At 40.7% G+C, this 288,358-nt stretch overlaps 1 protein-coding gene and 1 long non-coding RNA gene across 2 annotated transcripts; both read left to right on the top strand.

Moving 5' to 3' along the window:
* Nucleotides 1–53,729: 53,729 nt before the first annotated feature.
* LOC134342786 (uncharacterized) lies at nt 53,730–110,489 on the top strand. The gene is made up of 3 exons (XR_010017094.1): nt 53,730–53,768; nt 104,619–104,712; nt 109,735–110,489. It is a non-coding gene; the product is annotated as an uncharacterized LOC134342786 (long non-coding RNA).
* Nucleotides 110,490–125,748: 15,259 nt separating this feature from the next.
* LOC134342784 (zinc finger protein 704-like) lies at nt 125,749–278,167 on the top strand. Its single transcript, XM_063041357.1, has 9 exons — nt 125,749–126,531; nt 127,135–127,328; nt 244,883–244,992; nt 253,133–253,371; nt 257,775–257,875; nt 261,290–261,551; nt 262,915–263,019; nt 273,408–273,523; nt 275,510–278,167. Exons 1-9 carry the CDS (start codon nt 126,292–126,294, stop codon nt 275,619–275,621), a joined length of 1,479 nt encoding a protein of 492 aa, XP_062897427.1. The 5' UTR covers nt 125,749–126,291; the 3' UTR covers nt 275,622–278,167.
* The last annotated feature ends 10,191 nt before the right edge of the window (nt 278,168–288,358 follow it).

Below are 288,358 nucleotides of genomic sequence, written 5' to 3'. Positions count from 1 at the left end.
ACTGACCCTCTCCACCTCTGATCGCCCAATGAAAAGTGCTTAATGGAATTCGACTGTCTCTTGCCCCTTCCGAAGAATCACATGCTGCACTTTTTTTTAACCCAAACTCTCTCGCTCTCTCTTTCCAAAGAAAAAAAAAGTGCAGTGCTTCAACAGCAGTCATCTGGAGTTTGATCTGAGATGTCCCCAACACCGCTTCTGTGTTTCGTAACTCAGAAACTAATTGAAAGAAAAACACAGGAGCCCGGAATACTGGTCTACTAGTTTTCTCTTTAGTGAGGCGCTCACATATGATGTAGTGGCAAAATGATGTATGTTATTTACATATGTAACACACTGTAAGGTTTCACTGCTAATGTAATGGTTTCCCTGCAGCAGCAATATTTGGGTTATGACTAGAGATAACAGGGACTTTGGAATGTATGTTATCCAATGAGAGGGATGTTGTTCTTTCTTGTGAGTCTGGAAGAGAGATTTTCGCGGTCTTTTGGTCGGCGAGAGAAGAAGCTGGAAGACGCATGTGGAGAGAGCTGGGAGATGACTGGACGGAGTGGACCGGGAGCGAGGGTCCAAAGGTCGGCGATGCTCGGAGGAGGTCGATGGTTGATGAATAGCCATATCAGTGAGCTCCAATGTGCACTTTTGACTTTTTTCCTTAAAATGGGTCTTTTTTCTTTTTATTTTCCTTACTAACCCTATATGCAGATTAAGATTTATAAAGTTCAATCATTTAATTGAATATGGTGTATGTTGAATATTTTGCGGTTCGGATTTGTAACCGGGCAACACATCACATAGCATCACCACAAACAAGATTTCTCAGTTTAGCGGGGCCAGAAGTTGTCTTCCCCTAGACGAATGCGTGCTGGCCAAGCCTGAGGGTTACACATACTTCTTACATATAACCCATGATGAATTATGTGAACAAACAAAGAATACTTAATCAAATGATATATTTACAAAATTACTCTTATATTACTGAAAAATTAAATACTGTACACTAAAATTGCAACAGAAACCTGCCTGGCCATTTTTGAACCTGCATTCAAAAATGGCTCCTAACTGAAGCACAACTCACATGTAAAGAAACAGTTGAAGTTGCTGTATCAATAGAAACAGCAGCCAGAGGTGCAACCAAGTTGCAGTGATGGATGAACGTGAGCAAAATTGCAATATCTAAACAGAAACTTGCTTGGCTAAATGAATTGTGTTTCCAGTGTGGGAGGGGCTCACATACATCAGACCAATGCAGGTTTAAAGGTGAAACTTGCAGAAAATGCAACAAAGTAGGACACATACGAAGAGCTTGTTGGGCAGACAAAAAATGATGGACTCCACATGGAAAGAAAAAGATAAAAAGTCAAGTTGCAGTTTCAAAAAGAGCACCAATCTACAGGTTGTTGATGAAAAATCTGATAATGACGGGAGTGACACAGGAATGGATAGCCTTGAGATTTATCATGTGAAAATTAACAAGAGACTACCAATACGACTTACACCAGAAATGAATGGCAAATTAATTAAAATGAGATTAGACACTACTGTAGCTCGGCTGGTTCAGTCATTACACAAAATGAGTTTGAATGGCATTTCAAAGAAACTGAACTGAAGCCTGCAATTATCCATCTAAGATCTTATACTGGAAAAAAGAGAACCACTACAGGAATTACGTTTGTAACAGTGAAATACAACAACCAACAATCACACTGGACTTCTATGTGGTATACACAGGAGGGCCACCATGGTGGGGCTAGGATTGGCTTGAGATTACTACAATCTGTTTGGAGATCAATCAAGGAACAAGTAACACCTCCAAAGTCTCAACACAATGTTAAAAAGATTAGAAGATTCTAGGCTCAAAGCACAGCACAACAAGTGTAGATTCTTTAAACCAAGCATCGCTTACTGTGGTCACACCACTGACGCACAAACACGTGTGCTGAGACTATTCATGCAGTGGTCGATGCCCCAAGGGCAAAGGACATATCACAGTTCAGGTTAAATTGTCATTTAACCATACACGAATACAGCCAAATAAAACAGCATTACTCCTGGGACAAACTGCAAACCACAGTATCAACACTCATACACAGCACAAGGCACATATAGAACATATAAGACAGCAAGCACATATAAGATATCAGAAAAAGGGAGACACACAAAAATATATAGTCCAAGATCCTGAGTCCATGAATGTTGCAGACATCTGTAGTGGAACACAATGTGGCTTATCTTCTGCTGAGCGAACTCCGAGGGGCAGCACTGACTCCAGCTTGGACACTGCACCACACCACCCTCAGCACTTCCACTCCAACACCTCTCTTCTGGGCAGTTGTAACCAGGCAACATCACAGCTCGAGGCCTAATCCTCACTACAACCAAGGCCATGCAGCTCCCCCACCATCTGCCCCTGCCATCCATCTATAAATCAGTGAATCAGACTTGCAGCATTCTATGCTAACAATGTCCAACAGGGTCTTACAATTGCAAGGAAAGTGGCTAAGCTGATCACTCACTGTGAGACTGCACACCACCTTCGTGCACCGACAGCTCCGACGTCTCTCTGATGCAGACAGCAGCACGATCCACACCAGGTCCAGCTCCTTCAGTGTTTCCTGCAATGAGCAACTCGCTGATGGGGTAGACATGCAGTACTTTAAGTTCTTAATAATCAGCAAGGTCTTGTAACCATAAAAAATATATTTAAAAAAGACAATAACACCTTTGGCTGGCTCCATAGAAGGCACTATGACCAAGCATGCCGTCATTGTACCAGAAAACACTTTATTATTTGTCAATTACTATAACAAGTTCTTGCCAAACCTGGCTACTGTTCTCCACCCCTTGAACTTATTACTACAGATCAGGAAGAAATGGCAATGGACAAAGTACGTGAGGTGGCTTTCCAAAAGAAAAAAGAAATAGTGACCTCAGACACTGTACTCACACATTATGTTCCACCCCACCCAGTGAAGTTTGCCTGTGATGCCTTGCCTTGTGATATAGGTGCAGTGATGTCACATGTTATGAAGGAGGGAAGTGAATACCCCACAACCATTGCATCACATTCCATTCAGCAGCAGAGAAAAATTATGCATATATTGACAGAGAAGCCTTGAGTCTGGTTTGGGGTATAAAACGTTTCAAGCAGTACTTATATGGAATGACTTTACCTTCATTACTGATTATCAACCACTAGTGTCTATTTTCAATCCACAGAAGGGTGTTCCACTAACAGCAGCAGCACAAGTACAGAGACGAGCTCTGTTTCTTGTAGGACACAATTGAATTTAAGAGGATAACAAATCATGGATATGCTGACGTATTGTCCCCTTTACCCTTGTAAAAGGAAATACCTGAAAAATTTACAAAAGAAGACACTTTTCTTGACATATTCTCTCTAATCTAAATCGAAAGTCTTCCTGTCACGGTAGAGATGATCTAAAGGGAAACCAGACAACATCCCACACTGTCTCAAGTCAACATAGCCACCCAAGATGGTCTCAATGTGCAGCAGAAGTACCAGTTCTCCAATTTTTACTGTGCCCGGGTGAGCTTGCCCTCAATGGAGATCGCTATGAGCTACATGTCAGTCATTTACGTGTGGTCTAAATGAAAGCATTGGCTCGAAGTTTAGTCTGATGGCCTAGGATAGAAAAGCAGATTGAGCAGCTTTCCATACACTCCTCATGATGCCAACACATCCAGAAGATGCCAGGATCAGTGCCTCTCCATCCCTGGAAGTAGTGTGCATTGCCCTGGTAGCGTGACTCTCCCTAGTCAAGATCCTCCACAGCGATTAAAACTTTAGGCCTGAATGGGACAATTAAAAATTTACTATGCTGTATATGTCTACATAATAACTGTATACTTGAGAGTTGAGATACATTCTATATTGAGTTGGAATTTATACTAAGCAGGGAGGAGTGTAGTGTATTTAATATTTTAGTAGTATTTGAATAACATTGTAAATATATTGTTTGATTAACCATTCTTTGATTGCTCACATACTTCATTATGTGTTACAGTGCCTATATAAAGTATTCAACCCTTTGGAAGCTTTCAGGTTTTCTTGTTTTACAACATTGAATAACAGTGGATTGAATTTGCCTTTTTTTGACACTGAACCACAAAAAAGACTCTTTCGTGTCAAAGTGAGAACAGAACTCTACAAAGTGTTGTAAGTTAATTACAAATAATTGATTGCATAATTATTCACCCCCTTTAATATGACACACCAAGTTATTACTGGTGCAGCCAATCGGTTTTAGAAGTCACATAATTAGTTAAATGTCGATCTGTTTTTAGAGACCTGTGCGCAGTCAAGGTGTTTCAGTTAATTGCAGTAAAAATTCACCTGTATCTGGAAGGCCCAACTGCTGGTGAATCAGTATCCTGGCAAAAACTACACCATGAAGACAAGAGAACACTCCAAGCAACTCTGAAAAAAGGATATTAAAAAGCACAAGTCAAGAGATTGATACAAGAAAATTTCCAGGTTACTGAATTCCTTTGGAGTACAGGTAAGTCAATCATCAAGAAATAGAAAGACTATGGAACATTTGTAAATCTGCCTAGAGCAAGCTGTCCTCAAAAACTGCGTGACTGTGCAAGAAGGGGACTGGTAAGGAAGACCACCAACAGACCTATGACAACTTTGGAGGAGTTACAAGCCTTAGTGGCTGGGATGGGAGAGAGTGCGCATACCACAACTGTTGTCCAGGTGCCTCACCTGTCGCAGCTTTATGTAAGGGCCTACAGGGACGAAGTCCAGCACCTGGCCACGTGGTGTGCCGACAACAACCTGGTCCTTAATACCCAGAAGACCAAGGAGATCATTGTGGACTTCAGGCATGCTAGGAGCCACACTCACATCCCCATCTACACAATGGAGCTGTAGTGGAGCGTGTATCAAGCTTCAAATTCCTTGGTATCCACATTTCCGTGGATCTCACCTGGTCCCTGAACTCCTCCATCCTGATCAAAAAGGCGCAACAGTGCCTTTATTTCCTTTGGAGCAACAAGAAAGCTCACCTCTGTCCCAGGATACTGACAGACTTTTACTGCTGTACCATTGAGAGCATCAACTGCATCTCAGTTTGGTATGGCAATTGTCCTGTATCGGATCGCAAAGCACTCCAGTGTCCAGCGGATTATTGGCACCCAATTGCCCACCATTGACAACATCTACCATAAATGCTGCCTGGGCAGGGCGAAAAGCATCATCAAGGATGCATCTCACCCTAACCATGGACTTTTTACTCTGCTCCCATCCAGTAGGCGCTACATGAGCCTCCGCTAATGCACCAGCAGGCATAGGGAGAGCTTCTTCCCTGAGGCTGTGACCCTGCTGAACCTCACATCACAGCGTTAAGCAGTATTGTACCCATATTGTACTGTCTCCGTACTTTCATATTTGTGTTCTGTAGCACTTACTACTTATTCGCAGTTATTTTGTAAATAACACTATTCCTTGCATTTCTGGTTAGATGCTAACTGCATTTCATTGGCTTTGTATCTGTACTCAACACAATGACAATAAAGTTGAATCTAATCTATGGGAGCGTGGCAAAGAGTAAGCCACTGTTGAAAAAAACTCGCCTGAAATCTTGACTGGAGTTTGCCAGAAGGCACGTGGGAGACTTTGAAGTCAGCTGGAAAAAAGTTCTATGGTCTGATGAAATCAAAATTGAGCCTTTGGCCATCAGACTAAACATTATGTTTGGCGTAAACAAAACACCACATATCATCAGAAATACACCACCCCTACCATGACACACACACAAAATGTTGGAGGAACTCAGCATTTTGTGTGTGTTGCTTGGATTTACAGCATCTGTAGATTTTCTCTTGTTTGTGATTGGATCCCCACAATATAGCATAGCAATGGCTGCATCATGCTATGGGAATGCTTCACAGCAGCAGGCCCTGGAAGTCTTGTGAAGAAAGAGGGTAAAATTAATGCAGCAAAATACAGCAAAATCCTGGAGGACAACCTGATGCATGCAAGTGAACTGCGACTTGGGAGAAGATTTGTTTTCCAGCAAAACAATGACCCCAAGCAGAAAGCCAAAGCTACAGAGGAATGGCTTAAAAACAACAAAGTTAATGTCTTGAAGTGGCCAAGTCAGACCTCAATCCAATTGAGAATCTACAGCTGGACTTGAAAAGGACTGTTCACTCATGCAATCTGAAAGAGCTTGGGCAGTTTCATAAAGAAGATTGGGGAAAAGTTTCAGTGTCCAGACGTGCAAAGCTGATATAGTCCTATCCACACAGATTCATGGCTGTAATTGCTGCCAAAGGTGCATCTACTAAATACGGACTTGAAGAGGATGAGTAATTATGCTATAAAATATTTTGTGATTAATAATTGTAATAAATTTAGACCAATTTGTAGAAATTTGTTTTCACTTTGAAATGAAAGCGTGTTTTCTGTTGATCAGTGTCAAAAAGCCAAATTAAACCCACTATGATTCAATGTTATAAAACAATAAAACATGAAAACCTCTTTGGGTGGGGGTGCATACTTTTTATTGGCCCTGTATTAGAATTATGTGGATGGCATTTGTCATTATGCTACCATATCATAGGTGAGCATCTCTCTACAGAGATAGTAGGTAGCCTAGTATTCCTTACACCTGTGGTTATTTTTGATTAGTTTCTGGAGTTGCAAAACAGAACCCCGACAGATAACAAAGAAATAAAAGTTATATTTGACAGTAAACTCGACAAAGAAATGGTTCCTGTTGTATTGACCTTGTAACTTTAATGCTTTCACTTGATAAGTTCTATACAGTCACTAACATGCACAGAGGAAAGCAGCTGTTGTAGATGCACAGACTAATTTAGGTTCTGGGCTTGATGCCATAATCTGACTTGAGCAGAATGCTTCTTATGTGATCAACACTCTTGCCTAGCAGTGAGCATTCTCATTGAAAGATACAGTTTCAAATGTTGATCAGACACATCCTTGTGGCTATCTAACTAACACAGCTCAGAATCTGAATCCGAGTTAGGTGTATTACCACTGACTTAATATATATGACGCAAAATTTGTCATTTTGCAGCAGCGATAAAGTGCAAAGATACAAATTTACTCTTAAAGACAAAATAAGTAAATGCTGCAATGAAGGGGAATAACAAAGTAGTGTTCATGGACTATTCAGAAATTTTATGGCAGAGGGGAAGAAACAGACCCTGAATCATTGAATTTGGGTCTTCAGGCTCCTATACCTTCCCCTCTGATGATAATAATGAGAAGAGGACATGTACTGGATGGTTAGGGTCCTTGGGACATGTACTGGATAGTTAGGGTCCTTGGGACGTATACTGGATGGTTGTGGGTCCTTGGGACGTGTACTGGATGGTTGTGGGTCCTTGGGACGTGTATTGGATGGTGGTGGCTCCTTGGGACATGTACTGGATGGTGAGGGCCTTGGGACATGCACTGGATGATGGTGGGTCCTTGGGATGTGTACTGGATGGTTAGGGTCCTTGGGACGTGTACTGGATGGTGGTGGCTCCTTGGGACATGTACTGGATGGTGGTGGGTCCTTGGGATGTATACTGGATGGTTAGGGCTTTGGGACATGTACTGGATGGTGAGGGCGTTGGGACATATACTGGATGGTTAGGGTCCTTGGGATGTGTACTGGATGGTTAGGGTCCTTGGGACGTGTATTGGATGGTGGTGGCTCCTTGGGACATGTACTGGATGGTGGTGGGTCCTTGGGATGTGTACTGGATGGTTAGGGTCCTTGGGACGTGTACTGGATGGTGGTGGCTCCTTGGGACATGTACTGGATGGTTAGGGCCCTTGGGACGTGTACTGGATGGTGAGGGCCTTGAGACATGTACTGGATGGTGAGGGCGTTGGGACATGTACTGGATAGTTAGGGTCCTTGGGATGTGTACTGGATGGTGAGAGCCTTGGGACATGCACTGGATGGTGAGGGCCTTGGGACATGCACTGGATGGTGAGGGCGTTGGGACATGTACTGGATAGTTAGGGTCCTTGGGACATGTACTGGATGGTGAGGGCCTTGGGACATGCACTGGATGGTGAGGGCCTTGGGACATGCACTGGATGGTGAGGGCGTTGGGACATGCACTGGATGGTGGTGGGTGCTGCATTCTTGAGGCTCCGTCACTGCAAGATGTCATTGATGGTGGAGAAGGTTAGGCCCATGATGGAACTGGCTGAATCTATAATCCTCTGGAGCCTCTTTCAATCCTGGACATTGGAGTCTCCACACCAGGTGGTGATACAAGCAGTCTGCTTAATACCTTAATGGGGGAACTGTTATTCTGTGGGACAATTTCTACTCTCCGTCCCTGTTGATGTCAAATATTGCTGGTGTACAGTTGCTTGAGCAACCGCTAGAAACAACAAAGTTTTCAAAGTGCCTGTAGAAGTTCCTGAGGGTGATATCAGGGGAGAGGGTTGCCAAGGAAGAGGTGATTTTTTTTTCCATGAGGTTGTGTTGTTCTAGACTGATCCAGCAAACTTTCCACCAAGGTTGCTGAAGAGCCTGGATGACTCCTCCTTTCTCCAGTCTAAGGCTGACACCAGCTGGAGTGGTTTCAGTGAGATCTGACAGGCCATCCTATAGCAAGAATTAACTGTGGGATCTTCCTTCGCTCATCATTGCTTTAGCAAAGCGATTACTGAAAATTTCTCTCAAATAGTCAATTTAAAAAGTAGAAACAAAACTGGGTATAAGTACCAATTGTTAAACTGCATCTAGACCCAACTTTTCTAAATTAAAAAAAAAACTGCTCCAAAAACTTCTGGATATACATCTTGTTTACTGTTATCACTGCAATCCGCAGCCTGTAATTTCCCTTTAAGGAATGCACTTTTCCAACGCACTAACAATTTTATGACCTCTTGAAGGACTCAGTGAACTTGATTCTCAGGAATGCAGGAACGGCAACTTGAAGCAGACGAGTGGCTGGAAGTGAGGAGTCAGAGCGGATTTCAAGCCAGAATATAGTGACGGGGTACATAACCACCTCTCCCTAGCATACTCTTGGCCAGTGTACAGTCACTGGAAAGCAAGATAAAGGACTTAAAAGCAAAACTGCTGGATCAGAGGGACTGCTGCACTCTCTGTTTCACTTTGTATTCTGGTGGGTTCCGGGCTGATATTGTAGTCTGCCAGTAAGAACAGAGCACTGGAGAGGTGCCATTAATAATGTCTTTGGAAAAACTCCAGACCTATACACAGGATAGGCTGAATCAGTGCCAACATCCTCTTCAAGGCCGATCTTCCAGCACCGAGAGCCTGATCAAACCAGTTCAGTGGATCGTCAAATTGTCAGTGTGCCTGATATCAGCTCACAAGACACACATTATTCTTCCTTTTACAGGTTTATTATCACTGACTTATTTGATGTGAAAGTTATTGTTTTGTGGCAGCAGTACAGCGCAAAGACATAAAATTGCTGTAAATTGCAAAACAAATAAATAGTGCGAAAGAAAGGACTAGGAAGGTAGAGTTCATGGGTTCATGCACCACTCAGAAAGCTGATGGTGGAGAGGAAGACACTTCCTGAAACATTGAGTGTGGGCCTTTAGGCTCCTGTATCTCCCTCCTAATGGTGTAACAGGTCTCAGTTGGTGAGCATCTGTAGTGGTGCATACCACCTTCCTCAGAAACAGTCTCTTGAAGATGCCTTTGATGGAGAGGAGGGTTGTGCCTGTGATGGACTCCGTCACAAGAAATTGAGAAAACACTTCACAGTCATTTTCAAGGTCTTTTTTTGGGAAACTGAACCAACATCAACAGCAAGGTCTCTTTTGGGAAACTCAAGTCAAGTCACTTTTTATTGTCATTTCTACCATAACTGCTGGTACAATACACAGTAAAAACAAGACGTTTTTCAGGACCATGGTGCTACATGAACAATACAAAAACTACACTGAACTACGTAAAAAAACAACACAAAACTACACTAGACTACAGACCTACCCAGGACTGCATAAAGTGCACAAAACAGTGCAGGCAATACAGTAAATAATAAACAAGACAATAGACACAGCAGAGGGCAGTAGGTTGATGTCAGTCCAGGCTCTGGGTATTGAGGAGTCTGATGACTTGGGGGAAGAAACTGTTACATAGTCTGGTCGTGAGAGCCAGAATATTTTGGTGCCTTTTGCCAGATGGCAGGAGGGAGAAGAGTTCGTATGAGGAGTGAACCAACATCAACAGGCTGGTGACCAGTCAAAATAGAGGAGGGGCACCTGGAGTGACATTGATCTCTTCAAACCTCCATGAGTGTATATACATTGGGTCAAGTTCAAAGACACCACAAAACCCCAAGTAACTCAGTCTGCCAAGCACCTCCTGCCCCAGTATCTCTGGATCCTGCAAAATACATATCATCCTTTTCAGAACCCACAGAGTAGGAGTCATTCTCAGGCTAAGCCAACTCTCTAGGATTTATTTAACAGCATCTCCGAAGTACATGACCTCTACACCCTGGAATAACATTAGAGGCCACACAAGAGTTCTTCTACATGGTTTATAAACGGTATATTGCCATGACTTCTCACGGTTGTTCGATGGAGAGGTATTGTAGGCTCAGGTTCTCCTGTTTGAAGTTGAAAAGAATGAAACATTACCTCGTTGAAATGTACAAACTTCTCAGAGTGATCTGCAGGGTGGATACCCTATGCTGAGAGTGCAGAATTTGGAAGCCACCATCTCAAAATAGGAGGTAGATGATTTACGAATGAATTAAGGAGAGATTTCTTTACTCAGAGGGTGGTTCTGTACATGTCTGGAATTCTCTCTCCTAGAGGTTTGTGGAAGTTTGTACTGCAATTTCATTCAAAATTACAATGTATGGAGTTATGGATATGGGAGCAACCATGGTATATGGGGATATGGCAGAAAAATTGTTCTGCAGTAGATCGGTCCTGATCTCATTAAATATAGCAGCAGACCTGAAGGGCCAAATAGCCTACTTCTGCTCCTGTTCTGTCTGTAACCTGACCTGCAGGCATATCTTTACCACATGGAATGCACCAGTTCAGAAAAGCGATCACCACAACCTTCCTTTGTCAGCATCACCCATGTTCTCTAGAACTGAACTAAGAAGACTTTATGATTGTGCCTACTTTACCAGTAAGTTTGAGAGTTTCTTCAAATGTATTCATTCACATATTGTTAAGTCATCATAGGCTGTATCCTCTGTAGTCTCCTTGGTCTGTAAACCTGACAATGAATAATGAAACATTTTGAATTTTGATGTTTCAATCCAAGGTTCTTTCAGAAGTCTGGAAAGAGGCACAACACCTTTTGCTCCATGATCATTTTAGCAATAAATAAGGAAAATTCCATTCAAATTTGTAGAGAAGAGTCAACCAATGAGATAGCTCTTATTCAACTAACGCAGCACCAAGAGAAGCTTCCAGAGTCATACTTTGTGTAACTACTTGGGGAACGTACTGAACTTGCATTATATATATCTTGACCACTAGAAATCATAATAACTGCAATATGATACAAGAACTATTTAAAATACAGGCAGATAATTAATTGTTAACCTGCAAAGAAAATAACAATTAACCAGTCTAATCTAAGAATTAAACAGTTAAATCCAACAAATGTCGCTGATTCATATGTAGATTTATTTATCACATGTACATGGAAGCATACAATGAAATGTGTTGTTTGTGTTAACAACCAATACATCTAAGGATGGGCTGGGGGCAGCCCACAAGTGTTGCCACATATTCTGGCTCCAATACAGCATGCCCACAATGTTCAGAACAACACAGAACAAAAAAAAGAGGTATCCCAACAAGCAACAAAACAACAACAGCAAAACAAGCCCTTTGGGCTACAATCTTCGGTATCGATTCCTGGAATAACTGATGACAGGATCCCAAATTCCAGGCTTGAACTCCGGACGCTTTGGCTAGCTGGATCCTGTGCCTTCCTGTTCGCACAGAGATCTGATCCCGGGACCCACTGATCTGGGACAGCCCAACGTTCACAGATGTCCTTCCAACAACAACCTAGCATTCAATGTCAGTAAGACCAAGAAATTGATTGCTCCTGGGTGTCAACGTCTCTGAAGACCTATCCTGGGCCCAACTTGGGGATGCAATTACAAAGAAGGCAAGGCAGTATCTATAATGCATTAGATAGTGAGGAGATTTGGTAAGCAACCAAAGACTCTAGCAAATTTCTACTGGTGTACTGTGGAGAGCATTTAAACCAGTGGCATCATTGTATGGTATGGACGGGCCATTGCACAGGATCAGAAAAAGCTGCAGAGGGTTGTAAACTCAGCCAGCTTGATCATGGGTTCTAGATTCCCCACCATCAAAGACATCTTCAAAAGGTAATGCCACAAAAAGGCAGCATCCATTATTAAGGACCCCACCACACAAGACATGCCCTCTTCTCATTGCTACCATCAGGAAGGAGGTACAGGAGCCTGAAGACACTTAACATTTTAAAAACAACTTCTTCCCCTCCCCTATCAGATATCGGAAAGGTCTGTGGATTCTACCTCGCTATTTTTTGTTCTCTTTTTGCACTACTTATCTCTTATTGTAATGTATAGTGTATTTTATGTCTTGCACTGTACTGCTGCCACAAAACAACAAATTTCACTATGTGTGTCAGTGATAATAAACCTTATTCTGATCCTGATTCTATTTTGCAATCCATTTTCTTGTAGACCACAATTTCAGACTGTGACTGTGGACTTCTCACACGGGGTGTTCTAGCTCCCTCCCAGAATTCTTGGCTGCCTGTGCTCTCAGCTTGTGATAAGTCTGCATTTAACTTGCTCCTGTCTTTTCTAAAACTGCGCTTTTACTTCATCGGTGTGATTTGTGTTTCTTGCCTTGTTCCTCCATCAGCCTGTCCCGGAGGCCTTCTGCCCGTTTTCAAAAATTACTGTCACTATTTCAATTCCTTCATAATATACACAAATGGAAATTACATTTAATTTATTTTAAATTGGTTTATTATTGCCCCTATGTATTGAAGTACAGTGAGAACCTTTGTTTTCCACACCATCCATACAGATCTTTTCAATAGAATAGTATAGAGACAATGAAAGAATGCTGCAGGAGCTATGTATCTATTTTCTGTCCATTGGAGCCATGTATCTATCTTTCGTCACATGGGTTGGACCGTAGCAGATGCAAATGAGGATAGTTACGTATTCTCGTTTCCTTAGTTGTTAGGTTTAGTCTTGTTAAGAGGGAGTAAGCCATGGAGAATGATATTATTTTGTTGTCCGCTATTAGTATGCTTAAATATGTATAGAACACTAAGTTAGTTCAAACACATAGTTACACTAATTGGGACATTATTGGTATGCTAACTAGATCATTAACTTCACTTATATATGTTAATTCAACCTCAAGCTTTGTTATTTCACTAATTTGAATTTTATATTGTTAACTTAGTTCTGTTAGTTTTTTATCACTACAAGATCATTCATCTTTGCTGGTTTCATAATAAAGGGTCAAAAGTATCTTTTTCGACTTTGGAATTTGATATTTTAAAGCACATCATACAGTATCAATCTTCTGGCTTACGAGGGGTGATTGATAAGTTCGTGGCCTAAGGTAGAAGAAGTCAATTTCAGAAAACCCAGCACATTTATTTTTCAACATAGTCCCCTCCTACATATACACACTTAGTCCAGCAGTCGTGGAGCATACGGATCTTGGACCTCCAGAAAGTGTCCACAGATGGGTCCAAGATTTTCCTGTTTATCATTTTGTTGAGAAGTTAAATTATTGCATGTCTACAGTTGTTCACTGCAAGCTTCCTTACTTGTTATTAGTTTACTGATTAATTATAGTTTACTTTCACAAAACATCCTGACCAGTTTTAAGTTTTTCATTTATTAGCACTATTATGTTGTATAATTAAATACTGTTTTATTAATCCAGAGATCTGAACTAACAATTCACTGTTCAAATCCTGTTTATGGCAACTGTTGAATTTAAATTTAGTTAAGTGCAGTAATGTATTGGTTTATGAATGCATGTGTGTCAGATTCTTGTCATCGATTCTTCGGAGTATGTGTCTGAGTTTTGAAGGCATTTTTTGCAGTAACAAACAGTATGCTCCTCTTTGAGCACATGAATACATTATAGTAAAACACCTATTGAGCACTTTCTCAGCTTCCTACTAAACAAAATGATTTCCAGGAATACATCCCATTCATTGATCAAAAAATACAGATTTTAAAAGTTAGTCTCCTTTTTGGTGACCCTGAATTATTAGGTTGTTAAAACATCTAGATTACTAATGTTCTTCAGGGATGGAAATCTACCATCTTTATCTGTCTGACCATTCAGTGGTTCCAACCCCACAGCTGTCCCATTGGCAGGGTAAGTTTACCACTTACTGACTCCTTCTACCTTAGGCCACGAACTTATCAATCACCCCTCGTAGTCTCTCATTCAGTCTGGTTCGTTTTAAAGTCACCACTACATATACAAGATTAGGTGTTACAGCTACAGGTATATCACCAAGGACTGTAGCAAATTTCTAAAGATGGACAGTGGTGAGCATTCTGACTGGTTATATCATAACCTGGTATGGCAGCTCCAATGCACAGGATCAAAAAAAGCTGCAGAGAGGTCCAGACTCAACCAACTCCATCAAGGACACCAGCCTCCCCACCATCAGGGACATCTTTAAAGCGTGATGCCTCAGAACGCGGATTCCATCAGTACCATCCATTCCAGACACAGCCTCTTGTCATTACTACCGTCACTGAGGATGTACTGGAGCCTGAGGGGACACACTCAATTTTTTTGGAACAACTTCTTCCTTTCCACCATCACCAGATTTCTGAACAGTCCTTGAGCCACGAACAAGACCTCACTGTTCTGCTCTCTTTTTGCACTACATATTTGTTTTATTATTTTTCTTCTTGTAACTTATTCTGTTTTTTTTGCATTGCACTGTACTGTGCTGCAAAATAACAAATTTCACGACATACAGTACGTCAGTGATAATAAACCTGATTCTGAGAAAGTGTAGTGCAGGTAGATTATAAGGTGCAAGATCATAAGTAGATTGCGAGGTCAAGCATCTATCTTATCATACTAGAGACTGGGATGGAAGCTGTCCTCGAGCCTGGTGGTACATGCTTTCAGGCTTTGTATCTTCTTCCCAATGGGAGGGGGTGAAGAGAGAATGTCCAGGATGGGTAGGATCTTTGATAATGCTGGTTGCTTTACCATGACAGTGGGAAGTAGAGAAAAATTCCATGGAGCGGAGGATGTTTTCCACATCTCTCTACAGTCTCTTGTGGTCACGGGCGGAGCAGATGCCATACCAAGCTGTGATGTATCCAGATAGGGTCTTTCAATGATGGATTGAATAAAAGCTGGAGAGGAATGTGGACGCTTGACGGATCAAATAAAGCAAGGAGGCTGCCATTCATACAATAAGTAAGACTTCATGGAGCTGTTAATTAGGTGCACTAAGTCATTCAATCTTTGCCCCTTATGGTCCTCCAAGTCACTGAGAAAGCACTCACTTTTTCCCCAGGGTCATGGAATCAAACACTTAGAGGACATGGGTTTAAGGTGAGAGGTGAAAGATTTCATAGAAACTTGAAGGGCAACTATTTTAGAATAAATGGTACTGTCTATGGGGAATGAGCTGCCAGGGAAAGTGGCTGAGGCAGGTCAATAATACCTTTTGGACAGGTACATGAATTGGAAAGGGTTGGAAGGATATGAGCAAAACAGTGGCAAAAGTGACCAGCTTCGTTCGGGCATCTTGGTCAGCATGGACCAGTTGGGCTATAGGGCCTCTGCTGTCTATTGTTACCCTGTCAGGTAATGTAACCTGCTGACAGATGACACATATTATTCATAATAGAAACTGTTCTACATAATTCACAAACACCATCATTGAGTTGTGTACACTTTAGGAGACGATGTCGGCCATAATGATGTCAGTGTAAGGTGACTGCTTTTGGTTATTTTGTAATGGAAGAAAAGGGCTGTGGTACATGTTTTATTCACAAAATCCTACAACCCTATGACTTCTTGAAGTGCTGTTAAATTAGCACTCAATGCCCAAATTAAAGCATCACAGTACCAGTCAGTTAATTACAATGCTGACAAATTAGCACCAATTAGTGCCAAAAACAGGACACACTATTGTCCACTTAAAAAATAAAACATCCGTCTACTCATTTCACTTAAATCTGTTTACATATTTAACATTGTCTAGCAGAGCCACCCATGACAGACAAATTTTCAATCCTCTATGCAATTGATTCTCTGTGAATAGATGCTTCTTGAACAAAATTGGGAGTTTTGTATTTGCATTCTCTGTTTGAGTCAATGTTGCAATTACAGTTACTGCACCATCCAAAGAATACAGCAACAACCCTCATAGAAGAATTGGATTGCTCTCCACACAACCATGATATAACATACCTTTCTAGATGATGTAAGTCTCAGATACTACCTTGTGATTCATTTTCTTTCTGGCACTTAAGGAAAGTAGAAACACAGCAGAATTTAACAAAAAAATATACATGTGCAAAGACTGGCAAGAAACCAATGTGTAAAACAAGACAAACTGGGCAAATAAAAATAATAATGGTAACATGAATTGTGAATTTTCCTTGGAAGTGAGTCTGTAGGTCATAGAACCAGTACATTGGAGTGGAGAAGTAGATATCAATGTTGATCCCGGGGGAAATTGGTTTTCATTACAGTTGCACCATAAATAATTAAATATTAATAGAACCATAAATAGTTAAATAGTAATATGTAAATTATGCCAGGAAATAAGTCCAGGACCAGCCTATTGGCTCAGGATGAGGCAACTGTGGCTAAGAAGGGAAATCAAAGGCAGCATAAAACCAAAAGAAAGGGCACCTAATATGGCAAAACTTAGTCGGTAGCTAGAGGATTGGGAAGCTTCTAAAAACCAACAGAAGGCAACTAAAAATGCAATGAGGAGAGACAATGAGGAGTTGAAATATGAAGGTAACTAGCCAGCAAAGTCAAAGAGGATACCAGAAGTTTTTTCAGATATATTGTATAAAGAGTAAAAGAGATGAGTCAGTATCAGACCACTAGAAAATGATGCTGGTCAGGTAAATGGCGGACAAACTCAGTAAGTATTTTGCGTCAGTCTTCACTTTGGAAGACACCAGCAGTATGCCGGAAATTCGAGGTGTCAGAGGGCCTAAGTGAGTGTAGTTGAGAAGTTGCTTAGGAAGCTGAAAGGTCTGAAGGTAGATACTGTATGGTACTGTGCAAAAGTCTTGGGTACATATATAGCTAGGGTGCATAAGACTATTGCATAGTACTGTATTTGTCAATGTAGAGTGGATAGCGAATCTGGTGGGAGCAATGGATACTGGAAATGGCAAGGCTGGAGTGCCTTGGGAGCAGTGTGGGACAGGTGGCAGAAATAGTGCCAGAGTGAGACTGGTACAGGCACACCCAGACTTGAGACACTAGGCAAGGTCATTTGATTCCAAACAATTTCTATATTGATAATTACAGAGTGTTTCTCTGGTGATTCCTGCTCCCTCCCCTACCCCTTTCCCTTTTCCTCTCTCTGTCCCTTCCCACTCTCAGTCCACAATAAAGACCCATATCAGAATCAGACCAATATCATCACTTACATATGTCATGAAGTTTGTGTTTTTTTGCAGCAGCAGTACAGTGCAATACATAAAATTACTACAATACTGTTTAAAACTCTTAGGCACCCTAGCTATATAGATGTGTCTACGAATTTTACACAGTACTATAAGTGACCTAGGCCTGTTGGACTGCATCTTAGTGTTATGAAAGAAGCGGTTGAGGAGATTGTGGAGGCATTAGTAGTGATCTTTCAAGAGATACTAGATTCTGGAATGGTTCCAGAGGCCTTGAAAATTACAAATATCATTCCACTCTTTAAAAAGATTCTTAGAAGTAACTCTTTAGGAAGAGAGAGAGAGAGAGAAAAAAGAGAGGAAATTATAGACCAGTTAGCCTGACTTCAGTGGTTGGCAAAATGTTGGAGTCCATTATTAAGGATGAGGTTTCATGGTATTTGGAGGTACATAACCAAATCTCTGAAGTCAGCATGGTTTCATTATGGGGAAATCTTGCCTGACTATTATGTTCGAATTCTTTGAGAAAATAATAGACAGACTACACAAAGGGGAATCAGTGGATGTTGATTCTTTGTTTTTAAGAATACATTTATTGAGATGTTACACTGGAGAGTGCTAAACAAGATAAGAACCGATGGGGTTACAGGAATAATAGTAGCATGGATTGAAGATTGGCTGCATGGTAGGAGACAGAGAGTGAGAATAAAGGGGGCCCTTTCTGATTAGCTGCCAGTGACTAGTGGTGTTCCAAAGAGATCAGTGTTGGGGCTGCTTCATTTGGTGATTTGGATAATGGAATTGCTGGCTTTCTGTCCAAGTTTGTTGATAATAAGAAGCTCGGAGGAGGGGCACGTAGTGTTGAAGAAATGGTGCAAATTTAGAAATCAGAGGCGCAGAAGGAATCTGGGAATCCTCATGCAGAATTCCCTAAGGTTAACTTGCGTCTGAGTCGGAGATAAGGAAGGCAAATGCAGTGTTAGCATTCATTCTGAGAGGACGAGAACATTACAGCATGGATGTGATGCTGAGGCTTTATAAGGCATTAGTCAGACCACACTTGAAGTATTGTCAGCAGTTTTGGGCTCCTTGAAGTGCTGTCAAATTAGCACTTAATGCACAAATTAAGGCATCACAGTGCCAATTAGTTAATTACAAGGCTGACAAATTAGCACCAATTAGTGCCAAAAACAGGTCATGCTATTGTCCACTTAAAATAAAACATCTGTCTACTCACTTCACTGAAATCTGTTTACATATTTAACATTTTCTGGCAGAGCCAACCATGACAGACAACTTTTCAATCCTCTATGCAATTGATTCTCTGTGAATAGATGCTTCTTGAACAAAATTGGGAGTTTTGCATTTGCATTCTCTGTTTGAGTCAATGGTGCAATTACAGCTACTGCACCATCCGAAGAATACAGCAGCAACCCTCATAGAAGAATTGGATTGCTCTCCACACAGCCACAATATAACACACCTTTCTAGATGATGTGAGCCTCAGATACTACCCTGTGATTCATTTTCTTTCAGGCATTGAAGAAAAGTAGAAACAAAACAGAATTTAACAAAAAATATACATATGCAAAGACTGGCAAGAAACCAATGTGTAAAACGAGACAAACTGGACAAATAAAAATAATAATGATAACATGAGTTGTGAATTTTCCTTGGAAGTGAGTCTGTAGGTCATAGAATCAGTACATTGGAGTGGAGAATGTAGATATCAATGTTGATTCAGGAGCCTGATGGTTGTTGGGTCATAGCTATTCCTGAACCTGGTGGTGTGGGATCTACGGCTTCGGTACATTTTGCCCAATTATTTGCAATGAGAAGAGAGCTTGTCATGATGATGATGAAGGCTGCCTTCTTGTGGCATCGCTCCTTGCAAATGTGCTCAATGGTGGGGATGGCTTAGCCTGCAATGGACTGGGCTGTATTCACCACTCTCTGTAGCCTATTCCATACCATGCCATGGTGCAACCAGTAAGGACACTGTGAATCTATGAAAGTTTGCCAAAGTTTTTTGTGACATGCCCAATCTATGCAAACTTCTGAGAAAGTATGGTGCTGTTATGCCTTCTTTGTGATGACACTTATGTGTTGGTCCCAGGACAGATCCTCTGACATCCTAATGATAAGAAATTTAACGGGAGGATGAGGCAACTGTGTCTGACAAGGAAAATCAAAGGCAGCATAAAAGCAAAAGAAAGAGCTTATAATATGGCTAAACTTAGAAGCTGGAGGATTGGGAAGCTTTTAAAAACCAACAGAAGGCAACTAAAAAAGCAACAAGTAGAGTCAAGATGAAATATGAAGGTAAACTAGCCAATAAAATTAAAGAGTTTTTTTTCAGATATACTCTATGAAGTGTAAAAGAGAGACGAGTGAATATCAGATCACTGGAAAATAATGCTGGTCAGTTATTAATTGGGACAAAAAATGGTGGACAAGTTCATAAGTATTTTGCGAAAGTCTTCACTTTGGAAGACACTAGCAGTATGCCAAAAAATCAAGAGTGTCAGTGGGCAGAAATGAGTGTACTTGCTATTACTAAAGAGAGGGTGCTTGAGAAAGTGAAAGGTGTGAAGGTACATATTATATGGTACTGTGCAAAAGTTTTAGGTACATATATAGCTAGGGTACACAGCATGGTATTTGTCAACACAGAGTGGAAAGCGAGTTTGTAAATCTGGCAGAAGCAAAGGATGTTGGAAATGGTAAGGCTGGAGCACCGTGGATGGGCTGTGGGACAGGTGGCAAAGAAAGAGTGCCAGGGGTGGAAGGTGGCACAGTGCAGCCACACCCAGTCCTGAGACACCAAGCAAGATCATTTGAGCAACACACACAAAATGCCAGAGGTCACTTGATTTCTCTGGTGTACCGCTCCCTCCCCATTCCCTTTCCTCTTTTCCTAACCATGATTTCCCTCTCCCTACCCCCATCCCACTCTCAGTGCACGATAAAGACCCATATCAGAATCAGATTTATCATCACTCACATAAATCATGGAACTTGCATTTTTTTTGCAGCAGCAGCAGCAGCAGTACGGTGCAATACATAAAAATGCAACAGTACTCTGCAAACGTCTTAGTCACCCTAGCTATGTAGATGTGCCTAAGAGTTTTGCACTGTACTGTAAGTCAACTGGACCTGATCTACAGTTCTCCCTACCATTATGAAAGAAGTAGCTAAAGTGTGGAGGCATTAGTAGTGAGCTTTCAAAAATGACTAGATTCTGGAATAGTTCTGGAGGCCTTAAAAATTGCAAATGTCACTCCACTCTTTAAAAGGACTCTTAGAGACAACCCTTTAAGAAGAGAGAGAGAGAGAGGAAAAAGACAGGAACTTATAGGCCAGTTAGCTTGACTTCAGTGATTAGCAAAATGTTGGAGGTCATTGGAAGATGAGGTTTCAGCTTACTTGGAGATACGTAATCAAATCTGCCAGTCAATATGGTTTCCTTAAGGGAAAATCTTCCCTGACGAATATGTTAAAATTCTTCGAGGAAATAACAAGCAGGGTGGACAAAGGAGAGGCAGTGGATGTCATTTACTTGGATTTTTAGAAGGCATTTGATAAGGTGCCACACATGAGGCTGCTTAACAAGATAAAATACTATGGTGTTACAAGAAAGATACTGGCGTGGATAGAGGGATGACTGACAGCCAAAAGGCAGCGCGTGGGAATAAAAGTGGTCTTTTCTGGTTGGCTGCCAGTGACTAGTGGTGTTCCTCAGAGGTCAGTATTGGGACCATTATTTTTCACATTGTTTGGAATTGATGGTTTTGTGGCAAAGTTTGTGGATGATACAAAGGTAGGTGGGGGAGTAGGTAGCGTTGAGGAAGCAAAGTGATTGCAGCAGGACTTAGACAAATTGAAAGAACGGTCAAAAAAGTCGCAGATGAAATACAGTTGGGAAATGTACGATAATACATTTTGGTTAAAGGAACAATTTATCAAATGGGAAGAAAGTTCAAACAACAGAGTTGCAGAAACACTTAGGAGTCCTCATGCAAGATTCCCAGAAGGTTAATTTACAGGTTGAGTCTGTGGTAAAGAAGGCAAATGCAATGTTGGCATTCATCTCAAGGAGAATAGAATATAAAAGCAAAGAGGTAATGCTGAAACACTAGTAAGGCCATACTTGGAGTATTGTCAACAGTTTTGGGCCCCATATCTCGGAAAGGATGTGTTGTCATTGGAGAGAGTCCAGAGGAGGTTCACAAGGATGATTCCGGGAATGAAGGAGTTACCATATGAGTGTTTGGCAGCTTTGGGCCTGTACTCACTGGAATTTAGAAAAATGCGGGGGATCTCACTGAGACCTACCGAATGTTGAAAGAATTAGATAGGATGGATGTGGAGAAGATGTTTCCTACAGTGGGGTAACCAGAACCAGACAGCACAGCTTCAAAGTTGAGGGGTAACCTTTTAGAACAGAGGTAAGGAGGATTTTGTTTTAGTCAGAGAGTAGTGAATCTGTAGAATGCTCTGCCGCAGAATGCGGTGAAGGTCAAATCCATGAGTATATTTAAGGTTGAAATTGATAGTTTCCTGAATCAAAGGATATGGCAAAAAAGCAGGTGTATGGGGCTGAGTGAGATCTGGAATCAGCCATGGTGGAATGGCAGAGCAGACTTAATGGGCTGAATTGCCTGATCCTGTTCCTATGCCTTATGGTCTTATGGTCTAAGATTGGCTGCGTGGCGAGGCAAAGACTGGGAATGAAGGGGCCTTTTCTGATTGGCTGCCAGTGACTAGCGGGGTTCTAAAGGTGTAGGTGTTGGAGCCGCTTCATTTGGTGATATGGATGATGGAATTGCTGGCTTTGTGGCTAAATTGGTAGACAGTAAGAAGGTAGGTGGAGGGACAGATAGAGTTGAGGAAATAGGGTGCAAATTCATAAATCAGAGGTGCAAATGGAATTTGGGAATTTTTGTACAGGATTCCCTAAATGTTGTGTAGATTGAGTTGGTGGTAAGGAAGGCAAATGCAAGGTTAACATTCATTCCAAGAGAGCCAGAATATAAAAGCATAAATCTAATGCTGAGGATTGATAAGGCATTGGTCAGACCACACTTGAAACATTATGAGCAGTTTTGGGCTCCTTATCATTGGAGAGATTCCAAAGGAAATTCAGGAGAATGATCCAGGGAGTGAAAGAGTTGAGGAGTATTTGGTGAGTCTGGGCTTGTACTCACTGGAGTTTAGAAGAATGACAGGTTCTCATTGTAACCTATTGAATATTGAAAGGCCTAGATAGAGTGCACGTGGAGAGGATGTTTCCTGTAGTGGGGGCGCTACAGTCAGAGCGCAGGGACTCAGAATAGAAGGACATCCCTTTAGAAAAGAGATGAGGAGGGGAGTGAATCTGTGGAATTCATTGCCACAGATTGCTCTTCAGACCAAGACATTGGGTATGTTCAAACCGGAGGTTGATATGTTTTTGATTAGTAAAGGCATCAAACGTTACTGGGAAAAGGCAGGAGAATGGTTCTGAGAGAGATAATAAATCAGCAATGTCAGACTGGTGGAGCAGACTCGATGGGCTGAATGGCCTAATTCTACTCCTACGTCTAATGCGGTACAGGTAAGCACCCTGTGGAGAACCCATAAATAAAACATACATCCATCTCTGAGTCTCTCATACCTTATATACATTCTATACTGAACACACATTTGGGGTGCACAAACTTTACAAAATCAAATCTGATTAGTTATTATATTCAGTTGGTATACTCAACTGTGTACAAGAGTCTCTGTCTATACTTACTTCCAGTGAGCCAGAAAAAGATGCAGAGGGTTGTAAACTCATCCAGCTCCATCATGGACACTAGCCTCCCCACCATCGAGAAAATCTTCAAAAATCAACACATAAGAATGTAGCGTCCATCATTAAGGACCCTGACCATCCAGAACATACCCTCTGTTGTTAGAGAAGTGGTGCAGGAGCCTGAAGATACACACACAATATTTTAGGAACAGCTTCTTCCCCTCTTCCAGCAGGTTTTTGAACAGCCCATGAACACTAACTCACTAGTTTTCTCTCTTTTTGCACTACTTAGTTTAACTTACAGAAATTTTTAAATGTCTCCCGCTGTACTGCTGCTACAAAACAACAATTTTCATGATGTGTCGGTGATCACTGGTGGCTCTGTCGTGACAAACTATCCAGTGCTATCTAGTAGCTTACACAAACATACACACACACACATACACCACTACACTTTCACATCTAATTCCCCAGATCTCAGAATTGAACTTGAATTGAATTGACTTTATTTCTTACGTCGTTCACATACATGAGGAGCAAAAATATTTATGTTGCATCTCCGTCTAAATGTGCAATGTGCAATCAAAGTAATTTATAATAATCTATAATAAATAGAACAGTCAATGTAACATAGAAATACACACAAATCAGTGTGAGTTAATCAACCTGATGGCCTGGTGGAAGAGTCACAAACATATCCCAGACGAGCCCACAAATATTGTGACTGTGATGATGTCACTGGAGAAACTGGAGAAGTTGGTGATATGAAAGTCTTTATTCATCACAACAGACAGGCATTCATCTGGAAAGCCTTTTGATAGAATCTCACAAGCTCAAAAGTACTTCATATTTTTATACCCTTGAAGTCAAAGTAGGTGATTCAATGCAATTTTAATAGTTACAACGACATTGTTTACTTCAACACTTTGCGTTGACAACAATTCTATTGAATTGCGTATCTACATTGGGAGGCATCTCTGAATGTTCAAATACCTTTTCTGGGTCAATTTAATTCACAAAGATATTACACAAACTTCTGAGGAGACCGAGTCTGAAACCCAAGGTTAGCATTGTGTCAGCTCACTCTCTGAGTATACAAATCTCCCAACTATTGATAGATAAGCGATTTGATGTGCTATGTGAGTTTATCTGTCTGATCTATAAGCTTCCCTGAACTTGTTCACAATGGTGCAAATTACTTAAATCCATAGTTACCTGGTTTGATGCTGGCTAACTATCATAACCCCATTGTTTGTTTCTTTATGTATTTATATATTCATGTATAGATTTTCATGAATTCCATTATATTTTATTTTCCTGTAAATGCCTGCAAGGAAATGAATCTCAGGGTTGTTTATGGTGACTTATATGTACTTTGATAATAAATTTGCTTTAACTTTGACTTTATAGAGGGAGGAGTAGCCAACATCATTTGTAATTGAAAGTGTTATTCAAAAACCACGTTAAACAAAGCTGCTAAAACTTACTGGGATAAATAACTGAAGAATTATATAGTTTTCAGTTTACTATAAACCATAAGCCTTTCCAGATGTAAAATGGGTGACTTCGCAAAAGTCCCTGTTTGCTGGAGTTTTCTATATCTGGGCAATGGAGTTCTCTTGTTAAATACAAGATTGCTTCAGTTCTGGTTAAACCAAAACTCACAGGGAGCTCAACATGGTCTTGAATATTGCGGAGTAGTTTTACATGTTCTGTTTGATGTTAAAAGTGCAGTCGGTTAGTCATAATTACCTCCAAGTTAATTCATATCACCTAATACTTGAATAATAAAATGCAAGAGACTCTGGCACTTTCTTCATTTATCTTTATAATATTCCATTTAATTAAAGCACCTTAAGTTAAATGTTGAGTAAAGAAATAGAAGAAACCATAATGTCAAAGGAGGAAAGCTGAACAAAATTGAGGTTACTTAGCCCATGGTCAACTCCATTTCTCACCAATCTCGCCAATTAAAGCGTAGAGAAAGACTGAAATTGTCAAGATGAGTGTGGAAGGCTGCACTGTCTATCAGCCTCTTTCCTGCTGCTGCTGGAGAAAGATGTCTGCGTGGGATGGTCTCTCCCTCTCACTTGCTGCTCCCAGAGGAAGGGCTCTACTTTCAAATGATCTCTTTCTGCTCGATACTGTCAGAGGATCAAGCTAGGACAAAGTTTATTGACGCAGTTTGTGGATTGGACTCTGTAGTTCACATTATGATGTGTTTCTGGTTTCTAATCACTCCTATTTTGTTGCTATTGTATGTGATTTTGATCAGGGTGGACTGCAGGTAACAACACAGTGCTAGGTTGAACTAGAACTGAGATGAAACTGAATGTGCCTAGACTTTTTCGATGACTTTTGTGGTTTGCTGTTTATATTCTGTGTTTTATGCTCTTTTTCTGCCATTCGTATGATTTTTTTTTGTGCACTGCAGGAAGGGCAGCTGCTGCAGGTGTGTCTGATGCTTATCTTTGAAAAGTTCCATTGTTTTTCTTTGTTTCATGGTTGTCTGTGGGAAAGACGAATATCAGGGTTGTATACTGCAGGCATATTTTGATAATAAGTGTATTTTAAATTTAAAACTTTGAATTTTACATCTTTACATTATTGTAGTTCCTATCATTTTATGTTTTATATTTACAACAATACAGGAAAAGGCCTTCCTATGTAGTTAGACTTACATAGGAAAATTATTCTGGAGAAAATTAACCCACCAGCGCAACTTTAGGAAGTGAGAGAAAATAAGAGCACCCGGGGAAACTCATGCAGTGACAGGGTGAACTAGCAAGCTGCAGACAGACATTCCCCCAGTTCCGGATGAACCCAGGTCCCCTAAGCTTTCAATTAGCCGTTATAAATTGCCCCTTGTGTAGAAGGTAGAATCTGGGGGGAGGTTGATGACAGTGTGGTGAAAATAGGTTACATGGAAAATTAGTGGGGGAATGTATTGTTCTGTGCCCCAGCTTAGACTCAGTCAACTAAAATGTCTCCTTCTCTATTAACAAATACACAAAAGACAAATGTGAGACAGGAAATGTTTTCAACCACAATGGTATGTGTGTATGCAGTGTTAATTAGTTTAAAAAATTAAATTCAAAGACATTTATGTGACTGATAATTTGATGTCTCAAATAGCACGTTCCAAATCATGCCCTTACAGATGTGCCAATATGATTTCAGTTTCATCCATCAGTAAGGACGAGTGATTGCCAGGCAAGTCAGTGTAAGCCACAGTCATATGTTGATATCTGCAATTTGGGAAATAGAAATCTAGCCAATATATTTAAGGAAGGAAGATGCACTCAGGAGGACTAGATCAAATTACATTAATAGAGAAAGCAGCTTGTTAAACATTTGTAAACTTGAGCAAGTCTGCAGATGTAGGAAATCCAAAGCAACACACACAAAATGCTGGAGGAACTCAGCAAGTCACTCAGCATCTATGGAAATGAATAGATAGTTGATATTTCAGGCCAAGACGTTTCTTCAAGACTGAAAAGGAAGGGGGAAGATGCCAGAATAAAAAGGCAGGTGGAGGAGAATGAAGCTAGCTGGAAGATGATAGGTGAAGCTAGGTGGGTGGGAAAGATCAAATGCTGGGGAAGAAGGAATCTGATACCAGAGAAGAGTGATATACAATATCATCATTAAGGGATTGCAGTCCATATAGATAAAAACTGTACTTAATTCACCTGTCTCCTACTTTGTCTGAATCTGTACAGATTTTCTGCAGACTAATGATATCATCTAATGGCAAATCTTTTGTGTATCAGCTTAAGAAACAAAAGTGGAGATACAAATCTTTTTTGAATTTAGAATAGCTTTATGCATTTGTACATATCAATATTTTCCTTCATCCCAACAGTAATTGCACTTAGTTTCTGACTGTCTGCGATATGCTTCCGTTACTGAGGTTTCAGGGCTAAGAGATGTTTACAATCCCTTGCATTATCTGCTATGTTGGGTAATTGCTTAAGCTTCCTGTTTGCTTACTGGATCTTTGCTCTCGATTAGTTGGACAAATGTCAAGTTATATCAACAAACATATCATCCACTTCTTTTCCTGCATAATTTTTGTCATCCAGGAGTATTGGCCTGGAATTTTTAGCATTTAAATTCTATATTTTTGCAAAGCCTCTCAGTAGATGTAAGTGCAAAACCAACATGGAGGAAAGGAGAGTGTAAGGGGATGAAATTAAGTAGCACTTACAACAGCCCCAAGTAAATTATAAGTGTATATTTTAATTAATATGCCCCAGAGTAAAATTCTCTCTCCCAGCCTCGATGTGAGAAGCTAGTCCAGTAAGGTATGCCAGACTTGCATGCTGCATGCATGGCGGTATTAGTAATATTTGCCAAGAAAATTTTCACCTTAGAAAATTGGCACATCATCAAATACTGCGAAAAATAACACGAGATCACACATCAACCCGCCAATTAAAGTTGGTGTCAATGGATGTGGCTGTAAGCACACAGTCACATTTAGCAACAGGTCTTTGATGACTTTGCAGCAGGAAGGTGGGGGCTGGGGTAGGAGGGCTGAGGGTGGTGTGGAGCTCACCAGGATGCAGTTCTGTTGCATCTATAAGAAGTATTGCAGCACTTCAGCAAGACTTCTTTAACATCATCTGCCAATCTATCGTTCTACCAGAAAAATAAACAAGAACAGTAGGTTTATGGTTAGACCATCTCCTTCAGGTTCCCTTCAAAGTCCCATATCATCCCGACTTGGAAAAATATTGGTATTTGATTATTATCATCATCTCTTTACTAAAATGCAGCAAAAAGCTTGTATTGCATTCTATTTATACAGATCAACAAATTGCGTTCAAATCCAGGGACTCCTGACTAAACAACGAAGGCGGAATTGCTTTAAGAATGGCTTACCATTACCTTCTTAAAATCAACTCAAGTTGGCGAGCAATTGCGCAAAGCCAGAAAAAAATGAATAATTTAAAAAGACTTTGTGGATCTGTCCCTGTGATGCATTGCCACCTTGTGGCACAGATAAACACAGTCACCAACACAATTGAAATTAAAAATGCCAAAAACTGCAGCCGCTGGCAAACTATAATTAGAACAGGGAACAATGGAAATATTCATCAAAGGTAGTAAAAGAAGTAGTCTTTAATCAAAATGAAAAAGTAGGACTTTAAATCAAGATGATGTTTCTGAACTTTAATAATGATCTTGTTTTCTTCCAAGAACATCTCCCACAAGCACAGTGACTGAGCCTCTGTAACCAAAGTCAGTGGGATCTGGAATGGCAGCACTTGTCCAATAGGTGTTTGATAACAGCATTCGTTAAATGCTAAAAACCAGGGTGAATAAATGTTACTTATTTTAAAATTCATTGTCCCCTAACAAATTCCAGGTTAAGCTATTCACTGTTGTGCTCTGCAAAGGCCATCCATTTCATTCGAAGATGTTAGCAGCAATCAGTGGAACTTACCACATCATTCAGAACTGTACTAAAGTAGAACTACTTGAAATGTGAGAACAGATTCATGTCAAATGACTTTCTAAATAGTAAAGGCACACACAGCATGTTGATTTCTCTTTTGGTAGTGTTGGTTGAATGATAAATGTAGGCTAAGATACTGTATGTGGAATAATCTTGTCTGTCGTCAGTCTGTGTGTTGCCATCCAAAACATTCAGCTGGGCTTAATATTCCATATGGAGTTCAGCACTCAACTCCGTGCGCCCTCAGACTGCAGCCCAGAACTAATATTGAATGAAAACAGTACAAACATAACAAAAAGCATCATTTTCAGTGATGATTTCATAAGACAAAATTACAACAAAAAACATAGGTATTCTTTAAAACAGACCGAAAGGGTGTAGGCTGAAGCTACAGCTTATTACATCTACCCCTCTTACTTATACAACAACATATTTGGTGTCAATCATCACATCAAAACAAAAATTTTATGATCTTTTAACACAAAATCCAATTTCAAGTATCATTTATTTACATTACTCCGTTACATTATTCAGTTGCCCATCGGGATTTCAGCTGATTACTTTCTGATGTGAAGGTGCAAGTGGTACAAGCTGGTTCAGGCTAATGGCCTGAGGCATTACATTCTGCCATCATGAGACCATCCATCTAATATCCCAGACTACTTCTGATTAACTTTTCTTTATTGTCTGGACAATGGGTCACTGATCATTGGACCTTAAATAGTGACTGCATTTGGAGGCTTTGCTGCTGGTCCCTTTGCTAAAAACATCACTGGATAGTGTTCACGATCTTCTGCAGCTTCTTCCGGTCTTGGACAAGACAACTTCCATACCAGATTGTGATGCACCCTAGAAGAATGCTTTCTACGGTGCATCTATAAAAATTAGTGAGGGTTTTAGTGGACAGGCCAAATTTATTTAGCTTTCTCAGGAAGTAAAGGCGCTGGTGAGCCTTCTTAGCAATGGACTCTGCTTGGTTGGACCAAGTCAGGTCATTTGTGATATTGACCCCAAGGAACTTAAAGCTTCTGACCTGCTCCATCTGCGCACCACCGATGTAGATGGGGTCGTGCGGTCCGCTACTCCTTCTGAAGTCAACAACCAATTATAGCAGGCTTCAATTATACCAGTGCCCAAGAAGAGTGTGGTAACCTGACTCAAAGATGATCATCCGGTAGCACTTAAATCCACAGTGATGAAGTATTTTGAAAGTTTAGTGATGAAACCTAAGTAACCTGTCTGATAAGAGATTTAGATCCACCAATTAGTCTACTGTCACAAAAGGTCCACAGTAGACGCTATTTTATTGGCTCTTCACTCAACCCTGTAACATCTGGGCAGCAAAGATGCATATATCAGGTTACACTTTATCGACTACAGCCCAGCATTCAATACCATTATCCCCTCAAAACTAGTCAATAAGCTCCAAGACGTTGTCCTCAATACCTCTTTGTGCAATTGGATCCTCAATCTCCTCACATGTAGACCCCAGTCAATTTGATTGTCAACAACACCTCTTCCATGATTTCCATCAGCACAGGTGCACCACAGGGCTGTGTGCTTAGCCCCCTGTTCTACTCTCTTTACACTTATGACTGTATGGCTAAGCACAGCTCCAATGCCATGTTCAAGTCTGCTGACGATACTACTGAGATAAACTGAATCAAAGTGGTGATGAGTCATCATATAGGAGGGAGATTGAAAATCTGGCTGAGTGATGTCATAACAACAACCTTTCACTCATTGTTGGCAAGACCAAGGAGCTAACTATAGACTTCAGGAGAAGGAAACTGGAGGTCCAAGAGGCTGTGCTCACTGGAGGATCAGAGGTGGAGAGAGTAAACAACTTTAATTTGCTAGGTGTTATTCTTTCAGAGGACCTGTGCTGGGCTCATCATGTAAGTGCAATAACGAAGGAAGCATCACAGCTTCTCTACTTCCTCAGAACATTCATCATTTGAGATCCTCACCACCCAGGCCTTGCTCTTTTCTCGCTGCTGCCATCAGGTAGAAGGTACAAGAGTCTTGGGACTCGCATTTCCAGGTTCAAGAACAGTTACTACCCTACAACCATCAGGCTCTTGAAGAAAGGGGATAACTACACTCACTTGCCCATCCATTGAGATGGTCCCACAACTAATGATCTCACTTTAAGGACTCTTTATCTTGTTATCTCATGTTCTTGATTTATTTATATTTGCATTTGCATAATTTGTAGTCTTCTACACTCTAGTTGATCTTTCATTAATCCTGTTTTAGTTACTTTTCTATAAATTTGCTGAGTATGTCCACAAGAAAATAAATTTCATGGTTGTATATGATGACATATGTGAACTTTGATAACATTTATGTTGATCTTTAAACTTTTAACCTTTGGAGATCTGGCATGACATCTAAAACTTTGACAACTTCTATAGGCGTGTAGTGGAGAGTATATTGACTGGCTACATCACAGCCTGGTATGAAAACTCCAATGCCAGTGAATGGAAAGTTCTACAAAAAGTAATGGATATGGCCCAGTCCATCAAAGGCAAAGCCCTCCCGACCACTGAGCACACCTATTTGAAATGCTGTCACAGGAAATCAGCATCCATCATCAGGGTCACCCAGCACCCAGGGCATGCACTCTTCTCACTGCTGCCATCAGGTAAAAGGTAAAAGATCCTTAGGACTCGCAGCACCAGATTTAGGAACAGTTACTACTCCTCAACCATCAGGCTCCTAAACAAAGGGAATAGATAACTTCACTCAACTGGGAATGAAAAGGTTATCACGTGAGGAGTGTTTGGCAGCTATAGGCCTGTACTCACTGGAATTTAGAAGAATATGGAGGGATCTCATTGAAACCTACAGAATGTTGAAAGAACTAGATGAGGTGGATGTTTCCTATGGTGGGGATGTCCAGAACTAGAGGACACAGCCTCAAAATTGAGGGGTGACCCTTTAGAACAGAAGTAAAGAGGAATTATTTTAGCCAGGGAGTAGTGAATCTGTGGAAAGCTCTGCCACAGAAAGCTGTAGAGGCCAAGTCCATGGGTATATTTAAAGAGAAAACTGATAGTTTCCTTTCCTGATTGGTCAGGACATCAAAGGATATGGCAAGAAGGTAGGTTTATGGGGTTGAGTGGGTTCTGGAATCAACCATGATGGAATGGTGGAGCAGACTCGATGAGATAAATGGCCTAATTCTCTTCCTATATCTTATGGTTTTATGGTCTTATGGTCTAACTTCACTTGCCCCATCATTGAAATATTCCCACAACCAATTTTCTCACATTCAAGGACTCTTCATCACATGTTCTCGATATGTATTGCTTATTTATTATTATTATTATTACTACTACTACTTTCTTTCTTTCTTTTGTCTTTGCACAGTTTGTTGCCTTCAGCACTTTGATTGAACACGGTCGTCCATTGATTCTGTTATAGTTACTTTTCTATAGATTTGTCGAGCATGCCCACAAGAAAATGAGTCTCATAGTTGTATATAGTGACATATATGTACTTTGATTATAAAATTTGCTTTGAACATTGAGCGTTAGTCCTGTTAAACTGTTTGTTAAGATTGCATTTATTTTATACAGAATAACGATGTTATACAATTTACTGTCATGATACTGTGTTTAGTTTGCAGGTTGCACCCCCTGACTTCGACCTGTTAGCACACCTAAGACAGGAGCACATGATCCCAACAGAATGCACTGCAATGGTGAGAGTAAGTAATCGACCACGTAATGATATTTTATACTTTATAAACTGCATTTTACCAGAAAGCTACAGAGAGGAAGAGATGCCACAGATGCATTCAAAATGAAGGTTAAATAAAATGTAGTTCTTCTGTCTTGAAAGCAAATGAATCAGATTATTACATTATTACATCGTTTAATCTGGAAGACCATATCAAGTTAAAACAAGACAGGGAGGACACGACTCATGGTAAGTAACAAGTTCAGTATATGTTAGAAAGCTGTGCTTCAAAACTGTTTAATATCTGGCATGACTTTCAGTGTTGGTGAAGAGTTTAATCATTGTTGCACAAGTCCTGTAGGTTTCACTGAAGGAACAAGTGATGTGGACCAACAATCTCTGTCACCTGTAGTTCACTCTGTTTGGAAAGTGTGCTGATAACAAAGCTGAGTGTGGATGCAGTGAATACACTTGTCTATTTCACTGGTGCATTACTGCTCTTTTATTTGGCCTCACTTATGCTCCTTTCAGCTGAATAGAGCCACTGCCAAAGAATTTGTTAGGAAAAAACTTGCTGGTTATTGGGCACATAGCCAATGCCATACAGAGAGTTTTTCCTGGCCTTTTCATCAATCATCTTTGATCTCTTCTTCCATTCTTCCCTGCACCCATAGCCACTCCCCTATCTTTACCACCCTACATCCAAAGCCTTATGATAATGGACTTGTGCTCTGTACTTTTTTGCCTTGCTTTATTTCTTCCTACATGCAAGAATCTCAAGAACTTGGCACTTCCACAAACCCTGAATCTATTCAATGCCCAGTTATTGGAAATGTGATATAGTGGTAAATCTGGCTTATTTCCCCCAACAAACCTGCCACCCAAAAGGATTGTATGACAAAATGTACTTCAGTTTTCTATTTCAGAATGTGATGGTTGAACGCTTCACTTTTCCTGTAGGAGGTTTGAGAAGCTGGCAAGTTGACTATCTCCAACTATTAGGAACAGAACTGTCAGAGTCGGGAGAGGAGGGGGACTCAGGAAACTCATGGCTTCACCATAACAGTTAACTCTCTCAAGTTCCTGAAACTAATTGCGCTGGAGGAAAGTTGGTACAAGACATGGACCATGTTTATTCCCAGGTTAAAGACTTCCCTTGTCAGCAGAACACTATTGAAGATTCATTGTACAAGATTGTTGGAACAAATTATGACCCAATCCTAGTGATCGGCAGTCTGAATCTAGATGTGGGGCTAATGGAATAGAAGTGACTATATCAACTCAAAGCCAACAAGGTTTAAAGGAATCAGCTGTTTACATGGACGTACCAGAGTATGCCTCAATTTGAAGGGCAAAGAAAAAAGAAAAGAATCCAAATCTGGAAGAAACGCAATCAAGGAGAAATGTAAACAATGGTTGTGTGTTTTTACCTGGAACCAGAAACTATGGAGAAGAACTAAGAATTAATGAAAATTATGAAGCTTTTACAGAAACAGAGGTATATTCTTTTTTCTTAATTCCAAATTAATAATGTGCATTTTTCACAAATGTAAAATATTGAATCTCTCTTGCCAAATGAAAGCTTCTATCCTTTGCATGAGTGTACCAACTATAGCATGGTATCTAACTGTTACGTGTTGTCAGCTGTACAGCGCAGTCAGGATGTATTAATATCTGTGATCGACATTTGGTGTACATAATGTAACTGACACTTGTGAATGATTCAGCATTTTCTGTCACATCCTCACTCCCATCTTTTGGTCATTTGGTACAGACCAAAATGGGAAACATTCATCTCTCAGAACTATGACATTTAATAACCAAGAGCAACATAATTCTGAGTTATCAACCAACCCTATTTCTCTGCTTTCAACATGGTTTTAATGCATTATCCTCATCATAGGCACGTCAGGTCTTGTCATGCATACTAATAGGTTTTGGAACATAAGCAACCCCTCCCCCTTCCACCATTTTGCAGCAGACTTATCCAGGGGCTGTGTTTTTTATTTCCACCACAACCATTTAATTGAGAAAATGACAGCACCTGACAGAGCAATTCATAGAGAAGCAGCCTCCCTTTACAATAGATGCTTCCTCCCTGGAGCAAATAATTCCATTCCTGTCATACTTAGTTTCTTTAAGTAGGCATCATCCAGAGTAGGATGATTATTGTTCAGTTATGTCTTGTTACTATTTCTTACACGTTTGGGGAAAACAATGTTCTTCATCCTCCTGTTTCTGTGAAAAAGTTGCATTGCATTTCTGCAGATGTTCTAAAAAGAAGTAAGACTTTTTTTGCAGATTTATAACTTTACATCCACAAAAGCATGCCAACTTTCAGCAAGGAGAAATAATTTAGATACTTAAAATTTTGCATAAAGTTTTACTTTTGACTAAACTATAAGGAGTGTTCCAAACTATAATAAATAGTTCTGTTCCTTCAGATTCGTTACACTTGTTCTCCCATTACTGCACACCAGATATGGCTTATATGGATAAGAGCATATTCTTAGAATGGACAGTTTTAGAATCTATCTCATGAAAACAAGATGGTTACGATCTTGTGAAAAACAAATTCAAGTTACATAATTTTGAATTAAAGTTTAAAAATACCCATTTTTATAGTTAAAATGGTGGTCAGATGTGGCCATTGACTTCATTTTCAAAAATTTCAGCTCTTGGATACAAGGTAGGCAGAATCCTATACTGATGCAGAAGATCCACTGGAAGAACTTAGGAGAGAACTGCACATGATAGCCTAACTGAGGAACATCTTTATACCAATAATGTCTTTGTCCAGGTAAGTACACAAATCATGATGGAAAAACATTACAATCATATTATACTTGATTTAATTGACAACATGATCAAACAAAACCTTGCTTTTTTTTTCAATTATTTTTAAGATTATCTACACACATTTTCCCTTATCTAGTTCATAATTTTTTTATCATAACTTCTCATTTTGAAAATTTGCTGTTATTAACATTTGAAAGCAAGAATGGGATAATTCAAACATGAAAATATCTGCAGCTGCTGGAAATGCAAGGTAAAACACACAAAATGCTGGAGGAACTCAGCAGGCCAGGCAGCATCTATGGATATGAATAAACAGTCAACGTTTCAGGCCGAGACCCTTCAACAGGACAATTCAATTCTGTCACATTCTGAATGATTTAAAATAGTGACAATCTAACCAAGAATTTATAAAATAAAGTTTTATCAGAAACTCAAACATAAAAGTTGGTGCTTGTATTATTAGTGAAAGAACTAAATTGTGAGATATTTATTAATTGGCACTGTAATATATATTATTATAATGTCTCTGGAAAGTAATGAATGTAAACATATCACAGGAATGTGCCAGTGTTTATTTGATAATAGCGCCAACCATGGTGTGGATTTACAAATTTTGAAGGAACCTAAGGAGACTGCTTATCAGTTTTTATTCCAAATCATATAGATGAAGAAATTACAGGACCAACCTCCACAATGTTACATACATTAACAGCAAAATTCCCAGATGAGACAGGCTGCTGAAAAGCAAATGACGATCTGTGGGAAGAGAGATGCACAGGAGTCCAGAATCTACAAAATACCAGTTGTGAGCTGAAATTTCGAATTATTACCAAAGCCTAGATGGGGAAAAACCATGGAGAGATTTACAGATAAGGGCTTGGCTTTCATATTTCATGCTACACAATGCATAATATCAAAATAAATTACTTAATAATGACAATAAACCAAATTATTAATACTGAAGAATGCCAGTAGTCTAGAGTATGTAGACCGAGAATATATCACATATTTGAGTCAAGAAGCCAAAGCTGAGGAAGTGGAAGGGGGTCACTCCAAGTTCACTGTGTTTTATCAACCTATTTCATTTATTAATCCAACTCTTATCCCATCTTGTCTCCACACCACCTCCTGCTTCCGCTGACTAAAGAATACTTTGTCTGAAAAAGGCAAGTAAAAAAGGAAAATGAAGTAGAAATTGCAAATGGAATCCTTCAATAATCTTGAATATTTAAATATGTTTAAGTGATTACTGGGTAGTTTGAACAGCCTAGATACCCTCAGAGTAGAATAAGTGAACATTCATTGAGAAGATACAGATGAGGAAGTGCAAAGTTACAAAGTTGATTGTACTGTAAAGTTGAACTCAGAAAGGTATTGGGACAAACAAAGCCCAAAATGAAGGGATCATGAGTAAAATATATTATAAGAATTCTTCCACATTATTGATTTTGAAGAAACTTAAAATAAAGAGAATTTGCCCAGGTGACAGATGTGTGTGTAGGGGAACTTTTTTTAAGTATATAAAAGGTGAAAGAGAGTCGAGGGTAGATATAGGACCAATAAAAAATGACGCTGGAGATATTGTAATGAGAGATGCAGAGATGGCAGAGAAACTGAATGCGTATTTTGCATCAGTCTTCACAATGGAAGACATCTGCAGTACACCAGACATTCAAGTGTGTCAGGGATATGAAGTCTATGCAGTGAAAATTACAACTGAGAAGATGCTCAGGAAGCTTTATGGTCTGAGAGTGGATAAATCTCCTGGACCTGTTGGAATGCACCCCTGGGTTCTGAAGGAAGTAGCTGGAGAGATTGTGGAGGCATTAATGATGATCTTTCAAGAATTGATAGGTTCTGGTATTGTACCAGATGACTGGAAAATTGCAAATGTTACTCCGCTATTGAAGAAGGGTGGGAGGCAGCAGAAAGGAAACTATTGACCTGTTAACTTGATACCAGTGGTTGGGAAGTTGTTGGAATTGACTATTAGGGATGAGGTTACAGAGTACAGGTGAACCCGGTTTTCCGAACGTTCGCTTTACGAAACCTTGCTGTTATGAAAGACCTACATTAGTTACCTGTTTTCGCTAACAAAAGGTGTTTTCACTGTTACGAAAAAAGGCAGCACACGATAATAGACAGCGCACGATATAAGGCAGCGTGCGCCCCGAGCAGCCAAGCTCCTCCCACGGAACTGTATTCCAGCCGGCATTGTTTAAACACGTGAGCATTTGTGCTTTATCTCGATTTATTTTGAGCAGCCATTAGCAAGATGAGTTCTAAAGTATTGGAAAAACCTAAAAGAGCTCGTAAAGGTGTTACACTTAGCGTAAAGCTAGACATAATTAAGCATTTTGATCGTGGTGAACGAACTAAGGACAAAGTGAGTTTGGCTTGTGGAAGTTGACGAAGATGATGTTGAAGAGGTTTTGGCACCCCATGACCAAGAGCTGATGCAATTGGAAGAGGAAAAGATAGCAATCAAAACTGAATGCAGTAGCAAACGGACCGAAAGTGAAGTCATCCAGGAACTGAACGTGAAGCAACTGCGTGAGATTTTCACTTCAATGACTGCAGAAAAGTACGGACTTTAATTTTGAAAGGGTACGTAGGTTTAGGGCATAGTTGCAGGATGTTTGAGTGCTTACAAAGAACTGTATTATAGAAAAATGCGCGAGGCAAAGCAGTCAAGCATACTGTCGTTTTTCAAGCCTTCCACATCAGCCACAGCAGACGACGAACCTCGACCTTCAACATCGAGGCAGGCAGACATAGAAGAAGATGACCTGCCTGCCCTGATGGAAACAGGCGACGATGAGATGACACCCCAATGTCCCACCACTCCAACCTCCAGGCCGCAGACCGATACTGGGCTGCGAAGCATACAGTGGTAGCCGGGACGCACCCAGCACATCTTTAAGAAAAAAGCCGAAATAAACAAGCTAATTAATTAGGTGCCGCCTGGCATGTAAATGTCGGCCCAGATCAGAGGCGATTGCCAATTGCATCGCCTCTGATCTGGGCCGACATTTACGTGCGGGGCGACACGTAATTAATTAGCTTGTTTATTTCGGCTTTTTTCTTAAAGATTTGCTGGGTGCGTCCCGGCTACCGCTGTACTCCTGCCTGCGGATTGTTATCAGTCGGCGGCCTGGAGGGTGGGGGTCACTGCACCACCCCAACCTCCGACGACTCAGCCTAACACACCATTATCAGTGTGCTCAGTGCTGTCTTCCCAATTCCAGTAAGTGATACTACACTGTACATACATTATTTCTACTTTATATAGGCTGTGTATTTTTATGTGTTATTTGGTATGATTTGGCAGCTGCATAGCTTAAAGGTTACGGGAGAGAGTCTTTCTGCCGAGATCACTTGCATGAGATTTTCACTATGGAAAACAGTGCGGCAATGAATGTAGAAAAGTATTTCTACTTCATATAGGCTGTGTATTTATCATATCATTCCTGCTTTTACTATATGTTACTGTTATTTTAGGTTTTTTGTGTTATTTGGCAGGATTTGGTAGGTTATTTTTGGGTCTATGAACGCTCACAAATTTTTCCCATATAAATAAATGGTAATTGCTTGTTCACTTTACGACATTCCGGCTTACGAACCGTTTCGTAGGAACGCTCTACCTTCGGATGGCAGGGGAAACCTGTACCTGGAGGCACATGACAAGATAGGCCAAAGCCAATACGGTTTCCTGAAAGGAAAATCCTGCCTTACAAACCTATTGCAATTCTTTGAGGAAATTACAAGCAGGGTAGGCAAAGGAGATGCAGTAGACATGGTGTACTTGGATTTTCAGAAGGCCTTTGACAAGGTGCTGCACATGAAGCTGCTTAACAAGATAAGAGCCCATGGAATTACAGAGAAGTTACTAGCATGGGTGGAGCATTGGCTGGTCGGCAGTAAACAGAGAGTGGGTATAAAGGGATCCTATTCTGGCTGGCTGCCAGATACCAGTGAAGTTCCATAGGCTGCTTTTTACGATGTATGTCAATGATTTGGACTACGGTATTAATGGATTTGTGGCTAAATTTGCCAATGATACAAAGATAGGTGGAGGAGCAGGTAGTGTTGAGGAAACAGAGAACCTGCAGAGAGACTTAGATCGTTTAGGGGAATGGGCAAAGAAGTGGCAAATGAAATACAATGTTGGAAAGTGTATGGTCATGCACTTTGGTGGAAGAAATAAACGGACAGACTATTATTTAGATGGGAAGAGAATTCAAACTACAGAGATGCAAAGGGACTTGGCAGTCCTTGTGCAAGATACCCTAAAGGTTAACCTCCAGGTTGAGTCAGTTGTGAAGAAGGCAAATGCAATGTTGGCATTCATTTCTCGAGGTATAGAATATAAGAATAGGGATGTGATGTTGGGGCTCTACTGTATAAGGCACTCATGAGACCAGACTTGGAGTACTGTGTGCAGTTTTGGGCTCCTTATTTTAGAAAGGATATACTGACGTTGGGGAGGATTCAGAGAAGATTCATGAGACTGATTCCAGGAATGAAAGGGTTACTGTATGAGGAACGTCTGGCAGTCCTTGGGCTGTATTCCCTGGAGTTCAGGAGAATGAGGGGGAATCTCATAGAAACATTCTGAATGTTAAAAGGCCTGAACAGATTATGGCAAAGTTATTTCTCATGGTAGGGGATTCTAGCACAAGAGGGCACAACTTCAGGATTGAAGGACTCCCCTTTAGAACTGAGATCCGGAGAAATTACTTTAGTCAGAGGGTGGTAAATCTGTGGAATTTGTTGCCATGAGCAGCTGTGGAGGCCAAGTCATTGGATGTATTTAAGGCAGAGATAGATAGATAGATTAGCCAGGGCATCAAAGGGTATGAGGTGAAAGCAGGGAAGTGGGGATGACTGGAAGAATTGGATCAGCCCATGATGGAATGGCAGAGCAGACTCAATGGGTTGAATGGCTCACTTCTGCTCCTATATCTTATGATCTTATGGAATAGCTGATCATCATAACTCCATTAGTTTCAACACAGTTATGGGGAGGATAGATCTCAGGTTGGAATCCAAAATTGGAGAAAGGCCAGTGTTGATAGCTTCAGAGAGGTGTGGATTGGAACAGGCTGTTTTCTGGCAAGAGGATGCTTGGTAAGTGGAAGGCCTTCAAAAGTGAAATATTGAGATTACAGAGTCCGTATGTTCCTGTTAGAATAAAAGGCACTGATAACAGGTTTAGAGAACTTTGGTTAAGAAGTAGGAGGTGCATAGCAAGTACAGACAGCAAATGATGTGCCTGAGGGGTAAAAGAAATGCAAGAAAACACTTAAGAGCAAAATCAGGTGGGCTAAAAGAAGGCATGGAGCTACTCTGGTAGACAAGGTAAAGGAGAATCCCAAAGGTAGCAGGGTCAAAATTTGAAGATCTATGCATGGAGCCAAAAGATATGGGGGAGATCTTTAATGGACTTTTTTGCATCTGTTGTGAATCTCATCTGGATTACAGAAAAGCTGGTGTTTGCTCTCCTGAGGCAAATTAGTGTCCTTAGGGCCTGACAAGGTATCTCCTTAGCCCCTGTGGGAGAACAGTGCAGAAATTGCAGGGGTGCTGTCAGAGGTATTTTAAGCATCCTTAGCCACAGATGAAGTGCCAGAAGTCTGGAAGATAGCTAATGTTCTATTGTTTATGAATGGCTCAAGAACCGGCCAGGAAATTATAGGGCAGTGAACCTGATGTCTGCCATGAGTAAATTATCGGAAGATATTCTAGGGACAGGATATATAAGTATTTGGATAGGTAGGGTCTGATTACAGATACTCAACTTGGCTTTGTGTGTGGTACATGGTGTCTAACCAATCTTACAGAGTTTTTTGAAGAGCTTTCCAGGAAGGTGATGAAGGAAAGGTTGTGCACATTGTCTACATGGACTTTAGCAAAGCCCTTGACAAAGTCTCGCGTGGGAGGTTAGTCAAGAAGAATCAGTCGCAAGATAAAATAGTAAAATTGGATTCAATATTGGTTTAGCAGGAGAAGCCAGAGAGTGGTAGTAATTGGTTGCTTCTCCGACTGGAGGTATGTGACTAGTAGAGTGCCACAGTGATTGGTGCTGGGTCTTTTGTCATTTCTCATCTATATGAATTACTTGGGTGGTAATGTGGTAAACTGGATAAGCAAATTTGCGAATGACACCAAGATTAGGAATGTAGTAGGTAATGAGGAAGGCTTGTAGCAGGGTCTGGGCCAGCTGGAAAAATAACCTAAAAATGTCAGATGGTATTTATTGCAGACAAGTCTGATGTATTGAACCATGGGAGTACAAACCAAGGTAGGACATACACAGTGAATCTTAGTGCAGTGGAACAAAGAGATTTGGGAATACAGGTACATCATTCTTAAAAAGTGTCATCACAGGTAAATAGGGTCATAAAGAGAGATTTTGGCACATTAGTCTTCATGAGTCACAATATTAAGTACAGGAGTTTTGATGTTATGTTGAAATTCTACAAGATGTTGGTGAAGCCAATTTTAGAGTACTGTGTGCAGTTCTGATCAACTATCTACTGGAAATAAATCAACAAGATTGAAAGAATACAGAGAAAATGTACAAGGATGTTGCTGAGACTTGAGGATCTGACTGAAGAGGAATGGTTGAATAGGTTAGGACTTTATTCTCTAGAGCATAGGAAAAGGAGGGGAAGATTTGAAGGAGATTCACAAAATTATGAGGGGTATAGCTAAAGTATCCACTCAGGTTGGATGAGACTGGAATTGGAGTTCATACGTTCAGAATGTAAGGTGAAAGATTTAAGGGGAACATGAAGCGTAAACTTCTTCATTCAGAGTGAGGAATGAGCTGCCAGCAGAAGTGCTGGATGCAGGTTCAGTTTCAACATATAAGAGAAGTTTGGATGAGTACATGGATGGGAGGGGTATGGAGAGCTATGATCCGGGGTGGACCTGATCAGAATAACAGTTTGGCTTGGACGAGATAATCATAAGGACCTATTTCTGTGCTCTGGTGGTCTATGAAATATATTCAACCCCCAATCCTTTGTTCACATGCACAACATTACATTTAGACGACACACACCACTAATAAAAGTATGTCCTTGCCTGTAAAGACCTGGCAACGCATCACTTAGAAGATACTGTAATGATGTGGAAGAAGGACTTGTGGTCAGATGAGACTAAAGTAAAACGTTTTGTAAATCTAAAAGTAAATCTAATACCACACATCAGCCAAGTAACACCATCCCTTCTGTAAAGTATGGTGGAGGTAGCATCACACTGTGGGGAGGCTTTTCAGCAGCAGGGACTGGAAATCTGGTCAGGATTGATGGGAAGATGAACGCTGCTAAATATAGAGAGATCACAGACAAAAACATGCTAACCTTTGCCAAAAAGCTTACAATGTGGAAGAAGTTTGTTTTTCAGCAGGACAATGACCCAAAGCACAATGTCCTTGAATGGCCTAGTCAGAGTGCAGATCTTAACCCAATTGAACATCTCTGGCAAGACCTAAAGATTGTTATCCACTGCCACTCTCCAACTAAGCTGGCACAGCTTGAGCAATTTTGCAAGGAGAAATTGGCCAATTTTGCAAGGAGAAATTGGCAAATCTTGCTCCATCATATTGTGCAAAGCGAATAGAGACTTATCCAAAAGGACTACTAGCTTTGGGAGGTGGTTCAACTAAGTACTGAGTAAAGGGCTGGATGAATACTTTTGAACTACTGACATTTCAGTTTTTGAATTTTAGTTTTCCATACTTTACAATTTTCCCTGTTTTTTGGGCTCAGGTGATTCACAAATAAACATTCTCGGTTAAATTGATCAAAATCCCTGGATGTAATACTTACTTATGTGAATAAAAGGGTTGAGGGCTGAATACTTTTACAAGGTACTGTATCAGGAGTTTCTATTTATGGAAAAAAAATTATGTCAACTATTATTAAAAAGTTAATCTAACCTTCTGCACTCTAAATATATCTACAATGCACGGTCAATTCTCACAAGAGTTAACAGTAAAAAATGTTCAAAACAGTGATTAGTTCACAGTCGAGCTAGATGATACAGATGTTAAGATGGGAGTTGGGAATTATTGAGAATCTGCACAAGGAAAATGAAAAACATCCTTCCAAAGACTTGATGTTGATACTAAATGCAAATGAGTTCCACAAGTAATTCGTAAAGCACTGAATGTTACTATATTTTTTAATTATTTATATGTTGAAATAAGATGATAAGACAGAGGAGCAGAATTAGGCCATTTGGCCCATCGAGTCTGCTCTGTCATTCCATCATGGCTGATTCTTTTTTCCTCTTCCTTAACCCCATTTTCCAGCCTTCTCCCCATAACCTTTGATGCCATGTTCAATCAAGAACCTATTCATCTCTGCCTTAAATACACCCAACGACCTGGCCTCCACAGCTGCACGTGGCAACAAATTCCACAAATTCACCACCCTCTTGCGACAGAAATTTCTCCGCACCTCTGTTTTGAATGGACGCGCCTCTATCCTGAGGCTGTGCACTCTTGTCCTAGGCTATTCCGCTGTGGGAAACATCCTTTCCACATCTACTTTGCCTCAGCCTTTCAACATTTGAAAGATTTCAATGAGATTCCCCCCTCATTCTTCTAAATTTCAGCGAGTACAGACCCAGAGCCATCAAACGTTCCTTGCATGATAACACTTTCATTTCTGGAATCATCCTTGTGAACCTCCTCCAAACCCTCTCTTTTGCCAGCACATCTCTTCTAAGATGTACACAATACTCAAGGTGAGGCCTCACCAGTGCCTTATAAAGCCTCAGCATCACATCCCTACTCTGCACTCACACATCTTGAAATGAATGCTAACATTGCATTTGCCTTCCTCACCACTGACTCAACCTGCAGTTAACATTTAGGGTGTTCTGCACAAGGACTCCCAAGTCCCTTTGCATCTCAGGTTTTTGGATTTTCTCCCCATTTAGAAAATAGCCCGCATATTTATTTCTACTATCAAAGTGCATGACCATGCATTTTCCAACATTATATTTCATTTGCCACTTGCTTGCCCATTCTCCTAATCTGTCTAATTCTTTCTGCATCCTACCTGTTTCCCCAACACTACCTGCCCCTCCACCAATCTTCGTCTCATCCGCAAACGTAGCAACAAAGCCATCTATTTCATCATCTAAATCATTTATATACAGCATAAAAAGAAGTGGTCCTGACACCGACCCCTGTGGAAAACCACTAGTCACTGGCAGCCAAGCAGACAAGGATCCTTTTCTTCTCATTTGCTGCCTTCTTCCAATCGGCCAATGCTCTAACCATGTTAGTAACTTTCCTGTAATACCATGGGCTCTTAACCTGGTAAGCAGCCTTATGTGTGGCACCTTGTCAAAGGCCTTCTAAAAGTCTAAATATATGACATCCACTACACCCCCCTTATCTATCCTACTTGTAATCTCCTCAAAGAATTCCAACAGGTTTGTCAGGCAGTATTTTCCCTGAAGGAAACTATGCTGACTTTGTACTATGTTGTCCTGTATCACCAAGTACTCCACCACCTCATCCTTAACAATTGACTCTAACATCTTCCCAACCCACTGAGGTCAGGGTAACTGGTCTGTAATTTCCTTTCTGCTGCCTTCCTCCTTTCTTAAAGAGTGGAGTGGCATTTGCAATTTTCTAGTCCTCTGGTACCATGCCAATGATTTTTGAAAGATCATTTCTAATGCCACCACAATCTCTAACGCTACCTCTTTCAGAACCCTAGGGTGCAGTTCATCTGGTCCGAGCAACTTATGTACTTTTAGGTCTTTCAGTTTTTTGAGCACCATCTCCTAGTAACTGCACTCACTTCTCTTCCTTCACACACTATAACATCTGGCACACTGCTAGTGTCTTCCACAGTGAAGACTGATGTAAAATACCCACTTAGTTTATCTGCCATCTCCTTGTCCCCCGTTATTATTTCTCCTGCCTCATTTTCTAGCGGTCCTATATCCACTCTCATCTTTCTTTTATTTTTTTACATACTTGAAAAAGCTTTTGCTATCCACTTTGATATTATTTGCTAGCTTGCTTTCATATTTCTTCTCTTCCCTTCTAATGATTCTTTTAGTTGCTCTCTGTAGGTTTTTAAAAATTTCCCAATCCTCTATCTCCCTACTGATTTTTGCTTTGATGTATGCCCTCTCTTTTGTTTTCATACTAGCTTTGACTTCCCTTGTCAGCCACGGTTGTACTATTTAATTATATGATTTATGAGATTAAAAACTGAGCGTGTGTGAAGGTGTCTTGATTCTACAGTACGTGTTGAGTCATTCCATTTTAACCAACCTGTGAGTGACAGGTGGGTACCAAGCCTGTCTTCTCTTGAGATTTTATCTATTGGTTTATTATGCCAAGGTGTTGTTTTATTGCTAGACGATAACATATACATGATAAGTCTAATTATAGTAGCTGGCAGGGCAAGTTTGCTCTTTCAGAATAGTAACTTGATATTGTATAGCCATACAACATCTGGTAACGTGGCAGTAGTTTTGTACATAACTGCATTAAAGAGTTCAAACTGAAGAAATTATAAACTAAAAAAGTCATTTTAATCAAATATTTAAAACCAAATTCAACTTCTCTGCTTGTATCTAATGTATTTCTCATATAATAAGAGTTTAATAAAGAACTTTCACTTAACCTTTGGTATTTTATCATTTTCCTTTTCCTTATTCTTTTAATCATTGTTAGAATTTAATGCCCATTCCTTAATGCCATTCGTGAGTTACTTTGTTTGGCTGTGTTCATGTATGGTTGAATGATAAGTAAGCTGGAATTTGAACCTGAGCTATTTATATAACTGCTGTAACTTTGTGTAGATAAGATACCCCTGCATTGTTGGTGCCTTCTACAATGCTTGGGCTGATTGCTTCTCATTAGAAGGGACATGTTGGGATGGTCCTCCCATCTCTGACATTAACTCAGGCTTGTGGCTCGACACTCGTTTAACATGCAATTTAACAGGATTCCTGTTGCATGTATGGAGTTTGGCAACAAAGTGGGATGGTTCGTTCATCTCCAGCAAAGAAAGCAACAGGGATAGCGAGTTGGAATAACCTTGAAGATGAAGAAATCAGTTAGCTTTGTGGACTTTAGTTAAGGTAAGTATATGGAGCTAAATTAGACCTGTACTGTGGGCTTCAATCATATAGAAATATTCAGAGAGTACTTAGGACAACCACAAGCACTGTATTCCTGCTGATACCAAAAGTAGTAATTAAGCAGAGAAATCACCACTGTCAATCCATGCCCCGTTCCTAGTATTTATATATGATGCTTGAAAGAAAAGAAACCAGCTGAAATTCATTAAGATGCTGAATTAAGTCAACGAGAGAGACAACACTATTCCTTCTGTTATACTCTTCCCATTGCAATTCCCATTGCAAAGTCGCAAAGAGTAGTGGGAGACTGGATGATTGGGAAAACTTTAAAAAGCAACAAAGAACAACTAAACAAGAAATAAGGAAAGAGAAGATAGAGTATGAAAGTAAATTAGCACAAAATATAAAAAAGGATAGCAAAAGTTTTTATAAATATATAAAGCAGAAGAGGGTTGCTGAAGTCAATGTAGGTCCCTTGGAAGACGCGAAGGGGAAATTGATATTGGGTGATAAGGAAATGGCTGAGGCATTGGATGAATATTTTGTGTCAGTCTTCATGGTGGAGGAGACGGTTAATATGCCAAAGAATTATGTTATGGACGAAATGGGAGGTGAGGACCTCAATAAAATCACTGCCACTATAGAGATAGTGATGAGAAAACTAGAGGGCCTGAAGGTAGATAAATCCCCTGGTCCTGATGGGATGCATCCCAGGGTGTTGAGGGAATTGGTGGAGGTTATAGTAGACACATTGGTAATCATTTACCAAAATTCTCTAGACTCTGGGCAGGTCCCAGCAGATTGGAAGACAGCAAATATCACGCCACATTTTAAAAAATGATGTAGGCAAAAGACTGGCAACTATAGGCCAGTAAGCTTAACATCTGTAGCCGGGAAAATGCTTGAAGCTGTCATTAAGGAAGAAATAGCGAAACTTTTAGAAAGGAGTGATTTCATTAGGCAGATGCAGCATAGATTCAGAAAGGGCAGGTCCTGTTTGACAAACTTACTGGAGTTCTTTGAGGACATAATGAGTGCAGTGGAGAGAGGGGAACAGGTGGATGTTGTATACTTGGATTTCCAGAAGGCATTTGATAAGGTGCCACACAAGAGACTTATAAATAAGATACGGATGGATGGAGTTGGAGGAAGTGTATTGGCATGGATAGTGGATTGGTTAACCAATAGAAGGCAGAGAGTTGGTATAAATGGGAATTCAGAAGAAAGAGAGGGTATCTTACAGAAACATACAAAATTTTGAAAGGGGCAGATAAGACAGAAGTAGGAAAGTTGTTTCCATTGGTTGGTGAGACTAGAACTAGAGGACATTGCCTCAAAATTCAGGGGAGAAGATTTAGGACGGAGATGAGGAGAAACTGTTTTTCCCAGAGAGTGGTGAATCTGTGGAATTCTCTGCAGAGAATATTCATACAGTGGTAGATACCGCAAGGCTAAAGGAAGCGTCACAGTTACGGTCCTTTTAATGATTTGTCAATTTCTTTAACAGGATCCTGCCAAATCTAGTTACTGTGCTCTACCCCTTGAACTCATTACTACAGATCACGAAGAAATGGCAATGGACAAAGCAGTGTGAGGTGGCTTTCAAAAAGGTAAAGGAAATGGTGATGTTGGACGCTGTATTCGCACATTATGATCCACAGTGTCCAGTGAAGTTTGCCAGTCATGCCTCGCCTTATGGTATAGGTGTAGTGATGTCTCATGTTATGAGTGATGGAAGTGAAAACCCCACTTTGCATCCTATTCCCTTACCGCTGTAGAGAAAAGTTACACACAGATTGACAAAGAGACTTTGAGTTTGGTTTGGTCCAATCAAAATCAAAATAGATCCCATAGTGTCTCAAGTCTACATGGCTACCAAAAATGGCTGAAATGTGCAGCAGAAATCCCAGATCCTCCATTTTTACCAGGATGAACTTGCCTTATATGGGGATTGACAGTAGTTATACCATTCAAGCTGAGAATTAAAGTGTGGGAGGAGCTTCATGCTGGTCATCCAGGCATGGTCAAAATTAAAGCATTGGCTCAAAGCTTTATCTGGTGGCCTGAGATAGATCAGCAGATTGTGCAGCATACCATACACTGTTCAGGATGCCAACACATTCAGAAGATGCCAAGAGCAATGCCTCTCCATCCCTGAGAAACAAAATCTTTTTATCTTCTGTTCTTGCTCAAACACCATCAAAGGCCATGTTTTGCAGTACAGCACTGTTATTGTAAGTAATTGGAAACAATCCTTGAATAAATTTCAAACACACTACCACGAATTTACAAAGTTAGAGGTTAGATGTTAGGAAATAAACAACTGACTGCATTAAAACGAGATAAATAAAGCAATAACCTGAATTACAATGAAAAATAGAAATAGACTCTGTAAGCACAGAATATAACACAACGTTATATATTATTGTCATTACAAAGGAAAACCTGCTACATCAGTAAATCCCATAAAAAACTCCATTTAATATCAGATGGAGAGTTTAGAAACATTCATTTCCTCCCTATCTACCTGTAATCATTGTACAAATATATTTTGACTTATTACCGGGTTATGTAATTGGATTTTGATAGATATGCCCTAGTAATTTTTATCTACTAATGCTTTTATAAATGTTTGCAACTGTTCTCTGTTTATTCATCTATGAGTGTCAACCTCAGTGACATAAGCCCTCATTCTAGTCACTATATCATGGATTTCAGGCTTTGCATTAGTGAATGAGCAGATTCTGGGACGGTCGGTTCATTGTCAAGCTGCAAAGAGTGTTGTCTTTTTAATGAAATGCTAAACTGATGACTCTTACCTTGACATAAAGATCCCTCGACACTGTTCAAAGAGTTAAGGAATTCTCCCAGTACCTCTGCCAAAACTATCCCTAAACAATGATGATTCAAACAGTTTTTTTGTTTGTTTCTGCATTCACTGAAATGTCAGTGATCTGTGATCTCCTCCTATATTCTTTCCTATTCCCCTATTTTGTATTCTGCATTTGGTACTCATTAAACATCTCTATTCACCACCACAACTGAAATTTGATAAGTAAATGTTATAAATACTCAGCAAGTCAACTAGTATCTATAGAGCTAATGGCATTTCATCAGCTGGCTTGGATCCAAATTGGAAAGGTAGAATTCAATTCTGTATTTTGGAAAACAAAACACAATTTGTGACTAACCTTGTAGAATAAGACCATAAGACCTTAAGATATAGGAGCAGAATTAGACCATTTAGCCCATGAGTCTCCTCTGCCATTTCGTCATGGCTGAACCAATTTTCTTCTCCGTCCCAATCTCCTGCCTTCTCCCCATATCTTTTCATTCCCTGACCAATCAATAACCTATCAACCTCTGCCTTAAATATACATTTAAAAAATTGGCATCCACAGCTGCCTGTGGCAAAGTATTCCACATGACTCACTGGCTAAAGAAATTCCTCCTTATCTCGTTCAAAAAGGATACCCTTCTATTCTGAGGCTGTGTCCTCTGGTCTTAGATTCTCCCACCATAGGAAACCTTCTCTCCACATCCACTCTATCAAGGCCTTTCACCATTCGATAGGTTACAATGAGGTCACCCCTCATTCTTCTGCATTTCAGCGAATACAGAACCAGAGCCATCAAACACTCTTCATATGACAAGCCATTCAGTCCTGGAATTTATTTTGTGAACCACCTTTGAATCCTTTCCAGTTTCAGCGCATCCTTTCTAAGGGGACTAAAACTGCTCAACAATGTTTTAAGTGAGGCCTCACCAGTGCTTTATAAAGTCTCAACATTACATCCTTGCTTTTATATTCTAGTCCTCTTGAAATAAATGCTAAAGTTGCATTTACCTTCCTCACCACAGACTCAGCCTGCATATTAACTTTTAGGGAATCCTGCACAGGTACTTCCAAGTCTCTTTGCACCTCAGTTTTTTGAATTTTTTCTCCATTTAGAAAATAGTCAACACTTTCATTTCTTCTACCAAAGTGCATGACCATACATTTCCCAACACTGTATTCCATCTGCTATTTCTGGGCCCATTCTCCTAATCTGTCTAAATCCTTCTGTAGCCTCTCTACTTCCCCAAAACTACCTGCCCCTCCACCTATCTTCATATCGTCTGCAAACTTTTCAACAAAGCCATCAATTCCATCATCCTAATCATTGACATATGTATTGTAAAAAGAGTCGGTCCCAAAACAGAATCCTGTGGAACACCACTAGTCACCTGCAGCCATCCAGAAAAGGCTCCCTTTAGTCCCACTCTTTGACTCCTGCCAATCAGCTTCTGTTTTATCTATGCTAGAATCTTCCCTGTAATATTTTCATTTAATCTACAGGAGTGACACTGGGCTTCTAGTTGCCTGTTCATTTAATACTCCTTTCATCTTCACTTTGCCATCTCTGTTCCAATAAGGCCCAATAAGAGTTAAAATTAAAACAGAAAATTCTGGAAATAATCAGTAGGTCAGACTACATCTGTGGGAAGATAAGCATAGCTAACATTTTAGGTCGAAAACCCACTGTCAGCCAATATAAGCTCATGGGACAGCATCTTAATTTCAAACTTGGCAAGTTTCAGCTCTGAAGGTATAACACTGGTTGCCTGGAATTGAACACTAAAGCAACACAGAAAATGCTGGAGGAACTCAGCAGGTCAGGCAGCATCTATGAAAATGAATAGATAGTCAATGTCTCAGACCAAGACCCTTCTTAAGAGTGGGTCTCTGCCCGAAATATCAACAGTCCTGCAGAATGGGTCTCAGCCCAAAACATTGAATACCTGTTCATTTCCATAGATGCTACCTGACCTGCTGAGTTTTTCCAGCATTTTTTGTGTATTGCTTTGGACCTCCAGCACTTGCAGAATTTCTTGTGTTTGGAATTGAATTCTGTTTTTTTTATATTTACAACAGGGGCGGCACTGAGGTGGTGCTTGCTGGTGCTATAGCACCAGAAGAAATTACAATAGCACCACCAAGAAACTAACTGAAATTTGACATACAAATTGCAGCTGCTTTGCTTTCTCTGTATAGTTTTGAATACAGCTTGTTTCTCCAGTTGATCTAGTGAAACAGCGCCCCCAATTACCATAGCTCCCACGCAGCAATGAAGTTATAAACTCTGTGCTGGTCTAAGGTCAGATCCACTCTACATTTCTGCTTATTCGTTCATTGTCGATGTCTTGCCATTGCTGTCCTCAGATCAGTTAAGCTGATCTAAGATCACTTAAAGTGGTGATGTCACTCACTCACTCACGCGAGAGATTGATAGTATACATCCAGGCGCAGATCCATGGTCTCGCGAGACTAACGGATGCCACACACACATTGTGCTTTTACAAGCTAGCATGGGCCTGGCACATGCAATATTTTGGCCGGCATAAAAAACGGATCGATTTTTAGTGAGAAAACGACCTCATCCACAGGAATCAGTGGTGTCTCAGCCTGAGACTGTCTGAATTGAAAGTGACATGCTTGATAAAGGACATGCAAAGATTGTCCAAGAAAATCGTGAGTATATGAGAGCAGTGGTTGAGTCTCTACGCTATACAAGGCATTGCCCACCAAGGACACCGCGAGGATGATGGATCTGGCAATAGGGGAAACTTTGTTGAGTTGCTCAGTGTAATTGGGCAGTTTGATAAGACTGTAGCTAAAAAAATAGAGGACAATCCTGGAAATGCAAAAAACACCCATCACGATATCCAAAATGAAATTATGGGTATTATGGCAGATATGGTCAGATGTCAAATAAGCGCAGAAATCAAGGAGGCTGAACATTTTGCCATCATGGTGGATGAAAGTAAAGACTTGAGTAAAAAGGAGCAAATATCAGTGGTGGTGCGGTATTTGAATTAAAAAAAGCGCTTGAAGAATTCTTGCACTTCACTCCAGCAGAAGGGTTGGACGCAGAGTCGCTTCTTAAAAGCATTGAACAGACATTCGCCCAGTGTGTTCTTGATAAGCACGCATGTATAGGTCAGTGTTATGACGGGGCAGCAGTGATGCCCAGGTGCAATAACGGGGTACAAGCGAGGTTCAGGAAAGAGGTCCCGCAGGCATTATATATACACTGCCATGCTCACAGACTTAACCTTGTTTTAGTGGATGTTGTGAGCAATGTACAACAAGTGGGCGGGTGAGTTTTTTCAAACTGTGCAGCTGCTTTACAACTTCTTTTCAAACTCTGTTGCCCACGATCTTTTCATGAAGAAACAGAGAGAACTGGAATCAACTGCACAGCCTGTGGAGTTGAAGAAATTGTCAGATACACGCTGGGCATGGCAGTATACAGCTTTGTGGGCTATAAGGAAATCACTCCCTGCCATTCTAGCTACACGACAGGATATTATGGGTCAACCAAATGCACGGAGGAAAACGAAGGCCAGATTTGTAACAGGACTGATTGACGAGCAGTTTACTTTACTTCTCACTCTGTTTGAGGATTTATTCCGAGTCACCAAGTTCATGTCCAGACCACCTACAATCCCCCATTTGGAGCTTTCATCTGCTGTGGACTTGGCTCAGTCTGTTATCGATGCACTCTCAGCAAAACGGGGAGAGGAACCATGGAGTGAAATTCAGACAAGAGCTAGGGACCTGTGCGTCAAGGCCAGTATATAGAGCAGAACACATGAAAGGAGACAGGACCAGCCACCCCGTCGCCTACATGATTTTGTTGTTGAGGCCCAAACTGAATGCACACCTGTCACATCCTCTGATGACCTTCGCAAGCACTGTTTCTATCCGGTTATAGACAGACATCTGACTGAAATGAAAAGACGGTTCTCAATTGAGACTGGGGGTGTTCTGACTAGAGTCTCAGCATTGAGTCCCAAACACGAGTTCTTCCTAGACAAGAATTGTCTTTGGCCAATGGCCCAATACTATGGAGTGACTGAAGTGAACCTGACTGCAGAGCTACATCAGGTTCGGCGTCTCCTGGAAATAAAACAAAAGCAAGGACAGACAGTGAATGACACAGTAGAATTTCTAGCTCTAATGAGACCCTACTGTGATGCATTTATAGATTTATACAAACTAATCTGCATATCACTGACTCTACCTGTGACATCTGCTTCATGCAAACGGAGTTTCCCTTGCCTCAGGCACCTCAAAAACTACCTAAGGAATAGCAGCAGCGATGCTCGGAACAGCAACTTGACCCTGTTGGCCATAAACAGCCGGAGGACCAAAGCACTTGACATCCAGAAAATCATTGATGCTTTCGCCACCAATCACAACAACAGACAGATTGTGCTTCTCTGAAAACATCAATGGTGAGTGCAGTTGATTTTTTTAAAATTTGGGCCAAGACTAATGTTGATTATTATTATTATTATTTTGTGGTGGATACCCATAGTCCTTATGTTTCCTGCAAATCCTAAAATATTACATTTACTGCTATTAAGCCTCCTGGTTTTGCTTAGACTTCCAAGCAGTGATTCTGCTGATTTTTGTTTTAAATTCTGTAGCCGAATTAATTGAGGTATTGCATGGTCAGATTACAATTTGTCCAACTCCTGGTGAAGCCTTGCATCTGTTGTTTGCCTTATTTGACTTTAATAACGGTGTATCTTTTGGCCTTGTCTGTCTATGTAATGCGAATAGCAGTGGACATTGTGGGTTAGTGCTGTGTTTTTCAGTTGAAGAGCACGCATTTGATGCTGATTGCGGGATTGGTGCGTGATTCACGCTGAGCGCTGTGGGTCGGATGCCCTGTTGGTTTGTTTGTTTATGCTCTGTGTAGCCCGGGTTGTCTCCGATGCTGTTGACACTGTCACAGTTCACTTCTATATTACATTTGTAGATCTATCGATTGCTGTTGCTTGTGAATCAACAGAGGCATTTATAGTAAGCACATAACGCTTGAAGCTGACTTTTGAACGCTACGCGTCTGGCCTTGCGAATACATATTACCATACAGTACATCCCTCAGCACCATCAGTGAATAATTCAGCCCCACTGTAGCACCAGCAAGAAAAAAATCTCTGGCGCCGCCACTAATTTGCATCACAATTAGCAATACTAATGGAAAGTCATTAACTAAGCCTCCACAGATACTGCTTGACTTGCTGAGTATTTACAGCATCTCCTGTTTTAATTTCAATTATTTAAGTGAATACAGGATACTTAGTCCACGTTAAGTTCTAGCAAATTCAATTCCCCTATTCTCTATCCCCTGCTGTTCAGCCAGTTTCCTAATAGGGCCAATGTTTCCCTAAAATTGAATATTATTTGTAGTCATGTATTTGCTTGCTGACAATAACTCCTACAGTATGTAAATTGGCTATATTCCTACATTACATTAATGACTATACTTCAAGAAGGTTACATGTTGGCAAGTTAACTATTTTGTATCTATCTCCCTCCTTTTCTATCCCTTCTTAACCTCACTGCACAATAATACTCCACAAACCTAAAATGGGATTTAATTCAACAAAACATTTGCTATAAGAAGAACCTTATTGTATAAGTGTATTACATTTTATTGTGCTGCACTTTCTCTGGAACCATAACACTTCATTCTGCATTTTGTTATTGTTTTCCTTGTACTACCTCAATGTACTGATGTGACGAAATGGTTGGTATGCAGAACAAATGTTCTCTGCTCCTCGGTGCATGTAACAACAAGAAACCAATTTGCCAATTTAATTTGCATGATTCTAGTTTGGTTGATGGATAGTTTGATTGACTGAGCTGAGTTCAAAAGTTGACTGAGTTCAATAAATCAAACCTCATAAATTTGAAAGGGTGCATTAGCGCCATAAAATCTAACTGATTATCAATGGTTGTGAGTTCTAATGCTTTAGTTCCATTTCATAATTACCTTCTCACTAACTGGACACAAAGCACTCCCTAACTGCTATCCAGGATATCTATTCTCACATCCACAGACAGAGTAGAGTTTCCCTGTTTTTTCATCCTTTACTCCTGTCTCCTTTATCCAGCCCATCATCCAATGCCACTTCCATCAGCTCCAACGGGATCCCACTCACCACCAGTTACACAAGGGGCCATACTCTCTGTGAATCCACAGTCGTTGAACCATTCCCACCCTTGCCTCCACATCCCTAGTCACTTACCCCTGCAAGTGCAAGGGTCACTTATCACCACCCAGGAACCTAAACAGCCCTTCCACGTGAGGCAGAAATTTATCTGCATTCCTCCAACTGTCTGATGCATTTGGTGCTCCCACTGTGATTTCTACGTCAGTGAGCCCAAGTGTAGACCAGGTGACCATTTCACAGATCACCTGTGATCGATCTGTGGTGCTTATCTTTAGCTTCCAGTTGCATGTCATTTCAACTCCCCTTCCCAGTCTCGCACTAACCTGTCTGTCCTCTGCCTTCTCCATTGACACAGTGAGGCCAAGAGCAAGACTGAAGAGCATCACCTCATATTCCGTTTAGGTAGTCTTCAGTCCAATGATATGAACATTGAAATTTCCACTTTCAGGAACTCACACCTCATGTGTTCTTCTTCCACTTCCACCGCTTCACCGAGTTTCTCTTTCCCACTATTCTCTGTTTCCATCTGCTGCTATCCCCCTTCCATTACCTAGATTCATCGCCTTTCCTGACCTGGTACTATCTGCCTACCACCCACATTCCCTATCCAAATGGGTTTCTTCTCCTTGGCTCATTTTTTGTACCCTCTTCCTCCACCTCATTCCATCAGCCCTTCAGCTGTTACCTAGCTGGCTCCTACCTATCAGCTACCATCCCCTGTCTCTATCCAACCACTCCCTTTCCCCACTCAGTGCCATCTACCTATTTTGTTCGATGTTCCCATTTAGAACCTACCAGCCTCTGTCCCACCTCACCCTCTCTCTCTTGTGTACACCTCTGAGTTGCTGCAGGGTCTCGATCTGAAATATGAACCATATGAGATTCATCCTGGTCTGAAAGCACAGTCGGTTTCTTTTCAATGTATTCCTTTCTAAAGCACCAAGCAATTCTTTACTGTAAAAGTACTTATAACAGAACCCAATGGGTTCTTCCAACCATTTGTTTTGCCCCAAAGCCTCCTTTATCTTCATCCTAAAGATGTAGATACACCAGAATTTCATATTGATATGCAAGTGACAAGCTATATCTGGAATTAAAAACCCATTTTGAATGGACCTATAAGCGCCAGGTAATCTGAGAGCTTTTCTGGGAATTTGATTTTAACACCATAAGTGACTAAGCTCAGTCTGAGCTAGGTTTAATAAAAATAATACTCAAGTGGAATTCATGAACTTGGTTCACAGTCATTTATCAGTCTCCTCTTTCTCCTAACAAAAGATCATAGGAAAATATGCTTATACAGTTATAATTCTCAGAATAGTACTAGAACATTGTTAAAATCTTTAAGGAATTGCTTAATTGATGCTTTGAAGATGAATATATTGAAAAAAATGTTTGCGCTCTCATCATAATTATCATATGACTGAAGCCTAGTTTCATTTCTTTTTCTCTGAGCCAAGGTATCATTGAAGTCGAAAAGTAACGTGGAATGCTAAATTGTCACATGCATATTGGAGAAGTTATTGAATTATTGCATTTTGAACAGAATGGGTTTTCACTCAAGTAACACAAGTAGAGAGAAATTATGGATAATAATGTTACTGTTCAAACTTGACAGGCCCAATTCCAAGTTCTTCTGCTGTTATGTTAGAATATCTTAACTTTTTAATTAAGCCATGTCCTATTATTATTGTGTGAGGAATTTAGTTTGGGTGTTCAATTGTAGGTAAGTAGAATTTTGTACTTAAAGTATCTGATTATCTCTATCAACTGAAGTGTGCAGTATATTTTAATTCTGATGAAAATATCTTATTTCCTTTTTTTTGGCGTGTGCCTGCGTGCGAGTCTGTGCGTCTGCGTCTGCATGTGCGTGCATGAATCCATGACGATGTCCTTTTTTTCATGGCTTTTTTTTACAAGGCGCGGAGTGAGCGAGAGAGAGAGTGAGAGGGAGAGACTGTGTGGTGCCTCACTCCTCACACAGACATTTTCGCAGTATTTTTCCCTTTATTTTACGAGGTCAAGTTGCGATCTCGACACTCAACCTGACACGGATGAAAAGCATACTTGGGAACCTCCGCTCCCGGGTCCGGCGCTGATGTCATTGCGTCACCAGATGGCCCAGAAAATATCTTACTTTCCATGTTTCAATAGGATTTAGTTATATTGCCAAAGGATTTTGACAGTTTTTCACAGATCTCTAGAAGACTGTGAATGCTCAGTCACTGAGTATATCCAAAGCTGAGATTGATAGTTTTTTTTTGGATTGTGGAAAAATAGGAAAAGTATGAGACTCAAGGGGTAGGATAATATTCCTGAGCTTGGATCTACAGATACTCCATTCAAAGTATCCCAATCCTTCCTTTAAAAGCAAAGATGTAATGCTGAGGCTTTATAAGCCATTGGTCAGACCACACTTGTATTGTGAGCATGTCTGGGCCCCTTATCTAAGAAAGGATGTGCTGGAATTGGAGAGTGTCTAGAGAAGCTTCAGGAGAATGATCCAGAAATAAAAAAGTTTGATGGCTCTGGGCCTGTTCTCACGGGAGTTTAAAAGAATGAATCTCATTGAAACCTATCAAAGCTTTATGATGGATGTGATTTCATTGGCTCTTCACGCTGTCTTAGATCAAGTGGACAATATTAATACTTATGTCTAGATGCTGTTTACTGACTACATCTCAGAGTTTAACACAATCATTCCTACAGTTCTGATCAAAAAGCTCCAAAACCTGGGCCTCTGTACCTCCCTCTGCAACTGGATCCTCGACTTCCTAACTGGAAGACCACAATCTGTGTGAATTGGAAATAATATCTCCACCTTGCTGATAATCAACACTGGCACACCTCAGGGATGTGTACTTAGCTTACTGCCCTGCTCTCTCTACACCCGCGACTGTGTGGTTAGGCATAGCTCAAATGCCATCTATAAATTTGCTGATGACACAACTATTGTAGGCAGAATTTCAGATAGTGGTAAGAAACCGTACAGGAGCGAGATGTATCAGCTAGTTGAGTGGTGTCACAGCAACAACACCTTGCACTCAACGTTAGTAAGACAAAAGAACTGATTGTGGACTTCAGAAAGGGTAAGATGAGGGAATGCACACCAGTCCTCATAGAGGGATCAGAAGTGGTGAGAGTGAGCAATTTCAAGTTCTTGGGTGTCAACATCTCTGAGGATTTATCCTGGACCCAACATATTGATACAGCTACAAAGAAGGCATGACAGTGACTATACTGCATTGAGAGTCTGAGGAGATTTAGTATGTCACCGATAACACTCACAAATTTCTATACATGTACCGTGGATCAAAATAAGCTGCAGTGAGTTGTAAACTTAGTCAGCTCCATCATGGGCACTAGCCTCGAAAGTATCCAGGACATTTTCAAGGAGCGATGCCTCAAAAAGACGGCATCAATTATTAAGGACCCCCGTCACCCAGGACATGTAACAATGGTGGAGGAGGTACAGGAGCCTGAACGCACACACTCAGTGATTCAGGAACAGCTTTGCCCTCTGCCATCCAGTTTCTGAATAGACATTCAACCCATGAACTCTATGTCACTACTTTCTATTTTTTTAATTTTTTGCATTACATTTAATTTAACTATCTAGTATATAAACATACTTAATGTAATTCAGATTTTTTCCCTATTATTATGGATTGCATTGTACTGCTGCTGCGAAGACAACAAATTTCACAGCATATACTGGTGATATTAAACCTGATTCCAATTCCGATTCTGATTCTGATTGTTGAAAGACCTCAGTAGAGTGGACATGTAGAGGATGTTACCTCTAGTGGGAGAGATTAGGGCCAGGGAGCATTGTCTCAGAGTAGAAGGGCATCCCTTTAGCACAGAGATGAGGAATTTATTTAGCCAGAGTGGTGAAACGTGTAATTCATTGCCATATATGGCCATGGAGGCTAAGTTATAGGGTATATTTAAAGCAAAGGTTGATAGTTTCTTGATTAGTCAGGGTGTCAAAGGTTACCATAGGATTGAGAGAGATAATAAATAAGCCATGCTGGAATGGTAAAGCAGGCTCGATGGGTTGAATATCCTAATTCTGCTCCAAGTCTTATGCTCTATGATCTTCCAGAATGTGCTATTCAGAAAATGTTTTATTCTTGGGAGTTTTACATCCTCAAGTACTTAATACTCAAAATATCAAGCTGGAAGATAACAGAGATAGGACAAATAGTTGAAGAACATGAGAAATAGAAGAAAAAATGGACCACAGCACTTCTCAGGCCTGCTCTACCATTCAACAGGATCACAGTTACCACATTCCTGCCTAATCTCATAACCCTTGATTCCTTTATATTCCAAAAACCAATCTTTCCCTTCAATATATAAGAACATAAAAATCAGAAATAAGTCAACTGATCCTCAGTCCAGCTGCATCATTTATAGTTTGTCCGGTCTCGACCACAGCACCACTTCAATGGTGCTATGGTTCCACTTACTATCAGAGAATGTATACAATATACAACCTGAAATTCTTACTCACCACAGACATCCACAAAACAGAAGTAAAATCCCAAAGAATGAATGACAGGAACACATTAGAATCCCAAAGCCCCTCCCACGCACAAGCAGCATCAAAGCATCAACCCACTCCCCTCCCCTTTCCCCACCTGCCTCAGCAAAAGCATCAGCCCCCAACACCCAGCATGCAAGCAATAATAAAGACCTCAAAGAGACCAGGATCTGGAGTCCATCAGAAACCAACGTTCACCCAACAGTTTGACATAAGACCATAAGACATAGAAGCAGAATTAGGCAATTCAGCCCATTGAGCCTGCTCCACCATTCCATCATGGCTGATCCTGGATCCCACTCAGCCCCACACACCCGCCTTCTCGCCATATCGTTTAATGCCCCGACTGACAGGAAATGATCAACTTATGCCTTAAATATACCAATAAACTTAGCCTCCACCGCAATCTGTGGCAGAGCATGCTACAGATTTACTACTCTCTGGCTAAAAATTCCTCCTTACCCCTTACCTAAGGGGTCTCCCCTTAATTTTGAGGCTGTGCCCTCTAGTTCTGGATACCCCCACGATAGGAAATATCTGCTCCACATCCACCCTACCTGGTCCTTTCACCATTCACAATCTCTCTCACTAAAGAAGGAGAGAAACTATCACATGCCAGAGAAAGAGGGGACACCATCAGCTCATTGTTTCGATGTTACAGTCTGCAGCATCATTTTTACTTGGAGTTCACTCAATTAAGAATTGGCAGCAAACTCACTCTCACAATAGAGAAAGAGAGAGAGAGAACGAAAGCTTGAGTGCAGAGGCCTCTGACAGCTGCACCTGATGTCTCGAAGCTCCAATCTCCGTAACGTTGGCAACACCAGCGAGGCATAGATCATCCGCAAGTCCGCAGAAGGCCGCACTCCAAAGACACGTGTCTTGCGGGCCACTTCTGGAGACACAGGTTTCCCCCACCATCCAAAGGTACAGCGTTCCTATGAAACGATTCGTAAGCCGGAGTGTTGTAAAGCAAAGAAGCAATTACCATTAATTTATATGGGAAAAATTTGTGAGCGTTCGCAGACCCAAAAATAACCTACCAAATCATGCCAAATAACACATAAAACCTAAAATAACAGTAACATATAGTAAAAGCAGGAATGAAATGATGAATACACAGCCTATATAAAGTAGGAATACTTCTCCACAATCATTGCTGCACTGTTCTCCGAAGCGAAAATCTCACGCAAGCGCTCTCGGCAGAAACATGGCGCAAGCGCTCTCGGCAGAAACACGGTGTAAGCACTCTCCAGTAACCTTTAAGAATGAAGCTGCCAAATCATACCAAATAACATGTAAAAATACACAGCCGATATAAAGTAGAAATAACGTATGTACAGTGTAGTATCACTTACGGGAATCGGGAAGACATCGAGCACACTGATGATGGTGTGTTAGGCTGAGTCGTCGGAGGCTGGGGTGGTGCAGTGACCCCACCATCCGGGCAGCGAACCGATACCGATCCGTGAAGAATGCAGTGGTGCAGCGGTAGCCGGGACGCACCCAGCACATCTTTAAGAAAAAAGCCAAAATAAACAAGCTAATTAATTAGGTGCCGCCTGGCACGTAAATGTCGGCCCAGATCAGAGGCGACGCAATCAGCAATCACCTCTGATCTGGGCCGACATTTACGTGCTGGTCAGCACCTAATTATTTAGCTTGTTTATTTCAGATTTTTTTCTTAAAGGTGTGCTGGGTGCATTCTGGCTACAGCTGCATTCTTCACGGATCAGTATCTGTCTGCAGCCCGGGGATTGGGGTGGTGGGACACTGGGGGGTTGTCTGTTTCCATCAGGGCAGGCAGGTCATCTTCTTCCATGTCTGCCTGCCTCGATGTCAAAGGTCGAGGTTCAGCGTCTGCTGTGGCTGATGTGGAAGGCTTGAAAAATGACAGTATGCTTGACCACTTAGCCTCGCGTATTTTTAGATCATACAGTTCTTTGTAGGCACTCAAACCATCCTGCAAATATGCCCTAAACCGACGTACCCTTTCAAAATTAAAGTCGTACTTTTTCATTGCAGCGAAAATCTCATGCAGTTGCTTCACATTCAGTTCCTGGACGACTTCACTTTCAGTCTATTCGCTACTGCATTCAGTTTCGATTGTTATCCTTTCCTCTTCCAGTTGCATCAGCTCTTCTATCAGTTCTGGGTCATGGGATACCAAAACCTCTTCAACATCATCTTCATCAATTTCCACAAACCAAACTCACTTTGTCCTTATTTCGTTCACCATGATCGAAATGCTTAATTATGTCTAGTTTTACGCTAAGTGTAACACCCTTATGAGCTCTTACAGGCTTTTCCAATACCTTAGAACTCATCTTGTGTCATGGTCCGGTCCATGAAGTCAGCATTCCGGTTCACGGTCCAGTCCATGGACTCAGGACTCTGGGTTTTCCAGCTGTCCCTTGTTTGTCTAAATCAAAGGCACCTGATTCCCATCTTTGGGCTTGCAATATAAGTAGCCTTGGGATTGAGTGTGGGCTGCTGGGTTGTCTTGTCAGTCCCCCTTGGAGCAATCTGCTGATGGAAGGCTAGTGAAATGATTAGTGATCTCTAGGCCTGGTTGGAGGACCACTGCTTCATTGAGCCTTGTTGCCACTTGTTGGAGTGGTCTTTGCGGTATGGATTAGGCTGTTTCCTGGGCCAGCTGAGTGGTTGCCAGCCACTCCAAGCTAGGTAGGGATCTGGCTGTTTCTGTAGCCAACTGAGGTTGCTGGCTGAACTGAGACTCAGAGCTTCCCCGGAGCAGAGATGGAACTGTCTGTCATTCTTTGGTGTTTGTCTCTTCTTGTTCTTGCCTCTGTGGGGTAATCCAAGCCGTTTTGCCATTGCTCTACAAGGGGATTTGTCTTGTCCTCGCCTCCGTGGGGTAAGCCAGGCTGTTTTGCCGTTGCCCTGTGGGTGGCTGGGACCTGTCTTGTCCTTGCCTTTGTTGGGTAAGTCTGGCCGTTCTGCCGTTACCTGACGGAGAGACCTGTCCCACCTTGGTGTGGAGATGAAGTTGAGTCCTGGCTTGTCAAAGGATAAGTCCCGGCTCTACGTTGATGTTCAGTTCCCAGTCTGTCTCTCAGCTCCAGTATCCGAGTTATCAGCCTCTGCATTTCAAGATGAAGAACCCAAGCCTCAAGGATCCCAAGCCAAGCTCAAGCTCCAAGAACCCAAGCCTCGAGGATCCCAAGCCAAGCTCCAAGACCCCAAGCTTCGAGGATCCCAAGCCAAGCTCCAAGACCCCAAGCCTCGAGGATCCCAAACCAAGCTCCGAGACCCCAAGCCTCGAGGATCCCGAGCCAAGCTCGTCCCAAGACCCCAGCCTGCAGCCAAGCTCAACACCCAAGACCCCAAGCCTCGAGGATCCCAAGCCAAGCTCAAGACCCAAGACCCCAGCCTGCAGCCAAGCTCAAGCTCCAAGACTCCAAGCCTTGAGGATCCCAAGCCAAGCTCAAGACCCAGGATCCCAAGCCAAGCTCAAGACCCAAGACCCCAGCCTCAAGCTATGTCATGTCCTTGCCTGGTTCTGGGGTCCGAGCCCGAGGCAATACCCAGGTTCTGGGTCCTTGTCCAGTCTCAGGCTCGGAGTCCTAGCCTTGTCTCCTAGTCCATGGTTCCTAGTTCTGGTCCCGCTTTCCCTACCCCAAGTCTGCGTTCTTGTCCCCGCTCCTTGCCTGTATCCTGTCATGTCCCTTCTCCAGTCAAGTCCTGTTCCTTGTACTTCTGTGTCTGTGTCTTGCATTTGGGTCTGTTCCCAGCACCCTCATGTGACACCTTGCTAACGGCTGCTCACAGGCATGTGTTTAAGCAATGCCGATGAGAATGCAGTTCCAAATCTGGGGGACAGCGGCTGCTCGGGGCGCGCGCTGCCTTTTTTCGTAACAGTGGAAGCACCTTCTGTTAGCGAAAACAGGTAACTAATGTAGGTCTTTCGTAACAGTGAGGTTTCGTAAAGTGAACAATCAAAAAGCAGGGGACACCTGTATCGAAAACGCTTAGCGAGCTCTAAGAACAGAAAACTACCGCCGTGAAGAACAGCAGTTTGAGCATTGCTGTAAATCACAGACTCCAATAGGACCCCAGCCACCTTGAAAAGGAAGTAGGAGACATTAGAGAAAGGAATTTAAGCAGTTTCACAGATAAACTGGGAGAAGTCACCCTTTGGTGCCATCTATAGCTCCTCCCCTTTTCTTTGATTCCTTTATAGTTCAAATGTGCCAGTGTTTATCCTGCAAATACTCAGGGGCAATCCTCCGCAACTCTCAAGGATAGAAAATTCCAATGATTCACAATGATGTGAGTGAAGACATTTGTCATCTCTTTGTTAAATTAGGGTCCTCTTCATGTAACACAATGCCCCCCCCCATTTAGATCAGATAACCCTTATGAGAGAAACACAGGGGCGGCGCTGAGGTGGTGCTAGCTGGTGCTATAGCACCAGCAGAAATTACAATAGCACAACCATAGCACCACCAAGAAATTAACTGAAATTTGACATACAAATTGAAGCTGCTTTGCTTTCTCTGTATAGTTTTGAATACAGCTTGTTTCTCCAGTTGATCTAGTGAAACATCTCCCCCAATTACCATAGCACCCACACAGCAATAAAGTTATAAACACCATGCTGGTCTAAGGTCAGATCCACTCTACACTTCTGCTTATTTGTTCATTGTCAATGTCTTGCCGTTGCTGTCCTCAGATCAGTTAAGTTGATCTAAGATCACTTAAGGTGGTGATGTCACTCACTCACACTCACGCGAGAGATTGATAGTATACATACATTGTGCAGGATCCAGGCGCAGATCCATGGTCTCGCGAGACTAACAAATGTCACACACACATTGTGCTTTTACAAGCTAGTGGGGGCCTGGCACGTGCATTATTTTGGCCGACGTGAAAAATGGATCAAATTTTAGTGAGAAAACGACCTCATCCAGAGGAACCAGTGGTGTCTCAGCCTGAGCCTGTCTTAATTGAAAGTGACATGCAGAAAGAAGTAAGTGGGGATGAGGACAACAGCATTTCATCGAAGGAGTGTGAGGGCGAAGTAGAGGAACAAGAAATGGAGTAAGATTTGGAAGAGAACGTGGATGAAGCTTCTCTTAGTGCTAGTGGGAATACTGTTAGCGATGTTAGCCAGCAGCCTGAGGAAGGACCCCGTCGGCCAGCATTGAAAAAGTACCCTTCGCTGTTTGCAACCGTTTGGCGATCAGCAAAGGAGTTATCCGTGGCTGGTTTGACCTGTACTCCTGGCTGGAATATTCAATCACAAAAGATACTACGTTCTGCTTCGCATGCAGGCATTTCCTGTGTGGAGGACATGGGTTCCATTCTGAGTCTACCTTCACTGTCACCGGTTACCGCAACTGGCGGAAAGCTACAACAGCTTTCAAAACCCACCACATAAGTGCAGCTCATAAGTTTGCTATGGAGGCATGGGCTGAATTCAGATTGAGAAAACAAGATTGGGAAATATGCTTGATAAAGGACATGCAAAGATTGTCCAAGAAAATCATGAGTATATGAGAGCAGTGGTTGAGCCTCTATGCTATACTGTGTGCCAAGGCATTGCCCACTAAGGACACCAGGAAGATGATGGATCTGGCAACAGGGGAAACTTTGTTCAGTTGCTCAGTGTAATTGGGCAGTTTCATAAGGCTGTAGCTAAAAAAATAGAGGACAATCCTGGAAATGCAAAAAAAACACCCATGATGGTATCCAAAATGAAATTATGGGTATTATGGCAGATATGGTCAGACGTCAAATAAGTACAGAATTCAAGGAGGCTGGACGTTTTGCCATCATGGTGGATGAACGTAAAGACTTGAGTAAAAAGGAGCAAATACCAGTGGTGGTGCGGTATTTGAATTAAAAAACAGCGCTTGAAGAATTCTTGCACTTCACTCCAGCAGAAGGGTTGGACGCGGAGTCGCTTCTTAAAAGCATTGAACAGACATTCGCCCAGTGTGTTATTGATAAGAACGTGTGTATAGGTCAGTGTATTGACAGGGCGGCAGGGATGTCCGGGTGCAATAACGGGGTACAAGAGAGGTTCGGGAAAGAGGTCCCGCAGGCATTATATATACACTGCCATGCTCACAAACTTAATCTTGTTTTAGTGGATGTTGTGAGCAATGTACAACAAGCGGGCGGGTGAGATTTTTGAAACTGTGCAGCTGTTTTACAACTTCTTTTCAAACTCTGTTGCCCATGATCTTTTCATGAAGAAACAGGGAACAGGAATCAACTGCACAGCCCATGGAGTTGAAGAAATTGTCAGACACACGTTGGGCATGGCAGTATTCAGCTTGTGGGCCATAAGGAAATCACTCCCTGCCATTCTAGCTACACGACAGGATATTATGAGTCAACCAAATACACAGAGGAAAATGGAGGTCAGAGCTGAGCTGTAAATGGACTGATTGACGAGCAGTTTGCTTTACTTCTCACTCTGTTTGAGGATTTATTCCGAGTCACCAAGTTCATGTCAGACCAGCTACAATCTCCCAGTTTGGAGCTTAATGCACTCTCAGCAAAACGGGGAGAGGAATCATGAAGTGAAATTCAGACAAGAGCTAGGTACCTGTGCGTTAAGACCGGTATACAGAGCAGAACACATGAAAGGAGACAGGCCCAGCCACCCCGCCGCCTACATGATTTTGTTGTTGAGGCCCAATCTGAACGCACACCTGTCACATCCTCTGATGACCTTCGCAAGCACTGTTTCTATCCGGTTATAGACAGACTTCTGACTGAAATGAAAAGACGGTTCTCAATTGAGACTGGGGGTGTTCTGACTGGAGTCTCAGCATTGAGTCTCAAACACAAGCTCTTCCTAGACAAGAATTGTCTTTGGCCAATGGCCCAATACTATGGAGTGACTGAAGTGAACCTGACTGCAGAGCTACATCAGGTTCGGCGTCTGTTGGAAACAAAACAAAAGCAAGGACAGACAGTGAATGACGCAGTAGAATTTCTAGCTCTAATGAGACCCTACTGTGATGCATTTATAGATTTATACAAACTAATCTGCATATCACTGACTCTACCTGTGACATCTGCCTCATGCAAACGGAGTTTCTCTTGCCTCAGGCACCTCAAAAACTACCTAAGGAATAGCAGTGGTGATGCTCGGAACAGCAACTTGGCTCTGTTGGCCATAAACAGCCGGAGGACCAAAGCACTTGACATTCAGAAAATCATTCATGCTTTCGCCACCAATCGCAACAACAGGCGGTTTGTGCTTCTCTGATAACATCAATAGTCAGTGCAGTTGATTTTTTTTAAATTTGGGCCAAGACTAATGCTGATTATTATTATTATTTCGTGGTGGATACCCCATAGTCCTTAAGTTTCCTGCAAATCCTAAAATACTATATTTACTGCAATTAAGCCTCCTGGTTTTGCTTAGACTTCCAAGCAGTGATTCTGTTGATTTTTTTCAAATTCAGTAGCCCAATTAATTTATACTTTTTATACCTTATTTTTATTGTCGCCAAACAATTGGTACTAGAATGTACAATCATCACAGCAATATTTGATTCTGCGCTTCACACTCCCTGAATTACAAATATTAAATATTAAAAATATTTAAAATAGTTAAAATTAGTAAATATTAAAAATTTAAATTATAAATCATAAATAGAAAATAGAAAAATGGGAAGTAAGGTAATGCAAAAAAAAAACGAGAGGCAGTCCAGATATTTGGAGGGAATGGCCCAGATCCGGGTCAGGATCCGTTCAGTAGTCTTATCACAGCTGGAAAGAAGCTGTTACCAAATCTGGCCGTACGAGTCTTCAAGCTCCTGAGCCTTCTCCCAGAGGGAAGAGGGACGAAAAGTGTGTTGGCTGGGTGGGTTGTGCCCTTGATTATCCTGGCAGCACTGCTCTGACAGCGTGCGGTGAGAAGTGAGTCCACGGACGGAAGATTGGTTTGTGTGATGTGCTGCGCCGTGTTCATAATCTTCTGCAGCTTCTTTCGGTCTTGGACAGGACAACTTCCATACCAGGTTGTGATGCACCCTTGAAGAATGCTTTCTACGGTGCATCTATAAAAATTAGTGGGGGTTTTAGGGGACAGGCCAAATTTCTTTAGCTTTCTCAGGAAGTAAAGGCGCTGGTAGGCTTTCTTGGCAGTGAACTCTGCTTGGTTGGACCAAGTCAGGTCATTTGTGATATTGACCCCGAGGAACTTAAAGCATTTGATCTGTTCCACTTGCACACCACCGATGTAAATTGGGTCGTGCGGTCCGCTACTCCTTCTGAAATGAACAACCCATTCCTTCGTCTTGTTGACGTTGAGGGATAGGTTATTGTCTTCGCACCATGCCACCAGGTTCTTAGTTTCCTCTCTGTACTCAAACTCATCATTACTCGAGATACAGTCTACAATTGTTGTGTCATCAGCAAATTTATATATTGAGTTTGATGGAAACTTGGCTACACAATCATGGGTGTACAGTGAGTACAGCAGGGGGCTGAGTACACAGCCTTGTGGGGCAGCGGTGCTCAGAGGGGTTGTAGAGGAGAGCTTGTCTCCTATTTTTACAGCCTGGGTCCTGTCTGTGAGGAAGTTGAAGATCCAGCTGCAGATCTGAGTGCTAAGGCCCAGGTTCCGGAGCTTAGGAATCAGTTTATTTGGAATGATCGTGTTAAAGGCAGAGCTGTAGTCAATGAAAAGGAGCCTTACATATGCATCTTCATTCTCTGGGTGTTCTAAGGAGGAATGTAGGGCCAGAGGGATGGCATCTGCCGTTGACCTGCTGCTCCGGTAGGCGAATTGCAAAGCGTCGAGGTTGACCGGTAGGCTGTGGTTGATGTGTGCCATAACCAATCTCTCGAAGCACTTCATAGCAATTGATATCAGAGCTACAGGTCGATAGTCATTCAGGCATGCCACCTTGCTCTTCTTCAGCATTGGGATTATTGTTGCCTTCTTAAAACACGAGGGGATCTTAGACTGAAGCAAGGAGCAGTTGAAGATGTCAGCAAACACTCCAGCTAGCTCGCTTGCACAGGCGCAGAGAACCCATCCTGGGACACCATCTGGGCCCGTCGCCTTCCTTGGATTTATCTTCAGGAAGGCCCTTCTAACGTCCTCCTCGGCGACAATGAATCTCGATGCCGCCAGGTTCGGTTCATCTGGAGGGAGCGGGACGCTCCTCTTCTGTTCGAATCTTGCGTAGAATACGTTAAATTCGTCAGGAAGAGAAGCGCCACAGTTATTGATATTCCCAGCCTTTTCTTTGAGGTATTGCATGGTCAGAGTACGACTTGTCCAACTCCTGCTAGAGCCTTGCATTTGTTGTTTGCCTTATTTGACTTTAATAACGGTGTATCTTTTGGTCTTGTCTGTCTATGTAATGCAAATAGCAGTGGACATTGTGGGTTAGTGTTGTGTTTTTCAGTTGAAAAGCACGCATTTGACGCTGATTGCGGGATTGGTGCGTGATTCACATTGTGCGCTGTGGGTCGGAAGCTTTGTTGGTTTGTTTGTTTATGCTCTGTGTAGCCCAGGTTGTCTCCGATGCTGTTGACACTGTCACAGTTCACTTCTATATTAGATCTATCAACCGCTGTTGCTTGTGAATCAACAGAGGCATTTATATTAAGCACATAATGCTTGAAACTGACTTTTGAACACCCAGCATCTGGACTTGTGAATACATATGACAATACAATACATCCCTCAGCACCATCACTGAATAATTCAGCCCCACTGTACCACCAGCAAGAAAAAAATCTCTGGTGCCGCCACTGGAGAAACATCCCCTCAAAATATTGTATTTTTCAGTAAGTCAGCCACAGTAAGTACAGGCTCAACCTGCACCATCTTTCCTACCACAACTCCTCCACCTCAGGAAACAGCTTAGTGAACCTTCACTGCAGTGCCTCCAATGGGAGTACATTATTCCTTAAATATGGCGACCAAAGCTGACAAGGATGTGCAGTGATGGCCCAAGTGAGGAGCGAGCAACACTGAAGAGGATGAACAGTTCACTGAATTTTAATAAGAACTGTGCAGATTTAAAGGAAAACAATAAACGCTAGGCCAACAGGCCATCAACTAAAACTCTCAAAATGAAAGCTAACACTGACACCGTGGCTAGGACGCAGTAACGTAATATTAAATAAACATTGCTCCTTTACAGAGTCTATCTAAATGGTCATCTTCTTGCCCAGAACAAGGACAAACGTAAGAAGAGAACATTGACATTGCTGTGATTTTGGTCAAGACTCAACAAGACTGAAATGTGATGAAAGGAGCTAAATACCATCACAATGAAACACTAATTGTCTGGAACATGCATACTCACGAGTGTGATTTCAGACCCCATTCTGCAGCTTGTCTGCAAGGGCGCTCAAATTGCACAGCAGAGTCTGGGGTTGCGACAGAAACTGTAAGCACTTTACCCCATGAGTGATCTCACCAGTACTCTGTAAAGTTGCATCTAATCTTCCCTACCCCATTGTAATAAAGAGCAACATTCCATTCGCCTTTCAAATTATTTGCCCTACCTGCATGCTAACTCTGTATTTAATGTATTCCCAAGTTATGTAAAGGTTTCATTCCTAAAAACTGTCCATAAGCCAAGTCCTCCATAAGTCAGAAATGTGTGTTTTCTATATTTAATTACCCTACATCAATCTGTTATTATTCTTTCATTTCATTGAATAATCACCCTAACGATATTTGTAATTAAACTAATATGATGTAACATACTAATATAATGTAATCAGTGATCAATGAAGAAAAGGTAACATTTCATTATTAAGATTAGTTTAGTAAATGCTTTAGCAATGTGTCGGATGTGGGTTTGATTGCAGCATTTAAAAAGAGAGGTCCATGGATGGGATGGGTATGGAGGGCTATGGTCCAGATGGAACGCGGCAGAATAATAGTTCGGCATGAATTTGATGAGCTAAAGGACAGCAGCACTCAATGAATATGGATAAGGTCCAGATTTCAGTAAGTCAGGTTTAGGAAGCTCCTGTACCAAGACCCAATTAGCATACAAGTGCAGTGGTATTATAATAAAAATACTACACTAATAATAATAATTACTTACACAGGCAAAATCAAGTGGCAAACATCATTCATTAAAATCTTGCTTTAAAATACAAACTCATTCATGAAATCATACCTTAATATAAATTCAAGTCTGATCCAGTTTTAGAGTCAGAATACCACAGATTATATTATGACTGATCAGTTACTGCAGATCAGACAATCCATAATAACCATATGGATATAATAATGCAGGATAAACAAGCAAGAACAACTTATTTAATAGCCATAGCTATTCCAAACACACACAACTTACAGAAATCAATGTGAAAAACACCAGAAATATGCTGAATTAAAAAAGGAAACTGAAAGATTTTCGAGCATGAGCAGGGTATACGTTGTCCCAATATCTAAAGCTGGTGTCATCCCAATGGCATTACACAATAGCATTGAACAATTAGGGCTACACAGTAATATCTACGTAAATCTTCAGAAAGCCACAATACTAAACACAACTAGAATAGTCCGAAAGTTCCTAGCAATTGAGAAAAAAGTGTGCTTGGCTATGTCTGTGACTCAGGTTTTACCAGCTGGAGCTGAGAAAAAATAATAAATAATAATTAGATTTTTTTAATCTTTCTTTCTAAAGTGGATGCCTTCATGTTTCCCCAAGTCATGTTCCACCTGGCAGCTTCTCACACACGTAACCACTCAATTTCTTTTTGACAACTTTATAAAGAACTTTATGAAGAACAACTTATAAAGACAGCATTATAAATTAGCTCCTTGCACCCAGGAGGTGGAAACAAGCATTTGAAATGAGTTTATTAAACTTGAATATTTCTAGTCCTCTGTAATCAGGTGCTTGTAGTACAGTAGTCATACAGTAGTCATGCACTGCTGTAATCATAAACTAATTTTTAAAAGCATTTTTTGTAATGATGCAATGTTTCCTATTCAGTAGTTGACTCTCTGTTGTCTGATGATTAGCAATTGTGTAAGAGGATTGGGTGGGTAAGGGAAGGGCAGGCTGTTCGCCTGGGAGGGAGCCAGGACATTTTGCCATAAAAAGAAACTTGGAAAATTAGTGTCCCTGTCTACAACTTTGTCTTTACAAATTCTAATAAGATTAATTTAATATAACCAAATAACCAATTATTAGAAAGGCAAAGACTTAACTGTGATATAATTATCTAAATATTGTAGAATGTTACAGCACAAAAGCACCTTAATAGGTTTGCATCTTTTTTGCTTGTATTCCTTTTTTTTTCCAAACAACTTTCTTATTCTTTTTAAAAGAATTTATGAAACCTATATCAATGGTAATGGTAGAGAATTCTACATTATAACAACAATTTGTATTGATAATTATTTCTTCAACGGTTATTTCTTCAGTGGTTTGATCGAGGCAGGACTGTGCAAGCACGTGGACGTCAGCCACTTAGAACAGCGAGAAGAGTTTAAAAAGAGACGGTTATTTTTTTCAGTGGTTTGATCGAGGCACGACTGCGCAAGTGCATGGATGTCAGCCAGTTAGAGCAGTAAGAAGAGTTTAAAAGGAGACAGCTTTACAGAGCGAGTGACAGAGGAGTGGGCGACAGAGTAGAGGGAGACAGAGAGGAGGGCTTTGGTTCAACGGGACTTCGGCGATAATGGGTTGAGGTGAGGTAAGTGGCCTGTGTAGAATACAGACAGGAAGTATGATTTTCTCAGGGAAATGTACAGAAGAAATGTGGCAAATGTTCAGGGGATATTTGTGTGGAGTTCTGCATAGGTACGATCCAATGAGACAGGGAAAGGATGGTAGGGTACAGGAACCATGGTGTGCAAAGGCTGCTGTAAATCTAGTCAAGAAAAAAAGAAGAGCTTACAAAAGGTTCAAAAAACTAGGTAATGATAGAGATCTGGAAGATTATAAGGCTGACAGGAAGGAGACTAAGAAAAAAATTAGGAGAGCCAAAGAGGGTCATGAGAAGGCCTTGGCGGACAGGATTAAGGAAAATCCCAAGGCATTCTACAAATATGTGAAGAGGATAAGATGTGAGAGAATAGGACCAATCAAGTGTGACAGTGGAAAAGTGTGTATGGAACCAGAGGAGATAGCAGAGGTACTTAATGAATGCTTTGCTTCTGTATTCACTATGGAAAAGGATCTTGGCGATTGTAGGGATGATGTACAGTGGACTAAAAAGCTTGAGCATTTGGATATTAAGAAAGACAATGTGCTGGAGCTTTTGAAAAACATCAAGCTGGATAAGTCACCGGGACCAGACCAGATGTTACCCAGGATACTGTGGGAGGTGAGGGAGGAGACTGCTGAGCCTCTGGCAATGATCCTTGCATCATCAATGGGGACGGAAGAGGTTCCTGAGGATTGGAGGGTTGCAGATGTTGTTCTCTTATTCAAGGAAGGGAGTAGAGATAGCCCAGGAAATTATAGACCAGTGAGTCTTACTTCAGTGGTTGGTAAGTTGATGGAGGAGATCCTAAGAAGCAGGATTTATGAACATTTGGAGAGGCATAATGTGATTAGGAATAGTCAGCATGGCTTTGTCAAAGGCAGGTCGAAGCCTGAATGAATTTATTGAGGATGTTACTAAACATGTTGATGAAGGTAGAACAGTTGATGTAGTATATATGGATTTCAGCAAGCCATTTGATAAGATATCCCATGCAAGACTTATTGAGAAAGTAAGGAGGCATGGGATCCAAGGGGACATTGCTTAGTGGATCCAGAACTGACTTGCTCATGGAAGGCAAAGAGTGGTTGTAGATGGGTCATATTCTGCATGGAGGACGGTGACCAGTGGTGTGCCTCAGGGATCTGCTCTGGGATTCCTACTATTCGTGATTTTTATAAATGACCTGGATGAGGAAGTGGATGGATGGGTTAGTAAATTTGCTGATGACACAAAGGTTGGTGGTGTTGTGGATAGTGTGCAGGGCTGTCAGAGGTTACAGCAGGACATTGATAGGATGCAAAACTGGGCTGAGAAATGGCAGATGGAGTTCAACCCAGATAACTGTGAGGTGGTTCATTTTGGTAGGTCAAATATTATGGCAGAATATAGCATTAATGGTAAGACTCTTGGCAGTGTGGAATATCAGAGGGATCTTGGGGTCTGAGTCTATAGGACACTCAAAACTGCTGCGCAGGTTGACCCTGTAGTTAAGAAGGCATACGGTGCATTGGCCTTCATCAATCGTGGGATTGAGTTTAGGAGCCGAGAGGTAATGTTGCAGCTATGTAGGACCCTGGTCAGACCCCACTTGGAGTACTGTGCTCAATTCTGGTCACCTCACTACAGGAAGGATGTAGAAACCATAGAAAGGGTGCAGAGGAGATTTACAAGGGTGCTGCCTGGATTAGGGAGCATGCCTTATGAGAATAGGTTGAGTGAACTCAGCCTTTTCTCCTTGGAGCGACAAAGGATGAGGGGTGACCTGATAGAAATGTATAAGATGATGACAGGTTTTGATCGTGTGGATCATCAGAGGCTTTTTCCCAGGGCTGAAATGGCAAGCATGAGATGGCACAGTTTTAAGGTTGCAAGCACGAGAAAATCTGCAGATGCTGGAAATTCAAGCAACACACACACAAAATGCTGGTGAAATGCAGCAGCAGGCAGCATCTATAGGAAGAGGTACAGTCGATGTTTCGGGCCGAGACCCTTTGTCAGGACTAACTGACAGAAGAGATAGTAAGAGATTTGAAAGAGGGAGGGGGAGGGGGAGATCCGAAACTCTTCCTATAGATACTGCCTGACCTGCTGCGTTCCACCAGTATTTTGTGTGTTTTTGCTACAGTTTTAGGGTGCTTAGAAGTAGGTACGGAGGAGATGTACTCACGCTGACTTGCATGTACTCTATATTACATTGACTGTTCTATTTATTATAAATTATTATAAATTACTATGATTGCACATTGCACATTTAGATGGAGACATAACGTAAAGATATTTACTCCTCATGTATGTGGAGGATATAAGAAATAAAGTCAATTCAACTCATTTTCAGCCCTGGGAAAAAGCCTTTGACTATCCACATGATCAATGCCTCTCATCATCCTATACACCTCTATCAGGCCACCTCTCATCCTCAGTCACTCCAACGAGAAAAGGCCAAGTTCACTCAACCTATTCTCATAAGGCATGCTCCCCAATCCAGGCAAAATCCTTGTAAATCTCCTATGCACCCTTTCTATGGTTTCCACATCCTTCCTGTAGTGAGGTGACCAGAACTGAGCACAGTACTCCAAGTGGGGCAAGATAGTGTGCAGAAGTTCTTGTGTATAGCGAAACATGAATGAATGGATGAATAAATGAATGAATGAATGAATGAATGAAATTTATTTCGGTCAGTACAAACGTAACAAAAAACATCATTTTCAATGATGATTTCATAAGACAAAATTACAACAAAAAAACATAGATATTCTTTTAACCAGACTGAAAGGGTGTAGGTTGAAACTACAGTTTATTATGCCTACCCCTCTTACTTATACAACAACATATGTGGTGTCAATCATCACATCAAAACAACAATTTCATAACCTTTTAACACAAAATCCAATTTCAAGTATCATTTATTTACATTACTCCCATTTATTTTAAATCATGTATTTTATATTTGTTCATTAAATTATTTTTAAATAATTTTTTAACTTGTTGAGTGTGATGCATGGTTTTAAATTCTCACTACAACTGTTCCATAGATTCACCCCCTGACTGAAATACAATGATTTTTTACATTTGTTCTTATCCCTTGTTTTTGAAATATACATGTTCCTCTCAAATCATGTTGACTTTCTCTCATTTTAAACAACCTTTGGATACTTTGTGGTAGCTGTCCATTTTTACTTCACACATAATTTGTATTATTTTAAAATCTACAAAATCTCTGAATTTTAAAGTGTTTAGTTGAATAAATAGTGGATTGGTTGGCTCATAATAACTTGTCTTATTTACAATTCGCATGGCTTTCTTTGGAGTAGAAAATTGAGTTTGTATTTGTTTTGTATGTATTTCCCCATACCTCTACACAGTAAGTCATGTATAGGACTATAAGTGAACAGTATAATGATTCACAAGTTAACATTGTAGGTACAACAGGCAATTAAGATGACACATAAATAATATATTGGTTTTTAATAACAGAGTATAGCACATTAGAGATGTTGATAGGTTCCTTCCCCTGACTGAGGATCTATTTGTTTTCCCCTCTGAGGGCTGTGACTCTTTGGTATTCTCTATCCCATGTGTCTCTGGATGCTCAGTCAATTAATATATTCATTATTGAGACAGTAAAGGTTTTGTACACAAAAGGAACCAAGGTATTTGGTGATCAGGCAGGAAATTTAAATACATAGATGTTCAGTAATGATCTGATTGAATTGTTGAGTGTTCTTAATGTGCAGAATGGTCTTCCACTGTTCTGCTTTCCTATGTCCCTTCAGGGCAAAGTGATTTACTCTCTTTGTAGGCATTTGCAATGACAGTCTCTGTCATTGAAGATTCTCAAAAAGAATTAGAACTATACTTGTTACATTGTTAACAAGTAGCTAGTTTGCTACCAGTGTGTGGCTAGGCAGAGCTCAAATGACACAACTTTTGTTGGCAGAATTTCAGGTGGTGATGAGGGGGCATACAGAAGCAAGATAAATCAGCCGGTTGAATGGTGTCACAGCAATACCCTTGCACTCAACATCAGTAAGAGAAAAGAATTGATTGTGGACTTCAGGAAGCGGTAGTCAAGGGAACACATACTCGTCCTCATCAAGGGATCAGAAGTGGAAAAGGTGAGCAGTTTCAAGTTCCTGGGGATCAGACATCAAAGGATTTATCCTGGGCCCAACATATTGATGCAATTACAAGGAAGGCATGACAGCAGCTATAATTCTTTAGGAATTTGAGGATTATTGGTATGTCACCAAAGGCACAAACAAACTTCTACTGATGTGCTATAGAGAGCATTCTAACTAGTTCATCACCGTCTGGTGCAGAGGGACCATTGCACAGGATCGGGAAAAGATGCAGAAAGTTGGGAATTCTACCAGCTCCATCATGGGCACTAGTAGTCCCAGCATTCAGGACACATTCAAAAGACAATGCCTCAAAAAGATAGTATCCATCTTTAAGGACCCCATCACCTCCATCACCTCTTCTCATTGCTACCATCAAGATGGAGGTACAGGAGTCTGAAGACACACACCTACCATTTCAGGAACCACTTCTTTCCCTCTGCTATTATATTTCTGAATGGACAATGAATCCATGTAAGTACATCAGCAATTTTTCCTCACTTTTTGCACTACTTGTTTAATTTAGTTTCCTTTTATATTGTGACAAGAATACACATAGATGCTAGCTGTCCTGTGTGATCAGCAGTTGGTCTGCCACCTGTCTTCGGGAGAGAGAGAGATAAGGAAGACAATGGAGCAGCATCTGGAGATGTGTAATGAAGGGACGGGAGAGAGAGCTGTCTAGAGCGGCTCCCCCTTTGAACCCTGAACTGTTTGAAGTGATGGACAGCCGATACCCCAGCAGGGGGATAAAAAGGGACAGGTTCGCTAAGGCAGGACACACACGACACCACGAGGTAACGAGACCCTGGAAGCGGTGCCCCCCTGCAAGTTGGCGGGAGTCGTCTTGGAAGGCTGGTTGTGGAACCAAGCCATAGACGCACAGGGTGGAAAGGTACGATCAGCGGGAACCCGGTGTGTGTCCGCCCTTGCTTGGGTGCCAGGTTCACTGCAGAGGATCGACCGCATCTGGAGGAGGGGTCACAGTCGGTGACCTCAGGTGACATCACAAAGGACTCGCCCGAAAGCTGCTTGTGAGCAATATCGCAGGTCTGTGTGTGGAAGCCGTTTTGAATGATCATTCGTTCTTGTTCTCTCTCTCCTTCCCCCAACATTGTCCATCGCCATGGCAACGATTACTGCAAACTGAACTAAATTGAACTGGACTTTGTGTCACTTTGAAATTGGTCATTTACCCCTAGACAACAATAGAGCTTGATTGATCCTGTTATCTTAGTTCTGTGCACATGTGCGTTTATCATTGCTGAACTGTTGCATTTATTATCCTTTCGATTACTGTGTTGCTTGTTTCTTTAATAAAACTTTCTTAGATCTAGTAATCCAGACTCCAACTGAGTGATCCATTTCTGCTGGTTTGGCAACCCAGTTACAGGGTACGTAACAATATACATATATATACTTATGTAATTTATAGTATTTATTATTTATTGCTATGTACTGCTGCCACAAAACAACAACTTTCATGACTTATGCTAGCCATATTAATCCTGATTCTGATTCTACAAACACTAATAATGTTAATTAATAATATAGATCTTCTTTTGCTCAATTCACATCCTACATTACTGCATTGAAGACTACTTTCTAAAAAGGGATCAAGTTCAGAAATCAGAGGTGCAAAGGGACTTGGGATTCCTCGTGCAGGATTCGCTGAAGGTTAACTAGCAGGTTGGCAAATACAAAGTTAGCATTCATTTCAAGAGCCCTAGAATATAAAAGCAATGTTGTACTGCTGATGCTTTATAAGGCATTGGTCAGACCACATTTGAAGTATTGTGAGCAGTTCTGGGCCCCTTATCTAAGAGTGGATATGTTGACGTTGGAAAGGATCCACAGGAAGTTTTTGAGAATGATCCCGGGAACAGAGATGAGGATGAACTTCTCTATTTAGAGGATGGTAAGTCTGTAGAATTCATTGCCACAGAAGACTGTGGAGGCCAAGTCATTGGATAAATTTAAAGCACAGGTTGATAGGTTCTTGATTAGTAAGGTCGTCAAAGGTTACAGAGAGAAAGCAGGAGAATGGGGTTAAGAGGGATAATAAATCAGCCATGATGGAATGTCAGAACAGACTTGATGAGTCGAATGACCAAATTCTGCTCCTATCTATTATGGGTTAATGGTCCATGGCAAATCAGATCAATGTAAAGCTTACACATAAGCCTCCAATCTGAAAAGTGAAGGAGCAATAAGTGGAAAGGGGAAGCACATATTTTACTAGGCTTTTCTGAGCCAATAGAAAAATAAGGGGTTAATTTAGAAAATATATGGTTACTTTGCAATCCCATTCTGTTGGCTTGACATTTTTCTTGACAGATGTTGATTAGTTTCTTGCTTATTTCTGGCATTTTCTGGAATTGCTTCATATAGCCAACTTTCTTTTTTGTTTTTCTTACAGCAAAATAAATTATTTCACAATTAATCAGATATTGATCCAATCATTTTATTTGAAACTTACCAGTATTTTGTGCTTATAGCAATAAATATTATTAATAATTTTGAATTCAACCAAGGTTTAAGTGTTTTGGATGTGCTGTAATGACAGAAATTGGAGATACGAACTCTAAAAACGGAAATTACTTGATTTGCTTTGGAAGCTTATCTTTGTTATAAAATAGATTTTTGAAAAGCTTGAGCCAAAATCACTTTCCCACAGGAAAGCTAAAGATGTTTTACTAGCAGTGTTATACTGGGGAAATAAGATACTGTGTGTTAACACATACTCTGATATTGTTCCTATTGGTAGGCCAAGGAATCTTAATAGCCTCCAAGCAATTAATAAAAGGGCAGAAATTGTACAAACAAGGCTGTTTTTCATAGTTCTGTAACTGCTGCCTTTGGAACGCTGTACATAAAAGGAGAGGCAGTTGGAAAGTCCAGCTATGTACTGTAATTAAAGACAGAATAATAAGAGGGAATAGTATATAATAGTGTCCAAGATATCCTGAAGTGAGAGGGTGAGGAGCCAGAGGTCGTGGTACATATAGGTACCAATGACATAGGTAGGAAAAGGGATGAGGTCCTGAAAGGAGAATATAGGGAGCTAGGAAGGGAGTTGAGAAAAAGGACCGCAAAGGTAGTAATCTCGGGATTACTGCCTGTGCCACGCGACAGTGAGAGTAGGAATGCGATGAGGTGGAGGATAAATGCGTGGCTGAGGGATTCGAGCAGGGGGCAGGGATTCAAGTTTTTGGATCATTGGGACTTCTTTTGGCGCAGGCGTGACTTGTACAAAAAGGACGGGTTACACTTGAATCCTAGGGGGACCAATATCCTGGCAGGGAGATTAGCGGGGGCTACTGAGGTGACTTTAAACTAGAATGGTTAGGGGGTGGGAATCAAATTAAAGAGGCTAGGTGTGAGGAGGTTAGTTCACAACAGAGGGATGGGAACCAGTGCAGAGAGACAGAGGGGTGTAAAGTGAGGGTAGAAGCAAAAAGTACAAAGGAGAAAAGTAAAAGTGGCAGGCCGACAAATCCAGGGCAAGCATTAAAAAGGGCCACTTTTCAACATAATTGTATAAGGGCTAAGAGAGTTGTAAAAGAGCGCCTGAAGGCTTTATGTGTCAATGCAAGGAGCATTCGTAATAAGGTGGATGAATTGAAAGTGCAGATTGTTATTAATGATTATGATATAGTTGGGATCACAGAGACATGGCTCCAGGGTGACCAGGGATGGGAGCTCAGCGTTCAGAGATATTCAATATTCAGGAGGGATAGACATGAAGGAAGGGGAGGTGGGGTGGCGTTGCTGGTTAAAGAAGAGATTAACGCAATAGAAAGGAAGGACATAAGCCGGGAAGATGTGGAATCGATATGGGTAGAGCTGCGTAACACTAAGGGGCAGAAGACGCTGGTGGGAGTTGTGTACAGGCCACCTAACAGTAGTAGTGAGGTCGGAGATGGTATTAAACAGGAAATTAGAAATGTGTGCAATAAAGGAACAGCAGTTATAATGGGTGACTTCAATCTACATGTAGATTGGGTGAACCAAATTGGTAAAGGTGCTGAGGAAGAGGATTTCTTGGAATTTATGCGGGATGGTTTTTTGAACCAACATGTCGAGGAACCAACTAGAGAGCAGGCTATTCTGGACTGGGTTTTGAGCAATGAGGAAGGGTTAATTAGCGATCTTGTCGTAAGATGCCCCTTGGGTAAGAGTGACCATAATATGGTGGAATTCTTCATTAAGATGGAGAGTGACATAGTTAATTCAGAAACAAAGGTTCTGAACTTAAAGAGGGGTAACTTTGAAGGTATGAGACGTGAATTAGCTAAGATAGACTGGCAAATGACACTTAAAGGATTGACGGTGGATATGCAATGGCAAGCATTTAAAGGTTGCATAGATGAACTACAACAATTGTTCATCCCAGTTTGGCAAAAAAATAAATCAAGGAAGGTAGTGCACCCGTGGCTGACAAGAGAAATTAGGGGTAGTATCAATTCCAAAGAAGAAGCAAACGAATTAGCCAGAGAAAGTGGCTCACCTGAGGACTGGGAGAAATTCAGAGTTGAGCAGAGGAGGACAAAGGGCTTAATTAGGAAGGGGAAAAAGGATTATGAGAGAAAACTGGCAGGGAACATAAAAACGGACTGTAAAAGCTTTTATAGATATGTAAAAAGGAAAAGACTGGTAAAGACAAATGTAGGTCCGCTGCAGACAGAAACAGGTGAATTGATTATGGGGAGCAAGGACATGGCAGACCAATTGAATAATTACTTTGGTTCTGTCTTCACTAAGGAGGACATAAATAATCTTCCAGAAATAGTAGGGGACAGAGGGTCCAGTGAGATGGAGGAACTGAGCGAAATACATGTTAGTAGGGAAGTGGTGTTAGGTAAATTGAAGGGATTGAAGGCAGATAAATCCCCAGGGCCAGATGGTCTGCATCCTAGAGTGCTTAAGGAAGTAGCCCAAGAAATAGTGGATGCATTAGTGATAATTTTTCAAAACTCGTTAGATTCTGGACTAGTTCCTGAGGATTGGAGGGTGGCTAATGTAACTCCACTTTTTAAAAAAGGAGGGAGAGAGAAACCAGGGAATTATAGACCGGTTAGCCTAACATCGGTGGTGGGGAAACTGCTGGAGTCAGTTATCAAGGATGTGATAACAGCACATTTGGAAAGCGGTGAAATGATCGGACAAAGTCAGCATGGATTTGTGAAAGGAAAATCATGTCTGACGAATCTCATAGAATTTTTTGAGGATGTAACTAGTAGAGTGGATAGGGGAGAACCAGTGGATGTGGTATATTTGGATTTTCAAAAGGCTTTTGACAAGGTCCCACACAGGAGATTAGTGTGCAAACTTAAAGCACACGGTATTGGGGGTAAAGTATTGGTGTGGGTGGAGAATTGGTTAGCAGACAGGAAGCAAAGAGTGGGAATAAACTGGACCTTTTCAGAATGGCAGGCGGTAACTAGTGGGGTACCGCAAGGCTCAGTGCTGGGACCCCAGTTGTTTACAATATATATTAATGACTTGGATGAGGGAATTAAATGCAGCATCTCCAAGTTTGCGGGTGACACGAAGCTGGGTGGCAGTGTTAGCTGTGAGGAGGATGCTAAGGGGATGTAGGGTGACTTGGATAGTTTGGGTGAGTGGGCAAATTTATGGCAGATGCAATTTAATGTGGATAAATGTGAAGTTATCCACTTTGGTGGCAAAAATAGGAAAACAGATTATTATCTGAATGGTAGCCAATTAGGAAAAGGGGAGGTGCAACGAGACCTGGGTGTCATTATACACCAGTCATTGAAAGTGGGCATGCAGGTACAGCAGGCGGTGAAAAAGGCGAATGGTATGCCTCCATTTATAGCGAGAGGATTCGAGTACAGGAGCAGGGAGGTACTACTGCAGTTGTACAAGGCCTTGGTGAGACCACACCTGGAGTATTGTGTGCAGTTTTGGTCCCCTAATCTGAGGAAAGACATCCTTGCCATAGAGGGAGTACAAAGAAGCTTCACCAGATTGATTCCTGGGATGGCAGGACTTTCATATGAAGAAAGACTGGATGAACTGGGCTTGTACTCGTTGGAATTTAGAAGATTGAGGGGGGGATCTGATTGAAACGTATAAGATCCTAAATGGATTGGACAGGCTAGATGCAGGAAGATTGTTCCCGATGTTGGGGAAGTCCAGAACGAGGGGCCACAGTTTGAGGATAGAGGGGAAGCCTTTTAGGACCAAGATTAGGAAAAACTTCTTCACACAGAGAGTGGTGAATCTGTGGAATTCTCTGCCACAGGAAACAGTTGAGGCCAGTTCATTGGCTATATTTAAGAGAGAGTTAGATATGGCCCTTGTGGCTACAGGGGTCAGGGGGTATGGAGGGAAGGCTGGGGCGGGGTTCTGAGTTGGAGGATCAGCCATGATCATAATAAATGGCGGTGCAGGCTCGAAGGGCCGAATGGCCTACTCCTGCACCTATTTTCTATGTTTCTATGTTTCTATAACTTTCCACTTTAGAAAACAACTTTTCAAGAGAGTGCACGTCATTAATAATTGTTGGGTCAAATCTTGCAGGCTAGAACTGGTGGTTCCAGTTGTGTGAGTTTTGGAGTCACAGGTTCCCGCAATAGAGCCCAACCTTATTAGGATTCCCATGTTTAGTGTTGGGGAGTTACGTCCTCAATTCTGTGCCATGTTTGGCCGGTGATCAGGGATCTTTTCTATTTGACAGGTAATTTCCAAGTGAACTAGAACACGTAGTTAGTTGCATAAGTACATTGGAGATCCAGTTTTTGAAATATCTAAGATTAGAATGTGCTAATTAGATGATGATAAATGATATCAATGATCTGCTTTCTGATAAATGACTTGTATGAGGCTATTGGACTATTAATTAGGAAGAATTTATATGTCATTGGCAATCCACCAAACCCAAACGAGTCAAAAATTATAGATTCAGTTTATTAACATCACCTGAGACCAAATATCATTTTTTAAGTATATGTGAGATAATGCTACAAAAAGGCTACAGACTAATCAATCACCATTTACACAATCATCATCCATATTAATATTGGAATAAAAGTACATTTTGACTTTTTGGGAATCAAAATTAAATATAGTCATTATTCCAGGCAATTCTTTTTACGGGTATTACCTCCATTCAGCATTCAGTTCATGCTATTTATTTCTAAATATTTTCATGTAGAATAATACCACAACTCCAGGTAGTCATTGCATATGTTATATAAAAGGAAGAATAATTGCTCTGAAATTGAGGTATATAAACAAAATACACAAAAATTGTTTTTTCTGCTATTGTAAACTGCATTGATTTAACATTGTTCATTGCCTACATGAAAATTAGAGGCAGTGGAATTCTGGGCCAGCATCTTTCTTGTTAGTAGTCTTCAAAGGAGTAATTGATCTTCATCATAAACTAGAAACCATCAGTAATTTACTCAACATGTTGTCTCAGTTTCTGAATTGTTTCTACATAGAAATTGTGCTGAAATTTATGCTAGTTTTTGACTTATGACAACATTTCTTGTCAAACTCGAATACTTACACCAGAATTTGAAAACTGCCATAAAATAACTGTAGATGCAACTCCATTTTCAGAGGATTTAGTATCTGTTTCCTTTTATGGATTTCAGTCTGTCTCCCTAAAATTTTATTCAGATCAGATAGAAAAACACCAATATTGTACAACATTTTTAAAATTAAATTTAAGACAATTTTTGGCTATGCTATATTTAAATATTTCAACATGAACTTAGGCCGTACATTTGATCCAAGATACCACAGGAGAAGGCCTTAGTACTTTGTTAGATATTTCTTGGAAATCATGTGAAATATCATGAAATTTATTTCATCTTTTAGCATAAATTCTGTGTTAATTTATTATAGGATTTCCACAAGAATTAAAAGATATAGGTATATTAGTTAGGGTAAAACATTTCATACAATTGCTGGCCATTTGTTTGTTCAATACCATTATTGTACATCAGGACAGCTGCATTTTGGCTAATTTGTAAAAATATCTTTTTCTCTCTGAAAAGAATTAATTTAAACTTAAATTGAAAGCAAGGTAAAATTAGTAAGTATGGTAATTTCCTTATAGATGTTTCTCCATATTGTGCTCCCAGTGAGAAGGCATTCACACAGGTTGTGTGTTCAAAGGTAGGGGGATAACATTGTGTATTAGATACTGTACATTGTATTGGTTCCTTAAGGCAATTATAGTTGGGGGTAATATTGGGGTTAAGTTCCCACTACTTATTAATGCTCCCAGTCTCGTGCCTCTCAAATGGTCTCTGACAACCAAAAGCAGCTTCAGGCTTTCATGTGTGGCTTAACGACTAAGACTGGCAGAACTGTTTCTACTGACAGAAGGGGCAAAGGTTGGCTGATGGTGCATTCAAACAAGTCTCTTTGGACAGATGGGGTTCATCAGCTCATGTAGGAGAAGGAAAACTCTGATCTGAAACCTTCACCGCCTTGCAGCTCTATCCACTCATGGGAAGGCTTTGGGAGTAAACCCCGAGGAATAATCCAGAGCTGAAGTCCCTAAGGCAGTCCTACATTGAGCTCAATGATATCTGGCAACTCTCATGATGTCATTGGTGCCAAACTGGATTGATCTACCCCATTCCTTTGGAGAGAAGGAGCCTGCTATGTGAGCAACAGCTTGCTCTCCATATCATAGCGCTCTAGCTTACAGCTGTATTGCAACATCAGAGGCTAAACAGCTTTATGAATAAGTTGTGGCAACAATGCCAAGGGGATATTAGGAGTTGTACATCTGCAAAAGGTAAGAGTGACCATGGGTCAAGTGTTAAGGGCAAACATGAGGCCTGGGCCAAGTTCAGTGTAAGGTGTTACATACCCCGTAACGGATTAAAGAACCAGCAGAAATGGAACACACCTGGAGTCTGGTTTTGCTGTTAACTAATGCTATTTTATTAGTAACTACATAATAAAGTAACATAAAACCAGATAAATCAAACAGGTTAGCAGAGATATGCGTATATATAGGCATGGAATTATAAACCCAAACTTATTCAAGCTTATGTGGTAATTGGTACAGTCTTACGATGGTAGGTAAACGAAGTCAGTTCAGTTCGTGTTATTGAGTTGAGTAGAATTGACGAGAGAGAGGTTTGTTGTCCGCATAAGCCGCTGCCATCTATTCTTCCCATTGTTCTCCGGAACTTCCAAGTTAGCCAAACTTGACCAACTTAAGAGCACCATCCTCAAGTGATAATCTACCAACCCAGGCAAGGGTTAGGCACACTGGTAGACTCCACAGGGTCGCTCTTTCACGCACTAATAATCACAGATCGATTCTTCTTAATCGATCCTCAGTCCCACACTCCTGGACACCTGAATGGTAATTTCACCACACCTTAGTGCGTCTGCGTGTCCCTTCTTCTGTGCTTCCTGTGAAACAAGCAACTATGCTGGTTTAAATACTGTTGTGCTGAACACCAGCTGTCCATCATGTAGCTCCTCCTCTCTCTCTCTCTGTAGGATCTCAGAAGCTGGCAGTGTCCTTGCAGAAATCCCAAACAAACTGTGGCAGTTGTCACCCCTCTCTCTCTCTGTAACAAGCTGTTTGTGCTGTACAGCTTCCTCTTTTTTTTTAAAAGCACAGTCCATAATGAATAACTCAGGATATTGTCACAAAGGTGTCTCACAAAGTTTTGCTTTCAGCTCAACTTGATTTGAAAATTACTTGCTCTGTTTAAAAGTGTTTTGAAAACGATTTGTTTGGCATTGCCTTTCTAAAATAGCAATGAATTTCCTCATGATTATCAATGAAAGGACATCTTCTGCAGTTTCTACTTCACTGATTTCTCCTTGAGCACCGTGGTCATGTAGTGGCTAGTGAAATGCTATTACAGAGTTCAGAGTTCAGAGTTCAGTTCTGATGCCACCTGTAAGGAGTTTGTACATTCCTCATTGTGACACATGGGTTTCCTCCAGGTACTCCAGTTTTCTCTGACAGTCCGAATACGTGCCGCTTCGTAGGTAGATTGGTCATTGTAAATTATCCTGTGATTAGACTAGTGTTAAGTAGATGGATTGCTGGGTGGTGTGGCTCATTGAGCCGAAAGGGCCTGTTCTGTGCTGTACCTCTAAATAAATAAATACATAAATAAATATGGCCTTAATTTTTGTTCAAATGTTGTTTTGTACAGAGTGGTAGAGAAAAATAAATGCACCGATGAACAAAATATATACCACAGGACAAACATTTAAGCTTTTTAGTTGAAAATAGTTTTGTAAACCCACAAAATATTCACATTTGCTGAAAATTACACTGGCACATTATCAAAGCTAATTTAAATCGTCCAACAAAGTAAATTCTTCACATCTGATATTATAAAAGCGATTTTTGAATTGATTTATTATATTAAAATAATAAATTTAACATGTCACATCACAGTTTTTTATAGCTCGAAAGTCAAGTATATAGTCAAAATATGGTAATCCAGCAACATCTGGCCACACCTGGCCTTTGCTGGTGCCAGCTGACAGATTTTCCGGACTATTAAATACTAGTCTTCTTAATACACAATTACACTTTAAATTCTCTTTTTTTTAAATGCTACATAGTATTGCAATACATTTTTTCTATAAGCCAGATGCACTTAAAGGGAGCGTAGGAAACAAAATGTGGTAAGTTAAATGGAGAGAATTTAAAAAGAATGTATGGAACAGGGTGCTGGCAGGATTAAAAGAAGCTTCGGAAATAGAAGGAGATGAGCAGGTGTTGAAAGATAAGAAGGTAGAATACCGGAGTTTTGCTGTACTTAAAATTGTAGCAGAAGAGATGAAAGAATCTAAATATTAATTGAATTATTTTAGAATGCTTACTTTTTCCCAGCTGTTTTTTTATATAAGAAGACCAAAGTAATAACTGGATCCAACAAAATGAGTTAAGGCATCGTTGTGGGGAATCTCCAATTTCATAAGAAAATTTTGTATAATATTCCTTCAGTGCTATTTTAAGTTATTTAATATTTTAAGTTAGCTCAGTTAAATCTCAGACCAAGGCTTTTGTTTTCACCTCAGCTTGGTTTGTAAGTGACTTGCTCTGTTTGAAAGGGCACCAGCAAATTTGTTTTAAAACCCTTCCTTTAATTTAGAGATGGTTTTCTAAATTTGCTCATATTTAATCAAACAAAAATAACTCTTCATGGAGAATTCATATAAATGTGAGAAGTAATGGTTCAATTTCCAGGCTGTAATTTTTAAAACATAGCCCACAAAAATGCATAATAAAGTGTCTTGCATAATCATATTTACTGTTATTGCAACATTAAATTGTTATTTTTATGACTAGGTTAGAGGTCTATTCAGATTATTCTTCACAAAATTATATTCAATTGGCTCCATGCTGTAATTCAGTTATAGTGATATGTATCTAAGTAGAATTTTCAATATCTTCAGAATTGCATATAACTAATCAAAATTTAAAAAGAGAAAACAAAATAAATTATAACTGAATTATATTAAAGAAAGCTGACCAAATTAAGGAATTTGAGCAGAAAACCGTGGTAGGCATTTGTATAGATAGTTTGCATATTTCATGTAGAAGAAATGATGCATTGATACGCTGGAGTGAAGAACTTAAACGGAAAAGTGGTAGATGCTTGTTGCTTACAAAACAGAAACATTCTTAATAAAGTTCTGATCTTTATGTTCTCAGTTATCTTTGCTTCTTAAGTATAGCAATGCATATTTTTATATTTGTAGAAAACAATTGTAGTTGGAAACTTTTTGATTTGTATTCAATAATATGGTTTAAGAATTCAAGTGAAATGACAGTCTACCACATTTTGGCAATATTTGCAACAAATAACAGCCTTTGCATTCATACAGGGAATGTGTTTTGAGCATATTGGTATGTATTAACATACAAAGGAAGCTAGAGGAACTCAGCAGATCAGGCAGAGTCTATGAAGGGAAGTGTTTCGGGTCAAGACCCTTTCACCTGGACTAACTGGGAAATGGTCCATTACCCTCCATATATGCTTCCTGACCTGCTGATCTCCACCTGAGTTCTTTGGGTGTTGCTCCAGAGTCCTACGTCTGCAGTCATTTGACACTCCATATTGGTATGTAGTGTCCAGTTACATACAGTATATCCAGCCAAAGCAAAGCTCCATTAATGCAAAGCTACCAACCTTTGTCTTAGCTCAGTAGAAGCACACTTTTGTCATAATTTAAAGGTATTAGACATAAAACAGGCTGCAGCCACTTGAGCACTTAATCTGGGATGATACCAAAATGAAGGACAGCTGTACAGTTGGTGGCATCTTCTTTTGGAAGGGGCTCCAAATCCAGGTTCATTCAGCTTTCAGGTTGATCTAAAAGATCTACAGCACCTGGAGACCAGAGGGAGCTTCTTGGTGTCTGGCCCTTTGTCGCATCTCAGCCAACATCACCAGCAAAATCGTTTATCTAATTTCTTTTGGGATGTTATTGTAGGTACAATAACTGTCTTAACTCTTTATTTTGCAACAGTGATTACATTTACACTACATACATTATTGGGAGCAAAATGATAAGACGTATGAAAAGCACCGTTCAAAAGCAGTTCTCGACCGGTGTATTAGAATAATGCATTAATTGCCAGTGCACAGAACTTCAGCTGCTGGATATCCTTTTTGTAACACTTTAAAGTAATTCATCAGGAATATTTACATGCAACTTCTTTAATCTTGCTTGAAAAAAATCAATGAAACACCTTTTTACTGGGCATTTCTGGAAATGCGGCTCACTAACCCCTTGCTAACAGCCACTGGACTACTTGGCGAGAAAAGCACCTTTCTCAGGCTTTGTACATCTAGAGTGTATACAACTTTTGTCCTGCCAAATTTGTGAGGTTGGGATGTTTTGCCCACCTAAACCCCGGTTTGTGTGAATGTTGTGTGATTTACTGCAAGAAATAACAGATTGTACACTGCTTACAATTATAACGTATATTTAAGAATGTTAACTTAAGCAACCAGCTATTAAAGGAAAGAAAGAAAAAGGACCCATTATACTTACACAGCCATATGTACATGATGGAGCTCAAATCTTCCGGAAGCCGTTGTTTTTGATATACACTCACTGCACCTTCCAAATGTCACTTGTAATCCATCTTGAACAAATGGCTCTCTTACAGGAGTATTGGTCCTTCCTCCTTGAAGCCATTCATCTGCACAAACCACCTTGTGCAACAGGGACGGCATCCTCAGCCACCCTCCCTCCTGTCTTCTCCCAGCTCCTGCCAACAAAGACTTTGACCCACACTAGTGTCTCTCACAAAAAAACCTCTGCGCCCAGCATTCTCTAGAACCTTCTCCCAGTTCCGCAATCCTGACTGGCTGACACCACATTGCGAAGTCAAACAACAAAGTCTCTAATCTCAGCTCAAACCCAAACAGGCTGAAAGCAGAACAAACTGCTTTTACAGAACTGCTAAAAAGAAATACCTACAGCATAGCAGTAAAAATCTTAACCAGGGCGTTACATAAATAATGCCAAAAACACAGAATGAAATTGAGAAATACAAATTTTAATTGACAGCAATTATTTTTAAAGCTGTGGCTATAACAAAAAAATACCGCTGAGACATCATGCTGAACTTCCATAAAAGTAATGAAAGGTTAGATTTATTTGTCACATGTACATCGAAACATGCAGTGAAATACATCATTCGTGTCTCTGAGGACAGGAGATTATACAAACTGCTTATAGTCAGTGGCGGGAATTGAACCATGATTACTGGCACTGTGTTAGCTTTGTACTAACCACTACGAAACTATATAAATATTTCATTTTTAAGTTAAAGGAATTACAGATCTATCCAGTTGTTTGTTCGTTTGTTATGTGCCATGTCGTATGACAGTGGTAATCATGGTCTTTTGATGATCATGATTGTTCTTGGCAAATTATTCTACAGAATTGGTTTGCCATTGCCTTCTCCTAAGGAGTGTCTTTACAAGATGGCCGACCCCAGCCATTATCAATACTCTTCAGAGATTGTCTATCTGGCGTCAGTGGTCGCATAACCAGGATTTGTGATAAGCACCACTGATCATGCAGTGTACGACTCTCCACCACCTGCTCCCATGGCTTCATGTGACCATGACTGAGCGACTAAGAAGGTGCTACGCCTTGCCAACGGTGACATGCAGGCTAGCGGAGAGAAGGTGTGCCTTACCCCTCCTTTGGTAGAAATGCATCTCCACCCTGCTATCCATCTACCCAATGAACCAGTAATTGAACATTTCAATTGTAAATTTTAGGGGCTTGAATATATTACTGAATTCTTGCTAAGAATTCTAATTGTAGAATTGTTGTTTTCAAGCAACTTGAGTGTATTTCAAAGCCTGCTAAAACAAACAAAAGTAAATAAAAGCAAGCAACACACACAAAATGTGGGAGGAACTCAGCAAGCCAGGCAGCATCAATGGAAAAGAGTACAATCGACGTTTCGGGCTGAGACCCTTCATCAGGGCTGGAGAAAAAAAGATGAGGAGTCAGAGTGACACTTTCCCTCTTTCTTCTCTTTTTTTCTCCAGCCCTGATAAAGAGTCTTGGCCTGAAACACTGACCGTACTCTTTTCCATCGATGCTGCCTGGCCTGCTGAGTTCCTTCAGCATTTTGTGTGTGTTGCTTAGATTTTGAGCATCTGCAGATTTTCTCTTGTTTGTAAATAAAAACAATCAAGCTTTTACCTATTCAACCCTACATTCTCACACATTTTTGCTTTCACACTCTGGTGTTATATATTAAACATAGTCCATTGAGTAAATCACGTCAATAACAATTGATATATTGACATTTTTAAAGTTTGGCTTAATAAGAAATGTTGTGGGTTTCACTAATTTATTGACACTAAATCATAATCAGAGCCTACAAACAAAGCAAAATTGCTGACTCAGTCCAATTATATGCAGGTAAAATTTGACAATCTTCAAAAACTTGCGTGGATATGCAATGCTCAGTTAAAGTGCACCCACTATATAGAACTTGGGAATGCTGCCAAGTTCTCCCTGGTTGCTGCATCGCATCAGAGCTACAGTAACTGTACTGTTCATGTCACATCCAGAGAGGCACAAGAACATAAGTAGCCAGCTCCAGGTGAACTTAGTCTAGCTAGCCTGAATACTTTAAAGAAGCGGGGTCCACTAGTTAGACTAGGCACTGTCAGGTAGCTTGTAAGTGAAGAATAGAGCAAGTGGAAGACTGCACGCTGCTACATTTCTACATGTTGCATTTATGGCCATAGTGGAGGAAATGAGTCCATGCCCACCCAGCTAGCCCCACTTTCCTGCATTTGGTCTCTATCCCTCCACGCCCCACTCCTCCATGTACCTTTGGGAAGACATTTTGTACAAAGTTTACTACATTTGGGGAAGCCAAGATGCTTGCATGTCCCAAACGACCTGAGGAACAGGATGTGATTTCAACTGGATTGTGGAAGATGTGAATTCAGAGCCTGAGCAGCTTCTGGCACTGCCACAATGTATCTCTGAAGGTGATTGTTTCAGGATGCTTCATTTCAGGAGACAGTCGCCTTGAATCTTAAGCATAACCACGACAAGATGACTGCGTAAGTGACAGAGGAATCCCCTGAGGGCATCATGCTCCTAACTGGAATATACCTCTGGACACTGGAGAAGGGAGGGCTTCCACAGAGTCAAGTCCATGCCAACATGAGTAACTACGTTGACTGGGAGTAAGGACAGGTGGATTGCTGCATTCATTTGCTAGGGGTAATATGGGCATTACTATGGTCACAAATTTAATTTCAGGATGGTAGTATGTATGTATTTATTTATTGAGATACAGTATTTAATAGGCCATTCCAGCCCTTCAAGCCACACCTCCCAGCAATCCCCAGATTTAACCCTAGCCTATTCATGGGACAATTTACAATGACCAAGTAACTAATGAACCAACCGGTATGTCTTTGGACTCGGGGAGCAAATCGTAGGAAACCCATATGGTCATGAGGAGAATGTACAAACTCTCTACAGGCAGCAGTGGGAATTGAACCCTGGTCGCCCGTCCTGTTAAGCACTGTGCTCACCACTATGCATTGCTATCTTGATACCAAATCCAGGATGAAAATGGATGGCTGAACGAAATCGTACAGGGGGAGGGGGTGAATAGCCAGACGATCAGATGTATGGCCAATTGGCATAGGCAAAATTAAGGAAGAGATCCTGCAAATAGATTATGGTGAGCTAGAGATGAGATAAAAATCAGAACCTCCAATGTTATCTATGGATTACAAAGGTTCCCGGAAATGGTGAGTACAGAAAAAGTACAGGTGATGCAGGAGAAAGAGCTTTAGATTATTGGGACACTTTTAGAAGAATTGATAGGCCAGATTAGTTGTTTCTTATTAGAAACAATGGGAAGGTTTGCTGGTGCTTTTGGGGTTAAAATACATTAACTAGGGGTGGGGGGACATGCTTGTTTCAGAAGAGAAGCACAAATGACTGTAGAGGATATAGCAATCAATAAAAAAAATGAACGTCATTTTTATTTGAGTTCTTTCAGTAAACTAAATATATTTAATCTTTTGAGTTTTGAATGTTTTTGGTGTTTTACTTTTTACAATTATATATTTTCATTAACTTACTTTTCCTATTAGTTTTTAAAGGTAATGCCTGAATGAGCCTGAATATTTTTGAATATCAAACACATTTACACACGTTCAATTTAAGCAAAGGCTTTTTGCTGATGTAGGGTCCATTGGCTGTCAGTGCATATCTAGATCAGACCACACAGGTTCAGAAAGGTAGCACTTGGTCTCTCCGATCAATTGAGGGAAAGTCACTAAGTAATAGGTTGCACTTATGACCATGCTGCAAGAAAGCAGAAGTCATCACAGACAAGAGAACTTGCTTTTAAAATAATTCTCCACCAATGCTGCCTAGAAAACCTATTGAAATGTACTCTGTAGAACCAGAGACACATGATGGACATATTAAATTGGTTTACATTGTTCACATGTACTGAGGTACAGATCATTTCACCATAATCAGTGCATTGAGGTAGTAGAAGGGAAACCAGTAACAGAATGTGAACGTAGTATAGGGTGTTACAGTTACAGAGAAAATGCAGTGCAGGCAGACAATAAGGTGCAAGGCCATAATAAGATAGTTTGTGAGGTCAAGAGACCTTCTTATTTTACTAGGGGCCCATTAATAATGTGGATGGTACCTGCAATAATAGGGAACATTGTAGACAAGCAGAAGAAAATAAAGGTTCATCGACAACTCAAAGAGTTTTTGAGAGATTCCACACATTTCATTTCATTCTAAACTTAGATGGTTCCTAGAGTGAACAGTAGATTAATCTGGGTTGATATATTAAGTTAGATTTTGACTTTGTTCAATTCTGTAAAACAGTAGATTATAATATATTCCAATTTAAATTTACAAAATTAATCTATCATCTATTTACCTGCATTGAAGTTAAAATAATCTGGAGAAGCTGGATCAAATGGGAAAAATTAGACCAAGGCCTGCAGAAATGTATTATTTAATTTTTTTCCCTTCTAAAACTCTAATGTGAACATTTATGTTCAAATCTGTCCAATGTGGTGTCACAATGCTTTTATATCCCCTGCCAAAATTGTTATGACAGTTATACAAATACTGTACCTATATCATAGAAGCTCTGAGAAAATGCGGGCATTGACACAAAAAATTTAATATCATAGATTGATCATTTTTGGTGCAATATAGGTAAAAGAAAATTGGTATTGGTACCAATATTGGTTTTGGATTTTCAGATCTCTGTTTCTGGTTTCTTCCCCTCTTTCTCCACCCCCCACCCCAGGTTTCTACTCTTTCCTTAGAGCTGGACAGTGTTAGTTGGGATAACAGGGAAAGAAGCTGCTGATAACAGATGTATTTGAGGCAGAGATCATCTCTGCACCCATTCACTTGTGCCTCCATAACCCTAACTCACGTTGCATCTGCTGATTCTCTCACCTGTTTGCTCTTCCTTTAAACTCCCTCAATCCTGAAAGTTTCATCCCACACTTGCTCCATTGTCATTCGCCTCCCTTTAGTTCTACATCCATTCCAGCTCATATACATTCTCTTACACCAAGAGCAATAACAAAAGCTGGAATACAACTCACCTTGTAACTAACAGGGTTGATAAATGGAAAGCTGCCAATGCGATTTACACTTGATTCTGGTTAATTGGGACGTATCGAAACCAATACATTTTGTCCCATTTAAGTGGCTACCGCAATTAGTTGAAGTTTCATAGAAATAGTTTAAAAAGGCCAAATTACTTTTAAATGAATAATAAATTATGTATTTAAATAAAACACAGAACAAATGAGAATATCAATATTGTACTATAAAACTGTATCCTGGGGTATGTTGGCTGTTAATGCAAATGGCACATTTCACTGTATGTTTCAATGTACACAGAATAAATAAACTTGAGTTCTGAATTTTGAACGGTTAAGTTCACTTCCATTTTCCTTCCTCAATTAGACCATAAGTCAATGGAGCAGAATTAGGCCATTGAGTCTCTTCTGCCATTTGATCATGGCTGATCCATTTCCCTCTCCCCCTAACCTTTCACACCCTGACACATCAAGAATCTCTCAACATCTGCCTTAAGTACAGTCAATAACACGGCCTCTGCAGCCGCATGTGGCAATAAATTCCACAGACTCACCACCCTCCTCATCTCCATTCTAAATGGGCATCCCTCTATTCTGAAGTTGTCCTAGACTCCAGCACTACAAAAATCATCCCCTCCACATCCACTCTAGCTAGGACTTTTGACATTCAATAGGTTTCAAAGAGATCCCCTGCTCATTCTTCTAAATTCCAGTGAGTACAGGCCCAAAGCCATCAAATGATAAGCTTTTCAATCCCAGATTCATTTTTGTGAATGTCCTTTGAACCTTCTCCAAAGTCAGCACATCCTTTCTTAGATAAGGGGATCTAACTGTTCACAATACTGCAAGTGAGGCCTCAGTAGTGCCTTATAAAGCCTCAGCATTACACTCTTGTCTCTATGTTCTAGTCCTCTTGAAATGAATGCTAACATTTGCCTTCCTCATCAGCGACTCAACCTGTAAGTTAACCTTTAGGGAATCCTGTACGAGGACTCCCAAGTCGCTTTTCACCTCTGAGTTTTGAATTTTCTTCCCATTTAGAAAATAGTCTATGTTTTTATTCCTTCTCCAAAAGGGCATGACTATACACTTCTAGAAACTGTATCTGTTTGCCACTTCTTTTCCCATTCTCCCAACCCAATCTGTTCTTCTGCAGTATCTCTGCTTTCTCAACAGAAGCTGTCCCTCCACGTATGTTCGTATCATCTGCAAACTTGGCCAGAATGCCGTCAATTCCATTAATCAAATCATTGACGTATAATGTAAAAAGATGTGGTCCCAACACTGACACCTGTGGAACACCACTGGTCACTGGCAGCCGATCAGAAAAGGCTTCATTTCTTCCCACTCTTTGCCTCCTGCCAATCAGCCAATCTCTATCCATGGCAATATCTTTCCTGTAATACCATATATAATGTATGGATCTAATTCTTTTAGGGTAATGACCCCCCCCCCTTAGCACTACATATTGATCTGTAGTCTGCGCATGCACTGTTGTTTACCCATGTGCCATGTTCTCTCTCTCTCTCTGTAATGTGAATACACCAGTTAATGCCATCTCAAGAGGTGTGTCCTTTTACTTAATTGATATTAATCGTGCACAGACACAACAAATTGGTGACAAGTGCGAACCTGAATGTCAGAGAATATCACCAATTGCACCGACAGTTACGGGACAAAACAAAGAGAATTAAGCAGCGCAAGAAGGCCTTCACAGATGATAACAACAGAACATGTGAGTAACAGTGAAAGATGAAATTAAAGTGAAAATAATGTGGCGATGGCTTCATTTGGGAAAGCTGACAAATTTGGTGGCATTAATGAAGGCTGGGAGTCGTATATTGAGAGGGTTAAACTGTATTGTAACGTGAAAAACATGGAGGAGCAAAAGAAAGTCCCTAAACTTCTTAGCTTAATGGACCCAAGCACGTAGAGTCTCTTACGCAACTTAGTAACCTGTGCAAAGCCAGCAAGCAAGACATTCAATGAAATTATTACAATTTTACAAAATCTCTTCAGCCCTAGACTGCTGGCAATAGCTGGGAGATTCAAATTTTACAAACAGAACCAGTCAAAAGATGACAGCATTTCTGAACACATGGCAGAACTGCGCAAACTTTCCCGGTACTGTGACTTTAGAGATGGACTTCCTGATGCATTAAGAGACAGGCTTGCATGTGGCATGCATAGTCAAAGCACTCAAAGGAGGTTACTGCCCAAAAGAGACCTAACCTTTTGAACAGGCATTGACCTTTGCAATATCATTAGAGATTGCAGCAAAGGATGCAGCAGAATTACAGAAAAGAACGTTAGAATGTGAAATGCCCGAAATTTCCCTGAATGGTACAAAAAGCCGAAGAAATTATTGATGTGGAAAATTCTCCCATGTTGCAAATGTGCACTGGTTCAAAGAAAAAGTCTGCAGAAAGTGTCACAGACAAGGTCACAGAGAGAATGAGCAAGACAGACAGAAAGCACAACTGAGTGAAAAGTCTCAAACACAAAACTAAGCAAATACTTAAAGCTACCGAATATAAAACAGAATCAGACAACACAGTCTGACAAAGGTGGACTGTCATGTCTGGAAAAGCATGGCATAACTGAAGCAGATCGCAAAATCACCTGGATCACAATAGATGTGTCTGATGTAAAACTGAAAATGGAGCTGGATACAGGGCCAGCTTTGTCCATAATTCCAGAGGCTGACTACAACAGACTGTTTTCTAAAATACCATTAGAGAAGACCTCCGTAACACTAAAGACCTACACAGGTGAAAAAAGTGTCTCCCAAAGGCAAACTGAAGGTGAATGTGATGTATGAAGGCCAAACACAGCAGTTAGAAGTTTATGTATTGAAAAGTGAAGGGCCAGCACGTTTCGGATGTGAAGTGTTGAGAAAAATCCAACTAGACTGGCACTCAATCAAAGCTCTCAGTGTGACATCAACAGGCAATGGCAGCCCAAATGGTAGCACTAACCAGAGACTGTTACCACTGCCACAAATAAAGACAGTTTTGTACCTTGGGCAGGTGGGGAGAGGGCTTTAAAGAGTGACTTGTCACAAGCATATCTGCAAATGGAGATTGAGGAGTCTGGCAGGAAGTTCCTCACAATCTAAAAACAAAAGAGTCAAGAAAAATATTCATAAACTGTGACTAGAGCTGTGTCAATGGAATCATCATTAGAACTGCAATAATACAGTATATTAATAGCTTAATGGAAGGAACTGATTGAAGTGTGGCCAAAAGTTCAGCCAATCTAAAGATGATGGGAATGGCACAAGGAGTCTACAAAGTACATAAATTGCTAATGTATGGCTTTCTAAGGTGAATCACATTGGTAGGAGGAACATTAAACATAATCTTGTCTGAATGGAGAGAGTAGTTACAGAATGGCACTGTACCAAATCAAACACAATCAGAAATTTATTGTAAGGGATATAAAATACAAAATTATAGTAAATGTTTTCACCTCTGAGGGTATTCTGAAATAAGTCCTATAATTGCCTGAACTCTATAACATTGTCAGTTTTTTTTTCCATTCCAAATTCGACTCAGCAAATTCCCTAAACCCCTGGTCTTATTCCTTTTCAATCTTATATTGGACAGCATATTTCAGAACATGGCCTTGGGCTTTTTGAACCACTGAAACACATATATTAAAGGTGCTTGTCGAACACCCCAGGGAGGGGTGAGGCGATCCAAGATTTTCATGTGTGAAGATGAAGGAACAATGATAAATTCAAGATTAATATCAAGAAATTCTGGCAGTTCCTGTACAAGACTGTATTCTACTCCATTTACGTTTGTGTTATTCAATACTCTCAAGGAGATCCTATACACCCGCAGATACAGGAAAATTATCACTTGATTGTGCACATTGGTAACTTATGGAATTAGAGTTTTTGGCAGAATTTTGCAAGCCTGTATCTGCAATGTCTAGAAATACAGTGCAAATAGCTGCTTGGAAATACCTTCACTATAAAACTGCCCGCCATCTTGATATTTACCACAATATTAATGAGAAGCCACAAGGTATGCAAAGCAAGTACATAAGAGACAAATTATAGCTCCATGATACATTATCTAACACCTACTATACTAAAAGCCTTTCTTTCTTCTCCATCAGTAACCCAACAGATATTATATGGATTGATATTTAAATAATTCAGAATTATATCCACTTTGAGTGTTTGACATCCTATGCAGGCTCAAAATGAAGTCATTAAAAAAACTTTAAGAAGGTAAATTACAAACAGTTGTAAAGTTCTCTGATTATGACTTTATCAGTTACAATTGCATTTAAAACAGATAATTCTGTACACAGATTAGCCAGAGTCTAAGAAGAAGAAAACAAAATTAAAATCTCCACAAGTGTGACCTTAAGCTTCTAATCATGTCAGTACCACTTTAAATTGCCATCCCACTTTATGGGTTACCATTACCTTGAAAACTTCAACCAAGCATTAGAGCAAATCACGCATGCTTGAGTACAGAAGGCGAAAGGCTTAATTTTCAAGCCCATCAGTCACATCTTAAAAATGGTGGGAAAACATTTGCTACACTATTCTTGCCATCAATATATTAGCACTCTCTAGACTACACAGATCAGACCACAGGTTCATTTATATGGCAAATCAGGAACCACCAAGGGTCAAAGAGTAGCCCAAAGATAAATACTTTGTTGCTCTCCATGTTGATGAAGAGATCAAGAAATGTCTAGTGGCTTCCCATCTTCTGATGTAGGTGGTAGTCAGGCTATGCATTATTGGCTCTTCTTCTGTCCTGCTGTCCAAAGTTTGCTCAGGTGGGGAATCTGAGATGGTCAAGGTAGACATTCACATTTAATCTATAAACAGCAGCTTCAACTCAAGAATATTTGGTGCATGCCTTACTGCTTCTGGGTTCAATTTGGACATTTGAAAGCAGAAAATATAAAGTATCCATTTCCAATGTCACATTGGAATCCATTTCTCTCTTTAGATTTCTTTCCCCCATTTCTTTGCCAAGTCATTAAGCACCCTGGCTCATTCTTTGGATCAGCCACTCCAGCCTTCCACATTCAGTTAGATCATGGCTGTTTCATTTCTTAACTCCATTTATTCAGATCTATATCCTTGCCTAATAACAGTCCAACAGACTCAATTTTGCGATTTACAATTGACTGAGCCTCCATTGCTTCTTTGTGGAAACATTTTTGTGAAGTAGTGCTTCCTGGCATCAACTGTGAACATTTTGGACAAACACATCAGGACACTTGGATTTTGCTTTCAATATATTCAGTTTCAGTCAGTATTTTCTCTGATTGAACAACACAGAAAATGAACATGCCAAATAATTACAGCACACATGGAATCAGTTTTACATTAAAAAAAAATCTTCCTGCACCATTTCCAGTTGAAGTCCTGCCATCATGAAATGGTTCTGGCCAGTTGCTGTTGTGATTTACCAAGTGAGGCTGTCATTTCTCTGGCATCATTCGCTCAATTGATGATGTCATCGATGCACATGACACTCTTTTATCCCATTCCAACAGAAAGTGGATCTAGAAATTACAACCTATGACCTTGGCTTTTAATTCAGAGGAATAAAACGTGCAGCAATTCACAATTCTTGTGTGAATTAAAGCCTCCCCAATTAAGCACTGGCGCTTTTGTCACAACCACGGATTCAGCAGCAGAATAGATACGGCAATTGCGCTTGTGAATTTGCATGTGTCAGCTAATTATTATTTAATTGTGATAGTATTTAACCCCATACTTGTCATTGTAGTGCTTGTCGAGACTTGGAGAGAGCATAGCAACACTTCACTGCCTGTTTGCATTCAGCCTTCCCTGAGAAATTGGACTTTCAAGTCAACTGACTCTGAAGACTAGCGGTATTCGTTTAATGTTTAGATGTTCTTTTCAGCTGTAGTGTAGGCTTCATTGTCCCTTTGACAGTTTTAGTTAATGGCCCTGTTTGGCCTAGCGTTTATTGTTTTATTTTCCCTTTAACTCTGTATTAAAGTCTGTGAACTATTGACCTGCTTCAGTGTCTCTCACTCCGCACTTGGGCCATATCTGAACCGGGTGACAGCTTTAGTCGCAGACCGTACCACGATCATTTCCATCTTCCCCACATATATCATTGATTGTGCTTGCAGTATCCGCATTAGGGATTTGTGTTCAAGAGGCGCTAATTGCTGCCATTTTAAACATCGTGTACATCACAGTGGTGTTGCATCATTTTGAGTAGCTAAAACTGAGGTTTCCACTTTCTGCTCTGCCCCAAGGGCAGTTTTTATGCTGCTATACTGCCGCTGCCACTGAACGTGTACTTCGGAGCAGCAAGACCCTGTTACACTCGGTCAGCTACAGCCGGGCACATTGTTCACATACCTAATACTGGACACCTCAGCAGTCACTCTATTCTCAAATTTGCTCTTGGGAAGCTATTACCAAAAGAACCAAAAACATTTAAGGATGTGGTCAGAGCCTCCTTGAAGAAATGCAAGAACCCCATCAGAATTTGGAAGTCTCTAGTCGAAACACATTGATTGTGAAGAAGAGCAACACACAAAATATTGGAGGAACTCATCAGGGCAGGCAGCATCTATGGAAAGGAATAAAAAGTCGACTTTTCGGACCAATATCCTTCATCAGCATGAATGGGAGCACATGGGGGTCCTGTTTAAACAGCAGAAAGAATGCATCATCTCACCAACTATCCACCCACCTCTGTCAGCCATCCGTGCCCCATCTGTGGAAGAGTCAACTGTTCCAAAAGATTTTAAATGTAATGAGAATTCTGAGAATGAAGTATATTTATGTTCCACTATGGTTGTCAGAAGATTTGTGGTGAAAATTAATGCTGGTATAGAAAGTATTTTACATTATTTGTATCAATTTTTACAACTTTGGTGGTAGCATTTCAGCATCTGGCAACATTACAGATTACCTAGGAATACAAACATGCTCACCCTTGAACATGAAACAGTACAACGCAGGGACAGATCTGTGCCAGCTATGGTGCTAATGTAAATTAAGTGGACCTGTCTAAATATTGCCCACGATTATCTGTATTGCCATTTTCCTATCTAAATGCCTCTTAAACATTGCCTTCGCATCTGCTTCAACCACTTCTTCTGGAAATGCATTCCAGATACCTACCACTTTCCATATAAAAAGTAACTTGACTCAGAAATTTTTTTTGAACTTTCTCCCTCTCACGTTAAAGCTGTGCCCTCTTGTATTTGACTTTGCACCCTAGGAAAAGGACACGGCCTATTCTATGCCTCTCTTAATGTAAAATACTTCTATCAAGTTGTCACTCCACCCTCCCCTTAGTCTCCATTGCTCCAAAGAAAACAACCTTACCTTGTCCAACTTCTCTTACAGTTAATACTCCTTAATTCAGGCAGCATCATAGCAATTCTCTTCTGCGCCTTTTCCATACTTTTCCTCTAATGCAGCAACCACATCAGCACATAATACTCCAAATGTGACCTAACCCAATGTTTTATATAGCCACAACCTCACTCAATAGCCTGACAGATGAAGGCAAGTATGCTATATGCCTTATTTGCCACTCTACCTACTTGTGTTACTATTTTTAGGGATCTATGGATTTGCACCCGAAGATCCCTTTGTATATTAATGTTCCAAAAAGCTTTGTCATTTACTGTAAACTTTCCTCTTACAATTAACTTCCCAAATTGCAATGCTTCATACTTGTCCGGTTTCAACTCCAACCGCCAGTTCTCTGTCCATATTCCCAATTCATCTATTTCCTGCAGTGCACTCTGATAGCCTTCCTCACTGTACACAACTCCACTGATTTTTGTGTTATTTGCTAAATTACTAATCAGCCCAACTACATTTTTGTCCAGATCATATTACAGAAACATGGGCCCTTGCAGAACACCACTAACCACAGACCTCCAATCAGAATAACACTCACATTTCTCTGTCTTCTATGGCCAAGCCAATTTCAAATCCCAGTCTACCAAGTCACTGTGGATCCATTGTGCCTTAATATTCTGGATCAATATACCATTTGAAACTTTGCAGAAGGCTTTATTTAAGTCCATGCATACAGTACCCATGGCCCTAACCTCATCAATCATTTTCATCATCTCTCCCGCACTACTGTAGGTCATGCCTTTGCAGTTGTGAGTAGACCTTATACCTGAGATGCTGATGCAAAGCTCACCAGCCTTCAATCCGCAGTATTATCTCTTTTGCCCTCCGTAAACAAAGGGACAGCATTGGGTACTCTCCAACCCTCTGAGACCTTGGTCATGATGCATCAAATTTATAGTGAATTATTATTTCACAACTTAAATCATAAACCATGAAAAACTCTGCAAGTAAATTTCTTCCTCACGTTTCCACGTGAGAAATAGGGATCCATCTTCAACTAAACAGTATCATTAAAACTGCCCTTCCAGTTCGACAACTTCCAGCCACCTCCCCTTTCAGCTTTAAGGCCAATTTTTCATTCTTATGATCACACTATACTTGATAATCCATCAACTTACCTTGTGTATCATGTGCTGAACATTAGTCAGTCAAATACAGTATAATCAGCTAACTTGCACTACCACACCAGATACTGTTTAAATGCTTTCTTTCATAATTTCTGTCTGGTTAAACAAGGACTACAGCTGTGTAAACAAGCTCATTTCTATGTGCAATGATTTGTGCATTCTCAGTCATGAAAAATAGCTGCATTTTTCGATTCAATCCTGTGACCTCAGCAGAAACATATAGAGATAATTTCTAATAGTATGTATTATTAATTATCAATTCTTCCTCCACACATTCTTACGTCTTTAATGCATTCAAAATCACTTGACAAAATGTTTAGTTTCATTGCAGTTGAACAAAAAAAAACTTTAATTAATGCACAATTACCTGCAAAAATCAAAGTGATATGTTTAGAACATTAATAACAAGTACCAAAAAGATTAACAATTATGGAGAGAATACTCTCAGATTCTACATCTTAAGCAGACAGAAGTTGTTAAGTAATATTGTTAACGAAAGTACAAAATGAAAACTTCATTCGAAAAGATAAGTTATACAATGCTAATGTCTTCATGATGTTACTTCTTGCTGAGAAAACAAACTTGCATTCAAAACGTTTTTTGAAACATTTTGAGGTGTTTCTCATATGCTTGTATTGAAATATCATTATCCCAAATGCTTTTCTTACATTTCTTCATAAATTTGTAGTTTTCTCCTATTGAATGCTTTCATTTGATTGAAAAAAAAAGCTAATATCATCAAAGCATAATCAACTTGGTGTGTTTTTTTTTCAAATAAACCTGGACAAATGTGATTGAGTATTATAGAGCAAGCCGGAACATGTGGCAACAATTCTGGTTCAGCAAGTTTATTTTTTTTTGTAGAGGCTGCAATACAATCTGAGAAAGAGCTTAGGAGGTAATAGAAATATTGTACATGGTATTCCTTATGATCTGTCTGTACTGATACAAAATGTTGAAACATACTTGCTGTTCCTCAATGGCTCCATATAAATTTAGCAGTTCCGGGATTAAAACTCACAATACAAAGCTACATAACTCACAATTGTGCCAAAGTGTTATGACTGAGCGGTAATTTTATATTCCTATACAGGATGAAATGTATCAAACATGCAATGTGCAATCTCAAGGGAGTCTACAGAACCAACTACTTACCAACCACGCAGAGATCTTCCTGTGCTTGAAAGGTACATATAAGTCAAAGAAACTAGTTGTTTTGAAAAACATAGATGAATAAGACTATTATCCAATGGCGCCAAGCAACTGGTTGTCTACATATTTCACACCTTTCTAGATTCAGAAGTTCATGGCTGAAAATGAAAAAAAAACCTATGAGATACGTAAGCAAGTAATTTCAAAGCCAATGCTTCTCAAGACATTATTGACAAATGTCTTTGATTGCTGAAGAGAAACAAAACTAAAAAAATGGGGCCATATCAATAGTCTCAAAATAAAATGGGTGGCTAATGTGAAATATGATGAAGAAAAACCGGGAGATGGATTGACAATCAGGATGATGGCAATAACATAAATAGTTACTTGGCCATTGAAAGTTATTGAGAAATTGCTCATATTACATTTTGATATTAATCCATTTTCCACAAAATAGATTTGGAAAGGAGAAAGCTTGAGAATACCATACCTATGAGTAAATTTATTTAAAATGGCAAACAATACAATTTAACTGATGGAGGCTTTGTGGAACACAGCAAAAAGATGCAGCTGAACTGTTAAATTATTGAATCATAAGACCCAGAGTGAGGCCACTTACTCTGAATGCGTGCAAGAAAATGAATCTCAGGATAGTATCTGGTAACATATACATATGTATTTTGATGATAAGTTTACTTTGAACTTTCCTCACCAAATTTGTTATAAAGCCCTACTTACTGGCTCTATTAATTGGCTCTTTCCAACATACTTTTCACCTGTTTCACCATTAAGCATTGTATATACCAAATTTACTTTTAAAAGTTACTGTTAAGTTTTTTTCCACCATTCTTTCTGATGATGCATTCCAGAACATAGCTGAGATGCTTTTTTTTTTATCTCCATTCCTTTTGCTACTCTGCCAAGAATTTAAAAGCTGTATCTTCCAGTTGCTAGGAAAATGCCTAAATCTCAAGCGTACAGATGAGTTGGATTGTTAAGTTAGAACCAAAAAAAAGAGAACAGGGAGAAAATAGGGAGATATGTTGCAAAACTGATATAGTAGACTCAAGAAACACTTTGAGTAAGCATTGCTCTAAATTAAAAAGTGGACAGATTTTGGTATAGCAAATCCAGAAGCAGTCTGCTAAGATTTCACCATCGTGAATTTAAACAAGAAAATTGAAGAAAAACACGGAAGATCTTTAATTCCATTTTCTGTGATATCGTTGGTGGCCTAAGATTCATTCGTTACTTATGGATTAGTGAATCACACATCTAAGTAAAGATCATTCATAAGTAGCTCATAGATTTCTTAATCATGTATCAAATTGCATGCAGGGAATTAAAGGAAAGCTTTTGTACCAACATTAAATCTAATGTGATTCATGCAACTAACTGCTTGTCATTAATCGGGATTGCACCTCTTTCTAAATATTAGTCAGCAGAGTTCATAGAACATGCTAATGTAAATTCATGTCCACAATTCTCAGCACCTTGTTAATAGATTCTAAATGTTTTTTAATATTTATATATATATATAGATAGTTAAATAAATTCACTAGGAATAACTGAAAAACACCCTGTATTGTTTAATTTCAGTTGAAAAGAAAATCTTAAGAAAATCTTTAGAATATTTTCAGAACCATAGAACGATTACTAATTTTATGTATATTTACTGTTGTGAATTAGATGCACTTATTGCTAAAAATAATCTATGATATTGTGGAAGTAATTTATAATGTGATGAATATACACTCAGTGGCCATTTTATTAGGTACATAAAGTAGCCACTGAGTGTAGCTTTGTGGCCTTCTGCTGCTGTAACCCATCCACTTCAAGATTCAATGTGCTGCGCATTCAGAGATGCCTTTCTGCACACCATTGTTGTAACGCGAGATTATTTGAGTTACTGTCGTCCTCCTACCAGGTTGAACCAGTTTGGCCATTCTCCTCTGATCCACCTAATTAACAAGGTATTTTCACCCACAGAACTGCCATTCACTACCTATTTTCTTTTTTGATTTTTGCACCATTCTCTGTAAACTCTAGAGACTGTTGTGCATGAAAATCGCAGATCAGCAATTCTGAGATATCACACTACCATGCCTGGCACCAACAATCATTTCATGGTCAAAGTCACTCATTTCATCCCTATTCTGATGCTTGGTCTGAACAACTGAACCTCTTGACCATGTCTGCAGGCTCTTATGCATTAAATTTCTGTCACATGATTGGCTGATTAGACTTTTACACTAATGAGCAAGTGTACAGGTGTACCCTATAAAGTGGTCACTGAGGGTATAATTCTGAGAGGGGTAAAACTGTCTTTCAACCTATGCTGTACAAAGTTTTCCTTTTCGTGAAATGTGATAAATGGCTAGTAGCTACATCAACCATTATATTCTTCATGGAGCCCAATGGAAGATGGAAGATCTCAACAGAAGAATGAGGGGGAAATTATGTTGAAACATACCAACTGAGAGGCCTAAATAGATTGGATGTGGAGAGGATATTTCCAATAGTGGGACAGTCTCAGACCAGAGATACAGCCTCAGAATAGAAGAACGTTCCTTTAGAACAGAGATTTGGAAGAATTTCTCTAGCCAAAGGGTGGTAAATCTGTGGAACTCATAGGAAAAGACAGTTGTGGATACTAAGTCATTGGATATATTTAAAGTGAAGGTTGATAGCTCGTGAATAGTAAAGGAATCAAAGTTACAGGGAGAAGACAGGATAATGGGGGCGGGGTGAAAAGAAAAATATATCAGCCATAATTGAATGGCAGAGAAAACTTGAATGGGCTGAATGGCCTAATTCTGCTCCGATTTCTCATGGCCTTGTGGTCTAGATGTAAAATAGCAGCAATCCCCAGGGACTCTGCTTGAATAACCTGTAATGGATGAGAAGGCTGTGAGTGACTATGAGTTATATAGCATGGAAATAGGTTCTTTGGCTTATTGGATGTACAGATTCAGACAGATCATGTGCACTTTGCACAATTTAGACTGGTTAATTAACTAACAATGCACACCTCTTTTTGACATGAGAAGAAACCAGAGCAACCTAAGGAAACCTATGCAGTCACAGAAAAAACGTGCAAGTTCCATACAGGCAATACTGGGGGTCAGCATTAACTACCAATGTTAGAGTATCATCTCTACCAGCCCCACCACTCGTGAATTAATACTGTTGGATTCTATTTTAATTGTTTGACCATGTGTGCATAATGTGTTTTAGTTTTCTGCATTCCTTTTAATCATTTTCAATTTCTTCGGTGGCCTGATTAAAGCAGTTTGGGAATGCATTCTAAATCTAGCAACGTTCTTAAATACTGGCCTGGATATCCAGCCTCATTTCTTTCAGCAGAACTATACTGAATCCAGACTGTTAAATTACAAGATGGATACCATGATGCCTTTTGATGAAACCTGGCATTGCATGAGATGAGGGATACAGTGATCGATGTGACCTTGACCATGGAATGATTGTGGTGCCAGATAAGGTGGCTTGAGTATCTCAGAAACTGCTGATCTCTCAGGACTTTCATGTAAGCAGGGTTTAGAGAGAACGGTGTAAAAAAAAAATCCAGTGGTCGGCCATTTGGTGAGTGAAAATGCCTTATTAATGAGAGAGATTGGAGGAGAATGCCCAGGATAGTTCAAGCTAACAGGAAGACAACAGTAACTTAAATAACCATGCATTACAACAGTGGCATGAAGAAGAGCATCTTTGAATGCACAACATTTGAAACTTGAAGTGAATGGGCTACAGAAGCAGAAGTCCATAATCATACAGTCAGTGGCCACTGAGTATATTTTCTGCCACTCAAAATTCTGAGATTACTTGTTCAGATGGTTGTGGAAAAACAAAGTAAGGAAACATTGGATTGATCAAAACTGTGAAGAGGGCTGGGTTGGGTTAAGTGATATGCTTTCATTCATTCAATAGGCCCTCATTCATCACAACACCATCTATTCAATCTCACATTATCCAAGAAAGGGAGATGGAATCCAGGGTAATTCAGCCTAATTTAGAAACTTAGGGCTGACAGAAAAACCAGGAAACTTAACAATATGGAGGAATCCGTCGCTTGCGCCTGTCTTCCCTTTATTTCCACAGTTTGTGGAAGGATTGCCAGGATCCTGATGAAATACCAGATTCATTTAATTCACAAGCCTGTAAGGAAGTTCAAGTCACAGCTTAGGCGGGTCAAAGATGACCGGGGACACAGGTCGGCTGACATTTACAGGATTCCCCGTGAATGTGGAGCAGCGCACATCAGCCAAACGGGATCCACACTGGAAACCTGCATCAAGGAGCACAGGAGGTGCATCCGCTTTGGTTATCCAGAGAAATTGATGGTAGCAGAACACCATATTTGCAATGGCCGTAGGATTGTCTTCAAGGGCACAAAACTATTGTGCCACACTGACAGCTTTTGGGACCACCTGGTAAAGGTAGCCATTAAACTAAAACTGGAGTAAAAGTATCTTAACAAAGTTCCCATCCTAAGAACTGGAAATTGATTGTAAACAAGGTGGGAGAGCAGAAACCTGATTGGATGAGAACAAAGCAATTAGGAGGGATAGACTATGGGGGATATGGAAATACCACCGGACTACACATGCTCAGGCATCATCCCTGAAGAAGGTGGTAGAGTTTGTTATCAAAATGTTGGTTATAATTGATATCTGTACTCTGCTGGAAGCCTGAGTAGAGTTTATTTGTAAAACTTAACCTAATTACCCTATATTAGAGACATAGCAATCAAAACATAAATATTGTCTGTGAGTGACTTATTGTAGTGGATTTCAATTTAACCAAATGTATTATCAGTGGAAAACCAGCAGATGTAATGAATTTGAATTTTCAAACAAAAAAATAATCATTCGAATAGTTGTCAAACAAGTACCATATTTTCAGCTCATCAGGTTGAGAATTAACATGTATGGAGAGAGAAAGTACATTTTTGGGTTGACAGGTTGAAACATGAAGGATACCTCAATGATCAAAGCTTAAGCCTCAGCTATTTATAATTATTTTAATCACTTGGCAAGGAAACAGAATGGATAACAACGCTATGGGAAAGTGAACTTCGAAGAGGATACAAAGAGACTTTTAAAAGTTTAGTGGACAAACCAATGAAAGATGGAATAAAATGTAGAAAAATGTGAAGCTGTGCATGGTGGTAAGAAATACTGAAAAACAAGCTTTTCTTTGTAAAGGTGAGTCAATGAAAATTTTACAGCGTGGGCCAAGCCCCTTTCGTAGATTTCCTAACATGGAACTGCTTTGTTGAACCAACCCATATTCTTCATATGTAAATATCTATGAGTTCTATGTTGAATATATTCATTGACTAAGCTACCACAATCCTCCTGGGTACAGAATCCGATTTACTTCCTATTTGCCTGGTGAATACTAAGGCGCTTAGTGACATGGTCTTACCTTCAATGGAACTGGCCATTGACTTCAGGAAGGGTGTGATGCACATGCCCCTGTCTGCATCAGAGGTGCTAACATTGAGAGGGTTGAACGTTTGAACTTCCTGGGAGTGAACATCAGCAACAGCCTGCCTTAGTCCAACCAGATGTCACAGTCAAAAAAAAAACTCTGCACCAGCACCTCTACTTTGTCAAGAGGCTGAGAAATTTGGCGTGTCCTCTTTGACTCTCATCAATTTTTAATCAATGCACGATGGAAAGTATCCTATCCTGATGCACTGCAGTTTAGTACGGCAATGGTTCTGCCTGTGAACACGAGAAGCTGCCGCAAGTTGTAGACACAGATTAGTACGTCACAGGAGCATGCACAGAATGCTGGAGGAACTCAGCAGGCCAGCACCATCTGTGAAAAAGAGTAAATAGTCGACGTTTCAGGACTGATGAAGGGTCTCGGCCTGAAACGTCGATTGTTTACTCTTTTCCATAGATGCTGCCTGCCCTGCTGAGTTCCACTAGTATTTTGTGTGTCTGTCGCTTGGATTTCCAGCATCTGCAGATTTCCTTGACTTAGTACATCACAGGAACCAGCTTCACCTCTATGGACTCTGTCCAGGATTCTTGCTACCTTGGTAAAGCAGCCAGCACAACGAATGGGCCCACCCACCACAGACATTCCCTCCCATTAGGCAGAAGATGCGAAAGCCTGAAAGCACATCCACCACGTTCAAGCACAGTTTCTATCTGGGCCTTATAAAAGCAGGAAACTGTTTCCTATATGATCTGAACTTTTGACCTCAATCAACCTCATCATGATCTCGTATCTTATTATCTATCTGCACTTTCTCTGTACTGTAACACTATTTGCATTCTGTTATTGTTCTATCTTGTACTACTTCAAAGCACTGTTGTACTGAATTGATCTGTGTGAAAGGTATACAAGTTTTTCCATTGGACTTCAGTGGGTGACCATAATAAACATATTTACCAATTCTTACCTCAGCCCTGATTGGCTGACCCTCTAAAACCAGTCATCCATGTTTCTGGACACCACAGCCAGGAAAAATATTCCCTACATCCACTCCAAAAAGCTTTGAAAAAAAGTTACTATCATTCTAGGTTAGAAGCAAATTACTGTAGATGCTATGAATCTAAAGCACTGTTGTACTGAATTGATCTGTATCTGTGCAAAGCACTCCAACATGTGGTGAAAACTACCCAGTGGATTATCGGCACCCAATTGCCCACCATTGAGAACATCTACCATAAACGCTGCCTGGGCAGGGTGAAAAGCATCATCAAGGATGCATCTCACCCTAACCGTGGACTTTTTACTCTCTTCCCATCGGGTAGGCGTTACAGGAGCCTCCGCTCCTGCACCAGCAGGCACAGGAAGAGCTTCTTCCCTGAGGCTGTGACCCTGCTGAACCTCACACCACAGCACTAAGCAGTAATGCACCCATATTGGACTGTCTCAGTACTTTTATATTTGTATGTTGTAGCACTTACTTTTTATTTGCAGTTATTTTCTAAATAATACCATTCTTTTGCACTTCTGGTCAGATGCTAATAGCATTTCATTGGCTTTGTATCTGTACTCGGCACAATGACAATAAAGTTGAATCTAATCTAATCTAATCTAAAATAACATAAGCAGAACAATGTGACAGTTATGGCAGCAACTGTGCATAAAAGGCCAATAACCTTTCATCAGAGTAGAAAGCTAAAATACAGGCCAAGCGAGCAACTGAAATACCCAATCATATGTAGGTCATAATTAGAAAAGTGTATGACGATAGGTTGAATGAGCTAGGGCTTTTCTTTATGGAGTGAAGGAGGCTGAGGCGTGATTTGACAGATATACAAGATGATAAGAGGCGTAGGTATAGAAGACAGCCTGTGACTTTTTCCTCAGGAAGAACTAGCTGAATCAAGGGGGTATAATTTTAAGGTGCTAGGTAGTGGAAATGACAGATACATTAAAGAAACACACATTAAATGCTGGAGGAACTCTGCAAGTCAGGTAGCATCTATGGAAATAAATAAACAGTTGACATTTCAGGCCAAAAGCCTTGGTCAGGACTGGAAAGGAAGTGGGGAGACTCCAGGATAAAAAGGCGGGGGGAGGGAAAGGAGGCTAGGTAAAAGGTGATAGGTGAAGACAGGTGGGTGGGAAAGGTAAAGGGCTAGAGAAGAAGGAATCTGATAGGAGAGGAGAGTGGACCATAGGAGAAAGCGGACCTTGGGGAAGTGATAGGCGGGTGAGAAAAGGTAAAAGGCCAGAGTGGGGAATAGAAGATGACAGAGGGGGAGAGAATTTTTTTTTAACCGGAAGGGGAGACATTAAAGACACTTAAGAGACTCTTAGAGAGGCTCATGGATGAAAGTACTGTAAAGTGGAGGGCTATGTGAGAGAGAAAGGTTTGATTGATCTTGAAAAACCATAGGCTGAGTCAGTGGTGGAGGCAGATACGCTAGTGAAGTTTAAGAGTCTACTAGACAGGTATACGGAGGAATTCAAGGTGAAGGGTCATATCGGAAGCAGGGTTTGAGGGTCGGCACAACATTGTGGGCCGAAGGGCCTGTAATGTGCTGTACTATTCTATGTTCTATGACTATGTTCAATGAAGGATCTGTGCTGTTCTGTACTCTATTAGTTTTATGTTCTATTAGAGGACAAGTGTAAGTAAGTCTAATCTTACAGGATATAGAAGTAGAAAATGTTGGAAAACTCAGCCGGTTAGACATCTTCTGAGGAAAGAAAAATCAGTGCTAACATTTCAAGCTGATGTGTTTTCATCAGAATTAGGAAAAACTAGAAAGAAGGGTATTCTACACTGCAGAGGAAGGGAATATCTGAGAGTGGTGTTAATCCTAGTTGAGAGAGGGTGATGAAAACTGATGTCTAGCAGAGAAACAATACAAGATAAATGAAGATGAGAGAGAGTAAATAAAATTTGCTGGAATGGTATGGTATAAAACACCACAGTTGCTTGAAACCTGAAATAAAAGAGAATGCTGAAAATACCCAGCAGATCAGACAACTTAAATCGATAGAATAGGAGGCAAGTTATCTTCAATTGTTGGATTCAATATTGAACACCCAGATCAGTAACCTCCCTATTCAGAAGATGCTGGTCATTAAACTTCTATTAGGCATTGTTAGAAGAATGCAAGATGCCAAAGCAGAAGTGTTGTAGAGGGAGTGGTATGAAAGAATGTAATTAACTGGCCTTGGCGAAATCACACCCAGACAGTGTGTACACTTCTTGTTTCTTTGTCTGAGGAGGAATATTCTTAGGTTGAAAAGAGTGTAATAACTGTTCAGTACTCAGATTTCTGGGTTAAAAAGTATCCTTTAAAAAAGATTGGAGAAAAACAATCTACATTTCTTAACATTTAGAAGAATGTGAATGTGTCTCACTGAAACACAAGATTTTTTAGAGTCTTGTCAGCTTACACATGGGATGATTATTTCTGCAGCTGCAATGAAGATATAAAAATAGAAGCTAGGTATTTAGGACTAACATGAGAAAAACAGGTTAGAAACCTTTGGCATTCTCAACACAAGTGTATGGCAGACACTCGATTTTTGACCATATTCAAGAAGGGACAACAGAAGGACATTGATTTTAGAAAGAAATATAAAAACCTGCAGATGCTGAAATCTGGATGAAAAAAAAATCAACAAAATGCTGAAAGATTTCAGTTGGTCAGGCAGCATCAGTGGAGGGAAATCTATAGTTGATATTTCAGTTGAGACCCTATACCTGAACTCTAAACTGACCATTAGAGAATATGAGCCATACTGAAGGAATTTGAACTACATCATTGGTATAAAAAGTGCTCCATAAGTTTCTATTATTATTATATTGCTATAATATAGAAGGATACAGTTAGAGTAGCATAATGAGCCATGATTGTATTGAGGATCAATACAGTCAAAATGCCTACCCCAGCTTTATTAGGGTAAATTTTTCAGAATTATCTTTATTAGACAAACTAAGGAATCACAATCCAATGATACAAGCATAACTTCATGAGTCAGGTCAATTTAATTCTGCTGGATATCCCCATAGTACCAAATCCTTCTAACAAAATTCTCAGTTAGAACCTTAGCTATATAACTTTACTAATACTAGTAAGAGATGACTGGCAAAAGGAAATCCAAGAGTTCAATTTCTTTTATTAGTTTTTATGATCCAGAGTTCACTGCTTCAAAGGTTAGAGAAAAGAGACTGAAATCTTTTCAAAAGGTGCGTGGATACTCAGTTGAAGCTTTAAAAAAAAAACACAAGTGCACCCCTCTGACTAGATAAGTGTACAAGCTTGACTCATTAGCTAACTGTTAACAGCCGCGTTACTCAGCGGTGTGAAGGCCTCCTTTCATAAGCAATATACGTCAAAGGTCAGTAAGATGTGGGGTTCAACCAGAGAGGAAAGTTAGGATATTCTGATTAAGGAACATTGATTGTAGTGAATACTGTGTAAAAGCTGCTCACATACAATTATCAGTCATCAAGAAATGGTAGGTCATACACCAGCATAAAATTATAATTATATTTACCAATTTTTCTACTTTATCAAACAGTTAAGAGGAAAAGGAAGAAAAGATTTTTAAAAAATAGAAGGTCCTGTTACAGTTAACCACTCTAAATATGCACCTAAATGTTGGAGCTCATTTCTGTAGTAGCTGGGTGTATCGTTTTACTCACAGCACTGAATTTCCATCACCAACCACAGGTAGAACTTCCCTTCTTGGAATCCTTCATCTTGCAAAGCACGTCTTGCATTAAGATCTCCCTTTTAGATGGGATCCTCCAGGTGTCTTCCCTGGTGCTCTTCTCTCTGCATCTTCCACAAAAAGACCCCAAACCAGACCACTGTCCTTTGGAAATCTCATCCCACCCAGCTCACTGGAATCTTCTCTCGCATCTGACTGGGCAGAAAGTTACAACATGTACCAAAACAACTCCGGTTGGCTGTCACAACATTCCTAAGTTGATCAACATGGTTCCTTATCTTTAGCTGAAGCCTAAACATTCTTACTAGCAGGACACACTGCTTTTGCAGAAAACTGCTAAAATAAAAATACCTCACAGCATAGCAGTAGAAATCTTAACCGGGGCATTACACAAGTTTTAGTCAATTCATGAAATTGAGGAAATAAAATCTTCCACTGCCACCCCATTCAAAGCATAAAACAATCCTTCGAACAGGCATACAATACATCAATTTACGTATCCTGCACAGGATCATGTCACATACTGATATATATCATGAGGCAAGTGAAAGGTCAAATTGGTACTCAGTGCAATTATGAGTAACACGAGGAAAGGTTGCACCTCATTAAGTTTTATGTGTTTTTCCAGAACTGAAAGGAAGTTTCACAGTTCAGCACCTTGTCTGAAATACTTGTGTTTACTGGTAGTGAATTACTATTGCTTTCTATTCAACCTTCTATCATTTCTATATTGTTAATCCCTATGGTGTTAGCAGTGATAATATTCACCTGCTACTAATTGCTAAGATGCTTTAGTTCCTGTCCCCTACATTTTAGATCCTAAGGGTCCTAACAAAGACAACCCCAGCTGCGCAATGGAGGGGCAGATTTGTCTTTTGGGAGCACTTTGGTTACTACCTCAGGGAGCACTTTTTAAAGTGAAGATTGACCCCTTTCCCAGGATAATACCAGTTTACTCCAGTTACTCTATTAGGGTTCAGCTTGGTACACATTAGTTATGCACTAAGAAAATGAATAATGACTCTGCATCCTGCTTACAGCAGGAGGTGTTCTCATGACCTACATAGACTTCTGCTAAACTCCATGGAGAATCCACTTTTTCAATGGTAAAACATAATGGTAAAACAATCATAATGACAATTCACTGAATAATGGTCTCCTCTTCCATCCTTTCTGCTAGTTTGAAAAGCTTCCAGCAATTTTTAGAACCTCGGAGATTCACTGCTGCTTTTCAACAATATCTAGAATTCAACACGTCCACCTAATTGAGCACAGTCTGGAAAAGGACATATGCTTGAAAATGAATACTCCTGTTGGCTCCCACTACCCATTTCTATTTGTGTTCACTTGTAAGTGACTGAGAGAAGCCCAACTATCAAACCAAGAGTTGTCAAAGACGGTTTTCAATATGCTGGTATATGGATACTTTTCTTGCGTCAGTGCACCTTCATAATGAACGAGCTTTGTTGAGAGACTGCTGTCAGTCATATTCACAGATTGCTGTTATTTGCAGGAAGGCACTGGGTAATAGAAGAAATAGATAGGAATTAGTCCGCCAAAGTTATCAGCCTTGCCAGTGGGTTTTCAGTTCAGTCATTTATGAAATAAAACCAACACATGCCCATGATCTGCTTAATTCTGTCATCAGTGAAACAAACTGGCCACCTTGGATTTATCAGGTATACAGACTCCTCTTCTGCAGCTCAGTGCACAACTTGTGGAATGGCACCTCCTGCCCTTTTCGCCACTCAAGCATTTTTCACTCTCCACAAGGGAAATAGACCTGTGAGTGAAGATGGAGGAATTCAACAAAAGATGCTCTGAACACTGAGCATACTAAGCTGCCTATAGACGTGGGAAGTCGATAAAGGGAAGGGAGTATCTGGTGTTTTTGAAGCCTGTTAGTTTGAGGATCAATGAAATAAAAACAGTAAAACAGAGGCTGACTCACCAACGACATTCACTTTGCCAAATCTGGTCAGTCACTTCTTGCAAAAATTGAAATACAATGATCCTGTAGCTCTCATATCCCTAACCACAATTGCCCACACACACTTTGTGGTTGAGAGCATCAGATATCTTCCTCTTCTAGCAGGGGAATATCATGTGCCCAATGCTCCTTCAATTACTAAACTGAGGCAATGTTAGATCTTGAAACTGATCTTTGCTTGTTCCAAATCCATCTTGAACAACCTGTATTGTTGCTTACTAAACCTAGATCCTCCAAGCTCAAGCAATATCAAATCCATTCTTAGGTGCCCTGAGAAATAAACGTCAATGAGAAAGCAATGTTCAATATCTTAAAGAAGAAAACTGTATGTATTTAATCCTGATGAAGGATCCCAGCCCGAAACATCAACTGTTTATTCTTTTCCACAGATGCTGCCTGGCCTGCTGAGTTCCTCCAGCTTTTTGTGTGTGTTACTTATCTAGCAATCCATCTTTTCCCACTTTGGAAAAATAAAATTAGCTATTTCTAACTTTCTCACATAACACATTCATCTTCCTGAATTTACTCATCTTGCAAACTGCAGGTTTCCGCACAGCATTTTCCCCCATAACTCCCACGTTATTAAAACAGAAACATTTTCTCTTTGGAAAAGCAGTGGTATCTTTACTACCAGTAGTATCATTGCTAATGTTTACCTCAAGTGCACTTATTTTTATCCATTCAATTAATGCACGATGTACACTTGACAAACAAATAAAGACATTTATGAACCTGCTGAGAACTAAATATTCCTTGATTGCTCATCCATGTTGTAATGAACAAAATCGCTCATCTGCAGCCGAGTTTTTGCCCACTCACTGCACTAAACTGGCAGATTCAAACTATTTTCAGACTGTTCACAATGAACAAAGAGGAGACAATCAAAATTTAAAGCTAAGGTTTCAAAATTACATACAATGTTTCAACCCATTGAACTACAGTTGTGGAGATGTAATTCAGTGATATATATTTCATTATAAAGTTATTTCACGTTACACCCTTGTCTGGTGAATAGTGCTGATCCCAGTTGTGGAAACAGGTTGCAGTAAAGCAACTCCCCAAGTAGCTGTATTTGAATGAGCATGGATAGAATGTGTCAGCAGGCAACACAAATGTCTCCCCTGACGAGGATCATATTCAAAAGCAAGAATACTTGACAAACTGTATATATCGCAATGGTTCTGTGGCGGTGCAGAACACAACTTTGGATTTCAATGATCCCACTTATGTTGCTCTTTGTGGTTTGTTATCGAAAATCGAGAGCCAATAACCTATTACCCTTGCACGCACAGACATTGGCTGCTGGTATGTTAATGTCTGTTATAAATTCAGCAAGGCCCACCTCCCCGTTTGGTCTCTTCAATCTTTTCTATTTCTATCAACTAACAATTGGGACGATTTTAATTGTTATACCACAGGGTCCCTCAGATAAGTTCTATACTCCTAGTTTCTCTCAACTTCTAACTCTCCATCTCCTTTAAAACTTTTACAAAAAGAACCACCCTAGATTTTGGTAAGTCTGTTCAAGGCTCTCTATAGTTCGGTGTCAAATATTGTTCGGAGCCTCAAAGTCGGCCAGGTGCCACTGGCCTGGCCACTGTTGCTGTGCCTTGACCAGTAGTATCCAAAGAGATGTACTTGTTGCTGAGGGGAATGGCCAAAGGTGAACCTTGCACTGACTACTGATTCCTCACTCCCCCTTCTTCTCCTGGTGGTCACCAATTCACTATCTGAAGCCCGCACTCTGGGTGTGACCACCTCAGTAAAGGATTTTAGCCTCCAAGATGGTCCTGAATGCATCCAGCTCCAGCTATTGACCTTCCCATTTGGGAGCTGAAGTTGGGAGCATTTCCTGCAGATGTAGTCATCAAGGAGACCATTGGGTACCCTGAAATCCCATATCACACACGCAAGAAAATTTCTATTGCCTTAACTGCCATCCTGCCTACACTTGTTATACTTCTAACTTCTCAACTTAAGTTCTAGCCTGTGCCTGTTCTTGCCAAAGCCACATTTAAACCTCATCTCTTTTTATTGCTCCTTGCTAAGTTCCTATTAACCCAACCAATCTCCCACTCCACAGAGAAGTCCCAACAGGCCCTGCTTACTTTCATCAACTTTGCCTCCAAATTCCACCCTGCCCTTAAATTCACTTGGTCCATTTCTGACATCTCCCTCCCCTTTCTCTATCTCTGTCTCCATCCACGGAGATAAACTATCGACCAACATCTTTTATAAACCTATCAATTCTCTTGGTTATCTTGACAATATCTCTTCCGATCCCCAGTTCCTTCATCCCCACTGCACCTGTTCCCAGGATGCAGCTTTCCTTTCTAGGACATCAGGGATGTCCTCCTTCTTCAAAGGTCAGGGTTTCCCTTCCTCCACCATTTATGCTACCCTCAACTGCATCTCCTCCATTTCCTGAATATCCAGTCTTCACCCCATCTTCCTGCAGCCATAGCAGTGATAGAGTTCCTCTAGCCTTTATGTAGCACCCCATGAGCCTACACATCCCACACATTTTTCTCAGCAACTTCCACCATCTCCAAGGGGATCCTACCACCAAACATATCTTTACATCCCATTCCCCCCTCTCCACTTTCTGCAGGGATCACTCCCTCCATGATTCCTTTGTGCATTCCAGGTGAGGCAACACTTCACTGGGGTCACCTATTGTATCCTGTGCTCTCGATGCAGTCTCTTTTACATTGGTGAGATCAGATATAAATTGGAGGACTGCTTCATAGAGCACCTCTGCTGTACAAGCCAAAAGTGGAACTTCCCTGCGGCCAAACATGTTAATTCCAATTCCCATTTCTGTTCTGACATGTTGGTCTATAGCAGACTTTCTCAACCTTTTTTGCCCTGGAGGAACCCTTGAAAAAATTTTCAAATCTCAGTGAACCCTGAGTAAAAATTATTTTATCTACGGCTCATGGTACGTTAGCATGATCAGCAAGTTGTAGCTATAATAATCCAAAAATAATTGTCAATGCTCTTTTGTGTAAAGAATGAATTTTTCGCCAACCTTTCTTGAAAAAATGTAGTTATGTTTAGCTTAAGATTAATCTCTCACTTTCCTTTTCATAAATTTTAACAACACATAAGGTAAACATAATAAATTTCTGTTAAATAATTGGCTTAAGCCAAAATGGGATTTAATTTTTCTAAAGTTAGGTTCAGTAAATTTAAGTAAAGGTTGTAAATTGATTTCAACTAATACTATTTACATGAAAATTTATTGACAGTATTGAATAGTAGTCACTAAAAACCACAAGCCAAAGCAATATGAATAAAAATATAGCTTAAGATACAATTTCATACAAGACTTTGAGAAAACATTTTCTTTCTAAGTGACATTATCAGGCTCAAATATAAGCCTTGCATGTGAAACCTGTACTTTTTTTTTGCTGCACAAGTAGTCAATTTTGGGTCAAACTTGAGATAAGCACAAAGATTTTACTTTCAACTGAAATGAGATGATTTCTATCCTTGCTATTAATGCTTGTTAAACAAAAAGAAGCTTGCTCACACATACAAGAAGTTGAAAACTGCAGTAAAATGTTCATTGCTTTCTTATGAATGGCAGGATACTCTTCTTTCACAGAAGTCCAGAACTTGTCCAGGGGTGGGTCAGTAAATCTCGTCTTGAGTGCATGATCAGAGTACAGCTCACAAAGTTCTCCCTGTTCTCTCAAAGTCAATCATACACTTGTGTTGAAAGGGAGGGAAAAGTACTGTTCAATTTTGTTTTGCATTTCTTCCAGGTGGTTTTCAATAAGACTCAAGACTTTCTGATATCCTTCCTCACTCTCAAGCCCAAGCAGCAGTGGAAATATTTCAAGATTTCCTTTTGCAGTATGATTTTTCCAAAGACTCAATTTTCTTTTAAATCCAAGAATCTTGTCACTTAAAGTCAAAATATTTTCTCCAGGGCCTTGCAGGGACTTGTTCAACTAGTTCATATGATGAAAAATGTCTGTTAAGTAAGCTAGTTTCTGCAGCCATCCTTCATCTTCAAAGTACTTAGCAAAATCTTACTACTATTTTCTTGAAAGTACTCTTGCAATTCACCTTTCAGCTCAAACACCCAACTGAGAACTCTTCCTCTAAGCCACTAGATTTCTGAATGTAGCAAGAGATTGGTGTGCTCTTTATCCAGGTTTCCACGCAGTTTTTTGAAAAAATATTCTCGAGTAAACTGGTCTTTGTTTTTTGTAGCATCCAGAACTTTTCATTTTATATCCAAGATTTCTTGACATCAGCACCTCTCTGTGGAAAAAAAAAGCAGAGTTTGTGACTACGTCAGGTTTTTTTTAAACAAGAGAAATGAAATCTCTCATGGAGCCAACTATACCAACCATTGATGGGGTACTACCAGCACAAATGCAAACATAGTTCCCCAAAGAAACACACACACAAAAAGGGGAAGGGACTCAGCAGGCCAGACAGCATCTATGGAAAAGACATTTCAGTCGACATTTCAGGCCCAGACCTTCAACAGGACTCAGAAAACTCTTTCTGTTGCAAAGAGCTGCCCCAAACAAGCAAAGGCCAAGTTACACACATCAAAGTTGCTGGTGAACGCAGCAGGCCAAGCAGCATCTATAGGAAGAGGTGCAGTCGACGTTTCAGGCCGAGACCCTTCGTCAGGACTAACTGAAGGAAGAGTGAGTAAGGGATTTGAAAGCTGGAGGGGGAGGGGGAGATGCAAAATGATAGGAGAAGACAGGAGGGGGAGGGATGGAGCCAAGAGCTGGACAGGTGATAGGCAAAAGGGGATACGAGAGGATCATGGGACAGGAGGTCCGGGAAGAAAGACGGGGGGGGGGGTGACCCAGAGGATGGGCAAGAGGTATATTCAGAGGGACAGAGGGAGAAAAAGGAGAGTGAGAGAAAGAATGTGTGCATAAAAATGAGTAACAGATGGGGTACGAGGGGGAGGTGGGGCCTAGCGGAAGTTAGAGAAGTCAATGTTCATGCCATCAGGTTGGAGGCTACCCAGACGGAATATAAGGTGTTGTTCCTCCAACCTGAGTGTGGCTTCATCTTTACAGTAGAGGAGGCCGTGGATAGACATGTCAGAATGGGAATGGGATGTGGAATTAAAATGTGTGGCCACTGGGAGATATATTCAATGTTTTGTCATCATATCTAGGGACAAAAGGTCCTCCAAGAAAGACATCTTGTCTCCGGATATGAAGACAAAACATTAAATATATCTTGGTCTTTGCTTGCTTTTAGCAGCTCTTTGCAACAGAAAAAGTTTTCTTGAATTTCACCATCATTTACAAATCCTACAACATGAAATTTATTGGTGAAATTGTTGACTCATCAACCTGGATAGAGAAGCTGCTGTTTTTCAGTTTATCACATAAAACCTCTTCAGCATCATATGACATATCATCAATATGTCGACTTATCGTACTGTTTGAGAATGAAACCTTTTCAATTTCTCGTTTTGCATCTTGTACTAGCATTTTACCCACTATTATTTACATGCTGCATTATTAGGTTCTCACCAAATGTGTGACTTTTCCTTTTATTTAGTAGCAGAACTTATTAGAAAGAACTTGTTCCTGATCATTTGACTGACTGTGACTTTATTTAAAAAAGATTTACTCTGTTTGTTCTGAGATTCCCATAATTCTTCATCATTAACCTATCAGGATTGTCTGTAGGCCTCGGCCTAGGATCCTCCTCTTCCATCTCATACCTCCTCTTCAAAAATCGCCATACTGGACCATCAGACATGTCTGTAAACCACAGGGTTTTTAAAAAGGGAAAGTTGGGGGGAGGTAATTCAGGAGAGGCTGATGCCACAGGCCAAGTTGGGTGAGTCCATTCAACACTTGGAAAACGCACTTCACACTCATCAGCCTGCCATCCTCCCCTTGCACAGAGAGAAGGGTGGGAAGCTGATGAGTGTGAAGTGTGTTTTCCAAGCATTGAATGGATTCAGCAATACAGTGCTCAGCAATTATCAATGGCCTCCCCTATCTTGCGTTAAAAACTAAGAATGGACTCAGCTAAATAAACACAGTCCTACTGCACACTGCCATACTAGGCTGAGAAACCTCTAAACAAGATTGCTAATGGGGCTGCTTAGTCACTGCCCAGCACAGCAAGCTCTAGCATCACACATCCCGCCAAGTTCAAAAATAGATGTTTTTTTAACCATCTCGTGGAACTCTGGGTGAGAAACCTGGTCTATAGCCTCCTCCTGTGCCAAGATAAGGTCACCCTCAGGATGGAGGATCAACACCTTATACCCTGTCTAGGTAGCCTGCAACCTGATGGCATGAATGTCAATTTCTCCTTCTGGTAAACAAATCCCCCCACCCCATTCCCCACTCTTATATCTTCTCACCCTTCTATCCTCCTCCTTCCCTTTCTCAAATGGTGCACTCTTCCTCTCCAGCCCTTTACCTTTCCTATCCATCTGGCTTCACCTATCACCTTCTAGCCAGTCTCCTTCCCTTCCTCCTAAGACACCTTTTTATACTGACAATCTTTCCACTTCCCTTCCAGTCCTGAAGGGCCTTAGACCAAAATGTTGACTGTTTATTCATTTCCATGGTTGCTGCCTGATCTGCTGAGTTCTTTCAGCATTTTGTGTGCGTTGCTCTGGATTTCCAGCATCTGCAGATTTTCTCATGTAATTTATGATTAAGGTTGTCCAAGAGATGAGATAGACAAAAATTCTGTGGTGGCAGGTGAAAGTTAAATATTTTAAGGGCAGGCCAGTAAAAGCTTTAATTTCTCGAAACCAGGCTCATCTTCCCCAACATACATCAAAGTTGCTGGTGAACGCAGCAGGCCAAGCAGCATCTATAGGAAGAGGCGCAGTCGATGTTTCAGGCCGAGACCCTTCGGCAGGACTACGTTTCAGCATTCCAAAGGAATCATTCTCTCCACACTTCCATCCCTAGTAACACCGAAGAACCACAGGGCCGTATGTGGTGACATGCATGTACTCTGACAATAAATTTTACTTGGAACTTTGAACTCTCTTTCTGGTGGCATCTTTCAGCAGAGGATGCAACACAAGTGCTTTCACTTCTTCCACTAGATAGGGATGCAGAAACTCCTTTCAGGTGAATTGGTCATTAAACTATACTATTTTCTTTCTAAACTTGGCTTACACTTTGGTCTTCTCTGCATGGGAGAGGCTAAATGCTGATTGGGTGAATACTGTGCAAAAGACTACCAATCAATCCACTGTCCGTAACTTTAATTAACCATCCCATTCCCACTCTGACTTTTCACACTCTCTCTCTGATCCAATGAAACCAAACAAGCTTGGAGAGACAGGATTTCATCTTTCAAATAGACATGTTACTGTCCTCAGAACTCAATAGTGAATTTGACCAAGGAAATAAGAGATTGCAGATGGTTGAATCTGAAGCTAAATAACAAAATACTTGAGGAACTCAGAAGGCCAGGTAGCATCTATGGAAGGAGATGCATAGTTGATGTTTGAGGTCATTGCCCTTCATATGGAAACATATAACTGCTGTAAATAAACAGCATTTCCAGTTTGTATCATAAGTGACCAGTTCTTATGAAAGGCCATCAAATGCATGTTTTCTTTCCCCATAAATGCTACCTGATCTGCTTGGAGTGCTTGCAGCATTCACTTTAACTTCCATTTCCAGCAACTGACATCTCCCGTTTATTTTTTCTCTCATTTATCTCTTTCTATTCGTGTCTCCTCCAGACATATTATCTGCAATTAAGCCATCACCACCCTCTCTCAGCTGGCAGCAACACTGCTTGCATCAGTCACCGCAGGCATTCCCTTTGTTTTTTTCAATCCCACTAGCCCTGCTATTTTAAATATGCTTTTTTTAAAAAAAACTTTCCCTAATTCTAATGGGTCTTCAGTTTGAAACGTCAACTCATTCCATCTTACCAGATGCTACTTGATGTTCTGAGCATTTCCAATATTTAATGGGTTTTCACCCCAAGGGATAATTCTGTGTCCTTGTGCCACGAGACCTTGCTACAATAAATAATTTTCACAAAGTAATCCAGCAACTTGATAAATGGGAACCATTCGGTCTGTTGGATGCATACTGGCTGCCAGGGAAGCAACTATCTATCTATATGTAAAAGAAAGCGCTGGAAATGTTCAGGCCATCTGCAGGAAGAGAAACAGGAATAATGTTACAGGTCAAAGACCCTTCGGCAGAATGACCTGCTGAGTATTTCCGGCATTTTTTTCCTCTCTCTGTTATATCTACAACGGATACAGATTTTCTTTGGTTTTCACCCGTGTCTATTCCCCATCCTGGCGCATCCCTACAATTTATGCTCTTACTTACCCATTAACTATCCTTTTAGTATGATGACGGACTGTGTTTGCAAGGTGTAAATTATGTGCCTGTCGTATTAAACTGTATCGGATTTCATGTCAACAAAAAGCGAAGTTGTTGCTCCCTCTTTCAAATTCACTTCCCAAGATAAACGATTTGAATTAAGGGAAACGCCAGTTTACCTCTGAGAGCTTGTGCCGCAAATGCTGAAAACTAGATTCTGAAAGTGGACAAGACTCAACACGGCTGCCATTTTCCCTCGGGCCGCTTACAAATCTACAGATCTCCATTCACACAGCGACGTGCACTACGTGCTGTAAACACCAATGTCAGGACCCTGCCAGTACTCTTGTATGATTGATGGGCGGAGAAACCGGTCGATGCGGCTTGAACCCAGTTCACTTACTGCTGCCTACAAACCGAGCGCCGACTAATGTACGGACACTTGTCAGCCCAAAACAAATCCTGCCAAATTCCAGCGGCTTCCGAGGTGGCTAGGACAACTAAGTGAGTATTGGATCAGACTGAAAACCACTCATCACTAGCACAACCTTCTATAGAAGAGGCGTAACTTCCTAAACCAAGTGTATTGGGACTGGATTAAAAATAATTTCGGTAGGTGGGGCTGGCTTGGAAATTGCTGGTATCCACATGTAACGAAAACGAAGAAAACTTTGCAAATATTTTGACCAAAGTTTTCTGTTGGTCTAAAACGAGCGGCGATGGCGAATCTGGCTCCGCTCCCGTAGAACTGAAGCAACTTTTCCTCGCTGTCAGTGAGTGACATGTGGCTACACCAGCCACGCAGCCCAATTGCCACTGTCAGCGTTCTTTAATGGAATGTTTATAGTGCCTGGGCACCAATCGGTGTGAATGGGAGGCGGGGCCGCGCACCACTCAAATTCGGCAGAGCGAAGCAGAGCGTGAGAGGGGCGGGGTCCGTGTGTCCCGGAGAAGCAAAACAATTGAATGCTGGAGGGGCGCCGGTTGCAGAGCGGAGTTTTAGTTCTCGCTCTTTGCAAACAGAATTATAATACAGCACGAATATAAACTTGCATTTGCCGGGTTTTTTTTTGACAATAGCTTCTTTCGATCAATTGACCCCGCCCCCTCCAGAAATGAGCTCCAAACGCTTTAACAAAAAATATAAAGTTGTAGGCACAAAGGTTTGCGCGCCAAGTTCAGCGGACGATGTCAGAGTTTCTGGAGTAATTCAGGCTTGTAAAAACGATCCTTCGGGTAACAATGTATACACAATCATGTTAGATGATGGCTCACTAAGAGAGTATGCAGAAGAAGAAATAATCTGCATCGATGTCAAAGTGTCTGGAAAAGGAAAATACAGATGTAATCAGAAGGTATTTAAGTATTATCTATTTTTGTTTATTTATAAGAAGTTACTTAATTTCTGCCGATTGCAAACTCGGGGCATGCTTTCATTTTTTTTTGCAATCAGACATATTACTTTTTATATTTGATACACATTGCAACTAAGATGGCGTCTGAAGTGTACGTCCAAAGTTTAAAGAGTATATCAAGGAAACCGGTGCAGTTAAATGTCCAGTGCCTAATAAAACCAAAGCCTGACACGAAGTAAATAAGATTTGGTGGTTATTTCACTCTATGTAAAGAGGACGCGATGAAGAATTGTGTTCTCAATAGTATTCAATTCTGTTTGACTTTGCCACTTATGAAGCATAGGTGAATATTTGGAATTGCAGTTAGCTGGGTTCAGTGGGTATTGCTTTGCAAAATCCAAAAAATTGTCCCTATTTTCAATTCTGAGACAGCTCTGGTGCTTTTTAATTAATTCCTCCGCTGATTAACCCGCGCGTTTTAAAGTTTACAACTTGGAATTTGTTTGGCTCTGGTGGGGGAAACTGAATTAACTCTGGGGGATTTTGGATTTTCTTTTGATGTCTTTTAATTGTGAAACCAACGAATCGCTTGCCATACTTCAGGATCGGGTGAAAAACGATGTCCCTTTAAGATCGCCGGAGCCACGCGGCCTGACAGCCAAAAAAACAGAAGACCGGTATCTGGAAAACAAATGTAACAGAACTGGCGAGGTGGAGGAGCCTGCGGCCCGCCCCCTTGGCTGTGTGTCAGAACAGAAACGCCTCCTCACTTCAGCAAACATCGACGTTCCTCAGAGGTAGGAGTTGTTTTTTCGCAAGCTTGTCTTAAGCAGTCTAGTAACGGATGAGATCAAGCTGCATCCTCAACGTGAAGTAACCATTTCCCCGATGACCCGTTCGCTACATTAATGCAAATGTCAAAATTTTCTCTAATTTCGGATGTGTCCCCCCAAATATCTATTTAAATACATTACTCTTATCCACAGAAATGGACTGTGTTCTGGTTCATAAGATTTCAGTTGTTGACTGAAACTTGTATAATTTTGTACTATCTTTTGATTTGTAATCTTTCTTGTACCATATGTATTATCCTGTGGTCAATCTTTAAAATTTTGGTAAATTGGAACAGTTTTGATATCATTATTTGGATTGTGGAGTGTAAAGGCACATTGCTGGATTATGAAATTGTCAACAGGATTCTGACCTTGTGCTGTTGCTCCCAATCCTATCATTCATTCAGACCATATTTCCACTAAGTAAAACTGATTTGTAGTATGCTGGTCAAATTGCAGGAATGAAAGTGATCTATCCTGATGAGGATGGATAGTCACACCCAGTCAGAAATAAATACACGTTGTCTACCCCTTATCTGAAATGCTTGGGACCCAGTAGCGTTTTAGATTTTGGAATGTATAATAAGGTAGTTTGGGATTGCCATCATTTCTGACTCTGAACTTAAGTGCTACTGGTAAGCAGTCTTTGTTTTACACTTGTTCATCACACATCTACATAACAGCAGAAAAAAAATGTATACCACTAATATAATGAAAATGTAATGGATGCAAGGTAACAAAAGCAACACAGCAGCATGGGGAAAATACTGTACCTGAATCAGCTGTTCAACAAGGGCAGGATTTCGGTCTCACCTATAATGCTGTCTTTCGTATACTTTTTGTATACTTTTAAGTTTTATGTAAGGTATAAAATCAGTATCGTAGACTTGTTTTGGTGCTAGATTTTTGTGATCAGCAAACGCTTTAAAAATTTAATGCCATGCCCTTTCTTAAATTTCTGCAACAGGCCTTCTGAATATTCACAATTACCTTCAATTTTCAGTTTGTCGTGAAGGATCTTTTGTTTCATGATCAGCATACCATTAAGTGGCATATGGTCACTCCAACACTGATGAATTCACTCTTTCAATACACCATCGAATCTTCATTTTTCACTTTATGTAGTGTTTTTCTGTTTTTCATTAATTTCTGTTCTGTTCATTACATATGAGCAGGGAGGTACTACTGCAGTTGTACAAGGCCTTGGTGAGACCACACCTGGAGTATTGTGTGCAGTTTTGGTCCCCTAATCTGAGGAAAGATATCCTTGCCATAGAGGGAGTACAAAGAAGGTTCACCAGATTGATTCCTGGGATGGCAGGACTTTCATATGAAGAAAGACTGGATGAACTGGGCTTGTACTCGTTGGAATTTAGAAGATTGAGGGGGGATCTGATTGAAACGTATAAAATCCTAAAGGGATTAGACAGGCTAGATGCAGGAAGATTGTTCCCGATGTTGGGGAAGTCCAGAACAAGGGGTCACAGTTTGAGGATAAAGGGGAAGCGTTTTAGGACCAAGATTAGGAAAAACTTCTTCACGCAGAGAGTGGTGAATCTGTGGAATTCTCTGCCACAGGAAACAGTTGAGGCCAGTTCATTGGCTATATTTAAGAGGGAGTTAGAGATGGCCCTTGCGGCTACGGGGATCAGGGGGTATGGAGGGAAGGCTGGGGCGGGGTTCTGAGTTGGATGATCAGCCATGATCATAATAAATGGCGGTGCAGGCTCGAAGGGCCGAATGGCCTACTCCTGCACCTATTTTCTATGTTTCTATATGTGAGGTCACTTTTCAGAACCATCTGTGACCTGTGCATCATCTGGGAAGCTTCCCAGTGTTTTGTGTAATTTTCCATTTGTGATATCGTATCAGCGCTCAAAAAAAAAAACAAAATTTGAATTGTAGAGGTTTTCAGATTCCGGAATTTCAGATAAGGGTACTCATCCTGTATTACATGAAAGAGGAACATGGTGTAACAGATTTGTTTTAGTAAAGGAAATGCTATAAACAAATTAATTTCCTGATGCCAACTAATAACACCTAAAATTTGAATTGCATAGATCATCAGTCTAAATGTATGTGAGATGTAGAAATTTCGGAAAATTCATAAATTAAAATATTCAAAGCAGTAGTCAAAATTAGTATCACCATGGAGCAATGTTGTTAAATGACTAGAAAAACAGCTGATAAAGGATTTTTGGATATGTGAACAAGTTCTGCTATGTGAATATACCAGTTGTGGTAGGTTATTTGCTTACCACGCACATTAAAACTTGTGACATTTGTTGTTAATTCTCAATGCTTTCAGTAGTCTTGGTAAGCACAATTAGCACTGTTCTATGAACCTGATCAATTGTAGCTTTTGAATTTTTTTTTGATGCTGGAAAATATAATCCTTTATAGAAGTTCAGGTTTTAAAGCTATTCTTTTGCCTCTTGCACCCCAGATTTTTTTTTTTAATAACTTATGACTTCCTTTACTGCTGCAGAAGAAATTTGAATCTAGATTTACAGCTTCTCTGATTGCTTTGGCTTTAAAGTGATTTATCCAAGCTGGACAGTGAATTTGTGCTTGTGGTAAAATCCTTCAATAGCTCAGCTTGAGGATGGTCAGGGGGAATCATCAGAAGTTGGAAAACTGCATAAGACTACTGCTCCATGGTCCTGATCTTCTACTACCTTCATACCACAGTACTCACTAGGCTTGTTGCTTTGAAATGTCAGCAATCAGGACTAGAATCCTTGGGACTAATTTTATTGCCTGTAGAGAATGTGCATTAGTTTTGAATTATGGGTAAGTGGTTTCTTGTACTGAATTTCTTATTCTAGTTCCTGTTTTTAATTTACTTGTTTAGTAGATTGATGTGCTTTACTTTTTATGACTGCCATTTGAAAAATTTTCTTGAAAGAGGTGTTTCAACTGAGAATTTAGACTACTTCACTAATGCAATATAATACAGACAGTATAATTGCACATGGTTAAATAGCATTTGGGAAGAGAAGAAGAGGTGCATGTTTTTCAGTGATGAAGGTTAATTTGAACCCTGAAGATTTTTTGTTTACAGGTCTATGGTTTTGTCATTTAAAGTGCAACCTAGATTAAGACCAAGATACCACCAAAATGAAGTGGATAAGTCTTGTTCTCCAATGCTGGTAAATTACTAGCCCACGATTTTGCATTTGACTTGTAGACACAAAACAAATGCAGCATTTGGAGTGTTCTAATGGTGTAATATCTGTCAAAATTAATCTTTCTACATTAAGTAGGATTTTCAACATTGTGGTAATTGTCTCCTGTAAATAATAGCACCTGAAGGAGGTCTATTCTGGACATATTAGCACCTGGAATTTGATCTAAATTGGCCCAGACTGCTTCATATCTTTATTATAATTGGGTTGAATTCAAGGTTAATTCAAAGAGTGTGATGTTCATGAGCAATAATTGTAAAATTTCTGATGTTCTATTCGTGCATCTGAAACTTGTGTGAGTCATGGCTAATACAACAAAGAATATTTCACAATTTTCTGTAAAGCAGGTCATCTTTCCACTAATGCACCTAGAGCTGTAAATCCTTCTGTGTAGCACTGTGCCTAATTGTCAACTTGCTAACCTTTGCTTTTGTTTTTAATTGGTCTCCAGATTTGACATTGTTGGCAAGGCAGACATTCTCCTCTCCTGGAGATGATGAAGATGACCTCTTTGACACTCAGATTGTGACTTTTCATAGGCGCTCACACAATGCAGATAGGAAGATTTGGATTTAGACCCAGCAATCACAGAGTAGTAGTATATGGCTAAGTTGGGATAGTGCTCAACTTGAGGGGAACTTGGAGATGTTCCCATGCATCAGCTGCACTTGTCCTTTTTTGGTGGTGGAGATTGCAGGTTTGAGTGATGCTGCTATAAAAATACTTGAATGGGTTACTCCAGTGCATCCTGTAGATCAGCCTTTCCAACTTTTTTTGCCCTGGAGGAACCCTTGAAATAATTTTCAGGTCTCAGGGAATGCTTGCATAAAAAAGATTATATCTACAGCTCATGATACTTTAGCATGATAAGTAAGATATAGATATAATAATCCAAAAATAAATGTCAGTGCTCTTGAGTAGAAGGCAAATTTTTAGCCAACCTTTGGCGGGGGGGGGGTTTGATATAGTTAAGCTTAGCTTACCTTTCTTGAAATTGCTCTTTCTTTCTTTCTTCATAAAATTTAAAAACTCATAACACAAACAAAATAAATTTCTCAATTCTGGGTCAAACTTGACTTAAGCGTGCACTGATTTCACTTTCAACTGAAATGAGCCGATTTCTATTCTTGCTGTTGACGCTTGTTAAACAAGAAAAAGCTTGCTCACACATGCAAGAAGTTGAAAACTGCAGCAAAATACTCGTTGCTTTCCTGTGAATGGCAGGAAACTCTTCTTTCACAGAAATCCAGAACTTGTCCAGGGCAGGTCTGTAAATCTCATCCTGAGTGCATGATCAGAGTACAGCTCACAACGTTCTTCCTCTTCTCTCAAAGTCAAATTCTCAGGCTGAGCAGAAGATTCAGAGAAAGGGTCTCTCACTCAATCATATGCTTGTGTTGAAAGGGAGGGAAAAGTACTGTTCAATTTTGTTCTGCAGTTCTTCCAGGTGGCTTTCAATAAGACTCAAGACTCTAATATCCTTCCTCACTCTCAAACCCAAGCAGCAGTGGAAACATTTCAAGATTTCCTTTTGCAGCATGACTTTTCCAAAGACTCTGTTTTCTTTTAAATCCAAGAATCTTGTTACTTAAAGTCAAAATATTTTCTCCAGACCTTTGCAGAGACTTGTTCAACTAGTTCATATGATGAAAAATATCTGTTAAGAAGCTAGTTTCATGTAGCCATCCTTCATCTTCAAAGCACTTAGCAAAATCTTGCCTACTATTTTCTTGAAAGTACTCTTGCAGTTCATCTTTCAGCTTAAACACCCTGTTGAGAACTCTTCCACTAAGCCACTAGATTTTTGAATGTAGCAGGAGATTGGTATGCTCTTTGTCCAGGTTTTTACATGTTTTTTATAAACATTCTCGAGTGAACTGGTCTTAAGTCTACTAAATAACTTGTTTCCTGAGTCTTTTTACTGACTGTGACTTTATTTTCTAAAACTTTAATCTGTTTGTTTTAAGATTCCAATAGTCGTTTAAAATAATCATCACTTTTATGTGCCATATGACTGTGATTTGTAGTTAAGTGTCATTTCAATTTTGTTGGAGCCGTTGCTACATTTGTAAGTTTTTGCCACAGACTCGGCCCAGTGGAATAGGATAACTTGAATCACTTGTTCATGTAAAACCCATTGATAAGTAGCTTTCATTGTGAAGGTATGGTACTGGCTAATTACTTTAGTCCTGCCCACTGCTTTTGTTTCCAGGACCCAAAAAAGGCTGGTGGACTTATTCTGGGGGAACAGGAGGCATTGGGTGTGGTCCCGAGTCTTCCTGTTTTGAAGGGTGGTCAGTCATTGGTGTGTACAGTGACCACCCTGAGTTGGCATGCGCTGGCGACGCAATATCTCTGCCAGGGTCACTGTCTGCAGGAGAGTACGTGGCTTCCAGCGGACAGCATCAGCTACGCTACTTTGAGGGGACTGCCTCACTTTTACCGAGAGCTGCTAAGGGTATGGGGTCCAGTCTCATCCAGACAGGGTGCTCCTGTACCACTAGGGGACGGTGCTCTAGCTGCAAGGGGGACAGGTCCCCATCGTATCGCAGTGGGGAAGTGGAGGCGTTCCAGCTGCACCACCGCCTGATGGGCCAGAAGTGTTTGTCAGCCCCAGGCCTTGGGAGACCACCCTGGAGAGGGTCTCACACAGCCTCAGCCGTCTCACAGGGATGCCCACCGTGTGGTTCCGTGACGCTACAAACCACTTCTTGTACGGGCTGCTCCTGCACACCTTTCCCTTCCTTGCCTTCATCTGCCAACTGGACTTGCCCTAATAATCTGTTTTACCATCTGGCAGTGGAGGAGATCCCCAGTGGAAATCTTTTTGTGCAGGTGTCCTTCCCCTGTACAGTGGGGTCCTGGGGTGGAAGGTGTTGCATAGGGTGGTACCGTGCAACAGGTCTTTAAGCAGGTTCACTAATACCCCGTCCACCTGTCTGTTCTGTGGCCGGGAGGAGTCAGTGTACCACGCTTGTATAGAGTGTGGGAAGTTGCAGCCCCTGTTTGAGTATCTGAAGGGGCTGCTGCTCAGATTCTTGTTGTACTTCAGCTCTGTGCTCTGTGTGTACGAGCACCCAGTATGGAAGGGAGTGGGTTGCGAGGAGTAGGCTTACTCCTGGGCCTAGCCAAGATGGCCATTCACGGGCCTAGGCAGTCAAAAGTTGAGGACTCTGCCAGGACCGACTGCCTGCCCTTCTTCTGAGGAGACATATGTGCCCGCTGCCCTTAAAGATGGAACAGAGGGAACATGGATATAGTGGGGGATTTCCGGGAGTAGTGAACTGCGCTGCCGACCCCCCCCCCCGCCCCCCAGGGAATTGACTGTTTTATAGATAGTAGTAATCATATTTTAACTTGAATTTATTCACTGTCTTGCAAATACTTAATGTTTGTACTTTGTGTATTGTGCAAATAAACACTTATCGTTTTGTAAAAGAAGACAGACTTTTTTTGTGTCCCTTGTTGCTCTGGTTCTGTGAAATGACTCAGATGATTGTAATTCTTCATTAACCTTATCAGAATTGTCCGTGGGCCTAGAATCCTCCTCTTCCATCTCACACCGCCTCTTCAAAAATTGCCACATTGCACCGTCTTTAGAATGAAAATTTCCCTCCTATTTTCTACCACAGGAGCAGAGTTTGTTTGCTTCCGTAAGTCATTCGGCGGCATGTAAGGGGAAATTGGGGGAGGTAATTCAGGAGGGAGAGGCTGAAGTCACAGGCGGAGTTCATTCAATCCTCGGAAAACACACTTCACGCTCCTCAGCAGCCTACTGTCCTCCCCTTCGTGCAATACAGTTCTCTTCAATTATCGGCCTACCATCCTCCCCTCTGTGCAATACAGCACTCACCAATTATCAGCCTACCGTTCTCCTCTCCATGCCACACAGTGTTCATCAGCCCACTGCCCTCCCCTCTGTACAATACAGTGCCTCCCCATCTCGCGTTTTAAAAACTGAGAATGGACTCTAGCAAATAAACGCGGTCCTACTGCGCACTGCCATACTGGGCTGAGAGACCGCTAACGAGATTGCTTACGGGGCTGCTTAGTCACTGCCCACCTCTGCGAGCGCTAGTGTCATGATTTGCGCGAAGTTCAAAAAAACGATGTTTGTTTATTTTTTAATCACGATCTCTCGCAATACCCTGATTGAGAAACCCTGCTGTAGATGGTATGCTCCCTGTTTTAATATGCTATTAGTTCATAGAGTGGAATGCTTTGATATGTGTGTCCCAAGTTTATTTGCTGTGTCTAGCCTGATTAGGGAGGAGGATTTCATTTCTGTACGTATTGTTCATGAAAGCCAATAGAGAGAGTCTGTGGTATTGGGAAATGAACAGCACACGATAGAGTACAATTGACTGACTTATTCTGGGTGCCATGGAGCTCATATGGCTGGGAAAACTCAAGCTCTTGAGATTTTTCACAATGGTATCAGCCACATTGATGATCAGGTTGAGGTGGTTAAACCGCATTACTGCATATGTTTGTTATCAGGCATGTGTTCAGTATAATTTTTTTTTTCTTGTTGCTCTAACAACAAATTATAAGCTATGTTTTAACATTGTAAGAACACCCCATGATAATTAAGAGCTGTTATCAAATAAAAGGATTGCAAGTTAGACGTATGATAAAGTTCACCCTGCAGTTTGAGTGAGAGAGAGCAAAAGTAAAGTCAGATGTGTCAGTTTTACAGCGGAGTAAAGGTAATTTTAGAGGCATGAGAGAGGGGCTGGCCAAAGTTGATTGGAGGGGGACACTAGCAGGGATGATGGAAAAATGGTGGAGTTTCTATGAGCAATTTAGAAAGCACAGATCACAAAAATTGGAGTATTGTAAAGGGAGGATGAAGCAGCTGGCTGACAAGGGAAGTCAAAGGTAGCATAAAAGCAAAGGAGAGGGCATGTAATAATAGCAGAAGTTAGTGAGAAATTAGAGGATTGGGAAGCTTTTTAAGAGTAAACAAGGCAACTTAAGAAAAAAGCCGTTAGGCAAGAAGAGATGAAATGGGTAGGTAATTTATATAAAAGAGGATTCCAAAGGGGTTTTCAGATGTATAAAGTAAAAGGAGAGGCGGGGGTAGATATTGGACTGCTGGAAAATGCTGGAGAGGTAGTAATAGGGGACAAGGAAATGGTGGACAAACTGAATAAATATTTTGCGTCATTCATCACTGTGGAAGACACTAGCAGTATGCCAGAAATCCTAGAGTGTCAGGAGGAAGAAGTGCATTTGCTATTACTGAGGAGAAGGCCTTTGACAAGCGGAAAGGTCTGAAGATAGATAAGTAGCCTGGACCAGATGGCCTATACCCCATTGTTTTGGAACAGTTAGCTAAAGAGGTTTGTGAAAGTATTAATAGTGATCTTTCAAGAATGATTGGATTCTGGAATGGTTCAAAGTTCAAGGTACATTTATTTTCAAAGTATGTATGAATTATATAACCTTGAGGTTCTGGAGGGCTAAAAAAATTACAAATGTCATTCTACTCTTTAAGAAGGGAGGCAGGCAGAAGAAAGGAAATCATAGGCCAGTTAGTGTGACTAGAGTGGTTTGAAAGGTTTTTGGAGTCTATTATTAAGGATAAGGTTTCAGGGTACTTGAAGGAGCATGGTAAAATAGGCCAAAGTAAGCATGGTTTCCTTGAAGGGAAATCTTGCCTCACAAATTTATTGAAATTCTTTGAGGAAATAACGGGCAGGATAGACAGCATCACTGGATGGTGTTTACTTGGATTTTCAGAAGGTCTTTGACAAAGTCACACAAAGTACTTAAGATAAGAGCCCATGGTATTACAGGAAAGATACCAGTATGGATAGAGGATTGCCTGATTGGCCAGAGGCAATGAAGGGAACCTTTTATGGTTGGCTTCTGTTGACCAGTGGTGTTCCGCAAGGATTGGTGTTGGAACCGCTTACCTCTCCGCATAATATGTCAGTGATTTGGATGGCAGAATTAATGGCTTTGTGACCAAGTTTGCAGATGATGAAGCAGCGAGTCTGCAGAAGGATTTGGACGGATTGGAAGAATGGACAAAGAAGCGACAGATGGAATATAGTGTAAGGAAGAATATAGTCATGCACTTTGATAAAAGGAGTAGACTTTTCTAAATGGGAAGAAAATTCAAAACTCTGAGGTGGAAATGGACTTGGGAATCCTCGTACAGGATTCCCTAAAGGTTAACTTAGAGGTTGAGTTGGTGGTAAGGAAGGCAAATCCAATGTTAACGTTCATTTCCAAAGGACTAGAATACAAGAGCAAAGATGTGACACAGAGGCTTTATGAGGCATTTATAAGACCACACTTAGAGTATTGTGAGCAGTTTTAGGCCCCTTATCTAAGAAGTACTGGCATTGGAGAGGGGACAGAGGAGATTCACAAGAATAATTCTTGGAATGAGGAGCATTTGACAGCTCTGGGCCTGTACTTTAGATTAGAAGAATGAGGGGAGAATTTCAATGAAACCTATTGAATATTGAAAAGCCTAGGTAGTGGATGTAGAGTGGATGTTTCCTATAGTGGGGAAGTCTAGGACCAGGGGGCACAGCTTTGGAATAGAGGGGCATCTATTTATAACAGATTAGGAGGGGTTTTTTTTTAGCTAGAGAGTGGTGAAAATGTGGAATTCATTGCCCCAGACTGCTATGGTGGCCAAGTCATTGGATATATTTAAAGCAGAAGTTCATAAGTTCTTGATTTGTCAGGGAATCAAGCGTTGTGGGGAGAAGGCAGAAGAATGATGTTGAGGGATAATAAATCAGCCATGATGCAATGTGGACCAGACTTGATTGGCTGAATGTCCTTATTCTGCTCTGGTGTCCTGTAAATTAGGGGATCCTGACCTTTTTGCATGCCGTGGACCAATACCATTTAAGCAAGAGGTCATGTTAAGAGTTTGTCATGTTGTCATTTTCTACTGTTGATTGATAATGGAAATGTGGGAAAAGCATTGATACCTCAGATGAATTTTTGTTTTGGAACCTTCACCGGTCTTGGCATCCAATAACGTTAAACTTTCTTCTCCCTTTCTTCTCCCTTCTCAGGGGACTCTAGTTTGGGAACCCCTGTGGTAAGTGGTCATTACAAGAAGCTGCATTCTTCATCATCAAACATTGTCTTTCTATTGTGATGGAATAAGGTGATATTATGAGAAACCCCAGCATGGATGTCCTGGAACAGAAATGATGGTTTAATTGTAGTAAAAAGATCTTAAAGTTGTACAGGGAAGTGGCATTTTATAGTAAAGTTATTGTCTATTTTTCTTCCATAGCCTCAGCTGTTAACTAATTTAATGTGTGTGAATTGTAACTTTCTAAAACCTCTAGAACTAGTAACAAGAGTTGGGCATTTGGCCCTTCAAACACAGTATGCTTCTAAATATAGCTTAGTAATGGAAATTTTATGTGTATTTGTCATATAGTACCTTGTTGATACTAATGCACTCATCATGTCTGGTAGGTATAATCCCATAAAGGCGAAGTCAATCCCCAGAGATCTAGCCTTCATCTTCATGGAGATGGAGAGATGTCAGATGGAGCTCCTTCCCTTTTTTCTTTGTGAAATAACTACTCGCCTTCTCTGACTTTTATTTCTAGTTTTTTTTCATGGCATAGTGGTGTAACACATGCATTGACAACTTAAGTTTGTCATGTTGTCATTTTCTACTGTTGATTGATAATGGAAATGTGGGAAAAGCATTGATACCTCAGATGAATTTTTGTTTTGGAACCTTCACCGGTCTTGGCATCCAATAACGTTAAACTTTCTTCTCCCTTCTCAGGGGAATATAAAATTTTTCATGGCTATATTTGAAGAAGGTCATGGGAGTTTTCAGTAGTCCTAGTTGATATTTATTTCTTAATCAATTTCATTTAAAATAGGTTTGTGGTTCTACCATTTTATTTTCTTAAAAATAAAGGTTGCTGTCGAGTTTCCAGATATTACAACATTTTGAGGTTTCTGCTGTTTTAGGAAAAAATCTAGCATTGTGGATTGTGGGTATCTACCTATGTATCTGCACAAGTCCAGGAATCCTCCCCAAGCATTCATTGGCATGAATTCGCGAATTTCCACAGATTACTGTAACTTGTGCTGGGAAATCTGCCTGTAGTTGGACTTGGCACAGAAACAACAAGCTCCTTCATTTGAATGGAAAAGAGTGGTGATGAAGGTTCAGGTGTATGCATAATATTTGATTTGGTAGAATAAACTGAAATGTTCTTAATTATTTTAGGTTTTTAAATAGACATTGTTAAAACTAAAACTTTAAATGTTGAAATGTTTCCCTATCAGAGACATTCATAAACACTCCCTCATTAATAGCTGGTAAAGCAGGTGCATTGATTTACTGAGCTGTGACAGTAATTCTGTGCAGGTAGTTTATGACTTGCATTCATAAGGCCCTGCCTTGCAAAAGGTCAATGCCGGCTTCTTTGAGGAACTTAATGTCAGTTAACTTGTTGCAGGTAAGGGCTAGTGTAGGTTGGCAAACTGGTTTTTGGAAGATTTGAACCAGTATTACTTTATTGGGTGTAATGTGGATTGAGATTTTCTGGAATGATGAAAAGCCTTGTATAAAGCAAGCTGTTTCTTTACTGACAAAAATTGTAATTAATGCAGAATATTTATTAAGTTATAATTGCTATTTTGTTGCCCAATGTGACAAAGTATTATAAATAATTTCTGATTACTAATCAGATTGTATATAAGGCAACATCCATTTTATTTAACTGCATCTCTATTGGTTTTGGAAGCCTATGCCAGTCTTAGATTGATGAGTTGCATATATGGTAGAAGAATGTATGGGATTTAGGTATGCATGTGATTGGAAATGCAATAAACATTTCAAAGAAACCTGGGGAAGTTACAGATATTACTATATTTGTATTAAAATGTTATAAAACCTGAAATAATGGTGGATTCGGCTATCTAGGGAGCATCCCTTAGAAGGGGAATAAACAGTAATTAATATTTCAGGTCTTTGACCCTTCCTCATAAGTAAGAAAGGGAACTGAGCCTGTTTCTATGCTGTATGAATTTGACTGCATGATTCCGACTGGCTGAAACCTGCCAAGATGAAGAAAAGGTGTTGTGTTGTTCCTCAAGCTTGCCTTGAACTCGTAGAAGAAACGCACGAGGTCACAGAAGTTAGACTGAAAATGAGATGGAGATTTAAAATGGCCAGCAACTAGTAACTCAGTTCTGAGCTCAGGCGGTCACCCAGTCTCCACTAGTGTTCTCCAGTTTGAAGGAGGCCATCTTGTTAACACTGAATGCAGTTGACTAGATCAAACAATGCTAATTGCTGCTGCACCTGGAATGATTGGATGGCAGGAAGGGAAAAGTTAAATGGACAGGCGTTATCTCTTCCAATAACATGATGTATGGTTTTAATTATAGCTGTGATCCTGGGTGTGTTCAAATTATGAAGGATGAATTTGGAGTTCAGATCCATGCAGGATAAGCTGGATATGGAGACTGAGGGTAGAATTGATGCAATTTTGGTCAGAACCGTTGCATCCAGTAAGCTAGACTGTAGAACAGCACCCAGATTTCAAAACGGTAGCCACATCTTGCATAGACAAAGGACATTAACTGTCCATTCAGTGGCTACATCTTGTCTCCCTGTTACAGACATTCCTTGTATTCTAGCCATAGCCTCCCCCACCATCTCCTCCACTTACACTAATTGTGCTTTCTCAGTTCTGATGAAGGGCTGTGACGTGAAATGATTAACTGGTTTCTTTTTCCACTGATGCTGCTTCACTGGTTAAGTTCTTCTATTTTTTTTTAAAATTCTGATTCCAGTTTTTACAGCTTTGTTTGTTTTCTGCATTTTGTTGTAAACTAAGCTCCACAAACCTGCGAAGCAAACGCCAACTCTTTTTGCATTTGGCCCACAGCACATAAAGAAAAACCAAATATTTTGAAATTTAGCTTGTGTTTGTTTCTATCCTGATTTAATTTTTCAATTTTAGCATTGTATACAGATATCTGGAGATGTTATTTGCATAGTATTGTTGAATAGGGTTCTGAGATTTAGAGTGAGCAGTAATGAAGGGATGGGGGCCATGACTTGGAGGGTCCATGCACATGTTTCCATGGGCCTGTTGCTCTTTTCCTTGGTAGAAGTCACTGATTTGCAAGGTGCTGTAGGGCTGGAGTTGGTGAACTCTATGGATGTTTGCTTTTTAATGTAGTTTGCAGAATGTACACTGCCATTACTGTGTGCTGAGTGAATGTTTATAGTGATGTGGTTGGTATGTTAATCGAGAGTACTGTTGGAGCTATAGGTAAGTGGGAAGCATTTCATAACACTCGTGAAAACTGGAAATGTTTTATAGTGTTTGGAAGTGAGTCACTTGCTACAAGTTAGCCAGCTTCATTTGTGTGGCTCATCCACTTGAGTCTCCAGGGTGGTGAAGATGGAGCTCAAAGCCATGTAGTGTTGTTGAAAGTTAAGGATTGCTGATTAGAGTTTTATTGCAGATGGTCAGGCATTTGTCTGGTGAGCTGTTACTTGCAATTTATCAGTTCTCGTTAAGTAGTGGGCACGGACTAGTTCATTATCAAGGTAGTTTTTCTTCTGGAAATAGCAATTTAATCTTTTTAATTCATTTCCATCTTTGTATTCACCTTAATATCATGGACTTTTATATATAAATAAATAAATATGGACAGCATCAAATGTCGCTTTCATTTGATACTGCCTTTCACTTCTGGAACTTGCTGCTTGAGAGCACCCAGAATCCAAACTGGCAAAACCTTGGCACCGTGCAATAGAGAATCTAAGCTGTATATGTGTCAGCAGGTCCTCCTCTTGTGTCCATGAATTATAGTTACCTATATGCATTCCTTTCGCTTCGATTAATTCTGAACATGCCCAGTATCTTGAGTATGGCAATGACAAAGTAGTGGTTGCTCAATGGTGAATCCGTATATTGTATGTGATCAAAGTTATGGGCTGAAATAACTAACTTCATAAGCCGTATATGCAAAATCCAGGCTTATGTGACAGAAAATATTTTATTTTAAAATTGAAGATGTGGGTGGCTGTTGTAAGCCGTGCACACAATATCTGAATTTGGGAGAACTGGGCCATTCAGTAACCAGCATTGGCTATACTCAAGGGGAGTTAGAGAACCATTGAATTTTTTAGTGTGCTTCCTTTGTCTAAAGTTGGATTTGAATTCTTCAACTATGGTCTTTAATTTGAATTTCCATTTTCTGGATTATTAACTCAGTTATTGGTTTCCAGCTCCAATAAAGTAATCACTGCACTGCTGTGTATAGGACATAATTTGGTGCATGATTGACCATGTGTTGCTTGCATAGCGGTGAGCCTGACTCTATTGTAGCTCAGGGCATTCTGGAGTTTGATTCCAGTGCTGTCCTGTATGGAGTCTGTATATCCTCCCTGTGGAATGCGTTGGTTTTCTCAAGGTCTTACAATATCCTCCCACACTCCAAAGACGTAGTAGGTAGTTTAATTGATCTTTGGAAATTGCCCCATAATTAAGTTGGGGTTAATCGGGTTTGTCGGGAGTTGCTGTGGCAGTGTGGTTCAAAGGGCCTGCACTGCACCGTATCACTAAATAAATAAATAAAATTACGCCCTGCTATTCAATAAGATCATGGCTTTTCTGATTCTATGTCCTCAACTCCAAAAATAAGTTGTAGCCATCTGAGTAAAGAAACTTCTCTCATCTATTTATAATTGGGTGTCCTGTTCTGCAATTTTGGCCCCTAGTTCCAGAGTTCTCCACTAGGGAAATATCCTCACAGTATCTCCTTTGTCAGACTCACTCGGAATCTTACATGCTTGCTTTTCCTTGTATGATAACACCTTCAGCCATTCTATCAATGTTGTGAACACAGATAAGAATACTTGTAGCCAGTCCTGCATACAAATTTGTTTGTGAATAGATAATTATTGGTTAATACATAACTGTATTGGAACAGATTTAATGACTCTGCTGCATTTTTGTTCCACTGACGTGTGCTGGTGAGAATCACAAGATTAGCTTGTATTGTGATTTTTTTTTAAAAAGGAAATGGATGCCATCATATTGCATGTTAAATAGTGAATAAAATAACCAAAAGGAGTATGAGATCTCAATTCTAAGTTGTCATTATAAGTTGTCAAATCCTCTTCTGGGGGGAAAAAATACAGAATGAATATAGACACACATTTTTAATTTGAAGAAAACTGCAACTTGGATTTTATGTTCTTTGCTACGTAACAACATAAGAAATAGGAGCACGAGTAGGCTATCTGGCCTGTCGAGTCTGCTCCACCATTCAATAAGATCATGGCTAATCTGGCCACGGACTCATCTCCACCCACCTGCCTTTTCCCCATAATCCTTAATTCCCCTACTACGCAAAAAATCTATCCAACCTTGTCTTAAGTATATTTATTGAGGTAGCGCCCACTGCTTCATTGGGCAGAGAATTCCACAGATTTACCACTCTCTGGGAAAAGCAGTTCCCCCTCATCTCTGACCGAAATCTACTCCCCTGAAGCTTAAGGCTATGTTCCCTAGTTCTAGTTTCACCTACCAATGGAAACAACTTCCCTGCCTCTATCTTGTCCGCCTCTATCCCTTTCATAATTTTATGTTTCTATAAGATCTCTCGTCCTTCTGAATTCCAGTGAGTACAGTCCCAGGCGACTCAATCTCTCCTCGTAGTCTAACCCCCTCATCTCTGGAATCAACCTGCTGAACCTCCTCTGCACTGCACTGCACTGCCTCCAAAGCCAGTATATCCTTCCTCTAGTAAGGAGACTGGAACTGCACGCAGTACTCCAGATACGACCTCACCAGTACCCTGTAGAGTTGTAGCAGAACTTCCCTGCTCTTAAACTCAATCCCTCCAGCCAACATTCCATTTGCCTTCTTGATAGTCTGCGGCACCTGCGAACCAACCTTTTGTGATTCATGCACAAGCACTCCCAAGTCCCTCTGCACAGCAGCATGCTACAATTTTCTGTCATTTAAATAATCTGATTTTCCATTGTTTTCCTTCCAAAGTGGATGATCTCGCATTTCCTAACATTGTACTCCATCTGCCAGACCCTTGCCCATTTAATAGTATTGACATTTAATAGTATAGGCATTTAATAATGCTGAAGTGTATTTAAGTAGTCTTTAAAGTGGTGTGCATAGATTAGGAAATGCTTTTTCAGCGGCACCCTGCTTTTCCTAATGGAGCTGTTAGAGTTATTGCGTCACTTCGGGCTGGCAGCTGTTCTATATCGGTAGCCATGACCAGCACAGTTTTCTTTACTGATGTTGACAGAAAAAGATAAGAATTGTTTGCTTATTGTGAAACATGTTTAAATCTGCTGTACAGAGACTTGAAACTTGTCTGCTTTGAAGAAGGGGCTTTGTGTTTTAATTCCGTGGTAGTTGTGGGGGGTGGGGTGCAGTTCCCTTGTTAGGTGGGAGGGCGGTGGAAGGGATAGGTGCAGGCAGGCTCTTGGATACTGAGTGATTCTTTTATTCCCAGCCAGGTATTTAGAGTTGAAGTTGTTTCGCAATAGCCTGGAGCAGATCACTGATCTGTCATCTTGCCAATGAAATGCTGCAACAATGGTGGGAAATGGATGGGCAACTTTAACTGTTGTATGAATGAGAGTTCAAATGAGTATACTTATGGTGTGAGATGGATGGGCAAATGCACTTCCAGCTAGTGTCCTTCCCCTCTTCTTCTCTCCCCCCCCCCGCCTTTTTATTCTAGTGCTTTCCCCCTTCTTTAGTCCTGAAGAAGGGTCTCCACCCGAAATGTCGACTGTTTATTAATTTCCATAGATGCTGCCTGCCCTGCTGAGTTCCTCCAGCATTTTTGTGAGTGTTGCTTTGGATTTCCAGCATCTGCAGACTTTCTCATGTTTAAAATTTAATTGTTGTACAAATGAGCATTCAAATGAATATAGTTAAGGTGGGAGCCTATTGGAGATTCTTGGCTCACATGGTTATTAGTGGAACTGGTAATCACTGGTGCTGATGTACGAGAAACAATTGCAGGTTCTTCCCAGGTTACAAGCACCCTACCTATGGGCATCCTGTAAGTGTTTGGGAGACTGGGATGGATGAGGATGGCTGCAGTATCTTCTGGATGTGAATGTTGTATTTCTGCATGCTTTCTCTCTGTTCCACTGAGCCAAAATGAGCATAGTCTGGGTCAAGCCAAGCAGATGGGCTAGATTTGATTTGCCATCCTTGTTAGCGCGAATATATGGGCCAAGGGGCCTCGTCCTGTTCTGCGCTCTTCGGTGCATCTATATATCTAACTATTGAAACTGCTTGCTCATAATGCAGATAGTAGGTAGCTTGGAATTTTAAGTCTTCTACACTTTCTTGCTTTGTTTTAGATTGATATAATATTTGTTAAAATGGCTACTGAGTATACAGAATTATCAGGTATACCTGCACACCTGCTCATTATTGCATATATCTAATCTGCCAGTCATGTGGCAGCAACTCAGTGCATAAAAATATGCGGTTGTTGTTCAGACCAAACATCAGAATGGGGAAGAAATGTAATCGAAGTGACTTTGACCTTGGAATGATTGTTGGTGCCAGAGGGGGTGGTTTGAGTATCTCAGAAACTGCTGATCTCCTGAGGTTTTCACACGTGATGATCTCTAGAGTTTACAGAGAATGGAGCCAAAAGCAAAAAGAAATATTAAAATAATGTGAGCGGCAGTTCTGTGGCAGAAACATCTTGTTAATGAGAGAAGTCAAAGGAGAATGGCCAGATTGATGCAAACCAACAGGAAGGCGACAGTAACTCAAAATAACTTTGTGTTACAACAGTGCTGTGCAGAAGAGCATCAGTGAAGGCACGACATGCCAAACCTGACGTGAATGGGCTACAGCAGCATAAGACCAGGAGCACACTCAGTAGCCACTTTATTAGGTACAGGAGCTACCTGATAGAGTGGCTACTGAGTGTGTAGTGTTTCATTCTGTTGACCCCATACGCATAGTTGGGATTTGGAAAGTCTCAACACTTTTTTTGGTGCAATGTTGTACTAAAGTATAATTGCAGCAATCACCACTTGCCTGAAAACTGATATTTGTGCTAGCTGTAGCACTGCTTTCTCAGTCTGCTCTGTCCACTGTGCCTGACCAATGCAGGACCGTAAATAGAAAATGATGCTGTACATCAGGCAAAGGCCACAACGCTGAATGTATTCTTTGTGATGGAGGAAGATGACATAATTAATAAACTTGGAGTTGTAAATCTACAGCACATAAGCAAAATGAAAGTGAGAAATAGGACCATTATAAACAGACAAGTCCATGATTTTTAAGAGCAGGTACGATTTTAGAACCATAATATTGGAGTTCAAAACTGGGAACCATTCCTATTAGACGGGGAAATTGCAGGTGGCTTTTATTCCATTATACAAAGTGTGCCGTGCAAAATGTAGTATTGACCAGTTGGTTTAACATTCTATTAGATAGTGGAATAGTGTCCAAAACTGTGAATTGTCAGCTAGTCAGAGAGGGATAATAAGGATTTGTAGAAGGGAGCATGCTGATACTGTTCCAGAGGAAATGTTTGTTGTGCTGTATGAGAGGGTTGCTGTAAAAGCTGGCATTTATTGCCAAACCATAATTGCCCTTGAGAAAGTGGTGATGGGCTGTCATATTGGACAGCTGTAGTCCTTCTAGCCACAGTACTCCCATGTTATTGCTGAATTAGTACTTGCAGGATTTTAACCCAGTGATAAAAGAGTAAGACAATAGTTTCAATCTGGTAATGTGAGTGATAATTCTGTCCATACATTGTTTATGGGTGAGTCAAATTATTTCAAAGAAACTTTAAGTTTACGGTGTGCAGTTTGAATAATGTGCACAGCAGAAACAGTACCCCGGTAGTGGAGAAGGTGAATGACGAAGATATAGACTGCTGTTTAAGCAGTTTGACTTTTACAAGAATAACACCTGACATCTTGAGTATTGTGGTAATGTTCATCCAAGCAAGTGGATTATTTGAGTGTGTCCTATCATGTTCCTGAACTGTCTGTGGTCAATGGTAGAAAGGTTTGGGAAATGAGTCACATGCCAAAAAAATTCCAGACTCTGAACTGCTCTTGTAGTAATGTTATTTATGGCTTGTCCAATTGTATTTCTGGTCAGTGGTGATCCTGAAGATGTTGATGCTGTGTGAATGTGTGATGGGTCTGTCTTAAGAGAGAAAACAATAACCTCAGTATGTCTTGTGGGCTAGTTCCAGGCCAGTTAAATTTCAGTCAAATTAGAACCAATTCCAATAACAGACATTATACATTTTTATATAAACAAATTTCCCCCTCCCTGCCTATTCCCCACTCTGACCTCTTACAACTTCTGACCTGCCTTTTATTTCCCCCCTGGGTCCCCTCCTTCCCTTTCGCCTGTGGTCCACACTCCTCTCCTCTCAGATTCTTTCTTCTCCAGCCCTTGACCTTTCCCACCCACCCAACCAACTTCACCTATAGCCTTCCAGCCAGCTTCTTTCCCTCCCCCACCATTTTTATTCTGGTATCTTCCCCCTTCCTTCCTAGTTCTGAAGAAGGGTCTCAGCCTGAAACACAACTGTTTATTCATTTCCATAGATGCTGCCTGACCTGCTGATTTCCTCCAGCATTTTGTGTGTGTTGCTTTGGATTTCCAGTGCGAGCAGACTTCTCACGTTTATGACTATGCACTTCAAGCGAGGTGCAGATTCATCAGGGAACACTCAATGTGGGTTTCTTTGGTAACTCTTTGATTAGCTGTCATGATAGACCAAGTGAAAATCTCCTCTTGTAAAGTTTTAATGATTTTATTGTTAATGTTATTGACTGTCAAGAAGAAATTTGTTGCCTGGTACTTGTGTGGTGTAATTTTACCCTGGCTCCTTGTCTCCTCATGCTTTAATGTTGTTCCAGTTTTGTTGCGTTTGCATGTTATTTTTTAGTGATCTGAAATGAACTGAGCAATTGTGCATCACTTCTAGCTTTGTCAAGGAGAGGCGATCTTGAAGAAGCACAGCAATGTTGGAGTAGAATAGCGTCCCAAGGAACACCTGGAACTGGAAAGATTCCCCTCTATCAATTAAATTTGTGGGCTTCAATTTGGTCATATGAGAGGTAACTTATTTTGGATCTAAAACTGAGATAGTACCTTTTCAAAGGGTGAAAGTCTTGATGCAGTTGCTTGGCTGTACACAGGACATTAAAATACCAAAATTGGTTCAGAAAATAAATCCATGGAATTCTGAACCTTGTCAAGGTAACTGTAGTGTTAAGATTTGAAGTTAAGTTACTATAACCGGAATGCCATCATGGCCCCATGGGTTAAATTAAAGACATGACAAAATAGATCCATATTCTGTGGAATTTCAAAGAGAGCTGGGGTTGCTGGAAGTGTTTTTTTTTAATCAAAGTTTTTAGGACAATAAGGGGAGTTGAGTATGGGCAGAATGAAGTCATTTTGATCATTGAAATCATTAGCTCAAAACAAAGGTCTTGGACACTTGAGTGAAAATGTGGAGGAAAACGTCAGATTCAGTTATTCATCACATGTACATTGAAACAGAGTGAAATGGGTCATTTGCATTAACAATCAACACCAATGTGCTGAGTGCACCCAGCAAGTAATGCCACACTTTCTGGCAGCAACGTGCATAACATGCCCACAGTGTTCAGCAGAACAATGCAAGAACATAAGGAATAGGAGCAGGAGTAGGCCATCTGGCCTGTCGAGCCTGCTCCGCCATTCAATAAGATCATGGCTCATCTCTACTTACCTGCCTTTTTCCCCCCATAACCCTTAATTCCCTTACTGTGCAAAAACCTATCCAACCTTGTTTTAAGTATATTTACTGAGGTAGCTTCCACTGCTTCGTTGGGCAGAGAATTTCACAGATTCACCACCCTATGGGAAAAGCAGTTCCTCCTCATCTCCATCTTAAATCTACTCCCCTGAAATTTGAGGCAATGTCCCCTAGTTCTAGTCTCACCTACCAGTGGAAACAACTTTCCTGCCTCTATCTTATCTACCCCTTTCATAATTTTATTTGTTTCTCTAAGATCTCCTGTCATTCTTCTGAACTCTAGCAAGTACAGTCCCAGGCAACTCGATCTCTCCTCATTGTCTAACCCTCATCTCTGGAATCAACCCGGTGAACCTCCTCTGCACTGCCTCCAAAGCCAGTATGTCCTTCCTCAAGTAAGGAGACCAGAACTGTATGCAGTACTCCTAGAAACAGCAAAACATGCCCATGTTGGTTTTAGAAGTTTTTGGTTTCTTCTGTAAATAGAAAATGAATTGTTTTTGAATCTGAGATTGGCTGTGTTTCGACCAAATACTTTAATGGAAATAGAGTGAAGAAGTTCACTATCAGTTACGTGAAACAAGCCTGAGACTTTTCTCAGAGTTAAGGTGTAATTATTGGCAAAGACAACAAGCACTCCTGCACCGCCCCCTCTTTCCCCACACCCATCATTGTTTAGATAATGCCATGACTTTTTAAAACTACTGTTTTAAATATGATTCTGGCAGCAGGCAGAAAATAGCAAAAAGAGCACAAGACATAATTTGCTTGATCAAGATTATCCTATCATTTGCTGTTATAATTGGGGCTGTTATCCATCTATTCTTGTCTTTTGCTATCCAGTAACACCATCAAATTCCTAGCCAATTCCTTTTAAGATTTGTGCCTCATGTAACAATTGCCACTTGTGCTAAAATATACCAATTTTTTCCACTTCACTGACCCTCCCTCTTTCCTGAAGTTTGTAATAATCCTTGCTCTATCACTCCTTGCTACCACTTTACCAGCCAATGCGAATAATCCTTTTGTCTTCATTTTGATTAATTAAACTGATCCATTTAAATTCTCCCTAATAGAGTGAAAGAGTTTGTTCCTTAACCCTTCATTATGGCAGGTCACCTTTTGCGGTTTGAGTGTCTGAAGGCACACCAGTATTGAAATACTCAGTGGAATACTTTAAACTAATTGTATTCATTCCATATGTAAAATACAAAACTCATTCTGGGCTATGCATCCATAAGAAATGCAAGAAAATAGGAGTAGGTGTAGGCCTTCAGAGCCCTCGAGCATTCTCTGCCATTTAATGTGATTCATGGCCGATCTTTGTCGGCATCAACTCCTTTTCTGTGGTTTTCCTTTCTATGCCTCTCTTCCCCGATTAGTCAAATATTTTTTCACCTCCATTTCAAATACTTGTATTGATCCAGCTTCCAAGCTGAGAATTCCATCTTGACACACAACACACACACACAAAATGCTGTAGGAACTCAGCAGCCCAGGCAGCATCTATGGAAAAGGGTACAGCCTGTATTTCAGGCCAAACCCTTTGTCAGGACTGGAGAGAAAAAAATGATGTGGAGTCAGAGTTAGAAGCTGGGGGGAGGGGAGGGAGAAAACACAAGGTGATAGGTGAAACTGGGTGGGGAGAAGAGGTGAAGTAAAGAGTTGGGAGGTTGATTGGTGAAAGAGATACAGGGCTGGAGAAAGGGGAGGAGCAGTAGAGAGGTGATGGACAGATAAGGGGAGAGGGGGGAAAGGGAATGGTAAAGGAGAGAGGGCAGGGCATTACTGGGAGTTTGAGAAATCAATATTCATACCTTCAAGTTGGAGGCTACCCAGGTAGCCTGGGTACAAGGTATTGCTCCTCCACCCTGAGTGTGGCCTCATCGTGGCAGTAGAGGAGGCCATGGACTGACATGTCAGAATGCAAAATAGAATTAAAATGGGTGGCCACTGGTAGACCCCGCTTTTTCTGGCAGATGGAGTGTAGGTGCTCGGTGAAGTGGTTTTCCAATCTATATCGGGTCTCACTGATTATACAGGAGGCCATGCTGGGATCACTGGATACAGTAGATGACACCAAAAGACTTGTAAGTGAAGCGTTGTCTCACCTGGGTAACTGTTTGTGGCCCTGAAATGTAGTGAAGGAGGAGGTGTAGTGCCAGGTGTAGCACTTGTTCTGCTTGCAAGGATAGGTGCCAGGAGGGAGATCAGTGGGGTGGGAAGAGTGGACAAGGGAGTCATGTAGGGAACGATCTCTGCAGAAAGCAGGAAGTGGGGGAGAAGGGAAAGATGTGTTTGGTGGTGGTATCCCATTGGAAATGGTGGAAGTTACGGTGAATTATGTGCTGGACATGGAGGCTGGTGGAGTGGTAGGGGAAGACAGGAGGAACCCTATCTCTGGTGGGGTGGTGGGAGGATGGGGTGATGGCAGGATGCCTGAAATGTAAGAGATGTGGTTGAAGGCAGCGTTGATGATGGAGGAAGGGAAACGCCTTTCTTTGAAGAAGGACAACATCTCCTTTGTTCTGGAATAACAACCCTTATCTTGAGAGCAGATGAAGTGGAAACAGAGAAATTGAGAGAAGGCAACACACATAAAAGTTGCTGGTGAATGCAGCAGGTCAGGCAGCACCTCTTCCTAGAGATGCTGCCTGGCCTGCTGTGTTCACCAGCAACTTTTATGTGTGTTGCTTGAATTTCCAGCATCTGCAGAATTCCTGTTGTTTGCGTTTTTAAATTGAGAGAAGGGTTGGCCTTTTTGCAAGTAATGGGGTGTGAAGAGGTATAGTCTAGGTAGCTCTGAGAGTCAGTGGGTTTATAATAGAGATCAGTAGATAAGCTGCCTCCAGAGATGCAGAGAGATCGATGAAGGGGAGGGAAGTGTTGGAAATGGACCAGGTAAATTTGAGGTATGCAGTTATGAGTTCATTGGGGCAGAAACAAGCAGAAATAATGGGTCTGCTTGGACAGGCAGGGTTGTGGATAGTAGGTAGAAATGGGAGGTGTGGGGTGTGGGAACTATGAGGTTGGTGGCAGTGGGTGGGAGATCCCCAGAGTTAATAAGGTCAGTGATGGTGTGGGAGACAATGGCCTAGTGCTCCTTAGTGTGATCTTGTTCAAGGGGTAGTTAAGAGGAGGTGTCTGACAATTGTTGCTGGGCCTCAGCAAGGTAGAGGTCAATCCACTAGATTCGTACAGCAACCTCCCCACCGCCCCCCAAAAAAAATCTGTGTGTTTGATGGTGAGGTTAGGATTATTACAGAGAGTGGAGAGCAGAGTGTTCGGAAGCAGTGAGGTTGGAGTTGGAGAGAGGAGTGATGAAGTCAAGACGGTTGACGTCCTGTCGGCGATTGGCAATGAGATGATCCAGAGCAGGCAGAAGACCAGATTGGGGTGTCCAGGACGAGGAGGAGGGTTGAAGACCCTCTGCTCACCACCCTCTACAAGAATTTGTTCTATGTCCAGTAGAGTCTAGTTAATTGGAACGCATCAGGACCAGTGAATTTCAGCCGGCCCAATTAAGCTGTTGCCCCAATTAGCCAAAGTTTCATGGAAATGGTTAAACAAGTATGTTTTAAAAAGTCGATCTACTGTTTAATTGAGTAACAACGTATGTATTTAAGTGAAATACAGAACGAATCAAAACATTACCACTACTACAGTACCATAAAACTGTATTAGTGCTTAATAGTTATTCTTACAATAAATGCTGTTGTGTTCTTCTGGCTGTAATTGAACAAAATCAGCACTAACACAGTGCAGACAATGGATGCTTTCATACAATGCTTTTGACGATTGCATCCTGCAAGTCTTCATTTTCACCATAACATTCAAGATGATTGTCGTTACCTTCAACTTCTCCTTCTCCGTAGTTCCTAATTTGTTGAACTAGTGAAATCATTTCATCACTCCTGGCTGTTTCTGGCCTCTCCTTGAATTCACAGCAAGCCAGATAGTTCTGAATTGCCTGCCTTAATTTTGCCAACAACCAGTGACAAAAATCTCTGCTTTTTGAACAGCAGCACACACAACTGATGCAATTTAAAAACTGTTCTCTCGAAGCACGGTGTGGTGCCTAATGACCACAAAAGTGCATGCAGCTGATACTAGTTAGGAACTGTTCACAAAATTCTCCTGTCCCAATTAAGTCCCGAATAGACAGTTGGCCCAGTTAACCGGAATCCACTGTACATAATAACTACAAGAAAAGCTGAACTCTTGGGACTTCCCCACTCAAGAAAATGCCTTAATATCTAACCTGTCAAGCCCCCTTAGGATCTTCTGTGTTTACGGTCACCCCTTATTCTTCTGAACTCCATTGAATGTAGACTTAAAATATTTATCTCCCCTAAATGTTGAGAGTATGGTTGGCATTTGAGATTCCAGAATTCATAAATTGAGACAGTAAATTATTATAAATTGGGACAGTAAATTATTAATAAAGCAAGGATGTTGTATCGTAAATGCATGCAGCATTGATTAGGCAGAAGTATATTATTGCATCCAAATCTGGTCAGATTTCAGGATGGGAATAGAAGCCCTCGTGGTGTGTAGAAGAGATTTGTAAGAAAAGTTTCCAAGGATAAGGGATTTGAAATAGAGCCTAAACCCTTGTGCTGATTAAAATAGGGAGGCTGAGATTCTCCTCACACATTTTGATGGTGAACATTTGAAAATCTAGGATGGAGGTCAAGGAGGAAAACTACAAATAGGATGTTCTGAAGAACTTTTATACAGGCTATAGTAATGATTTGGAACCAAATTTAATTGCTATGTCGAAAGGCCAACTAGATAGTTATTGACAAGACCAAGGAGGAGAGGGCCAGGTGAGTGGGGAGATGGAGTTTGGTGGGGGGGGGGGGGGCGTGGTTGGAGAAATGTAACTGGTGTAGATTCAGTTTCACAGTTGTACATCACAGAAAAAGGTATTTCAGCCCAAAACGTCTGTACTGATGAATGTGTCTAAATGAGCTGCTCCCATTTGCCTGTATTTAAAGTTCCTAATTTGTTTTCTGCCATGGACCAATACCATTAAGCAAGGATTCGGTGGACCCCCAGGTTGGGAATCCTTGCTCTAAACTGTTTCTATCCATCTGCCTATCCAAATGTCTTTTGAGTATTGCGATCATTCCCACCTATGCCATTCCTCTTGCAGCTCATTGAATATACCTACTATCCTCTGTGTAGGAAATCGTGCAGATGAGGTCTCCTTTAACACTTGCCCTCTTGTTAAAGCTATGCTCTCTAATTTTAGACTCCACTACCCTGATGGCCCATGTTATCCAAGACCCCGATAATGTTATATTTCAGGTCGTCCTTTACTTCAGGGAAAATAATGCAAGCTTAACCAGCCCCTCCATTAGTCAAGCCCTCCAATCCTGACAACGTCCTTGTAAATGTTTTCTAGCTTAATCACCATAAGACAAAGGAGCAGAAGTCGGCCATTCGGCCCATCGAGTCTGCTCCGCCATTTTATCATGAGCTGATCCATTCTTCCATTTAGTCCCACTCCCCTGCCTTTTCACCATAACCTTTGATGCCCTGGTTACTCAGATACCTATCAGTCTCTGCCTTACATACACCCAATGACTTGGCCTGCACTGCTGCCTGTGGCAACAAATTCAATAGATTCACCACCCTCTGGCTAAAAAAATTTCTTTGCATTTCTGTTCTGAATGGGCGCCCTTCAATCCTTAAGTCATGCCCTCTCGTACTAGACTCCCCCATCATGGGAAACAACTTTGCCATATCCACTCTGTCCATGCCTTTCAACATTCGAAATGTTTCTATGAGGTCTCCCCCCATTCTTCGAAACTCCAAGGAATACAATCCAAGAGCGGACAAGTGTTCCTCATATGTTAACCCTCTCATTCCTGGAATCATTCTAGTGAATCTTCTCTGTACCCTCTCCAGGTCAGCACATCCTTTCTTAAATAAGGAGACCAAAACTGCCCACAGTACTCCAAGTGAGGTCTCACCAGCGCCTTATAGAGCCTCAACATCACATCCCTGCTGCTATACGCTATCCCTCTAGAAATGAATGCCAACATTGCATTCGCCGCCTTCACTACCGACTCAACCTGGAGGTTAACCTTAAGGGTATCCTGTACGAGGACTCCCAAGTCCCGTTGCATCTCAGAATTTTTTAATTCTTTCCCCATTTAAATAATAGTCTGCCGTTTATTACTTCTGCCAAAGTGCATAAGCATACACTTTCCAACATTGTACTTCATTTGCCACTTCTCTGCCCATTCTTCCAATCTATCCAAGTCTCTCTGCAGACTCTCCGTTTCCTCAGCGCTACCGGCCCCTCCACCTATCTTCGTATCGTCAGCAAACTTAGCCACAAAGCCATCTATTCCATAATCCAAATTGTTGATGTACAATGTAAAAAGAAGCGGCCCCAACACGGACCCCTGTGGAACACCACTGGTAACCGGCAGCCAACCAGAATAGGATCTTTTTATTCCCACTCTCTGTTTCCTGCCAATCAGCCAACGCTCTATCCACGTATGTAACTTTCCCGTATTCCATGGGCTCTTGTTTAGCAGCCTCATGTGTGGCACCTTGTCAAAGGCCTTCTGAAAATCCAAATATACAACATCCACTGCATCTCCCTTGTCTAGCCTACTGGTAATTTCCTCAAAAAATTGTAATAGGTTTGTCAGGCAGGATTTTCCTTTAAGGAATCCATGCTGAGTTCTGCCTATCTTGTCATATGCCTCCAGGTACTCTGTAAGCTCACCCTTGACAATCGACTCCAACAACTTCCCAACCATCGATGTCAAGCTAACAGGTCTATAGTTTCCCTTTTGCTTCCTTGCCCCCTTCTTAAATAGCGGAGTGACATTTGCAATCTTCCAGTCCTCTGGAACCATGCCAGAATCTATCGACTTTTGAAAGATCGTCGCTAATGCCTCCGCAATCTCCACAGCTACTTCCTTCAGAACACGAGGGTGCATTCCATCTGGTCCAGGAGATTTATCTACCTTTAGACTATTCAGCTTCCTGAGTACTTTCTCTGTCGTAATCGTGACTGCGCACACTTCTCTTCCCTGCCACCCTTGAGTGTCCGGTATACTGCAGATGTCTTTCTCAGTGAAGACTGATGCAAAATACTCATTCAGTTCCTCTGCCATCTCCTTATCTCCCAGTACAATTTCTCCAGCATCATTTTCCATCGGTCCTATATCTACTCTCACCTGTCTTTTACTCTTTATATACTTGAAAAAGCTTTTAGTATCCTCTTTGATATTATTTGCCAGCTTCCTTTCATAGTTAATCTTTCCCCTCTTAATGAATTCTTAGTTTCCTTTTGTAAGGTTTTAAAAACTTCCCAATCCTGTCTTCCCACTAATGTATGCTCTCTCCTTTGCTTTAACTTTGGCTTTGACTTCTCTTGTCAACCACGATTGCATCCTTTTTCCATTCGAAAATGTTTTCTTTTCTGGAATATACCTGTGTTGCACCTTCCTCACTTCTCGCATAAACTCCAGCCACTGCTGCTCTGCCGTCTTTCCCGCCAGTGTTCCCTTCCAGTCAACTTTGGCCAGTTCCTCTCTCATGCCACTGTAATTTCCTTTACTCCACTGAAATACCGACACATCAGATTTCGGCTTCTCTTTTTCAAATGTCACAGTGAACTCAATCATGTTATGATCACTGTCCCCTAAGGGTTCCTTCACCTCAATCTCTGTAATTACCTCCGGTTCATTTCACATCCCTCCTATGGTGTAGGGACCAGAACCATGCACACTGCTTGCTTGGAGTCAGCAGAGTTTCAATGGGTTGAATGCTACATTACACACCATAACAATTTTGTAATTCTACCCCCTCATTGGTACTTGAAGGAAATTCCCTTTTGCCTCAAATCTGTCTTCACTCAACACAGTTATTTAACTCAGCTTCTTAACCCATGCTATATTTCTGTATCAATGAGTCAGTGAAATATTTTAACATAAAAGCTTAGATTAAGAGCAGAAATGAGCCATTGGCCCTTATAAGCATGTTCTATCAGTCAGCAGAGTCACGGTTGACCCCCTTGTCTCGATTCCATTTTCCTGCTCTCTTTCCCCGTACCTCTAAATACCTTTTGGTGTTTAGAAATCTATCAATCTTCTGAAATATATTCAGCAACTTGGCCTGTGTGCCAGAGAGTTCCACAAGTTTCCTATTCTGTAGGGAGAAGTTTTTCCTCTTTTCTCAATTGTAAATGCCTTTCCCTATGTCCTGAGATTGTGACTCCTGGTTTTAGACTCCCAACCAGGTGAAAAAGAAAAACTTAAATCCAGTTTGTGAAGCCCTGATAGAATTTTGTGTTTCAGTGGTATCGCCTGTCATTCTGAACTTTAGCAAATGCAGATCGAGCCAAACCAATTTCTCCTTATACAGTGGTCTGCTGTCTTGGGAATCTGGTGAGCTGTTGTCCCTCTATGATAGATATCTCCTTTCTTGGGTAAAGAAACTAAAATGGCATAGAGCAGTTCAGGTGTGTTCTCACCAAGACTCTGTACAATGGTAATCTTTGCATCTGTACTCAAAACCTCTTGCAGTGAAGACCAACATATAGTACCTTCTTTACCGTTTGCTGGATCTGCATGCCCGCTTTGTGACTGCTAGCTCCTCGCTTGTTGTTGCTTCTCACCTTTCATTCTTCTTAGTTATTGCCCCATATAGAATGTTGAGTTCTTTAATCCATCATAGTCTATTGACTCTTGCCCTGCAATCCTTCTCCATCTCTGACCTTCTGTGGAACTGCCACATTTGGTTTCTTTTCTGTCCTGAGTGAGGTTCTTCAGCATTGAGAGATTCCTCTCTCAAATGTTGACAAATATATGGATAACAGGCACCCTTTCCAGGAAACATTCAAAGTCCAAAGTAAATTTATTATCGACATACATGTATGTCACCAGATACAACTCTGAGATTCATTTTCTTGCAGGCATTTATGGTAAATACAAGAAATATGATAGAAAGACCACCCCCAACATGACGACAACAAACTGCAGATACAAAATGAGAAAAGAAAGTGAAATAATAACAAATTAGCAATAAATATCAAGATGTTTGAGGGGTAATAATGGTTCCTGAGCCTGGTGGTGTGAGTCCTGTGGCTCCTATATCACCTTCCTGATGGCAGCAGCAAGAAGAGAACATGGCCTGGATGGTGGGGGTCTTTGATGGATGCTGCTTTTCTGCAACAACACTCCTTGCAGATGTGCTAAAAGGTGGGGAGGTTTCACCTGTGATGGACTGGGCTGTGTCCACTACTTGTAAGATTTTCTGTTCAAGGAATTTGGTGTTAGCATACTAGGCCAGGATGCAGCCAGTCAATATACCCTCCACTGAACACCTGTATAAATTTGTCAGAGTTTTAGATGTCATGCCAAATCTTCGCAAACTGCTTGGAGTAGGAGTGTTTTCTTCATGCTGGGATTTGCATGCTAGACCCAGGACAGATCCTCTGAAATGATAACACAGAGGAATTTAAAGTTGCTGACCCTCTCCACCTCTGATCCCCCAATGAAGACTGGCTCAAGGATCTCTGGTTTCCTTCTCCTGATGTCACTAATGGTCTTGCTGACACTGAGTGACAGGTTGCTGTTGTTATGACACCACCCAGCCAGATTTTCATCTCCTCCTATATGCTGATTTGTCACCATGTTTGTTTCAGCCAACAGCAGTTGTGTCAGCAAGTTTAAATATGGCATTGAAACCGTGTTTAGCCTCACAGTCATAAGTAGAGCAGGGGGCTAAGCTCACAGCCTTGTGGTGCCCCTGTGGTGATGGAGATGTCAGCATTCATGCACGAATTTGCCAGACTGATCATGTGCAAACATTCTACACTTGGAAACTTAATTATATCTCTTCTGAGTGCCTGTGCTTTTGCATTAGTGACCACACAGCTGCATCTCAGTCAGGGGATCACCAAATCTTTTGACTGTTGGGGAGTCATGGAACTTGGGGAACACCAGAGTAACTGTGGCAGCTCACACATGTATATAAAATATTTCCTCAATACAGATTTGGAGAACTTTAGTAGACCTTTGCAAGAAGTACAATAGTTTTGGGGATCAAGAAGGCTGCTGAGAGTGGAAGTGAATACTGGTGAAATAAAGCATTCAGAGTGATGTCCGAAGAAGTTACAATGATGTAAAAAGTTTATTTTTTAGTGCACTCACGGGTAAAAAATCATGGATACTTTTGCAATGTTCTTAACATTTTTCTCTCTTTCAGGCCAAGGCCAAAGTGTGCATAAGCATTTTGAAGGGGAGCCAAGTTGTGTCTCTGGCCATAAATGTTCAGAGAAGAGTTTGGTAATCATTGAGGAATGCTGTGTGTTCATTTAATTTCCCAGATCCCGTAGTGCCCCTGTCCATGGTCTCTTCTGCTTTAGAACATCAGGATAGCCCTCCCCATCAACTCTTCCTTCACTGTAAGTCTGAAATAAGACTAGTACACGTTGGCAGTGCAGGAGAAGGGGAAAACAAGTGTTGTATGTCAACAATTTTCAGTTTGTCTACTAGGTTTATCCTGGTATTTTGTCTTGTACAGGGTAGTTTAGCAATGGGATCTTCTTTTGGCATTTACTATGTAGCAGGGAGTGCAACTTGACCACATGGAGAGAGTAGTTCTTTTAACTCCTTAGAGGGTGGGATAACAAACATTTCACTCAAGGACTTGATTAAACATTCTGATGGAGTAACTTCTGTACAGAGGACGAGGAATGTCCATATAAATATACTTGAGACAACAGGAAATCTGGAGTCTATCTTTTCAACCTGAGTGGTTCCCTGTTTAATCCCAATACTCATGAGTGGTTTGCATTACATAAAAATGCTTTGCATTACTTAAAACCAACTTGAACCTCAAATGTAATGTTACAGGAATAGGTGGTGCAGGTTGTCATGGAATTTGAATTGAACTGAAAAGTGTAACAACTTGGAAGAGAGCTAACTCTATGTTATGTGTACTCCTGACTGGAAGCTTGGTCTGAGGTGATGCATATTCAGTGGAACACCTACAGGGAACAAAAGATTTCAGAGAAATAATTGCAAAATGTAGTTCAATATAACTGGACATCAAGTCCCAAATACTTAAGAGAACTGACTTTGCAGGCATACACAAAGCGAATGAATGAATCTTCACATGCTATAATTGCACAGACTGCACTACCAGTGTTGGTTACTGCTGTGTCCCATGCATCATATATCCACCTTGCAAATTTACTTGGCAATCCTTATCAAATGAGACTTGAACTTAGCAGTTACATATCCTAGTACAGCCTTGCGCACTATGCACTGCTGCAAGCTTGAGCAGCGTCTTGCAGAGAGCATGATGTACACCTCGCGTAAAGCTGTTTTGCAAATGGCTTTACTGCTTACTAATATTTTCCTCCTCTCTTGCAGGACAAGGTGGTGGATAATTGCAGGCAGCTTATGCAGCTGCTTCATGCTCACATGGAGGAGGTAGTATTTGCAACGGTCTCACAGCAGGGACAGTAAGATAAACATGGTTCACTTTCCCTTGTTTCACAAACATCCCTGTAAATGGTCCTTTGTGCAATGAGGGAAGATGCAATACAATCTCTTGTGATTCACTGATGTCCCACTGCCACTCCCACACATTATAATTCTATTCATCTGCTTTTTTTTTTCTCCTTTTATTGGCTGATTGCAGCCAAAAATAGATACACAAGAAAAACTGATTAAAAATTAGCCGATTAGTAATGAATTCCCTTTTGAATAGAATTGCTGGAGATGATGAATGCATCTAGAGGCATTGTAGGTTTGTGGAGATTTAGTGGAAGTATTGTGTTCCAAGATGACAGCATCTGATTTGTGCACCTATCTGGTGAGTTGTGTGCTCTGCCTCTTTCTTGCAGGTGTTGTTGCACATGGATGAATGCGCTCTTCAGTATGGCATCCAGTGCAACTAGAAGCAGAAATATGCACAGTTGGGTGCCACATCAGGACCAGTTTGATTGTTGTTAGCAATTATTTGAATGTGCCATGGAGCCAAATTTCACATCTGTTATGTCTAGGTTAGTAAGTATTTGTTGGAACTTTTTTCATTCAGTATAGTTAGTGTCTTGGATTTTAACTAAAGAAATAGAGGGCTGTGGGTAACCCTGGGTAATTTCTAAAGTAAGTACATGTTCAGTGCAGCATTGTGAGCCGAAGGGCCTGTATTGATGCTGTAGTTTTTTATGTTCTAAATGCAGAGGAAAGGAGTACTGTTAAATTCATTTTGTTTTCCAGAGGGTCAATTTGAGTTTGTGTAATTACAAACTGTAAAATGTATTATCATATAGCTTTAAATTGTTATACCTGAATGCTGAACTCCCAACTTTGTCAGTTTCGTGACTTGATGAGAGCAGTTTTTTTTTTAAATGTTAAGTTTATAAAACTGAATTTTTTGGCAAGCACTAAAGAAGTATTTTCTGAGTAGCAGAACTCGATCTGCACCTTCCAGCTTTCTAAGTTGCTGTGCGTGTATGGACTTCGGAAACATTTTTCTCAAGTTGTTCTGTTAGTTAGTTATGCTAACCTTGCATTTACTCCCCTTGCAGGGTGGGGGGGGGGGCGGTTTGAAGAAGGTCCTTCATATTGCTGAGACTATGACCACTTCATTCCTTCTGTGGCCAGTGATTCACCTAATAATAATACTGTGCATACAAGCCCATAAACTGGACCATCAAAGACATATTTCTCTCCCAACACCTCTACAATCTGTTTTCTGCACTCCCTGGTAGCCACGAATATTGTATTTTCCTGTCTTGGTAATAGAGTTGTGAATTATGCTCTTGGAATCTCCCCCATTATTTTCTCTTTGGCTTTTTGAGAGAATTTGTAAAACTACTTTGAACTATTTCTTCTATTTCATCCTAACCAGTTTTACTGAGTTGTGCTGGGAGTTCCAGGGTCTTTTTTTTCCTTTTTTTTTATACCCCCTCCATCACCACCTTGTCCTTTTATTTTACTTCGAAAGTGGTGGCATTATTGGTTGCTTTTCAGGAGTCTCCTTCTCTAAACCAATCTCCACCTCTCCCCAACACCTAATACAGGTGCACATTCTGAAATCCAAAAAGCTCCAAAAACCGAAGTTTTTTTCGCCAACAGCTGACGTCACTCAGGTGTGACGTGGCAGCACTAGCAGAGGCCGCCAGACGTCATTTGTGGCTCAGCGCTCATACTGGTTACACGTGCATTTGCTGTTCGCTGATATTTTGTGTTCATTGTTGACTTTGTGTTTAATTTTACTGTGAAAATGTCAAAAAGAGCTGCAGATACCCCTATGGGTAACAATGAGAAAAAGAGAAGGAATCTTCTCTATCAATAATGAAGAAACTGGAGTTATTGCAGAAGCTTGTGTCTGTGCAGCGTCTTACTAAAGAAAATAGTGTTGGAACTACCACTGTATAGGATATAAATAAACAGAAAGACAAGTTACTGAAGTTTTACAGTGACATTCTACATTTATTCCAATAAGTCATTTACCATGTGTCTGATTCGGCTCGTTTGAAGTTGTATATTTTTGTTTTATTGAATGTTTTTGTTGGAAATAAAATTTGTTCTTGTCATTATTCCCTAAACAATACAGTATAACAATTATTTACATAGCATTTACATTGTATTAGGTATTATAAGTAATCTAGAGATGATTTAAAGTATACGGGAGGATGTGCGTAGGTTTGGTGCGCCGCTGGGTCCTAAAATCCACCACACTGAGACAGGTTAAATAAGGGACTTGAGCATACATGTTTTTTGGTATGGTGGCGGGGGGGGGGTGGTGTCTGAAACCCAAAAAAATGCTGAATTCTGAAATGCAACTGGCCCCAAGGATTTCGGATAAGGGATTGTGGACCTGTATTTACTTCCGGGTGTTTCTATTGGTTGCCCATCTTCACTAATCTACCATCCTGCATTCTTCCTCAGCAATTTACTGTACCAAACTGATAATCAATAGACATATCATTCCTCATGTTTTAGTACCCAAATTATTTTTAAATGGGGAAATAGGAAATCAGAGGTTCTAAACTCAACTTTAGACTGTTGGATGTTACTTTTCTTAATACCCCAACACACTTTTAATTCAACTTCTGTTAAACTATAGATGTTAGATAGTCTTATTTTTCTAATGAGCCATGCTCGTTAATGAGGCAAGAGAAAATCTGTAAGATGCTGGAAATGCAAACAACACACACAAATGCTAGAGGAACTCAGCAGTCGACATTTCAGTCCGAGACCCTTCAGCGGCATTAAGGTCCTTCTGAAGGGCCTCAGCCCAAATCGTCAACTGAACTCTTTCCACAGATGCTGCCTGGCCTGCTGAGTTCCTCCAGCATTTTGTGTATGTTGCTTGTTAATGAGGCCCTGGTTCCTACACTCCTTCATATAGAAAGAGAGTATAGCATCACTTGGTGGGCCACATGTAAAACAATCAGGATTAATTGGATAAATTACTTTTTAAAAACCGTATTGTGATATTCTCTGGAATTAAAACAGTTATCAGAACAATTAAGTTGCTCTGCACTCAGATTGGGAAGTCAGCTCGTGCTGCTTCCATTGTTGGCAGTGTTACAGTTCTGAGCCCAATATTGGCTGCTGGCACACATCAGTATTATGCAAAAATAATATTCCCTCTTCAATAAAAGGTCATTGATATCACATAGTTATGTTATGCATCTTTAAAGAGCAGAAAACCCACATGAAAACATGAATGCTTTTGCATCAGTAATGAGGATCATCTGTTTCATTTGTATGTAACTGTCCACCCCCAGCCCCCACCAGCAGCATTTCAGCTTTGGCTGCAGATGGTCTTAATGCTAATGTTAATACTTTCCTGTTTATGAAACTGGGATGTATTTGCATTCTAATCTATTATGATTATCCTATTAAGGGTACATAAACATGTGAACATTTTGGTGAGGAAGAGTACCTGAACACTGGTGAAGTCCAACAAATCAGCATGTTGAGTTTTCAGATTCTAATAAGCTTTCACTTGTTTCTTCCCACTCCAAAAAAAAATTAGGATTCTCGAGGCAAATAACCAAAAGACGACAATTGCCCCTTGAGGCATGATTTCAAGCTACAGTCCTGCTCTTCATGTTAATTCAGGCTGGCACTTTCATGGTGAGGAAGTGCTGCTTTGTTGAAAGTTTTTACTTTTGGGTCTGAAGTCTAGATTTCAAAAACTATAAGGGGCATTGGAATTGGAACACCTTGAGATCATGAAAGGTAGTACAGGTATCCCCTGCTTTTCGAAAGTTCGCTTTACGCCACTTCACTTATACGAAAGACCTACATTAGTACCTGTTTTCGCTAACCAAAAGAAATCCGAAGAGGATTTTCGCTTTTTTGAAAAAAGGTGAAAAGCGAAAATAGCGTTCAGCATTTGTTTTGCAGCGAGCCGTTATAGAGGCAATGCACACCCCGAGCAGCGAGAGTGGCGCCGCCAAGCTCCTTCCCCGGGAACTACACTCAGCATCAAGGTGCCACAGCTTTGAACTGTGTCTGTGAGCATCTGTGCTTTATCTCAATTTATTTTGTGCATCCGTTCACAAGGTGTGTCCTAAGGTATCAGAAAAGCCTAAGGGAGCTCGTAAGGGTGTTATACTTAGCGTAAAACTGGACGTAATTAAGTGGTTCAATCGTGGTGAACACTTCCTGGTGTGTTTCATTCACTTTCTGTTGTGTTTTGTTCACATCCAAGCGGTTGGAATACCCAAGTGATTTTTTTTTTCCTGAGTACATGAGTGGATACGTTAGTACTTTTGTTGAAATTGATGCTATTACTGATTGCATCAATTTCATCAATACTGATGCAATTGCAAGAGGAAAGGATACGAATGGAAACCGAACAGCCCAAAAGTGAAGTCATCCAGGAACTGAATGTGAAGCACTTGCATGAGATTTTCACTACGATTGCCAGTGCTGCAATGATTGCAGAAAAGTATGACTTTAATTTTGAAAGGGCACGTAAGTTTAGGGCAGGTTCTCGACCTTAAATCTCTCAACCTTCCAGTGTGTTTGCTGTCTTCCCAATTCTGGTAAGTGAAACTACACTGCATACATTATTTCTACTTTATATAGGCTGTGTATTTATCATATCATTCCGGCTTTTACTATATGTTAGTGTTATTTTAGGTGTTATGTGTTATTCGGTATGATTTGGTAGATTTGTTTTTGGGACTGGGAACGCGCAAAAATTTTTCCCATATAAATGGTAATTGCTTCTTCACTTTAAGCCATTTCGGCACGAAAGGTTTCATAGGAAGGCTCTACTTTCGGATAGTGGGGGAAACCTGTAACTTGTTTCCTGTGTTGGTTTATAACCACCCCAACACTGAACTGATTCCACAATCTATGGACTTACTCTTAAGGATTCTACAACTTGTGTTCTTGATAGTTATTGTTTATTTATTATTATTTCTTTTGTTTGAATATTTTGTTGTCTTTGGCACATTGGTTGCTTGTCTTTGTCATGTGTGGTTTGTCATTGATTCTGTTTTTCTTTATACCTACTATAAATGCCAGCGAGAAAATGAATCGCAGGATAGTATATGATGACGTGTACTTTGGTAATAAATCTACTTTGAACTTTAATTGTGGTTTCATACATGGCCTGAGTCAATGCCTGGCTCTGCAATATATTTAGAGCTATTAATAGCACCAAGTGATCCAGACATATCCTTGCTGAAAGTATGTTTAGTAAGGGTATTGAATTTGTCTCTATTAATAATTTGTATTGCTTGACAGCACTCCTGCCCACCCATTACTGACAACTGGAGATAAAATGACACTGACTCGCCACAGGCCTGCCGTATGGCAACACACTTTCCACCACCACGTTAAAATTTCAAACCTGTACTTCTTCACACTTGCATTGTAATGTGGATTGCATGTTCTCACCCTTTTTCTTTACAACCTTTCTCAGTTTTTGATTCAGATTTCAGATTAATCTTTTTATCACATGTACATCAATACACACTATCTGTTCATTTCCATAGATGCAGCCTGGCCTGCTGAGTTCCTTCAGCATTTTGTGTGTCTTGCTTTGGATTTCCAGCATTGTGTTGATGATATATACAGCGAAATGTGTCATTTACATTAGTAACCAACATAACATAAGGATGTGCTGGGGGCAACCCACAACTGTCATCACACATTACATCACCAATATGGCATGCCACCTGTGCTCTGGAGAACAACACAGCCGCAGCAACAACAAAAACAGCAGCAAAATTAGCTGCTTTCCGCCCTCTTGCCCTTAATCTAGGGCAGGCTACCTCCGGGCCTCCAGCCTCCAGAGGACTCGCAAAAATCACAGACATTGGGACTTCAACTTCCAAAGTGGAATTGCAGACCTAGGGCTTCAACTTCTGGTTTCTCTGTCTAAGGTTTTTGACCATCTGGCTTTGATCTTCACTGTCGACCCAGGTCTTGCCGATGGTGGAACTCTAAACTTCAGACCTTGAACTCTGGACTTGCCAACTTTCTGACCCCATGACTCCTGTCCATAGAGACCTCTAGTCCCAGACCTGCTGGTGTTGGGGGTACTCTGGCCCTCATCCTCGCTGGTCTCTGTCCATGATGTTTGCCAACTCAGCATCTGTGCACAGAGTATTCTGATGTAGCTCCCCTGTGTCCCTGTTCCTGAACCCTAACTCCCCTAATTTTGACCTGGAGCGTTTTCTGACTAGCTTTTGCGAATATTACTTCACCTTCTGTAAGTTGAAATCTAGCAAACTGCCAATTAAGTGCTTCCTTTTTTTTTGAGGTTTTTTTTTATTCCATCTGTGTCCCAGCTAAACCATTTTATATTCTGTCAAAGGAATTAATTTAAAAGGTATAAAAAGATTGACCAGATAACAGCATATGCATTCAGTGGCAACTTTATAATGTACCTCCTCCACCCACTAAAGTGGGCACTGAGTGTATGTTCATGGTCTTCTGCTGTAGCCCGTCCACTTCAAGGTTTGACATGTTGTGCACTGAGAGCTGCTTTGTGAACACCAGTGTTGTAACACGTGGTTATCTGAGTTACTGTCGCCTTCCTGTCAGCTTGAAGCAGTCTGGTCATTATCTTCTGACCTCTCATTAACAAGATGTTGGTGTCCACAGAACTGCCACTCCTTTTTTTTCACACCGATCTCTGTATACTGTAGATCATGGACCCCTTGCTTAATGGTATTTGTCCATGGCAAAAAGAAAGCTTGGGAACCCCTGCTGTGTGTGAAGAGCCCATGAGATTAGCAGTTTCTGAAATGCTCAAATTACCCTGTCCACCACCAACAATCATTCCACAGTCAAAGTCACTTGGATCATATTTCTTCCCAAGCCTGATGTTTGGTCTGAGCAACAGCTGAACCTCTTAATCATGTCTGCATGCTTTTGTGCATTGATTTGCTACCACTTGATTGGCTGGTTAGCTATTTGCCTTAATTGGCAGGTATACCTAATAAAATGGTCACTGAAACTAATGAATCAGTAGTCATGTTGGGTTTATTGTCATATGCACAAGTAATTGACCATAAATCATTCTTGGTGCCAGATGGGGTGGTTTGAGTATCTCAGAAACTGCTGATCTGGGATTTTCATTCTTAATAGGCTCTAGATTTTATCAAGAGAATAGTGTGATAAACAAAAAGACATCCAGTGAGCAGTGGCTCTGTGGGCGCAAATTCCTTGTTAATGAGAGAAGTCAGAGGAGGATTGCCAGACTGGTTCAAACTGAAAGGAGGGCGGCACTAACTCAAGCAACTATGCGTTACAACGGTGTGCAGAAGAGCATCTCTGAATGCACAACACGTTGAACTTTGAAGTGGATGGGCTTGCAGCAGAACACCAGATTTAGGTTCCACTTCTGTGGCCATTGTATTAGGTACAGTCTTGTACCTAATAAAGTGAACACTGAGTGTTTGGTAAGGTACAGTGGAAAGAATTGCAGCAAGATCATGGGCACATAGGTTCAGATAACATCCACGATTTAAGTTGTACAAATTTAATAAGATAGTGAAGAGAAAGGACTTGTGCACTAATCAGAGACGGGTCTGATGGTGTAAGAGTTGGCCTATGGTGCTCTATTGCAGAGGTAGGGTTAAGGTTGTGCAGGTTGGTTCAAGATCCTCAGTAGATGGAAAGCAACTGTTCCTGAAGCTGGTGGAAAAGGACTTGAAACTTCTGTACGTCCTACCTGACAGTAGCAGCGAGAAGAGACCAAGGCCCTGATGTCAGCGGTCCTTGACGATAAATGCTGCATTTTTTAAAGCAGCATGTTCTGTAGATGCTGTCAGTGGTGGTGAGGGCTGTGCTCAGGATGAACTGAGCTGTGTCTACTACTCTCTGCAGCCCCTGGCAATCCATGCATTGGAATTACCATACCAGGCAATCGTTACAATCAGTCAGCAATTAGACCATTTGACTTTAAACAAACACAGGAACAGGCCCTTTGGCTCACAAAATCTGTGCCGAGCATGATGCCAAATAATCCCTTCTGCCTGCATGTGATTGCTATCTTTCCATTCCCTGCACATTCACGTGCCTATCTAACATTCTCTTGAACATTACTATCATATCTGCTTCCACTACTGTCCCTTTGTTCTAGGCACCTATAGAAGGTTTCTTAAAAATAACTTGCCTCGTACATGTCCTTCAAACTTCTACTTCTTGCCTTAACACGGAGCCTTCTAGTTTTTGACCCTGGGGGAAAAAAATGTTCTGACTGTCTACCCTTTCTGTGCTTCTCATAATTTTATAAATGTCTGGCAGGTCTCCCCTCGGTTGTCAGTGCTCCAGAGAAACCAGCCCAAATTTGTCTGACCTCTTCTTGTAGTTCACTCCCTCCAATCCAGTCAGCATCCTGCTGAACCTCTTCTAAACCCCTCCCAAAGCTTTCACCTCCTTTCTGTAATGGGGTAACCAGAGTTGCCTGCAGAATTCCAAGTGGGGCCTAACCAAAATTTTATACAACAGTAGAAAATTATTACACACTTTGGACTACAGTGTTCCTATACTTAATGACTTGCATTCTTTATAATTGAGATCCTCTGGCAATGTATTGATATTATTCATTAAAACTGTCAAATTATGTTTGTAATCATGTTTATTATTGCTGACTTATGTGTTGTGGAATTGTTTTGTGGTAGCAATATGTGGCAAAGATAAAAGTTAATATAAACGACAAATTAAAGAGTGCAAAATAGTTTTTTTAATAAGTTCATTTTAGATTAACTTGAGAGTATAGCAAATATATTACCTCTACTACAATGTCATTGAAAATTTTGTTTTAATTTTCACAGCAATAAATCTACTTGCTACTGGAAGTGGGTTATCTCATTTGTTTGATAAAGCAGTCCCAAGTGATGGTGCTACTTTGTAATAAGCCAAATAACAGTAAATGAAAATTGGATATGGAAGTTTTAGAATTTTTTATTGTAATGTAGGCTATTTGTTTCAAATGAACAAATGATATGCATTTTGAATTGAGCCTAATTCCTGGTCATATTTCCCAGTGTTAGAATCTGGAAAATTTGTCTCCAGGGATGGGTCCCTGTGATCCAAGTTTGAATATCCTGTGAAAGCTGCTGAGATTCCACTCAGGATGGTGACTGAGGTTAATAATTTGAAGAATTGTTGCACAAAAATGGACCCTTCAGTCCACTAAGTCTGTGCTGAGCTTCAAGCACCTATAAACCGATTGTATTTTATTCTAGCAACACACATAAAAGTTGCTGGTGAACGCAGCAGGCCAGGCAGCATCTCAAGGAAGAGGTACGGTTGACGTTTCGGCCTGAGACCCTTTGTCAGGACTCGGTGTTTGTATTTTATTCTTCCCACATCTCCTTCAACTCCCCTCCAGTTCTACCACTCCCCTGCACGGCAAGGACAATTTACAATAGCCAAATAACTCACAAACCAAGATGTGGGAGGAAACCACAGTGCCCAGGCAACACGTACATTATCACATTGGAATTGAACAAACTCCTTAGACTGCACTGGAGGTCAGAATTGAGCACTGGATCATTCAAGCAGTGAGACAGCAGCTCTGCTTGCTGCATTGTATTTTAAACTAATGTCTGTTTTTGATAGATCATAACCATGGTAATATTCTTTATCCCTTTGATTTATTTTACATTTCACCTGATAGCAAAGGAATCTACAGATGTTAGATAATGTATTATCTCCTTTATTTTCTGAGTTCAGGTTTGCATTGTTGTTTTCTTCCTTTTAATCATTACTACTCCTACTTCGGCATGATTTTGTTTTAAAAAAAATTAAAAATTCTGACAAAGTTGAATGTGGCTTTACTGCCTTGCATTTAAACAAAAATTCCAGTTCTAGTAAAGGGTCTTTGACCTGATACACTTTCTTTCTACAGACACTGCCTGATATGCTTAGTGTTTCCAGCACTGTCTATTCTAATTTAAAGCAGCAGTGTTTTGTATTTAGTGAAAATGTGGCAATGCAGTTGAGAGCTTGACCTGCTGATATTTTTATATTAATTTAGTTTTGCTTTGAATATGAGCTTAGCATGAATCCTATCATGCTGATGAACAATTATTTTAGCTTTCTCATTAGAAATTAGTCCAATCAATAAAGGCTATTTTGCATTAAAAATTTTCTTCTTTAATATTGTGTACAACATCGACTAAATGCATAGTTTTTTTTCTTTATTGGGAAAGGCAGCCTTGACGCAGAGGAAAGTAGGAATTAGGTTTTGGACAGATCAATTTGTACAGCTGACCCTTGCTGAAGATCCTGGCCTAATTCTGTTCCTATTTGTTATGGTCTTAAGATTCAAAGTTGTGCCTGCGGCATCATAACTTTTAGCTGGCAGTACAACTGTGATTTGCTGCTGCCTTTCGGCTGACTGGCTGTATAAACTCTCTCAAAGCTATCTTATTTTATGAGTAAAGAATAAGATCTTTATTAAATATTAACTACCTGAATGTTGCAAATGCATTCCACTTCTCTTACCCCATGAATCAACATGGCTGTGCTTGTTCTGTAATTGCATACTGTTGTGCACTAAGGACAAGTTAACCACAGTGATTCTATGTGTGCCCTAGGCTCTGTGGAATTTGGTTTGGGTGGGGAGGGGGGAAGATCACTGTAATAATTGCTACCTTTTGCTTTTCTGGGTCTGGGTAGATGAAAGAGAAAAAAGAATTACCCAGTGATTCTTCTAGATGTCTATGTTTTTTGACCAATCAACTAGGCCATTTGAGATTAAGATAGGTCATCAACAAGCTCTTGTGTAATAAATGAGCATTTTGAAAGTTAATAACATGTGCAAGTCTTACATGGAAATGTACCCAAATATCTATCAATGATTTTTAGCAACTGAGTGTAAAGAGAGAAACAGTGACGCTGTGGATGAGGGTGTGTGGTGAATAGTGTGCATTATAGAACGGGTTGTTGAATTGCATAAACTCTTCTTGGGCTTCCAGGCAAGTCCATATGTCAATTTTAACCTATGTTTTGATGACAGACTTTTCCATCTTCATTGGGGATGACACCCAGGCACTTTTAGCCCAGTGGTGTGTATATATACTCAACTCCTGTTGTCCGTCCCTCCTGATTGGTTAGTCCTCAACCAATCAGGTTTCCATTGTCCCGCTATGTTTAATCATACTCCAGTTCTTACATGGAGCGAGTACTTTGTCTTTGTTGAAATTTTTATCCTCTGGTCTTATTTCAATGGTTTCCTTAACCAGGTGGTCCCAAAATTCATTGTCACGGCACAGATGTTGAATTATAGTGATAGTATCTTTACTTTCAATCTACTGAATCTGTTTTTGGGAGGAATACTTCACCCCATCAAGATGTTGATAAGATAACTATTAGCTCCATATATCCAATATAATCTGCTCCCCAGTAGAACGATGAGAACATCAGTTAAGAACTGACCAGACTTGTTTTAAGTTGGAATTTAATCATCAGCATATTTGATACTTCTATTATTGTGATGTTATTGTGGTGGGGGAGAGGGGAAATTTGCACAAAATAGGGAATCTTGTATTTATCCTTGTGTAACATGGATATAACTTAAGTTATTCCATTCACTTGCATTCCACCTTGTTGCTCCAGTCATGATGATATCATCCAAGGGTATAGTCCTCTAGACGCTGGCATTCTTTCCTGTTGCTTTTTGTTTAATTTTATTGTAGCTCATCCACTTCAAGATTCAACAAGGTATGTATTCAGAGATGCTCTTCTCTATGTCATTGTTGTAACACACAGTTATTTGAGTTTCTGTCGCCTTCCTAACAGCTTGAACCAGTATGGCTATTCTTTGATCTCTCCCGTCAACGAGGTGCTTGTGCCCACGGAACTCATGCTCTTTTATTTTTGATTTTTGTGCACCATCCTCTGTAAAGTGTGTGTGTGCGCGCATCTGTGTGGCCGACCACCCTGACTGGTACCAACAATCATCCCACGATCAAAGTCACTTCAATCATATTTCTTCCCCATTCAGATAATTGGTCTGAACAGCAACTGAACCACTTGATCATGCCTGCATGCTTTTATGTACTGAGTTGCTGCCACATTGATTGGCTGATTGGTTATTTGCATTATTGAGGTATACCTGATAATCTGGTACTGAGTGTATACTGAGGCATGAGTTAAAGTTTTTAAAATACTTTTGTTACTAAGGCCATTTAATCAGCCCGACCTCAAGCCGAATTTTTTTTAAACTGAAGCTCTGCCTAATCTTCCATACAGCCTTTATTTTATTAGCTGTGTGGAAGCTTCCTCCATTAATGTTTGTTTTTGCAAGTAAGAGCCTTCAAATAGTTGGGGATTTGTATGGGATATTTCATAAATGTCTACTGTTCTTTCTTTAAAGTGTCAATTTGTCTTGTGGCTATTGGCTTTGTAAACAAGAGTCCCACATTATTTGTCTAAAACTGACTTTGCATTGTGCAAACTCTGGAATTTAATTCCTGTATCAAAAGTAGAAATTTTTTTTGCAATCTGAAGTTCATTTAACCTAAATTCAATGGCTCCTGTAAATAGGTGTGGTTATTACCTTGTCCAAATAACCTGCAGCCATTTGCTTTCATCAGATTGAGATAGGAAATTACTTTATCTGAAGTTCGTCTCAATGATCCAAATTATTTTTTTAAATTAAATCTGGTACTTTCATGATTACCAGCTGCCTCACATCTTGATCTCATGCCTTAAAATCATTTGCATGTTAGTTCAGGCTCTTAACCCCCTGTGCTGCTGCCCTCTCACGAATGTGCGGGATCAACAAGCTCAGCTCCACCTGCTGCCACGGCCCTCTGCCCTCCAGGATACTGCGCTAGCTGAGTGAAGTGGCAATGGACCTGTAGAGTTGGTGCCGACTGTTTTCTTTCTGAAGAAAGCCCCACTAATGATTTTGTCATTATCACCCTTCGTGTGTCCCTTATTTCCTTTCAGTCAGCTTGTCATCTGTGATAAGATGGTGCAGCCTGATGGACTTATAGAAAAACTTAACAGTACCTTGTGGATGTCTGCATTTTTCCACCAATAATCAGCAATCTTTCACCTGCCACTAGGGTAATGATGTCCAGAAACGTAATCAAGAAGCCCTCAGCAGTGAGTGCCAAAGGAATGCAGAAGATGATGTGCATTTCCATCTAAAATGGCATAATTAATTTCTGAGCTTACCTTTGGAATATCTTTGTATTGGTGTATAATATTGGATTGTGGTTAAGCTTATAGCATTGTGGTTAGTGTCAGGGGAGTCAAGGAAGGGGGAATGAGGGATGTGGGTTGTTCATTGATGCCACAGTGCTTGCTACCAGTCTCTGGATGGCATTTTCCTGTTTCTCAGCTGCTGTCAGTTACTGTGTCAAGGATGTGCCCTTGTGATTGTGAGGTTATGTGAGGTCCTTGCATCGTGACCCCAGTTCAGCCAAGTTCTTCAGGGCACCTTCAAGGCAGTGCAATCATAGCTTGTGCAGATTGATGGTAGGCTCTTCATGCCTTGTCTTTGCTATATGTGTGTGAGAGATTAGCTTTATTTGTCACATGTAAATTGAAACGCGCAATGGAACTATTTTGTCTAGATGCCTCAAATTGCAGAGCATGCAGCATGTATTGGACTGGAGCGGAATCTAATTAACATGATACTAGGCATTGACCTACTTTATGTGATGGTGTTGGTCACATGTCAGCAGGCTGTGAAGAGAGTGCAATGTGTTTCATACTCAGATCTGATACTATGCTTGGAGAGCAACAAGGTGCAAGTTAATGATTTTGGAGCAGCACATGGGCAAGATTAGTGGAGCTGCTGCCTCAGTTCCAGTGATCCAGTTCAATCCTGACCTCCAGTGACACCTAAGTGGAATTTGCATGTTCTCCCTGTGACTGCACAAGTTCCTCCATTTTGTCCCACGTTCTCCATTTCTTCCCCCCCCCACCCCCCATATCCCAAAGATTTGCAGATTGGTAGGTTAATTGGTCACTGTAACTTGCCCCGAGTGTATATACTCAGTTGCTATTTAATTAGACCATAAAGACCATAGACCTTAAGATATTTAGGCCATTTGGTCCATCGAGTGTGCTCCACCATTTCATCATGACTAATCCATTTTTTTTCCCCTCAGTCACAATCTCCTGCCTTCTCCCCATATCCCTACATGCCCTGACCAATCAAGAATCGGTCAACCTCTGACTTAAATATTCACAAGGACTTGGCCTCCACAGCTGCCTGTAGCAATGATTTCCACAGATTCACCACTCTGGTTAAAGGTTAGGTACAGGAGGTACCAAATAAAGTGGCCACTGCGTGTATTTCTGAATGTTCATGCTCTTCTGCACATCACTATTGTAACCTGTGGTTATTTAAGTTACTGTCAGCTTAAACTAGTCTGGCCATTTTGACCTTTCTCACCAACAAGGCATTTTCACAGATAGAACTGGCACTCACCGGATTTTTTTTTTATTTTTGTTCCATCCTATGTAAACTTTAGAGACTGTTGTATATTTTTAAAGTACAGTAAGTAAATAAATCCATCCCAGGAGATCAGCAGTCCAGTTTCTGAGATACTCAAGCTGTCCCGTCTGGCACTAATAATCATTTGTGATCAAAGTCACTTGGATCACATTTCTTCCCCATTCTAATGTTTAGCCTGGACAACTACTGAAGCTCTTGACCATGTCTGCATGCTTTTTGTGCAGTGAGTTGCTGCACGTGATAAGCTGATTAGATATTTGCATTAACAAGCAGTTATACCTAATAAAGTGGCTACTGAATACAAGTGAGTACCATTGCTGGAGAGAGTTGATGGGAATGTGGGAAGAATAAAATTAGATTAGTGTAAATATGCTTGTGGTGGTGCAGTGACATCAGCACTGGACTCCGGAGGGAAGGTTCCCGAGTTCGAATCCAGTTGGGCTGTTCCTGGGCACGCTTTCCATCCGTGCCGGGTTGAGTGTCGAGCTCACAACTCGGCCTCGTAAAAAAAAACACAACAACAAACAAACAAACTGTGAGAAGGACCACTCACAGAATCTTTCCTCCAAGCCAAGTGGTCGCCGAGGCTCTGGCAGAGTATGGCACACAAAAAAATATGCTTGAAGGTTGGTGCGGATTCATTAGGCTGAATGGTTTCTGTACTGTACGACTGGCTGTTTGCACAAATAAGCCTACAATCCTTAAACCATTGCTGTCTCCACCTGCTTTTGTCTAGCAAGCAAGAATGAATTGTAATTGGTTCTTGTTATGCTTGTCTTTTTAGAGTCAGTCATAGAAAAGTATAGCACAGAAAAAGGGCATTTGACCCACCTAGTCTGTGCTGAACCATTTAAACTGCCTACTCCCATCAACCTGCACGCAGAGTAGGGCCCTCCATACCCCTACCATCCATGTACCTATCCAAACTCCTCTTAAACATTGAAATTGAGCTTGCATGCACCATTTGCACTGGTAGCTCACACTCACAACCCTCTAAGTAAGGAAGTTTCTCCTCATGTTCGTTTTAAACTTTTCACCTTTTATCCTTAATAACTCAAGAGCCTCAGTTGTGGCAGTGTGTTTGTGTCCTTGAGCGAGGCAGTTAACCACACATTGCTCTAGTGTCTGTGTGAGGAGTGGCGCCCCTCACAGACTTCCAGTCTGCGCCTTGGAAGGCATGAAAATGCCCGACGCAGGCCTCTCATGGTCTGAGTCGACGTTCCCTCCCTCCTTCCCCTGGAGTTGTGGTCCCACCCAATCTCAGTAGAAAAAGCCGGCTTGTAATTTACCCTATCTAGATCCCTCATAATTGTGTATACCTCTATCAAATCTCCCTCAATCTTCTACATTCCAAGGAATAAAGTCCTTGCGTATTCAATCTTATAGCTTGAGTTCTCCAGTCCTGGGAACATCCTTGTAAATTTTCTTCGTACTCTTTCAGCCTTATTTACCCGAAGATACTCTCCTGTAGGTAGGTGACCAAAGTTACACACAATACCCCGATTGTGCCTCACCAATGTGTTATACAATTTTGTGAAATGTTAGTCATCTTTTCAAACAGTGGATGAAATGCTGTGAGATGCTGGAAATATTTCCAGCTCTGACATGAAGGAATCTGATGCAATAAGGTGAAGCCCTCTGAAAGGACAAGGAACATGTTGACACTAACTGAGATTACAGTTTTGTAGACACAGCAGCCCCACTAAATTACTGACGCCTTTCTCTTTTGGGCACCTCTGCACTGAAGTTCAGGATTAAGATGGGGGAATTGCTTCTTGAGCACCCTGGCAGGTTAGATCTCATGGTTAAAAGATCCGTCACTAGCACAAGCCTCCCCACTATTAAGGAACATCTAGCACAAGACCAAGGAACTGATTGTGGACTTCAGGAGAGGGAAACCAGAGATCAATGAGCCAGCCCTCATCGGAGGATCAGAGGTGGAGAGAGTTAACAACTTTAAATTCCTGGGTGTTGCTATTTTAGAGGGCCTGTCCTGGACCCAGAATTTACGTGAATGCTATTATGAAGAAAGCACAGCAGCGCCTCTACTTCCTTGGGCCTCTGCGGAGATTCGGCATGACATCTAAAACTTGGATAAATGTTTATAGATGTGTAGTGGAGAGTATATTGACAGACTGCATCACAGCCTGGTACGGAAACAATGACTTTGAATGGAAAATTCCACAAAAGGTGGTGGGTTCAGCCCAGTACATCATGGGTAAAGCCCTCCCAACCATTGAGCACATCTACGTGAAATGCTATCATAGGAAAGCAGCAGCATCATCAGAGATCCCCACCACCCCACCACCCAGGCCATGTTCTCTTCTCATTGCTGCCATCAGGTAGAAGTCACACCACTAGGTTCAGGAACAGTTGCTACCCCTCAACAATCAGGCTCTTGAATAAAAAGGGATAATGACGCTCTCTTGCCACATTGTTGAGATGTTTCCCACAACCAAGGATCTCACTTTAAGGACTTTTTATCTCATGTTCTCGTTAATTATTGCTATTTATTTATATTTGCATTTGCACAGTTTGTTGTCATCTGCACTCTGGTTCTTCTTGTTATGGTTACTATTCTATTGATTTGCTGAGTATGCCCATGGGGAAGTGAATCTCAGGATTGTATATGGAGACATATATGTACTTTGATGATAAAATTCACTTTGAACTTCTGAATTTTAAACGAGGTGATATCTGGTGCAATGCTGCTGCAAATGTATGCATGCACGACACTTGGCAAAACAGTTTTTAATTGCAAGTCATGGTAAGAACAGAAATAATTTCTTTATCACAGGAGGCTATTCTGGCCATAGAACTGTTGCTGACTTATAGAGCAATCCTATTTCCTCATTAAATTTCCCTGAGCCTTGCTCTCCCTACTATTCCTTGTTGCGATAATTGAATCAGAATTGGGTTTAATATCACTGGCATATGTCATGAAATTTGTTAACTTTACAACAGCAGTACAGTAACCATATAACAATTACAGCAGGGAAACAGGCCATCTTGGCCCTATTAGTCTGTGCCGAACGCTTACTCTCACCTAGTCCCATCTACTTGCACTCAGCCCATAACCCTCCATTCTTTTCCTGTCCATATACCTATCCAATTTTTTTTTAAATGACAAAATTGAACCTGCCTCTACCACTTCTGCTGGAAGCTCGTTCCACACAGCTACCACTCTGAGTAAAGAAGTTCCCCCTCCTGTTACCCCTAAACTTTTGCCCCTTATCTCTCAACTCATGTCCTCTTGTTTGAATCTCCCCTACTCTCAATGGAAAAAGCCTATCCATGTGATAAATACATGGTAAATATATAAGAAAAACTGAATTACAGTAAGTATACATATGTATATTAAATAGTTAAGTAAGTTGTGCAAAAACAGAAGTTAAAAAGAAGTAGTGTTCATGGGTTCAATGTCCTTTTAGAAATTGGATGGCAGATGGGAAGAAGCTTTTCCTGAATCATTGAGTGTGTTCCTGCTGGTTTCTGTACCTCCTCCCTGATAGTAACAACGAGAAGAGGCCCTGGGTGACGGGGGTGCTTAATGATGGATGCAGTCTTTCTGGGGCTCTGCTCCTTTAAGATATCTTGGATGTTACGGAGGCTGGTACCCCTGATGGAGCTGACTAATTTTACTACTCTCTGCAACTTATTTTGATCCTGTACAGTAGCCCCCCTCCCATACTAGATGGTGATGCAGCCGGTTCAAAGGTTCACCTTAATGTCAAAGTATGCATGTCCGATACAAGTTTGATATTTGTCTACTCCAGATAGCTATTCAATATTGCAAGACTGTGGGCATTGTTGAAAGAAAGATGTCAACTACCCCCACCCCCAGCACAAAAAAGAAAAGAAAACTTACTGCAAGATTCCTCTCCCCCCCCGCCCCACAGCAAAACACAGCCAGAATAACAGTCGCCGATCCCCTACACATAACAATCCCTGATCCTCAACACTCTCACTCACAGAAAAGAACAGCAGCAGTAGCACCAAACCACCCCTTTCCACCCCCCCCAAACACAATGAGAATTGGTAGATCATCCACCCTCCAACACTGGAAAAACTGAAAACGCTGAAAAATGAAAGGAAAACAATATAGCATACAGTCCAGTAATCACAAATTGCAGAAATGTCTTTTTGTCTGCATACGAGGAGAGTATCCGCACAAACTGTCCTTCCATAAAGAGTGACCACCAACTGGGGTCTGAACGCTGTTGATCCAGGTCAGATGTGCCCGTAGCGTTCCGAACACCACCGATCCGGGAGCGAGCGCTCCGATCCCGCTACTGACCTTCTCGGTCGGAAGTCATCTCTGACCCCTTCCACAGTCACCTCAGTCTCTCCCGTCGCTTCGAAATGCAGTTGTTCCTGACCCTGCCCCTCATCTCTGGACTTTGTCATAAGTCAACTTGTGTTCTCGGACCTTTTTGGGCTCCTGTCCCTGATCTCCTTGAGGCAGCTCTCTGGACACAGCATAGCGCTGGATCCTTTGAGTTCTAAACTGTATGTCACAGACTCCAACAGTTTCCCTAACACAAACAAGACAGAGAATAAGCAAAGGATGTAAAAACAAAAAAGTGAAATAATTGTATAGATTTTCTATCTGGAAGATGCTGCCCAAGGAATCTTTGTTCATTGGCACCATCTTGACTGGAAGCCAGAAGCCAGTCTTGTTCCCTTTTAATGTGCAAGAGAAATATTTAAGCTGCAGTGCAGTTTTGGGGGGAAAATATCTAATGCAGAATCCCAGCGAAGGGTTAAACTCTTACCAAAAGAAGGAAGAAATTCACTGTTTATAGAATACCATGGAGAAGTGATCTTGTGAGTTGTAACAAAATAAAATAGTAAAGAAAAGGAAAGTTTAAAAAAAATATATGGCATGATAATGTCTGGTGGTGGTTTCTCAAGGCTGAGAGCAAAGTTTGAAGGAAAAACAATATCTTGGCTGATTTTTGGGGCATGTCCTTAAATGGGTCCACGTAGTATATTTTGGTAAATGAATAAAACCCATGCTACGCAAGGAAGCCAATTCACTGTCCGCTCTCATTTTGCTTTGGCATCGCCATTTGAATTGACTGATATTTGTTGGTTACCTGAAAATTGTCTGCACTTTAGCTGACTTATTTATTTGCAGTTCAAAATTGATCTTAAACACTTAATAATATTTTCCATCCCCAGAATGGTTCTATTTAAAACAAGTTGGCTTGACTACAGGTATGCATTTTTTTTACCCCATGAATGAGTGTCAACTGCAGTTGATGTTATTTCAGGAATTTAGCCTTGCCCATAGAAATGTGTTATTAAAATAAAAGGGAAGGTATACTTCTCCACTTTCCCATGATTCTGTTTTGTGTCAAGCTCCAAATGCGAGTGTATCTTATGGGTTTATTTGGAGTGGTGTAGAGACACTGGAAGAACAAGTGAAGAATGTGATGATCCTGGAGGTTAAGATTGTCTTGTAACCTACAGTGCATCTCTATGGAAGTGGCAATGCCTTAGAATGAAAAAGCCTACAAAAAGTGGTGGATATGGCCCAGCCCATTGCTGGAAAACCCCTTCAACGCCTTATGCACATCTTCAAGGAGCACTGCCACAAGACAGCAGCATCCAACATCAAGGACCCCCACCATCCAAGCCAATCTGCTGCCATTGGAAAGGAGATGCAGAGGAACCTTGGGTTCCACACCATCAGTTATTATCTATCAACCATTGGGCTCCTGAACCAGCATTGGTAACTTCACTCACCTCAAATCTCAACTGTTTCTACAACCTATGGGGACTCACTTTCAAGGACTCTACAACTCCTGGTCCAAGAATTAATTAATCAAATATATAATAAATTGTCCAGTCTCATTCACTTAGACTGTCTATATATGTACATGTGTGTATATAAATATATGTAATATTTTGATAAGAAATTTACTTTGAACTGATGGTTTTGTACCTCAAATATTACAAAAATTTAGGAAGCTTGCCAAATACATGAAGTGTAATATTTCATTAACAAAACAATTGTTTGGATTTTTGTTAAATGCTGTAAAAATCTGGTGACCGTGATGTATTGGATTCTGAATTTATAAGAAACTGCATCACATTTTCTGCTTCAGTACAGCAAGTGCTCCACCAGCAGGGAGATTTAAAGAGAAGTGCATCTATAGATAGATGCCTACAAATTCGCCAAGTATGCAAGTGAATGAATGGAAGGAACTAATTTGAGACATTAATCTAGATTTAGGAGGAGAGAGTAGTAGAAATGTTTATAATGTGCCAGGAAGCTTACACAAGAATTTTCAAAATTGTAAAGATCTACATCTATTTTGTATGAAACCCTGACAATCACTGTTCAATTACAACTGGAAAAGCAGCTGGGGCACATCAACCACATAAATAGAATATACTTTGTTAATATTTAATTTTATTTAAATGTCTAAAAAAAATTGTCTTTGGTTATGAGTTTATAATTTGCTTCATATTTTTCCCCTACATTATCACATTTGTGCAAACAATTTTGAAAAGCATAAATAATGGTAATCTACTTGAAATAGTTATGTATTAGCATTTACAAAACGATTTTAGATGCTGAAAGCCTTTCTGTTGATAAGATCTAATCTTTCTGGTCTAACGACCTTGCTATTTCCTCAAAGAGTATATAATCCTGGCCTTGATTACCATTATTGACAATATTTTTGTAGCAGTCTGTGTAAAGAGAGATGCTTCCTATTAAGTATTATTCATACATTAGATGTGGCCCAACCAGAACACTCAACAACTGCTGTGTGATTCTGGGAAATCTGTACTCAGTTAATTTTGCAAATGTACATCACTGAGGGGGAAAAAGATCTATTTTAGTTACCTCATCCCGATGATCTTTGTATATCTGCTCTCTAATTATAGACTGAATAGAAGATTTTCATTCCTTTCTTTCCCATTAGTAATTCCAGTTGATCTTTGCAATCCCTATGATTACAATGGTGTTTTTCTTTCCCTTCCGGTAAGATGGCGGTGTGTTCGGACACAGTGGCTATTTCAGGTCCAACCAAAGGTGAATTTGTTTGTTCTGTATGTCTGTCTTTACGATTGCAAGGCACTGCTGGAAACTAAGAACATCAAGTCATGCAGGACTATCCCATCAGCGAGTTGCTCTACAGCAATGGAGCTGGACTTATTATGCAATGTTATTGTATTGTCACCTGGGCTTATTACATACCGTTGTGACAAGATGTTGCGTCTGACACTCAGTGCAAGTGATTCATAGATGTTTTTATTTGATCACAAGACCCTGTTGAACATTGGTAATGGACAATTCTGCAAGTCCAGTTCATTGGTGAGACTGCCAATGGCGGACTGGCGTTGCCTTAGTTTTGGCATGGCCTAGGCTTGGGCTGTGGGGTCACCTTTTGCAAACACCCAGGAGAGGGGAAAATGCTGAAGCAGTATGGGAGAACCTCTGTGGGCGGGCTGGAATGAATCGCTATCGGTTTGAGGGCCGGACTCTCCTGCCAGGGCTGCCCTCCGGTGTTCACTTGGCGGAAGAACAAGCTGCATACAGACATGTCACTCGGGACTTGGGCTATATTTTTTTTACTTTGTGTCTGACTGTTTTCTGAAATTGGTAACCATATGTGCTACTTGTGCTGTGTGCTATGTGCTGTTGGTAATGTGTTTTGCACCTTGGCTCGGAAGAACACTGTTTCATTTGGCTATATTCATGTATGGTCTAACTTGTGTCTTGTAACCAAAATTTAATTAAAACTGAAATCTGTGCATCATGTTTGCTAGATCTTTTCTGATCTGGTCTGGGCTTATCCAGCAGTGTGTTAGTTGACTTGGCTGTTAAAGGTCACCAGTTTAGAATACAGTGCATTGTGGTTAATTGGGGCACAGCAAGACCTGTACTTTTTGGCCCAATTAGCCGAAGTTTCATGCGAATAGTTAAAAAGGTATTTTTTTTTATATAAAAAAAGACAAACTACAATTTAATTGAGTAACATATTATGTATTTAAATAAAATACAGAACAAATTGAGCACTATTAATGCTACTGGAGCAGTGGTCCCCAACCTCTGGGCCACAGACCGATACTGGGCCGCGAAACATGCAGGGGTGTAGCGGTAGCCGGAGCGCACCCAGCACATCTTTAAGAAAAAAGCCGAAATAAACAAGCTAATTAATTAGGTGCCGCCCGGCATGTAAATGTCGGCCCAGATCAGAGGCGATTGCCGATTTCACTCGCTCTACACGATGTTCACTCTCTTTCCAGAGTGCTGGAGCCTTTAGCAATTCCATTGTTTGGTCAATTTAAACGCCAGCCCAGACAGGCTGAAAACACAGGGCTGTCAGGATCGAGGTAACGTGTTGAATCTACACAAACTTCTAATAAAGTATAGGCGCTGCCGTGCTTTCTTTGTAATGACAGTTTCGTGCTGATCCCAGGACAGATCCTCTGACACTTTTCAGAGAGAGAAATGTCGATCCTTAATGCCGAGGAATTTAAAGTTATTGATCCTCTCCACCACAGTTCCTCTAATGAAGACTGGCTTCTGGGCGGCACCTAATTAATTAGCTTATTTATTTTGGCTTTTCTCTTAAAGATGTGCTGGGTGCGTCCCGGCTACCGCTGCACCCCTGCATGCTTCGCGGCCCGGAGGTTGGGGACCACTGTACTAGAGTATTATAAAACTGTGCATTAGTTCCAAATAGTTATCAATGGAGGAATTATCCGTTGTGTGCTGTCGCAATATTTTGATTGACTGTAAATGAATAAAATCAGTGCAGTCACCTAGTGTAGATAATGGATTGCTTTCATACAAAGCTATCAATGATTGCATCCTCCAAATCTTCATTTGTATTGTAACATTCAAGATGATAGTCAGTGTCTTAATTATTGGTTCCTAACTTGTTGAAGTATTGAAATTATTTCATTTTTACTTCCAGCTATTTCTGGCATCTCCAAGCTTAAAGCTGGAGTGAGCAGAACAGTCCTGAATTGTCTTGTAGCTTGTTTTTCACCAACAACCAGTGACAAAAATCACTGCCTTTTCAGCACAAGCACACGCAACTGATGCCATTTTACAACTGTTTGCTCTGCGCATGGTGGAGTGGCCAATGTCCACCCAAGTGCACACGTCTGAAGCCAGTTAGAAACTGTTTGGTACAAGTCTCCTGCCCCAGTAAAGTGGCAGAGCATCGGAATAACTGAAGGGAATCCCGGCTGTTTTCTCGATTAGCTTTTGTTCTTTAAGAGTTGTCCCAAATAAGTGGCTGTCCCAATTAAATGGAATCTACATTACTTTATTGCAGCTTGTTGAGCTCTTTAGGAGGGAAAAGCCAGTTTCATGCTTTAATAAAAAATTACTTGTTCAGTGTAGGTGTTGCTTAATATGATCAAGCACAGACTTGATCATTTGTTAAGGCATGCCCTTTTGACCTTCCCATCAAGCATAACAACTGGCACAGAGTTGCCTGCTGCTATGTGTGTTGTATTTGAGGATGTTACATTTTCCTGATTATGTTCCCTCCCTTGGTTATATTGCCATTCAGGGGCAATAACAAGATGGCTTCTGTTAAGGCCTATTCATCTTTTATAGTACAATATTAAGGAAATTTTATCTCTGCTGTTCAAATTAAGCCATTTCTGCTTTTGGTGCCATGGAAGGTTCTCAAACCTTTTGTGAGGCTCTTTAAAATTTTAAGTGAAATCGTCATGAGCTAGTTTACGTGGCTATTAAAGCATCAATGTGGTAATAGTCCCATGAATGTTGACCTTCTCTTAGAATATAATGGAGATGGCTAATGTTCACAGCATATTCTGATGCAGATATATTTTGGCCTGGCAAGAACTGTTAGAGGTTTGAGATTTCTCATATCTTTATATTACAACCTTAAAGGAAGCCATCTAAAGAATTTGATCTCCTGCACTTACTTTCCTGTAACTGATTCTCCCACATGCCTATCAGCTCTATCCTAATTGCCCTTCTGCCAACCTGACCAGCCTTGATGGAATGGCGGGGCAGACTCAGTGAGCTAAATGGCTTAATTCTGCTCCTGTGTCTTATGGTCTTATGATCTAACAATATCAGGGATCACTTGCAGTTCCCAGTTAAGCATCTCTCATTTGTGAGAGGAAAGTGGAGAGCCCTCCTTACCTTCACTCCTCTTTTGACGTTTACCTCCCCTTCCCCTCCTCTCTTTCTTCCCCCCCTGCCCCCCAAACAACTGTACATATTTGTCAAGCAATGGAAATCATGGTGAGAATTTCACTTTTTTGTTGTTGTTGGAACTTGAGAAGGAAGCACTGACAAAGATTACTGTTTAAGGAATGCCATTTGGCTTTGTTTGTCAAGCTTTCTATGCATGTTTTAATTGCATTTTGGCTCAGGCATGTTCTTACACAGCTGCTTTGGCCCCATGAGTTGGAGCTCCTCAGGCAGATTAGCACTCCTGCAATTTCTGACATGGCCCTTACATTGTGTGGATGGATTTCATTGATGGAAGTATCCTATTTTATGGTAGGATCTCAATCAGTTTACAATGCTAAGCATCCTTCGCATACAATAATCTCTCAACTTTCTTGAATTGGCTTTATTTCTTGCATCCTTCACATACATGAGGAGTAAAAATGTTTTATGTTGCATCTTCGTCTGAATGTGCAAATTATAGTAATTTGTAATATATGTAACAGTATGATATACAACAGAACAATCAGTATAGCTTAGAAATACAATTGTGTCCGTGTAAATTAATCAGTCTGATGGCCTAGTGGAAGAAGCTGTCCTGGAGCCTGTTGGTCCTGGCTTTTACGCTGCGGTACCGTTTCCCGGATGATAGTAGCTGGAACAGTTTGTGGTTTGGGGTGACTCAAGTCCCCAATAATCCTTTGGGCCCTTTTTATGCACCTGTTGCTATAAATGTCCTGAATAGTGGGAAGTTCACATCCACAGATGCGCTGGGCTCTTTGCACCACTCTCTGCAGAGTCCTTCGATTAATGGAGGTACAGTTCCCATACCAGGCAGTGATGCAGCCAGTCAGGATGCTCTCAATTGTGCCCCTATAGAAAGTTTTTAGGATCTGTGGACTCATACCAAACTCCTTCAATCGTCTGAGGTGAAACTGGCGCTATTGTGCTTTTTTCACCACACAGCCAGTATGTACAGACCAAGTGAAATCCTCGGTGATGTGTGTACCAAGGAACTTGAAACTGTTCACCCTCTCAACCTCAGATCCATTGATGTCAATAGGGGTTAGCCCATCTCCATTCCTCCTGTAGTCCACAACCAGCTCCTTTGTTTTTGCAACATTGAGGGAGAGGTTGTTTTCTTGACACCATTGTGTCGGGGTGATGACTTCTTCTTTGCAGGCTGCTTCGTTATTATTTGAGATAAGGCCAATCAATGTAGTATCATCTGCAAATTTAATTAGCAGACTCGAGCTGTGAGTGATGATGCAGTTGTAGGTATACAGAGAGTAAAGGAGGGGCTTTAGTACACAGCCCTGAGGGGCGCCTGTGTTGAGGGGCAGAGGTGAGGGAACCCACTTTTGACTCCTGCTAGCGATCTGACAGGAAGTCCAGGATCCAGCTGCACAAGGCAGGGTGAAGGCCGAGGTCTCTGAGCTTCTTGTCAAGCCTGGAGGGAGTTATGGTGTTGAACGCTGAGCTGTAGTCCAAGATCAGCATTCTCACATAAGCATCCCTCCTCTCCAGATGTGTAACAACGTTGCGCAGAGCTGTGGCTATTGTGTCATCTGTCGATCGATTGTATCGGTAGGCGAATTGTAGAGGGTCCAGTGTGGATGGTAGCAAGCTGCAGATGTAGTCCTTGACTGGTCTCTCAAAGCATTTGCTTGTTATTGAGGTGAGTGTGACAGGTCACCAGTCGTTCAGACATGTTACCATGGTCATTTTAGGTACAGGAACAATGGTGGATATTTTAAAGCAGGAAGGCACTCTACATTGGGAGAGGGAGAGATTAAAAATGTCTGCAAACAGACCAACCAGTTGTGCCATGCACCATCTTAGTACCCACCCTGGGATGCCGTCCGGTTCCTCAGCCTTGTGGCTGTTCACTCGTTGGAAACACCTGCGTACTTCAGCCTCAGAGATGACCAAGGTGTGAGTTGCTTCAGAGGCTCTCCTCAGGGGCTCCGTGTTGGCGACATCGAACCAAGCGTAATAATAATAATAAAAATTTAGCTCATCTGGGAGAGGGGCAGCATCACTGTGTTTAGCTTTGAATCTGCAATGGTGTGTAGACCTTGCCATAAGCTACCTGTGTTGTTGGTTTATCTATTTGTAAAATTATCAAAGTGCATATGTCACCCTGAGATTCAGTCTGCCTGCAAGAAAATGAACGTTAGGGTTGTATATGGCGTCATATGTATTTTGATAATAAATTTACTTTGAGCTTTGATGTTAAAGTACAGTCCACAGAAATTAAGCTTCATTCAAAACAGAATGGAGATTGACATTGACATTGTGGAAATTAGAGTTGTGCCTGCCTTGTACTTTGGATTTTGCCTGAATTTTTGAAAGCAAATTTTACTGTCTTCTTAATAGTCTATGTCACTAATGTAAGCATTTTCATTAAGGGTTAATCTTTTAAACCAGTTCATTCAAAATGCACCTTGGCATGTGGTGACTTGATTTGAAATGTTTTGCAGCATAGAGCTTGGCTATTTGGATTTGTGTTTTTTTGTTACATCTATTTGAGAAAGCACATTTGCATTGAGTATTATGTATAAAGCTGTACTTAAATTTAATGAAAAGTACAGGAAAGTTCTGTGTACCTTTTCATACTTGCTTTTGTCTTAAGTTGTTCCTCTAACCTGCCTTCAAGTTGGCAGATAGCACTGTAAATTCAATATGCTGACTACTTCTGGCTTCTGTCCATTGCTCATGCACATGAAACATCCATCTGATGCTTTTCTAAATAGTCTCAGCTCACTGCACTGTACTTTTTTGAGTTTCAGAATGTTATTTCTCCCATCATACAATGGGTCAGTAATTGACCTTCTGAGCCACTAGAATTGTTTTTAATCCAATATCAGCAGTTTAAGGAAATGAAATAGTACTGGTGAAGGTGTTCTTTTGAAATCTAAGTTTATAAGTTGGGTTTTAAACACAACAGTCCAATTCTTGTTCTTCCACTTTCTCCATTTTTTTGTTCTAAAAAAAGCTTTCTGCCTCTGTTTCTCTCACTCGCCTTACACTAGTTGTTTGCTTTTTTTAATGTGCTTGATTATCCATTTTGTAAATGATGAAATATTCAGAGCAAAAATACACTCCGTGACCACTTGATTAGGTATCTCCTGTACCTATAAAGTGGCCACTAAGTGTATGTTCGTGGCCTTCTGCTGTAGCCCATCCACATCAAGGTTAGGTGTGTTTTGCATTCAGAGATGCTCTTCTGCACGCCACTATTTTAACCAGTATGGCCATTCTCCTCTGACCTCTCTCATCAATAACGTGTTATTGCCCACAGAACTGCTGCTCACTGGATGTTTCTTGCATCATTCTGTAAACTCTAGCGCATAAAAATCCCAGGGCATCAGCAGTTTGAACTACTCAAAGCACCCCATCTGGTGCCAAACATTCCACGGTCAAAATCACTTGGATCATATTTGTTCCCTATTTTAGTTTTGGTCTGAACAACAACTCAACCTCTTGACTATGTCTGCATGCTTTTTATGGATTCATTTGCAGCCACATGATTGGCTGATTAGATATTTACATTAACGAGCAGGTGTACCTAAAAGTGGCCACTGAGAGTACATTTGCATGAAAACAAAATTGAAGTTTGATATTCTTTTCTCTCCTCATTCTGTTCAGTCACTGATGTTGAGCACTTTTTTTCGGAGGTTGATTCTTTTACGTGGATGCCAGTACTGCTTTTAACTAAGGCATATTTGGTATTCTTGAGAAGATACATTTTGCAGTATCACACTGTTTGAAATGGCAAAAATCTTTGGTATAAAGTTGACTGATTCTCAAAGTAAGTTTATTATCAAAGTGTGTATGTGACCATATATGATCCAGAGATTTGTTTTCTTGTGGGCATACACAGTAAATCCAAGAAACACAATGGAATCAATGGAAGACCACACCAACAAGATAGACAATGTGCAGAAACAACAAATTGGGAAAATACAAAATAAAGATAGTAAATGTACTAAATAAGTAAGTAATAAATGACAAGAACATGAGATGAAGAGTGAATCCATAGTTTATGGGATCAGTTCAGTGATTGGGCAAGTGAAATTAACCCCTCTGGTTTAGAGCCTGATGGTTGAGGGGTAATAACTGTTCCCAGACCTGGTGGTGTGAGTCCTGAGGCTCCTTTTACCACCTTCCTGATGGCAGCAGCAAGACGGGACCATGGCTTGGGTGGCAAGGGATCCGTGATGATGGATACTGTTTTTCTGTGGCAGCACTCCATGTAGATGTGCTCATTTGTGGAGAAGGCTTTACCTGTTAAGTACTTGGCTGTGTCCACTACTTTTTGTAGGGTTTTCTGTTCAAGGCCATTGGTGTTTCTATACCAGGCTGTGACGCAACCAAATCAAGATACTCTCCACCACACATCTGTAGAAGTTTGTCAGAATTTTAGATATCATGCAAAATCTTCGCAAATTTCTAAGGAAGTGGAAGTCCCTCTGTTCTTTCTTTATAATTGCACTTGCGTGCTGGGTGCAGGACTGGTCCTCTGAATTGATAACACCAGAGAATTTAAAGTTGCTGACCCTCTCTGCCCCTGATCCTCCCATGAGGACTGCCTCAAGGACCTCCGGATTCCTCCTGAAGTCAATGATCAGCTCCTTGGTCTTGCTGACGTTGAGTGAGAGGTTGCTGTTGTGGCACCACTCAACCAAATTTGCAATCTACCACACGCTGATTTCTCACCACCTTCGATTCAGCCAATGGCAGGCGTGCCGTCAAGAAGCTTAAATGTGGCAGTGTAGATGTGCTTGGCCTCACAGTCATAAGTTTAAAGTGAAGGGAACTGAGTAGGGAACTAAGCTCACAGCCTTGTGGTACACCTGTGCTGGTGGAGATTGTGGAGGAGATGTTGCCAATCTGAACTGACTGAAGTCTGTAAGTGAGGAAATTGAGGATCCAGTTGCACAAGGGGGTATTGAGGCCAAGGTCGTGAAACTTCTTCGTAGTTTTGAGGGGGTGATAGGATTGAATACCGAGTTGTAGTCGATAAAGAGCATCCTGATGCATGTACCTTTGCTGTCCAGATGTTCCAGGGTTGAGTGAAGAGCCGGTGAAATAACACTTGCTGTGGACCTGTTGTGACAGTAGGCAAATTGGAGCAGATTCAAGTCACTTCACAACAAGAGTTGATGTGTTTCATCACCAACCATTCAAAACACTTCATCACAGTGGATATAAGTTCTTCTGGATGATGGTCATTGAGCCAGATTACCATGTTCTTCACAAGCACCAGTATAATTGAGGCCTGCTTAAAGCGGGCAGGTACCTCAGACAGCTGAAGCAAGAGATTAAAGATATCAGTAAATGCACCAGCCAGTTGATCAGCACAGCTCTTCAATACTTAGCCGGGTTCCCCATCTGGGTTGGATGTCTTCTGTTGCTTGGTTTCACTTTGTAGGAGGTGATAATATTCAGGCCGTGACACAGCTGTCGAACATCCTTCAGTGATTCAAGTTTAGTCCAGAATTGCCACTTCGTAAGTGAGATGGCTTTCCGGAGATCATACCCAGACCTCTTGAATCTTACTTGATCACCAGACCTTAATGCTAGTGATCTGGCCCTCAGCAGACTGCAGATTTTGCGGTTCATCCAGGCCTTTCTGGTTGGGGAAGACTCTGAATGATATTGTGGGGAGTTACGACTTTTTTTTTTATTAAGTTGGTAATAACTGTGGTGTATTAATTCAGATTTGCAGAGTCCCTGAGGTTGGCCCAGTCCACTGAATCGAAGCAATCCATAGCTGATCCTCTGCCTCCTGCGACCACCTCTTTGTTGTCCTTGTCTCAAGAGCTTTGCTCTTTAATCTTGGCCTGTTTGCTGGTAGGAGGAAGACAGCCAAGTGATCAGATTTCCTGAAATGCAGTCTAGGCATGAGCAATAAGCATTCCTAATTGTACTATGGCAGTGATCGAATGTGTTGGGATACCTGGTGCTGCAAGTTGTATACTGATGATAATTGGGCCCAGATTTCTTCAACAAGCCTGATTAAAGTCCCGGAATACATTTTGAAATGTGTTGGGGTGGGCAGTTTCTTGTTTGGTGAGGGCAACATTCTAAGTTGCGAGTGCCTGATTAATGTCTGCTTTTGGCAGTATGTAAACCGCAGTCAGGACCATGGAGGAGAACTCTTTTGGTAAGTAGAATAGTCAGCACTTAATCATTAGATGATTTAAATGTACACCACAATAGCCTCTTGGAATTATGGATTGAAAATCTTTAAAATGGCATTTTACTGGTGCTAGTGCACTGTGAACCTATAAATTATGTTGATAATTACAATTATCTGTTGTTGCTGGTTTTCGACTTGCAATGGAATGGTGCAGTAAGTCGCCCATTCTGTCATTCTGTATCCTTTAACATTGGTCATGTAACAGGATTGTGTAAGCATTCAGAAAATTGGGGAGCTAATTTATTATTGACAAGTGCTGAACAGTGGAAAATTTATCTTGCATGTTTTAATTCATCACAGTGGTGCATTGGATAGTACAAGGTAAACATTGAGTGCAGAATAAAGTGTTACTGTTAGGAAGTGAGTGCTGTGCAGATAGAGAATAAGGTGAGATTGTGAGTTCAGGAGTCTATCATACTGGGGAACAGTTGAATAGCCTTTAAACAGTAGGATAGAAACTGTCCTTGAGCCTGTGGTAGCTGCTTTCAGGTGTTAGATCATCTGCCTGGTGGGACTTCTGATTTATGATGCTCAGTGAAGGTAAACAGGGCTGCAAATTCAAAGCAGTAACAAATAATTGCAAAAAAATTATTCAAATCTATTTAAAGCTACAAATAAAATTCTTTGATTACAGTTTTAAAAAAAAGTCTTCAACAATTCAACATTACTAGTCCAGCTATTCACTACTTCATTGCTGTTTCACCTTTCAATGAGATGAATGGACTTGGTGCCGTGATGTCAGTTTCTCAACATCAGGCTGAATGTCACTCAGGAGTCTAAATCCCCATGTTCTTCCTCCATCCTTTCTGTTAATTCTTCATTGCAACTGTTCAGGAACTCATTTATTACCCAATCTGGAATCTGGATTGAGAGAAGATCTTGATCTCTCAGAAGTAAGACCATAAGACATAGGAGCAGAATTAGGCCATTTGGCCCATCAACTGCTGCACCATTCAATCGTGGCTGATTGTTTTTACCCTCCTCAGCTCCAGCATTCTCCCCATAACCTTTGATGCCATGTCCGATCAAGAACCTATCAGTCTCTGCCTTAAATACACCCAACGACCTGACCTCCACAGCTGCCTGTGGTAACAAATTCCAAAGATACACCACCTTCTGGCTAAAGAAAGTTCTCCGTTTCTCTGTTTTAAATGGGCGCCCCTCGATCCTGAGGCTGTACTGTCTTGCTCTAGACTTCCCTACTATGGAAAGCATTCTTTCCACATCAACTCTGTCTAGGCCTTTCAACATTCGAAAGGTTTCAATGAGATTCCCCCCCACCCCCCAAACATCCTTCTAAGTTCCAGTGAGTACAGACAAAGAACCATCAAACGTTCCTCATATGATAATTCCTTCATTCCAGGAACCATCCCTGTGAACCTCCTCTGAACCCTCTCCAATGCCGGCACATCTTTCTTAGATGAGGAGCCCAAAAGTGTTTGCAATACTCGAGGTGAAGCCTCACCAGTGCCTTTTAAAGCCTCAGCATCACAACCCTGCTCTGTACTCTAGACTTGAAATGAATGCTAACATTGCATTTTCCTCCTTTGCCACTGACCTAACCTGCAAGTTAATCTGTAGGATGTTCTGCTCAAGGACTCCCAAGTCTCATTGCATCTCAGATTTTTGTATTTTCTCCCCATTTAGAAAATAGTGTGCATATTTATTTCTACTACCAATGTACATGACCATGCATTTTTCAACATTGTATTTCATTTGCCGCTCTCTTGCCCATTCTCTTAATCTGTCTGTTCTTCTGCAGCCTAACTGTTTCCTCAGTGCTACCTGCCCCTCCACCAATCTTCATGTCATCTGCAAACTTGGCAACAAAGCCATCTATTCCATCATCTAAATCATTGATATACAGCATAAATAGAAGCCATCCCAACGCCAACCTCTGCAGAGCACCATTAGTCACTGGAAGCCAACCAAAAAAGGATCCTTTTATTCCCACTCACTGCCTCCTACCAATCAGCTAATGCTCTAATCATACCAGTAACTTTCCTGCAATACCATGGGCTCGTAACTTGATAAGCAGCCTTGTGTGGCACCTTGTCAAAGGCCTTCTGGAAGTCCAAATATACATCTACTGCATCCCCGTTACCTATCCTACTTATAATCTCCTCAAATAATTCCAACAGGTTTATCAGGCAAGATTTTCTCTTCAGGAAACCATGCTGACTCTATCCTATCTTGTTCTGTGTCACCAAGAACTCCATAACAGCATCCTTTAAAAATTGATTCCAACACTTTCCCAACCACTGAGGTCAGGCTAACTGGTCTATAACACCCAATTCAGTGTAGCTGATCCCCAAGTAGGCTCAACGACAAACTACTCTAAAAAGCCATCTTGTGGGTATTCAACAAACTCAGTCTTGATCTATTACCAACCTGATTTTTTTTTCCCCCAATCTCCCTACATATTAAGATCTTCCATGACCATCATAGCAATGCCAATTTGACACATCTTTTCTGTTTTCCCCTTGTAATCTGTGGTCCACATCCCAGCTACTGTTGGGAGGCCTGTATATAACTGCCATTAGGGTCCTTTTACTCTTGCTTAACTCAACCCACAAGGGTTCAACATCTTCTGATTCTATGTCACAGCTTTCTACTGATTTGATGCCATTCTTTACCAGCAGAGTCACGCCACCTGCTCTGCCTACCATCCTATCCCTCCAATACAGTGTGTAACGTTGGACATTCAGCTCCCCACTGCAAACTTCCTTCAGTCACAATTCACTGTGATGGCCAAAACATCATACCTGACGATCTGAAATAGTGCAACAAGATCATCCACCTTATTGTGCATTGAGATATAACATTTCGAGTACTGTAATTGCTACCTTTTTTCATTCTGCATCCCGAATGAATATTGCTGGCTACAATTTTGTCCTATCATCTGCCTGCCCTCCTGATAGCATGCGGTCAGACTATCTTTGCTTTTTACATCTGCCCTATCCTGAATCCCTTCGCTCTTGTTCCCATCCCCTGCCAAATTAGCTTAAACCCTCCCCAATAGCTCTGACAAACCTGCACATGGGAATATCGGTCCCCCTCGGGTTCAAGTGCAACTTGTGAAGCCCTGCCCCTGCACCAGCTTCTCAGCCACACATTAATCTGCCAAATCACCCCGTTTCTACCCTCACTGGCGCATGGCCCAGCTAGCAATCCAGAAATTACTACCTGGGAGGTTCTGCTTCTCAGCTTTCTGCCCAGCTCTCTAAATTCTCTTTTCAGGACCTCTTTGCTTTTCCTTCCTATGTCATTGGTACCATATGTATAGGGTTGCTAACTGTCCCGTATTAGCTGGGACATCCCGTATATTGGGCTAAATTGGTTTGTCCCATACAGGACCGCCCTTGTCCCGTATTTCCCCCGCTAAGGTAGAGCGTTCCTATGAAACCGTTCGTAAGCTGAAATAGCGTAAAGCGAAGAAGCAATTACCATTAATTTATATGGGAAAAGATTTTGAGCGTTCCCAGACCCAAAAAATAACCTACCAAATCATATCAAATAACACATAAAACCTAAAATAACACTACCGTATAATAAAAGCAGAATCGGGAAGATTAAGCCAAAACCGATTTGTAGAAAAAAATCGGCACGTACACACATGCGCACACAGGTGCCCGCGCAAGGCTTCATGGTCACGGCTACTTCTGTCCCTTATTTTGGAGTGAGAAAGTTGGCAACCCTATAATCTGTACCAAGACATCTGGCTGTTCTCCCTTCCCTCCAAAATGCTGCGGATGCAATCAGAGACGTCCCTGGCACCTGGGAGGCAATATCCTGTCCAGGTGGCCCATTCATGTCCACACGATCTCCTGCCTGTTCCTCTGACTATTGAGTACCCTATCATTACCTCCCCCCGCTTCTCCCTCTTTCCCTTCTGTACCACAGACCTGTGCATTGCCGGTAAACTGGTCTCTGTGGCATTCCCCTGAGAGGTCATCCTCCACAACAGTATCCAAAAACAGTATACTTATTATTCAGACGAATGGCCACAGGGATGCTCTGTGCTAACTGCCTGATCACATTTCTATTTCTCCTGACAGCCACCCTGCTACTCACCTCCTGCGACTTAGGGGTGACTACTTCCCCGTTACGCTGATTATACAAGTCAGAGGTCATCCAGCTGCTGCTCCAGATCCCTAACACAGTCTTCAAGAAGCTGCAGCTAGATGCACTTCACATGGATGTAGTTCCCTGGTGGAGACCGACTCACCCAGGTGGGCACATTGAAGATCATTATCTGATTTTTTTTCTCTCTTCCAACTGAAAAAGGTCATGACGGCCACTGTTGCACTTAAACAGGGTTAACTTGGAGAGAAATGTGACAACAACTGATTTGACTTCGGTAAGATTTACATTATTTCCTGAATGATTACTGAATGAAGCATTTGAGTCTTCAAATAATTTTATCAGTTTCAAAAAGCACATAAAAACTTCTCGGGCAGTTTCCTTTTGAGAGCCATCTGAGTTCTATATATAACAGCACTCATTCAAGCTCTTTATCATTCTTAATACAAATTTCTTGAAATTGTCAAAAATTGAGAGCATGGGACCTGAATTTATTTGCTGCTGTGGTAATAGTATTTAATGATTTTGTGGCCAATCACTTAGGTTTTTTGCAACAGGTGTCTGTGGATTGCACAGTGAATGGTAAGTGCTTTTTTTTTTCAAGAATGTAATAACCCCACAGCACATCCTGTCATTGGTGCCCTTTCAGTTGCACAAGAATGTTAGTGAGTGGAATGTCCTTCTCTTTGAAAATTCGACCTGAAATATTGACTCCCACGTCGTATTGGTTTCTAGTCCCCTTGCAAATAACCCATGCTTTCATCTTTTATGAAGCGAACATAACCAAGAAGCAAAGATTTGTTGCCTCGCAAAGTTGATTCATTCAACTGCAGAGCAAATCCTGTTGTCCTAAGTATGTTGCACTATGTGTCTTCCACATTTTCAGACATTTAATCTATTCCCCTTCAAACAGAGTTGTCACAGAGCAGAATTGCTTTAATTATTTGGTCTGGTGACTTGTGCAAAACCATACTCGGAACCTCCTTTACTGCTGGCAGAATCAACACAGGTGTACCTTGGGTGTGTGCTTAGCTCACTGCTTTACTATCTATGTACGCATTACTGTGTCACCAGACATAGCTCAAATACCATCTATAAATTTGCTGATGATGCAACCATTGTTGATAGAATCTCCGGTAGTGATGAGAGGGCATACAGGAGTGAGATATGCCAACTAGTGGAGTGATGCAGCAGCAATAACCTGGAACTCAAAGACGAAAGAGCTGATTGTGGTCTTTAGGAAGGATAAGACAAAGGAACACATATCAATCCTCATAGAGGGATCAGAAGTGAAGAGAATGAGCAGCTTCAAGTTCCTGGGTGTCAAGATCTCTGAGGATCTATCCTTGATATTCATCATATCAATGTAGTTATAAAGAAGGCAAGACAGCGGATATACTTTATACCAAGGAGAGCATTCTGACGGGCTGCATCACTGTCTGGTATGGGAGGGCTACTGCATGGGACCGAAAGAAGCTGCAGAAGTTTGTAAATGAAGTCAGCTCCATCTTGGGCACTAGCCTACAAAGTATCCAGGACATCTTCAGGGAGCGGTGTCTCAGAAAGGCAGCATCCATTATTAAGGACCTCCAGCACCCAGGGCATGCCCTTTTCTCACTGTTACCATCAGGTAGGAGGTATAGAAGCCTGAAAGCACACACTCAGTGATCCAGGAACAGCTTCTTCCCTTCTGCCATCCAATTCCTAAAGGGACATTGAACCCTTGGACACTACCTCACTTTTTTTAATATATGGTATTTCTATTTTTGCATTTTTAATCTATTCAATATAGATGTACTGTAATTGATTTACTTATTATTATTTCATTTTTTTCTGTATTATGTATTGCATTGAACTGTTGTTGCTAAGTTAACAAATTTCACATCGTATGCTGGTGATGATAAACCTGATTCTGATTCTGAATCACTTCTTCTCCAATTGTATGGGGCTTTCCAGATTTAGCAATGAGCAACGAAACGTTGTATGATTCACCCAAACCATCACTGTTTTGACGTGCTGACCATGTTTTCCATTTCTGAATGTTTTCACAAAGTGACTGAAAATAAGCCAAGTTTTTGTTTGCTTGACCATCAGAATATATTCTCTTCAAATGTTCAAGGAGCCTGGACAGTTTCATTGCCTCATTTGGGGGGAAAATACTTTTCCACAAAACAGACACATTGGCTGCTGTTGGTTGCTTGGTGCTGGTGTCAACCCATATTTCAGATACTCCTCACTGTACTGTCTATCCTTTCAAACTTACTCGTGTTTGTGACTATACCATCTACACTGTTTTACGTTTGGTCTGCTTTTGCCATTTTCGTTATGGATTAGCGACTATGGTCGATCACCTATTTAACTCCAACCTCAAGCGCTGCAATCAGGAAAGGAGAAAGTTGTGACATCGTAATAGTTCAGGCAAAACCTGACTTTCTGTCAGAAGGTACATAAAGTTGGACTGTGGGCAAGAGAAACACAGTCAAGACCATTTGAAAGGGCAGATTCTGAATTTGAAGGCCATTGAGCACCATATCCTAATTCACAGGAATTGTGTTAGTGCATGGTTAGAGTATGGGAATCATACTACCTTATACAGTACTTCTGTCGTGAATGGCGGTAATGCTCTGGCCAGGCCTGGAAATAAACTATTTCTTTGGTCCAGATTTCTCATGATATGCCAAATGCAGAACTGTCTCATTGCTTTTCAACAACTATCTCATTTCTTAAATTTAAGCCTGCAATTCCTCAGCTGCCTCCCCTTGTTACTGAATGCCCTCCACTGCCCCCTTTATCACCTCCCTCTGGCCCCAGGGAGTGATAGCACCCTCTTTGGGAACCATTGCTCTATTTTCCATGTGCCTATCCAAATATCTTTTAAGAATTGCAATTATTCCCGCCTGTGCCATTCCTCTAGCAGCTCATTGCATCTAACTCCCATCCTCCATGTGAAAATCTTCCCCATCCGGTCCTCTTTAAATCTTCCCCTTTTGTCTTAAACCTGTGCCCTATAGTTTTGAACTCCCCTGCCCTGGAAAACTGACTGCATGAGTCCACTTTAACTAGGACCCTCATAATTTTAAATACCAGATCTCTTTTTATCTTTGTGTTAGCCTAGCCAGCCTGTCCATAACTCAAGCCCTTCAATCCTGCAACGAACCTCAACTGCTGGCCTTGCTGCTGAGCATCACTCCCCCACTGCTTCATTTCTCTTTGTTACCCCCTTAGCTCTCACCACCCCCTGGGGATGATCACACCCACTTTGGGAATCAATGTTCTAAACCCTTTCGAATTGATGTAAACAGCAGTGTGTGTACGATGTCTCCTTTCTGAAAGCAATAACCAGCTCTTGTGGTTTGCTGACATTAAGGAAATGTTGTTGTCATGACGCTGTATCACTAGGCTCTCTATCTCCTTCCTGTACTCTGACTCATTGTTTTAAAAAAATATACGTGGGGCACCAGTGTTGAGGACAATTGTGGCAGAGTTGTTGCTGCCTTTCTTTATTGTTTGCTATATGTTGGTCAGGAAGTCCAAGATTCTATTGAAGAGGGAGGTGTTAAGTCCCAGATCTAGGAGCTTGGTCTCTCCAGATGCTCCTGGAGATGTGTGCAGGGCCAGGTAGATGGTGTTCGGTGCAGACCTGACTCGGCAGTAGGTGAATTGCAGTACATCAATATTGCGTGGGAGGGGAGTAAAACTGTAATTTTATATTAATAAAAATGTTCTATCTAAACAAAATAAATGACTCTTGATTAAAATGTCAGCTTCGGATTCCTGAAATTCTTATGCTAAACCTATCCTTTGCAAAATGCTTCAAAGCATGCTGGGTATCATTGTGAAGCCCACTGACAATGTTCAGTGAACCTAACTGGAAAATTTGCTGGAATCTGGTATTATAACATTTGGAAATAATGTACTAGAAGGGAAGACTTGGTCTTTGTTATTTTACTGCCAAGATTATTGACCAACTGATAGAGGTTAATGTTGTCCTTGAGATAACTCCACTTTGTTGCAAAATAGTTTTACGACTATTACCTAGGATAAATACACGCAAGATTTCATATGGGAGGAGAAACGGCTGCAAAAACTAATATGTCTTTTTCAAATGGATTTGAGCAATTGGATTCAGCAGTGTGCAACTTGTTATTGTTGAGGTGGACAACAATTATTGACCTTTTAGCTTTTCATATGGTTAAAGTATTTATTGTTTTATATAATTACTCTGGAATAGCATTTAATGCTACAATACTGGGGTAAATGAAAAACAGTTTGTGTAGGACAAGCATCTGCAAATGGCAGTATTTGAAATACGGGTTTCTCCAAATTTAGTGTTGACTTGGTGGTGGGGGGGGGGATGTTGAACAGGGAACCAAGGGTAATTTCCAAATCCAGCTCTTGGAAATGGTGCCATGGCTTATTTTCTTTCTGAGAGAACAAATTTAATACATTCCTCGCAAATAGAGGAGTTATAAAATGCCAACCTAAGTTTCTGTGCTCAAGTCTGCAATAGCTGGGAGTGTTGCTAACTGAGTTGTCGCTGATATGAAAGGACATTTTGCTTGTATACACCTTGTGAACAATTTAAGATTCTGCAAAGTTGGTGGACATGCAATCAAATAATTTTCCCAAAGTGCTATTGTCAAACATTTTGTGTGAGGACAAAGATAGAAAATTACGTCTGCCTTAACATCCTCTAGAAAGAGGATCTTGCAGAGTGTGACTTGTATTATATGAAGTAAGGAATAGTTTCATATTTAATATTTTACAGAGGAAGGAGATATGGAACAAGGAAGACAAAACAATTTAATGTTGTCAGTCATTTTTATTTTAATTGAAGTTTAATGCAGGTTTCTGTGGAAAGGTGAGTGAATTGGTTGGTGTGTCCTCTTCTCTGGAATCACCATATGGTTTGTTGCTTTCAGCAATTTTTGCAGTATAGTTCAAGACCATTTGACCCTATAATGATTCTTTAAAAAACTTGTCCAATTAATTGCAGTCCTGCACTTTAACCTTTGGTCCTAAAACACATAAAATGTGGTCTCACCCCCTCTGACCATTCTGTCAGATAGTCCATTTTCTATTTGTCTAATTTTTGTGAGTAACATTGTTGCTTCCATGCCTATTTAAAAGCAACAATTATTTGTATTTTCTGAACAAAGTTCTGCTGATGCTGGAAAATCTTGAGCAAAACACAGTGCCAAAAGAAATCAGCAAATCAGGCAGCATCTGTAGAGGGGATTAAATGGCTTATACTTTGGGCCAAGAGTCTTCATCAGGACTAGAAAGGAAGGGGCAAAAGCAGGAATAAGAAGGTGGGAGGAGGGAAGGAGTACAAGCTTGTAGGTGATAGGTGGATCATGGAAGAAAGGGAAGAATGAGGGGCATCAGGGGGAGGTGATGGGCCGGTGAGAAGAGATGTAGCAGATGGAGCAAAGGTGCTTGATGAATCATGTCTCCCAATCTATGTTGGGTCTCACAAATGGAAAAGAGGCTGCACAAGCTGCAATAGATGACACCAACAGACTTGTGGGTGAAGTGTTGCCCTTGGAAGGATTGTTTATGTTTCAATTATACTTTTTCCTACTGTTCTATGTTGCACTGTTAAGAAAACTGAGTGTGAAAGGTGCATCTGCACCCAATGTATCAGACTTTGCCAGAACTGGAAAGTTCATGTGTTTAGAGTTTTTAACTTGAGATTTTTGTCTGAACATTTTTTTGATACACAAAATCAGTTCTGGTTATCTTCATTTTGCTTTTGTGTTATCTAATTCATATTCAATGGGATTAAATGTTGGAAAGTTGCAGCAATGATTCCATAAAGATTTGTAAAATCAGTACTTTATATTGTGTTCAATGTGACAACTGAATTGTGAAATTATGAACTTACAGTTTGTTTTAAAGTCAGTGTTTATAGGTTTTTGAACGTGGATGACATTAAGGGTTAATGAGGGGGAGCTACTGGTGAATCTTAGATCTTTTGTTGATTTGATCAGAACTGAAAACATTCATCATCACTTTATCTTTTTAACTTCATCAGATCTTGTGATTGATATTGCGCAGTGCTGTTTGTGGTTGTCTCAATATCTGCAGAGTTTCATGGATGTGACTCCAAAATTGACAGGAATAGTTGCCTAATATTTACAGTAGGAAAATGGCATTTACATCATTGGCCTCTTCCAAACTTGCTCTGCGGACAGAAGGGTTTTCAAATCCATTCATTGTTCTGCCTCTCCATATTTTTATTTTTGAGGCCATTATCCCTCACTGCTAATCAAAAAACTTCAAAACCCAGGCTTTGTACCTCCCTCTACAGCTACTGTAGATCCTCACCGCATGGACAGTGTTATTACTGACCACAGTCAATGTAGATCGGTAATTAAATTAACTCCTCACTGATCATCAATGCAGCCGCATCTGAAGAATGTGTGCGTAGCCCACTGCTCTATACACTCATGCCTGTGGCTGGCCACTGCTCAAATACCAATGATGCAACTGTTGGCAGGATCTCAGACAATGAGGAGGAGATGTTCAGTAGTGAAACTGGCTTGTTGAGTCATGTCACAACAGTAGCCTTGCACTCAACATCCATAGAACCAAGGAATTGATAGTGAACTTCATGAAGGGGAATTCCTCACTGAGGGTTTAGCAGTGGATAGGCCGAGTATCTTCATGTTTCTTTGCATTAACACCTGAGTATCAATTCTGGGCTCTTATTATTTTGATGCAATCATAGAAGAAGGCAAGCTAGTGGTTTTCATTAGGTGTTTGATGAGATTTGGTATATCATCAAAGATTTGCAGATTTTTACAGATGTACAGTGGAGAGCATTCTGATTATTTGTATGAAGACTCTAATGCTCAGGACTGCAAAAGGCTGCAGAGGGGCATAGACTCAGTCAGCTCTGTCAAGGGTGCAAACCTCTCTACCATCAAGGATATCTTCAAAAGGCAGTGCCTGAAGAAGGCACATCTGTCATTCAGGGCTCTCACCAGCTGGCACATGCCCTCTTCATCACTACCATCAGAGAAGAGATGCAGAGGCCTGAAGACCCACTCTGAAAACATTTTAATAACAGCTCCTTTCCCCTTGTCATCAGATTTCTGATCAGTCCATGAACATTTATTCAGTATTTGTCTTTTGCATTACTACTTATTTTTATAACTTGTAATTTTTATCCTGCACTGCATGCTCTTGTAAAACAGCAAATTTCATCACATGTGTCAGTGATAATAAATCTGATTCTGAATGTAATTGTTTTATTTGGTGTTTTCTTTGCTTTTGTCATACTTAAAGTATAAGCTTAATTCCATTGCTTCGTTTCCAATTACACATTAATTAGCTTGAAAGAGACATTGTGCATTCAAACTTGTTCGTTTCAGTTTTCTAACCTTGTCATTTTTGGGAGCATTGTAAGCTTGCTTTTGGACTTGAATACAGTACTTAACAGTATGTTTTTACCATTCTGAGAAACATCATGGTGAATGGCACGTGACCTTATTTGAGCCACTGTTTTCACAACAGTGGCATAGTATGGAAGTAGTCAGGTGTCTTTTTTTTAATGTACAAGCATATCAGATTACAGGAACGATGTCCTGTCCATTTTTACTACTGTTTGCTGTGCAACATCATGAATATTTCAGAATTTTCTGGAGTGGTTTTAAAGATTTTTGGGAGATGGGACATTTCATGGTATTAAAAATCTCAGGTTTCCAACCAAGCACTTGGATGGTAGCATCAGTCTGCACTTGGTCCCAGGTTGACATATATCTATTGTGGGAGACCTTTTCTGAACATCTTGTTACTATCCCCAGTCTGAAGTCCTATTAACATTTGTATGGCTTTCACACAAATGTTTTCTTAACAGCTAAGAAAACACTAAGATGACAGGCCAATTCATTATTCATGGCAGAACCAACCTCATGAAATTGGCATTCTTCCAGTGTGCCAACTTGTTTTTGAGCTCACTTTCCTGATGCAGCATCTCAGGAAGGATGTACAAATTCATGAGCTATTATACTAGACCAATTTTGCTGTTTGAATTAGCAATGAGGTACTAAACATTACAGGTCTTAAACCTTATTTTGTAAAGCAGAAGATGTCATGTGGGATAGCTGTTGCACACTTGCTAGTAGGGCTCTTGGCAGATGAACTGGCTCCAATGTTTTAACCATTGGAGGTCATCTGCTGCTCTTTCAGTTTCGTTAACACAGGGCAGATTCCATTCTTGTGTGCACACATGGAAAAGATTTACTTGTACATAAGTCGGACAGGTATCACAAAGGAGGCCACTGTTCTCCGCTGGCTTAAAGGCATCCATTAGTCTTGTGAGACCATGGATCTGTGCCTGGAAAGTCAACTTCACTGATGGGGCAAGTGAAGTTGAGTGAAGTTAATCCCTTTGGTTAAAGAGCCCGATGGTTGAGGGGTAGTAACTGTTACCGAGGACTTCGAGGTCTCCAGGGCGCAGTCCTGGGCAAGGTTGTATGGAAGACCGGCAGTTGTCCATGCTTCAGGTCTCCCCTCTCCACGACCCCGCTGTTGTCCAAGGGAAAGGCAAGGGCCAATACAGCTTGGCACCAGTGTCGTCGCAGAGCACTGTGTGGTTAAGTGTCTTGCTCAAGCACACAACACACTGCCTCAGCTGGGGCTCAAACTCACGACCTTCAGGTCGCTAGTCAAATGCCTTAATCACTTGGCCATGTGTCTACGCTTCCACTGGCTACAGCTGTCATTATTATTATTATTATTATTATTCTTGGTCTACAACCAATATGACTTTGTGACTTTGGCTTCTTGGTCTCTCTAGAATGGCTGCCTTGTCCTCAAAACCTTCGAAGTCCTCGGTAACAGTTACTACCCCTCAACCATCGGGCTCTTTAACCAAAGGGATTAACTTCACTCAACTTCACTTGCCCCATCAGTGAAATATTCCCACAACCAATGGGCTCATTTTCAACGACTCTTCATCTCGTGTTCTCTATATTTGTTTAATTATTTATTATTATTATTTCTTTTTGCATTTGCGCAGATCATCTTTTGCAAACTGGTTGAACACCCTAGTTGGGCAATCTTTCATTAATTCTGTCATGGTTATCATTCTGTAGATTTATTGAGTATGCCCAGAAGAAAATGAATCTCAGAATTGTACATGGTGACACATATCTACTTTGATAATAAATTTACTTGGAACTTGGAAAACAGACTATAAAGTATATTGATTTCATTAACCATTCTGCAAGATTGTCGTTTTTTTCTGCTTCTACTTAATACACACTGTATAATTATTAATATAATCTTGCAGGGGACCTGAAGATTTTGATGAATCGTTTATTTTGCTGCACAAACGTCAGCATTCCAAAAGGTTATTTTTGTTTTATCGAGTACTGTTTTTCTTTCCCAGGATGCATTGCTTGACTGCATGCAGTATTGTTCATTAGCATTTTCTTTTTCTCTGGTATCGTTGTTTTAAAAACTTGCTTAATCCTTTTCCATTGTTTTATTTTGAAGGGAATCAGTGAAGGGAAGGAGATCTATAGAGAAATTGGTTCTCAAACCTGCTGAATGTATAGTAATTATTAAATAATCCATTTCTGATCGAGATTTTAAGTAATGAAGTTTGTATATCATTTTAGAATTGAACACCTTGCTAAGTCTCAGGGGTCCAGCTTATATTAGCAAAAAGTTTTATCAAGCAATGGAAGGAAAATGGCTGCACTTTGTTTTTGTGTTATTTTCAGTTAATGATCATGCCCCGATGGAAGTGCATACGCTTGAAAGAGCACACGTAGCTAAAACACTCATATTACCAAAAGGTGATCGGACGAGCACCCACATTTAGCAAAAGCAGCAAGAAATACTTATTAGGTTCTTGTTGCAGTCAGCTTGGCAGTCAAAGCTCTATATAGTTTAATCACGACAGCTGAAGTGCAACACTTCAGCTGGGCATAGAACAGCTGTTGAAGAATGGAATGGTTGGTATATGTATATATATATATATTTATAGATTGGAAGTTTCAAACCTCCTAACTAAAGAAGAAAGGGGAACACTTTATTTTCAATTGACAATATTTGGCAGAAACTATTTCTGTTCAGATGGATGTTGATACTGTTGATGTGGGTAAGAGGCAGTATAGCATCAAAATTTATTTTGCATATATTATTTGCATTTCTTGTAGTTTAGCTTTCAACTTTGTTATGCCTGCCTTAAGGTTTGCAATAAAATAATCTTATCAAGATGCATACTCTGGACTCCTAGCAATTTCTAATGTGTGGTTATAAGTTTCTTTCAGAGCAGAATTAAGCAGTTTTGTGGGGATTTCCCATACATTTGGGTTATGGATGATATTTATAGGCACCAGCCTCATGAACTGTTCTAAGTTTTGTTTTGCAATTCCTATTTTATTGAATATATTTGGTGTTTTTGTCTGCTATACAATTTATCAGTTTCTAACTATGTAAATGTTTTTCTCAACATCTTCTCAGATTTAGTCCAGTCCATTTTAGGAATTCAGATATTTAGCCAACACTTGTTGCAGTATTTTGCAGAGAATAGAAACAGTTTCATTGAGGTTTTGGAAGATCAGGGGGTTTTAGGAAAGTAATGTTGCAGCAACTAGCTTGTATGCCATGTTACTAATGTAGATCTCTACATGATTTTAGTAGTTCATATTATCATTTTGCAAAGCTAGCTGAATCAAATGAAGGTGTGTGTTTATTTGCTTAGCTGTGTACGCAAGCATGCATATATAATGTTAGGGAGAACAATTGGACTTTGAGCCCTGTTGGCAGAATTCAGAGGTGATGAAAAATACAGTGGAAAGCACAGCCTCCCATTACAAGGACGTCCCTTTAGAACAGAGATGAGGAGGAATTTCTTGAGTTAGAAGGTGGTGAATCTGTGGAATTGATTGTCACAGGTGGCTGTAGAGGCCAAGTCATTGGGTATATTTATAGCAGGCATTGACAGATTCTTGATTAGTAAGGGTGTCAAAGGGTATGGGGAGAAGGCAGTGAAATGGGTTTGAGAGAGATAATAAATCCGCTATGATGGAAAGGCAGAGCAGACTCCATGGGCTGTATAGCCTAATTGTGCTTCTATGTCTTATGGTCTTATAGTAATGAGGTTTGATTCAAAACAGGAGTTCCAAATAAAATGGTTGGTAAATGGGGAGTTTTGTTAGCAGAACTACAAAAAAAAGACCAAAGAAAGAAGGAATGTTTGGGGAGGAAGTGTGGTGGGGGGAATTTAACTGAATGGGTATTGGAAATTGCAATGGTAGAGGTTTCTAGTATGGTGAGGCACTTTTTCCTCAATATTTTCACCAAACTGTATAGAAAAATGATCCCGTCTTTTTGCACTATCTATTCCCTATCTATTGGGTGGGGGGGGGGAGACACATGCTGTGGAAGGAGGGAGCAAATGCACATGTTCATTCGACACTTAGCAATTTGCTTTTAGTTAGTTGAGTAACTTGCCACACTCCCTTTTGAGCATGGGAGGGAGCCACATTAGACAGAATTGGTATTCACAAAATAAGTGGTAGAAAAAGGGTTAAATGCTTGCCAGTTTTTGCTTAATTTTAATCCCACTCTTGCATTTCTGCCTTAATAGTCAAACACTACTAATAAATGCTAGTTTGTGTATGCAATCATGGGCAGACAAGATCAGTGGCCATTACTATTGATTCAAGCAGAGGAATACTGCTTCTAGCACAGGGGCATAAAATGCCAATTTTGTCTTTCTGTTGAAGAGTACCTTTCCAGTTATAAAGTGTTCATAAAACCTCTTGCTCGCTCTGTCTCTGCCCCCTCCTTGTCCCGCCACCCCCATCCACTGACTCTCTGTCTCCGCTCTTGTGTCAAGGTTGTCATGAATCAGTGGCCAGATGTATAATTTGGAAACACTGTTTACATAAATGAGCAAGGCTGCAGGAAATCTGAAGCAAAGCTGTGGTTTATACTAACAAATAACCAAATGAAATATGTCTAAGTTTAACTTTTATCAGCTGTGTATGTAACTTTCCCTATTTGTGTAATTTCTGGTTTATGGATTCTTGCACGTGCGTGTATGTAAGTAAGTGTGTGTGTGTATCTGTGTTTAATATGCATACACACACGCCGTTTAATCTTGCACTTTTCAATGGTTATTTATTTATAGAAAATTCTAAATTTAATTTTTACCTGCTTGTGGTAAAATCAGTCTGGATCTATTGGCTTGAAGTTGATCATTCACTTGAAATTGCACAACATCAAGATAAAGTTTGGCAGAAGAATTTAAATAGAGCTCATTGATTAGAATACTACGTATAGAAGCAGCAAAGGGTAAAATTTCTCAACCTGTGCCAATATTACACTAAACACTTTTTGTGTATAATAGTAGGCTTGATGGTTGACACAGGGGTGCTGTAAACATACTTTATCAACTGTGGTCATTATTGTTCAAACTAAAAGCAAATATTTGCGTATAGGTCTAATGGGTGGTCAGATCTTTGCATAAGCTTGTACATTTCATTCCCTAGAGATCCACACTCAATGAGCTGAAAGCTTACCTCTTATTCATATGTACCTTAAAAGAACTATGGTACTAAATTGGGCTTTTTGATCCTCAGATGCCAGCTTATAGTGGGCTTTATAATAATTTTTCATTTTCAAGATTGCAACCTGAATATGATCATCTGGTATTTGACATCTTATTGTCTTCCTTCATTCCTCATATTCCATTCTATTATATATTTATCCTATTGGTTAATCTTTCAATAGCTTACCTCATTTAATTAGTGAGGTGGAAAGTTTTCGACTGGCAAAAGCAACCGCTCAAAATTGGTTTTTCCAAAGTTCATAATTTAAAATCTAAAGCATTATCAAGCTCCAAGAAGAAAGTGAGCTGCACAGATAACAAATAAGAATTATTAAAATTGCTCTCCTCATGTAAATAAATGGCTCAAAAGGCTTGGGGATAGTGGTAGAGTAAACAAATCTTGTTTTTATTTGTTGGCATGCTCATCTATGGCAATAGTCTGAGGCTTTTGCTTAGCTTCACTGAGTTGGAGTCATCTAGTTGACATCTGTGTGGGCCAGCTTCATCTTGTTCCTGCTCTGTTCTTCTATTAAACCGGGGTTAGTCACCTGCCTTGATGATAATAGTAGAATGATGGATTATGCTTAGTAAAAGGTTAAATATTGTTGTGGAATACAGTTGCATCAATAATCATTCCATGATCGAAGTCACTCAAATCATATTTCTGCTCCATTCTGATAATTGGTCTGAACAACAACTGAACCTCTTGACCATGTCTGCGTGCTTTTGTGCATTGACTTGCTGCCACATGATTGGCTGGTTAGATATTTGCATTGACGAGCAGGTGTACCTAATAAAGTGGCTATTGTAACTGGCCATAGTATGTCAAGTGCTCAAATAGTAACTAGAATATGAAGCATGGAACTGTGCCTCACAGGAAGAAGCTGTCTGGCCCACCATATCTGCACTGGCCAGGGATGCCAATGTAACTAATCCCACAGTCCCTAGTCTGTTCATGTATTTATCAAAATGCTTGTTCAACATTGTTTTTTGATTTGGCTTCTACTATCTCCCCTGGTGGTCTGTTCCAAGCACCTGCCATTCTCTGTATTCAAGGGGGAAAAAATACTTCCCTCAACTTGCCTCAGTCCAGGCAGCACCTATGGGGGAGAAAAGCACAGTGGACGTTTCAAGCCCGAAATGTCAACTGTGCGTTTTCCATAGATGCTGCCCGGTCTGCTAAGTTCCTCCAGCATTTAGTGTGACTTTACAATGCTCTGCTTTATCTCTGCTTCTCGCAGTTGTATGTACCCCTCTCAGCTGGCCCCTCAGCCTCCGGTGCTCCAGAGAAATCAAACCCAAATTCTCCTTCATAAGCCAGTGAACCAAAATGAACCAACATTCTGGCACACCTCTGCACTTTTGAGTTGTTCTTAATGGGTAATGTTGTAACAACCCATGTATCTGTGCTTTTGCTACTCTTGGTGCTGTTCAGCAGAAGGAGTTGTGATTTACCAGCTATTGCGTACCACCAGAGGTGGCAAGGAAAGAACAGTAAGGTGCAATGGATTTCTCGCAACCTTGCAAGTTAGTTTTCTTTGTTTGCTGGTAAATCACAATCCAGTTTTTTTTTAAAAAAGTTTTGATCAAGAACTAAGAAGTTTTTACTTCTAATAAAGTGATATACTGTATTTTGAAATCTGAGTTCTTATCCTATCTTTAAATTTTTCTGAGTTGTATGCAATTTTTATGTGCTGTAATTCCACTCGCTGACTTGCTTTTCCTCTTGGACCCCTCTCCTAAGACCTTTCATATGTGGTTGCTCCTTTGGTTGAGGGTTGCTGAACATGCAACCAAAGTTGACTTTTGCCACGAGCTACTCTGCCCCTGTTCATGCCACACTGCTGCTAACTATTAGGCTTTGCTGTAGTATTAGAATGAGGGTGAGAAGCGACTTGAGTAGGTGACCAGGGTACTGCATAGTTTGATCTATAATTACTCTTGGTTGTCGTATGGAGAAGATGGAATGTTTCCTAGTTCTTGCAATATTCATTGGCTGTTGCAACAACTTTAATTCTTGCTTCTGCCCTCTTCCTTTCCAGTCCTGTTGAAGAGTCTTTGCCCAAAGTATCAACTATTCATTTCCCTCTGTGGTTCCTCCAGCATATTATGTGTGTGAGTTGTTCAGTGTTCCATTTCTTCCTGTGTAATAGTTTAAATCTGTATAAAAATCCTCTGTTTTCTCCCTTTTTTTGAGTATTTAACAACCCACTTGTTTTGACACAACTGCATAAGAAACTTCCGCAGCCGCCTGCGGCAATTAATTCCACAGATTCGTCACCTTCTGGCTAAAGAAATTCCTCCTCATCTCTGTTCTAAAGGGATGCCCCTCTATTCTGAGGATTTTGGTAAGGAAAGCCATTCCATATTTAAGTCTCTATTTGCTTGCTTATTATGTAGCCATTCCTCAAGGTTACCTTGGTAATTTTTTTCTGATGACTTCCAATGGTCACATTTTAAAAATGTTTGGGCGACATTGACTGAAATTGTGGCTTGATTGTACTTTAATTAGAAAATGCATTTGAGGAATTTGGTAATAGTTGATAAGGGAAGTGGAGTAGGCAGTTGAATTCCCTCAGTCATATCCTTGAGTTTCTTCTTCTAGTTATTATTGGAGACAAGGAATGATGAAGTAAGTGGAGGTAATGGAGAAAATGGAGCTTGAAGTATGAACCGACAGTGGCATGTTCAACTGCAGTAGGGTGCAGTCCACTAGTGTATAGTGTGGTCTCGCTGAAGAGAGGGTTGAGTCAGATACACTCATTTCAAGTCTATGCCCCTTCTATCGTTTTATCTAAGTAACTGAACTGTTTCCGCACACGTAGGCTTTGTTGCCACGCAGCTGGAATTCTCGTCTATATAATGTTTTATTAAAGTGCCGCACAGTTTTCAGGCAGTGTGTTTGTATATTTAAAAAAAATCCTGCTCGGAGCAATGTTTGGTCCAAACAGCTGCGAGGGGGGAAAAGAAATTGAAAGAGAACATTGGCCCCTTTATACAATGGATTTTTTTTTTACTAGAAGAAATCATTGAGGCAGAGGTAAGGACAACTTTAAATGGAATATAGCTGTGCATTTTTAAAAAGTTAGTGTAATGATAGCCCAGTGGTTGTGATGCTGAACTGGTAAATCAGTGGTCAGCAGTTCGCATCCCATCATTGCAACTTGTGAAGTAGAATTTGTGAGCACGTTTCCGTGCCTGGTGGACGTGTCTATATATCTGTCATCCTGATAATTCATGTGACTCCAAGTTTTGCAACTGAATTTCAGCAGTACTTTGAGAATAACTTGCTTTTACTGCAATTCTGCCAGTTATGAGGTGACTAAGGCTTTTACAAAGAACATAGAATAGTACAGCACAGTACAGGCCCTTCGGCCCACAATGTTGTGCCGACCCTCAAACCTTGCCTCCCATATAGTCCCCCACCTTAAATTCCTCCATATACCTGTCTAGTAGTCTCTTAAACTCTTTTGTTGGGCATTCAGGCCCAGTTAGCAGTGTTTGATTAAGCAGGTTGCAGTCGGGTAGTGTTCCACTTTATTTTTATTTTTACTGTGATTCCACGTGCTCCCAATGAAGAAAAACCCCTTCCTGGATCCTCCTATTCCATTTTGAGCAGTCATAGGCAGGAGCTCACGTAAGTGGGTGAGGATCCTCTAGGTGCTCCAGTTTCCTTCCACAGTCCAAAACACATACCAGTTGATACGTTAATCAGTAATTGTAAATGGTCTCGTAATTAGGCTAGGGTTAAAATCAGGAGATCGCTGGGCGGCGTGGCTCAAAGGGCCAGAAGGACTGTAACTCAAATAAATAAATACATAAAACTTTATCGCTGCTTCACTTCCCCTGCCAATTATTTGGGCAGATTTTGTAGAGACAACGTTGGTGGCATCAAATGTCGCAGTACCTGCTGCAGGTAAGGCTTCCAATCACTGCGCTCTTGTTAACCACATACCAGCTTCGAGCTCTTGATCTTGTATGTCTCTTCCTTGATGACTAATGACTATGCTGGTGTACTACAGCCAGTGATTCATCATCAGTGACTGACTTCAATGCAAAGTGTCATCTGAGATGTGGAAAATAATCCACATTTCTAGGGGCTGATTATGGACCCATTCCCTCAATGAATGGTGTTGTGCAGCAGCGGAACTTGTTCTTTTCAGGCACTTAGTGCAAAGTCTGTCCACAAGCTCCATGAATAAATTAGTCATTCCTTGGAGCTTGGCTTTGAAAATGCACCAGCAGGTGCCCTGTGCACTGCAGCTTGGAGATCAGTGACCATGCCTGTGCGGTTGATGTTAAAGTGGAACATTTTCCCGTGTTTGCTCTGTTAGTGACCTTGGGCCAACAAGAATTGCAAAATAATCATGCTTTGTTGGTTTAGGCCACCTCCCAGGATCAAGTCAATTTAAGGTAATGCTTTAGTTTTGATGAGAGTGAATACCAATCCCGGCAATGACATCATGTGCTGTAATTTGCTATAGCTCCCTGACAGAGAAACAGATTAGATTTTGGAGATCTGAAAAGAGTACTTACAAAATATTTAAAGTACTGGTTCACTCCACAATCAATTACACAAACTCTGTCAACCAGAGAGATATTAATAAGAAAGTTAATTGGTTGGGGGGGGGGGGAAGCTAAACATTATACTTTAACTCACTCTATTTTATTCTCCTAATATCACTTAGAAATACATCATTCTTAAACACAAAACAATTTTTTAAAATTTGTTCTCTGTTGAAGACTATGGAAAAATTTTACTCAGCATTTGAATAAAAGTTTAAAATTTCCCTGAATTTACCCTTTGGAAAAAGTTAGCTATATAAGTGTCAAATGTGCTAATCTGCCTTCATACTGAATGGCCAAAAGTGTTGAATAGAGGTCACCAAAGTAAAGGTTAGAGCATTTGTATCTTGCAAAATCAGTAGTGGCAGCAAAATGTAAAATTCTTTCTTCAGAACTGTAGATTTGCTTTTTTCAAATTACAAGATATAGGAGTAGAATTAGGCCATTTGGCCCATCACATGTACTCTGCTATTTATCTAGGATATAATCTAGTAACGTGCCCAGTAAAATTTTGTACTGCAGAAATAATGTAGAAAGGAGCATCTTTAAGTGTGGTGTTTAATAGATGACAAGGAGGTGTTCTTCCCCAACCCCCTTCCCCCCAGCAAAAGGATTCTGAGCAGTGACTAGTGGGGTACCGCAAGGCTCAGTGCTGGGACCCCAGTTGTTTACAATATATATTAATGACTTAGACGAGGGAATTAAATGCAGCATCTCCAAGTTTGCGGATGACACGAAGCTGGGCGGCAGTGTTAGCTGTGAGGAGGATGCTAAGAGGATGCAGGGTGACTTGGATATGTTAGGTGAGTGGGCAAATTCATGGCAGATGCAATTTTATGTGGATAGATGTGAGATTATCCACTTTGGTGGCAAAAACAGGAAAACAGATTATTATCTGAATGGTGGCCAATTAGGAAAAGGGGAGGTGCAATGAGACCTGGGTGTCATTATACACCAGTCATTGAAAGTGGGCATGCAGGTACAGCAGGCGGTGAAAAAGGCGAATGGTTTGCTGGCATTCATAACAAGAGGATTTGAGTACAGGAGCAGTGAGGTACCACTGCAGTTATACAAGACCTTGGTGAGACCACACCTGGAGTATTATGTGCAGTTTTGGTCCCCTAATCTGAGGAAAGACATTCTTGCCATAGAGGGAGTACAAAGAAGGTTCACCAGATTGATTCCTGGGATGGCAGAACTTTCGTATGATGAAAGACTGGATCGACTAGGCTTATACTCACTGGAATTCAGAAGATTGAGTGGGGATCTTATTGAAACGTATACAATTCTAAAGGGATTGAACAGGCTAGATGCAGGAAGATTGTTCCTGATGTTGGGGAAGTCCAGAACGAAGTGTCACAGATTAAGGATAAAGGGGAAGCCTCCAGGACTGAGATGAGGAAAAACTTCTTCACACAGAGAATGGTGAATCTGTGGAATTCTCTGCTGCAGGAAACAGTTGAGGCCAGTTCATTGGCTGTATTTAAGAGGGAGTTAGATATGGCCCTTGTGGCTAAAGGGATCGGGGGTATGGAGAGAAGGCAGGTACAGGGTTCTGAGTTGGATGATCAGCCATAATCATACTGAATGGTGGTGCAGGTTCAAAGGGCCGAATGGCCTGCTCCTGCACCTGTTTTCTATGTTTCTGTGACACTGTCTCAATAAAGTAAGTTTAAGTGCTCACATTTTTCCATGTTTCTTTTTTTTAAAAAAACAACTTTTGATTAGTGAGAAGGTGCAGTAGCAAGTTGAGGAATCCACATTAGCTTTTTCAAAATGTTTTCCATCTTCAGCATTGGGTAAAGATCATAAAGGCTTGAGGTAAGTAAAACTTTGTAATGTGTAATTGATGATGAGCTGAGAGTCCATTGATTTTTGCCAGGGAGTCTTTGGTCGTCATATGCTGTAGATTATTCAGATGAGTAATCTGAGGAAGAAAACTGCTCCAAACCATTTGTATTAAATGAGGGAAAAAAATGTTAATAAAGTAAAATATATTGTTGTAGAATAGCTAGGATTAATTGCATCAGCAAATGGGAGAATAATGCCTGAAGCAATTCAAAAAAGGAGGTTGTGTATTGGGCTCAGTTGTGTTCGACCAAGACTGCCACCCACACTGACTTTCACCCCTCAGTGGCACTTTCCCCTCACCAGACTTGACTTATTGATTCTGCACTGTCTATAACCTTGCTACACCCATCCCACAAAATGATGAGCTGCAGCCTGTGACCTGGTCCCAGACAATGACCCCGCAGGCCTGCTGCTGAAATCTTTTGATTGCTTTTAACAGCCCTGATGTCCACATTTCAAAGCACACTTCTGTAATTGGTGATGAACTGACCAAAGAAAAGGAACATGCTGTATATTTTCTGCCCAGCCAGGGTTAAGTTAGACTAAACTAATGATTTATAGCTACATAAACTTGCTTCAATGAAATGGATAAGAACTTGAGCAAAATGGCTATTCCTTACTGACACTTAACCAGAGATTTGCATTAGCACAATACTGCCAATGCTGGAAATCTGAAACAAGCAGAACTACTATACTCAGCAAGCCAAGCAGCATCTTTAGAGAGAAAATCAGAATAATATTCCAGTTGCTGATTTTATTTTCATTAAAACTCAACACTGAACACGAAGTTAATCACACATGCTTTAATCAACGCAGTGGATTAACTGCCAATAGTAAATTGCTTAATCAAATTTGCGTTTTGACAAATGAAGCAAATGCCAAATTAAAGCTCTCTAGAACAGAGATTCCCAACCTGGGGTCCACGGACACCTTGCCTAATGGTATTGCTTCATGACATTTTTTTTTAAAAAGTTTAGGAACTCCTGCTCTAGAACCTAGAACATTAACACAATGTATTGGGTCACATTGTAGTGGGACCGTGTGTATCTAAGTTTGCTGATGACACTCAGTTGAGTGCAAAAGCAAATTGTGCAGAGGATACGGGGAGTCTGCAGAAGGATGTAGATAAGTGAGTGGGCGAGGGTCTGGCAGGTGGAGTACAACATTGGTAAATGCGAGGTCATCCACTTTGGAAGGAAAAATGAAAGTTTGGATTATTATTTAAATGGTTAAAAAAAATTGCAGCATGCTGCTGTGTACAGGGGCTTGGGAGCGCTCATGCATGAATCACAAAAGGTTTGCAGGTGTGGCAGGCTGTCAAGAAGGCAAATAGAATGTTGGCCTTCATTGCTACAGGGATTGAATTTAAGAGCTGGGAGGTTATGCTGCAACTGTATCGGGTACTGGTGAAGCAGTCCTGGTCTCCTTCCTTGAGGTAGGATATACTGACTTTGGAGGTGGTGCAGAGGAGATTCACCAGGTTGATTCCAGAGATGAGGGGTTTAAACTATGAGGAAAGATTGAGTCGCCTGGGACTGTGCTCGCTGGAATTCAGAAGGATGAGAGGAGATCTTATAGAAACATATAAAATTATGAAAAGGATAGATGAGATAGAGGCAGGAAAGTTGTTTCCACTGGTAGATGAGATTAGAACTAGAGGACATAGTTTCAAGATTCAGAGGAGTGATTTAGGACGGAGATGAGGAGGAATGGTTTTTCCCAAAGAGTGACGAATCAATGGAATTCTCTGCCTAATGAAGCAGTGGAGGCCACCTCAGTAAATATATTTAAGAAAAGGTTGGATAGATTTTTGCATTGTAGGGGAATGGAGGGTTATGGGGAAAAGACAGGCAGGTGGAGATGGAGTCCATTTCCAGATCAGCCATGATCTTATTGAATGGTGGAGCAGGCTCGATGGGCCAGATGGTCTACTCCTGCTCCTACTTATGTTCTTCTGTTTTTTGAGTTGATTGTAAAAGTTACATCAACATTGATCTTCAGATGCAAAGTTCACAGAGTAGTCTTTTTGGTTGAGCTTGATGTTCTTTGTGAATCTATTGCAAGTTTTTCCAGTGGGTCAGCATTTGGCTTTTACAGGTCCAGTATCTACATTTACTCTTAGACAAATAAGCCACGTTACAAGCAATAAACTTGCAGTTACAGTGGTGAATTGCAGCTTAAAGAATGAATGTTGTGATGCCAACATGAGGGTAGGTTGTACTTCCAGTTTAGAAGGAGCTGAGCAGTCTGGTGATAAATAGTAACCCATGGGATGTGGGTCCTTTCTGAAAGGGGCCATTGGGAACCTTCATGATTATACTGTACCTGTCAGTGTGATAACTGAAAAAACTGGGATGTCTCTTTATCAGCTTTGCTTATTCCTAAGGATGAAGAAAAAGTAGATGTGGTCTCCTCTTTGAGTTTGAAGTCTGGATAACCAAATTAGAGCATTAGTGAGCAGCGACAGCGATTGCGTGAAATGAACCTGAGGCTGAGAATCTGTGAATCTTGAGTAGTTTAGGCACCTGTATAAGGAGGTTTCTGGTCTCAGTGAGGACAAAGAATGCTGTTCGAGCATTGGCCCTTTAACTAGTAAAGTGTCAGAAGAAGTAGGTTTATTAAATCCTTATTTTTCAGGTGAACAGAGGTTGAAAATAACATGATGAAAATTACTTGCTGCTCAACTGTAGAAGACACTGAACCTTAAAATTTTGTGATGGGGTGGGAAGGTTCTGAGACAAAGAAAATCCCTGCTAGATAAACAAAACTCAAATCTTGTTCGTTTTGCCTTGATTCAACTCAAAGTCCTGTCCATCAACACAACAAGTTCAGTTTTGGTGTGAAATGCAATAGAGTTATGTTCATAGATTTTGTAGATTCCGATAGGTTTTTAAAAAAAAGATTTTGCTAGAGCAGTGGTTCCATTTGATGACCAAATGTGGTCATTGTGAAGTTGGTGTTTAACTTGCCATTGACAATTACAGTGGCATGTAAACCAATAAGATAGTGAGTGATTCTACTCAGCGGTCCCCAACCACCGGGCGGCAAAGCCCGTGCTACCGGGCCGCGAGGAAACGATATGATTTGGTGATATGAGTCAGCTGCACCTTTCCTTATTCCCTGTCATGCACACTGTTGAGCTTGAATGCATGCGAGGTCATGACCCACGCATCATCCATGTCAGCGCGGGAAGAAAATCAACTCCTCGAGCTTGCAAATGAAGACGGGCTGAAAAGTATGTTTGACATAACATCTCTGCCGGTATTCCGGATCAAAGTCACGGCTGAATATCCTGAGATGGCCACGAAAGCACTGAAAACGTTGCTTCCATTTCCAACATCTCTCTGCAATGAGTGCAACGAAATCTGAATTGCGGAATAGACTGGACATAAGGAAACCCCTTTGAGTATCGCTGTCTCCCATCACCCCTCGATAGGACTGCCTTGTTGCAGGGAAACAAGCCCAGGGCTCCCACTGATTCAGCGATATTGGTGTGTTGCAATGATTTTATATGTTCATACGGGGAAAATATGTGCTGTGTGTTTAATATCCAAACGTTACTTAATATGTTATGATGCTATTGACTTATAAGTGACTTATAATTGACTTATCACTATGTTCATGTGAGGAAAACATGTGCTGTGTGTTTAATATTAAATTCGTTAGATAAACCCTTTTAGAAATGAAATTGAGTGTATTAGCCACCTATTACCTATATTCTAGTCGTGATTAACCCCCCCCCCCCGAACAAATCATTTTTGGCGATTCTGTAGAAAAAAATCAGCACGTACACACATGCGCACTGGTGCCCGTGCAAGGCTTCATGGTCATGGTAGTCTTTCTCGGGGTAAACACAACGTATTTGACTGCTACTCTTGTCCATTGGCAACCCTACCGCCACCCCCTCCTCCCGCCCCCGGTCGCCTGTTCTGCAAGAATATTGTCAATAATAAACTGGTGCGCGGTGCAAAAAAGGTTGGGGACCCCTGTTCTACATGATAGTCTCTTACCATTGCTCCTCCTGTTGTTCGGCAAGAGTAGCAGAGCTGGAAGGCATTTGAAATTTAACATACATTTCTGTAGCACATCCTAAACAATCCATATACTGTGCACTGATCCTGATCGAGTGAACCATTTCAACCTAGATGTTATAGAATGATTTTCAATTGCTGTGTACACTGATACTCTAGTCTAGATGAGGGGTTAAAGGCTCCTAGGAGTGCCAAGCTACTGCTCGACTTTTGTCAGCACTTGTTGCAGTGGATTGTGTTGATTTTTTTTGTTATTGATGTTGGAGGTTATTGAGTGATGTCTGTTAAAGGTGAAGCTAGTGAGACACGACAACCCTTTGTAGGCAGCAAGCAAACTACGAACTATTCTCTTAATTACACTTTGGTCTGGATGGCAATCACTGCAATCCGCAGCCTGTGCTTTTCCTTTTAGGAGTTGTGCTTTTGAACCATCTGTACAACCTGTTTTTTTTCCAGTATCCTGAAAGATTTGGCAAACTGGACTCTCAAGATCTCAAGAAGGCAGGTATGGCACAGCAGCCATTGCTGGAGTGTTCCTGGGTCTAAGTCAAATTGGTGGGGCCCAGGCCTGAGAGTGAAAAAAGTGAATCGATGTTTAAGCGATCCAGATTAAAAAGATCAAGGCGTGAAGGCCGAGGGTAAAGAATAAACCAGAGTTCAGCTCACTACTCCCTGACGTTTATTGGGCTCAGCACTGAACTGACTCTGTAGCTTGTGGCCTGCAATCATCGTCACTCAGCTGGGTGTTGAACTGGCCCTGGTGTTGCGGCCTGCAGCCATCAGACTCCTGGACCGGCTGCAGCACCGGACAAGCTTCATGGCTGAGGACTCACTTTTGGGGACTCTGAGGTTCATGGTCTGTGTGTTATTTGTTTAATTTTTATTGATTGCATGATTTGTTCTTTCACACTTTGGGTGTTTGACGGTCTTTGTTTGGGGATTTATTTTAATGGATTCTGTTGTGTTTCCTTGTTTGTGGCTACCTGCAAGAAGATGAATCTCAAGGTCATATATAGTATAGATACTTTGATAATAAACTTACTTTGAACTTTGAATATGTCTTGTTTAAGATGGTGAATATCTGGTATGTTATGCCATTTGTCAGTCCCAGTTGGGATATACTTCAACATCAGTTAATTAATCAAAGAATCTTTTGGTCTGAAGGATATTTTGGTTCCAGTCTTCCCCACCCCCTCCCTTTCAGAGTTCTGGTGAATGGCTGATGGGGTCATTGCAGATGCCAGAATTGCACTTGTATGAGCTTCTATCTGTCCCTGATGAAAGGGCTCCAGGTTCTCAATGCTAACCTATATTTTGAGAAGTCATCAGCCAAATATTCCTGAGTTGGTAGTCATGTTATGTTCCCCCCCCCCAAGGAAACTTTTGAAACATTCTTAAGTATTTTTCCTGTCCTGAATTTCTTGCTGTGATGAAACAAAGAATGCCTTCATTGGATCAGTCACTATTGAAGTTCAAGAGTTGAAATTTCACACAAAGATCATGGTCTCCTGAGCAATAGTGATTCTCTTCTCCCCCAGTAGGCTTGATAAATGAGGGCTACCTAACACCACCAGGGTCATCTCTGAAAATGCTCCAAATCCATAGGCAAGATGTGCAGCTCTCTCCTAGTTCACCATACCCAGCCTGGAGACTATTGTTACACTTAGCCTGCTCTAAGGGGCAGGTCATATTCTTCCCATTACCTCTCACGACAAGAGTCACTTTTTCAGTCATGGCCCAGTACTGAAAAGCTAAAGGCTATGAAAGTATTCTGCTTGCAGCAGTGGCCATCAAAGTATCCTAAATAGCAATTCCCCTTCTCTATCTATTTTGGTAAAGCTATGACATTGGGATGTACCAGAAAGGGTGCAATGGCACCTAATCTTTGCAGGATAAATATAACCACAACCAAATTCTACCCGAGCTGCTCCCAGGAAAATATTGATGTTTTCTCATTGAAGTCTTCTGGAAAAGGTTCCTTAGGTTTGGAGAATGGCCTTCATTTCTCCTTTAGGAGCTCCTCAGGCTCTTCCAACCTTCATTGATGGCACGGTTGGGAAATTTGGGGGCTGGAAAGAGTGGGAGGTTTGTATTGTGTGGCAGGTTGTTAAAAAAGAATCCTGATTTGCAGATACAAAGCATCAAGGCTGATTTTTCTTTTTTGTCTTCAGTGAATTAGTCAACAATAACTTGGAGCTCGGCCTGTGTGTGTGTGTGTGTATACGTACATGCAGTCATTATTTGTGCACAGCAGGTCAATGATTGACTGAGACAGGAGCGCCTTGGACTCGGGAGTAGAGGCAATATGGCTTGAACACTTCCCTGTTTATTTTGTAGATTAGCCGCATTTCACTGAGAAGCTTGTTGGAGGTGGCAAGTGATGTTGCAGCAAAGAAGGGTTGAGGAGTTTCGAACACTGATGTAGCCTCGTGTTGGTAGAGGACTCTTTGTTTTAAACCATGGTTTGAATGCCCTTGTGCAGCAGACAAAGAATGAAGGGAAATTTGAAGTGTCCAAATTTTGAGAATGGTATGCCATATATCCCTTGATTCACAGTTTAGATACTGTACTGTGAACTCTGCAAAAAGGCTGTGTACAGTTGTTGATGCATCTCCCTTGGTTATTGTGAATTTGAAAATCACATCTATTGAGCTTCTCCATGGATGGAATCCATTGTGCAATTTGGGATCCAACTCTTCACAGGAATCGGTGGAGGAGGGCTTTGGCTTTGGTAATGGCTTTTCCTGTTAGTCGGTGGTTACTGTATTTGGATTTTTCTGGGTTTGTAAAGGTAATCACAATGACAGCGCTGGAGAGATGCAACTCTTTACAGGAGGGACTTGCTCCAGCGCACTTTGTAATTGGTTTTGAAATTTCTCCCTTCTATCCCGGATCTTTCATCCATGTTCAAAGTTCACTTATTTTGTCTATTACTCTTCGTGTTGTCCGTGAGAATTCTTGTGTGCTAGGTCCTGAAGTTCAGCTTTTCCTGTGGTGGTGATTCAGTGGGTTTTGGATCCCCAATCAGAAGAGAAGCAACAGGCTCTAGCTGAGGTGACATCACTAGCCCTTCTGAATTTGAATTAATCAGAGAGTCTCCTGAGGGGAAACTGCTTAGTTATGGATGCTGCATCCAAAAGATACCACTGTCTCTGTGCAGGTGTTCATTGACCATCATGGTCTATAGCTGGCATGTAGATTTTGGCTTGGAGTATCCAGCTATCACCACTAATCTTCAATATTCACAGAGCACTTGAATCTGACGGAAGCTTGCATGTGTCATTTTTAATTCTGGTACACATTTGGATCCATGTGGTCCTGGCATTTGATGGTGGGGTTCAGTGACACGATGGACAAGTCTGGAGGAAATTCCCTTTTGTAGCCTTCTGCCTTCACTGTTCTTGGGACCAGAACCACCTTCTCCATGTCTCGCAGTTGAAGGTTTTTTCCCTTTTTTTTAAGATTATTCTTTTTCTAGATTCTCCCTCAACGTTGCTGTTCCAGGTGGCTGTGCTCAGGAGCTGGAATTGAATGGGTTTATTGGGGCAAGGGATCCTCCCCACCACAGTGAGGAGATTATGCCTGTTATATCAGGTAGAATTAAGCGGCTTCTGCCGTTGGTTTTATAGCTCATCTTCACTCTTTCAAATGCGGCCTTCATATTCCAAGCAGTGGCTTGCATCTCATCTACACAATTTGGATTAACAATTGTATGGTTTCTGGAGCCAAATGGTTCTTGTTAAACCCACGCTGAACACTGGTAAGCAGGTCTTGAGGGAATTGTTGGTTTTATTCAGTCAATTTCCTGGTTATTGACTTGAAGTTAGGGCTGTAACTGCTTTTGATTAGTTTTGCAAATACTAAATGTTCTTCTAAAATTCTGAGTAGATTCCATTTGTGGCAGCTGCACATAGATAGCTTGGGAATGATTAATGTTAGTTCAGACGCATTAGCTTTCACTGCTGCAGGCAAAATACTTTCACAGCCTTGAGCTTTGCTGTGCCAGTGGTGGGTCCACTATTGAGGTATTGATCCTATAGCAAACATTTCAAGGCAAACAACAATTTCTCGACCAGATTACTCTTGTCAGAATTGCATAGGATGACATTAGAGACATTGATTGATCTGAGCCATAATGGTGCTGGATTTGAGGTAAAAACAATCTCAATGCCCTATTCTGCCTTAATAGCTTTGAACTTTTGTCTAAATCTTGAAATAACTATTTCCCTTTCTTTAAAATAGAAGTCTTGCAATCACTGTGGTAGAGCATGAAATTCACTGTAACACAAGGGTCATTTGATCCTTTTTGCTGGGTACCCCTTGACCCCCATGGTCAGGAGGTAGTCAGGGTAGTAGTGCTAAATGACACAAATTTCATTCCCAAATGAGAGATGTTACTTTAACTATATGTAAATAGTTTCTGGCACTGTATTACAAGTCTAGTGCATTGGACAGACACTCTCAAAATAGATAGATGTAATTAGCTATGCTAAAACTAACTAAAGGAAAAGTTGGACCCCTCAGCAGTGAATCTACATTTTAAGTTGTCTGGAGAATGTAAGCTATTCAGAATTGGGGGCTTAGTGCAGTTCACTTCCGTAAGTAAAGATAACTTCTAAACATTTTACATTCTACATTTGAAAGGTCACATTTGTTTGACCTGAGGTTTTGCCTAAGTGCAGTTGGAATGTGTACGTTTACATCAATAAATCTTTGTTATGTTATATTTTATGTCGTGCACTAGTCTCCTTTAGCCGTTCAATGCATTGTGTATGACATGTCAACATATTTGTTAGTACAGAACTGCTATCTTTGATATATGAACCAAACCGTGGGAGTCCAGTGTTAAATATGTTCCATTAAGCAGTGTTTGCCTTCACTAAAAGCTTGCGTTGCCTGATCAAGATCGCAATTCATAAAATTTTATGCCTGCACATTGACAAATATATTTTATGAATTCCATCTCCCAAAAGAATTTGCATTAGTAACTTATTTTTTTAAAAAACTTGCTGGAATTTATGCAACAATTTTTAAAAACCATGCAGCTGACTTCCATGTGCGCTTGGGTTAAACAGAAATCACTCATTGAACACGAGTAAAATGGGCAGATTAAGTTTAATGCAAAGCAGTGGCAAGTACTTTATTGTGAGGAAGAATGCAGTAAAGTAACCCAAATGGTACTATTTTCAGGAACTCTGGAAAAAATAAAGACATTTATTGATATGGTAGAATGCATGAAGAATTTATTACATGAAAGGATTAGAGAAACTGGAGTTGTGGAAAATATTTACACAAAAAAAACAAAAATAGAGGTAATAATTTAGTTCTATTTCAGAAACATGAAGTATTGGTATTGAAGCTTCATCTTTATACAAGTAGGATCTCTGATCAGCAATAAATATCTGCAGAAGGTGGGAGAAATGGATTTGATAAAAATATTAAAGGAATTAAATGTACACTTAAAGGAAACATTTTGTAAGAGTGGGATCAAGAGGATGATTCTTTCTGAGCTGACACTGACAGATGCGGTGGACAGAATGACTTCCTTTTGTGCAGTGTGATGCTGTTACAGTTCATGGTCTTAAATGAATACTAGTCGCGTTTATGTGGGGCCATAAATATTTTGTCCTACTAGAGCAGTCTCTAACTGGAATGTGTGGCTGAGACTATAGAACATTTATAATTTTACACCTTGGATCATAATAGCTGCCTGCATTGTTGAAACCAAAGTCCAATCTAGCACATGAAGAGTTAATAACAAATTTACTTATTTTGTAGAACAGGTCCAGGCACGGTTATGGGCAAAAGATGCAGTCAATTCTGAAACAGCATTTTTACCACTGATGTGTATGAAGCAAAAGTAAAGTTGTTGAAAGTGAGTGAGTTGCAGTGGTTTTGTCCCCGCCAACTGTTTGCTTTTTATACTTCTCTTAAAGCCCTACTTTGTCTGCAGGCCAACCAATAGAAACAGTTACATACAACCAGCTTGTTCTCCTAGGCAGTGGCTGTCAGTACGCTGACCTTGTTTGTTTTAAATTGCAGCCAGTCAACATGTGCTGGGGAGGAGCTAATGTAGAGGCTGCTCAGTGCTCTGCGCCTGCCGGAGAGACCTTTCGGAGAGATTGGAACTTTGCTTTTAATGTTCATATCTTATTTTTAATATTTCTGAGTTGGAACTTGTACAAAAAAAAAATCCATGCTCAAGTTCCAATAGTTGGTGAGCTCCCCTTTGGCCTGTGGATCAACTGACTGATCAAGAAAACTGTTTTTTTGGCATTTTGAAATGCTGTGCTCAACATCCTGCCAAGTCTTTCGGCAACTTGGCTCCGTTTACAGTCAGAACCGGTTTGCTCTGGTTACATTGCATGGCGCATGAGGGGGATATCCTGTGGATTTTAAAATTTCTGTCATCTGGTTTGTTTTCAATGCTTTACTTCTGACTGCAAGGACACCAACCTGATTTCGTTTCTTTTGCAATGCGTTCTCTGTTTTACCTTTCTCCATTAATCGTATAGAATCTGTAACATTAGGAAGATCAACTGTCAAGTATAACTTTCAGATGAAACAGGGTAAGAGGAAAGGCACTAAAGGGCCAATGCATGTAGACATATTTATTTGCCACTTTTTAAGCTCTACAAGATTTTTTTTTAAATCACTTGCGATTGTAAAATGTAATGCTTATTGCTTAAAACTTTTAATCGCTTATATAATTTTTGGCTTGGTATCAAATTTATCTGATCAAGCTCTTGTAACTGCCATTAGATGTCATGTTAACTGCTTGAAAGGCACTCTATTTATTATTGACAGCTGTGGCTCACTTGAGCACAAATCTATGATGTTTCAGGAACAGAGTGCTGTACAGTAGGGGGTGCTGTCCTTTAGCTCTGATGGTAAATAGAGACTTCATCTGCTCGGCTCCCTTGGGTGGCTGTAAGAGATGCTGCATTGATATCTTGATAAAAGCTGTGGGACGTCCCTGTTTCCAGCCAGTACACATGCTTCAATTAACATTACACAGCCAGCAATGTGATAGTGATCAAACAATTATTTGTGTACAAATCAGTGGTCACCTTTCTGCTTTATAACATTGACTCCATGTACAAAGCTCTTCATTCATTTCAAGATGCTTTGTGATTTTCTAAGGTCTATTTAAATACAACTTTTCCCCTTTTTTAAAATATATTTGCTAAGTCAGAAATGCCTTTCAGATTCATTGACTTTTTTCATATCCCTATTGAAATGCAGTCTACCCAAAAATACCCTTTGCTTCTCTGGGGATCTACCTTCACTAAGGGATTTCTTTTTTAGTGACTAGTATGATTTTAGGATTTTGGAAGGAACAGAAGCACCTGGAGGAAATCGTTAAGACATGCAAACTCCACATAGTCAGCTCCCAAGATCAGAATTGAGCCTGTTCAGCTGCTGCAGCACTACACAAACTATTATCGTAAATTTTCCTAACCTTTTCACACAGCAGCTGGGAGTAGGGTTCTGAAAATCAAACCACAAGGGTGTCTTAAATTCTGCATCACACGTTTACTTAATTTCCATTGCCAATATGGAAGGGGAGATTCTGATTTATACTAGGGGTGGAGGGGGAGAGTTTGTTGAGATAAAAGACAGGAAATGTGCAGATACAAGATTTTTTATAAAACAAAATTTTTGTATTTTTATTCCTTGATGCTAGTAAATGCAATTACTGTATTATAATTTCTGGTACAGCAGAGCCAAGTAGGGAGTAATTTAACTCTCCACTAAGATTTTCCCAAAAATTTGAGTCCTATTCCAATTCTTTTTATGGACCAACATGAGGTAATGGTGTATATTAGGCCTTGCACATTTAACAACTGTGGTATTTGATATGGATGAGCCTTTCGATGTCAAAAGATTAAAAAATAAAAACTTTCAAAGTGCTGTGTGCATGAGAGAGGGATCATGTACAATATCCCAGTGACTGAACATTTTAATTCCGATTCCCATTCCTGTTCTGACATGTCAGTCCATGGCCACCTTCAGGGTGGAGCAGCAACAACATCTTGTATTCCGTCTGGGTAGCCTCCAACCTGGTGGTATGAATATCAATTTCTCCTTCCAGTTTTAAAAAAATCCTTCCCTTTCCCCTTTTTATTTGCCACTGTGACCTCTTCTCACCTGCCTATGACAGCACTTCCACCTGGGGCCCCCTCCTCCTTCCCTTTCTCCTGTGGTCCACTCTCCTCTCCTGTCAGATTCCTTCCTGCCCTCCGGCTTTACCTGTCACTTAGCTATCCTCCACCTTTTTATTCTGGTGTCTTCCCCATTCCTTTCCAATCATGATGAAGGATCTCGACCCGAAACATCGACTGTTCATTCATTTCTACAGATGCCTGACCTGCTGAGTTCCTCCAGCATTTTGTGTGTGTTGCTTGTACACTTGTTGTCTAGAAATATAAATTTACTAACAGATTATAGAATTGTTAACAAATAGATTAATATCTTGTTAACTAATAGATTGATAGGTTCACACCTTGTGGCACAGCGGGCAGCATGTTTGCCGTTTCCATAGCGTTTGGCTGTTTTGGTTTTTTTGAGGTTCAGTGCTCAAAGCAGCACCGAGAGCATGGCTTGGATTAGAACTCGGGAGTATTTGTCTCAAAGTCCAGTGCTGACGCCACTACACCATCAGCCGGCTATGGAATAGCAATAACCTACAGAGAAGTGCAAGGCTTTAGCTGTTGCTGTAGAACAATGCTGATCTTTAATTACAGAACCAGAAATTGGAATCGTGCTGATTATCACTTGTATTTCGTGAAATGTTATGGGTGAAAATTTATGCAATGTCAATGTGACAGGATTTTTGACTGGAAGCAGAATTGTACGCCTTGAGGAAGTTGTGTAATTTTGCTTGTAGAATGGAAAATGTTGTTCTCTTCCCTGTGTTTGTCTCTTTAAAACATTTCAAATCTGAAAGTCTTGCCATAAATGTAGAGTTATGCTTGCTGCTCCAGGTCACCCAAGCTGTTTGTCTTGGTGATTGCTTTAGCTGCATATTCCTGGAGCCTGAGTTAACAATATAAAAATAAATCTATATTACTGTCACTACATACTTCAAAGTCTTTATGAAAGATCTCTGGTATACTTAATATTGGTGACTCCCTTTATAAAGCTGAAGGTTCAAACAGCAGAAAAGTTAGTGATTTAAAAGAAAAATGAATTTGTCAGGGTATCGAAGGTTGATTCCTTGTGTGTAGTCAGGAATCTTGGTATTTCTTTCCTTTGCTCTGCCCCATCGAAACATTCCAGTACTCTGACATGCTTTCATTCGAAAGGGTAGTGAGCTGCCTTTTGAATACAGATGGCTGCTGGCATCTTTTGGAAGTAGTTCTGCTGACAGTTGTGCTGGGAGAAATGACTAAATTTAGGACCCAGTCCAAAAGTGTTGAAACAAGACAAATGTAAAACATCCTAGCAGTGTAATGTATGTGTAGAACTAGCGTGCAAGAGCATAGTTGTGTTTTCTGCCAGAATAGCATGATAAAGTGTAGTTTGCACAGTTCACAACAGAGTGTTACAGCTGAGGAAGCCACTGTCTCACAGTCCATGGTTCAGTCCTGACCTCGGGTGCTGATTTTGTGGAGCTTTTATGTTCTTACTGTGACCTTCTGGATTTATTCTGCTCTCCTCCCATATTCCAAATGTGTGCAGATTGTTAGGTTAATTGAATCAGAATCTGTTTAATATCACTAGCACATTTATAGTTTTGTGGCAGCAATACATAATAAAAATAATGGTAAATTACCACAAGAAATTTGTATTAAGTATACTTTGATATTGAATATATAAATATATTAAGTAAGTAGTGTAAAAAGAGAGCAGACAAAGAAAAACTAGTTGGGTTAGTGTTCATTGTCAGTTCAGAAATCTAAAGGCAGAGGAGAAAAAGCTGTTCCTGAAACATTGAGTGTGTGTCTCCTGGCTCTTGTATCACCACCTTGAAGGCAGCAATGGGTAGATGGTGTGTCCTGGGTGATAGGGGCCTTTAGTGATGAATGCCACCTTTTTGAGGCATCACGTTATGAAGGTGTCGTTAATTCTGGGGAGACTGGTGCCCATGATGGAGCTGGCAGAGCTTGCAACTTCCTGCAGTTTTTTTTCTGATCCTGTGCAATAGTTGTTCTTGCCAGACAATGATGCGTCCAAATAGAATGCTGTCCACCATAAAACTATAGAAATTTGTGAGAGTCTTTTATGAAATACCATGTCTCCTCAAACTCTTAGTAAAATACAGCTGCTGTCATGGCTTCTTTGTAATTGCATCAGTACGTTGGTCCCAGGCTGGATCCTCATAGTGGCCTTGTAAGTTGCCACTAGTACGTAGGTGACTTGAGGAAAGGATGTAGAGAATGAAAGGAAAATAAAAAACCTAATCAATGTAGGATTAGTGTCAAAACTGGTGATTGGCAGTTGGTGTATACTTGATAGACAGGAGGATGTGTCTATATGCTGTATCTCTCTGTTCTAGAACAGCCAAATTTAAGGTAAGTCATAAAAGGATGGATGCTGGCCCTTTTTAGCACATTCTACACAGCTGGAAAGCAAGAACATTCTGTGCATCTAGACGTGCATAGAAGTGGGAGAGGTGGTAGGGGAAATGGTAAGAGCTCCAGGATTTAAAGAGTACCTCATCAAAGTGTTCATCCACAAAGAGGCTGTGGTCTTCACTCTGCAGGCTTTGCATACTATTTTGCAAGAACTTAGTAACAGACTAGACACACTGTGCCATGTGGCTCCAATGACAGCCTATTTTGGAGGCACTAAGAGAGGTCACTGGATGGCTTTTTGTCTCTGTTTGGCCTTGCCCCCAATCCAGATGGACATTGGTCTCTGCCAGAAGAATATTTGAAGCTCTAAAAGATCTTATCCTGATTAAACATGGAACAGTACAGGCTCTTCAGCTCATGATGTTGTGCTGATCTTTTAGCGTACTCCAAGATCAATCTAACCATTTCCTCCTACACAGCCCATAACCCTCAATTTTTCTTTCATCCCTGTGCCTATCTAAGAGTCTATTAAATGCCCCAAATGTATCAGACTCTACCACTACCACACCACCACCAGCAGCGCGTTCCCGGATTAAAAGAACTTTTTTTTTAAAAAAAATAGAACACTATCTCTGACATTTCCCCTGTACTTTCCTCATATCACCTTTAAAAGTATGTCCTTTGATATTAGGCATTGCCACCCTGGGGGAAAAGCAATGGCTGTCACACTATCTATGCCTCCTATCTTGTGTACATTTATCAAGTCACCTCTCGTACCCCTTCGCTCCAAAGAGAAAAGCCCAAGTTCGCTCAACCTTTCAACTGAGCAATGAGATTCCATCCTTGAGTAGATTGCTGCTCTCAGTGGATGCGAGGAGTTTGCCAGGAGAAGCTAACGGTTATGTTCTAATGGCCACTATACATCAGAGAGCAGAAATGCCCTGAATAATTAGATTGTTCTCAACAAGCAAAGATGCAACAAATGAGAATTTATTTTTTTTTTTGTAGGGTAAGAGTCCTAGCCTTCCCCCTCTCCCCACCACCTACCCTACTCTCATCCCTTCATTATGAGTACAGTCCTGCCAAGATTGTACAGTGATCTAGGCCCAGCATAGGGCCCAGTCACCTGTGATTTGGGGTTACACTTCTGAACTAGAGGTTGCAAGAAAGGATTGCACTATGTTACATTCCTTTCCAGCTCTCAAGCAAATGAATATACAAGACTACAGATGCTGGAATCGAGAGCAACACACAAAATGCTGGTGGAACTCAGCAGGTCAGGCAGCATTTGTGGAGGAAATGGGCAATTGATGTTTTGGATGGAGCCATTTCATTTGTACTGAAAGAGCAAAGGGAGAGTTTGTCTTTCTTCAACAAATGAATCAGCCCAGATCTGTGTGCAGTTGATCCTCAGCAACATTCTGACTTAAACTTTTCACTGAAAAGTGGCAGGTGATCTGGAGTCACAGAAGTGCCAGTGGTCGAAGAAGATGCTCGGTGCTATTGTGGGTATTTGTCAGTCTATCACCACCCTGTTTCAGGACCACCAACCATTACCAGTTGAATGATTAGAGCACTCTCCTAGATGAGCAGAGATGCAGTATATATGTATTTATCCTTTGTAGGATCAGAAGTTTAACTAGGTCTGGCTTGGTGTCCACCCTTTAATTTCTTCACTTGACCCTCAAATGCATGATTTCCAGCTTGTTTCCATCCCAATGAAAGACCATCAACATTAATATTATATTTCTCTCTCCATGGATGCTACCTGATCTGAATATTTACAGCGTTCTGTTTCCTTTTCAAATTCCATCAGCTACCCACAGTTTCTTTTTCCTTTTGTGTATGGAAGGTAGACCTTTTTTCACCAGGAGCTATTCAGGGCATTGCTGATCACTGAGGATGTCAGGCAGTTAGGGTGGTGGTGAATATTGGTAGCTCGGGTTAAAGCGTTTGATGTCATAACATTAAATATCAGGCAATAGCTTCTCTCTAAGGACAAAGGGGTCATGGAATCTGTAAGAATAATGTTAACCATTACAACATATTTCTCATGAACTGTGACAAACTACACATCTGAGAGACAATTTTTTGGGTAGGTGAACAAATGTGGGTATTCAAAGGAGCCTTTTGGGAAAATGAGTGCAACCAGTGTCTGTCTGCAGTATTGAGAAGCTAGGACTGCTAGCAAATACTGGTGCCCCCTTCACTTTAGTCAAATCCAATTTGGTTGTCTTCCATGGGTACAGAGCCTGAGTGGCCTTTCTGATACTGTGGTTAGCACAAACTACAAAATATGATGGATTAGCAGTGGCAGCTACGATGATCTAGAATAGAAACCAGTAAACTGAGATTTGTTTTGCCCACTTTTATTGAAGCTCATTCTGGAGAATGGTATTATAAAGATGAAAGAAGCTAGATTAGCTTTAGTTGCCGCATGTACGTCGAAGCGTAGAGTGGAATGTGTTCTTTTACATCGAGAACGTGACCTGGGGGCAGTCCGCAAGCATCACCATGCTTCTGGCGCCAACTTGGCATGCCCACAACATAACCCTAACCCACGTGTCTTTGGAGTATGGGAGGAAACCGGAGCACCAGGAGGAAACCTATGCAGTCACGGGGAGTACAGGCTCCTTATGGACAGCGGCAGGAATTGAAACCTGATCTCACAGCTGGCATTGTAAATCGCTACACTGCCCTGCGGCTCGTGTTTCCCCAAGTTGTTACACTATTGGAGGAAATGTGAGCTTTCAGCTACATAATTTATCAAAAGAAACGGGTGTCCTTAAAAAACCTACATATTGGTCTTTGCATTTGGACCTTTCTGTGCTTCTCGATCCAGCCTTTACTGAGTCATCCAACAGGTCCATTCAGTAGCCAGAAGACAGCAGAATAGAAGCTGGCCTTGAGTCCCATGGTACGTGCTTTCAGACAGGCAGACCTCAGTGCCTCCTTCAGTGTTGCCACTGAGGCAGCCAGTAGAACCACGACTTGGCAGCTAGGTTCTACAAGAAGTGATACCTATGATTCAAAACATCGCCTGAGGATTTCAGGATATGTTCAAGCTGTCCACAGTCTGTTCTGGGAGTTTTTTTTTTGAGGTGCCCTGATGTCACCAGAGTATCCTTTTCTTTTTAAATTACAAATAAGACGAGAGATTGCTCTGCTGCACTCCCAGTTCTCCAGTAATTGTTCCACAACAGTCGATGTTGGGAGCTTTGGGCTCCAGTTTACATCAGAAGGGATTAAAATGTGATTTGCAGCAACAGTTGACATCATTGTGTATATGCACACTAAAGAGGATTGAATGAGTCCCTTTCTGTGGTTGCCATAATTTCATCCAGAAATGATTGCTAATATTATTTAGTTTGGATAAGATTTAATTTGGATCATGTGGCTCTAGAAATGTATTCTTGCACTTTTTTTTTGACTATTTGCACTTCTCAGCTTCTATCAGTCAATGTTCCCTTCTGTTGTGGACCAATCTATGTTATGAATAATTAGCTTTCCTGTTCTATACTTTTGGCTTGTTAAATAGGAATCCATTTTGAATTTATAGTGTTCAGGTTTGATCCTGTAGAATTTCCCATGAACTTTGATTGCTAATTACCTCAGTCACATTTCTCACGTATTCCTTGGACTATGACTCTAACCTTGGCTCATAGTTCATTTTTTTGTTTGTGTGGGGATATAGGTAAACAGAACCAGATGTAATTATTTTAAATAATTATCTATTTTGGTGCTATTGGATTTTTTTCTTTTTGACCAGAAACGCTGTTATGTTGCAAGGTTACTTGTGATTTCAGGTTATTTGTGGAAATCAAAAAATGAAATTTGTAGGTAATTTTACAGATGTGGGAAACTAGTTATTTAAAAAAAATCCTGGAAAAATATCGCAGGTCAGGCAGCATCTGTGGAAGGAGAAACGGTTAATGTTTCAGATCAGTAGCTGTCTTCAGGTGTTGCATAAACCACTGAGTTTTCCTGTATTTTCTGTTTTTATTTCACATTTTGTTTCTGTGTTTTAGCCAGTATTGCCTTAGAATGAGTGCAGCCTCTGGAAGTGAGTACATATTGTGAGGACAGCTTTCCATGCATGTTGTAGTTGCTGTGCCTTGCCCACTGCCAAGACTGTAAGAAAATGTGCACTTTTACTTGTGTGTTTGCTATGTGGACAATATTTCTCTCAAAGTTCAAAGTAAATTTTATTATCGAAGTACATATATGTCACCATATACAACCCTGAGATTATAGAATAGTAACTATAACAGGGTCAAAGGACAACTGCCAACGTAAGCTATCAAACAGAGGGCAGAAGACAACAAGCTGTGCAAGTGCAAAAAGAGAAACAACAATATAAATAAATAAGCAATACGTATTGAGAACATGAGATGAAGTCCTAGAAAGTGAGTCCATTGGTTGGGGGAGCACTTATATTGCTGAGAGAATTACATTCCTGTAACTGCTCTAGAGCTTTTCACTTCACTGTTATAATTGTAGTTCTTTGTTGATGGATCTTATATTAGAATGTGATCTCAATGGTGATAAATGAAATCCTTTTGTGTGAACACAAAAATGCTGTAAAACATCATTAGGTCAGAAGCATTTGTTGGAAAGGAGATGTTTACTGCTACGAGTCAAAGACCGTTGTCGGAAGATTGAAGAGACAGTTGATCTAGGGGAGAGAGACAGGTCTGGGGAGAAGACTCCTCACCAGAGAAATAAGCTTTGAAGTACAGGTGGCAGAACAGTTCAATATTCTGTTGGGCTTAGAATTCATTTTAATGGAGATACAACGAGTGATCGAAGCCTAGGTTTCAGCTGGAGGTTAATTGTTTAAGATTCGAAGTGATGGTGAAACCAAGATGATGTGGATTTGCTTGGAAAATTGCTGTTGAAAGAAAGTTTGGAGGTGGGGAGGGGAGAATCCAGAGGGGTATTGGAATTCAAGACCCGTTGGAGATTGCCATCTGAAAAGGGGTATCATTTGGAGGGAGAACAGATGGAGTGGTGGGGGTGGGGAAGACAGAATCATTTTGCAGCATTTTGAGAAGAATAAAACTGATCTGTGAAATATCACAGCTTTACGATAAGTTCAGTTGTTGTGATTGAGGAGGTTAGTCAGTTGTGTGTATGTGACTAAACAAGGCAGTAAATATCAATCTGTTGAGGTGATGAGAACAGTGCTTTGAAATATTGGGGGGTGGGAGTGCGGCGGGGTTGAATGTACCCATGATTCAGGGTAGGTCTGAAATGTGAAAGATAGGATTTCAGTTGGAGTCCACACATTGGAGTCATTTTCCAAAGATGATGGTGTGGCTGTGTAAAGGAGATCCTGGGCAATATTCACTGTTCCCAGTTTTGTTATCGATGTGCATAGTTTCATATTTTATCTTCCATACTTTACTGGGGTTTCATATTACTCGTGTGGGTACCTTCACACCCCATCATTGAATTGTTCTCACAACCTATGCACTGGCTTTCAAGGACTCTTCATCTCATGTTCTCGCTTATTATTATTATTACTATTATTGTTATTTAATTTCTGTTCTATTTGCACAGTTTATCACATTTTGCACGTTGGTTGTCCACCCTGTTGGGTGCGGTCTTTCATTGATTCTATTATGGCTCTTGAATTTACTGAGTTTGCCCACAGGAAAACTAATCTCAAGGTTATATGGTGACATATATGTACTTTAACAATGAATTTACTTCAAATTAATTTTGTTAGGAATATTAGGAAAAAAGTCGGCCAGTCAATGCCTTAGGACTGTTCTGTTAGCACAGTCAGATGTTTGCTTGTCTCTAGACAGTGATTATGTCACTCTTCAGTTATCTTAACTCTAGGGAAAGTCTTCCAAATTCGTTTAATCTGTGCCCTTAATTTAACTCTAAAGGTACTTGTGTTAATGTGACTTTTTTTAATCAGGTGTGCGTAAGCTCAGTAATTCTATGGATCTGGTTACCTTGCTCAATATTGCTAGCTAATCTCAACACTGAAGCACTTTGTAGGCAAAATAGTATATGAGGAAGCTTTACTAGGATGTTAAATAATATTTAGAGATTTCTAAATATTATTTTCCCAGGAATTTAGGAAAGTGATTTAATTAAAATATTCAAGAATTAATTAAAGCTGGTAAGGTAGATCTCATAACTGGGAAATAACTTCTGCTTGCTGGGTGTTTACTAAACCACAGAGCAGTACAGCAAGGATATAGGCCCTTTGAGCAGAGCCCCTGTTGATGGTTCCCACTTGGCTAGTCCAAATGCCCATTTCCCTCAAAGCCTTACCCCTCTGTGTTACAGGGAATATAGATCTAGCCTGGCAACCTCTCCCTATAACATGGGCCCTCTAGTCCTGGCAATGTCCTCGTAAATCTTTTTTGCCCTCTTTCCAGTTTAACACATCTTTCCTATAACAGGGTGGCCAAAACTGCCCACAGTACTCCAAGTGCTGCCTCACCATTGACATGTACAACAGCAATATAGTATCCCAGCTCCTACACTCAATGCCCCGACCAGCATGCTAAATGCCTTTTTCACCACTCTATCTACCTGTGATGCTCTCAGTTTATTCTGCTGAGCCCCTCTGTTCAATACGTTCCTGGTTTAGCACCAGGATACAAAAATTATTTTTTTTATTATCAAATTTACCAGTAATGAGGGGGGCGGGGAATAAAACGAAATGTAGAGTTGGGTGACTAGTCGCAGATCTACCTTGATCTTGATGAAAGCCCGACCAATGCTTCACATTGGCAAATTCCCCTTTCCACTGGAATATGTTATTCCCCAGCGGTTTGTCCCATAAACACAGTGCTGGAAAATCGGAATTCTTCTCCTCTAACAAATGTACAGGACAAATTGAGCAAGACCAGTGGGTGGAGCATGGTTGGGGTGCAGTGGGTGAGGGGTGTGGGGATGGGGGAGGGAGGCCGCGTTTAATTTGAAGTGTCATAAATCAAATAAGCCGAGAGCAACAGATTGATTTACAATATTATAGCAGTCAAAATATGGCTGGATGAAGAGCAGGACTGAGCTTAATGCAATAGGGTATAGAATTTTCAGACACGACGGAGAAGGGGAATGTACATTTCTGATTAGGGCAATCATCAGAAAAGTATCTTGCAAGCATCCTTGAACAAGACCACATGGGTAAATCTTAGGAGTAAGAGAAGGCCAGTCACTAGTCAGTGGGAAAAAGTATGTAAGGACCTTGCAGAAAAGTGAAAAAGCATCAGGGCTATAATAGTGGAGTATGTGAACTTTCCTGGTATCGACTGTGATTCCCTTAATGCAATGGGCATAGATGGGGCTGAATTTAAGTATGTCCAAGATAGTTTTTGAGACGGTACATATACAATCTTACGAAAATGAGGCAATATTGGACCTTTGGAAATTAAACTAGGCTGGTGGTGTAAAGTTCAGAACACCTTGGGTACAGAGAAACATCAAAGGTCAATATTGAAAGGGGTAAGGTTGATCCTTAAGTAACCATTCTAAAGTGGGAAAGATATGACAAGTAAGAGTGCAGAACCTCTGCTAAGGGTCAAAGAGAAAGCTGGCGAGATTAGGGAACCTTGGATGACCAGAGGTAATTGAAGAAACAAGAGATTAGAAATACTGGAATCTAGGAGCAAATGAATAGGGTGCTGGAAGGACTCGGTGGGCCGAGCACTATTGTGGACACAAAGGAAGTGCTGACATTTTGGGTCAAAACCCTGCATCAGATTCTGATGCAGTGTTTTGACCTGAAGTGTTGACCATCCTTCCTTCCACAAAGGTTGGTGAAAATTTGATCAGGGGGAGAAGTTCTACTTGCTCTATACTCAGGACTGTGTGGCTAAGCATAGCTCCAATGCCATATTTAAATTTGCTGTTGGCTGAATCAAAGGTGGTGACAAATCTGCATGCAGGAGGGAGATTGAAAATCTGGCTGAGGGGTCCCAAAACAACAAGCTCACTCGGTGTTAGCAAAACCAAAGAGCTGTTTGTTGACCACAGGAGGACGAAACCAGAGATCCATGAGCCAGTCCTCATCAGGGGATCGGGGGTGGAAAGATTTAGCAACCTTAAACTCCTCGGTGATTTCATTTCAGAGGATCTGTCCAAGTCCAGCACATAACTCCTATTACAAAAAAGGCACCGTAGTGCCTCTAATTTCTTGGACATTTGCGCAAACTCGCCATGTCATACAAAACTTTGGCAAACTTCCATAGATAAGTGGTGGAGAGTATACTGACTGGTTGCATCACAGTTTGGTATGGGAACATCATTGCCCTTGAACAGGGAAAAAAACTTACAAAAACTAGCGGATACAGCCCAGTCCATCACAGGTAAAGCCCTTCCCACTATTGAGCATATTTACAAGGAGCACTGTTACAAGAAAGCAGCATCCATCATCAAGGACATCACCCACCACCCCAACCATCCAGACCATGATCTCATCTGGCTACTGTCATCAGGAGACCGAGAAGCCTCAGTTTCCACAAAACAAGGTTCCATAACCATTATTATCCCTCAACCATCAGGCTCTTGAACTGGAGGTTCACTCACCCCAACACTGAACTGAATGGATTCATTTTCTCCATTGCTTGTTTTTTTTTGTATTTGCACAGTTTGTCAACTTTTGCACACTGGCTGTTTGTCTATCTCTGTTGTGTGGAGTTTTTCATTGATTCTATTGTGCTTCTTTGTATTTACTTTGAATCCTTGCAGGAAATCGAATCTCAGGGCAGTATATGGTGACATGTATGTACTTTGAGAATAAATTTACTTTGAACTTTTGAAGAAAAGGACATGATGGTTATAGACAGTTAGAATCAAGTGAGTCCCTTGAGGAGTACAGGGATTAGAAATTACTGATTTATGGAAATCTGACTTCATGCAAATTCTCTTATTTTTCAAGCTGGTAATAATAATATGTTTCATGGTATTCATTATCGACTGGATATATTATGTCATCAGTTTAATTATGGGAAGTGTTAGGGTGATTATTCATTGAAGTAAAAGAATTATAATAACTATGTAGAGTAATATGATATGGGTAGCTAGTGAAAGCAGACATTCCTGACTTGTGGAGAAATCCGCCTATGGCCAACTTCCATGAAATGGAACTCTTGCATTACCCCAAGACTGCCTTAATAGAGAGTGTAGGGAAGTACATTTAAAAAGAGCTTATAAAGCACACTTAGCTGGTAAGACTACAGAAAATCCAATTCATTCCATAGGAATATTAGGAGCAAGATGGTAGCCAGGGAAAGTGTGGGTCCCCAAGGGTATAATCTATATGTGGAGCCAGCAGATGTGGTGAAGGTCCTAAATGAAAACTTGTCTTATATAAGGAAAGGAGGTGATAGATGGTGATTTTGGGAGAGGTGTTGTAAGTGTAGGCTGTGTCAGTATTAAGAAGGTGGAGGTGTTAGATGTTAGTGTCATTAAATCCCCAGGGTCAGATGAGATCAATCCCAGAATGCTATAGGAAACAAGGGTATTGCTGGGGCCCTGATGAAGACTTTCGCATCTTCCTTAGCCACAGGTGAGGTATCAGAAGACTGGAGGATAGCTAATGTTGTTCCTTAATTTAAAAAGAGGAGCAGGGATAAGCCAAGTGCCTACAGGCTGATGAGCTTTGCATTGTTAGTTGGAAATTTATTGCAATCTCGAAGGGACAGAACTTTAATGAAGTATTTGACAAGGTCTGCATGATAGACTGGCCCAGATGGTTAAGTTGCATGATATCCAGGGCCATCTGGTTAATTGGATTCAAAACTGGCTTGATGACAGGGTAGTAAATTTGAATATCTGTAACTAGTGGTGCACTGCCTGGACCGAAATTTATTTTGAAACATCATCAAAGGCTGCAACAGAATGGATCAGACAGAAATTGTGTGGAGCATTAGCAGGTGACATTTAATCCAAGGTGATGCCTTTTAAGGATCATAATAGTTCAGGACATAGAATATCAGAATGCGGGCTTCGTGTTGCAGTCTTACGAAACACACGTTAGGCTGCAGGTGGAATATTGTGTATGGTTCTGGGCATAGGATATGATTGCACTAGTGAGAGTTCAAAGGAGATTCTTTACAACGGTGACTACATTGGATGACTGGAGTTAATGGGGAAGGATTGGTTTAACGGGGTTTCTTTATCCTGAAACTAAGGGGGCTGAGGACTGACCTGATGGAAGTTGATAAGATTGAAAAGTGTAGATGGGCTAAATAGCCAAAATCTTCTGGCCTGTGGAAGGGTTATCATAAAGGTGAGGGTTTCGATTTGAGATGAGAATGAGTTTTAAAGTAGAACTGAAGGGAAATGTTTTTTTTTGCACTATATTTGATATCTGGAATGTTCTGCCAGAGGTGTGTTGGAATTGGGTCCAAATACTACATTGGAAAGGCATTTGGACAGACTCTTAAATAGGCCTGGGATAAAACACACAGTCCTGATGAAGGCAAACAATAGGATTACTGTAAATAACCAAAAAGATGGCTGTGAATAGGATGGGTTAAAGGGCCCATTTCTAAGTTGTGTGACTCTCTGACTCTGACCATCAGAACTCAAAGGCTTTGCTGCCACCAGAAACTTGGCCAAGTGGTAGTGGATTTGGCTCTACGCAAAAAAAAACTTCTGTGTTTCAAGTTTAATTATTGTTCAAGCGTACGTGAATATAACCAAACAAAACAGCATTTATCTGGGGCCGAGGTGCAAAACCCATTGCACACAACACACTGCGCATAGCATGAATAGAATATAGTGAATTTTGGAAAAATATACAGCAACAAAGAGGATAAAAATGATATAAACTAGGTCCCCAAGTTGTCTTGGTCCAGCTTGTTCTTCCACTGGGTGAGCACCAGAGGGCGACATCAATGGGAGAGGCCAGCCCCCCCAACCCAGTATAAAATTCAGCGACAGACAGCCCGCTCAGGCGACTCCTTCACCTGCAGCCGTCACAGGAGGCTGAGAGGCTTGAGTTCCTTGTCCGCACAACAACAGAGGCCATGTGGCTCCCCCGCTGTCAGTCTCACCAGTGAATCCGATGTACTGTATTGTACATTAATGTCCAACACAATCACAATAGAAACGTCCAAGACCATCAGTCACATTTTTTTTTTTGGACCACGCACAGTCTCTGCACAACAAATACACAACAAGCCCGGGTGGCAACACAATAAGTCCAGTTCCAACGCCATCAAGCAGCTTGCTGATTGTCCTGCCATACTTGATATTCTTAGTATCCAGCAGTGACTAGCGATCATGAAAGAGATGTACAGGATGAACAAATACACCTTTGATTGGACCCAGATGTGGCTGCTGCATTCGAGCATGCTGCTGTCTTAAATTTTTTTTCAAAGTCTCAGATTGACTATCATTAAGATATGATATTTTTGTTTTCTCCAGTAGTGGCTTTTGACCTTCCTGTGAATTCTGTACAAAAAGCCTGTAATGTTATTAACAGCACAGCATCTTCCAACTTAACACAGAATCTTTTGTTTACACCAGTGGTTCCCAAACTTAGAGTTACCACCCCTTTGGCTCCAAGACCACATCCCCAGCAAACTCCTCTTGTTTTCTGGCCATTACATAAAAAGCTATTAAAAATTGTTGATTTATAATGCAAGAAAATAGGAACTGCAAATTTAAAGCAGTGACAAATAATTGCAAAAAAAATTGAAATCTATTTGAAGCTACAAACAAAATTATTTAATTTCAGTAAAAACAATTTTCATCAACAATTTTAGATTGTACATTCATAGTCCAACTGTTCACTCCGTCATTGCTTTTCCAGCCTTCACTGAGACGGCGGGGCTTGGTGCAGTGATAACAACTCGTCAGCGTCAGGTTGAGTGTCACTCAGAAGGAACATTAGATCCCCATGTTCAGTCATTTGCAATCTGTTTCATTGCTTTCAGAGAAGTTGGGCCAATGCACAGAAACTGCAGTCCACAAGATATGATGTTGGAAAGGCAATAAAGAACATCTTGACCTTTTTCCACGCTGCAAGATTGTATTCAGAAATTTCTTTCTACAACCTAAACTTGATATGATTATTTGAAACTCGCTTTCAGCTCAGTCATTTTGTAGCGAGATCAATTCTTCCTTCATCCTTTCTGGTAATTCCTCATTACAAGTGTTCAGGAATGGATTTATTATTTATTATCCAGGATTTGAATTGAGAGAAGATCCTGAAATCTCTTTGACGTGTCTTTATGCAGCTCACCCAAGTGGGCACAGTATATTTGAAGATCATCATCTGGTATTCTTTCTTTCTCTTCCAACTCAAAGGGACTCAGAAAATGAAAAAGTTGCAATGCTCACTGTTCCACTTAAATAGGATTAATTTAGCAATGTGGAGATGACTGATTTGACTTAAGATTCACATCATTTCCTTGCAATTGAAGATTGATTTTTATTAAATTTTGCAAATAATTCTGACAAATAAGCAATGCCATTCCTAATATTCTTGAGTTGATTACTGAATGAAGCATTCAGGTCTTCAAAGAATTTTATCATAGTTTTAAAAAAAGCACATTAAAGAAACGTGTCTCAGTTTCCTTTTGAGAGCCAACTGACTTCTGTGGCAACAGCAAGTGTTCACTCTGTTCATCATTCTCAATACAAAGCTCTTGAAATAGTCGAGAATTGAGTGCATGGCAGTTAATTTTATTTACCGCTGTGATAGCAGTATTTAAGAATCTGTGCAGCTGATCACTTGGGTTTTTTTGCAACAAGATGTTGTCTGTGAATTATGTTAGGTACAGCTTTTTTCAAGGAAGTAATAACTCCACAGTGGTGACCTGTCATTGATAGTGCCCCATCTGTTGCACAAACAAGAATGTTGGTGAACAAAATGTCCTTCTCTTAGAAAAGTTGCTCAACAACCCAAAATATTGACTCGCCCTTCATATCTGTTTCTAGTCCCTTACAAATAAACTCTTGAACCATGCTTTCATCTTTTATGAGGTGAATGTAACAAAGAAGCAAATATTCATTCTCTGGCAAAGTTAACTCATCTGACTGCAGAGCAAGTTCTGTTGTCTTAAGTATGTAGCACAAAGTATCTTCCACATTCTCCAACATTTCATCCATTTGTCTTTGAACAGAGTTGTTGCCAAGTGGAATTGCTTTAATTATTTGGTCTGGTGATGTACCACACTCAGAATCTCCCTTACTGCTGGTAGAATCACTTCTTCGCCAAATGTATGGGGCTTTCAGATTTAGCAATGAGCAATGAAATGTTGTATGAAGTATGCAAACTATCACTATTTTGTTTGAAGTGTTGGCGAGCATGTTTTGAAGTATTTTCCATTTCTCAATGTTTTCACAAATATGTTCTTGGGTGTCAATATCTAAGGATCTTACCTGGTCCCAACATTTTAATGAAGCTATAAAGAAGACAATATGTCATTAGGAGTTTGAGGAATCTTGGTTTATCACCTAAAACACTCAAACTTCTACAGATGTACCATGGAGAACATTCTGATAAGCTGCATCACTGTCTGGTATGGGGGGGGCGGTGCTACTGTACAGGATCAAAAGAAGCTACAGAGAGTTGTAAAATTAGTCAGCTCCATCATGCATACTGGCCTCCAAGACATCTTCAAGGAACAGTGCCTCAGCAAAGTGGAGTCCATTTGAAAGGGCAGACTTCTGAATTTTAATTCCATTGAACACCATGCACCAATTCACAGAAATTTCACCATTACATGATTAGATAATGGGAACTGTACTACAGTAGGCAATAATGCGCAGACTAGGCCTGGAAATAATACCATTTCTTCAGTCCATATTTCTCGTGATAGGCCATATACAGAGGTGTTGCATTTGCTTTTCATCAAGTATAACATACTTGGAGCAAAGTCTTAAGAGAATGGTGGGTTATCAAATGATGAGGTGATTACGTGATCATTGTATTCAATTGAGGTACGAAGGATCAAATTCTTCTAATAAGTGAAACCCTGCTGGTTTAGTAAAGAAAAAACATAAAGGGCCCATTATAATTAAACAGTCAAATGTGCACAAGTTGGAGCTCAGCTCTTCCCAAAATTCATATTCACTGATCCTCAGTCGACCTTGGCACCTGGCTCCATTGAAATACTGTCCCCCACTGCATCGGATCCTACGACCGGTTCTCTCCAGTGTCTTCTTCCTTCATCTCCCGCCGAACAAAGGACCCAGCTCACTTTCTAAAGCACCCATTATCTCTGACCATAACCCAAATACTGCTTCTAAAGAAAGACCATCATGTTAGCAGTGAAACCTTTCCCAGTGTGTTACTTAAGTAATTCATTTCTAAAAATTAAGTCTGCAATCCTTCAGCAGCCGCCATTGCTACTGAGCACCGCCCCCCCCCCCCTTATCTTTATCGGCCTTTTAGAAACTCCACTGTCCAGGGGGTGTGGGGGTTGATGTTGGCCACTTTTGGATCCACTAGTTTGCCCCAAACCTTGATATAAGATATTTTAACAGAAAAGTTGATGTGATGCTGATTTCATCAAGGCTCTTCATACAGATTTCACGGTGCAGAGTAGAGTGAGTTGCCATTGTCATTGAACTGCTAAGTTACCCAGATCTTTTCAGAATAATGAGGTATAGCTGCTAAATTGTAACAAATGCACAATCACATACTCAAATACCTGTTGATATTGGAAGCTTGGTTGCTGCAGTCAGTTTTACTGTGGAAATTTTCCCATCTCTGAGCAACCTACCTGTTTTAAAAGTTTGCTTTTTGACTCGTACCAGTAGCATATGCCTAGACCGGTTATGTGGCCTTCATTGTGCAATCAGAGAAGCCAGCCCTGCCGCTCGAGCTTTCTGCCGTACTCCATGAGGAATTTGACAAGGAGCTAGAAAACAGCATGCAAAATTCTCAGTGGTCTGGATTTCAGGAGGTCTGGCTATTGGCAGTAAATAGGCTCTGGAGCCTGAACCTGTCAGCTCTTGTTCCTGCTTCTCCGCAGTCAGGTTGGACCTTTATTCGTAATTTTTACAGCACTCTGTTTGTGTGAAATGTTTTTATATTTCTCGATATTGCTAAATGCATCTGGAATAAATGCAACCTCAGAGCTTGGTAAAACATGTAAAGCTCACATCACGCTGTCCATCCAGCATGCTGTTAAGAAATATGTAGCTGTATTTGTTAAAGGTCATATTAAACTTCAACTGAAACTTGTATCCAAGGAAAATATGTGCTGTATGGTCCATGTGGATTATAGCTTTTATAATGTTGGCTTTGAAACTCTTAAGTGACTCCTGTTTGTGCTTCTGAAGTTTATTTTTTGCTTCATATGCAAATAAAAACATTCCTTTTAAATATTGAAGATAAATATTATCCCCTGATTGCTGGCAGGTTCTGAGTCCTTTGCCCACCTACTTGCCATAAATTGCTCTTAAATCATTAATCCCCACAATATGATCTCAATTGTGAGATATTACTACTTGAACGTTCATAACATTATTATGGTAACAGTTCTACAAAAACGAAATATTTAAAGTGTTGCTTTCTTGACACATTTAATTGTGGAACTAACCCTTTCTTGTTTGTCATTGTTTTCCATTGCAATGTCATTCATTATTTTAATTTATGCCTTTTGGATACTTTCTAATCAATGTATTGTGTTTTAACCAACTTTCATTTTTTTCTTTAAGTATTATTACCTGGCTTTTCCTTGCTTTTCCAGGTATACTTAAACCAGGGGCTCCTAAACTTTGTTGTCTTTTCCCACTTACTACAGGTTTTGCTGGACTTGTACATAAAACCTAGCTTAATTGCCCTTATTATACAATGGAAAAAGTCTTGTTTTTGTCGGATTGTATGATGAGGATTAATTGTGCCGACTGTTAACCCTTACCATCAGTGCTATCACAGTTTCTATCTCTATAAGACTAGCGTGATATCCACGTAATCTGGGATACTGTGTTCCTCTAAGACAAAATATGCACTGGAGCAAATGTATAGCAGAGCCAAGCAGACAATGCAAGGGTTAATGAGCTGTTAAAATTTCAGGGTTGGAGAAGAAATGGTTGGAATTTGTGGTTTGTTTATTTTTTAAATTCTATGCCCTGCATAAGTACTGATTTTTTAAAATATATATTTGTTAGTGTAGATGTCATTCCTTAGGGCAGAAAACATTATGAATTATATGTAGGCAATTTCATACAGCTTGTACAATAAGTTAGTTGCCTCTTTTTAGAAGTTGTCTGTGTTTATAGCTTAACACTAATGGGTGTTTCAAATTGTGGTCTCTGAAGAAGTACAAGTGTTCAGTCTATATTCCATAGTGCCAATGTATATCCATACCTTACATGGGTTTAAGGCTTTGCAAGGTATGGATAGGTCTTCAGATATTAAGTAATTATACATTGGAAAGTCTGTATTCATTGTCTGGGAATATGGGGAAAGTCTAGCTTAATTTGACAGCTATCTGCAATTTTCTTCTTTGTGTGGGAGAATGTGGGGAAAAGATGCAAGTCTAATCATTGTTTTTAAAGCAATAGTCCAAAAAAGTTCATTCCAGAGTATTTAATTCTTGTTCTTTCAGGAAGCCTTCTGAAGAAGCTGACATGGATGAAGTTATGGCAGCTACAGTTTTGACCAGTCTCTCTACCAGTCCACTGGTCCGCAGTCCGTCCTCGGGAACACATATGTTGGGTAAGGTTTTTTTTTAACACAAGTCAGTACTAAGCATGTGGGTATTATAAAATTGTTTCTAAAATAAATCAACTGCACTTGTACAGCACTTTGAACTTGACTATCAGATGCTACCATGGTGAGTTAATTCTGTTGTTGAAAAGGTGGAATTGTCCTCTGTGTCTGTATTAGATAGGATGAACTCAATTCTGCATGAAGTTCTGTGATAAATTGGTGCCAGGTTCTTCCATTATTCTTGACTGTGAACACAGGCTTCAAAAGCGTGGAACAGTTTGTGGTAAGTTGAATAGGAGTGAATGTGGAGATGGTTGCTGTTTTCCTGCAGTTCATAACCTGTCTTACTTCGGAGTTCTCTGGTATCTAAAGGTAAAAAGAAGGATGTGGCAGTTTTGCTGGAAGGAACAAAATTGCACCATCTACAGTTTCTACTTCAGAAATGCAAGGGCTGAGTGTTAGGTTATCAGAATGGAGAATAGTTAGAGAGTGCTGTATCTTCGATTTATTCAGCCCCATCGCTTAGCTATGGCAGTGACAATGACCATCTCAATCGTGGCAGTGCCATCATGGAGATTAGAACAATTCAGACTTGTTGGTTGTCCTTTAGTTAGATCTTGTTGCCTCTGGGTATTGCCACTTTATTCCTTCATAAGTAAATTCTCCAACTTTACAAACAGTGCTGTGTGCCATTCTGCCCACTTTGCTGTTGGAAAGCTGTGCTGGAGAGGGTGCCAGAAGAAATTCGCCATGATGTTGCCTGGGATAGGACATTTCAGTTATGGGGAAAAGCTAGCCCTGCTCTTCTTGGATCAGAGAAGATTAAAGGGGTTATTGGAATTGTGAGGGACATAGTTGAATAAGATTGCCGGAAACTTTTCCCCCTATCAGCAGGAGTTTAAACTAATCAAAAGTAAAGGTAAAGTTCCTCCCAGCGCCGTGTTTTAATCGGCGGAGTTGCTAGCTCAACACTGATTCCAGCACGAATGGAAGGCATGCAAGGAGCCCGCCTGATTCGAACCCAGGACTACTTGCCCCAAAGTCCGGTGCAGATGCCTCTACCCCCCCCCCACCCCCTCCGGCTGACTGGTTTAAACTAGAGGATATAAATTTAGAGTAAGAAGTACAGAGGACCTGCGGGGAACCTTTTCTATTCAGAGAGTAGTAAGTACCTGGAATACACTGCCTGGGAGAGTAGTGGAAGCAGAATTGCCAGCAGCATTTAAGAAATGTCAAGAGACTGGATCAGCAGATTTGCGAATGACAGTAATATTGGGAGTAACATACATCAAAGTTGCTGGTGAACGCAGCAGGCCAGGCAGCATCTATAGGAAGAGGCGCAGTCGACGTTTCAGGCCGAGACCCTTCGTCAGGACTAACTGAAGGAAGAGTGAGTAAGGGATTTGAAAGCTGGAGGGGGAGGGGGAGATGCAAAATGATAGGAGAAGACAGGAGGGGGAGGGATGGAGCCGAGAGCTGGACAGGTGATAGGCAGAAGGGGATACGAGAGGATCATGGGACAGGAGGTCCGGGAAGAAAGACGGGGGGGGGGGAGTGACCCAGAGGATGGGCAAGAGGTATATTCAGAGGGACAGAGGGAGAAAAAGGAGAGTGAGAGAAAGAATGTGTGCATAAAAAAGAGTAACAGATGGGGTACGAGGGGGAGGTGGGGCCTAGCGGAAGTTAGAGAAGTCAATGTTCATGCCATCAGGTTGGAGGCTACCCATACGGAATATAAGGTGTTGTCCCTCCAACCTGAGTGTGGCTTCATCTTTACAGTAGAGGAGGCCGTGGATAGACATGTCAGAATGGGAATGGGATGTGGAATTAAAATGTGTGGCCACTGGGAGATCCTGCTTTCTCTGGCGGACAGAGCGTAGATGTTCAGCAAAGCGGTCTCCCTACACAACTCCCTTGTCCATTCGTCCCCCCCATCCCTCCCCACTGATCTCCCTCCTGGCACTTATCCGTGTAAGCGGAACAAGTGCTACACATGCCCTCACACTTCCTCCCTTACCACCATTCAGGGCCCCAAACAGTCCTTCCAGGTGAGGCATCACTTCACCTGTGAGTCGACTGGGGTGATATACTGCGTCCGGTGCTCCCGATGTGGCCTTTTATATATTGGTGAGACCCGACGCAGACTGGGAGACCGCTTTGCTGAACATCTACGCTCTGTCCGCCAGAGAAAGCAGGATCTCCCAGTGGCCACACATTTTAATTCCACATCCCATTCCCATTCTGACATGTCTATCCACGGCCTCCTCTACTGTAAAGATGAAGCCACACTCAGGTTGGAGGAACAACACCTTATATTCCGTATGGGTAGCCTCCAACCTGATGGCATGAACATTGACTTCTCTAACTTCCGCTAGGCCCCACCTCCCCCTCGTACCCCATCTGTTACTCTTTTTTATGCACACATTCTTTCTCTCACTCTCCTTTTTCTCCCTCTGTCCCTCTGAATATACCTCTTGCCCATCCTCTGGGTCACTCCCCCTCCCCGTCTTTCTTCCCGGACCTCCTGTCCCATGATCCTCTCGTATCCCCTTCTGCCTATCACCTGTCCAGCTCTCGGCTCCATCCCTCCCCCTCCTGTCTTCTCCTATCATTTTGCATCTCCCCCTCCCCCTCCAGCTTTCAAATCCCTTACTCACTCTTCCTTCAGTTAGTCCTGACGAAGGGTCTCGGCCTGAAACGTCGACTGCGCCTCTTCCTATAGATGCTGCCTGGCCTGCTGCGTTCACCAGCAACTTTGATGTATGTTGCTTGAATTTCCAGCATCTGCAGAATTCCTGTTGTTTGTGTAATATTGGGAGTGTAGTGACAGCGAGGAAGACAATCAAAGCTTGTAGCGGGATCCGGACCAGCTGGAAAAATGGGCTGTAAAATGGCCGATGAATTTAGTGTAGACGTATGTGAGGTGCTGTACTTTGGTAGGACTAGTCATAGTCATAGTTATACTTTATTGATCCCGGGGGGGAATTGGTTTTCATTACAGTTGCACCATAAATAATTAAATAGTAATAAAACCATAAATAGTTAAATAGTACTATGTAAATTATGCCGGGAAATAAGTTCAGGACCAGCCTATTGGCTCAGGGTGTCTGACCCTCCAAGGGAGGAGTTATAAAGTTTGATGGCCACAGGCAGGAATGACTTCCTATGACGCTCTGTGTTGCATCTCGGTGGAATGAGTCTCTGGCTGAATGTACTCCTGTGCCCACCCAGTACATCATGTAGTGGATGGGAGACATTATCCAAGATGGCATGCAACTTGGACAGCATCCTGTTTTCAGACACCACTGTGAGAGAGTCCAGTTCCATCCCCACAACATCACTGGCCTTACGAATGAGTTTGTTGATTCTTTTGGTGTCTGCTACCCTCCGCCTGCTGCCCCAGCACACAACAGCAAACGTGATAGCACTGGCCACCACAGACTCGTAGAACATCCTCAGCATCGTCCAGCAGATGTTAAAGGACCTCAGTCTCCTCAGGAAATAGAGACGGCTCTGACCCTTCTTGTAGACAGCCTCAGTGTTCTTTGACCAGTCCGGTTTATTGTCAATTCGTATCCCCAGGTATTTGTAATCCTCCACCATGTCCACACTGACTCCCTGGATGGAAACAGGGGTCACCGGTACCTTAGCTCTCCTCAGGTATACCACCAGCTCCTTTGTCTTTTTCACATTAAGCTGCAGATAATTCTGCTCACACCATGTGACAAAGTTTCCTACCGTAGCCCTGTACTCAGCCTCATCTCCCTTGCTGATGCATCCAACTATGGCAGAGTCATCAGAAAACTTCTGAAGTTGACAAGACTCTGTGCAGTAGTTGAAGTCCGAGGTGTAAATGGTGAAGAGAAAGGGAGACAAGACAGTCCCCTGTGGAGCCCCAGTGCTGCTGATCACTCTGTCGGACACACAGTGTTGCAAGCACACGTACTGTGGTCTGCCAGTCAGGTAATCAAGAATCCATGATACCAGGGAAGCATCCACCTGCATCGCTGTCAGCTTCTCCCCCAGCAGAGCAGGGTGGATGGTGTTGAACGCACTGGAGAAGTCAAAAAACATGACTCTCACAGTACTCGCTGGCTTGTCCAGGTGGGCGTAGACATGGGTCAGCAGGTAGGCGATGGCATCCTCAACTCCTAGTCGGGGCTGGTAGGCGAACTGGAGGGGATCCAAGTGTGGCCTGACCATAGGCCGGAGGTAGCCTAATCAGGGTAGGTCCTACACAGTGAGTGGTAGGACACCGAGGAGTGCGATAGAACGGAGGGATCTGGGAGAACAGATCCATAATTCCTTGAAAATAGCGTCACAGGTAGATAGGGTCGTAAAGGAAGCTTTTGGCACACTGGCTTTCATAAATCAACGTACTGAGGACAGGAGATGGGATGTTATGTTGCAATTGTGTAAGACTTTGGTGAGGGTTAATTTGGAGTATTATGTCCGTTTTTGATCATCTATCTACAGGAAAGATGTAAATATGACTAAAAGAGTGTAGAGAAAATTTACAAGGATGTTTCCAGGACTTGAGGATCTGAGTTATATGGAAAGGTAGAATAAGTTAGGACTTTATTCCTTTGAACGTGGAAGATTAAAGGGAGCTTTGTTAGAAGTATACAAAACTGAGGGCATAGATATCAAGACTTTTTCCTCTGGGGTTGGGTGAGGCTACAGCTAGAGGTCATGGGTTAAGGGTGAAAGGTAAATATTTTAAGTGAACCATGAGGGGAAACCTCTTCACTCAAAGGACGGTGAAAGTGTGGAACAGGCTGCTAGTGCGAGTTGTGGATATGGCGTTCATTTCAACATTTTGGACAAATTTGCAAGGTACATGGAGGGCTATGGTCCAGATGTATGTCGATGGGACTAGGCAGATTAATAGTTCGGCATGGACTGGATGGGCCAAAAGGCCTGTTTCTGTGCTGTAGTGCTCTGTGACTACGACTTTATGACAAGTACTTGAGTCATCAAGGCATAAGACGGCTTAGGCCAGGTGCTGGAAGATGGGATTAATATGGTTTGGTCCCTGTTGGTTGGCATAGGCTTTTTGTAATGCTGTGTGACTGATCTATGTAGGAGAGTGAAGTGCATTAGTAAAATTAGTACTGTGCTCAGGAAGTGAGATGTGTGTGGCAGGCTTACAACAGTACCAAGTGTTTGAGGATGTGGTGAACTACCTGATTTGACAAGTGAATTCTGATTTGGGAATTCTTAGTACATCAGTAAAAACTTGCTGAATTAAACAGTGACCTGGTCCAATTGTATAGTTGGCAGATATAGCATATAGCTATATAGTGTTACGTACCCCGTAACTGGGTTGCCAAACCAGCAGAAATGGACCACTTAGTTGGAGTCTGGATTACTTGAACTAAGAAAGTTTTATTAAAGAAATAAGTAACACAGTACTCTAATCATAAGGTTATAAATGCAACAGGTTAGCAATGATAAAACACGCATGTACACAGAACTGGGATAATAGGAATCAATCAAGCTCTATCGCAGTCTAGGGGTAAAATGATCAGTCTCAAGTGACGCAGAAGTCAGTTCAGCTGAGTACAGTTTGCAGTAATCGCTGTTGTGCCGTTGGAGAGAGAGAGAGAGCGAGCAAATGCACATTTCGATTGATAGACCTTTGATGTTCCTCGCAGTTAGCTTTCGGCGCGAGCCCTTTTAATGTCTTCTGAGGTCACCGACTGTGACCCCTCCTTTCCAGATACGTTCATTCTTCCGCGGTGAACCCGGCACCCAGGCAAGGGCGGACACACCAGGTTCCCGCCGATCATACCTTTTCACCCTGTGCATCTATGGTCGGTCCCGCGACCAGACTTCCAAACTCTCACCAACTTGTGGGGGCACACCGCTCTTCCAGGGTCTCGTGATCTCGTGGTGTCTGTCTGCCTTAGAAAACCTGTTCCTTTTATCCCCCTGCGGGGTATCGCCTGTCCCTCAAACTTCAAACAGTTCAGGTTCAAAGTAACCGGTCTGTCAATACTCGGGACTGTGTCTCTTTTCGTTAATCTCTCTGCTCTCTCATTAACATTTTGAACGTTTCTCTATTTGTCTCTCTTATCTCTCTCATCAGCATCAATCTTCTGATAACTTGGTCTTTCGTCACAATAGCATCTGACAGATATCATTTATATGACCACGTATGCTGTAGCATTACATCGCCAAGGTTAGACTTCTATAGTTGTAGCGTGGAGAGCATTCTGACAGGCTGCATCACTGTCTGGAATGGAGGGGCAACTGCACAGGACTGAAAGAAGCTGCAGAAGGTTATAAATCTAGTCAGCTCCATCTTGGGTACTAGCCTACAAAGTACCCAGGACATCTTTAGGGAGCGGTGCCTCAGAAAGGCAGTGTCCAGTATTAAGGACCTCCAGCACCCAGGGCATGTCCTTTTCTCACTGTTACCATCAGGTAGGAGATACAGAAGCCTGAAGGCACACACTCAGTGATTCAGGAACAGCTTCTTCCCCTCTGCCATCTGATTCCTAAATGGGCATTGAAGCTTTGAACACTACTTCACTTTTTTTTTAATATACAGTATTTCTGTTTTTGCATGTTTTTTAATCTATTCAATATACGTAATTGGTTTACTTGTTAATTTATTATTATTATATCTTAATTTTTTCTCTCTGCTAGATTATGTATTGCATTGAACTGCTGCTGCTAAGTTAACAAAATGCACATCACATGCTGGTGATAATAAACCTGATTCTAATTCTGATATTGGTCTATCAGGCAGTTTGACAACTGTAAATGTCCAGGTTTAATTGGTAGAATGCAGTGGTGTAAAATACAATCGTATGCATTGAACATGGGCTGAATTCTTAATGTCTTACTGGTATTCAGCCATCTCGGGTAACACATTAACAAGTATTGTACACAGAGTATTTTCAAATGACATTTAGTATTTAAACAAACAACACCAACCAGAAAATATACCTCTCCCTTCATTTCAATTTTTTTCTAATTTAATCTAACTCGATAACTGCTTTAATATCACTCTTTAATCTTCCATGTTTCTGCAGTCTATTAGAATTTTCCTATGTGTCATTCTATTATTGTTTGTTTAGTCATTCTATAATGTGTACTATGTCACCCACCTTGATGTCCAGGACTGTGTATCAATCTAACCCTACCCACATTACATATTATCGTTTATCCTAAACAAGTCCCTTGAGTTAAGGATGGCTTCATTTCTGTGTGTCTGAGGTGGCTGGTGATGCATGTTTATATTGCAGAAATAAATTTTAAAAAGCCATTCAGCCCAATGGATTTTGTCCCATTAATGATTAATCAGCTTGTGAAAACATATTCCTAGTTGCATTATTAAACTCTTCACCTGCCTATCACCTCCCTCTGGTACCCTTCCTCCCATGGTCCACACTCCTCCGTTATCAGCTTCCCACTTCTTCCACCTTTCACCTCCCCCACCCGTCCACCTTCCCCCCTCACCTGGGTTCACCTGTCACCTGCCAGCTTCAATTCCCCCACCACCTTACTCTGGATTCTTTCCCCCTTCCTTTTCAATCCTGATGAAGGGTCTACGCTCAAAGGTTCAACTGTTTATTCCTTTCCATTGCCTGGCCTTATGAGTTCCTCCAGCATCTTGTAGTTTATTTCCTTGTAAACCCATCAGTTTAATTTGGTAATGGTGTCCATTGCCAGAAGCTATTCTAACAAATGGTCATATGCAGAAATACATTTTCCAGAGAGTCTTTTTAACGAAACCATTAGTTTGAAAACAAAATAAACTCCCCAAGGTCTTCTGGCATATTGTATAGCATTACAGCTAGGAAGACATTCCATACTCTGCTAATGTCTCCTTCCTAAATTCCCAATTGGGGTGGGAAAGTTGCAGCTGGATTTATCTTTTGGGTTTTTTTTTAAAAGCACAGTTTTGAGAAGTCTGCTAAATAGCATCCTTGGAATGGATAGTTGTCCACCTTGGCCAGAGTAAAACATCATCTGACAGCATCATATGGGACAGAAATAAGAGGATTTTCATTACTTCACATTTATATTCTGATATACTTAATATTGTATGCAAATTTCAAATATTGCTTTTTATTTTTGCAGTATTCTCTGTATATCCCATTACAATGTGGCATATTCTTTGTTTGCTTTCTAGATAACTGTAAAGTAACAAAGGAGGGGCCAACTTTATCTGTCAGCTATAGCAGCAGCACTACTAGTGGTAATTGGAGTTGGGACATTCCAAGTGACCACTCCAATCCATCTACACCTTCACCACCATTACCAACTGACGGCTCAAAACCCTTCCCGTTGTCTGGACAATCAGATGATGGCATTGATGAACCAGAGGCATCTCACTTCCTGTTTGAAGAACCTACTCCTCGGAAAAGAAAGGTTTGTTTTAATTTTTACTGTTGAACCATTTCTGCTCACTGGTTAGTTTTGAATCTGAAAGCCACATCATTCCTACCTACATTAACTGAGTCAACATTTTTTTTTCAGTGACTCGACATGGACATCGGAGTGGTTTTCTTTTTTTTTTGTTTATTCATTGATGGGATGTGGGTGACACCAGCTAAGCCAGCATTAATTGCCCATCCCTAGTTGCCATTGAGAAGGAGCTGTCTTGAACCGTTGCAGTCCCTGAGGTGTAAGTACACCCACAGTGCTGTTAGGGAGGGAATTCCATGATTTTTGACCCAGTGACAATGAAGGAATGGCGATATGTTTCCAAGTCAGGATGGTGAGTGACTTGGATGTGGATTTCCATGTGCTGGTGCCCCCAGGTTTCTGCTGTTCTCGTCCTTGTAGATGGACGTGGGCCTGGAAAGTGCTGCCTTAGGAACTTCTGGTGTGTTGCTGCAGTGCATCTTGTAGGTAGTGCACACTGCTGCAACAGTTTGTCGATGGTGGAGGGACTGGATGGTTGTGGAAGGTGTACCAATCAAGTGGGCTGCCTTGTACTGGATGGTGTCGAGCTTCTTGAGTGTTGATGGAGCTGCACTCATCCAGGCGAGTGGTGAGTATTCCATTACACTCCTCACCTGAGCCTTGTGAATGGGCTGACAGGCTTTGGGGAGTGGGGAGGTGAGTTATATGCTGCAGGATTCCTAGCCTTTGACCTGCTCTGGTAGCCACAGTGTTTATATAGCTAGACCAGTTTGAGCTCACTCGTATTTTTTCTCATTCTCTTAATAATGGTTTTGCAATCCTGGATAAATATTATATCTGCTCCAAAATCAACTGAATTGGATGCCTTTCATCAATCCCAATTTAGTACTTTGAGTGTAGAGGATATATTCATTTGGATGAAGAGGAATTCCAGCTGCTAGGGTTTCTTCACTCACTCTGCCTTCAAGGTTTCTGGATTGGTACAATGCAAAAACTTAAACAAATTTGGATCATTACTGTCTCTCTTCTAGTTACAAATCGCAATTGCTTAGAGCCTTAAATGTTGCAAAATGTCCATAGAATCTGGGAGTGAGAGATTAATTGAAAAAGAGCATCATGGTGGAAGATTTGTAGGATGGAGGGTGAAATGGGGAAGTTATAATTCCATAACAAAGCAAGATGGGATGCATTAGAGTGTTCTTTAGTCCGATGTTGTGATAGCTGCAGATTACCACTGTTGCGAAAGAATATCTAAACACAAATGTGATGCTAGGAACAGGTGCAGAACTAAGGCGGAGGAAGATGGTGAAATTAGTTTGGGTTGGGATGTCAAATTGTGTACTATTCAGCAAATAAGATGTCACTTGAAAATTAAATTTGGATGAAGTGATTTTGAGCACAATATAGAAAGGTTATTCCTACATCAGCTGTATTGTAGCAGGTAGAGTTCTGGAAATGTCTGTCAGTGAATAACCGATATATGGCAGTAATTTGTTAATAAGGCTGTGATTTTGTATTCCATGATTTGATTGTCAAAATCCACAAATGTTGCACATTGTGTTACTGTTTTACTACAAAACTTGATTTCTGATCATTTTATTAAAATGTTATCATTTGATAAAGTTGAGGTACTTTTGAAATTGCACTTGTTAACAAGGCTGGCATACATTTAGAAATATAATAGGTGTTACACTAACAAAGATCCATTGGCTCAAAATTTCTTAGACCTATGAAGTAATTTAGGAAACTGGAAAAGGTAGCAAGGCTGGCTTAATGTGCCCTCCTGCATGAATACAAGTAATTACTTTATTCATCTACAAGGAATAGTAAATTATTTTTTTAAATATGCTAACAAAGTTTTATTTGTGATGTACTATCAGTTGCAGACTGATAGTTGCAATATACATGATGATGTTGGTGTTTTCATATTATTCTGTTCTAGAACTTCACTGTAAATTTTTTCCCCATAGGTGCAACTTATTACTTGCCAGAATGCTTTCAGATAGACTGAAGTGCAACTTTATCAAATTAGTAACATTTTTCTGACTGGATTTGAATATATGCATAAGTAGAGCAATGGCAGAACTTTGTTTTATCCTTCATGCATTTAAGAATGCCCATTGTTGCAAAATATCTCATAAACACCATGCGTCATTTTAATTTAAAATGGAAACACTACACTTGGATGTATTCTAAAATATGAAATTTAAATGAGGTTCTATTCTTGAAAAGATATGTAAGACAAGTTACTCTGTGATTTAAATTATTCTATTTTTGGGAAAGTTGAGATGCCGTTTGGCAGAACTTGAGCTACTTTTTCCCTCAATGTTATTATCATTTCCTAATCCAGCTACACAATTCTGTAGTGGCTAGAAAAATTTGATGGGAATTTCCGCTTGCTTTTGTTAACCTATTGCCAATGCAATTTACAGTGCAGTTTTCTTTGTAAAATGTGCATCAGTAACTCCCTTAAAGTTTTTTTTTAAAGTTGGTTTTGAAGAATCTCTACATGTACACATTTTTGTGTGTGTGGTTTGTTTAGTTTTCTCTGAAAGTTTAACTGTGGGCTAGCATTCTGGAATTGCTCCAGCAATTAATCTCTACAACAACCACAAAAGAGTCTTGTTCCGGAACAAACCTTGATCTCTTCTCGGTTGTTTTTTTGGTTGTCTTTCATTTTGTTTTACAACTCTTTTGTTTGCAAAGGGAGGAGACTTATTTTGCTTTTTCCGGGACTAGATTAATAAGAGTCAGTATGGTCTAAATGCATTTTTCATTGCAATTTTTTGTTTTAGTTTTTATTCAGCTTATTTTATATAGGTGAGGTTAAAACATTACAGCTTAAGAATTTTGAACACTAAAGCATTGTAAGGATAAAAGCTAAGATTTGTAAGGACTAAAGGTAAAAAAGAAAAAGAAATATTCAACAAAGGAAAGACACTTCATTAAAATTGTAATGCTCAATATTTATTAACTTCAAATTGATGCTTTGGGCAGAAGCCATGTCCGTATTTAATTTTGTGCACTGTACAGCAATGTGTTCTGGATCCAGTGCAAGTTAAGTAAGGTGCCGTGTAATGCTTTTCCTTACACACACAATTTTTCTTCTCATCCATTTTCCACAGTCCCCCATCAGAGACCCATTTGGAGAATTCTAGAGAGCCTTGTATTTTGCAAATGCTCCTGTTTAAGTTTGGTTTGAGAACATTGGCAGGTGGAGTAGTATGAACTGTGTTTCCTCTTTTGTAGAATTCTGGCATGGGCTATTTCTATGTGTTGTCCAAATTTGGATGAATCTAAAATTTTAAATATAATATCAAGTACTTGCAGCTGTATGTGGGCTGAAGAAATAATAAACCTTTTGTACGAATTAATTGTTTGTAGAGTATCGGTCCTTTCCCTGCATTTCTGGAATCTGGCTTTCTTTAATATGTAGTGGTCCTTAAGGAAGGGTGTGATTAAACAATCTGCACCAAGACAGAATTGGACTTGTTTCCTGGAGGGCAACATGAGCACTGTTTCCTAACATACTCGCTTTCTTCCAGCCCTATTATACAAATTCATAGGCTTTTGACTTTATTAAAACCCATCCATTGAATAACTATATTCCTCTAAATTGAACAGTGTGATGGTGTGGTAGTTAAATTCAAGCACAGTGGAGTTTCGGATGATGCCACCAAAGGTGTAAAAATTGACAGTTACAAAAACAAGCCATGTTGCATTAAGTAAGTTGCCTCATGTACTCAGGAAGTAAGAAGTGAGGCAAGATTTTCCTTGTATTTAGTGTCAGATTCAGGGTTATAAATTGAATTGGGCTCCATACTGGCCAAATGCCTCTGCCTTTCCTATCTGCCACCAGCTCTGGTCTTCATCATTATCCAGCCGGCAAAGCTGCATACTATAGTGTCTGGTGTCTGGACTGCAACTGTATGTGAATATTGACTTGCAAAAGTATGTATAATACCACAGGAAGTTCTAAAGATTGGAGGCTTATTTTCATCTGAGGATGCCGATTGTCTCATTGAGCCTGCATAAAAGCCACTATGCTCATCTTGCCTCTCCAAATGTTGGAGAAATTCAGATTGAAAACCCACTGAAGTACTTAAATAATGATCTTGAACTTTTTCCAGCGATAGCACCACATAAAAAAAATTCCTGATTGTGTTGTCAAAGTAAGAACTTCTGAAACAGTTTGAGCCTGATTGAGCTTTTCTTTCTTTTTATATTCCTGTAGGCTAACTTCTGTAAGACTTCCACCACAAAGCCGTATCATTATTTTAATCATGATTCTCTGGCCAATGACATTGTTTTGCTAGAAGTGAACGTTGCTGAAATTTCCCGTGGTCCTGGTTGGAATTTAGTACCAGTGCTTTGTTCACTTAGCTCCATCTGTTCCATTCTTGCAGAACTCCATGAAGGTCATGTTTAAATGTTTGTGGAAGAATTGTGGGAAAGTTCTAAGTACGTCATCAGGGATACAGAAACATGTACGCACACTCCACTTGGGGTAGGTTTGAATCACTGGCATTTAAAATGAGAAGCTGTGATATGGCCTCTTTTAAACTGTGACTATATACTTGCATTTTTCTGATAGTAAGATTTCAATTATTATATCTGTATCATGCCTTCTGTACCATTTTCAGTAACCCATTTTATATTTACAAATAAAAACTCTTAACCAGACTCATTTGATGCATTCCTAAAACATGAATTCATTTTAAAATTGATTTTTGCTTGAGCCTAAGTGATTTTTTTATCATTTCTACTTTCAAAGATTATACAGTGAGGCCTCGCAAGGTACTTGTAATAAATAATCCTTGTATAATTGAATCTTGTAACTGGGACTATAACATTTTAAGATATTATGAGGAGTGCGGTTCTTTATATCGTTTGTCTTATAATTAATTTTGAATATGTTGACATTAAGTTTCTGGTCTAGCAATTCAGACATGGAGTTAATGCTGAGAGACATAATTATATACACTCACTGGCCACTTTATTAAGTACAGGAGTATAACTCAGTGTGGTTTTCTGCACACCACTGTTATAACGTGTGGTTATTTGAGTTACTGTCACCTTCCTGTCAGCTTGAACCAGTCTGGCCATTCTCCTCTGAGCTCTCTGATCAACAAGCGTTTTCACCCATGCAACTGTCACTCACAGGATGTTTTTTGTTTCTTACACCATTCTCTGTAAACACTGAAGACTGTTGTGCATGAAAATCCCAAGAGATCAACAGTTTCTGAGATACTCTGTTGGCACCATCTCTCATTCCAAGGTCAAAGTTACTTGAATCATTATTATTTAATTTATTATTTATTATTATATATTTATTATTATATTTATTATTTCAATGGGGAGAAAATTCAAAAATCAGAAGTGCAAAGGGACTTGGGGGTCCTCGTGCAGGATACCATAAAGGTTAACCACCAGGTTGGAATGGCAGTAAGGAAAGCGAATGCTATGTTGGCATTCATTTCAAGAGGAATAGTGTATAAGAGTAAGGAGGTGTTGGTGAGGCTCTGTGGGGCACTGGTGAGTCCTCATTTGGAATACTGTATGCAGTTTTGGGCCCCCTATCTTAGAAAGGATGTACTGATGTTGGAGAGTGTTCAGAGAAGATTTACGAGGATAATTCCTGAAATACAGGGACTAACATATGAGGAGCGTTTGTCGGCTCTTGGACTGTATTCATTAGAATATAGAAGAATGAGAGGGGATCTCATAGAAGCATTTCGAATGTTAAAAGTGTTGGACAGAGTAGATGTGGAAAGGCTGTTTCCCTTGGTGAGTGAGACCAGGACAAGAGGCCACAGTCTTAAAATTAGTGGGTACCCATTTAAAACAGAGATGAGGAGAAATTTTTTTAGCCAGAGGGTCGTGGATTTATGGAATTTGTTGCCACATACAGCTGTGGAGGTCCGATCATTGAGGGTGTTTAAGGAGGAGATTGATAGGTATCTAATTAGTCAGGGTATCAAGGGATATGTGGAAAAAGCCAGAAATTGGAACTAGATGGGAGAATAGTTTAGCTCATGGTGGAGTGGCAGAGCAGACTCGATGGGCCGAATGGCCTACTTCTGCTCCTTTGTCTTGTGATCATATTTCTTCCCCATTCTGAACAATAACTGAATCTCTTGACCATGTCTGCATGCTTTTGTGCATTGAGTTGCTGTCACATGATTAGCTGATCAGCTATTTGCGGGAATGAGCTGGTATATAGGTATACCTAATAAAGTGGCCAGTGAGCATATATAAACTGAGGAACTGAAATTCTCTTGATTAAATAAATATGGAATACATAGCTGGCATCAGTAATGATGACCACAATGTGATTGATATTTTCCTGAAACCGCATCTGGTTCATTGATGTTCTCTTTAAGGAAGGATATCTGCTATCTTTATGTAGTCTGGTCTTCATGTAAATCCAGACGCTTAGCGAGTTGGTTACTGCCTAATTTGTAGTGAAGGTCTTTCAGTTCTGGTAATCTAGAATATTAATCAAAAAGCCTTTTCTTCATAATAATGAAAGAAATATGTAGTGTAGATTTGCTCAAAATACTGTAATTACTTATCCTGAATACAAAATGAGGCCATGGGAGGGGTGTGCTTTTATGCTGTTTTAAAGGGGCTAATATCTGCTGAAATGCTAGCACTTCCAGTTCATTCATCTCTCTCCTGATTCATAAAAACAAACAGGGAAATCAAGCTCATGTTGTGGATTATGTGGAAACTGCTGGTGCAAGATCCTGAAAGATCAAGTACATATAATGTCCTCAGAAACTAATAATTGCATCTACTGTTGCATTGATGTTAAGTATTTCTGTGGTATTTTAAAATAAATTGTCACTGAACTTTAAATGTTGTCCTAGAATGGTAGAATTTGACAAGGAACTTCATTACCTCTGAACCTTTTAATATAGAAGGATTTACATTTCATTTACATATTAAACATCAGTCCTGGTTTGTGCTTGTGTTCAAGACTGAGTCTTGATCAGTTTTGTCTTGTAGCCAATGTTGCCATCATTTACAGTTGGCATGTTTTGATAACTATTTTTGGAGAAATCTTTAATTTTAATCAAGCATCTCATAAGAAAACGGAGGGAATCGAGTTGCCAAAATGAAAACTGAATTTGTGATTAAAGATTTTGAGGAATTATTTAAACATAGCAAGATGTAAAATATGAAAGAGCTATTGGCTGGCTTGGGAGGGAGTAGGAATGGAAAGGTGGAATTCTAGCAAACTAGCCAGAGTGAGAGGAGGAGTTAAGTGGGGTGCAGGTACTTGACTGTGCATCAGCAGATACAATGTGGAAGGGTGAGCAGAATTTAATGTAATTCATGACACAGCAGGCTTTTAAAATTGCATGGACATACAAGATGAAATGTGTGGCTACACTCACAACACGCTGGAGGAACTCAGCAGGTCGGGCAGCATCCGTGGAAAAGATCGGTCGACGTTTCGGGCCGGAACCCTTCGTCAAGACTGAAGAGGGAAGGGGCAGAGGCCCTATAAAGAAGGTGGAGGGAGGGTGGGAAGGAGAAGGCTGGTAGGTTCCAGGTGAAAAACCAGTAAGGGGAAAGATAAAGGAGTGGGGGAAGGGAGGCAGGGAGGTGAGAGGCAGGAAAGGTGAAGAAAGAATAGGGGAAAACACAATGGGTAGCAGAAGGAGGCATGTGTGGCTAGAAGTATCGTGGGGAAAAAAGAAATTTGTTCCTCCAAATCAAATCCTTGATTTCTTGTAGTATTGAGACATTGTCTAGAAAACTGAAACTTGCAAATCTCTGCGGCACGGTAGGTTGGTTTTGTAATCAATAATTAATAACTCATCAATTGAGAATATGCTGTTTTTAGCAAACGTTATGACAATAGATGACAAAGGGTGTTGTAACATTTGTAAGAATGCATATCTTGTTACAGACATAATGGTGACTCTGACCACTGTGATGGTGAAGAAGATTTCTACTACTCTGAGATTGATGTAGATGTTGATTCATTGACGGATGGTTTGAGTAGTCTTACACCAATGTCTCCAACTGCCACAATGCCACCTGTTTTTCCAACTGTGGATTCTGGATCTTCAAATCCAGCTTTGGTGAAGAGTGAAGAAAAGTTAGTGACTCCTTTGAGTCGTTCGGCCCCAACCAACTTGTATCATGTACGCACTGACCATGCTTATCAGGTAAATCATGAAAAATGGTGAATATGTTAAGCTCTCCTGGTCATCCTCGCTGTTGTGTTATTTAGCTCAAAGCTACTGATTCATTGCCTTTAGTTTGGCTTTGGTGGCTCATTTCTAATTTACTAACCCTTATTTCAAAAAAGAATATCTATATTTCTAATGAGCTTTATTTTGCCTTAAACCTGCTTGAGAAAGAATACTTGTCAAATTAGAAGGCATTTGTTCAGGCAGTATCAGTCAAAATCATAATAATTAGTTGTAGACATGTACTCAATATTTGCCGATTCCCACTGCCCATTTAAAACGTATAGTGCAGTAATCATTGGCTGTTAGGCAGCAGAAATGAACAAATCTCCACATGAATCTTCCAGTTTTATCACATATTTCTGTCTGTTCCCAACATTTAATCTTATAATGAGACAAACCAGTTACCTTTAAAAAGAATGTATGGACTCTGTTACTGGTAGTTTCTGACCGAGACCATCTCTTTAAGTCGCTTAGTTTACAGTATCTGTTGCAATTTTTTTTTAAGTTTAAAATTTGCAATCAATCCAACAGGGAAGTTTCTTAGAAATTACAGGTTATAACCAGAGTCTGTCTTTTCGTAGGTTCTTGTTTCACCGATTGATAGAGATGCACTGCTTATTCTCTCTGTGGCATGCTCACATTTAATCATTAATCACAGTCATAATCTCCATTCTTTGCCTAGTTGAGTATATTTTTTCCAAAAATGAATTGCATTTAATTCTGAAAATTGGGTTTGCAGCACCTGGAAATTAGCAGAGACTAATGCATAAACAACTTACTGAATTATAATTCGAGGCCAACAGAATTTTGGATATATCACACTAGACATTAACACAAAACAAAGAAGCAATATTTGCAGAATGCTATTTCCAATTTGGACAAACTGAAAGCATTTTGTGTTCAGAAAGACTACCTTACTGTGCAAAAGCCTTAGCCACATACTGTACTTACAGGTAGGATGGCTAAGACTTTTGCACAGTACTGTATATTGTCTTTACAGTTACCAAATAACATTTAATACTACTGAGCTAATACAAAGCTAAGTACTCTTATTACAGTACATATTAAAAACCTAAGAATTACAGTAAGTATATTCTATATACAAACGAAAATAGAGAGGATGGGAAAGAGGGGTTCCCTTTTTTGCTGGTCAGGGTGGGAAGTAGATTGTATTTTGAAGCAGGTAGAAATGAAAGGATATTGCAGATTTAATCTTGAGAAATAGGAAAAAGGAAAAGTCTGCAGCTGGACTGCAGAGAAAAGTTTGTACATCTTCAGTAAACTTTTGTTTTGCCTTTTTGTCCCTGCGGTCATGCATTTATTTTCTATTTTATAGGCTACAGCACCTGTGAGCATCCCTGTATCATCCAAGTTCGTGCCAGATAGTCCTGGGCTGAGCATATCATTGCAATCTCCACCTATAATTTTTAAAGGGTCACAGGCAAGTAGTGCATGATCTAATTAGCTCATTATTGTTTAGAAGCCCAGTGTAACACATCCTATAATATAAGAAAATTACAATGTAGTAAACTATTGTACAACGTAACTCAAAGTTGCCGTCGGCCCGAAACATCAATTGTACCTCTTCCTAGAGATGCTGCCTGGCCTGCTGCGTTCACCAGCAACTTTGTGTGTTGCTTGTATTTCCAGCATCTGCAGAATTCCTCGTGTTTACGTACAACATAACTCTCGCCTTCAAATGGCATCGCCTTTGCCTCCTTGTGAAAATGTTTTAAAGAGCTCATTTTGAATCAGTCCCATATATAGATGGCATTGGAGGAATAAAAATAAAATATAAATGACCTGCATTTGGTCAATGATGGAGTCACAGGTCATTGGGAGTGAAGCCATGCCCTGGAGTGTATCAGCCATGGTCTTATTCAGTGGCAGAATGGGCTTGTGGAGACACATGGCCTACTCCTGTTGATAATGTTCCTGTGTTTTGAACGTGGATTCGGCACATAAGACTCCATTTAAGGAACTTTATGTACAAGGTTTCATTTTAGGCATACCTCAACTGTTTTGCTGATAACGTGATAACAGGAAACCAGGGAGATTGTAAGCTCCTAAAATTGGGAGTGTTAAGATTTGTCAGTGGTTAAATTCCATAAAAATAAACCGAGCCTGCCCACTTTCTGGTTTGAGGGATGGCCAGCCAGTCCACATGCATGAAGTGGTTCTTTATGTGTCAAATGTAATAAGTCTGCATGTTTTAATTGAATTGAGTTCACATTTAACCACAGATATGCCGATTTTTCAAGACCTTGTGGAATCTGGCAGCTAAAGGCAGGTTAGAAGTGGCAAGTGCCTTTATGGGATATACGCCTGGATGAACAGCGCTTCTTGCAGACCAATTGAGCTTGATCTGTCTTCCCTCCTCAAACAGTTTGCTTTCAGCTTAACTTCCCCACCACCCTATACACCTCATTTACACCTCTGCCTGAGCCCTAACACATGATCTCCCACTTACTTGTCCCACTTGATTGTACCTTTCTCAACCTTAAATAAGGCTTGATGACCCAGCTTCCCCAACTCTCGGTTAGAGAATTTCAAAAAGCCACAGCCTTCATCTCTTAACTTCTGATCCTGAGGCTCTTGTTTACCTAGTCTCATTGGCATCTGCCCAAATCCTGCGGACCTATCAACAAAGCTAGGAACATGAGAGTAGGAACATGTGGCTTGTTCTTTTGGCCACAGTTTCTATATGATCAATGATAATTAATCTCCTCCCTCCCAAGATGTTGATTGTGGCAGCTTCTGTGATGGCATTGTCAAGCGATATTGGTTAAAATTCACACTGCTGGAGACTGACACAGACTGGAAATGATTTGAGTGCAACAGTATTACATACCACTATTAGCCTAAACCTATGTTACTTTGCTGCATACTCTTCAATTTCTCCACCTTACAAAATATTGGCCATAACTCTCAATTAGATTAAAATCCTGCTGTCTTGGACAGGAGGGTAGTATCTATTAATTTTTAAGTGTTTATGCCTCTTGCTGCTGCATTCTGCTTTCTAAATTTTTAGATTTACTTGGCCACTCCTGTGTATTTGCTAGATTTTTGCCAATACTTCGCTGCAGTATTTTACAATGATTTGACTAGAGTACACTGAGGGAATTATCAATGCAAGACAATAATTATGAAAAGGTACATTTACTTAATGCCTTTCATGAAGTTCCTCATGGCCAGTGAATGCTATTTGCAGTCACTACTTATGGAACCAACCAAGCTGACAGTTTTGCCAAGCGAAAGATGCTCGGTGTAAAATCTTGATTTTTCTTTCTTTTTCAATCTTTTTATTAGTTTCATAAAATATAAACATGACATAATAATAGTACAAAGTTATTGGGAATACATTGTTATACTTAACATGAGTAATTATAAAACCAAATAGTACTTAATTGACAAAATTCCCAATCATATAGGGTGCCAATGAATAATACAGAACAAAAAAAAATGAGACAAAAATCATGAAAAAGGAAAAAAAAATAATAACCCCTCTCAAAAAAAACTAATCTAAACAGAATTAATCAACTAAACTAAAAAAAAAAAGACCTGGGCTGTTTTAACATCATAAAAAATGGGAGAAAAGAAAACTTTCGTATCAACGACTCCATTCCTCTCAACCAACACTACAAAGAAGTAAACAACAGGAATTCTGCAAATGCTGGAAATTCAAGCAACATACATCAAAGTTGCTGGTGAACGCAGCAGGCCAGGCAGCATCTATAGGAAGAGGCGCAGTCGACGTTTCAGGCCGAGACCCTTCGTCAGGACGAAGGGTCTCGGCCTGAAACGTCGACTGCGCCTCTTCCTATAGATGCTGCCTGGCCTGCTGCATTCACCAGCAACTTTGATGTATGTTGCTACAACGAAGTAAAATAAGTTTGAAAATGGTGAAATTACACCATATGAAAATGCTGAATAAATGGCCTCCAAGTTTTTTCAAATTTGACGGAAGGGTCATAAACCACACTTCGTTTTTTCCAAATTTAAACACAACATAGTTTGTGAAAACCAGTGAAATATAGTAGGAGGGTTAATCTCTTTCCAATTCAGCAAAATGGATCTTCTAGCCATTAAAGTAAGAAATGCAATCATCCGACGAGCTGCAGAGGTTAAATGATTTGATTCTATCATTGGTAACCCAAAAATAGCAGTAATTGGGTGAGGTTGTAAGTCTATATTCAAAACTCTTGAAATAATATCAAAAATATCTTTCCAATATTTTTTCAACAAAGGACATGACCAAAACATGTGAGTTAAAGAAGCCATCTCGGAATGACATCTATCACATATGGGATTTATATAAGAGTAATAACGAGGTAGTTTATCTTTGGACATATGAGCCCTGTGCACTACTTTGAACTGTATCAACGCAAGGGTTTTCTCTGGGTTCGGTTTTAGGAACTTTGCTTCCTTTCATTTTTTTCTAAACTGTATGAACAAATGAATAATCCAATAGTTAAGCATACTTTACATATATGGTTTCAATTTCAAAAATTTTTTGGTTGAATCAATTTATTTTACCAAGTCCTATTATACCTAATTTCTTTTTTCAACCTTCCACTATGGATCAAGCTTACTTTGATTGGAAAAATCAAAGGTATAGTACAATTTCATGATTTATTTTTGGATAATTGTTTAATGTCCTTTGATCAACTTTCTAATAAATATAATTTACCCAGATCTCACTTTTTTATATACCTACAGGTTAGAAACTTCTTAATTATTGTTTCTCCTAATTTTCCACACTTGTATCCAGTGGATATTTTGGAAAAATTTTAGATTTAAACCTCTCTCAGAAAGGTGTTGTAGCAATTATTTATAATATAATTATGAATTTATGTCCTGATGTATCTAATAAAATTAAAACTGATTGGGAAAGAGAACTTAAGGTTATTATACCAATTGAAAAATGGGAAAAAATCCTTCAATTAGTTAAAATCTTGATTTTTAACATCTTGTACGTAAGGTTAGGCCTTTGAATGTAGTAATTTTTCACTACTTGAATGAAGTGCCTAACCAAGCTGCACAGAACATTCCAGAATGAGACTTGAATTCAGGATGTTGAGATGTAATGGCTTCTGAGTCATGTCCTTCCTTTGAGTAATGATGTAAAAATCCTACCTGCTTCACCTGGGTCCTTTGGAGGAGGAAATTAGATGTCCTTCTCCTTAGCAACCCACTCAGTTTGAGGACAGTTAGAGATGGACGATAAATGCTGGCCTTACCAGCTGTGCCTCAGATCCCAAATAAAATTAACTGATCTGATTAAGATGACGAGTATTTGAGGAACCAAAAAAAATGACTGGTTTCACACTGGAATTTTGATTTTCTCCTCCCTCTCCCAAACTCTGGAAAAGCTCAGCTGCTTGAGCTTTATCCATGATGACAGAGATTTCTCTTGTTTTAAAGAGAGCCACTGCTAAGTTATGTGACAGGCAGCTATCATATCTATAGACTACTTCCACTGTGAGCACCAAATTGATAGTAGGTCCTGCAGGTCCTTGTACTATAATGATCTCTGGCTTGTTAGAGATTGCACTAGCTGTTTATGACAAACAGCCACATGGACATCTCACTGCATGTAGCCATCAGAGGTACTACCACAGGACAGATGGTCTGCCACTCTGTATCCTTCCATGTAATCAGTCCACAATTCAGTAAAGAGGAATTGATGCAGATAAGGTGGTAGTCTTGTCAAGCCCTTCCCCATAGCCAGATACCAGCTCTGCCGTATCTGGAACCTCTGATCTTTGACCACAGACTGCACATCCAAGGAATACTTGCATATTGCTCTCAGCTTTTGCCATGGGGACTTTCAGGGAAAAAAAATAGAAAACCTGTGTATCTGCAGATCATTATCACCAGTGGAATTATACACAACTTCATAATGGATTGCTTTGTGTTATCATGTGATTTCAGGACAAGTTAGCTAGGTGGAATCCTGGTTGGAAGTGCTCTTTGGAATTTCCTTCACATTTCCTTGAAGTTCCAGAATGAATCACTTGTGTTCTGAAAATGACTTTTGTATATGGCGCTACTAAACCATCACTGCCCCTTAAAGTGTACTGTACTTTGTCAGGTCCAGCTGTTAATTATATAAATAAAAATGTATTACATTGTGATTCCTACACTCAGAAGCCTTGTACCTAAAATACCTGATGTCTCGCTTCCACCTCCAAGTCTTTATTGTCAATCACATTCAGTTTTTGTCTTTTTGTTGCTTTTGAGCTGAGACATTTGAGAAATAAAATGGTTGTAACTACTGATTTTGTGGCAGCTTGCAATTCAGTTTTGTCATCCTTTAATACTAGTTAGAACAGGGGGCTGCAGCCTGGGGACCATGGACCTTACTGGTGTTGGTCCATTGCATAAAAAAGGCTGGGAACCCAAGGTTAGAGGAAGAGATGTTACAATAGTTCCTTCACAAACAGTTCTTGACCAGAAGACGTGAAGTTCAGGTTTTGCTTGCAGTTAACATAGAAACATTTAGCACAGACTCTCCCTCTGGTTCAGTTCTTTCTCTTTGCAATGACAAAAATCCTGAGAAAGTGATGCCAATAACCTCTCAGAATTAGCAATGTTTTCCTTTACCTTGTGCTTGTTTGCTCACAACCAATCACAAAGAAAATTCAATTTTCTTTCGTCCATACAACCTGGTAGTAAAAGTGTTCGGAGGGGTGGGGATTGTGGAATTAGAAACATAGAAAACCTACAGCACAATAAGGCCCTTCGGCCCACAATGCTGTGCCGAACATGTACTAACTTTAGAAATTACTTAGGCCCACTATTTTTCTAAGCTCCATGGACCTATCCAACAGTCTCTTAAAAGACATTATTATCCGCCTCCACCACTGTTGCCGGCAGCCCATTCCACGCGCTCACCACTTCTCTGCGTTAAATAAATAGATAAATAAATTTAAATTAAAAAAAAACTTACTTCTGACATCTCCTCTGTACCTACTTCCAAGCACCTTAAAACTGTGCTCTCATGCTAGCCATTTCAGTCCTGGGAATAAGCCTCTGGCTATCCACACGATCAATGCCTATCACCATCTTGTACACCTCTATCAAGCCACCTCTCATCCTCCGCCACTCCAAGGAGAAAAGGCCGAGTTCACTCAACCTATTCTCATAAGGCATGCTCCCCAATCCAGGCAACATCCTTGTAAATATCCTGTGATCCCTTTCTATAGTTTCCACATCCTTCCTGTAGTGAGGTGACCAAAACTAAGCACAGTACTCCAAGTGGGGTCTGACCAGGGTCCTATACAGCTGTAACGTTACCTCTTGGTTTCTAAACTCAATCCCACGATTGATGAAGGCCAATGCACAGTATGCCGCCTTACCCACAGAGTCAACCTGTGCAGCAGCTTTGAGTGTCCTGTGAACCCTCTGGTCCTCCACACTGCCAAGAGTCTTACCATTAGAGCGGTAAGCGTAAAGGAGGGGGGCTTGCGGTTCTGATGAACAACAGATGGTGCAATCCTGGGTATATTACGATCAAGGAACGTGTTTGTAGCCCGGATATTAAACTTTTTGCTGTTGGACTCTGGCCATGTTATTTGCCAGGGGAAATCTTGCATGCAGTCACCTGTCCAGCTCTTGAGCTCTATCCCTCCCCCTCCTGTCTTCTCCTATCATTTTGGATCTCCCCCTCCCCCTCCTACTTTCAAATCCCTTACTCACTCTTCCTTCAGTTAGTCCTGACGAAGGGTCTCGGCCTGAAACGTCGACTGTACCTCTTCCTAGAGATGCTGCCTGGCCTGCTGCGTTACCGGCAACTTTGATGTGTGTTGCAATTGTGGTTGTTGTGTACATCCCACCCTCTGCCAACCTGCCGTCGGCGTGTAACATCATTTACACCGTCATAGCCAGCTTACAAACCCAGCACCCGAGTGCCCTCATTACCATCTCGGGTGACTTCAACCACGTTACCATGGCTAGAACACTGCCCAACTTCACGCAGTATGTGAGCTGTACAACCAGAGGGGAGAGGACTCTGGATTTGATGTACGCTAATGTTAAGGATACATACAGCTCCTCTCCCCTCCCCCCACTGGGAAGGTCAGATCACAACCTGGTGCATCAAAAACCCTGCTACGTGCCTCTGGTGAAGAGTAAACCTACAACCTCGAGGACAGTGAGGAAATGGTCGGAGGAGGCTTATGAGGCGCTCCAGGGTTGTTTTGAGGTGACCAGACTGGCAGGCACTCTGTGAGCCACATGGAGAGAATATTGATGGGCTCACAGAATGCATCACTGATTACATCAACTTCTGTGTGGACGGCAATGTTTCGAAAAGAACTGTCCTTTGTTATTCAAATAACAAGCCATGGGTAACAAAGGACATTAAGGACAGCCTGATTGCTAAAAAGAGGGCGTTTAGAGATGGAAATAGGGAGGAGCTGAAGGCAATACAGAGGGACGTGAAAGCCAGGATCAGGGAGGCTAAAGACAGGTACAAGAGGAAGCTTGAATGGAAACTCCAGCAGAACAACATGAGAGGTCTGGAGGGGGATGAGGACCATCACTGGGTTCCGGCAAACTAGCAACAGAGGAGCTGAAGGCAGTGTGGATAGGGCCAACGAACTTAACCTGTTCTTTTAACAGATTTGACATCCCCCACATGAGTCATCTGTTGTCGACTCCCAACCAACACATATTCCACTCTCCCCTCCTACCCCTCCTCACAGTCCCCCACCCTGCTCTCATGACTACCCCACACGAAACCACCACTGTGGGCTTCACAGCTGAACAGGTGAGAAGACAGCTGAAACGTCTCAACCCAAGCAAGGCTGCAGGACCAGATGGTGTCAGTACCAGGGTGCTCAAAGCCTGTGCCCCTCAGCTATGTGGAGTACTTCGCCATGTATTCAACCTGAGCCTGAGACTCCAGAGGGTTCCTGTACTGTGGAAGACGTCCTGCCTCGACCCTGTGCCGAAGACGCTGTGCTCCAGTGGCCTCAATGACTACAGACCGGTGGCATTGACCTCCCACATCATGAAGACCCTGGAGAGACTTGTTCTGGAGCTGCTCCGGCCTATGGTCAGGCCACACGTAGATCCCCTCCAGTTTGCCTACCAGCCCCGACTAGGAGTTGAGGATGCCATCGTCCACCTGCTGAACTGTGTCTACGCCCACCTGGACAAGCCAGCGAGTACTGAGAGGGTCATGTTTTTTGACTTCTCCAGTGCGTTCAATACCATCCGCCCTGCTGTGCTGGGGGAGAAGCTGACAGTGATGCAGGTGGATGCTTTCCTAGTGTCATGGATTCTTGATTACCTGACTGGCAGACCACAGTACGTGTGCTTGCAACACTGTGTGTCCGACAGAGTGATCAGCAGCACTGGGGCTCCACAGGGGACTGTCTTGCCTCCCTTTCTCTTCACCATTTACACCTCGGACTTCAACTACTGCACAGAGTCTTGTCATCTTCAGAAGTTTTCTGATGACTCTGCCATAGTTGGATGCATCAGCAGGGGAGATGAGGTTGAGTACAGGGCTACGGTAGGAAACTTTGTCACATGGTGTGAGCAGAATTATCTGCAGCTTAATGTGAAAAAGACTAAGGAGCTGGTGGTAGATCTGAGGAGAGCTAAGGAACCAGTGATCCCTGTTTCCATCCACGGGGTCAGTGTGGACATAGTGGAGGATTACAAATACCTGGGGATACGAATTGACAATAAACTGGACTGGTCAAAGAACACTGAGGCTGTCTACAAGAAGGGTCAGAGCTGTCTCTATTTCCTGAGGAGACTGAGATCCTTTAACATCTGCGAGACAATGCTGAGGATGTTCTATGAGTCTGTGGTGGCCAGTGCGATCATGTTTGCTGTTGTGTGCTGGGGCAGCAGGCTGAGGGTAGCAGACACCAACAGAATCAACACTCATTCGTAAGGCCAGTGATGTTGTGGGGATGGAACTGGACTCTCTGACGGTGGTGTCTGAAAAGAGGATGCTGTCCCAAGTCGCATGCCATCTTGGACAATGTCTCCCATCCACTACATAATGTACTGGGTGGGCACAGGAGTACATTCAGCCAGAGACTCGTTCCACTGGGATGCAACACGGAGCGTCATAGGAAGTCATTCCTGCCTGTGGCCATCAAACTTTACAGCTCCTCTCTTGGAGGGTCAGACACCCTGAGCCAATAGGCTGGTCCTGGACTTATTTCCTGGCATAATATAAATATTACTATTTAATTATTTATGGTGCAACTGTAACGAAAACCAATTTCCCCCGGGATCAATAAAGTATGACTATGACTATTAATGCTATATTCTGCCACCATATTTGACCTACCAAAGTGAACCACCTCACACTTACCAAGGTTGAACTCCATCTGCCATTTCTCCAGCCAGTTTTGCATTCTTTTGATGTCCCGTTGTAACCTCTGACAGCTCTCTACACTATCCACAACACCCCGAACCTTTGTTATCAGCAAATTTACTAACCCATCCCTTCACTTCCTCATCCAGGTCATTTATAAAAATCACAAAGAGGAGGGGTCTCAGAACAGTTCCCTGAGGCACACCACTGGTCACCAACCTCCATGCAGAATATGACCTGTCTACAACCAGGCCTTCTGTGAGCAAGCCAATTCTGGATCCACAAAGCAATGTCCCCTTGGATCCCATGCCTTCTTACTTTCTCAATAAGCCTTGCACGGGGTACCTTATCAAATGCCTTGCTGAAATCCATCTACTGCTCTACCTTCATCAATGTGTTTAGTCACATCCTCAAAAAACTTCAATAATGCTCGTACGGCACGACCTTCCTTTGACAAAACTACGCTGACTATTCCTAATCATATTATGCCTCTCCAAACGTTAATAAATCCTGCCTCTCAGGATCTTCTCCATCAACTTACCAACCACTGAAGACTCACTGGTCTGTAATTTCCTGGGCTATCTCTACTCCCTTTCTTGAAAAAGGGAACAACATCTGCAACCCTCCAATCCTCTGGACCCTCTCCCGTCCCCATTGATGATACAATGATCATTGCCAGAGGCTCAGCAATCTCCTCCCTCACCTCCCACAGTAGCCAGGGGTACATCTCATCTGGTCTCGGAGACTTATCCAACTTGATGCTTTCCAAAAGCTCCAGAACATCCCCTTCCTTAATGTCAATATGCTCAAGCTTTTCAATCTGCTGTAAGTCATCCCTGCAATCGCCAAGATCCTTTTCTGTAGTGATCTCCTGCTATCTCCTCCGGTTCCATACACACTTTTCTACTGTCACACTTGATTTGTCCTATTCTCCCACGTCTTATCCTCTTGCTCTTCACATATTTGTAGATCGAATTGACAAAACAAATCAGTACAAATTGTACAGCATCCTATTTTAGATCAGACTTGTTCTAGATTAGAAAATCCAAATTGATATATTGTACAGAAGAAAATTAAACTTAAGTTTCAGTTTGTCCAATGCCCTTATCAGGCTTGGAAGAATTTAATGTAGCACTAACTTCTGAGCAGTGAAGCCGATAATAAGTCTGGAGTATGTTGACTGTTTGAAATAAGCTCAGACATTATTGTTTAAAACCTGAAAAATATGCCCATTGCGAAGGGAAAGTTAACAAGCATAAGATGCATTCCAGGTTAAGTTCTCCTGTGGACTGAGCTACAACATTCCATCAGTCAAATGTCTACTTTTTCAAATAAATAAAATTTAGGAATACGCAGCTTGTTGCTTAGCAAGAGTGGAAATGGATAATATTTCAGATGTTTCTCTTGCTTTAGTTTCTGATTCTCATTTGCAGTGTTATGCTACGGAAATCCAGTATTTCATGTGAATGTCTGATTATCTTTAGGGTCCTTTAACACAAATTCGTCCAGTAAGTATTGTGGAAAAGCGACAGATTTCTCATCCATCCTTAAAGGTACATACTTCTCTTGTATCACCACCGAAACCAGGGACAGGAACAAGGTACTATTTTATGTTGCATATTTTAAACTGGTGTAATGCATTTGATTTTATGCACGATAGTAACCAAAGTACATTGTTAGCATACAAGTTGTACATGTTATCTTCACAAAGCACTTTGCACCATGAACATTAAATAAATATTCCTTTTAGACCTAGCTGCAATAAAGCATGATTGAATCTGTGAAGAGAAAATCATTAGAAGCTATCTGAACTATTACTAAGTTTGGTATTGACATTAATCAAATTGTACAGAGTGCTATAGAGAAGCTATAAAAATGAAAATTCACGTGAATGGTCATTCAACTCATCCAGCCTGTGGTGGACTTTTGAAAGGACTATTTAGTTAGTGCAAGTCTTGTTTGCCTTACCCCACCAAAATAAAATTGTTCATAGTTGAACTCTTATGATTTATAAGCATACTTGCTTCTATATAATGTCAGAGGCAGTTCTTTTAGTTGTTTGAAGATTAATATTCCACAATTTTTTTATAATTCTAATTTTTCAGAGGGGTACTGAAGCCATATTGTTATTTATGTCACAGTGTAAACATTGCTGTGCTTCTTAGTAGTGGCACTATGTGCTTTAAAAATGTACCATTTAACAAGATAGCGAATACGTCAATGTCCTTCTGATGGTAGATTACATTTGTCTGGTTTGCATCTCTGCTCCCACCATCACCTCACTCTCCAGCAAGCACATTTTCTTTATTTAGAAATATGGCAAATTGAACTGTTCAGCAACTTTGGACCTTCAGTCTTTGAGGGAGCAGAGTGTGTTGATTGGACGAGTATACCACATCAAAGTATAACTACGCTGCATTATCAACAAGGTTAAGTCAACCTACACCTTATTAAGTCTTTGACTGAATTTATAAGAGCATAATGTGCCTATTGTTTTGAAGATGGTCGGTGAAAAATGTATTTTTGGGATGAATGAATTCCTAAGATACAGCTTAACAATTGAGAAACATTGTTATTGCAGTTGTTTATTTCACACCATCCTACACTGAGCATTTTGAAATAGACTTGGAATTTCCAATGACTTGTTATGCCCGACAAATTACCATCAGAGTCAGATCCAATTTGGTTTCCTTTAGTGCTACTGGTTATTTAGAAATGCTAAGTATGCTTGAGAGGAAATATGATCCAGCTCTCACTTTTTTTTTGTTTAGTGGGTTGATAAGTGAATATTTTTCAAAATGTCCCCTTGCGAAAACAGTTCTTGGAAATTTTTATACTTGTTCACCCACTAGCCAACCAGAATAGAGAGAACTAGGTAATTTCCCTTTCATCCATCTTACTAACCACATCACTGTTAGCGCAGATTCATTTTATTTATTTAAGTCTCTATATCCTCACTTCTTTTGTTGGTGAAAATGCCACATTATTAGTGGGAAAAGTTAACACCTTTACATTTTTTTTTCCATAATTTTCTAAGTAAATTGATGCTTTTCTACCTTCCTCCAACCTAAATGACAAAGTTTAGAGGAAAGTACCTTCACTCAATCAAGTAGAGCTGGTTCAAAACTTACTGCCCAAGTAGTGATAGAGGCAAAAAATTCTCACCATATTTTAAAATTACTTGGATGAGCACTTGGACCAAGAGCTGAGAGGTTAAAGAAGCCTGAAGTCCACTTTTAGTTATGAAGGGTTGAATGGCCTCTCTACAATAGTTCAAAGTAAATTTATTAGATTTCATACATGTCAACATATGCAACTCTGAGATTCATTTTCTTGCAGGCATACTCTATAAATCCATAATAGAATAATAACCATAATTGATTCAATGAAAGATCGTACCAACCTGGGTGTTTAATCATTGTGCAAAAGACACAAATTGTGCAAATACAAAAAGAAAGAAAGAATAATAAATAAGAAATAAATAGATTATTTGATATTGATAGCTATTTCCATAACTTTTGAATTCATTCACTGATATCTTGTAAATAGTACCTGTATTCACAAATTTGCATGCATTTCCTTTCAGGAAGCCCAGAGGTGAAGGAAAGAAATGCCGAAAAGTTTATGGAATGGAAAACCGGGATATGTGGTGCACTGCCTGCCGCTGGAAGAAGGCCTGTCAGCGGTTTGTTGATTGAATTAATGGCACTTTCTGTATTTTGTACACTCTAAGATCTGACTGCACGCTGTTTCCTGAACAATCAATTATAATAAGGAAAAAGCTAAAATATGTTTAAAGCAGGGAATGCTCGAAGCATGATTCTGTCACGTGAAGCACTTCTAATTATGTGTGAATACAATCAAAAGAAATTTTAACTATTTTAAAAGTACATATTGACTTTCTTTTGTTTTTCTTTGAACTTGCTGTGTTTTTTTGTGGCACTTGAATCAGCTGACAATTTTGCTAGGATGTTTTTCAATACTAAATCTTTGCCACTTTGTTAAAATTCCTAAAGTGGTTTTTTGACTGGCATGTTTGCACTCTGATCTCAGTTCATTTTAGCCCCTCTAATTTTAGGGAAAAAAAAAGAGACACCTTTAATCTTGAAGAATTGGCTCTTCATTCTCTGCAGAACCACGGGTTTCTCATGAGACATTGTTTCAGGAAACACATGCAGATTATTTCAAAAATTATTTTTTGTAGAGCTTTGCTTTTACTGCATTAAAATGTAAATTTTATAGTTTTGATTATTGATGGTATAAAAATCTAAATTTTAATTGTTTTTACTGTGGAAACACATTACTGTCACAAGTTTTTTTTTAAATTTTGCTAAAGAAAAATTTGGCTGGTAATTTGAAAGTTAAAGTAGGGTCAGATCTGGCTGGAAAACTTCAGGATGTGCACCAGGCTGTACGGCACAATGAATAATTTGAGAAACACAGATTGTCAAACGTGCAACATTATAGAGTTGAGGAAGTACAGTATCTAAGGTGTAAATGTCTCTTCACTGTAAAATAAGACTTGTAGCATAGCCTTAGTTAAGTTTTTGAGAAAAGAGAAGAATCTGATGAAAGTGGTTTTATATTTGATCCATTTTCATGAATGTATGACAACCGTCCTTTCACAGTGTTTAGTCTGTTCTTTAGCGCTGGTTGCCATTACAGTTTTCTTTTACTTTAAGCTATTCCGCAAGTGTATCTGCTCACTGCTGCAGTTTTCTTTTGTTTCTTGATTGGTTACCTTTTAATGACTGTGACCAACAGAGAATGCTGCACCTTTTAGTACCAGGATATTAAGCTAAATTCAATCCAGTTTATCACCAGATGCATCTCATCTTCAGGCGTATATTTAACAGTAGGTGAAACCGGCAGCTTAAAAATTAAAATAGATTGAATATACAGGGTTTAAGATTGCTTTCCATCCAGTTAGTCACTGGCCAGTAAGATGATTAATGAAGTTTCTGAACACATTCAAGTAATGGGCAGTTTAATGATGGATACTGCCAAAAAATTGATTAACTTGCATTGCAAAAATGATTGCTTTGTATTTTCAAATCATTAAAATTCTCAAATGAAGTTATGTTTAAGCTGTACTGGCACACTGGCCCTTTTAATAATTCACAGCCCCTATGAACCATTTGTTTCTTTAGTTAGAGAGGAAAACCAAGCATGTCTCAGATTGATCAGTGTTCATTCGTACTAGTTTAGAAATAACATACCAAAGTCAGTCTCTCCACAAACAGTTTGATATGCTGTAATCTCAGGATTTCAATGTTTATAACTGTAAAATGAAAAGCAGAGACTCTAATATTTTTAATTATATACTAGATTTTTTTAATAAAAGGGCTTACCTGTAAAATAGATGTTGCATAAACAGCTCTAAACTGGTCTTTGACCACAACTGGTGACATAAGCAAATGAATGTAAACTGCTAACTTTTGCAGCTTTCATTACATCAGTTTGTTCTTTGCATATTAGGGGAAAAAGGTCAATGGTTAATTTTCCATATGTCATTCTGCAAAGAAAACTGTGACCCACAACAAAGCTTGTTTTATTGCCAAATGTATTGGTATTGCATAATTGTGGCAGTAGACATTCCAAGAGAGAACTTAATTTCTGCTTTGAAGACAATGTGTATTACCAGCAGTTGTACCAGCTTTGGTTTCAGAACTTAATCATTGAACAGGTGAAGAAATCAAAATCCTTTAGGGGGAAAATGCACTTTTTGTATGAAAAAAGTTATGGATGATGTGTATAATGTGCTTTTTTATTATGTCATAGAGGTGCAGCATTTGTTTTCCTTTACTGTGTTTCAGTGGAGATGTAAAATTCTCATGGTTTTACAAAGGAACATAATTACTAAGTTAACCAGAAATGGAAGGACCTCTTATTTCTGTACATACACCTGTAATGCTGTGCCGTGTTTTACATGAACAGCAATGCCTACTGCTGAGGTTTACGTGCCAATGTAATTCTGGGTTTCATATTTTTTTAAAAAATGCAAGAAATAAAGATCCTCAGAACCATTTTTGTCTAAATAGTATTGCATTTTAAGGAAAACAATGTTACCAGCAGATGTTGTCATAATCGACAACTGGGCTTTGCACTGTCATGCTTAACAACATAATTATTACTTTTCAGATGATTTGAAGCAATGTAAAGTTGACTCTCGGTCGCTGAATTTATTGTTGCTCTGACTTCTGACCTTAAAGCAATGTTTTAAGATTCCCCCTAAGATGCAGTGATGCAGCATCCAACCTTAATCTTGTGTGGAAATAAAACTCCATTTATGTCAGCTGAAACAAATTATCAACTCACCTGTTTGTGTAGTACACTTAACTTACTGCAGCTGAAGGTGGAGCTGTGTTTGCATTTGTCAGCACAGTACACTTAGTGCAGCTTGTATCAAAGCCAAGCAGTATAAATGAGGTATTGTTTAGCTGGAATGTTCACTGTAATTACTAATCCCTGACGAGCAGTTAAAAAAAATATAAACACAACCACAAACCTCAATGTTTCTGCCGAAAGCAGATCAGGAACATGGTACTGATCAGAGATTATATTAATGACATTTGATCTCCACATTCTGTGTATTTTACAAGAGCTCAGCAAAAATCCTCAAGTTAAAGTTCAGTTGCAAAATTTTATTTTAATGACTAACCATATGTTTATATGACAGGATATGGTAAAGCAGTAATAGACTGTTCACATTTTATGAGAATAATTGTGTCATTAATGGACACATCAATAGTGATGAAAATACACAATTCTTATGGGTCTTTGCTGGATTTATAAATTCTATCCCCATCTTAAAAATGAATTAACTTGTTAGCAAGATAAGGCAAAGGAAGCATTCATGAGCTGAGAGGTCTCTCTTCAATCTATTTCACTATTTGACTTCTTTCATCATGAAGTGTTTTACAATCAAATAATTTTCTTCTTAATGAGATACAGATCTGAATTGTTTAGCACCTCATTGTGGGATACGGTATTGCATCTTATCCACAATGCCAAGGTAAGGAGTTCATTATTGGATATCAATTCGTCCAGTTTCTCCTTATAACATGAGCCCTTCAGTCCTTTTAACATTCTTGGATCTTTTCTGCACCCTTTCTAGCTGAATGGCATCCTTTCTAGAGCTAGTTGACCAGAACTACAGTATTCCAAGTGTGGTCATGTACAGCTGTAACATGATGTCCTAACTCTGGTGCTCAGTGCCCCGAATGAAGGCAAGCAGCCAAACACCTCTACCACCCTGTCTACCCATGTCCCTACTTTCAGGAACTAGCAGATCTATCAGTGTGCAACAAGCCAAATAACAGGCTGTTTACCTTTCTGATGGTAAGTTTTAACATTGTACATTGTGAGAATCAAGGCTTGGTTTACCTTTGAATAATTCTGCTCCATTAGGTCAGACTTTTTTTTATATAAGATCTGGGACAGCAGTGTGTTGCAGCTGGTGGAGCAGCTGCCTTACCGCTGTCCTGGCCTGTGGTACTGTATGGAACTTGCATGTTCCTGAGACTCTGTGGGTTTCCTCCCATTCCAAAGTGCAGATTGGTGGGCTAATGGGCCACAGTGAATTGCTCTTGATCTGTTGGCTAGTTTTAGAATCTGGGGGAGAGTTGATAGGAATGTGGAGAAAATTAAATGGGGTAAGTGTAATAGATCTTTCTGGTCAGCACAGTGGGGAGCAATGATAAAACACTAATCAGACCAAACTGCCTCTTTGGAAAGAGATTTCAACATTTCTAGCCACTTCCTTCATCAGAATTATGAAATAGAAAACAAGTCTTATCTAAAATTGCTGAGAGTCTGGGGGGACAGGCTACATAGAACAAAGAGAAATTCTGTGATTCAGTGAGGATGAGTTGGTGTAGAGCAGCGTATTAGTTAATCTGGTTGATGGATTAATGAGGGACAAAAATAGGACATGTGAAGCAGGTCAGGTCATGCCAGGAGGGAACACCTGATAAATGATGAAACAGAGCGAGTTACCGGAAGCTATTGAATTAGGTATTAATTCCCAAGGCTGCAACATGCCCAGAAGGTAGATGAGATGCTGTTCCTTAAAATTGCTTTTGACCTCGTTGTTTCAGTGCAGGAGGCTACAGACGAGTCTGAATGGAAAGTAGATGGGGAACTCACCGAAGTAAGCTTGAGAAACTAATCAATTCAGACATTTGTAGCCATCTCAACTCTATTGAATTCAACTGTCAGTTTACGTCCTTGTGTGTTGGCAGGACTTCCCCATTCTGCTGTGAGTCAGTGATAATGGGTTCAGTTTTCCCTCTCTTAGCATGGCCTGATACATTTGACATTCCCTACAAACCTTACACTTTACAGTCTTTACAATTCTTTGTTGTCTCTTTGACTTGAGCATCCCAACCCTTACCCTCTCTGCAACTAAAACACCAACTTGCTTTCTCTCCATTCTCATGAAAGAACTCGACCTAAAATGTTACCGTTTTTCTTTCTAAAGATGGTACCTGATTTGCCTTGAGTTTTTCCCGGGACAGAAGCTGTAGGTCTTCAGTCACTGACTGCTTTCAAGGCTGAGTTATGTAGATTATAAGTTGCTTAAAAAAAAAGCAATTGAGCAAGTGGAAGAGATAAGGATTCTGTTTTTAAGTTTTCAGTTCTAATATTTAATGTATGCATTTGTCACTCTCCAAAACACCAACCTTAAAATATAGATGTAACAGCGTTACTGGATTATCAAAAACAAAATGAATACCTGCTCCAGAAGTAACAATAAGTCCTTGTTGACTAGTGTTAAGATCAATTCACCCTTATATATTAGCCACCCATGCATGTTCCTAGGGCAGAAGACAAATGGAGTTGTTTCCACTTTGATAAGACGGGATCTACAACCTGATGGTTTATTAGGATGTTCCACCATTCCTTCATTGTACCTTAAGTAATTACAAGCAAAATATACTATGATTTTTTACATTGATCCTTCTGTCAAATGGTGCAATGCTGAAAGGAGTTGAACAGCTATTTTATGGAAATAAAAGATGTAGTTTATTGATGGAGGGGGTCTACAGCAGGAGTCCCCAACCTTTTTTGCACAGCAGACCGGTTTAATATTGACAATATTCTTGCGGACCCGTTAACCAGGAGGGGGTTCAAGTTCAACAGTGCGTGACAGGAAATGAGGAAAGGTGCAGCTGACTCATTTTGTTTCATATCGCCAAATCATATTGTTTCCTCACAGCCCGGTGGTTGGGGACCACTGGTCTACAGCACTAACTTGGCTATTTGGATGGGGAAAGTAAAGGGGGGCAAAGTCAGCATAAAGGTTAACTGAAGTTCCTGGATAGAATGCTTGCTCATCAATGTCCTGGAGAGAAATTCAATAAAGAATGATGGCTCATTGATTAATGGGGACCAGAGACAGCATTCATATATAATTGTAGCATGTGAAAGATATGGAACAATTCTGTTTAAAAAGTGTTCCATGGCAGCTTGCTGCCATAACACTTACCTCTGTAAGATTGGAAACCTTGGGGATAGAGAACTGTAAAACATTATCCATGCAGTTTACTTCTGGCTGCTACATCGGCAATTGTATTAATAATCAATCCTCTTCTACCTTTCAATCAGAAGAATAATTTTGTCACTGAAACTTTCTTTACCCTTCCATGTTCCAGCTTATAGCTACTCACCTTGCCTCATGCTCATTTCACTTTAAAAGCAAACCAGGTTCCCATCCTGTATTTGACTCTTTGACGGCTGATGAGCATGTTTTCACTAATGTCCTGGGCTCCCAGAGCACTACACAATTTCTGCTGAGAGTTGGCTGATTAACGATTACCAAATGGATTTATGTTAACCACGTCCAGTGATGAACATTGGGAATTGGAATTCAGTGCTTAGATCTGCTTTGTATTCTTTTGATTTTGTTAACCATTATATGTGCAAATTTACTTCTCATTTCAATCATATATTGTTAGAGTACGCTTTCAGTTTGACTTGCAGCAAATAAAATGCAGTGGTGTATTCATAGATCTGCTGGAAACTGGGAGACCAATGTTGACATCCATTGTACAATGCTGATCTAATGGCAAATTGGCCTTGCTGCTCCACTTAACATGTTAATGACGCACACAAAACCTGCTGTTTAACTTCAGAAACTGCCACCTGTGCCAGCCCATACTTCGTGTTAGTGATCGTATAGGCCAAGTCTTAAGGACACTGCTATCTGTAAAGAGCATGCTTATATCGGGAGTTCCTCTGGAACTTCCATAGGTTTTGTTGGTCCTTCAAATGGGCTTAAGATTGCTATAGCCAAAGGTGGTAATGGGGACAAGCTCCCACTACCTAGTAAATACTCCCAATGGCATGCCCTTCAAAGAGCCTCTGACAACCAAGTCCAGCTCCTGGCCTTCACATATGGCTTAGCTACTAAGCCCAGCGGAACAATTTCTACTGACTGGAGAAGGGGCAAAGGCAGGTTACAGTCACTTCAGGCAGATACAGCTCATCAGTCGTGGTTGGCAGCTGATGTAGGAAAAGGAAAACTCTGATCTCAAACCTCCGCTGCCTTGCGGGTATACCCACTAATCGGGAAGGCTTCGGGAGTAAACCCCAAGGGGAAAAACCCAGAGCTAGAGCAACTAAGGCAGTCCCTATGTTGAGTTCAACGCAGACTGGCCACTCCTGTGACTCTGCTGGTACCAAACTGTATTAGGGGGCTAATACACCAGCCTAAATTGGCAAGAGGTGGAGGGTAGGGCAGCCCTAATTAGGAGTGATTATCCCTGCTGGAGTTTTGGGAATGCATAATCACGTACCCAATGAATGCAAATTGCTCAGACTTGTTTGTCTCCAATGCTTTGGGGAATGCATCTGCTGCACATAGCCAAGGGCACTGCAGCTGGGATGTCTTGCTTGATTAACTTTAGTGCTCGAGTCCCAGAGCTGGCAGGGCTTACATACTGTAATGGGCTACAAAATGAGGCTGCCAGCATTGCTGACAACAGCACACCCTTCCTGATAAACTTAATGTATTCTACAAGGTGACTGGTATGTCACACTCACCCTGAGAGCCTCCAATGCACCTCAATCCATGGTTACCGTTGTGGACATTAGATCAGTCTTCTGGACAATGAATCAGTGGAAAGCATCTGGCCCTGGCTGTGTCCTTAAGTCCTTGGCAGATCAGCTGGCAGGGGTATTTGCAAACATTTTTAACCTCTCCCTGCTTCTGTCGTGTGAGATTCCCACCTGCTTTAAGAAGATCGCTATCATCTAAGGAAAACAAGATAATGCGCCTTAATGACTACCACCCAGCAGCTCTGAGTTGCAACATCGTGAAGTGTTTTGAGAGGCTAGCCATGGCATGCATAAACTCCAGCCTCCCAGACAACCTCCACCCACTGCAATTTGCCTACCACCAAAACAGATCTACAGCGGACACCAACTCCCTAGCTCTACACTCATCTCTAAAGCATAGGGACAGTAAAGACACTTGCATCACACCTTTTATTAAAACTGACTACAGCTCTTTCCATAATTCCAAGCATTCTCATCACCAAATTCTAAGACCTTGAAGTCAACACCGCCTTCTGCAACTGGACCCTTGACTTCCTGGCTAACAGACTGCAATTAGTGAGGATAGGTAACAAGACCTCCACTACAATTATTCTCACATTGGCAATTCACAAGTCTGTGACTTCAGTCCCCTACTCTAGCCCCAGTACACTCAAGTTTGCATGGCCAGATTCTGCTCTGACTCCATCTACAAGTTTGTAGATGATAACAACCATACTGGGCTGTATTTCAAAATAATTGGAAAGAGATGGAGCTTAGTAACATAGTGCCATGACAACATTTTCCTCAATATCAACAAAACAAAAACACTAGTCACTGATGTCATGTGCCTGTCTATATCAGCAGAGTTGAGGTAGAGAGCACAGAGAGCTTCAGATCCCTAGGAGTGAACATTGCCAACAGCTTGTCCTAGTTCAACTGTGTATACACAACAGCCAAGAAAACTCATCTTTCTCTACTTCCTCCACAGGCTAAAGAAATTTAGCATGTCCCCATTGACCCCTAGTAATTTTTATTGACACACTAGAGAAAGGATTTGGATACATCATGGCTTGTTATAGCAACTGTTCTGCCCATGATACAAGAAACTACAGAGTTGTGAACACGGCTCTGTACATCATGGGAACCAGTCCCCCTCCACGGACTCGTTCTACACTTCCCTTTGCCTCAGTACAACAGCCAACATGATCAAAGATCCCATCTGTCTAAGACATTCTCTCTTCTCCCCTCTCCCATTAGGCAGAAGTTGCAAAAGTAACCACAGCTTCTAACATGCTGACATAAAACTATTGAGTGGTTCTGCGGTATACGGTAATAAGATGGAGCCTAGTCCTTACAATCTACCAATTATGACCTTGCAGGGCCGCACTCCCTGTAGCTGTTGCACTTTATTCTGCATTCTGTTAGTGTTTTACCTTATGCTATCTCAATGCACTGTGTAATGAATTGATCTGTAGAACAGTATGCAATATATATGACAATAAACCAATTCCAATGTCTCAATGCCTTACAATCTTTAACCAAGACTCCTTCCAGGCTGGACCTGGAGAAGTACTGCCCAATGGACCATCTAGTACAACTGCTGTACTCAAGATGATGAATAGTTCAACTCCTCTATTGGCAGAGAGCAAGTAATAAATTTGTGGAACAGATAAAGGAAAGACAAGTATTCATAACACAGAGCTCTACTGTAGCTACAAATGGTTTGCTCCTTAAATATTGTGTACAACCACAAACTAGACACTTATGGGGAAAATCAGAACTTGCAGACTTCAATCAGCAGTTGTGCTCCCTGCTATTCCACCTGTAGCTGTTGATCAATGACTCTTCCCTTTACATCTGGGTTTTCCCTCCAGTCCAGGCCAGCTATTGCAATATATAGATTCTTGAGTCATTCTGTCCCAGAGTGCTGAGAAGATAACTCACCCCAGTGTTTGATATGTCCTCCTCACTTGACTATCATGTGGCCATTCCTCCAGCCTGCAATTGTACAGCAAGAAGAGGAATGAAAGTGTCAACAAGGTGAAACGTACCTGGGTGTGCATTGACCTTTGTTCTAACTGCCACTTGTTTCTGATGAGTGGAATAATCAGAGCTTAAATAATAAGGATATTTGTGCCCATGCCAAGTTTCTCACCAGCATATTTTGTTCACACTGCCTTTGTGCCAAGTTAGTCCTCTTCCTCAGTGACTTCCTGAGTTCATTGATGTCCTGTGCTTCTTAATCTCTTCCTCCATAAATTCTCAACAAATTTATGGGCATCTCCTCTACTCCTTTAATAACACCATGCCAACCACAAAAAATATATTTCTGATAGCTTCCTTTCACCTCCAATCACACTTAAATATTCACCTCTAATAAGTTCCATTCAAGAGCATCTTCTATTTAAGAAATTAATGAAAGACATATAGACAATAGAAAAATGGAATTCTATGTAGGAGGGAAGAGTTCGATTGATCTTAGAGTAGGTTATAAAGTCGGCACAACATCGTGGGCTGAAGGGCCCGTACTGTGATGTAGTATTCTATGTTTTATACCTTAGCTTTTTTTGAATAGGTGTCAGCTCCAAGGAATGGAGGCTATCAATTCTAATGGACACATGATTTACACCCTTATTGCCAAGTCTAACTGGAGCTCATAAAACAATATAAGGCCTGTTCTACCAAAGTTGCTTACTTTTCTATCAGGACCAGAATAACATTCAAGCTTAATAAGCAACTAAGCAAGTACCAGGCAATGGCTGTATTCAATATCCCCTTCATAATTAACTGTAAAGCCATCAACTCCCCACACACATTCTTTGAGTAACCTTACACCTACCTGGAACAGACACATGATTACTGTAACTGGAAGTCCATGACAGAGGCTATATATTCAACAGTTTAACTCTCAACTCTACAGAGTCATTCCATCATATATGGGCATGTCAAGAATATGACATATTATATGCTTGATTAGACTAATACAATTCCAACACCGTTATTATTATCTAGAACAAAGCAGCCCATTTAATTGGCACCGCATGCACTGCGTAGCGCATTCACTTCCTCCATAACAACTGCATGGAACAACTTTTTTTTTTAAACAGCATAGTAGTCCACTTCAACTACTGAAGTGATAGTTACCAGCCAAGAGGACAGCAACATTGCACAGGCACACAAGTTCGCATCCAAGCCATTTGTCATCCCGAGTTGAAAATATATGTTTCCTTTCAATGCTGACTCAAAGTCCTGCAACTCTTTAACAGCACTGTGATAAATAATCACAAGCACCACAATTGTTCAAAAAACAGCTTCCCACCACTTTCTCAAAGGCTGTTAGTGTTAAATGCTCCATTTGTAATAACAACCACATCCAGTGAGTGGATAAAAATAAATTGACGTTTCCTGCTCTTTCCATCTTACCTTCCTGTGTTCCTGATCATCTCGGCATCCAGTTTAAAACTGATGAATACAGTCACCTAAATCAACAAATATCTGATTGAGAGAGAAAAATAATCACCACATAACCACCACTGTGCATTGGTTCTACATGTCCCATGTTGTCTTAGTGTTCATTTGCAGTGGAGGTTACAAGTGATCCTGAAAGATGAGCAGAACTGCATCTCAGTTTAGGTATTTGGCTTCAAAGAGCACCTTGAAGGGGAACGACAAGAGCGTTGCCAAGAGCCGAAGTTTCCACTTCGACGTTGTTTGGCTTGTGCTGTAATGAAGAGAGACCTTGGGCATCAGACACTGCATAATGGTTGAGGCTACAGGAACTGAAATGGAGCAGAGCATCACTTCATGCTGGGAAGAACGGGCTACTGATTCTACACAGACATGCAACGTTGGTGTTCAACTTTCCCAAATGCCTTGACATTAAATGCAGGCTTTCAGGCAGAGCTGCATTGCTCCGTGTGTCCCATATACTGTCCCAAGTAGACTCTCAAGTACTGACCCAATTTCTTAAGATTTTTCCTCTTCACCCTCTAGACTTGTAGTTACCAACCTCTCACAGCTAGCTCCTACCTCCTCACCAAGATCAACAAGCAGTACTGCCCTGGGGAGACTTATTGTTTCAGACTATTCACCACATACACACAGTGATCACTTTATTAGGTACACCTGTTCGTTAATGCATGTATCTAATCAGCCAGTCATGTAGCAATAACTCAATGCCTAAAAGCATGAAGACATGATCAAGAGGTTCAGTTGTTGTTCAGACCGAACATCAGACTGGGGAAGAAATGTGATCTAAATGACTTTGACCATGGAATGATTGATGGTGCCAGACTGGGTGGTTTGAGTATTTCAGAAACTGCTGAATTCCTGGGATCTTCATGCACAACACTCTCACTTAACCAACAGAAAATGGTGTGAGAAATGAAAAACATCCTACGAGCGGCAATTCTGTGGGTGAAAACGCCTTTTGAATGAGAGAGACCACAGGGGAATGGCCAGACTGGTTCAAGCTGACAGGAAGACAACAGTAAGTCAAATGACATGTTACAACAGTGGTGTACAGAAGAGCATCTCTGAATGTACAACACATTGAACCTTGAAGTAGATAGTCTTCAGTAGCAGAAGACCGCACTGGGTTCCACTCCTGCAACTAATAAAGTGGCCACTGAGTGTATTTCTTCTTGACTCTGTTCTTTATCACCTCTTCCATCTCTTTCCACTCCCATTTATAACACCTCTGATGCCCTCTGGCACTTTGACATTTTCTAGTTTCCTGGTCCCAACAACTCATAGAATTTTGGTATGGCATAGAAACAGTTCCTTTGGGTTACCTCATCCAAACCAACAACTATGCCCAGTAACTAATCCCATCTGACCTCCTTAGGCTGCTATCTCACTACACATTTCTTAACACATCCAAATGCCTTTAAAAAAATTTAGTTGTATCTGCCTCTGTCATTTTTGCTGGCAGCTCATTACAATACTCACCATCCTGTGTGTGTGTGTGGGGGGGGGGGGACTGCCTCTCAGTTCTCCTTTAAATTTCTCCCCTCACTTAAGCCTATGCCTTCTAGTTTTAAATACCCCCACCTTAAAAAATTAATCTGTCATGTCCCTCATAACTTCAGAAAAATCTAAAAGCTCACCCTCTGCTTCTTGTGTTCCAGTGAGAAATAAAACTCAGTTTATATAATTTCTCCTAATAAGTAAAACTCTCAAATCCAGAACGAACTTCTGCACTCCATCATCATGGACACACAAATTATTACACCTCCATCCCATACAAAAATGGACTAAGGTATCCCTCTTTCTTGAATAGTGGCCCCACCCATCCCCTCCCAATGGTTAGCCCAATATTGCCTGCCTAATTTTGTTCTTACATTAAATAGATCTTCCAACTCCACTCAAGTCAAATGTCTAGTATGAGAACTCA

This window comes from Mobula hypostoma, chromosome 2, assembly GCF_963921235.1.
Source record: "Mobula hypostoma chromosome 2, sMobHyp1.1, whole genome shotgun sequence".
Classification (NCBI taxonomy): Eukaryota; Metazoa; Chordata; class Chondrichthyes; order Myliobatiformes; family Myliobatidae; genus Mobula; species Mobula hypostoma.
The sequence above is the reverse complement of the archived record's forward strand: the minus strand, read 5'-3'. Positions and strand labels throughout refer to the sequence as shown.

Excerpts from the sequence above, each read along its gene's own strand:
- LOC134342784 (XM_063041357.1), top strand. The coding sequence starts at position 126,292 with ATGAGCTCCAAACGCTTTAACAAAAAATATAAAGTTGTAGGCACAAAG. Across the intron at positions 126,532-127,134 it reads AATACAGATGTAATCAGAAG|GATCGGGTGAAAAACGATGT; the intron begins GTATTTAAGTAT and ends GCCATACTTCAG. Across the intron at positions 273,524-275,509 it reads AAACCAGGGACAGGAACAAG|GAAGCCCAGAGGTGAAGGAA; the intron begins GTACTATTTTAT and ends ATTTCCTTTCAG.